The sequence below is a fragment of the Anser brachyrhynchus genome (genome assembly GCF_964034855.1).
Source record: "Anser brachyrhynchus genome assembly, chromosome: Z".
Taxonomy (NCBI): Eukaryota; Metazoa; Chordata; class Aves; order Anseriformes; family Anatidae; genus Anser; species Anser brachyrhynchus.
In genome coordinates, this window is record NC_137697.1 from 64,516,886 (window position 1) to 64,801,894 (window position 285,009).

The following is a 285,009-nucleotide window of genomic DNA, read 5'->3' on the forward strand; positions in this document are numbered from 1 at the left end:
AAAGTTCAGGAGGTGAAGAACAAGCAGGGCTTCTTGCTGACACTGCAGGTGAGGAGCAGATCTCAGATGCTGGAGGTGATGCAAAGAGTGAAAATGGAAGCGCTTTTCTCTGCTGGAAAAGACTGCTGGAACCTATAAAATGCCCAAGATGGCTTGTCTGGTTGTCAGCCGGTTGGATTTCTGCACGCTGACCTGTGCTGACAGATCCTCCTGCCTACACACTGTCCAGCTGGAACACGCAGACCAGGGAAAATCAGTGACAGGATCTCAGGGTCTAGCAAAGAAGATACATTATTGGTTGTTGCTTTTCCTTCCTTTTTTTGTATTTTAAGTCAATACACTTGGTATTGGTTTAAGTGGCATGATTATGTCTTCTAGGGTCTGTCTGTACTTAAACCTACTATTGTCTTACTTGATACTTCTAGATGTCTTGTCATCTACAAAATACGGTACTTTTGAGTTATCACTCAAAGTCTTTTACAGGTCGACCTGCTTTATGTTCAGTGTAAGTATCTCATGGAGTAATATATATTCTCCATCTTCTCTTTTTAGAATCAAATGAGTCTTTTAGAACATCTGATTGGCTCTAGCAAATGGTTAACTCAGACATGAAAATGGGCATCCATTCATAATGCTCTTTTCAAACCTTTACCCAAAGAGGTTCACAAGACTGAGTTTTTTGGAATGAAGTTATCTTTGTAATTTGGTAGTAGAAGAAAAAGGCCAATGACTTCTTCAGGACACCATAAAATAATGATGCTTCTGGTAGTAATAGAACCTGGAGAATTTCTAAAACCTCTCAGTGATTTCCTTAGAGTTTTAGATGTTGCAGTAATTGTTTGCATTGTTGATTTTTGGACATGTTTAATAATAATAATGACATAATTTCAGTACCTTCCTCGTAGTGGAATAAAGTCTGGAAATAACTCTTTGGTCCACTTCCTTTCAAAGAAAAGGATCGTGAATTTTGTTGTTGCTCCCAACAAAACATATTTCCAAGACCTATGTATGTCACTGGGTTTTGAATCATGAAAAAAAATAAAATCCTTCATACCAAAGCAATTCATACTGAAGCAATACCTTCATGCCAAAGCAATTCATACTGAAGCAATACCTTCATGCCAAAGCAAATGCTGCAAAATCTGATTAGCCTAAGATCTCTTCTGTGGAAAGCAAAGACTAGTAAAATAGCAGGTCAGCAACAGAAATGGAAAATCCATTTGTCAGCTTTAACTTCCGTCAGTGAATATCTGCAAGGCTTGTAATTTCTGTTCTGTCTGTAGGGATGGCACACAAGGTCCTGCTGTGGAAGGGAAGCTTTCTTAACACAGGAAGAGGCAGCACTGCTGCAGCATCAGCTGGTTGAATCTAAGGACACAGAGGCTGTGTTGGGATTGGAGGATAGGCTGTTCCTTCAAGGATTTATGATAATACTCTCTGAAGGTTATCGCGGGTTGACATTTGCAGTACAGAGTGTTTGAAGCTGTCATTCCCCTCAACAGGACTAAGCTGATAGTAATGTGTCTGATGTGTCAGATGATTGTTGGCAAGTTTGTCTCTCTCCAAAGATCGCTGGGAAGTGAATAGTAGGTTAGATCCATTGTTTATAAAGAAGATATTTACTGAAATGTGTTCGGGGTTTGAAGATCAGATTGCAAGGACCTCCGACATTTTTTGTGGGCAATCATGCACTGCGCTGAATGAGGGCTAAACTAAGAAAAAAAAAGTAAAAACAAACAAACAAACAAACAAAAGAAACCAAACCAAACAAATCAACAAAAACAACAACAACAAACTTATATTCTTCAATTCTTGCACCGAAGATGGACATGAATAGGAGTAACATGCTTTTCTTGCTGCAATCCTGAGAGTCCCAGTGCCCATGACTTCCTGTTTTTTAGTTTGTTTTTTTGTGAAATCACTTCACAGCAGATGAGGAGATGAGGAACTGTATGTAAGTTCTTTGCCCTTTTCTCATTATTGGGGAAATCCAGTTACACGAGGCTTGGTCTAACTTCAAATTGCTTCTAGAGTGATCTCTGAGGTTGTTCACCAAGCAGTGTCCTAGAAACCCAGGGAGTGTATCATGTTTGTTCAGTTCCTAGCTGACTTGGTGGACTGGTGGACAAAAACCTGAATATGAGCTGGCAGTGTGCATTGCAGCCCAGAAAGCCACCTGTATCCTGTGCTGCATCAAAAGCAGCATGGCCAGCAGGGCGAGGGAGGTGATTCTCCCCCTCTACTCTGCTCTCATGAGACCCCACCTGGAGTGCTGCGTTCAGCTCTAGGTCTCCCAGCACAAGAAGGACATGGAAGTGTTAGAACAAGTCCAGAGGAGGGCCAGGAGGATGATCAAAGGGCTGGAGCACCTCTCCTGTGAAGACAGGCTGAGGGAATTGGGGTTGTCCAGCACAGCTGAACTGCCTAGCCAAAATGCAGAGAAGTCTCCAGGGAGTTCCTTATAGTGGTTTTCCAATACCTAAAGGGGGCCTACAGGAAAGATGGGAAAGACTTGTTATCAGGTATGGTAGTGATAGGGCACAGAGGTTTTAAACTTAAAGATGGTAAGATTTAAATTAGATACTAGGAAGAAATTCTTCACTCTGAGGATGGTGAGGCACTGGCACAGGCTGCCCAGAGGAGCTGTGGATGCCCCATCCCTGAAAGCGTCCAAGGCCAGGCTGGATGGGGCTTTGGGCAGCCTGGGCTGGTGGGAGGTGTCCCTGCCTGTGGCAGGGGGGGTGGAATTAGATGGAGTTTAAGGTCCCTTCCAACCCAAATCATTCTACGATTCTATGACTTACTTCACTGTTGCATCTATAAACATATCTCACTCATTCTTATCCTAGCAAGAACTTACAAATATGTGGGATTCCCAAGCAGCAGCTTTCGTGTCATTATAGCCTACAAAGCCTTTCGTACGGCACTTAGCAGACTTCTGTGTTGTGCTAATCCCCCACACAGACTCAGCTGGTCACTGAGGTTGCAACAATCCTGTGACTGCTGTCACCTGTCCAAAACTACGCTAAGACTTGGGTGAGGGAGACAGTAATTTAGAGCTGTCAGCATGGAGGACCCAGAGGTGTTGGCCTTTCAAAGCAGACATCCCAAAGAAGTGTCCGTCAGTATCACAATCTCCACGTGTCCTCCAGCTTTTCCCAGTTTCCTGTGGTGTAATGAAATGGCCCAGTGAGGTTTGCTCTGGAGTGCCATGTGCCCCCAGGCAGCACCTATGGGTACATTATATTACATGCTATGTTCTGTGGGGTATAATGTGAGTTTTCACATGAAGCTGGCACTCACTAGAAGTGTTGCACTCCAAGAAGCCATCTGTGAATCAGACTTTAGGGGCTGTTGAGGGGGAATTTTGCAGGCTATGGCCTACAGAGCGTCCTGAGTACAGGAGAACAATCTTTTTTGGCAGCTCACAGAGGAAATCACGCTCAGATTTGTGTTGTCAATCATTTTAAGCAGTTTGAATTGTCGCTGTGCAAAGGTAGTACAGACCTGAAAAGAGAAAACCTAGAGGCTCTCAGAAATCCAGTTAGAAATACCAAATTGGCTTCTGGTAATTTAAATAAGCGAGAGCCTGCTGCTTCTTTATCTTTAATCAAACGGTCGGGCATCCTCTAAAGGGAATTTTGGGGTCAGCATATTTTAATAAATATATTATGATTTGCATCTGGATTTAACACTAGTTTTCTGAAGTGCCTTTCTTTAAATGACTCTTCAATTCGCGTAGCTGCAGTAAAGGCTGATTGAATATCAGGGTTTGGCTTCAGTACCGAAACAAAGATTTAACTTCTGCCACCTGCTGGTTAAACGGGGTTTAGCGGAGGCTTGGTGTCATTCGCTGCCGGTGACAGGGCACTGGCCTGGAGTTCAGGTTCTGATTTCACTTCCCAGCTGGAGTTCACACGTGTGGTCTGCCCAAGAACCCCCCCAGCCCCTTCCACTCCCAGCACTCTTGCAACAGTATAAAAGCACTTGTTCGGCCCTGGCACATGAACTGAAGAAAAGGGAGGTGAGAAAGGGACTATGTACCCAAAATCAAGGCGTAAATTGAGATTGAGACAAGTAAAATTGCTGTCTCCTGACTGCCAGTGCTGAGCTGTAAAAACCAGACCTTACATACTACTTTTGCAGAATTTCTTCAGAAGTGGAAAATTCCTGATGAGTTTATGGTTGCTGTAATAGGCATCAGGAAGAAAACCTGTGTGTGCTGTGGAAGTACAAGGGCAGTTCCTGTCACTATTAAGAGTGATGATACACCCTGCAGTAAATGCAGAACTCTTTGCTGGGCACCAGTGTATTTCCCTGAGTAGCTGGGCTTTAACCTGGACTAGGTTTTGTAGGTTTGCCTGGAAGGCAGTGGTTTGGTGACTGGTAAATGGAGCAAATACTGCAGCACGACCCTCCGCTCCCCTCCGCTCCCTTCCGCTCCCTTCCCTTCCGCTCCCTTCCCTTCCGCTCCCCTCCCCTCCCCTCCCCTCCCCTCCCCTCCCCTCCCCTCCCCTTCCCTCCCCTTCCCTCCCCTTCCCTCCCCTTCCCTTCCCTTCCCTTCCCTTCCCTTCCCTTCCCTTCCCTTCCCTTCCCTTCCCTTCCCTTCCCTTCCCTTCCCTTCCCTTCCCTTCCCTTCCCTTCCCTTCCCTTCCCTTCCCTTCCCTTCCCTTCCCTTCCCTTCCCTTCCCTTCCCTTCCCTTCCCTTCCCTTCCCTTCCCTTCCCGTGAGGACTAGGATGACGCAGTTATTTGTAGTTGCCTTGACATGCAGAACTTTTTTTATCCTCTAAACCTGACATTTACCATCCAGCACCGTTCTGTCCAAGTAGCTGCTATGTGTAGATAGATAAATGCCATTCAACTACCGAATCATCCCAGAGATATAAATCTTATTAAGCTAGTAAATCCTCTTGCCAGTAAAAAGAACACTGTGGGAGCCATGTAATAAGAAAAAGAAAGGGCCAGGTTTGTTCTTGTGGTAGCTTTTTTTTTTTCTTTTTTTTTTTTTTTTTCCTTTTCAACACCAGCAAACTGATTAAATTGTCCTGTTCTGGAACATGGCACCTTTACAAATTGGCACTGCCTTAGCCCTAATTCTCCGTAGACTCAGTGGTTTGTAGTGGAACTTGCTGCTAAATCTGGACGGATGTTTGTACTTTCATAAACGTTGTTGTTCTTGATTATTTGCAGCTACGTGGTCAAGCATGCACAGGGATGTGTTTACAGGATGGATCCCTCAGTATGAGTTTAATCTCAGGCATCGTGTGTTCTGCTAAAGTTCAGCACTTTGGGCAAATCTTGTGATGATGGGCCTTACTTGGGATGTTTGGCTTCAGGACATATGAGAATGTGGGGATGATGTATGTCACACTAATCTTATCTCCATCCCCTCCAAACAGATACATTAGATGCAGATGTTTGCAGAAATACTATTTCTGAAACTTTGTCAAGGTTCCTGAAATGCCTTGCACTTGTGTAAAAATAACAGTCACTTCCGCTGTTATACTTTAAAACAGAAGGAAAATTATTCTGTCTAAGGACTTACAGCTTGCATGGCTGGAAAAAAAAACCTGAGTTTGCTGATGTGTGAGTGGAGTTCTGGGTTACTGGAGCCTTTCCTGGGGAAATAATTTTTGGATATGCAGAATTCATTTTAGCTTAATTAATATTCTGTCCAGAACAGATTGGCTTTACACTTCTGCTGGGGCCTATTTCAGCGAGTTCCCTCTCTTATAAGTAATTTGTTTATTGTTTTCTTTTTTCCTAGCTCAAAATCTGGGAGCTACTCCTCTTAGATAACTGTGACATTCCTTGTGAGAATAGGAAGGAGAAACAATAGCACTGTTTATGCTTCAATGTACATTTCTGCTGCAATGTGGCAACAGCTTTGTATTTTGGACTTATTAATGATATGCACATACATGCCAATTCTTGGTTAGAACTAACTAGTATTCAGGCAGCTGCTTACAAGAGCTGGATAATTGTGTGGATTTAGCCTAAGTGTGGATTAGCTACAAATGTGCCATTTTCATAAGCGAATATAAACACACTAACTTAAAAAATCATGTGCCTTTTCCTCCTAAGAAACAGTGGTTTTGAAATATCAGTTACTGCCAGAGTTAGGGAAAAGAGTGAACCTTTGTGTATGTAAATCAGACTCAGCTGAAATCAGTGAGGTCTCAAGTCTTGACCACTGTATTATCCCATGTTGGTGGGCGCCTAGGCTTTTCGCTAAATGTTTCCTTCTGTATTGCTGAAACCAGCTGAACTGCTGATTCTGCCTCGTGGGTTCCATGGAGCATTTTGTGAGATAAGATATGGAACTAATTGTCATTGTTATGCTGACTTGGGTGTAGCTGAGATAATCACTACAAGTAGAAGTGATGGCAACACCTCCAATTTCAGAATAATTTCTGATTTGCCGAGAAGGATTAATATAAATTTGTCAGATGAATTAAGTGTCACTGCTGCAGTGTTCTGAATAAACTCGAAGTTTTAAAGCTGCCACTGGTAGAAGATACGTAAAAGCAGTTCAATATGAAGTGTGAAGCTCTTATGTAGGACACAGGGGTGACTTCAGAATCGTTTACAATTGAGTTAAGGTAATTCTGAAGTCTATTGCAATAAGATTGTATGAAAAACAAGCACCATGTAATGATTCTCCAAAGGAAGAATGCAAAAACAAGTCGCAAGGAATGCTTTGAGAATAAAAGCAGGTTATAAAAAGAGAAAAACAGGGCAAAAAGCAGAAATTCATGACAGTTACTGGGAGTAAAATGGGCAGGAAACCATTCGTAAATAAATAACACTATCATCAAAGAAAAAGTTATAAAGTTTTAGATAAACTACAAGTGCTATACTAGCCATAAATGCAGGAAAATGCTCAGAGTAATTCACTCAACAAATATTGAACCATTTTTGCACTGTCTGAGAACTTGAAGTCGAGTCAGACTTAATCAGATCCACACTGCTGCAACTGCACAGCCTTCAGTGGAGCTGGTGTGAGTTAGGCCAGGCAAGGCATGCTGTCACTTTTCACTTTCATAGACTGCTCAGACAACATTTTTGTCCTGCAGTAAGGGGCTCAATGTGTAAAGAAATGTGCAAAAGTTACTGCAAGCCTTAGGGAGGTGAACAGGGCTTGAGGTATAAATCAGGAGGAAAAATTCTTTTTGTCTTTCCCAGTATTTCAGCATACAAGCACTATTCAAACAGCACAAGGTTTTGGTACGTGGAAAGGATGATATTCTTTCTGTATCACTGTCTACTAATTTCTGAGGGGAAAAAACATCTGGACACTTCTCTGCATTAATATTTGTCCTTTGTCCTCAGTATCCATTGGTCACTGTGGATAATGCTTTAAATGGCGCATTTAAAATCGTGTTCTAATCTACCTGCTGGCATTAATTTCCGTGCTTATACAGGACTCACTTACAAACTATTGTTTTTACTATCAGACAACTCAGTCACAGCAGAAGGTTATGCCAAACCAGAGCAGACAGAAGCAGAGCCAAGATCAGTGCAAATGCTAAGAGCTGAGACTTGCTTTTTTTTCTTCTTCCTATATACATGGAGACGGAAGAGGAGGAGGACAAGGATGCATCTGGGAATAAATCCCACTAATCTCTCTGAAGTGTGAAGGGTGATAGAAAAACCTGTTTTCCACCTGAAATTCACCTTTTTTCAAGCTTTCTTTCTCTCCCCTTATTTTCCTCTTCTGCATTCACGTGAAAAGAACATCTGATGTAAGCTCTAATGATTTCCCTAAATTGAAAATGGTAGCAGCCTTCTGTCACCTTGATATTAACTATTTTGCACCTGTATCAAAAGCAAACAATCATAGCTCTAAAAGACAGCTGGCACATTATGGAAAGCAATAGAGATCACGTTTCCTGAAAAGAGGTCTGTATTTTGTACTGTCTATATATGCTTCTTTTGCTCGTAGAGCATTAAAGATGCAGAGAAAAGCATCAGAAATTCCTCTGCTGCACCCTAATGGTAGGCTATATTTATCCATGACATTTTACTCTTTATGCCAGAGTATGACCGATTAACTGCTCCTAGCTACTTTTCAATGAAAAGGGAGATATTGCTTATTTTTTCCCAAATCTCTGTACTAGTACTTTGCTTTTATATTTCTCAATATACCTGCAGAAAGTTAGCTTTCTGAATAAAAAGAGCTGTCATAATTCAAGAATCTTCTGTTAAGTTTCTTCCAAGGCTTCCTAACCAGATTATTCATGATATGGCATAGTCGGGATGAAGGAGATACCCTGACCCCCAGCAAGAATGGGAGCATAGAGCTAAACCATCTCTCACACCAGGCATTGCAATACAATTTTGTTTTAAAATATTGCCTTTTTTGCCCTTCTGAAAGAAGTCAAAACTTTTCCATACAACCAATCCTTCATAAGAACTCCTTTAATGATTGCACTAACCTAAATGACATAGCAGCAAAGAATAATGTACTGAAGAAGACCAAGTCTGGTGTTTCTTTTTATCCCATTTCTTAGCACAACATTTAGATGTTTTCAGTGAGTAATCCTGCACCGCTGCTCTGTGTGCAAATAGTACCTCCACTGTTGATCTCTCCTTCTGTGAACAGACTGCCTCGTTTACCACAGACCTTAATCAAAAGCTGTGATTGTTCCAAATGCAATCTACCCAATGGGACTTGCTATGAAATGTTAATTTGAACGCTAGCAGGCTCTGAATGTTTCATTTCCATCAGTGAAATCCCAGTGTGTTTTTGTTGTTGTTGTTGTTGTTGTTTGTTTTTGTTGTTGTTGTGCTTTTGGTTTTGTATGCAGTATGTTAACTGACCAAAACCACTGAAAATCTATTGTGTGCTATTTACTAGATGGTAATAAGGTATTTTGATCATGTTCCCTGTGTAGGCAGTTCCTGCGTACCCAGATTTAATTCTATAGTGCTTTCAATATTTATCAAGGCTAAGCCTCTTTTAAATATCCATTTCCTGAAAGCTCTCCATATTGGAGAGTTTGTAAATGTGTTATTAGAAGGATAATGACTCAAAATGTTCTATTCCAGACTGGAGTCCCATCTGGATGATATTGTTCCACACTAAAAATTACATTGGCAGTACTTAGCTTGGTGCTTTTGCAAAGAAAACTTAAGCTGCAGAACCTTAGTTCTGGAGTAAGCACTCAGGTGGAAGTTAACAGAGGATTATCCACTGTGCTTTAAAATTACACCTTGTTATTTCGCATTCTTTCACTTCTGGCTACACCCCCAGGCCAGCGGCAGTCACCCTAAAATCCCACCCTGAAGTTTGACTTCTCAACCTGAACATAATGCTAACACAATGGAAGTGGATGTTGGAGGCTCTTTTCTTTTTTTTTTTTTTCATATGTAACTAATTTAGGATTGAATTGCCAAACCTCAGCAACTATTCAAAGTGTCTTTGATCTTTGAAACACTTGTTAAGGAATAATTGCAATGATGCATACAAACAGCTTGTAATTTGAACCTCTCGAGCTTTCAGAAATAAGCATAAATATCTTTATACTCCCGTGTTCTGAGCAGGCATCTGGAGAGGAGCCTTCCAGGAAGAGGTAATATGCTGCTTTATTTTTAAAAAAGTAGAGTTATTCTACTTGTTTAGTGAAGAACAGAACATAGCATGAGTGCTTTGGAATGTGACCATGAAAAGGAGGTTAGAAAAAACCAAGAGGACTTAAGTTTCAGGAGAAACATTTTACTGTGTGTGGGTTAAGCCTCTCTGCAGATACTCTTTATTTAGATGAAAGTAACTAAGCATATTGAGTAACCTAACGCTGGTGAGTAGGATCTGCTTCCTAACAAACCCTACATGGAGGCAATGGCACTGTCAGGGGATTGAAGTCTTTCTGAGGTTGAGTCCTACTAAAACTGAAATACTCAAGTTGAACGGACTCTGTTATCTTCTGAGCAGTGCTCATGGAGGGGAAGAGGCTGACATGAAGCCTAGGAGTCCATCAAAGTCAGAGATCCTGCCAGGAGCAGCATCTTGGGACGATGCAGTAGTCTTTGGCTCCCCTGCCAGGTGTTTAAGCTTTGGCAGCAAGGTGCTGGAGGTGCTGGTGCCCGTGCCCACGCTGCAATGCATGTCTCTACTTGAAGGCAGCTGAGTGCCAGGTCCCTACTAGCTCAGCCGTGGACCATACTTAGATGTCGGATGCACGTTTCCTCCAGCCTGTCTCTCTGCAAGGGGCAGAGACCAACCCAGAAGGGTCCTTTCTCCCATGCTATTCTTCCCAGTGGGCAAACTGCCAGCAGATCCGACTCGAACCCAGGTGGCACTGCTCACCCCAAAAGCAGCTGCCACCCCAGATCGAGGTGCTGATGGTGGCCTCTTGCTGGCTTCCCTCCCACTGTGCCTGGGGTGCCTGCTCCTGCTTGTACTTTGTCCTCTTGGCTCTTCCTCTGGGGTTGTGTTTCCACAGCTTGTCCAGCCTCCTTCCCTAAGCCTCCTCATTAAACAGAGCGCTGGGAGGAGACAGACTTCCCCCCGCCCAGAGGGTGCATGGATTTTGGGAGGGTCTGCCTTTGCCATTGTGCCTACCTTCACTTGAAACACCCCCAGGGCAGGCACGGCCAGGCAGCCTGTCTCAGGCCCACCACTCGTGCTTGAAAAGGCCGCTATCTGAAAGGAAAAGGATAATCTCTCAAACATCCTGCATGGAAACATCACCAGAGCATGGCTTGGTGAGGGACCAGGGCATTCACTGGAGATGTGCTGGAGCGGGAGCAGATGCTGAGGGATTTAGGGACATCCCTCACAACAGAGTCAAGAGCCACGGCCATTGATTAAAAGGCAAAAGGCAAGGGAGCTGCACTGAAGCAGAGAGTGGGAATTTAATGTCTGAGAAGTGAATGAGAAGGTCCATTGTACCACAGGAATGGTACAGCAGGAACCAGAGATCCTGCATGAAGCATCGTATGGGTGAACTACCCCATAGCCAGATACTGGCACTGGAGTGTTTCACACCACTCCAGCAGTATTCTTGGCATCTCAAAATGTTAAATTTTCCTGGACACTGATGGACTTGGTGGTATTACTTCTGAGCAAAGTTTCCATTTTAACTACGTGATCCTACATGGCCCTTCCCAAGTAGGTTTTTAGTAGGTTTTTAGTTGTTTCACCTCCAGCATAGATCAGAAAATTCCCACTCTTCTCAAAACTACGAATTGAGTGACACATTGTAACATTTTGTCTGCACGACAGGGTGACAGAGCAGGTTAACATCCCTGTTTTGAGAAAACATGGAATTGCTCTAATACTGGAGTTGGATCTAACTTTAAGGTTGTCCCTGTTACAGGCATCAGACCTCCAGAAAGCTCTCCTATCCTAAAATTTTCAATGAAATAAACACAAGTTCTTGACAGCAGTCACAGTACACATCTTACTATGAATCAACCCTGGACCACGCTGTGTAGAAACCATTTTAGTGAGACTCATTGAGGATCCTAGAAGAGAATGCACAAGAAGGACAAAAAAGTGGGAAGAGAGTCTTGGTCTGCTTAAAAATGTTCTGTTTCAGTTATTGAGTGGGTGAATCTTTGATGGAGTATCTTTAAGTTAAGATAAGAAATTAATATCCCAGCACAATGTATAAGCATGCTGGACAGTCTAGAGTGTTTTATAATTTAGAAAAGAAAGGACCATTATTGCCTACACAGAATCCTCTCAACTGATCTCAGCAAAATTATGTTCAAAGCAAAACATTTTTATTTTCCAGATCCTATTGGATTCACAACTCTCACCAAACAGAAACAGCAAGCTGTTATTCCACGTGGGTGTTTCTGCTTATTTTGCAGTTCAAAATGCACTGTTAGCTACTCCATTCATAGGAATTGCTTACATGTTCCCTAGGTCCAGGGTCAAAATACGTTTAAATAAATTAAACTAACAATCCTTTACAATAAATAAATTTAATGCTAGGTTACTTTTTTATTGTTATTTTTTTGTTTCCCAGAAAAGTGATTGCTTAACTCTGAGTGAATCCTGTATGGTCTTTCTCAGGAAGCTATTTTTATTAGTATGTGTTCCAAGCAGAGCTGGAAATAAGCTATTAAATGTTAAAAATTACTGTTTTTGGAGCAAAAATGCCTTGCTTGTTGTATTATCACACTTGCTGGAGGACTGGGCATAAAGCTTCAGACTCTTAACCTTTCTGTGTTGTTACATGTTTTTTTTCTGTCAGCTCTGAGATAGCTTATTATTTAGAAGTCTCAGTTTTGTTAGCAGAGCCAGAGGTGCTCCTGAGACAGCCAGAAGTGTAAATGTTATAATATGGTGTGAGTTCTGCAGTTCAGTCTGCCTGCAATATATGCCTCTACCTTTTTGTTAGACTCCTTAACTGTGTTAACTATAGTGATTTTTTTAATGAAGCTGTATTAATTGGTGCTGTCTCTGCAGTTTTTTCCCCCACAGTAGATGGATGCAGGTCAGCTGAAGGAAATAGCACCATCTCCTGACCTAAGTCTCTGTACCGTGTGTGGGGTGCTGTATCTTATGAAGTATATGCCTCATAAGTAATTTTTTGGTGTTCAAGAGGGCAGACATTCTAATTTCCTTTAAAAGAAAAAAAAAACAAACAAACGAACAAAAAAAACTTGGGTAGTCTTATGTGTTATTTATGTTAACCTTTACCTGAAAAGCTGTAATCTCTTAATTTGTCTATATAAAGAATCAAATCAAAAATTGAAAGCCATATCAGCTATCTTACCAGTGTTACTTGAAATTGAGCCAGAACTCTGTGTTGGCTTTCCATATCTGTGCTTTTGCTTCTCCTACTTATGGGCAGTTGAAGCTTTCAGCCGAATAGTTTGTGCTTGTGATTTATTTCTCATGTGGTCAGTATAACTATCTTAAAGGCATTCTTGTCAGGAAGTAAGACATACAGCTACTACAAAGCAAAAAGGAAACTAATTAGATGCTAGGGACATACTGATAGTCCTTTCCAGTGTGGGTGTGAGAAGCTGCATGTCCCTTTTGCTTTCCATTGCAAACCGTAGAGAGCACAAACATTACCTAGTACTTTTCCAGTCTGGTCAGCTGTCAGATTTTTGTAAATCTCATATTTGAGGCCTGGTGAGATGCATGGGGATAGAAAGTGCCAGTGTCCACAGACAATACTAGAATTGGTATCCCATCTAAATGAACATCAGGATTCGCTTTTGGTTCAGCCATCACCAACTGAAATCACAAGCCCTGGTTCTCATGGGGGACTTCAACCACCCTGATATCTGCTGGAAAGACCACACAGCTTGGCACAAACAGTCCAGGAGGTTCCAGATGTGAAGGTCAGGGGCAGCCTTGGCTGCAGTGACCACGATATCGTGGAGCTCAGGTTCTTGCGAGGAGGAAGCAGGGCAGAAAGTACAATTGTGACTCTGGACTTCACGGGAGCAAACTCTGGCTTCTTCAGGGATCTGCTTGGAAGAATCCCTTGGGTTAGAGCCCTAGAAGGAAGGGGGTGTCCAAACAGGTGGTCAGTATTCAAGCATCACTTCCTCCAAGCTCAAGATTGATGTATTCCTGTGAGTGAGAAGGCCAGCAAAGGGGGCAGAAGATCTACATGGATGAGCAGAGAGCTCCTAGCAAATCTTAGACAGAAGAAGAAAGTATAGAGCATGTAGGAAAAGGGACAGGCCACTTGGGAGGAATCTAGGGACACTGTCAGTGTATGCAGGGATGTGACAAGGAAGCCCAAGGCCCATTTGGATTTAAATCTGGCAAGGGATGGCAAGGACAACAAAAAGGGCTTCTTCACATCTATCAGCAGCAAAAGGAACACAGGGGAAAATGTGGGCCCACTGCTGAATGGGGTGGGTGCCATGGTGATGAAGGATACAGAGAAGGCAGAGGTGCTGAATGTCTTCTTTGCTTCAGTCTCTACTGCTAAGATCATCTCTCAGGAATCCCAGACCCTGGAGACAAGAGAGAAAGTCTGGAGCCGGTCTTTTTTCAGTGGTGCCCAGCGACAGGACGAGAGGCAACAGGCACAGACTGAAACACAGAAGTTCTGGATGAATATGAGAAAACACTTCTTTACTGTGAGGGTGACAGAGCGCTGGGACAGGTTGCCAAGAGAGGCTGTGCAGTCTCCTTCTCTGGACATACTCAAAACTCAGCTGGATGTGATCTTGTGCAACGTGCTCTAGGTGACCCTGCTTGGCAGGGGGGTTGGACTGGATGATCTCCACAGGTCCCTTCCTACCTCAACCACTCTGTGACTCCGTCATTATGTGAAAGTACAGAGAAGTGGAAAAGCTACAAATCTGAAACTTACCCTGACTAGGAAGCTGACACATGAGCCGTTACTACTAAATTATCCCTCAAATTCCATATATTTGTATGCCTATTTAACCCAAAACAAAGTAAAGCAGACCAAACCAAACCAAAAAATCCAAGCCCTTCCTTCCTACTGACTGCCAACAGCAAGGTATATTCAAAACTCTGTCTGTGTTTTAAATGAAATGAAAGTGTTGAGTAACTGGATTTCATTGCACTGTCAAGAAAGCATTGATACAATTTATTACTTATAAGATAAAAATATGATGTGATATTAAGAGCACATCACACTTACTTAATCCTATTCATAAAATGGGAGTAATGTACCAGAACCTGCATTTCTCAGTTGTACCACATGCCTTCTATCCATCAAAATTTCCTCTCCCCAGACATGCAGAGTTCAAGGAGATTACAGAAAGTTCAGAAGATCAAGGTGTAAAGCTTGAACAATTTACAGAATACACCTTTACTGAGCCAAGAGACTTGGAAAAATAAGGATTTTGTTGAATTGTCTGCTCTAGAGTTGTATCACTGGAGTTTAATGAGGTTGTAGCAAACCAAAAACTGCAAAATGTTTACTTGACTGTAATACTATTTAAATGATGGTTGCAGAGGCATTACATTTTGACCTTTTTTGCTAATCTTGTCAAAACATAGCAAATGGATGCTTTTAGAATTTTACCTCTTTTCATCTGTTTGTGGCTCTTCTTTACTCAAAAGCAAAAGTAAATCTAAGAAGTGGTATAACTGTGTTTATTCCATCTTTCAGTTGTCAGTCTGTGAGGCATCAATTCCTGCATGAACATAAAACCCTTGTATTTACTGCAAATTGAAGATTTATGTAGATACATAGATCTTTTGTACGTGTATCTTTTGAAATAGTTCATTGAGGCATGATGGGCACTGCATGACTTTACATACTCATAGAGGGATTGGGAGAGAGAGAGAGAGAGAGAGAGAGAGAGAGGAAGACTCTAAGAGCCACTGAGGAATATTTAACAAAGGCAATATTGTGATCACTATGAGCTCTTGATTCTACTGTTAAAGCACAAAGGTAGAAACTACTTCTTCATCTATTCATCTATAGTCTGTGCTAGAGTATGTGGGAATGTTGGTCCTGAATGGAAGGCTTGCTGTAATTCCACAAAATCTTAAAAACTAGAAATGCTGCAGGATGATTATCCATGGGAATATCGAATTTGTTAGAGTTAACCAAGACATTTTTTCCCCTAATGTGCTTTGACTGTTGTATCTGAATATGCTGTTGCCTTCAATTTCTGGAGAATTACCTTCCTCAGATAGCCTGACCTGGCTGACCTAGTACAGTTTTACCTAAATGAGCTGCCAGCCAAGAATGCATTGGTGCTTAAAACTGGTAATAATTCTGTCCTAGCAGAATTGCAGGAGACAAACAGTACTAGGACTGTGATTATAACTGTGACCTTGAACAATAGCATCCATTTTCCATGGTTTGCTACGATCCAGCCACCTCATAGAAACTGTTTCTTTGGTCTGGGTAGGTTTTTGTTTTGATACTTCCAGAACAGGTAACTGCCCTTGAAACAGGTAACACTGCCCTTATTCTTTTAGCTGTGCAGGTTCCTGCGTTTGTGAGTGCAGACAGTCATGCTAGCTGCAAAGAGGACTCTGTCCTCTTTGGCTCAGGCAAACTGCTGTTTTGTCTTCAAAAAGAGTTTAGCTACTACTTTTTTATAAAGATCAGTGTATGACCTGCTTATAAAGGACACCTTGATAGGAAAAAAAAAAAAAGCTGGAATTGCTTCCAGCTATCTTATCATTCTTCTCTTTTTGGATGAGGATCCTGAGTGCAGACATAAAGGTGGTAGAAACCTTGCAGTTAAGATGACCAAGCTCTGAGTCAGGAAGTGTTATCAGACACCTCTAGAGAGCTATCATATTTATCAATGTGACACCTCTGGTAATAATTTCTTACTTCGCTCTTCTCAGCTGTCAAGGTCTAGCTCCTCGTTATAATATGTGAAATGGGAAGTATGGCTATCCTTCAAATGCTGCCATATTCCATGGCTGCTGGCAGTGGAGGTGGAAACAGGCGTGGCTGAAGACAATCAGATGGTTTAGGTTGTTTTGAATTATTAGACTGGTTGTTCAGAGATAAGAATGGAAGTTAAAGCACAACAAATATAGGTCACACATGCCTTTGTGTTACAGCATATAAATATGCATCTGAGGAGTTAGACATGAAAAAATAGTCAGAATTTTAGATGGTCATTTACACCTTAACTATACAAACTACCATTTCACAGGTAACTTCAAGAAAACCCTGTGAAAATCCTGCACTGGCAGCTAATGCAGTAATGTATCTGAATTACTGTTCATTGAATGCATTTTCACATTTGTATAAAAATATGTATTAATTACTTCCTCAAGCTTTTGAAACAGGGCCAAATTCTGAACTGTCCTCATGAGGCAGTTCAGCGTATTTCCCTGATCATAGGAAAGAGTTGTTCACAGAAGCTTCAGCTTTCCAACTCTTGGGCCTCCGTCCTTTGATCCATCCAAAAGAATGACTGCTAAAGAGGACCGTCTATTTGGAAAATTAAGGTAGGGCAGGTTAACTGAACAGCTGAGGCAAGAGGCTTTGTAGATGAGTTCTTGAAGAAAAGCAAGAGAAGGGGTCTTTTTAGGTAGGTGAGAGTACAATGACATGGGCTAAGCAAACAGGGAAGGGGTTTCCCCTCCTGAACAAGACGAAAAGTCCCAAAGAACAAATCTGGCAAAAAGCACCGAACTCCATCTAAAAAAAACACTGCCAAGTCTAATCTAATTAAACCTTTTGTCATGCATCTTGGAACCGCTGTCAAAGATAAACTTTCTGATACATCAAACTCGGATTGTTTTAAAGCACTGAAATACAGTATGTGGGAGTTGAGGCACATAGGTGTAAGGGCAAACAGACTCTCTTAGTCTTAGTTCCCCTTTCTCTGTGTTCAACAGGAATTTAAATGTACCTGTAGTCTCCCTGCATTCTGGTGGCCTGTGTGAGCATCTACACTCTCAGCCACTGTACACAGATAAAACTTGAGGAACTACATCAGCTTGTACCAACTGACAACCCAGACATGTCTTTAAAAGTGAGAGTGCTTGTATGTGTATTGAGGTCCATTCACAGTTGAAATGTCTGAGTGTAACCTTCTGAAAAATAAGATCACGGGAAAATTAAGATTGGAACAGATCTCAGGTCAGCTAGTCTAATATCTGACCTCACAAGTGAGACATAATATATATCACAAGTGAGGACAGACCAGGCTGCTCACGGTATATCTGGTCAGGTCTTGAAAAGTTTCAGACAGAGAGGGCATAAGCTCTTTAGATAACCTGCTTCTCTGCTTGAGTGCCTTTGCAGTGGAAAGGTTTCTCCTTATATCCAGCTCGAAGGGCTCTTGTTTGAAGTCATGACCACTGCCTCTTGTCCTGCCAGCACACACCACTATAAAGAACCTTGCTCCATCTTCTCAAAAACCTCTCTGCAGATAATAGGGAGCTGCCATAAGGTCCCCCTGAAGCTGTCTCTTCTGCAGGCTTCAGCTTCCACTCACATGGTAAGTGCTCCAGCTCCCAGCCGTCCTGGTGGCTCTCCACTGAACTTGCTTCAATTTGTCTTTGTGCTTTCTTCCTGTACTGGGGGCCAAACCTGGATACAATACTCCTGACACAGTCTGATAAGTGCTGAGGAGATGGGTATAATCCCTGCTCTAGGTCTACTGGCTGTGCTCCTGTTCATATAGCCAAGGATGCTGTTGACCCTTACTGTTGCAAGGGTGCTCATATTCAGCTCACTGTCAACACACAGGTGAGACACACAGGACCTTTTCTGCAGAGCCCTTGTCTGCTTGCCCCTTCCTCTTCCTGTCCATGTCCCTCTGGATGGCAGTGTAATAACTGTTCCCCCCAGCCTGATGTCATGTGGATACTCAACAATTGTGCTCCACACCGTTTTCTCTGTTTTGTTGATAAAGATCCTAAACGTGACAGGTGCCAGGAGAGACCCCTGCTGCACTCCTCCTGTTACTGGCCTCCAGGCAGTTTTCAAGTATAAACCACTATGTCCTGCGCCAACCATCCAAGCGGGTTTTTTACACATCTAGTTGTCTACCTATCTGGACACGGAATATCCCAGCTGGGATATAAGAATATTGTGGCAGACCATGTCATAAGCCTTACTGAAGCCAACGTTTCACTGCTCTCCCCTCCTACTTGTTTTGTCCTGGAAGAAAACCAGTCTGGTCAGGTATCATTGCTCTTTGGTAAACCCACGCCAGCTCTTCCTGATCATCTTCTTCTCCTTCATGTGCCCAGAAATGTGTTCCTTGTTCTATGATTTTCACACAGACCAAAGTGAGGATGAGTTTTTGGAAGACAGCACCTGTCATTATGGGCTTTATTTCATTCTTTGTATTCAGCACGCACACATATTCAACTGAAAGGGTTTTCTGCAGCCTCTTTTAATGCAGGTCCACCTGCTCCACCGGGGGCTCCTCCACGGGCTGCAGCGTGGAGATCTGCTCCGTGTGGGACCCATGGGCTGCAGGGGGACAGCCTGCTCCACCAGGGGCCTCTCCACAGGCCGCAGGGGAACTGCTGCTGCGTGCCTGGAGCACCTCCTGCCCTCCTGCTGCACTGACCTTGGGGGCTGCAGGGCTGGCTCTTACTCCTTACTCTCCCAGCTGCTGTTCCACTGCAGGTTTTTTTTTCCCCTTTCTTAAATATGCCCTCACAGAGGTGCAAACAACGTAGCTTATTGGCTCGGCTCTGGTCAGCAGCGGGGCCCTTATCTGCCATGGGGCAGCTTCTGGATTCTTCTCACAAAAGCCACCCCTATGGCCCCCTGCTACCAAAACCTTGCCACGTAAACCCATACAGGTATACGAAATCCAATGGCATAGCTTCCTTTCTTGTCCCAGCGTATTGCTGCTACGGTATTTTGTTTAATTTAATAACAAAGAAATAGCAGTATTTCAGAGGCAGGGAAGACTGGTGGGAAGGAAAAATCCTGGTGTGCAGTTTTCAAAACTATAATAAGAAGTACTAAGAAGATGAAGTGGACATGAAGAGTGACAAGAAAAATGTGTTATAAAGGATTAAGTGCTAAAGAGATCGCTAGGCAGTAATTATCTTTTCTCATAAAGGCAGAGCTGTTGAGAGTCGAAGGCAGAAAAATCCACGGCAAGCCTTCTCTTTCACCCAAACACATCATTAGAAAGCCTCCCGAGTGTTGCGCATTTCCAAACGGTGCTAGGTCCAGGTCACAAAAACTGTCCGGCTTAATGAGACAGCAAGAAACTGGGTCTCTTTAACAAGCATCTCACAGCTTTATGTCACACACCGAGACGCAGCGAGGCCTCCCCGCGAGCAGGGCTCCTCCGCCTCGCTGCTGCCTCAAAGGGTTTTCGGGGGGATTTTTTATTTATTTATTTAATTTTTTTTTGGACAGTGATTTTGACAAACGGGGCCTTCCCCCAGGGGTAGGCCGGCTCCTCCGGGCTGGGCTCGCCCCCGGGTTCCCCCCCGGCAGGCCCCGCTCCGCCGGGCGGCCGGCAGGCGGCGGCGCGGCGCCTCACGGAGAGGCCCCTCGTCGGAGCGCCGCCTCCGCCCGCCCCATGCCGCCGCCGCCGCCGCTTGGGGCGGAAGCGAGGGCGATCGGCGGCCGGTGCCGGGCGGCGAGGAGCCGGGCATGGCGGACGGGAGTCGGTCGGTGCGCGGCGGCAGCCCGGGCTCCAGCCCGGTGCTGGGCGGGCGGTGCCGCGGCTGGGCGCCGTCCGCCGTGCCGCCGGGTCACGGCTTCCGCAGGGTGACCCTGACCAAGCCCACCTTCTGCCACTACTGCACCGACTTCATCTGGGGGCTGGCCGGCTACCAGTGCGAGGGTAAGGGGTGTGGGGGGTGCGAGTAAATAGGGGGTGGTGGGGGGGAAGGTTTTTGGGGGTGTTTGGAGTGTTTCAGCGCTGCCCTGTCCCGCGATTGCTCTGCTGCGAGGCACTCAGCACCCCTGCGGGCACCTCGCAGCAGAGGCTTTATCGCAGCTCGGCCCGCTTTTTACCAAAACACAGCCTTGAAAATACCCCCCCCCCCCCGGCTTCCTCCGGCTCCAGTTGGGGGTGTTTTCCTAGTTTGGGAAGCTGGATGTCCGGAGTGGTTGCTCCCTTCCTTCGCTTTCCAGGATGGCTCCTCCGAGGGGTTTCTGCCCTCGGGATGGCGCGGTGAGGAGTTGCTGCCAAGCCACATCGGCTCAGATGTTGCCTCTAAAAAACCTCCGTCTGAAGCCTCCAGCCTAAACAAGTGTGTGCGAGAGGTAGCCAGGGAGAGAAAAATATTCGCAGCCTTCGTTAGCCGTGACATTCCCTGCTCAAAATCTGGGGGGAAATACCTACAGTACCACAGGGTACGCGCATCTCCATATAGCAAAGAGCGTAATATCACAGGACACGCGTGTGTCCTTATGTCAAAAAACTCTGTTTTCTTCTTTTTTGCTTTGTTCCTGCTGTTTTCAATCGGCTGTGTTCCTCGCTGTGTTTCTCTTTTCTGGTAACTCGCTGCTAAACGATGGATTTCACAAATACCTGATGTGTTATCTGCTGACTGGGGCTGCTTTTGACAGCTGTGTGCAGATCGCGGTGCCTCATTAAGCAGCCTGGCAGCTCACTCTTTCTGGGTTATTTAATGAACACTAATGCGTTTTCTCAAACAGTATTTGAAGTAAATTCTGTTTAATAATTACCTCCCTGTCACGTTTGCTTTAACTAGTGGAATTTGATCATTGTTCTATGGAAAGTAATAAAAGGGTGATCACTTAGGAGTGCCACATTGATCAAAAAAACAAAAATAACCCACCCTGCTTTTAGTGAAGGAAACGTTTGCGGTGGACTGAAAAACTTGGTGGATAATAGCTATCTCCTCTTTCTCCTCCCCAGAGAGACTGGGATTACAGGTGTAATTGCAGCTGAGCTGATCTCCTATTTAGCTGGGCTCCTTTCGATGAACGGCATGCAGGCTTCAAAATGAAGCTGCTCTGTGGCCTTTCTCTGGGTGGATTTGCAACAGCTTCTCTTACAAATCCTCTGTTTTCAGGTACTCAGTCACCTGATGATCCTTGTGTTTTGGTCAAAACTGGTCTGGACCAAACTGAAAGTTTCTAGACTTTGAAGAGAATTGAGCAAGCTGCAGATAAGACTCCTCCAAAGTAAAGGGGCAGGGGGGATAGAGCTTGCCAGTCATTGCTTTGAGCAGTTGTATGGCCTAAATGTCCTGGATTTGAGTTTTAATTGCAATCATGCTTTTGGCCTTGTGAAAATGACATCTTGTGTATGTGCATTTTCTGGTCTATGGAGTTTTTCAGTAAACCTACCAAACTACTCAGCACAGACTGGCACATGCCCACGCGGGTTATGTGGCTGTTTACCAAAATACAGGAAAGTATAATGAATGCTTAACACATTTCTGGCTGTGTGGGCCAAGATGAGCGCTTCTTCCCTTTTCTTCATGCAGAGTCTGAAAAGTACAGAGGAGAGATGCTCCGATGCTCTTCACATAAGGCACAGAGCATCCTGCATCTAATCCCTCTGTTTTAAGGTGAAGCTCACCTCTCCAGTGTAGGACCTGGAGTGCTGTCACCATAACTTTGCACGAGAAGGGAGGCACATCTGGGGAGAATTGCCGCTCTCCTGCTGGAGCCACATAGGTATTTTTGTAAGTGATGTTTTAGGTGGAAGCTGGTAGTCTTCCCATGTGGACTAAGTTGAGTTTGAAGATGTTACTGTCTTATGCTTTTGTGCACATATTTAGTTTAATCTCAGTCAACCAGGCTTGCAGATCTGTTTGCCCTTTTTTTTTTCTTCACATTTGTTTTCCATAAACCTTTTCTAAATGACTCTTTATTTTTCTTGCCACTTTACACTGTAGCTGTCACTTCCTTTGATAAGTACGTGTATGTGAAAGAATAAGTGATGTTTTGATTGCAACAAGAACAATGACTCTCTTGTATTCATCTTGCTTTCCAAAGCCTGGTCGTTTCAGTTTTGAGTGCGTTTTGAATTTCCTCAGGCTTGTCAGGGAAGAAGCGCGTAAGTGGCTAGTTTTCTGTACATGTATGTCTGCATCCTACAAGTTCAATATATAAATCTATTCAATACGTAAAGTCTATATATGAAACAAAGACAGCTGAGTTCTTATGGGTAGTGGCATTAATTTCATACACTCAAAAAATTGTTTGTTTGGTTTCTTTTGAGCAAATACTGAATTTGGAGTTTTAGATTTATATCTATCTACCAATAAATACATTCTCATCACAATGCTTTTTTTTAATATATATCTTTTTTTTTAAAAAAAAAAATGTGTGTAGGAAGATCTGTGGATGATTCTATGACCTGTATGTTCTGGAGGCTACAAAATCTTTTAGTACCATGAATCTTTCTAATGTGAAATTAAGTTGATTTATTTTAGCCAAAGGTAAGATGTAAGGGATTTAAGTAATAAGCAAGTTGGTTGGCAAATTAAACAGAATTATTTAGTCATTTTTAGGTTATTTTTATCTCTTTTACTAGAGCATTTATTGGAAGACACTATTAGGGTCTTTTTTGTGTATTTTGTACCCACTTCTACTAAGAAAATGTCATTCAAGCAGATAAGGTGCTTGTCTAGACATGAAAGCATTAAGTGAAGTAATACTTAGGGAAATAGCATCCTTGTTGTTTTTGTTTTAAGGCTTTCTATTCTAAGCAGAACCTCCAAACTTACTCCAAGGCACAGAAATTCCTGTTTCTCCTAGGTTGGTTCCACTGTTGTCTGACAGCACTTCAACTTTTGCAGAGTGCAATGCAAATGGTGAACTGGAGTGAAGTTTGTCATAAACCCCTCCATTAAAAACATAGCCATGAAGGATTTTTTTTAGGTGAAGCTGCTGTAATTCAAATATGCACGTCCCAGACATGGGCAAGGCACGCTGTGTCTTGCTGGTTTAGGAGAACAGGGAGATGTTCGAACAGCATCTCTGCAGTGGTCTGGAGATGCACATTCTGGACATCTTCTGCCTGGCAACTCTTCCACTTGAAGACTGCTCTGTCTAATTGGAGTCAAATACGGAGGGTGAGTAAGTATTCTGATCCTGGTTTAGTTTGAATCTGGGAGTTGGACCCGTAGCCGGTTTCTCTCTTCAGAGATATGGAAGCAGCAGCAGGGAATACAGAGAAGAGGAGTGATCCCCTTGAACTCTCATCCTTTCTGGTTAATTCTGTGCTTGGGTCAGGCAGCTGGAACATCCTTGACCCTGCTGGTTTGGTTCAGCTTAGTTTTGAGGGAAGTGAATGATCTATGAGATTCCCCAGAAGGTCTTAATGATTGCAGTTCAAAAGAAAAACAAATTATTCTGTCTTCCAGTGAGCTTGGCTTGCTTTTGTTGCATTTTAAACTAAAAATAAAAGCTGCAAGGAGGTAAAACCACAGTAAAATCTCGCTTCTATCCCACAATCAGTTTTAATTTTCAGTACTAGCTTTCTTTGTTCTGCAGCATGTTCCTTGTCAGTGGTGAGGCCTTTCAGTGCGACAATAGGTGTTTGATGTTGAGGTGCGATGTGAGTTTGTGGTTGAAGTGTTGCTGTGTAGATGTGACTGCTGCATTTAAAACTTACATTGAGCCATGTAGCTCTGAATCCATCTGAGGAACAAACACAAAGTCAAAAAATAAAAATAAGACAAAACCCCCAAAAACAAACAAGAATAAAACTCCAAAAGAAACTCTGAGACAGAAACTTAGCTCAGTTCTGGTCAAGCTAAAACATACGTTGGGAAAAAAGCTGGGAACACTGACTGACATAAGGAAAAATGCAATTTATTTACCGGTCTGCATTTGGAGGATAATCCATTTTGCATTGAAGAGAATTTCTTTCTTTTCACCCTCTCCCTCTGACAGTGCTTCAGAGAAAAATGTCATTGTCACCATCAGTGATGCAAAAGAAGGTATGGGGAACTTTGCAAGGATGAGCACAGCTCGTGTAGCTGGAAGCTATATTTTGTGTTGATGGAGTAGACCTACATTTGAGTCCAGGAACTAAATTAGGTGGGAAATAACTTGCTGCAGAAAGTGTTAAAGCCAGTAATCCAATACCAGGCTTTGCGCAGCACGTTTATATATCATCTCTGTCACTGCCTCAGTCCGACTTGGTGTTAAATGACAAAAGTAATAAAGAAGGTGCTCATCAATCCATCATGTTGTGGAGTAGCTGAGGGCTGCAGCTTGTTCTCTGCAGGTTTTCTTTCCAATCTTTCATCTAGTATTACTTATTTTTAAAATGTTCAGGTATTCCTCAGCCACCTTCTAGACTTATACCCTCTGGTTCCTTTCCTCTTGCAAGAAATTTTTTCAGTCTTCCTCTGGTGAGTTTCCCACGGACTATAGTTCTTGCTGTACTGTGTAAAGGGTCTAAAAAGCCTTCTATTCATTCTTGCAGTTGTGTGGGAGATGAATGCCTGACTAGTTATTTTTTTCTGATAAACAAAGCACATTGAACTCCAAGGCTTTCCTTGTAAAGCGTTTTCCAAACGCTGTACTTGAGTCCCTTAACAGCATTTTCTTTAAAAAGTTGGATAGACTGTTTCAATCAGAGGCGAGGTCAGTACTTTGTGTCTACAAAGGCATGAAGTGCCTTTCTGATCCTTTTCTTCTCATCCTACTTTCCAAGATATTTGTGTGCACTCCCCACAGCTCAGGTCCGGTTTCTTTCTGGGAGTCAGTGCATTGTGGTAGCCCCTTCCCTTTCTCCAGAGGTGGTGTGCATTCCTTGTTTCTAGATGTAGGAGTTTGTATTAAAGTGGGATGTAGCACATCTCCCCCAGTGACGCACGTCTCTCTGTGTGATTACTCTGTGCTCCTTTGGGTTTAGTCATCAGCACTTTTTTTTTTAAGTAGTGATTTTGCTTTTATGTCAATGTTTTCCTAAAATAACCTGTGGTAGCATTATGCGTAGTATCCTGGGGTTTCCTACATGAAATAACCCCACTAAGCAACCACGTTGCATTGGCAGTTGCCTTACAACAAGGGACCTGTTATATGTGATGGACATTGACTAACCTAAGCAAAGATGCTGGTCCTGAGGTGGGGTCTCCTGCTTATTGTCCAGTGCAGGATGACATGCAGTTGTTTTAGCTTTCATTCTCCTCTTGAAAGCTCATAACAGGTGTTTCTAGTGTTGCCTTTTATTCTTTTTTCCCTCTCTCTTGTTCTGATTTCCAAGTCCAAGGATAAGGAATTTTCCTGCATTGTTTTCAGTGAGTGCTCTTTTGGGGAAAGCTCCTCCTGGCTTGACTGTTTTCTCCTCTTTTATTATGTACACTTTAGAACTCATCTGCAGTGTTGCTTTTTCTGCTTACTATCCCATCAGAAATCTGATTCTCTTCCTTTGGAGCTTTTTTCTCAGGTGTCAGCATTTTCCTGAGCTATCTTTGACTCAAATTGTCCCCAGATGACTTTTGTGTTTTGGTTATGTTACATGTCTCCCAAAGTTGTTTCTAATGCTGCATTTCATCACGTCAAATTGTCATCTTTCCGGGCCATTTGTTGCCTGTGAGGTCCATCCTGAGCTGGCTCAAAGTCCCTGCCTGCTTGGGTAAACCCCTTTGGAGAAACTGCTTTTGCAACGCCTATCGAAACCAGATGAGTAAGTTACCTTCGTGTATTTACTTTGACTCAGCTGCAGCGTGGGGAAAGAACAGGATGTGTGTCTAGCATACAGCCCTGCTAAATGACAAAATGATGTCTTCTGATCACCTCTTGTTCTTTTTTTCTTTTCTTTTTTCCAGTCTTTTTGCTTGATGGTGCTTTTAAGTTGTGAGAGAAGGCTGTTAGGAAACACACCCAAGCAAAGAGCAAAAACTAATCTTTACATTATCACAGTGTGATAGGGAACTTGCTGGAAGCCTACTTTTTTTTTCTTCTAGGTGTGCATAAAGTATTCTTCCCTTTAAATTGTATTGTGTCCCACTGACACCTCACTTGTGGAAGTCCCATCAAGTCTGTAACTCAATAGACTAGAATCGACCCCTCATTTCACTTCCTGTGTTATTTTAAATATTTTTATTCTCTTGAATCTGGAAGAATGTGCGTGTTTGCATATATGCATATTCATGTATGCATATTCATATGTGTATGTGAATATAGATATAAAAGAGTGTGTTTGTATTTTTCTGTATGCCTTTGTTTCTTTTTTCCTATTTAAATGATTTAGTTTGAATGATTTATGTGGAAGTAGGATTAGGATTATACAGTATGCTAGTACTGTTTATCTGCTTGGTGACTTTTTTAATAACACATGTATGATATAGATTTCATGCCACTTGCTATGTAAAAACAAGATAGTTTAAGATCTGAAGCAACTCAAAGTGAGAAAAAATTGACTTGAGTTGACCAGAATTTAATCAGTCCCTGGAGGTTTTGCAGACGGAAGATTGCTGGAGGCATTCTGAATACTTTGCTAAACACAGGTGCTTAGGAGAAACTGAATGGTTTGAACTTCTGGTGTTAAAGTAGGAGGAGTATGTTGTTCTGTAGGGTAGTATTGGATTACACTGGTAAGGAAATAGGACTTCCAGTTTAAGTGTGAGATTAGGTAGCAAAAAAATCTCTGTTCCTCTTTGCATTTTTGACTTGGCAGAATGTGTCATGTTTGAATGCCTTGGTTTGTCGTGACGTAACTCAGGAAATGATACTGTCGTTTTTCTGCAGTACTTTCTCTGTAGCATGTGGAGATAAGAACTGGTATGCTCTGTTAAGCAGTAAGTATAGAAGTGCTCTACTAACCAGTTCCTTAAGTGTTTTGAAGGAGAATACTTCCTCAGTGCTGAAATCTTTGGGAGCTTCAAAAGAAGGCAGCAGAATACAAGGAAATTGCTAAGATTCCTCCAAGTATGAAGAGGGCATGTGGGAAGTATCTGGGTGTAGAATGAAAAGGCTCAGTGGTATTGAGTGCACCCTCACTAGGTTTGCTGATGACACCAACCTGTGTGGTGCAGTCAACACATTGGAGGGAAGGGATGCCATCCAGAAGGACCTGGGCAGGCCTGAGAGGTGGGCCTGTGTGAACCTCATGAAGTGCAACAAGGCCACGTGCAAGGTACTGCGTCTGAGCCGGGGCAATCCCAAGTACAAATACAGGCTGGGTGAAGAATCGATTGAGAGCAGCCCTGAGGAGAAGGACTTGGGGGTGCTGATTGATGAGAATCTCGACAAGAGCTAACAATGTGCACTTGCAGCCCAGAAAGCCAACCACATCCTGGGCTGCATCAAAAGCAGCATGGCCAGTAGGATGAGGGAGGTGATTCTCCTCCTCTACTCTGCTCCTGTGAGACCCCACCTGGAGTGCTGCGTTCACTTCTGGGGCCCCCATCACAAAAAGAACATGGAAGTATTAGAACGAGTCCAGAGGAGGGCCATGAGGATGATCAGAGGGCTGGAGCACCTCTCCTGTGAAGACAAGCTGAGGGAGTTGGGATTGTTCAGCCTGGAGAAGGCTCTGGGGAGGCCTTACAGCGACCTGACAATACCTAAAGTGGGCCTACAGGAAAGCTGGAGAGGGACTCTGTGTCAGGAGGTGCAGTGATAGGGCAAGGAGTGATGGCTTTAAACTGAAAGATCGTAGGTGTAGATTAGGTATTAGGAAGAAATTATTTAACAGGGTGGTAAGGCAGTGGACCAGGTTGCCCAGAGAATGCCCCATCCCTGGAGGTGTTCAAGACGAGGCTGGATGAGGCCCTGAGCAACCTGATCTAGTGGGTGGCATGCCTGCCTATGGCAGGGGGATTGGAACTGGATGGGCTTTAAGGTCCCTTCCAACCCACACCATTTTATGTCTCTGTGATTCTAGTCCTCTGAGACTGTAGGTCTTCTTTCTTTCAGGATCGAAAATACCTCTTGTGAGATGAAAGATTTTCTTCGGAGCTTACTTAAAATGCCAAAGTGTAAATCATTACAAACACAAATTTGCAGGGTAAAGTGTTTAGGGTTAGCATCCTGGACTGTATCTGCTACAAAAATAGCCTTTAAATGTTAGGCAAAGGTGTGGGTTGAGTAGCATGACCTAAGAAAAACAGCTTTTTCATGTTAACCACTTCTGAAAACAGTGTTGATGTGGAGGACTGGAAAGGGGGATTTCAGACTTCATGGATATTCACAAATATTTAGGGAATTTAAAGCTCTCTAGATACTTCTGCAAGTTGATGCAGAAATTCTGGGAGGCGACAGAGGCCATTGCATGTACTGGTGCCATAGTACCAGACTGGGATAGTTGTTCCTGGCCTGAATGCATGAGTTGTGTGCAGCACATCTTCATCCACTCCTGGAGAACTGTCATTGGTGTCAACAACAGCCCTTCAAGAAAGTAATTACAACACTATCATAGAAGGGGTTGGAGTTACAACTTGAGGAAATGGCACTCACAATTATGTTTGACGCCTGGATTGTGGGGAGATTTAACTGTGCAAATAGTAGATGCTGAATGAGAAACCAAGTGGGCGACCTAAAGTGAGGAGGTATGGAGGAAGAGAGGCACAACCTTCCAAAAAAGTGAAATATTGAATATGTTGTGGGAGGCACAGGGAGGGAATATGCTGTTTGTGCCATTGCAGGGAGGAGACAGGCTTTCATTGTAATATAAATCCTAAGAGCTGTAAGTTTTGAGAAAAGAGCTTTTGAATTGAAACACAGCATCTATTCCTCTATGGTTTCCTTTTGTTGTTTTTTTCTCTTGTGTGAAGATGGCTTTCCTGTGTGAACAATACCAAGTAAAGCAATTCTTGCTTTGGTTTCTGTGCCATTGACTGCCTTAACTGTAGTTTCCCTTTTTAATGATGATGAAAAGAAGTTAACCACTGCCTCATTTTCCCAGTAGCAGCTGGGCCCATCAGACCTCCCCAGCCAAATCCTTGGTCAGAAATAGGCTGAAGTAGCAGGTAAAAATACTGTAACGTTAAAAACACCCTTCAAGACAGTTAAGTATCCTCATGTCTATGCTGGTTCAGACCTCCTTTATTCTATCCCTCTTATCTTTTCTTCTATCCAGAATAGCTCCTCTTTTGGCAAGTGACTTGAGGTTTCTTGAAACTACTGTATTTTTCATTCAAGCATTATTCTTCAGTAGGAGCAAGTAGATTATTTTAAAAATAAGTCCTCCTCCTCTTTCTTCCCCCGAGTCTGGAAGGATAATGGAGATATATTACACTAATTCAGTACTTCAGGGGTAGATTCTGAATTTTATTGGTTTGTGAACTGAGCTATTGTATGTTGAAAGATCTGGTGCAGTTGTAGGAGTTGTATATAACATTTTGACATTGCAAGCTTCTGTTCTCCAGTTAAATGTTAATGTTCAGCTTCTATGAATTATATATGAACTTATTCATGTGAAGGAGTTCCTTAAATTCAAGATAGGTACAGGCCTGAGTCTCATCAGTGACTCAAGCCAATGTGGTAGAATTGAAATCACCACTCTTTCTTGACAGGAATCTTTTTAAAATACTTGAAATTTGTAATAAGATGGGAATGATGATTCCAAAAAGTGGCACAAAGATTAACACATTAAACTGGGAGGCTTCCTTTAAATACTGTGGGTGTTTTATTTTTTCCTCTGGTCTGCCTTGTATGAATCATTTACCTTTAGTTTCCGGATCATATCAATACCCTCAGAACAAACAAGCTGAAGAAAACATTGAGTGTACTTATCCAGCTGGCCCAGGAGCTTGTTTCTTTGGATTTATTTATTTTTAAATTCTTGTTTCTAGCTCAGTTTTTCACTCGAGCCCTGTAGTTTTGTACACTTCTGTCAGTGCTGCACTTTGGAAACAGAGCACTATAGGAATGAGGGGTAGGGGTTACCATGGCAACTGCTCTTTTTCTTTCTTCCCTTTTTTTGTTGTGTTTCATGGTGATGTGTTGAGATGTGCTAAATAATGTTGAAATTACCCATGCTAAAAGAGCAAGAGCACTTACCTTGTGTTACAAATATTAATAATTTGGCCTATGTTTAAGCAGTACATGGTGTTTCTTTTAAAATTATAACTGCAGTGGAGGTAGGGGGGTGCTATTGTAGTTAAGATTAACTTTGTTTTTTATTCTAGTCTTTTCAATTTTATTTTTTTTACCGCATTTTCATGTTCTGTATTCACTTTCTGAGAGGGGCAGTGAAAGGAACTGCATCTCCTGGGGAATCCAGCCCTCCTGCGTGCTGGTTATGTCACCGAGTGGAGGAATTTTGTTTTATGTGAAATGCTGCTGTTCTTTCCTTAATGCATTCAAAGACTTTGGTGTGTTCTGGAGGGAGATTTTTCTTTCTTTTATCCCAGGGCACTGAGCAAACTGATTTGGTCTGTGTGTGCGTGCGATACACGTGCACTGTACCTCTGTGCCCCCAGTGAATGCACCCTGTGGCCTCAGGACTGCATTAAGTCCTTTCCCCATGCTGTAATGTTCAGATCATCGCCAAATGTTGGTGTTTTGTGAGGGATTCCAGGCTATTGTTTCAACACCATCGTTTTCTGACAAAATACCATCATGGCATATGGAGTCCTACTATGGCTTAAATTCTGTTACAGTCTGCCCTGCTGATTTAACTCAAGTTCTTTTTAAAACCTGAAGTTGTGATTCTGCTATTTCTCCTTTGTGTGAGGAGTTGTTTTGGTGCGCGTCTAAACGTGCAAAAGTGTTAGCAGGACCTTTTTTTTTTTTTTTTTTTGGAGGAGACCTCTGTGTTGTTTACCTGGGTTTTCAGAAACTAGTTACTGACATGTGACATTGACACTGCGGTGTGTGAAGTCGTGCACGCTGCGCTGGGCAGGCAACCCACAGGAGCGATGCAGGGAACCATGCATGGCATTTGAGGGCTGGAAACTTACAATATTTAGCTCGGTTCCCCAGACATGATGATGATTTGGTTATGAGGAAGCTTACAGTGAATGTCAAATAGTTTTAGTGGAGTTTCCTTAAAACCGAGGGCTGGGGTGGGACCACCTTGTGGTTGGTGTTGTGCTGTTTTGCTCTGAATACTGTCAGCTATAGCTCTTTGTTTTGCCCAGTAACCCTCAGTCAGCTGGAGAAGGATGGTAAACAATTGACAAAGTTTCTCTTTGTAAAGCATAAATTTGAAAGCAGTAAATTGGAGAAGCTGTTGCAGACAATTGCTGCAGGGTGTTAAGTACCATGTCTTTAGTATTCATGACACTGGTGTGCAGGTCACTTCATCTAAGCTCTCCTGTTTTTAGCTGCTACACGTTTCTCTTCCCTCTTTGCTTACAGACGCTGCGGAGCTGGCATTTCTCTGCTGTAGCCCTTGTTTTTTTAATCCACAGTTCAGTTGATGGTGTGGGCAGTGTACACTAGGGGACAAAAGAGGCTTCAGCTTTAGACAAAGCCAGGGAAAAGAGTGTTATTTAACTGCTTTTCAAGAGGGTTGTCTGTAATGGCAGGTGATTTTCTCCTTATCCCTATGGCATCTTGCTGAAATTTTGAGTTGGCTGTCACTGAAAGATCCCTGCTGTGCCTTCCAAGGGCATGAGGAGGTACACCCCTTCCCTTCCCTGCAGGTGCAGGACCTCTGGGGGATTCTGACAGATGGTGGTCTGTAGGACCAGGGCATGCTCTCAGTGTTGAGTGTGGTGTCCACACCACCACACTGGGCTCAAGGCCTTTGCAGGTTTATTTGAACTCCAAAGTGTATTTACCCTGGGAAGGCAAAGGGGGGAAAGACGTGCCATTTTTGGAAAAAGCTATTCCAGCAGTTCTTGGAGAAGCTACATACTCCGTTTCAATGATGAATAATCTAGTTTGAATTGGTTGGATGTATCTTGTTGGTAGCATGGAGGGTTGTGGTTCTCCATTATAGCACTATGATGAGTGGAAAGAACGATATTATTTTGCTGCAGGTGCAGTGTGCTCGTTCTTCCGTCAGACCCCAAACTGGATTGACTCCTTCTAGCTACACAAAGGCTGCAGTTTGGAAGAGGTGGCAGAAAGCCAGGGCTCAGATGCGTGGGCTGGCATGTGGTTTATATAGGCAGCCTTCATCCTCTAGCCTGTTTGAAAGAGCTACTGGAGTGCTTAATTGTTGTCCCTCAGACAGGCAGATGCCCGTGGTTCAGAGCCTGAGAATGGGAGGCTGTGGTTGCTCTTTGCTGGGCTGAGAGTTGCAGCCAGCCCAGAGGCCTGTTGGTGTGGCATCGCGGGTGTCAATTCCCATGCAAGAGCCACTTCAGTGGAAAAATGAATTCACTGGACAGAAGGGGAAGAACTGCATCCCTCCAGGTTCCATGAAACTCCACGTCGTGAACAGGATGCCTCTTCCTCTGAGTATGTCCTCTGGAAACTGTCGAGGTAATTTGCCAAGTTCTCTCCCAGTGCTATCGCCCTCTTGGAAATTTCTCGTTTTCCAGCTGTGAGCCAGCATCTTGTCCCAAGACACCGTGGTCCTGTCATTGGCTTAATGCTCAAGGAAGGGAAGGTGTTGATGCATTCTGGATGTACATGTGAGTTGAGCACTAGCCATCTGCCATCTGTCTAAGGAAGAAAAAATCTCCTAATGCCAGGGACTTGTTCTAAGCTGAAACCACATGCCTTTGAAATCCTGTGCCCAAATTGTTTCAGAGGTGGGAAGTCTGACCCAGCTTTCTGTTGAGAGGGAGAAAGTAAAGTTTATGCAAAACTTACCTTTTTTGTTTATTGAAGCCTGTACTCAGCCAAACTGTACTGTTATTGGACATACCATATGGCACGGAAGGAGAGGACCTCAGCGTGTTGGCTGAAGAGCGTGGACTGTTCTTCTTGATATAGGTAGGGTGTCTAGGACTTTTGCTGGATGGGGATATGGCCTAGGGAGAGCCTCTTGACCAGGTAGAAATGGCACTTTTGCCGTGGTGGTACAGCCTGCTTGTGCCACTGTTTCTTGCTCCTGGTGGAGCAAAATGCAGACCATGGGTGGCTTTGTTGCCCCTGCAGCTGCAGGTGCCTTGGCTTTGCCTGCACAGCAGGGTGTGGGAAGCCTGCTCTGTGTGAAGCCAGGGGATGGAGGATGGTGAGGGTGCTCTTCTGACAGGTGAGGACCTGTTAGTTCATTTGTCAGTTCAGGGCTTACTGTGCTAGGGAGGATGGAGAAACAAAATGAGTTTTTTTGTTGACCCTGGGCTATTTGCAGCTTGCTGATGAGAGAGGAAGAGAGAGGTCCTTGGTGTAGCACAGGGGCTCCGTAAGGTTACCACAAATCAATCAGGCCTACATAACCAAATCAGTGCTTTTACAATTGATAGTTCAAGTATATCATTGAATTAATTTGACTCTGCTTCGTTATTCAGTGGCTTGTCTTGTTTTCACTCAACTTGTTTCTATGTTATTTCCTAACAGCATATCTGAAATACAAATGAGTAGGGATTCAAGTGTGCTGCCTTGAAATTACAGAGCTCAGATGTTTTGAAAACATTTCTTTTGGGTATCTGAACCTATATATAGAGCTTGCTGTCATGTAGACAGTTTTGGAAGCGTAAAATACCACGCTATCCCCACTGTGCAGGGGGAAACTGCATTTTGGTCAGATCGGGCATACACTTGTAGCCCTTTTTAAAGCAGGGATAGGTATGGCTGGTTAGTGGGTAAGACAAGAGTCCCAGAAAGGACCTGGCATGTGCGAGTGATCAGTAAGATGCTAAATGCTGAGAAAATCTCAACAGGTTTCCAAATCTTTGCAGATTTGCAGAGAAATGGAATCCACAACGTGGTCTAACTGAACTGTAAGACAAGCGGCAGCCAACATTTTCTCACTGCAGTGAGAGAGGAAGGTGTTTTAATGCCTGACTTCTTAAAGCTTTCAGAGATTTTTCCATCCCTGCCCTGCCATTGTTTGAGGTGTCCTGGGCCGGCCACAGCTTCTGGTGACAGCTTCTCTGGTGACATTTAGCAAGCATTGCACAACAGACTTCTAAACTTATCCTAGGTTGTGCCTTGCCTGAAAGAGCACACCAATATTGCATACAGGTCTTCGCATGTTTCTGCTGAATTGGGAAATAAGCTGGCAAGGACCATGGCTGCATCCAGCATTCCTCTCAGTGAATAGTCACAGTATTCAGACTGGCCTGTGGTCACAGTCCTAAACAAAAAAGCTAAATGTGTCAGGGTTGGCAAGCAGTTACAATGAAAAAGGAGCTCAAAGCTGTGTAGCAAATGTGAAATTTAGTCCTGCAGTCTTCCTGTGAAAAGAGAACAGTGCTTTCAAGTTACTCATGAAAAGATTCTCTCATCCATTAGCTTGAGTGCTCCTGTTTGTATAATCTACCTGATAACAATGTGTTTTATATTCATTTTAAAAAATGAAATTAAAAAAATGTATATTTTTCTCCAATCTGTGACTGCTTAGCCTCTGGGCATTTCCTCAAAGCTATTGTCTTCTAATTATCAATGGATCTCTTCAGTGAACACAAAGGCAGTCCTGCTGAGCAAAACAGCCTCCTCGCAGGACCGAGGACAACTGCACGGGTGAGGGAAAAGGCCCTACAAGGCAGAGACACTGTAAGCTTAGCTTGTATTTTGGCCTTTGTCACATCAGGAACGTGCTCTGGAAGAGCAGGAGGGGAGGAGAAAATAACCTTCCTAATTTTGACCAAAATAAAACTGTTTTGACTGTGTTAGAGTGACTTGGCCTGAGTTGTCTTGGTGCTCATATGCCCTTTAAGTCCCACTGATTCACTGTTTGGAAAGTAGAGACTGTTTGAGTTGGCTTGCACAACAGGTTTGAAGTTCTGGTTTACTCCATGGCATTGCTGGATTTCTTGTTTGTTTTTGCTGCGTCCATCTATAGGCAGTTGCACTTCCTTCTCCCATCCTTTAAGTACACAGCAGCAGCAACACCTTCTGCGCAGAACATCCTTGCCATTGTGTGCATGTGTATTTTTATTAAACTGATCTGAGCAAGCTGACTCCTCCATTTTCAACTGCTCTGGACCCATCTTTCTTCCCCAGCTGTTCCTAGCAGCCTCTTCAGAAACCACTGCCATTGTGCTGAGACTTGGAGCCCTGCAGAGCTGGAGCAAAAGCTACGCCATCTCTACAAATGCCGACACATAGGAGTGTTGTTTTGGAAACCTTTCCAGGTCCTGGACTGAAATAGTTTGGTTTAGTGATCCACCAGAAGTCAAAGGGGCCCTTCTGTGGTTTAGGGTAAAGTTGGGGAAAGTGGATGAACTGAATAAACATTTGCTGTCTTTTTCTTTCTTTCTTTCTTTCTTTAATTCTAGCGGTGATAGCAAGTGCTCTTAATAACAGAGATGTTTTTCAACTTGCTGAGCACTGTCTTTTTTCTTCTGGGAGGAGAGAGGTAAGAATAACCACCTGAAAGACTAGATAAGATTTGCCACTTTGTGTTTTCTGCTGTGCTTTCTGTTCTACTGTCAGTACATGCCCAAAATAAGCCCCTTTGAAGGTTGAAATCACCACCACCACCTTGCCTCCCTATCGGAGCTAGCTGTAAAAACAGTTGCAAAGAGAAAGGAGGATAAATGGTTCTTTGTGGTTGTAGCAAGCAGGGCAAGAAATGCTAGACATACGTTGTAATGAGGGAGATTCAGCTTGCACGTCAAGCACCAGGCTTCTAACAGCCAGGACTTGGAAGGATACGGGGTGAGCTGTGTTGAGGCTGTGGATTGTCTCTCCTGGGTGGATTTTTAGAGCATGTTTGGCTGATGCCTGTCAGGAATGCAAGATTAGCTGAGCTCCTGAGGCTGTTTGCTGCCTGGATTTCTGTAAAAATTAATGTATTACATACATAATTTCATTACAGTTACTCTGGAACATACTGAGATTCATGCCCAAAATAGTACATACTTTTGCAAAAAACAATTTTGAACAATGTAGGTGTGTGCTACAGAAATAAAAAGTTGTTTAAACCGTAGCCTGGATGTTTGAAATCAACTGGGGCAGAGTTGTTACTGCTCTTCTGCCTTTCTTCGTGAGTTGAGTTTCGGTTTGCAGCTCTGAGAAGAAGAGGATTTAAATCCTAACGCTTCCATCATCGTTTGTGTTCAGGAATGTCCTCATCTCTTCCTTCTTGAGTAGGTGTCTTTTTCAGGATAAAACCATGTGAGACCTCTGAATTCCCACAGGGGTTTGTTCTGATAAGTGCCAAGATTCTTCTGTTAATTGCAGAATTTGTAGCCTTCTCAGAGTGGAGTTGGAGAATGTTTCATAATTCTGGGGAGAGGAAATGCCTGTAGCTGGAGAATAGGTTGCAATGTTGGCTTGATGTAGCACAGGCAAATTCAAATACTCCCTCTTGTTCTGGATTGTTGATGCCTTGTTTAAGTTGCTGATGTACAGAACAAAGACTTGTAAGAATTATGTCTATTTAAGAGAAATATTTACGTTGCTAGAAGTACCGATGGATATCTCTTCTCACCGGTAACGTTGACAGGAAGCCTGGCAATGTAGTTGTGGGTATAATTTACCTCTAATTCATTCTTTTGTCTTGATAAAAATGAGACGTATGTTACGTGTTCTAGTTTATAATCTACTGTATTGGCTTGAAGGAAAATAATCTTGGCTTCTGTAAATTGTTGTGCTTCAGGGAGTCACACTGATTTACAGCGTATGAGAGTGACCCTAACTCTTCAGGCTGTGTCAGGTGTACTTTCTCTGAAAGCCTGCTCTGCTCTTAATGTTAGTGCTCTCTACTGCAGTTAATGAAAATGAAAAATACTGAAATTATTGAAAAAGAGTTGAAAAATTTACCCTGCTGGAGTGAATTACCTCTTTGGAGGAAATGGCATGAGCGATCATTCTTTCTGTAGTACCTGCTGCATTTAAAACATTTCCTGTGAAGCAGAAGGCTTGAAACTGAACCGCATATTCTTCATGCTGCCGTGAGACTGCTGCTCTACTTGGTGCCTCAGTGAGGTGGGTCTGCAGGACCGCATGCGTGGCAGCGTGACAGGAAAGATGCACGCACTCTGCCTTTCCAGGGAGTCCACCCAGCCCCCAGCAGCAGACCCATATTTGTGGTGCCCACCACCGTGGAATTTGCAGCCTGGAGGCAGGTGCTTCTTCAGTCTGTCAGCTAGCAATGCAAGCTCTCATCAAGGTCCTGTTTTTTTTTCAGCCAACTTCGCTTGGCAGCAGTGCTGCTGCTGGTAGCTGCTGGGATTTCTTCAGCTGGAAAAGCAAAAAATTTATTACGGATGAGTTTTATCTGATGCATAGAAAGCATTAATGAGTTGAAGGTTGTGGTGTGAAGGAGGAGAAAGAGTCCTGGGTTGTGGTGTATTTTGATAAAGAGAGGAAGTGCAGTAAAGGTAGAGATGGGGAAAAATAATTGTACCTGTGTCTAATACAGGAAGCTATTTCTAAATGTGCTCAGTTTTTAAAATGAATTCATAGAATCATATGAAAATGAATTCATCAAAGTTTAAGCCTAAAACACGTGAGCACAGCAGCACATTCCAGTTCAAGGTAGGAGGAGTACTTCTAAAGTTGCACTTCAGATACTCATTGAGGACTTCACCGCTATTTCCCCATCTACTGCTTCATCTTTTTTACAGATGACCCTTTCAGGATGATGTATGTTTGGAGAGCTATCATCTGTAACACTTGCAGGCAACTGATGTTGGGTAAAAGCTGCCCAAAATTTAATCTAGTAGAAGCATCATTTTTTTTTTTCTTCATCCTGTAGTTTCCATACATTCAAGGAAATGCTGGCAATGCTCCCCTGCCTCCCCAAAGGGTGGTCTGGTGCCAGAGTCAATTGTTGGCTGTAACCACAGACTTTTCTTTGTCTTTTTTTCTGAACATCTTACCAGCAGATATATGTGCCAAGGGTAGCGTACACAGAAAGGACCTGTCTGGAACTGAAAGTTGGCATTCTCCATGTGTGAAATGCTGAAATAAAACCACACTGACTGCAGGCCTGCTTTTGAGCAGCAGACAGAAGCGATAAAGGGAAGCAATGAACTTGGACAAGGTTGCAGGTGGGATCTTGGCTGTGGTGTCTTGGTAGGGTGGGTGCTGCTCCAATCGCCTGCCACCCCCCTCTAAAAGGTCAGTAGTGAGCTGAGAGTTTGAAAGGGACAGCAGCTGCTGAGGACTGCAGAAGATTCTTTGTTTTGAGTGATTTAATTTCAGTCCACCATTGTATTCCCAGGGGTTGATGAACATAAGGTAGAGTGCTTGAAGGGGAGAAACATCTGTACAAGTGAAGGGCTTCACTCCCCCCTGGTCCCAACCCCTAGAACACACGCTATGTTATACAGCACATCTTAGGTTACATGCACAAGTTACCTGTGTAGCCTTTTAGGGTTTTTTTTGTATAGAAATGCAGAGAGTTTTCATTTGTGCTCCCTTTTCATATGTCAGGCAATCCTGTCCTGTAAACCCTCTGAGACAGGGATTTCTTCCAAGTCTCAAATTTAACAAGATGCCCCAGAGAATTATTGCTTTTCATTTAGCTTTATTTATATTCACATTAATGAGTTGAGTATGTGCTTTAATGTGTTGCACTTAAGTTTTTCCAGAAATGAAAAACTTAATGTACACTGATAGCTGGGAAAACAGTTTTGAGTTACCAGCCCATTTGTGGCTGAGCTAATGTTTGTTTTAAAAACAAGAAGAAGCCATTTAGTTAACTAGGTCGTTCAGTAATCGGTAACCGTAGTCAAAGGATGAGAATAAACTTTGGCAGGTGCTTGCTGAGAGTTGCAATTTGCACAGGTGAGCACAGTGCAAGCTAGTGAGCTCTGGCGTTCGTGCAGGACTAAACAAAATTGTTATGTGCCAAGTCACCCAGACAATATTGAGGGGTTGTGTTGTTGTCACTTCATGATGGGAGATGATATTTTCCCAGTGCTGTCCGTGCGACAGGCAGTTGGCCAAGACGTTGTGGTGTTCCTTGTGAATTACTGGAGCTTGCTGCAGGTCTCCTGTGCATGCAAGGCGTACACGGAGAGAGCTCCCTGCAGCACCAAGAGGATCAGATCGCACAGACAGCAAGAGGGGATCGCTGGAAGGAGGAGAGAGCGTGATTGCTGCTTGTGATGCTGGTGCACCTGAATTTTGATGTGTATGGACCAGAGACAGAGGATGATGTCAGGATGAGCTCAGGCTGCAATCTGGGAAATATCTAGGTAAGCCCTGCTCCAGGAAAGCATTGGAGGGTGTGTTTGGAGGAAGAATTGCAGTTTACTTTGGAGGTGCTTTTGTTAAGTTCAAACTGTGTGCCCACTGAAATGAGATGGATGCTCTTGGGTTATGAACATGCTTGTCAGTAGGTCCAGAGTGAGTCTTGTGTTAAGTTTATCACATTTCAAGGAGCAAACCTGCTTTGGTCTTTGTATTGACATTCCTTGATCCTCCTTGGAGAGCAATTTGGTAGCTCTACTTTTACAGCTACGAGTGCTAAACACTTTTGTATTTAGTAAATGTATAATTAGACTTAAAAATAAAATTGATAAAGTTAAAACATATATATAAAAAAAGATCAGCAAGTTCATTATTTATACACTTACAAATTTTATGTTAAAAAATAGCAAGATTTTGAATTATGGTGAACATCTGAAAGAGGAAACAAAAGTATTTTTCAAAAACTTACAGGATTCTACTCAAGACTGGTCTGTTCAAAAGTGGGATATGGTTGTGTGTTAAACTGGACATTTCACAAGTGACTCTCACCCAGCCCACCATTGCATGGGACATTGGTACGCTGCTGGGGTCTGTACAGGACGTAATCCAACCTTTTCCTCATCCCGTTTTGTGGAACCTGCCTGGAGCTCTGACTGGAGGACAGAGAATAAATGAAGGTTACGTGACAAAGTGTGGCTTTCTGGAGCGTTTTGATAGCCTTTGCTTTGCCAGCAAGCGTTGCACAGCTCAGGAGTTACACAACAATGCCCAGCTCTGTTTTCTGTTTCTGTGCGAATGTGTGTTGTAAATCTGTATGTTCATGGGCTGTTGCCATACAGACACGTTGCCTTTCTCTGTGGTGCCTGCTGGCTACCTGGCTTCTTGCTGTGCATTGAGGACATCTAGTTTTTCTTGTCGTTGGAGTCACCTCTTACTGGGCAGAGGCAAACAGAGGAACAAGGGCAAGTTGACAAAATGATCGCTGCTGTATGCCTGAAGCTAGGTGCTTGGAGACAACCCAGCCTTGCAACATCTCTTGAAATCATGTCAGTTCGTTTTTCTTCAGTGTTGAGCCGTTTTATGTGGCTTGCGCCTGGATATAGGTGCCTTGTGTTAGATGTCCAACTTGAAGGTTGCAGACACTTCAAATACAACCAAAGTGCTCGTCTTTCCCTTCATCCATGCTATGTGAGGTGCTTTTGGTTATACTTAAAATATTTAACTAAAGGAGGCATTGAGCACTCCAGCCTTTCCAGCCTGACTGAAAACATCAGTTTTGTATACACTATCTGAAAGTTGCAATTGCTTTCTTTTGACTTACGCAGCTGACAGATATGTCTAATGGTAGATTGTTACTGGGTTTAAATGCACAAACAAGTCCTCTTCCCATAAATAGAACACTGCTTTCCTTTTAAATGTTTGTTTTTTCCTCAAAATTTTTGTCTTCTGAATCTTCACATCGTGTCTTCTAGCTTGATCTTCCTGGTCAAAGATCACCCCTTAAATATATGACACCTGGCTGTCAGAATTTCCAGGTTTAAGTTTGTTGCCTTTCTAGCAGTACTGACGCAGATGTGCTTCCCCACCCCAAATATTGTTCATCTTTCAGTTTGGCTTTCTTCAGTGTTATTTTTTTTCTTTGGAGGAATGTGGAAAACAAAATCAAGGTGGTGGCTTGTGAGAGTTTGCTTGGCCCCTGTGGGACAGGGAAAAGACACTTAGCTATGGCTATCCTCTCTGGTGAACGCGAGGCACATGACAAGCAGTGGAGGCATGTACCTCCTGAAAAACTCATGGAAATCTTTCATGAAGAATGTTGGAATCTCCTTCTGAGCAGTGCTATCTCCCGCATTTGTCTGCTAACATTTCTTAATTTGATTCTGTGCAAATGCTCCAACTTTTCCATTAAAATTTTAGGAAATTCAGTACTTTGAATGTTGTCTCTATCTGTGATAACTTCTGGCTTTCCCAAAGTTGCTGGCTTGAATTCTTTAGTACATTTTTCTGTGCCCTGAGATGTTTCTTCAGCTGAACCATGAGGTGCTGCCTTTATGCCGTGCCATGTTTTGCTGCTTCTGCCACCACGAAGAGAAAATTGGGTAGTGCAGTGCAGTGACTTGGGTTGTCTGCGTAAATGGAGAACGTCTCAAGGTCCATACCCACAGGAGAAGGCCCACTTCTGTTGGCTGATTCAGAGCATTCTTCTGTGAATTCCCCAAGGTGTTTCTGTAGGGTTTGGTTGACTTGTTATTGAGTGCACTTAAAATTTAAGCAGTAGCCACCTGGTCTTGCAGACTTCTGTTGTCTGCTGCTTCTTCCAGATCAAAAAATTGTGGGAGCCATCTACAGTGCATTGCTCTGTTCTTCCCTTTGTGGTCTGACTACTTGAGAACCAGGAAAATGAAGAACGCCGCCATTTTGTTGAATTTCTTTAGTCACTGAAGTTTTCTCCTTGACTATCTCTCACCCCTTTGTGAAGTTCTTGTCAGCAGCCTGTATGTGTTTGAGGCTTCTGTTGTCACCTTTTCTGGGCTGGGGACTTAGGAACCTCTGTCAGCATGCTCCTGCCAGCACCCCTCACCTAACCAGGTTCAGCTAAGCTTCAGGCACCACCTGCAAAACAGTGAAGAGGCTTCCTAAACAAATGGTTGGGGCAAATGTTTTCTGGTGGTAGCGTGTGTGGTAAGATCCAGACTGGTGGGAAGTGGGCCGCTAGCTTAGGTGTGCAAAGGCTGCAGGAAAAGTTTGCACAGCAACCAGTTGGCCTTCCTGCAAGCCCGAATGGAAATGTTGTGGAGACCAGAGGGAAGACTCAGTTTCACCTGTCTACATCCATGTTGTGATAATATATCTAAGTGAATTCATAAGAATTCACCATTCTGGGTCTGACCTGCTTTTTTGGAGCAGGAGATGCATCTTTTGTCTGCCTGGACGATTACTGGGTTCTCCTTGGTTTCATCTGTGCTGATATGCTGCATGCTCCTTTATGTGACATTTACATATGTTGGTTCAGCTCTGAGAATCTCCTTTATCATCCCTTCGTTGGCTGTTTCTGCTGCTTACCTGCCCCATTGAGTCAGGAATATTATCAACCATAAAGACATGTGTAACGCCTCATAGCACCAAATAGAAGGTCTTGATCTCCTCTGTCCCTACTTCGTCTTTCATTTCTGCAGTGGTCACCTTGTTCAGCCATGGATGATGAATAGTGCAGCAACGACTTGCAGTGTGTTTTTTCTCCTTGACTTGCAGACAGATGAAAAGCAAATGTCAGCCAACCGCACATATTAAAAGGAGTGCTTATTTGAATGGGGTCCTCTTCCTTTCTGTGCCACCAAAAGGAAAGGTTGCTTTCAGTGGGCTGGCAGTAAACCACAGAAAGGAGTGGGCCTGCATTTAAATTGTTGTGTTGACATGAGAGAGGTGGTGTTGTGAAATCACAAGTAAATGAGCTGGAGAAGAGGGAGGAGAAGAAAATGGTCTGATTTTGATGGCGTGAGCACATACTACCAGTAACAGCAACGTAAGTCCTGCACATGGGCTGCAGATGGGAAGCTTGACGTGGGTTTTCTGCAGTTGCTCATGAAACTTAGGAAGCGTGCAGCATGCTTCTGAAAACCAGGGACGTGCAAAAACTTCATGTGTACCATGATCGCTGCAACTCGTGAGGGATCTTCTGCCAGAAGCTCTGGAAAGATGCTTCCACGTGAGGGACTGAGGCCAGAGCTTGTATGTTTAAGGCTTCGTGCTTGAAATGGAAGAGAGTAATTCTGAAAGGTGGATGACTGTAAAGCCATACCTGCATGGCTTATTAGTTCATTGGTGCGAGGTTGTGGGAACAAGATAAAGAATCCCTTGTTTCCTGTGTGCAAACTAAACATGTAAACCCGCAGTACGGAGCTGTGGAAAATAGCATCCCCATGAAAAGCGATTCATCAAATGCTGCCTTGGTCAAAATGCATTTAATAAAGCTTGGGTGAAATCCTAAACCTGATACTGACACAGTAATAAATAAATAAATACATAAATAAAATAATTAATTGCTCTTGACTTTCAAAGCTGCATGTAACTGCTGACTTTTAGTTTTGTCTCCTTCATCCATTACACTCAGTGAGTGTGAACACTGTCTTCCTATTTATTCCTGTCGCATGCACTAGCTCTTAGAAAAAATCCCTTTTAAACATGTGCATCTACTCTGGCAACATCAAAGAGATCTTTTGGACCACAGGTTGCTTAAAATCTCTTCTGAAAAATTAAGAGCTCATTTTGGTGCTTACAGAGAGCGAGTTGGGGGGAATGACTTGCTGCTGGCCTGCAACGCATTCAGATAAGCTCTCCTCCTTCATTTTCTATCACCAACATCTTGGTAACAAAACTGGCTGGAGGTGTATGACAGTCGTGTAGATACCATATCTAGTGGAGAGCAAATGTGATTAAGATGTTTTTCCAACCGTATTTCACTACATGTGATTATTTTTTGTTGTTTTCTTCTTTTTTTTTTCCAACCAAAATGTCCCTTCTTTGTGAAAGACTTGCTTACAGTTCTTTGTTTGATTTCCACAGTTTGCAACTTCATGTCTCATGAAAAGTGCCTCAAGAATGTCAAGATACCTTGTTCATGTATTGCTGCCAGCCTTGTAAGGGTGAGTAAGCACACACTGTCATGTCTCTTTCTTGGCACAACGGCACAGATTTATCACTAGCTAATATGGTGTAGTACAATAGTGGCTTGTTAATATTGAAATGCTTAAATCAATCGTGTTAGTCATCACTTAAGCTTTTATGGCTGCTCAGAGAAAAAAATTTACAGTTCCTTTGAAACTTCCCTGATATGGGCAGCTGTAGACAGTCTGTCTTCAAAGAGTGGTTATTTGCATTCTTTAAATATTACTAGACGTTTTTAATTGTCATTACCTGGAAGTCTCACAGTAATGGAATGAGGTGACTGATTGAAATCAGTGCTCTCAGGAAACTATACCATGTATCATACTTGAAGAACTCTGTCTACCACCATTTTTTTTTGCAGTAATTACATTTTACTGGAAAAATGCTAAAGCTTTTTTGAGTAGTGAAGAGGCTGTGTTTGGCTTCTATTGATTACTGATCTTAAGAATTTGCTTTCTTATTGTGTCCAGAGGATAAAGGTGTTGCATTAAAAGTATAGGACTTAAAAACCCCAAAATAAAAAGACAGGGCTTCCAATTGATGGTAAGAGTTCAAATGTATGTATTTTGGTTGTTAATAAAGTATATTCTTTTCAGATGCCCTGTGACCTTTTCTGCCCCATGACTTTAAGTGTAAGAGAGGGATTGATTTTGAAGATAATAATGTGTTACAACTATGGTATTAAGAAGCTAAATTGAGGAGAAAACTGTGTGTTATCCACCTGGGGGGAAGAAAGGGCTGAGAAACTTTCTAGATAAGTAGTTATACACTACAAATACAGTACGGAGCCTTATGCAAAAGTCAAATGAGACATTGCTGCAAACTCAAAATGAGTAAATGGTGAGCATTACAGACCTCACTGACTAAAACCATGTTTATGAGATACTCACTGTGTAGATCTGGGAACCTGCAAGAGGGAACTGTATTTCCTTTTTTGTATTCAAAAAAGCTTTACAGGTTCCTTTACGTCATGGAAGCCTATGTAGGGAATGTTAGGAGAAGGTTTAAAACAGCATGTAACTAGAGTTACAGGAAGCAGACAGAGACATTAGCTGCTCTTTTTTATTTAATGTGCTTTGTCTAGATGCTACTGCTGTTCAGCCTTTGCTACATGCTTCATCTTCCCCACATACTTTCATCTTGGGAGGTGTAATTTAGATTGGGAAAAAGTTGTCTGTTTCACAGAATGTTGCCGGTGAAAGAATAAGAAATATTGCTATTATTCTTACAACCCCCAGTGAAGGGACATGTAGGTGGTGAGAAATGTTATTACTAAGAATTATCATCTCTACTGTTTCAGTATGCTGGCAGTCAATTGTGGCATGGGAAAAGGAATGATGAGTCACAGAGAAGAGGGATCTTTAGGGGCATAGTACATATCTAATTTAGAAGTATTCATTTAGTTCAGAGACAAACTTCTAAACATTTTTGACTTCTTCTTTCGTGAATTTGCTGTGCATATAATTCATTGTTCAAAATAGTACTTGTTGCTTTGCTTTCGCATGTTGAAAATCATGCACTGAAATACATTAATGGTCCTACTTTCACCAGTCATGGGCATCAGTTTGTTTGTCAGGGGTTTGTTTTATTCCCTTGATAACTCCTGTTCTCTACTTGCCCCAACACATATATTTGATCTAATTGTTGTGTACGCATCAAATCCAAATAATCTTACTATGCAGTGGAACTTATGAGCGCTGTTGTCTGCCCTCAAAACTGTTTGCTGTTCAGTGTTGCTGTATTTAGCTGTGAAGTCTTCTGCCTTATCCATGTTAAGTTGTAATGATTATGTTTCAAAAATACAGGATTGTGCTATTCTTTCTAGACAGGCTTGTCATCCTTGACATAGTCATCCACGTTGCATTAATCCTGGTCTTCTGTGGAAGTGAAATCTGACATATGGGAGATGCTGTTTTGCATGCAAGCTCTGTCGAAGTAAATGTTGAATTTGGCACTTGCTTCAAAAACATAACAGAGCAAAAAATGAATGATGGTCATTTACAGAATGTGTGGAGAGTTTATTTTCTTAATCTCTGGGCTCTTTCAGATAACTTGAATGTATCTTTTTATGAAAAGGTCCAGTGTAGGAGGGATCACAGGTAGGATTTTTTTCTGATACTTCCTTTTAGCATGTTAATATTCTGTGTATTACAGAAATTAGATTTTTTTTAATCCCCTGGATTTCATCTAGAGAAGAGGGCAATCGCTAAAGCTCATCAGACTGTGTGTCACTGAATACTAAGCCAAACTGTCAGAGAATCATTTTCCAGCAGACATTTCATGGAAACTTTCATTCCTGAGAGTAGGGTTTCCTTCCTAGGGTCAAGTAAAGGCCCACAGAGTTGCAAGCATGCCATGACTGCATCCAGTCTCAGATAATTCTTAATGAGTTCACTCTTTAGGCTGCCCTAAGGAGTTTTCCTGCACTATTATTAATCATTCTCAGCTGCACTTGGTGTTCCAGACTGGATCCAGGTCATGATGTTTCAAAATGAAACTTCACGGATCAGTCTTCTGAGCAAGTCTGTGTTTTTATGGCTTGCAAGGGATATGATTTGTTTCACTGCTGAGGTCTCTGCAGCTTGTCCAAGTTTAAACACACTCCTCCCTACATTCCCATAGGTATTTGCCTACTCTGAGGCATGTGTTTAAAAAAAACGTCCAAACAAAAGACAAAATAACAATGAAAACAAGGTCTGCTTGCATGTGAAATGCAAGGTTTTCTTTTCCTTTGTTAGATAGCAATGAGTCACAAATTTTTTGCCTCTTAAATTTGCCATATAAGTGGGGGGTGGTTGTATATAGCTGTACTGTGAACACTAAATATAAATGAGAGTATCATACAAGTAGTTTTAGTGAAGTTGGACATTTGTGATGCTTGTTTTTCCTCAATCTGTTTTTGTGTTGGGCATTGCTGTAATTTTTTCTAAACGTTTCCACTTCAAGAAGGGTTGATAAACTGTTTGCAAAATGTCCCTAAGTGCCTTTGTTCTTAAAGCCAGGTTGTCTGGAGTGGAAACATGCTGGTTTGGGCCATCAGCTTCTTGAGAAGGTTTTTATGCTAAAAATAAGATGTGGCTTTGTGGTTCTGAACTTGGGTAGCTGCTGCTTTTAGAGGTTGTGATACTGAATGAGGTTTTGGAGCTCACAGAGGTCTCTGCTGGGAGCAGCAGGCGTTGTTGCTCCTGTTTGCTGACCTGAGCCTCCCTGTCTGGGTGCTGCATTCGCCTGTGTGCAGTTGGCTGTGTGGGTCAGTTCCTGCGTTTCTCATGATCTGACAGAAAAATTGAAAGCAGAGAGGAAAGGATACGCAGGTTAGGGTAAATACAGACGACATTTCTGATAATCTGTTCTGATTTGGGCAGTTAGTAGACATACAACAGCAGCACCTAATTCTTCTGCAGCTGAAAGGCTTCTGTATTGGGACACAACCTCTCTAATTCTGTTTCTTTTCTCTCCTTACCTCTTTCTCCCTACCCAAGAAACAGTGGGAAGCCCTAACAAAATGGGAGACAGAGATGATCAAAGTTTGGTTACTGCTTCACTTGCCTTGGAATTATAAATTCTCCCAGTCTCATTCAACTGTCAGATGGATTTTTCTGCGGTTGCTTCAGGAGAGTAGAGAGGAAAAAAAAATCAGAACACAATCTTGGAGAATCATTCCTTTATAGTAGTTGCAGGTGTTATGGCTTTTACATGGGGAAAAAGGCTTCAGTGAATGCTTGGTGAACTTTTTCTACTGTTTCTCATTACCCGACTGCTGTAGAAGACATGCTGAAAAGCAGTGTTTGTAAATAAGCTGGTTTCCATATTATTGTTAAGTCTCATCTTCCAATTATTGTATATTTGGTGTGCATCTATCAAAGGACTTTTTGTCCTGCCCCTCTTGTATGTAAGTGCTTTTGCAGGGAGGAAGCCAGGAGTTAGATGTGTAACATGAATTTGAACACAAAAAATGTGTGATTAATACTTTTCCTCTTTTATGCATTATGAAAACCATTTTGGGGGAAAGTTCTTTGTTCTCTTTCTTCTTCCCCTTTTATTTGGCTATTGGCTTTGCTAGTGGTGTGTGGGCTTTTTAACAGGGTGTCTGTCATAGAAATGGCTGGACTCCAGGCTGATCTGATCCTACCTGGGAGCTTGCTGGACAGCCCTAGCAGGTAGGTCTGTCCCTAGATTTCAACACTTGACCCACAGCTGCACTGTTTCAGAAGGCAATTGATGTGTGTGTTCTTTCCTTGCATTAACACCAATTAACATTTTGATAACTAATTCCGAATATTGAAATTTCTTTCCTCTGCTGTCGTATGATATGTTGAGATACTGCTTCTCTTTGCATTCACACCCGATTTCAAAACTTCCAAGGGGAATGTGTAATTAAAGTTGCTTTGTAACACTGACTGATACATGGAGCACACAAAGGAAGAACTTCAGTTTGGACACAAAGAGCAATTGACAGGCGTTGCCCATAAAAGGAAAAAGTAGAAATACAGTGCAAAATGCAGAGTATTTGTGTTGCAGAAATAAAGACCTCTCATTAACGAAGCGGAGAGGCTTCAAGCAAACAAAAGGGCACTGTATGATTACCGAGCAGTAAATAATTGAAAAGGTGTTGATACTGGGAATAGTTGAATCACAAAGTTGCTAGCTTTTCTTGGAGAGTGAGTGGTCTGGGCAGAGTAGTCACGGGGTGCTCTCTGATCACCATGTGCACCTCTGTAGAGCATATAGAGCTTTTGTTGTCAGAATGAACCTTAGGAACATTAAATGAGGGGGTATATTTGTGCTGGAAATACTAGAATACACGTGTTACTGTTTCAGAAACACCATCCATTTTAATTTCTACTGGCAAATTCTTTTGGCCTTATATTGAGAGCAGTCCACAAAAGACCTGTGACTAGCGGGGGGGGGCGAGGGGGGACGGGGACGGGGACACTTTTTTTCAAGATTCAGGCTAAAATCTTTCCTTTTGCCTCAGCTGGTAGAATAGCAGCTGCAGCTGGGTAAAGAATAGGCATTTGTGTTTTTCCCCTACTGAGGTGTCTGGAAGATTGCAGACAAGTAATACTTGACCTGACCTGAGACAGGTCCGTGAGATGGTTCAGGTGGCAGCTGGGCTGCTCTGTACATTGTGATTGCACCTCAGTGGAAAAACACATTAGACTGATGATCTGCTGTTCACCATGTGCTTGACACTCCATGGCATTTCAGGATGAGGAACAATTTTAAAAGTTATTTCCCTTGTTATTCTTCTAAAGTTTGAAGTAATTTGTTGCTGAGGATTCATTTGTTGCTGTTCTTTCTGTGTGATGTGATTGCATGGTCTTGTGCTAAGCACTTGCACAGATTGCACTGAAGGGGTTAGAATCTGTAAGCTTTAGATTTCTATAGAACCAAATCTTACTGCAAGCTGATATGAGCTTTTACAGAAATGTGTAACACTAATGCTTTGGATTTCTTAACAGATGGCAGGAAACAAAATAGAGACTAGGAACATCTTGTACATCAGTACAAGGTCATGCTGGAGCTTATGCCAGAGTGTTAACATTATACTTTCTGTTGATGGACTTCTGATCGATACTAAATGTCATTTAATGGTATTACTAGCAGAAATTTTCTGTATCTTTCTCTGGAAATCAATTTTTGTGGTTTGCATAAAGTAGTTTAAGGAATTGAATTGGAAAAGAAGTTTTTAACTCATCAATTATTAACTTTCTCTCGTTAAGTCCCCTTGTGTGTCTGTAGCTTGCTGTACTTATACAGGTGGATATAAATTAAAGAATAATAGATAACATTTCATATTCTGACATGCTGATTTGCCGGCTTTCCAAGCCTAAGAGTTTTGATTTGTTTATATATTGGGTGCTTGGAACTTGTTCAAAAGAAATGTAGTGAACTGCTCGGAAAAATAGCCTGTGATTGATGAGCTCATTATGTTGTACTTGCTCTTTTCCATTTCCTCTTCCATGTTACTCCAATCCCATTTCCCACCAGGCTATGCAGCAGTTTTGTACCTGTAATTTCTAAAGCAAGTTAGAAGGACTGCTCATAATTAACAAAGCTTCTTTCGCTTGCTCCCAAAAGTAAGAAGTTGAAGGAATGGATTTTTTTTTTTTTTGCCACATCCAGTGTTTCAATCAGTATGTTGTTCTTTTATCTTTGGCACTGACTTGAGTCTTTAGAAGATTGTCACCAGGGTTTGAATAAGTGCAGAATTTAGACTTGGTCTCTTTCCCTTGAGTCTTCTAGATAAGTATGGTCAGACCATGGATAAGTTTGTCTCTGATCAAAGTCCTGTTTTGCAGTCTTTTACAGATTAAACACTGCTTTACACAAAACTCTGCTTTTATCTATGGAGTGCCCTTTTTCTTCAGCAGAACTTCTCTTGCTTACTAAACACTATGACAATAATGAAAAGCCTGCACTTCTATGCCAGTTGTAAGATAAAACAGCCAGACTCAAGGTCAGGGAGAGAAAAGGTCTCTGTATTTCGAACACCAGTTGTTGAAGGGATTGCAAGTCCATGCTGGGTGTCCAAAGCAGGTTATTGAGCACTCCAGAGCTAAAGAAAGTCTCTCTTGATTAATCTATTGATTAAACTTCCAACAGTCTTCTTTTCCCCTCATGTTATATCTGGAAAACCTGTATCTTGCTTATTTCATTGAACATACTCAAAGTACAGGATTATTTAGCGTAAATGTGCCTGTGCTTTCAGAGGCAGAAATGTGAGTGGGAACTAGAATTTTATAACTGAAAGGGACATTTTAGGTCCTTGAATTCTGTGTTGCCAGTATGTGTCAGATTTGCCGCTAGTGGTTCACAGGAAAACCCTAATCTAAAAGGAAAAATTTCAGATCCTTCTCAATAACCTCAGAGGACTGTTTACTCATGGATCTAGGAGGAAAAGAAGGTGTCTCTAACTATGTGTACCTTACATCACTATTTCCTAATCTTTTTCTGGGAATGATTAATTTAATTTCATGCTTAAATAAACCAAGTTTTAGCCTTCACAAGTTTTTGGTTGCTTGGTTGGTTGATTTTTTTGTGATGCAAGAAACAGAAGATAAATCTGATATGTTTGTCCAAAGGGCTTGTGAGATACAAAATGTGAAATTCGAAAGATTAAAAAAGTTATTAGCCTTAATCACAGCATAATTTTATGGAAGTTATTTGGATTCTGGCATTTTAAAGATGCAGTTATGCTTCTTCCTTCTAATGTGGATGTCAGTCTTGACAGAGCTGTGCATCTTTTAGGAAGAGTGGTCTCTAGAACAAGTATAAAGCTCAAATGTATTTCTCCTTAATTTTTCTTCTTTCCTCCATTGTTGCCTTTTGCCTCCACCTTAAAATGTTAGCATAGCTTCCAGTCTTTGGTATTAATCAAGAAAACACCTATCTTTTTAGGATAAGGAAAGAGCATACAAGAAATAAACTTGCCGAAACTGTTGGTACAGCTCTTACCAAGGGGATATTGAAACACATGTTTTTCAACATAGAGTCAGCAGGAACAGCAGTACAGATGTAGTTTGGAGCTGAACCTCTTTACCATCCAGCCAGTTGGTAGGGTTATATTTGTGGAATAGGCGAAAAACATGTGGAGCATACTGGACTGTGGCAGCATCATGCTTTTAGAAACTGTCTTGAACGTGTCTTTAGGGCATGTTGTCTGACGGTGTATATATACAGCTGTTACTGTTTAATGGTCCTTGATTCATTTAAGAATACTTGAGAGAGGAACTGAGGTTCCAGGTACGTTGCATGGCACTGAACCCAAAGGAAACCTTTGCATTCACAGTACTGTGAATCATCAGGAAGCTGACTAGCACTTAAAAATATATACATCATGTATATGTGTATATCTTTAAAAAAAAATAGGTATTTAAAATATTTGTTCTAAGGCTTACTTGAGTTCACATTGTATATGCTATCCTATCCTGTATGATAAAGCAGTTTCTATGAGCTATAACTGCCATTTGGAAAGCTGCAGCTGATAATGTTTCATATGTTCTTCCTTGGCAGGTTCCAGTTGCACACTGTTTTGGGCCTCCAGGACATTACAAAAGAAAGTTTTGCACTGTGTGCAGAAAGTCACTAGAGTCACCTGCTTTTCGATGTGAAGGTAACTTAAAAAGCCGTACTTGCATAGCCATCTGTATGTTATCCAGTAGCACAGGCTTTTCTTACAGTGCATATCTTGAGTCTGCAGGTACATATGTGCCAATAATGCCTCTACTGTGTTTGAGAGATTTTCATATTGTGTTATCCACTCATTGACAGTGCAAGTGTGTATTTTAAGTTAAGGCACCACAGGTCTCTCTTGTTGATGGTGTGCTATGAGTCCATGCCTGAGATGTGCAAAGAATGAGAAGCTATTAGGACAAAATAAAGACTTACTCTGTTGAAGTAATTTTTTTTTCTATTTCCAGTGGAAGCGTTTGTTACAGAGAGCTACCAGGTATTCATGTACCTAAAACCTTCCCGTTTCTACAAAAGAATAGGAATATAACTTGAATATAACTTCTCTCCGTGTCACTAGTCTCAGATGTCTGTTGTTTGTAATGGGGATAAGGTGCATTAGGTGTAAAGATATTTGAAAATATTATTTGTCAAAATAGTACTGTTTAGAGTGTTCTGACATACATTCCGGGGGGGGGGGGGGGGGGGGGGTGGTGTGGAAAAAGGAAAAGAAAAAAAGAAGAACAACAACAATGATTAAAGAAATCACCCAAACACTATGATTTTAGTATCCATTAATTTAAAATATATGTTGGCACAAACACTTCACTGATTTTGATGTGAGGCAGCTCCTTAATTCTTCGTTGACTCTCTTGTACTAAATTTCTAGTAGCACTTGTTCTGTTGATGTTGTAACATTCAATAGAATTTAGTATTTTAAATAAACGTTACCGGCAAACTGTTTAAAAAAAAAAAAAAAAGTGAAGGAGTCTACTGAGAGAAGAACCAATTCAGAACTGCTTTCAGAATTGCAGTTGTGCTAAAGATAATGTCTTATTTGATGCAGTTGCCTAGGTGAATGTGTAGGGTAAATGTTTCTCTCATCAGAGTATTTGGACTTAAAATGGTGCAGTGTTTTTGCTTCTGTTTTTATCTGGTGAGTTGCATTACGAATCTAAAATTTATTTCACTGACTGATTGGAATCTGTCATTTAATACAGTTACTGTGTGAATTGGCTGCTTTGGTGGGATGGTCAAAGAGCTACAGATACCACTTTCCAGTGACTTGTCTTAATAAGTTTCAGAACTCTGTGTGGCATGAAGTAAACATTAAAAAAAAAAAAAGAAAAGAAAAATTTTCACTAGCTACGTCTTCTTAATTCTTGAAAATGGCCTTAGTTTAATGGTCTATTTTAGTTAAAGCTTTCTAAATTTTGCCTTCTTGTTCTTACTATATTAGTTATATTTTATCATCTTTGTACCCATTGTATACCATTCTGTTCTCAGAAATGAGCATACATGCATAGTAACACCTGGTGATATAAATACATACGCTTCAATGGCAAAAAATGTAATATTTGTAATCTAAACTGTGCTAAAGATTATTAGTTGCTTTGGATCGCTGTTTTTGCTGTAGAATTCACAAGTAACAATTGAATCTGAACTCAGGATGTTGAATGTTCCTCTTCCTTTTCTTTCCAAGAAGGATGGGGGTGGGGGAAGAAAAAGAAAAAGAGAAAAGAACAGACTAACCCAAGCATTTTTAGTGCTAGATCTTTTTTAAAACTTTCTTTTTAAGCATCAGCCAGAAGCAGAAAATTATTTGTGAACTTTTACTTAATGGATAGATTTTTGTATTTTGAGGAGTGCATTTAACATTTTAAAGGCTGTGCTGCCAAGTTATATATCTGAAATAAACCAACTTTTTTGGCAATTAGAAAGGAATTCACAACACTTTCCCTATTAACTTGAACAGAAAACCTTAATTCTTTTATGAGTTAAAGAACTGCATAGATTATGGAAAGGCTGATAAAGATTAAACTGTTTTGAAGGCACTCTGATTTGGATTGATCTTCACATGTCAACAACTTTATCTTTCCTGAGAGAGGGATAGCTATCTTAAGGGTATGACTCCTGTGACACTCCTGCCGTTCACATGCACACATTTTCTTTCTAATTATGATTTGGGGTACATGTTAGTTAGCAGCAGGGGGGTAAGGGAAAGAAAAGAAAAGCTGGGGGGGCAGGAAAACCTTCTGTATTCTTACACAGTATGGCAAAGGGCAGCGTGTGTTTGTGTTAGCAGAAATGATTAAAAAAACAGTATTTTTGGTAATTTCTTGAAAGTATAATTTGGTCTGCAGAAACTTTCACTGTTATTGAGGGTATGACTCAAAGCATCTTAATTGCCTAGTAGCTGAATCTACAAAACTGTAAAATATTCCTGTTTTATCTATGAGTATGGTTTGGGGAGAAGTATGAGCTGAGGACAGACCTTGCCACAGCTCATGTAAGATTCTTGAGCTTGGTAAAGATCCACCATATGGGGAACTGTACATGAACATCTGTGGTTGAGAGAGCAAGCCCTTAGGACAGTCTGTGCTTTGATGTGGTGGTAGATCATGTTTTTCTGCATAATTAGAATTAAGACAGTGTTAGTGCGGTCACTTTTTCTAGAGCTTGGAGAGTGATTTCAAAACGAGTTATTATGCTCTAGGTGATTTTATACTGTTTTCAGGATGCTTTCGGGTAGCATGGATAACATTCATGATTAGCACCTTCCAATCTTCAGGTTAAAGTCTTCAGATTATTGTGACATCCTTGGAGCAATAACCTGTTTAAACAGAACAGGAAAAAAAAATAGTTGGAGAATCTGACTCCCGCCTCTTACTTTAATGTATTTGACCAAAAATCAGATGCCTTTCCAGAGTACTTGTCTATGCAAAGTTTTTAAAAAGCAGCTAGAGATGGATCTATTTCATACATCTGTCTGAGTTTCTTAGAGAACTTCCCTAACTATTTCAGTAATGAAGCTGAGTGTTGAGATCTTTTAGTTGTATTTTTGTTGATGTCTGATATTTCAAGTCAGTTTTTAAGAAATGAAGGTACTTTATCCAAAATAAATAAATAAACAACACAAAATGCTCTACAGTCTTCACTGAAACTTCTTCCAGGTAAAGTATCTCGCAGGTAGACAATGTGAAGCTTACTTAGGAGAATGCTCTGAAAAAAATGATAATTTTCCTTTTCCTGACCATGATGTGGTAATTTACAGTGTGCAACAATAGCTCAGACAAGTCTGAGTTCGTGAAGAACATTATCGTGCGCTCAAGGCTTGATGTTTGGATACAGAAGGGAAACTTTCTTCTGTTAATGCTTCTAATATTCAATTATTTGGTTTTGATTCAATCAAAGTAGACTTCAGAAGTGATAATATTAGAGTAGGCAGCTGTTCCCATGAAGTGGTGAGACAAAGCTGTAATAAGCTAAACAGTTGTTACAAATTTAGCTTACTGTACTGCAGGAAATACGGCAGGTAGTTATGAGCAAAATTAGCTCAGCCTTTCCTCGAATTTGCTGCATTAGTTTAACACAAAGGAAATTGAGCAACACACAAGGTTGTGCTGATAAACTTTTATTGTCTGTGTTTGCTGAACAAAAAAGAGCATGAAGGGAAGAAAATGCCATGCAGAAAGGTAATGGAGGAAGTACTGGAGGAAGGGAGAGAGCGAGGAGCAGCAGAAACCAAGGGATTTTGACTTAAAGAAGTTTTCTTGTTTTCATCTTTTAGTTTGTGAGCTACACGTCCACACAGATTGTATCCTGTTTGCTTGTAGTGACTGCCGGCAGTGTCACCAGGACGGGCACCAGGACCAGGTAAGTGTGAGCACATCTGCAGCAGAAAGCGGTCACACATTTTCAGTGTGAAAACATGGGCTAGAGACAGGGGGGAAGACCTTTTTCTAATCTTTTTCTTTCTTTTTTTTTTTTTTTTCCACATGCTGACAATTATCAAAGCACTTTTGCTGCGGCTGTATAGAAAAAGACGTTTTGTGGCTGTAGAATGTATTGCAGATAGTGAGATGAACTTAAATTCTGATAAACATCTCTATTTTTGAGGTTTATAGAAGTCTTGCTGAGAAGTCTGTGCAATGTATACAACATACTAATTAAAAAGAAAAAACAAAATCCATCATCTTTCTAAACACTTGCATTGCAGAAGCTGATACAGATTTTTTTTTTGAGCTGTTGGATGCAGTGCATCCCTGGTGAACACTGTCACATCCCTTAGACTTCCTACAGTCTGTCTGAGGCAAGACTTCCCAGGTTCTCAGTGTAAAATATATGGGTAATACTGATCTTTCATGATTTTTTTTTTAAAGAATAATTGGTTTTGGTGGACTCCAAAGACGAAGCATTATGTACTAAATTTTTGGGCCATTCGATAAGGTCTTCTTGTGAGATGTAGGATTGTTCAGGGTTTTATTTTTATTAAGAAAATAGTTAATGCCCTGGTCTGTGTTGCTGTTTTCTCAGAGCTGTTTGAATTGCTCATTTTAAAGTTAGGTTGAAGATACTTCTGTACCTGTTGTCTGGTGTAATGCTAAGTTGTGATGTGTTCTACCAGGATACTTACCATCACCACTGGAGGGAGGGAAACCTTCCTTCAGGTGCTCGTTGCGAAGTTTGCAAAAAAACCTGTGGCTCTTCTGAGGTGCTGTCTGGCATGAGATGTGAATGGTGTGGCATTCTGGTATGTTGTGCTGTTGGGTGTATTTGTGGGAACCATATATATACACATAAGAAATATATGTGTGTGTGTGTATATATCTGTATATATACACAAACATATGTCAGTGTATATATTCATTCATTAATTAGGTAGGAAATGTGTTAATTCTTTTTTCCCCATTAGTCACTAGAATAAGCAATTTGCAAAATCACAGTTAAACTTCATGTGAAAACAATGGAATTAAATTTTAATAGAGACTAATCCTTAAATATTGCAGCTTATAAGCTTGCAGTTAATTTTGCCGTGCAAAATCAGAAGTTCTTTTAAATCACATGAATTCTGAAGAGTCAAAAGCTCACCTCACCATTCTAATATGCATATTCCTCTGTCGGTGTAGAATACTCTCAACCTGTAATTTTGTGTTAGTAGTGAATATTGGTTTCTGTCTTTCCCATGACTTGTGCAACATGATGGTAACCTTCAGTAACCCTTATAAAAGCTAGTCTTCTGCATAGATAAGAATTGGTCCATCCACTGAATACTACCTCCTGTAGAAATAAAATTTCAGACCAAAGTAGTGCCAGATGGGTTGTACGTAGAGACGTTTGTCTGGTAAATTAAATCATTAATTTGCCACATAATTCTAGATGAGGCATACTATGTAATAATTGTTTAAAATGAAAGTCTTGTGTATTTCAGATATGATTTGAATCATTTAATTTTTTTTATATCATAAAAATAGTGGTGTTTGTATTTGTAGTCTGATTCATAATTTCTGAGGTGTCAGGAGCTGTCTTTGAGAATAGCCTAACAAATGTAACATGCTACATGGCCACAGTTATAAAGGCGTGCATATTCAGCGAAGATAGATCTAGGACAAATACAACGGCAGAAACAAACCAGTCAAGACTTGGAATAAAACTCCAAATGTCTTATCTCAGAATCTGCAAGCAGGTTCTTGCAAGCAAGTGTAAAAAGTTTTAAATTCTTTTTCTTTTTAAAAGTTTGTCAGTTTAACCTGTCTACCTTTCCCACCTACCCCAATAAATATCCATATAGATCAGAAGATCCAGGGCATGAGATCAAAATGTTAATCTTCTCCAGATGTCTGCTCAAAATCTTTAGTTTTTAATTGAGAAGATTTATAATACTTGAAGTTTCTTCACATGTTAAGACTTCCCATTATTGTTTGTTTAAAAAATTAATGGAGCAAATTAAAATCTAGAATGAAAAAATGCGATTTACAAAAGGTCTGTACGTTCTAGCCTGACTTTTGCAGTTCCAGTACATGTTTTGTTACAAACAAACTTGCTTTCTTTGTGTTTCACAAAGTGCTTAATTGATGCTTCTATTTATAGGCTCATGCTGCTTGCTACATAATTGTCACACCAGAATGTACTTTTGGAAGATTAAGGAATATGATTCTTCCTCCAAGCTGCGTGCAATTATTTTCTCGCAACTTCAGCAAACTGCATTGTTTTCGAATATCAGAAAATTTGCAAGCAGAATCAGGTAAAAGGTTTCAAAATTGAATGCAACTAATTGATGAGTGTGTTTAACTTAGTGTTATAATTTACTGGAGCGTATGATTGCTAATTTTCACTGGCTTTTGTGACAATACTATAACTTTTTGCTAAATCAGGGCACAGGATACGAGTTCTAAATGCAGAATGAGCAACTGGAAGAGTGTTCTTTCAATAATAAGCATGCAGAAAGTAAAAACCTAAAATACAAAAACTTTTGTGGCAGATTAGTGTTATTGTTGCGATAAGCACTTGCTAATACACATTGCTTTTTATATGGCTTGTGACATATGCAAATATTTTTATTTACCTCTGACTTGGTGAGAGGGTTCTGCCCTTGTAAGATTTCTGTGCTGAAAGGAAATCATATATTTAGCAGGGTAACGTTCTGCTGCCATCTAGAGTGTATGTTTGTTTAATAGCTCTTTAGGATAAAGAGAATTCTTATGAACTACTGAAGTATTTGTTGTTTGATACTTTAATTATGTTTTTGTCAAGCTTTTCTTTTGGTACTTAACAACAATATGAAATTAAATATGAGGTAGGTAAAATACTGGTCTTGAAAGCCAAATGTTTGCAACTGCTCTTTCCTCAACCTGACAGGTTGTTCTTGAACTTTCTGCTTTGAACTTTTGATGCACACGGAGGCAGTTGTTTGCTAGAAGGAGCCATGTGTTTGCGTATGCAGAATCTATGACAGCAGTCCTGCTACAAAATAAAGTGCATGGCCCTAAGCCTACATAAGCTAGGTGTACAGAACTATAAAGGCCTGCACGGCTGGAGGGATTCTTTATGTTGCATGCTTGTTGATTGGCCTGTTTTTTTTTTTTTCAGTAAGTTATTTTTCTTTCTAATAAATTGCTCCTCAGGGGAAAGTGAGGTATAGTACATACTTGAAAGTGATGCAGTCTTTTATGCTTCCAACATAAGAAAGAGCAGAAATATGCAACCCAGATGAACTTGGTTTTGCTGGGAGATTCCTTACGAATCTTGATTCGCGTGTATTGTTAGGTATTCAACAAATTTCCCAAAAGCTTTAATGAGGGTAAAGTTGTGTTATTATTAACAAAAGTTAATCACAGACCTTTTTAACAGTCTCTTTTGGTGTATCTGTGATGTTAACCAAGTTTATCTTTTAAACAGCAGCATGTTCTTTTAGTTCATCAGACTTGGGCTTTTTTTTTTTTTCTTTAAGTCACCTCTAAATAGAATGAATACAGACCACCATGAGTGAAAGGATCTAAGGTTATAGCTGCGCCTTCTAGTCTCTTCCTTCATTTTTTTAAATGATTGAAGAGAAAGATTTCAATGTCAGGACATACGGTACATGCTAACTGCACCAGTTTGTTTTACACTCATTCACATTTCATGAAGTAATAATGTTTTTTTGCATTCCTTTAATAGAAATGCGTATCTTGTACTTTGAATTGAAAGAATGCAATGAAGATCAGTCATTAGCTGATCTAATCTGGTCAGGGACAGACTGAAGGGGTAGGGGAGATACTCCTGTGCTCTTCTGAAATAATGCTATGTGGATGGCTTGGTCAGTTGTTGGTATGCCCTCAGAGACCTGGTCATCCCAAGCCTAATGCTGAATCAAATGGTGAGAGAGGAGCTGTGGTCTTCGTTCACCTGAATGCATCTCTCCTGGTTCCTTTCCATTACTTTTCAGTGTGGGGACTATCAGGTAGGATCTGGAATGATGTGTCTCCCCAGAGTGCAAATGTAAATGAGAATATTCTCTCTATTTGACTACAGGAACTGCCTCTTCTTTGAGAGTAGGGGGAAGCACACACACAAGCAACTCATACGAGATGAGGGCTTTTTGAAGAAGGAGGAAAGAGCATAATATCATAATGGTATCATGTGCTGGGACAAGAGGAGAAAGGGCATGTAATACAATGTGAACTTCCATTTGAAATTTAAGTTTCAAACATGCCATTCCATGCCTGTCATTCAGAGCTCTTGTCTTAGCATATGTCAAAGGAACTCTTAGAACTTTACTTGAACAGTCTCAGGATGCTGTTTGTGGTACTTTCCCTAGTATCCAGACTGAGTGAGAAAGAATCATAAAAGAAAGAGGCCAGTACCTTTTCATCTAAGCTTAGTAAAAGGGGAATATTGGAAGCAACAATGAATTATTTTATTTCTTATTTTTGTATTAACTTTTTTTTTTGATTTGATTTTGCCTGAAGCGATTTTTTTTTATATTTGAAAAATATAATACAAAAGCATTATTATTGATATTTTTTGCAGTCTATTGAAGCATTACCTAAATGTTCAGTAAGATACCTGGTCTCCAGTTTAAGACTCCTGTTAACTACCCCTCTTTGTTTCTTGTAAGGTTTTTCTCCATTAGGATTCTGACTTCCCTAATACGTTTTTTGATCTGAAGATCTTAGGGCTTTAATTTTTTTTCTTTCTTTGTTCCTCAGTTTCATGTGCCTTCTCCCTCACATGCAAGACATAGTTTTTATAAAGTTGTAGCCTGGCTTATGGCTTTTGGGAGCTTTGTCTGCATCCCAGTCAAGACTGACTGACAATTTCGGTGGGTGGGAGTATGAATATAATGATATAATCTGTACGTTGGGTTGGCTTTTGTGGCACACTGCTGCTGGCCTTAGAGAAGAAAAATATCTCATTTTTTGGATTTGCACTGGTCTTCCTTTATGGATCTGATCATTGGGAATGATAATGTTGTCAGGATGTTGTCTTTACAGAAGCAAATTTAAATGTTAGTAGCTTTTCTTTTCATCTTTTCTGAGTTTTATATGTGATTGTACATGCTCTGTTATCAGCTGACGTTAATTTACAGCTTTTAGTGAGAGATATGAGCTGCCTTAAGAGGTCACTTCTGGAGTGCAGTAATTTCTTTCTCTTCATTTGTCTGCAAATCTGTTTTTCATTTATGGAAATTATGTGCGTAATACCCATACTTTTTACTGGAAAGCTGCTACTGCACTAGCAATAGATTTGAAATTTATTCATGGAAACCGTGTATAATTTGGTAATAGGCAGACATCACAACTTGAGAAAGGGATTAAATGCACTGGGTCATGATATTAAAGTTGATAGTGGAAGCTTTTCATGAATGCCTTCACCATAGTTATGTGAAAATGCAGTGTTGTTTTTCTTAACAATTTTATACTATGGATTTTTATTCTAAAATAGCTAGAAGAAAATGTGGCTCTTTTGTCTGACTAGAATTTTTTTGTGTTACTCTTCCGTGGAAACCATCCTTACACAGCAACTACTTTTTTTTTTTAAGGTTAGATAAAAAAGAATGTTTCCTTAAAATCTTTTTTTTCCACAGATGAAGATGATGATGTTGATGGGTCAACACAGGTGTCAGCAAAAGATGTCCAAATTTCAACAGATTCAAGTAAGTAGAATTTTAGTAAGTATTAAGTGGTGAATATTCCCATTCCAGTCTTTACTCATATAATCTTAGCTTTACCTTATTAAAAACAAAACAAAACAAAACCATTAAATGGCCATTCTTCTAGTGCTAGATATTAGTTTGGGGTCCAAAATTTGGGTTCAGCAGATATCCAGGGTCTTACCAGCTCATCTCTATTTTCTACTGGTAAATTGCCATGAATGACAATCTGTTCATTACCCGGTCAAATCAATCGGAAAAGTAAGATTTTCCAAACTTCCTTTCTGCTGGTCAGTACTTTAGCACTAAATTACATTGGAAAAGAGCATGCTGCATAAATCTCAACTAGCCATTTCTCTCAACATGGTAATTGAAGAAAGAAAGAATGGTGTTAAAAATCCATACATAGCAACCAATTTAAAGGGCAGACAGCATATCATATCAAAGCCTTTTTCCTTTGAGATAACTGTATCCAAATTGTACTGAAGATACCAGCTGAATTTTTGGTTTTCATCAGGCATAACAGAAATGAATGCATTCCGTTGTGTCAGGATTGATCCAGGCTGGCAGCAACTTATGCAGTTAAATTCTCATACTTGTGGATCTTTCCAGGATTGGTATTAGCCAAACTTATTTTTCAGAAGATGAAGCTGACTGGAACTTGGGGGCATTCCATTCGCTATATTCTTACTAGTAACTAGAAAAAAATGGTACTTGCTACCTAATGTATCTGCATGGATTGCTGTAAAAACAGAAATTCCAAATCAAGACACGATTTATTTTTTTTTAGTCTAAAGTTCTTATAAAATCAATAGGCTAATTTTGAAAATGTTGCTTGGATTAAAAAAAAAGTCTAAGTCAGTTAACTGAGTTATGGAAGTGATCTCAAGTGTGCTCTTATTTCACTTTTAAAAATTTGAAGCTGGAATCTCTTGATGACTAATAAAGAAGTTATGATGCACAACCACACTCCCTTATTATGGGACCAAACTCTGATTAACTGCATTTTATCTATGAGCCTTCAGCGTTCTCTTGTGTTTTAAGTGACATTAGTGCTTGAATGTCAAGACTGTTGTTCTTTGCCATCTAAGGTTATTTCTCTTACTCATGACTGTCAATGGGAACAAACTAAGTATCTAGACGTTCCAGCTGGTTTGTTCAAAACTACTAGTACAGGACAATTCAGCTTTAGACAACCTTCCCAAAAGAAGGAAAAAAACGTGAAAATTGGGAACCCAATATAATCTTGAATATGTCCTTTTTTCATGTACAACATCCCTCTGTGGACTGGAGAAAGCAGCAATAGATGGTACATTTTCAAGACAAATGTAAGGAATCGTTATTCATGTTTTAAATAGAGAAGAAATTGCTTCTTCTTAATACATTTTCACAAACCAGATGTCAGTGTGTAGTCTAGTGTCTTTGCTATGATTAGAAAGCTCATTAGGTAGGGAATGATTCTCTCTCTTTAAAAACAAAGCATTCAGGAAAAAAAAAAAAAGGTTGAAATGTTTGAAAGCTTTCATTTAGTTGTGTTAGAGGTCTCCAAAGCTGGTACCCAGCAGAGGTAAGGCTGCTGTGGCTCCATGTTCCCAGGTCCAGCCACGAGCTATACCCAGGTAAGCCAGCATACACCTGCATGTGCAGACACCCACATGTACACATGCATTTGAAACAACTACGTATGTACACATACGTATGGACACTCAGATCAACATCAGGCACACTTGGTGCTCAGCCTGTTTTTCTCTTCGGCTGAGCAGGGTGAAGATCTGTTAGTGGGGATATGTATATTTGTGTGAGTGTACACATGCATGTGTGTGTGGGAATACATATATTACATACATATGGGTATACGCATACACGTGTGTGTGTGTGTTTAGGTATCTGTGTACATGCATATATGCACACATACATACACACAAACTCCAGGTCTCTCAGTGGACCCCCAGACCACTAATCAAGTAGTTTCTCTAGCAGCCAGCCTGGTTGTCCTGGTCCCTCCAGTAGTCATCACCTCCAGGTGCCTCACCCACAGAAAAACATGCGCACATGGCTCCCAGGCCACTCACCATGCAGGCACGTAAGTCCAGCTAGAGGTTTGCTGGTGCTTGCACACCCACTGTCCGGTTTTTTGCACTGTGGACATGCGGGTCACAGTGACCTGCAGTCCCACTCCATTTGCTATATTCAGAGACCCATATGTACACATGCAGAACAGTGTAACACACCCAGCAAAAGTTAGAAACAGCCTTTAATGAGAAGACAGGACAGTATGTGCTGATCAGGTGCAGGGTGTGAAGTGCACCAACCTGCAACCTCCATGTATGACCAGCCCCTTTTACGTCCCTATCCCTCTATTTTCACATACCTATTCCTCCCCATGTCACCTTTGGTTCTTAATATTCCCCTAAATACCGCGTAACAGCTCTTGTACAATCCCAGAGTGCTATTCCCATGCATCCCATAAAGATCTCCACACCCCTAAGCAGTGACCTCCTTGGTCAGTGAGGTGACACCCACATTGCTTCCCCTGCAGACTGACCTGGTGGGTGCCACTCCTGGCCTGTGGGACTGATGTCCCTTGTATCAGGGCAACACAGGGCTTCTCTGACAAAGTTATTGGGCCTCACCGGCCTGCCATTGTGCTTCTGTGCTACTCTGTGTGTAGGGATAACCTATCGAGTTAAACATCACAGAGGTGTGGGAGTTGTGTGCCGGGCGTCTTCTACCTGTTTCTAGAAAATACGTGATAGTTGTTGCATAATGTGGATCAAGAGTTAGCCATTCGTTAGCCTCTGTGTGTTGACTCTGTATTTGCCATAGCTTTAGGGATGTTACCATGCTCTCCTTCAGGAGTGTCTGAACTGAATTATGTTCTGCAATGCTGTAGTTTTTCTTAATTCCAGCTCTCCACATTTTACAGATACCTGTTTTTCAAAAACTTTGGAAAGAAGTCTAAACAGATTGAATAGTATTGGCCTGTACAGGCATGCTTTTTTCCTTAGGCAAGAAACCAGTAAGAAAGGGTGCAAAGTCTTTAGATTAATACTAGAATAAAATTTTGAATTGGTGGCCTGCATTCCCCTTTGTTTCTTAGCTCTTGTAGTAGGATTGTTGCGTGAAAAGTTAGAAGACATAAATACTAAATTTCAGAACTTAAATACATTAAGTCAGGCGTAAAACTTAGCCTACTGAGATACCGAAGCCAAAAGCATAAAAGGACCGTAAAAACAAGCCTACACTTTGAAGTGATCAGTTTAACAGATGTAGAGATTTGCTGAAAAAACTTGTGAGCAGGTTTGAAAAAGGACTGTAAATCCTTGTGCCTGGGAGCATGAGCCAGCTTCCAAGAGCTTGTCTACAGAGTGAACAATTAACTTGAGGAGAACTGAATGTTACAGGAGTAGTAAGATAAACATTATGTGGATGCTCTTATTAGTGTAGTTAGTCGTATTGCTTGGGGAAAGAGTTCAGCCCAAAGTCCATTTTCAAACTAAAGTAATTGTGTCGGTCATTCTGTGAAAGTGTAACTGATAAAACTGCTCTGTATTGTCAGATCTCGGGTAGCTGGGATAAGGGAAGGGATTAAAAGTGCTTCTCGGAGGTGAATTTGAAAAGTGTGCATTGTCTGTCCTTTCTGAGGTGGGATGTTGAATTTGCTTTCAACCAGCACAGATCCCTCTTGGTTTCCTGGAAACAGAATTCATTGGTCTCAGCTAAGAGGCAACCGCAAATGTGTTCTATCAGGCCAGAGAAGTCAAAAGGGCAAATGTAAAAATCACAGAATCACAGCATATCCCAGGTTGGAAGGGACCCACAAGGGTCATCAAGTAAAAATCATTCCTCTTATTTCATAGCAATGTGAAGACATAGTGGATAAATAAAACCAACAACCTTGATTTGTTGTATACATGCAACAAATGAATCCCCGAGGAGCTATCTCAGTAACTCCTGAAATAAAATAAAAATGAGTCATTGCAGACTCTTACTTGAGTGTCGATATTCAGGGATCTGGGAACGTGAAGAGACATCAGATTCTACCCTAATTGCTTGCCAGTAATCAATAAAAGATGGCTACTTGGCTATTATCACTTGGCTACTGTATAGTGGGGCCCAGGGAGCTCTTATTTACTTGAAAGCTTATCCATCACAGGTAGTGCTTGATGGCTGTTGTCTCTAAATGTCCTACACTTCTTTCCTCAAGATTATGTTCAGTGGTACTTCAGGAGGTATTCATTTAGTTGAATTGCAGTCATGCTGATGTCATGCTAAAATCTTTTTTCCCCAAGATAGTTTCCTTAACCTGCATTTAAAGATATTTTGAACTAGTGTCTTGAACGCTGGAAAAAGGTTGTATGTTAGCCTTTCTTGGCTGAATTGCTTTTAACTACTTGGAAAAGAAAAATAAGTGTTCTGAAAAATCATATGCTACATCTGTTTCGTTTCACTTTCCCCCTGCAGTGCATAGCCTCCTTTCTTCTCAACCCTCTTTGTCTGCCTTTTCTGACACTTGTTAGAGTCTACTACTATTTCACTTATCAATGAATTGTGTTGTATTTTTCTTTTTCTAAATTGTCCATCATTGATATCCCATCTCCCACTTTCCTTCCTTCTCCAGTAACGTTTACTCCCTAGTGTTGCTGCCTGTTTGGTTTGGTTCAGTTCCTTCTCAATCATCTTGTCCCTCTCTTGCTCAATGCATCCCTTTTCCTCTCACCCTTAATGTCTCATGCTAATAGGTGGTCAAAACATTTCCTACTCTAGATACATTTTTCAGGAAAGTCAAGCACCTTTTCTTAACCTACTTACTGTAAATGTAATTTTACAATGTAAAAATGTTTTCTGGCAAATATCTTTAAGAGGGATGATTGAAACATCTCTCTGAGGTTTTCTGGCATCGTTGCCAGAAGGGTATGGAGACATATTAGCTAATACTATTAGCCAGTGTTAATTTATTCCATGTCTTCAGAGAATAAGACAAGACTTAGCAGATTAATAATTTAACCATAGATTTCTAAGAATGACATGGAGATATATGTTTTTTGAGAGTTTTTTCCTGTGATTTTGCATTCTCTCTGCTTTAATATTTTGCTAGTCTTGATGCTTGGGTATAGTTTCTCCATAGCAGCCCACTGGAAATGTGTGCAAATGCATTTCAGTAGGTGTATTGAGGGCTCAGGGTACTTTCTGGCTGCACATGTGTTGTTGCCCAGGGATGCAACCCACTTGGCAATGTGAAGGTGAAGGGCATACTCCTGACCTGGGAGTCTCTCTGCCATGTGGATGGCTTTCAGCACCCTCTGACTGCGTGTCAACCATCTGCTCCAGTGAGTGCACATCCTCCACAGGAGAAAAGAGGAGAGAAAGCTGAGCACTAAATGTGAGAGGCACCCATCAAGACAAAACCCTCTCGCCAGGAGGTTTCAAAGGAAACTGGCTCAGGGAATAGGGGGCTACAGTATTGTCAGCAAACATGTTTTTCACAGCATGTCTGTCCACAGCCCATGTTCTGCTAGCTAATGCTCTGCTCAGGTAGCTTACTGTAGAGGTCTGGGAGCCTGTGTTCCTTGAGTCTTTTCCTTCAATTCTGGGGAAGTGAGATATAACATTCTTTCATTAGGTATACCTAAGTTACTGGCTTAATGCTTGGTTATGTCTTGTCCCAAATCTGCTGACAGTGTGGAGGAAACCTTCACTGTAATTCTGCGGGTAGGAATACATCATTTTCAGGAAAGAGCAAAGACAGCATATGTGGCATGTATGGGTTTTTCCTCTAAAAATATATAGCTGAACTTACTGCTTACAGATAACTACGCAGGTTGCATGTTCCTCTAAAAGGTGGTTTAAATGGATTTGGAGCCCTAAATCTAGAGTGGGAAACAGATAAAACCAGAAAAGGTTTTGTTACATACAGCAGATGCTTGCAGAAGTTCTAAAATTCTCCCTGGAGGGGATTGGTGAACAAACATGGCTGCCAGCATAGTTTTGTGCTCCAAAACTGTCTTGGAACTAGTAATATCTGACCTGATCGTGAAAACCTCTTAAGGGAAATGACAAACCTGTAAATGGCTCTCCTGGAAGAGGAGAATCCAGAGGAAGAAAGAACTTGGGACTTCCACAAGAGTCTTCTAAAGACTAATAAAAGCAAAGAAAATACACAATTCTTACCTGTTTTACTGCTGCCTTGAAGACTGTGGTAATACTGAAATAAAGCAAAATCTGCCAGTCTAGAGTTCTGTAGTTTGAAGTAGCTCTGAGTATAAAAGGAGAGCAGAAAGCCTGTGAATAACACAAGTTTTCTTTGGAAGGATTGTTCTCTGTAAGCAGCATAGCTAGAATTTATTTCTTTTAAGGTTAAACTCCAACATATGTTTGGTGTAGGCCTCTATTTTTCTTGAACAACAAAAACTCTGTCTACTTCGTTTCATCCTCTCTGCCACAAACCACACACAAACCTTTTCAGAAGCAGTGTCCTGTATATGGGGATTTTTTAGGTCAAAGTACAGGAATCATTAAATGCTATTTATCTTTTTCCCAGGAAAACCTGGTATCTTAGCCTCTTAAGTCGTTTCATAATTTGGTAGTCTATGTCTGTAGTTGACGTTTTTGTAGTTGCCTTCACCTTGAAAAGTGTAATCATGAAGAGCAGGTTCTTTTTTTTCAACTCAGAGTCCTGTGATGAGTGTACTGGTTTTGGCTGCGATGGAGATAATTTTCTATTTTCCATAGTGAGTGGCTCTGAGGTACTAAGCTGCCTACTGGGGCTAACCCATAAGAATAAGAAAATAATAATAATAATAATGTTTTTTCAAGGGAAGTCCCAATATTGTGTAGTCTGGCGCAATAGGAAAAGATAAAAGTTCTAAAGGAGAGGCATTCTGAAGTGAAATATCAATATTTGTAAAACAGGCAATAACTTCCTTGAAATAGAAAAATTTGTTGTATGCATCCTTTGCATGTTACCAAGACTTTTTATGTACTATAAAACATGAGAGGTAGACCTCACTTCTATAACTTGATCATTCTCTAATATTCAAAAATTGGAGCAGGAGAGAGAAAGAGCTTTAACTTTAAAAGTTATTATAGTTGAGCTTCTTTTCAGAGGTTAGTTCAACATATCAGACTGAGAGAAGACACACCTTTAACTTTTTGTGGATGCACACTTGAATTAGTCAGGAAGTGTTTTCCCAGGTGACTAGCTGTGGTCAAATAACTGGCTGTTTAGCTTTCTGTTAGTCTGTTCGCAGAAGCTCAGGTGCAAGAAAGCCAACTTTCATCAAGTTGTAGTACAAGGGACTCCACTAAGGATGACAGTGACAAAAGAAGTTGAATATGACTTTTCACTTTATAAATTGAAGTTGCTTTGTGTGATAGGTAACCAAATTACCTTATGGAAAGCAAGACTGAGCATAGTGTATGTTTGGCTAAGGAATGCACTTGAGATCCACATTCTTCTTTGCAAAATGGTTTGAGTCAATCTAACCCTATGAAACATTTGTCTGATCTTAAGTGGAGAGCTCATAAAAAATCTTCAGATAAAATTGCTAAGGATTCTTTCAGGACAGCTAGCGTCTAACAAGCAGTCTACAAAGGCAGTTCGAATGAAAACAAGTACTAAAATTTGGATGAATGTTTTTTATTCTCAGATGTTTGTCTGTCCTCTGGATTGCTAGAGAAAACAGTAGAGATCTTGATAATGTTATGAAAGTTTGTACTCGGAACATTGGTTGTGCTTCAGTAACATGTGTTTGCTGTCTTTTCTCAAATCATATTAGCCCAAGAGAAGGTCACCCAGAACACAATGTCTTTTGGTTACAATTTGTTCACGCTGCAGTCACCATGGAGATACCTCTGACAGAAATCTGTTCCTAAAAGAATTTCACTTTTTCTGACAGTAGTCCAGCAGGGTTTAAAGGAGAGGATCACATTTTGACTATTAAAAGGTTGTGAACGTCTGCTATTGTCTCAGTGTGATGGCAATAGACTGTCAAAGGTAGTTTGGAAGTGTGATTTGATCATACTTAAATGTGCCTCATATTGAGGCTTAAAAAAAAAATCAGTGAAGAGGTTAAATGCTATCAACCCCCCATATCACGGGGAGGGTACTCCATTATACAGGCCTACAGCTGGACTTCATGCTTCTGTAGATAACCCATTGAGACCAGTAGTACATCCAGTTTTCAGTCCTCCTCTCTCTCCACTTCCTAGTCTGTACTTCATCCGTTTGTCTATGAGGTTATGGGAAGCAGTGTCAAAAGCCTTGCCAAAGTCAATAAAAACAATATCCAGTACTTTCTTCTCATCTACCCAGTCAGCTGTATCATCACAGAATGCTATCAGCCTGGTTAAGCGTGATTTCCCATCATAAATCTGTGCCGACTACTTGCACTCCTTAATATGTTCTAAAATTGCTTCTGGCATTACTTGTTCCATCACCTTTCTGGGAATCAAGGTCAAGTTGACCATCCTGTGGTTCCTCAAATCCTCTTTCCTCAAGATAAGGGTTAAACTTGATCTCTTCCAGTCCTCAGGAACCTCCCATGAATCTCCTTGGTCTTTGACAGATAATCTAGAGTGGCCTTGAAACAACACCCAGCTCTCTCCGAAAGTGTCAGACGCATGGAATTCTGCATGGCCAGTTTGTTTAGGTGTTCCCTAACATAAACCTCCTCCGCTAAGGCTTCCTTGCCCTGTACTTTCCCACTGGTCTCAGGAGCCTTGGGGTGGCTGATGGCCAGTCTTACCAGTGAAAACCAAGACAAAGAAGGCAGTCAGTGCCTCAGCCTTCTTCATGTCCCTTATGACCAGGTCCTCGTTCCAAACCCTCTGCAGGCCCACATTTTCTCCAGTCATCCTTTTCCTGATGATTTTTTCTTGTCTTACGTGTCCTTCACTAGATCTATCTCCATATGGGCTTCGGCTTTCCTAACCATATCTCTGTATGGACAGTCTCTAAATTCATCCCAACACAATTCTTCATCTCTCTCTTGTGTGCTTTCTTTTCACAGCCAAGTTTTGTCAGGAGTTCCTCTTTAATCCATGCATGCTTTCTGCCACCTTTGCTCATTTTTCCTATTTTTAGGAACAGAAGGCTTGAGATCAGAGGAAGTGATCCTTGAAAACTGGCTACCCCTCCTGGACCACTCTTCTCTCCAGAACTGTATCCCATGGGATTTTTCTAAACAGATTCCTGGGCAAGCCAAAGTCCGCTCTCCTGAAGTTCTTCATTATGATACTTCCATTTGCTTTTTTCCCTTCCTTTCACTTTCAAGATCCTGAACTCTACCATCTTGTGGTCAATGTAGCCAAGGCTGTCCACAGCCTTTATATAACCAAATATTTCTTCCTGGTTTATAAGCATCAGGTCTAGCGAAACATCTCCTCACATAAGCTCATTACTTGTCTCAGGAAGGTATCATTACCCTCTGTGAGGAGCAGCACCTGCTAATGTGAGGCTTCCTGCAGGTGCTTGAAGGTGTTGCTACTTCATCTCCTACTTCTTCCTGACCACAGGCTTTGACAACCACCACCATGTCACTCATACATTGACTGACCCACTGCTCCTAACCCACAAGCTCTTGCTGGGATGGATCACTTTTAGCCCTGCTCTGTTTTTAGGGTCTTAACATAAAATATTTCTTGTTCATGTGCAGTTTATCAGTTTGATAAGTGCTTGTTTTCACATCATTGGTACATTTCAGGTTTTTCCTGTTAGTAATGCCATAGGTTATTTTTAGCATTTTATTCCCTTGTTTCCATGTCACAGTGACTTTTAAGTTAAGCACAAATGATCAAAATGATTCTCTTAAGTTAGAATGAGTTCAGATGCAAAGGAGATTGGGTGGATTAGTTCATTTGCAGCAGAGCAAAGCAGTCCTCAAATTCCTCTTTTCAGAGAGGCCTATTTTTTTCAGGAGAGGTCATAAAATTTCCTTAGAAGGTGAAATCATACACTGCTTGTAGCTGGACATGAAACAACACAAGGAAGAGTTCCTTGAAATGGTGCAAACACCCATTTGTTGCAGGTGCAGTCTTTCAAGTAGTCTCCCCTTTCAGTGTTTTCTGTATATCAAATTTAACCCTCATTCTTTGTGGAAATTAAGAGCATGTATCTATCACATGAAGGAATAATTGTCAGCATTCATCTTTCATGTATTCAAGAAGGATAAATTAGTGTTTGCAGTTAGAGGAACAGGGGACAATTAATATTATTTGTTTCCCAGCACAACCGGTTTGTTCAGCATCAATTAGCAATCTGTGGTGCAGGCAATAACCATCTCACAAAAATCCTTTGATTAAAAAAGCTAACGTCGTGCTCTGAGATCAATTTGTGTTATATACTTTCCACTTTATAGCAGTGTTTGTTGAATAAATTTCTTGTGATGTTTATCGGCGCGTGTGTCGCTTTCCTGCCCCACTGTCCCTAAATGGATTAAAGGAAGAGGCAGCCAGCCTCTTCACAGAACAGAGGCTCCCAGAGCCAGAAGAGAGGCTGGGTAGCTGTGTGCCCTTGCAGCAGGCTTGTGTGTGCTCTGAGCTGTGGTCTCAGCTTGTGATGGATCTCAAATGTGCAATGACATGAACAAAGAGCAAAGTGCTATACCATAGTACTGCCCAAATCCCCCGAAAGAGTGGAGGATTGCTCCTGGAGCAGTCCCACCCATTCTTCTTCTCCTGTTAGTGGGGGGCTGCTGCTGAAACACTCATTGATCACCATTGTCACTTTTGGCCTAGTAGAGGCTGAGTTCAGAGTGCAATGGGAGACTGTAGTGGTTATTGCTTTGCTGTGCAATTAGATCATTATATTGCCTAATGAGAGCATCCTTGCTCGTTTACTGTGCCATGCCTAGTGGAATTGTTAATGAAGAAAGGCCATGATAAATGGAGAAACCTGAACAGAGGGAAGTTTGAAGTCTAGCTGTTGCATTTCAAAATAATTGGAAATAAAATTAACAAGAATGAAGGTAGCAGGATTTTTTTCTTCAAGTGTGAGGGTCTTGTTTAAAAAATGCTGTCTTCAAACATAATTTTGGAAGAAGCTTTAATTCTGCAGAGTGTCTACTTAGAAAGTGACAATAAACAGTGAAACAGGAACAGGTGCATGAGACACAGCGTATCGGAGTTCCAGGTGGCTCCAGAAGGCCAGCAGGGTGTCACTGAAGTGCCCTTTCAAAGCACTTATTTGCTGCAGTGTTTCCTAAGAGTGCTTTCACAGCAGCACTAAGGTAGCCCACAATATGCTTCTTTCTGCCTGGGATTCTAGCAAGCTTTCTCCAGCCATCGCTTAGGTGTGGGGTGGTTTTGGGTTTTTTGTTTGTTTTTTTTTTGCTCTTCCAGTTTCATCTCTCCTTTTTAATCATTATATGACAAAGGATAATTTGATAGTGTGGTTCTTCAAATCTAAATGCCAATACTATTTGATAGCAAGAGGTTTTCAGTACCTTCTGCTGTACTATGCAATATTTCTAAACTGAAAGTGAAAGATGAAACTGGACTCCAGCATGCAGCATTAACAGACTGCCTGATGAACCGGTGGTGTGTACATTACAGCTGGTCTGTGTGGTTTTCTGTTAAGCCTTCAAGCATTTTAAGTCTGCAAGTCATCAGCTCCTACCCATTTTATCACATTATGATGTCTACAGGTTTGTTTATGAGCTGTTCATAACAGCTTTATTATGAGATTACACACTGTAACAGCAAAGTGTTGTTCTGCATTTGGTGCAGCTGCTTTCTTCTAGCTTTTCTACTGTTCCTTAATTTTATCCTGTTGCCTGCACCAGGTATTTTAAAGACTTTCTTCAGAAAGATACTCTCAGAATGTGCAGTGCTTTGTGAGCTGTTCTTGAAGGTGATGGCTTGGTTTTAGTTGTTGAACTGTTCAGTAATAAAGGCAGTCTTGAATGGTGAGGATGAAGAAGTGATGAAGTAAACACTATAGTCTCATAACAAAACCTTGCATAAAGCTATGATTACTTAAAATACTCTTCGTTGTTTCCTCCATGAATGTACACCTGTTTTAAATCGACAATGACAAAACAAAAAGGTTCAGCCTCAAGGCTTGTTATGAAGAAACAAATCAGTTGGTTAAAAGTAGGTTTTTAATAGTTCCATTGTACGCTTCCTGATCAGGTAGCTTTATGATTTGAGGGGTGTGTTATTGAAATACAATAATTGTTTTCATTCAGGTAAACAAACATTAAAGATATTTGATGGGAATGATGCAGTGAAACGCAATCAATTTCGACTGATTTCAGTTCCAAGGATTGCAAAAAATGAAGAAGTTGTGGTAAGATACCTGGTGAAGGTCAATATTACAGTTTCATAAAGGGGCAAATAATTATATATTGCAATAGTCAAAAGCTTATTTGTAAAAATGTAACTGAACAACAACAAAATCTGTGAGTGGTATAAAATATTTTAATGTAATTTGACTTCATGTAGTGCTCTTATTTTAGAATATCTGTAGATATTGTGGTTTAGATATGTGTAGCTTATGGGGCCCACAGTGTGTGCAGCAGAAAATGATATGTTCAGCAGTCATTCTTTTTCCTGCTGTGACACTAAAATCTGATTTTACTGATGTGAGCAATGCTGGATAACCGGCTCCTTAGATCTCATTCCTCTTCTGTAGTTTGAAGTCCTCATTAGCAGTTTGAAGTTCATGCTGGATAGCCACCACTACTGCACTGCAATTAATCAACTTTGAAGACTGAAGCATGCAGCGCTTACCTCCATTTGATTGTGAAAGTAATTAATTATTGATTACATAATGGCCACTCTCTAGCTGTTTCAGCACTTCATCTTGGGTGGAAACATGACTCAATCCGAAACTACATGTTCTGTACAGATTTTGATTTACTGGGCTGGACATAACTGGGTAGAGACCCCATGTTGTGCAGAATGAAGCCCAGAGGGAGTATGGGGAGGTGCACAGTAGGATGGTGAGGACTCCAAGTCAATAAAGAACTTGGCACACGGGTCTGGAGAATATATTAACTCAGAATTTTGATGATTTAAACTCATAGCTCGTTAAGATTGTTACCTTGCTAGCGTGCTCAAAATCAGCAGGGATTTTGAAAATGGCTTTTAATGTTCTGTATGTCAGTGGTGTCCAAGGAAAATTGAATAAGGTGCTGAAAACACTTTTATTTAGGACTACTCCTCGTCTTTAAAGCGTGTTTCATCAGACTGCTGCATACAATACCAGGGCAGATTAGTACCACTTTTCGTAAGTGACTTAGTGGGCTGTATTCATTGCAGAGTCCGTATGTGCAAAGTTGCTGCAGGCACGGGCCAGTAATGGATGTAATATTCCCCTGACTGCTTGCATCTCCCAAGTACAGCACCTTAACTTACTCTTCACAGATGTGTGGGTTCAGGGCAGCCTTGTGGTTGAGAGGCTCACTGATTTTCAGTGTCCCCTTAGTTCAAGAAGATAATGTGTTCAGAATTGGGCATAATCAAGTGTCATCTACCAATTTCCTTTTGGAGTAAATTTTGTGTGCACTCTATGTCAGTTGTATTGGTGCTGAATTTTTACTTTTGACTTGAATTTAAAATGACTATCACTAGACAAAAATATAATGTTCAAATTACTATTTTCCATTGATAATTTTTTATGTCGTCTACTAAAATTTATTTTTACAACATTGTTGTTGTTTTTTCCCTACTGTTCTGTGCTTAAAACATGTTGTAAAGGTTGATTCTGTAAGTAGGGTATTTATCAGTGTCTGCGGCTATGCAGGTATTATTGGTATCTTTTCAAGAAAATGTTAATTTATCTTTCTGTGTTGTAGGAGGCTGCTTTGAGGGCATACTACATAAATGATGACCAGCAGGAGTATGAGCTGCAGACCTTTACGCAGCAGGCGCTGCTGTCTGATGACGTTATCAACAGGAACGATGCTGCAGAGGACAGCAACTCAGGCTCAGTATTCCGAGAATCCGTTCCTGAAGCTTGGATCATTAGAGCCAAACCAAAGGATGAAGAAGTGATCAGAATTTATCCTGCCTGGCTGAAGTGAGTGCTTTCTTCCTCTCTTACAAGGTTATCCTGCTTAGCTAGCTATCCTGCTTTGTCCTCTGTAGTTTAGCATAGTGTGTTTCAGTCATTAAAATCTCACAAGTGTAACGGAGAATGTAGTTTTTTCTTTTGAACTAGAGGATACTTTTGTTTACTTTTCTGAATGAGCAATGCGCATATTATTCATTTCAGCATGTGGAAACCTGCTCACGGGTTTCTTAACATGCACACAACACGTGCAACTTGTGCAGTTCTATTACTGTACATTTGGCCAAAAAGATTCAACTTTATTTTAACTGTATATGTAAATAAATGAGTAAATGATGACAGATACATGTCAATTGAAAGCTTGACATTCTTGGAAGAATTATTAAATAGGAAGAATTTAGTGGGACTTCTGATATGAGAGTAGAAGTAAAATTAAAGGAAAAAAAAATCTGTTCCATTTACCACTAAGAGAATATACATTTTAAGCATACTTAGCAGTCAAAACAAGACTGTCTGATGACCTATTCATTTCTTAAAATCCATGGGATAAAATGTAAACACTTGGTCATTTTACTAATGTAACTATATTGCCAAACTTCACCAAAGACCTGGTTTTAGTTGTGTGTATAGTAAGAAACTCATTTGCAGTGCTACAGTTTTAATGACCAATTTCTTGAGAACTTGTGTCTTGTTCTTTGTCTGGTGTGGCTGAATTTGACATTAGACTCAGTGAGCATGTTTCTTCAGATAACACAATTTTCTTCCTAACTGACAGTAAATTTTCCATTTAGATAAAAAAAAAAAAAAAAAAGGGTTAGGTCAAATGATTGTCCTAAAAAAAAAAAAAAAGAAATATTTCTCTTTTCTGTCTAGGGTGGGAATGGCATACATTTCTCTACGAGTAAATAAGGAAAGCACTACACAGAGTGTGATCAAAGAAGTGCTCCCCTTACTTGGAAGGCAGGTAAACACAAGATAATACGTGTGTCCACATGCTACCTGAGTGACCCTGAAGTGGGAAGTGCATGTTTTCCTCTGTAGAAAAAATACTATCTGTCCATTTGACGTTAATATTGAGATTGTTAATTCCTGATAGTCTTTTGTGACTTCTATAAAACTTTCTGTGGTCTTGTTGGTGGACCTCGTTGCTCTGCACTGAAAGTTACCATCAGTCTTTCTGGGTCAAGCAAATTTACTTGTAAAAGCACAGTGATTCTTAGTATGCAGTGTATTTTTTCTGGTTGTATATGTCTTGAAATACTGAAAACACAGTTATATATAAATATATTGCTTATCTTGTTGGGAAACTTCATCAGTGGCTGTTAGGACAGTCACGCTTGTCTATGCAAAGAAAAAATTGAGACTGAATGGCACCTCCATGGTTTACCATCTGCATTCCTTCCAGCCTTGTTGGAAAACGATTAGATGCATCTTGTAATCTTGTAGATACACGTTTTCTGTGGAATATGATCTCTTTTTAGTCTTCCTGTCTGTCGTATAGCTGGTGCCAAGATAGCATGACTTTTAGGAAACATGTTAGTAGAATTTTTAAGTGTGCCAAGGCACTGGCAGTCTGAATCAGACACACAGCTGTGGAGGCTTGAAACTGTAGTGCGTGCATTTTGTTCACGAGTTTGAGTTTGTGAGTAGACCAGTGGATCAGCTGTTTCCTTCCAGGGAACAGTCATGCTCACAAAGGGCAACCACCTTCTTCTGAAGTTACTTACAGGGCACTTTGAAGCATGCATGTGGCTAACTGTTTGGAGCAGGTAACTGTGGTCTTCACGTATACACTGTAGTGCATGCAGCTCGCTTTGCATCGTGGGATGGTTCTAGGGTTTGGTTTCAGACCTTTTCTTCAAGTACTAAGGAGCTTTTAACAAAACTTGGAAATTCTTGTCTGAAACCTTGTCTCATCTGAAAAAAAGAAACTGTTGAACAAGAAAGCTAGGTACCATGTTTGAAAAAGGTCTTCATATCCCTGTATTTGGGAAGCTGTTTTGCAGTTGTGAGAGACTTAATTCCTTGGACCTCTTGCAGTTTCTCTAATACTGATAGTTTTTAAAGGACTTTCTCATTTGGCTGTATGAACATGCACGTATAGGAAATCTTTTTTAATATTCAGAATTTATCTATTCTAAAGATCCTCCAAATAGCTCTCATCAAATTCCAGGTAAAGCAGATGTTGGCAGTTGACAACTTTAAAACCACGCTTGCTTTTAACATCCATGCAAAGCAAGGTAATTTTTCCTTTGAATCTCAAGGCCTAAAATTAAGACTTCCTCAGTCCTGAGTGTCACATGTTTCCAGGATTGTAGTTATACTAGGAAGTGATTGAACTTTTGGCTTTTCTTTTCTGACTACAAGGGAATTGGATGTTCCCTGTGGTATAGCAGTACAATTTGGAGAAGTAACAGTGGCACACGAGGAGGGTTTCCTTCCATCAGTGCTGGTGGAATGCCCCAGGAGGTGAGGCCTGGTGAGCCTGGTTCCTGTCTGAACTTCTCAAATATCAGGTTCATTCCCCATCCTACATGCTGGCTGTGGAAGAACACTGTGGAAATAGCCTAGCTGAGCTGTTGGTCACTGAAGGGGGGTAAAGTTAACCGTGCTTTGTGGGCATTATTTCTCCACAGAGCTGCTAGGAGACCTCTGTAATTAAGAGCACACGAGCCTGACACCACATGTGGGAAGCTGAATGTGTAAAATAAAGATCATTCCTGACTTGGGAGGAGTGGGATAGAGGAAGAACATTGGGATGGATTTTAAAATGTTTAATTTACCATGGTTTGTTTGTGCAGTGGATACCATAATATCAATGTAAACATCTGGCAAAACAGTGTATCATTTAGAAACTACATTTACACGTTCCATCTTTTGGCAGACGGAGTGCCTCCAGAATTTCAAATTGGTAGAAGTGCTTATGGGCAGTAAGCAAGGTAAGTGAAGGGGCATTGACCAAAGGCACATCTGTAAGTGATCTTCTAGCACTTTCATTTTAACTTTTTTTTAAAGGGAGGGAGGTCTTTAAAAGCTGTGGACAAATTCAGACTGTGCAAAGCAACTTCATGGTCTTTCTTTGAATAATGAGTCTGCGTGGTCCTTAATGATAGATGTGTGAAGAGTTGTGAATTTTCCCAACATTTTGGTGTGTGTGTGTTTTTGGTTTTTTTTTTTTGTTTTTTTTTTTAATTTGATTGAGCCTGATAATAACTTGCACTGTTTTCAAACATGGTTAATGTTCTTTCTATCTCTAGTTCAGCGCATGGTCTTGGACAGTCAGGAACTGATTCTTAACAGACTCAAGGACATAAGAAAGGTAAACATGAAAGAGAAACATGATCTCTTTTTTATAGCAAGTTGGGAGTCCCCCTTCTTAGAGAAAAAATAGGTATTCAGTTACACCCCCAACTGGCTTATCTGTAGAGAAGCCAAGTGCTTGGACTGACGTTTGTTTCTATTTATGATACTCTCTAGGCATAGATGACATTATAGCTAAGTTCAGAACTATTTGGGATTTTGTTTCATAATATCTTTTTGCCAAATGTCATGTCATTTTTTATTATTATTATTTTGGTAGACTTCAATACGTCAGATGAATCAAACAAGATTTTACGTAGTGGAAAACAGCAAGTCCATTGTACGAGTAAATTTATTTATTGGTGGCCTTCCACCTCAGCTTTCTCCTGAAGAATACACAAATATTCTCAAGGATGAATTAGCTATCAAAAGTAAGTAAACAGGTGCACTTTGAGATCTATTCACCTGTACATAATTAAACATAGTAGCATCTATAGCTTCTTATTGTTTCTTTCATAATGTTTTTTGATGTCTTTTGAAGAATCAGTCTCTCATCTACTCTCATGGGAGCCTTTTTGTTTATTTTAGCATGTTGGTGGCTGCACAAGAGATGTGACAGCTTATTATTCAAATGATGATGTTACAGTACTGGAGTTATATGTGACTGTACAATATATGTGACTGTACAATATTTTTAGTGGAAAAACCTTTTTAAAAGTTAACTGAGCATACCTTACACCATTCAAATTATGGCAGTGCAATCTAATTCCATATGCATGAATATTCCTTACCTTTATTAATATCTGAACTTCTTGCATGAGCTGTTTTCTATACTGTCCATGTGCTTTGTCCCAGGTCACAGAGAAATAAGAGCTATGTGTGCACGCACATATGGACAAGCAGTCAGTGAAAAGAATTTATTTTCCTTTTTCAAAGTGTAATTGATTTTTCATAATACTCTTTCAACCAACTTGTTGTATAAACAGTGTCAGGAATGTGTCATCCTTTTTGTTTCAGGAAACGAAGTATTTTTCCCAATCTTTTATGTAACTTCAAGAGGAATTAAACTAAATGCCAGGAAGGATACATAGCCACCTTTTATGAAAATCAGTTTAGCTTTTCTAACTTGCAAAGTAAACTTAGAAGAGGGAAAGTGTTAGCTGGAGGTTCTCCCTATATTTGTATAACTTTTAATATTTATTTATATTATATTTACGTAACTTTTAAAAATATTTTAAATATTTACTCTAAATGTACCCAAGGTTTTATGTGTTTATATTTTTACCCTTTGCAGCAAATGTAGTATCTGTGAGTCATGTTTATCAAGCACAAGGTAAGCAATAAGATTTTAAGTATTGCCAACAATGTCTATTTTCAAAACTACAGTCTAATACTAGAGGTTCGAAGCTCAGAGTATGTGAATCTTACTGCATAAGCAAAAAGCCATTTAGATAAAACATAACCCAATATATTTATGAAGAGCATGGGATTAGTGTTGCCTTATTAATAAAAGGTAGGCTTCATGCCACCTATACAAGAAAGTGATGATAATCTGTCAGAGAAATGAGGTTTGAAATTGCACTTCAGCTGAATAGTGCTAACACTGCAGAACTCTTAAAAGCCCTTCAAATGCTCTCTCCTCATTGTGACTCTGAAACACAAAAATTTGGTGCTGCTCTTGAACTTGGTGGGACTGTTTTGTGGTCACTGTTTCTAGCACAATACTGAGCTGGGGTTCAGTGGGTGGAAATCTGAAGAAAATCGGTATACTCATCTCTGCATTCTTCCTTTGAATCTTCTGACTGGTTTTTGAGCTGTTGCTTTGCTTTCGCTGTATGAATGGTATTTCACTGAGGGCAGAGAAGCTGTAGGGCTGCTGAGAGTCACCAAAGCAGTGCCTCTGTGAAGCATTAGTGCAGTGGACAGGTGTGGGTCTGCATTTGGTACAGTTTCCAAAGAAATGCCTGAGATTTCTCTTGTATACATTCGGGTGTCCCCTTCCCCTTCCCACCCCCATCTTCCAATACAGGACCTAAACTGATTTAAAGATCTTAAAATGATTCTCAGATCAGATCCTTGTATGTAGTAATTCGTGTTGAGATATTGTCAGTGAATTGAACTACTAGATTTTTAATAATGAGATAGAATATGAAATTTGATAGTTTTGTCACTTGTATACCTTGAGAACAGCCTGTTAGGTATGATAAAGTGTATGGAAACAGATGATATTTCTGAAGTCCAAAGGAATTCTTAAATCTGTGTTAGTTTTCTGTTGAAGTTCATTATGTACTTGAGACTTTTAACAAAAATCTGGGGTGTGTTTGGGGTATGAAGAAAGGCTTAAAAACAAAGCAAAATGCCCAATTAATTCACTGACAACCAACAACCATGAGTGTTGTAGAGTAACGTTAACTGAAAGATATCCTAAGTAGATGTTTGCTGTGATTCAATATTGTTGATTTCCTATTAATAGAAAATATAAAAAATCATTCTAACACATCTTTACAGGTGCTGTCGTACTCGAAATTTCATGTTTTTCTGAAGCTGAAAGAATATATATGCTAGTTAAAGATACAACTGTCAATGACAAGCCTCTGAATGCTGTGGTGATTCCTGAAGTTATGGTAAGAGATGAAGTTGAACTTAAAATCGCATCTAAAAGAAAGAGCACTACCATCAACCTTTTTTTTTCCTTTTTTTTTTCCTGGAAATAAATAAAAAATGCATGTTGCTCAAGGAAGCCATACAATGAGTTTATATAACTAGTGTGATGAAGAAATAGTAATTGAGAGCTTGTACTTAATATACCTAATATACTACCGTGACTTAAGTCACTTGTCCTATTGAGTTGTGAAGAAGTGTGAGTATAACACACTCAAGGAAGGGTGCAGAGATGGTAGCCAGGCTCTTTCCAGTGATGACAAGAGGCAATGGGCAGAAACTGAGTATCAGGAATATCAGGAAGCACTTCATTTCTGTGAGGGTGATGGAGAACTGGCACAGGTTGGTCAGAGAGGCCGTGGAGTTTCCAGCTTTGGAGGTCTTCTAAAGCTGCCTGGAAGTGGTCCTGGGCACCCTACCCCAGGTGTCCCTGCTTAAGCAGGGGGTTGGACCAAATGACCTGCAGAGGTCCTTGGCAGCCTCAACCAGTCTGTGATTCTGTGAAAGACATATAGATACCCTAGTGGGATGAAATGACTGACATAGTTGAGATATGCAGCTTCATTGGTTTTAACATAACTGTGATGACTCAGTTAAAACATCTGACATCTGCCAGATGCTTTTGCCATACTTCCAGGATGCTACATTAACAATAATAATAAGAAGAAATTGGTCATTAAAGAACTTCATGAAGTTGGGCGTGGGGTGAATTTTCATTCTTGGTTTAAAGGGTGTGAGGCTGGTAGGGAAGAAGGAGCAGATACATCTTCCTTGGGGAGAGCAGCGTTACATAGTGGTCCTTGATCACTTCTAAGTCTGCAAGAGTTTGAGTAAAGCACTTGCCTTGACTTCACTGCTGTGAAAAATACTTTTTTCTTTTTTCCTTGACTGGTAAAAATCAATCATTTTGTCGAAATCTGCACCTCATGCAGACGTTAGACTGTGCAAGAGTCCTTTCACAGTTTCAGGCTTGGTTCTAATTTATTATTTTTCATGGCTACAAACCACTTTGCTATGAATCACTTAGGTTTATAATAGGCTTCATGTTAATAAGGCAGATTCAGGGTGTGAAGAGGGAAATGGTTGATTGAACAAAATGTTTTTGTACCAGGATGATGTAGGTTCTGTCCAGAAGACAGGGTAGCCATAATTACTTTCTATTGACCTGTTGTGTATCTTGCAGTTACTCTTTCTGGAGTTTTATTATGGCAAATGAACTGAGAATCTTGATTTGACTTGTTCTTTCGAACTGCATAGAAGTATGAAAGCTTCACAAAATACATTATTAGTGAGAACTGTGAGACAACTTCAGGTGGGAGGGTGTCAAGTTCAATATCAGGAGTAAGGCCATTAATTGCATACTTAAATGCCAGCTTTTCTATTTAAAGAGTCCTATGCTTGTCAAAGTTTTCTGATGGGAATTTCTTTTTATAGATAAGCAGATACTAGTGGCAGTGCTTTTGTTTAGCTTGCAATATTACAAACTATCCCTCCTCCAAAAAAGTGAAAGACTTGTTCTTGTGCGTGCATGGGTATTATGTTTTTGTGAGATCATTAGAAACTAATCTCCCCTCCCATCTAGGTTTCAACACTTTTTATCAGAAATAGAACAAAGATGGGAATGGTTTTGGATACTATCAGGGGAGGTCCCAGTCGACTGGCGGCTAGCAAATGTGACGCCCATCTACAAGAAGGGTCGGAGGGCAGACCCGGGGAACTATAGGCCTGGTAGTTTGACATCAGTGCCAGGGAAGCTCATGGAGCAGATTATCTTGCGTGTCATTAGGTGGCACTTGCAGGGCAAGCAGGCGATCAGGCCCAGTCAGCATGGGTTTATGAAAGGCAGGTCCTGCTTGACGAACCTGATCTCCTTCTATGACAAAGTGACACGCTTGGTGGATGAGGGAAAGGCTGTGGATGTGGTCTACATTGACTTCAGTAAGGCTTTTGACACTGTTTCCCACAACATTCTCCTTGAGAAACTCGCAGCTCTTGGCTTGGACTGGCGTACGCTTCATTGGGTTAGAAACTGGCTGGGTAGCCGGGCCCAAAGAGTTGTGGTGAATGGAGCCAAATCCAGTTGGAGGCCGGTCACTAGTGGAGTCCCCCAGGGCTCAGTACTGGGGCCAGTTCTCTTTAATATCTTTATCGATGACCTGGATGAGGGCGTCCAGTGCACCCTCAGTAAGTTTGCAGATGACACCAAGTTAGGTGCGTGTGTCGATCTGCTCGAGGGCAGGAAGGCTCTGCAGGAGGATCTGGGTAGGCTGGACCGATGGGCTGAGGCCAACTGTATGAAGTTCAACAAGGCCAAGTGCCGGGTCCTGCACCTGGGGCATAACCCCAAGCAGCGCTACAGGCTGGGAGATGAGTGGTTGGAAAGCTGCCTGGCAGAGAAGGACCTGGGAGTATTGGTTGACAGTCGGCTGAATATGAGCCAGCAGTGTGCTCAGGTGGCCAAGAAGGCCAACAGCATCCTGGCTTGCATAAGAAACAGTGTGGCTAGCAGGGCTAGGGAAGTGATTGTCCCCCTGTACTCGGCTCTGGTGAGGCCGCACCTCGAGTACTGTGTTCAGTTTTGGGCCCCTTGCTATAAGAAGGACGTCAAGGTACTCGAGAGAGTCCAGAGAAGGGCGACGAAGCTGGTGAGGGGTCTGGAGAACAAGTCTTACGAGGAGCGGCTGAGGGAGCTGGGGTTGTTCAGCCTGGAGAAGAGGAGGCTCAGGGGTGACCTTATCGCTCTCTATAGGTACCTTAAAGGAGTCGTTAGCAAGTTGGGGGTTGCTCTGTTCTCCCACGTGCCTGGTGACAGGACAAGGGGGAATGGGCTAAAGTTGTGCCAGGGGAGGTTTAGATTGGATATTAGGAAGAACTTCTTTACTGAAAGGGCTGTTAGGCATTGGAATGGGCTGCCCAGGGAAGTGGTTGAGTTACCATCCCTGGAGGTCTTTAAGAGACGTTTAGATGTTGAGCTTAGTGATATGGTTTAGTGGAGGACTTGTTAGTATTAGGTAAAAGAGGTTGGACTGGGTGATCTTGGAGGTCTCTTCCAACCTAGACGATTTGGTGATTCTGTGGTTGTTTAGGTAAATATGTTATGAGCCTAGATGTGGTGTATTGGTGTGTGAAGTTGAACATATCCACTCTGCTGCTGATGTGTCTGGGTTTCTGACATTACATATGTTTGATGTGAGCTTTTTGATGCCAGCAAAATGTAGATAATGCAGTCTTTTATCTGATGCAAGATACTTCTTAGAAACTCCATTTCAGGGGACTGATTGGATGAATTTCTGAGTATAAGAAGGAGAAAGAGGCTGTACATGTGCACATACATTTTCTTTCCATTTCAGCATGTATTGCTTATATCTCACTAAAATGAGCCAAGAGTTAATATGACTGATGTTTCAATTGTGGTTTGTCTGTGTCTAGGCCACACAGCTTTTGCTGTTCACTAATTACCCAGAGTAAACTGAAGAGTGATTGTTGACACTGTTTTGGTAGCCGTTGGACTGAATGACCTTCTGAGGTCCTTTCCAACCTAGATTAATTCTATTATCTTGTGATACTATTAGCTTTTGTTTATATAGTATGTACGTGATCATTTAAATGCAGCAACAGGAAATACTTGTACAAGAACTAAGCACAATATTAAACTTACACTCTTTTGACATTCCTCTTGTGGGAGAAATACAAAGAAATTGGGTATGAAGTAATAATGTGTAGCCTTAGAAGGAGAACTGCTGATAAATCAAAGGCCACGGTGTTTTGGCTAATGGCTTTTTCAACTTCAAACAAACAAAGCAAAACAACCCTTCTTAAAATCAATAGAAGCATAGAAGTGAATTAGTGGTTAGCATCTGCTTTGTGTTTTGTTAGTCATTTTTTTAGTCATTTTTCCAACGTGTGATTTACTTGCTCTGGTTTTGGTACACCTTCAAAAGAGTCAGCCTGGTTCTATTCTGGCATGTTCACATCTGCCAGAAGCAATTAGCCCTCTTCTTATCTTTTCTGATAAGTTTTAATACAGAATCAGTTTGATTCTGTACACAGAATAATGAATACAGAAGCAGTTTGATAACTGCTTATTAGAAAGTCAAGCAATTAGTGTGATCTGATGTTTCAATATCTTGGGCCTGCGAGAGTTTAATAAAATATGGTTTTGTTTCACAATATTTAAGTAAATGGATACTCTCTTTTTGTTACAGTGTGAAAAAAATACAGTCTTATAAAGTTGATCTGCTGTTGTGTTTAAGGGGTACTTCGTTCCAGTCTTGGGCAGCATAGAAGGGTGGAAGGCAGCACAGCACTGAAGCACTGATTTGATAGCTAACTCACCAGAACGGTTTCTGTAGCGTTTGCAGGCAAGGAGGTCATCAGACAGCTAGCTGTAACAAGCCAGTACCAGCACAGCAGGGGCAAGTGTTCATGGCTGGACCTCTAATCCCCCTTACCAGTGGAACGTGCTCTGATGAAAACCTAGCGTGGGGGGGAGGAAACCTAGTTGGGGGAGGAGGGAGAGGGTTCATTTCTATTGATCTCACAAAACATAATACCCATATTTGAGTTCCTTGAAAGAATTAGAAAGAAATTTCGGAGTTACCCAAGTGGGTGGAACCTTCCATTTCAGTCATTTGTACTAATTCTTCACAGGCATATGTCTGCTTAAAAGCATGATAGTTTAATCACCATCTTAGCCAAAACACCATGAAAGGTTACTTTCCACCTTTCTGCTACCTCCCCAGTTCCCCCAAAAGTCAAGAAATGATTCCTGGAGGTCCTGCTGTGTGGACAGAGCTGCCTCTCCAGCTGCTTTGACAGACCTTGCACGTCATTCTTCATCGGGTGCAGTGCCTCCTTTATGTCCGGGGGAGTCTTGTACGGGAGAGTCACAAGCCCTTGCACATGGGAGATGCTGCAGACAGCCTGCTTGTAAATGTTAAATTTACGTGTTGCTTAGAGATTTCCATCGTTCCTGGAAACAGCTCACCACCCTGGAAGATACGCCGTAATTGTCTTGCAGGCGGGCCCGTGGCACAGAACGCCTTGTTCTCTGTTGTCATTAGATGTGATTACACAGTGCGCACAACAGAGGGGGGATTAGCGTGAGCAATAAATATCCTGCCCCAGCCTGCAGCCACGTTGAGATAATCCTGACAAATTAAGCAATGCACAGTGACTGTCAGAGTGCCTAAATCACACATCCTCCGTTAGCTGGCTCTGAGAAACACGCAGTAAATTCCTTCCTGAACTCCAGCCAACACAAAGCCCCTCTGCAGACCTCTCTTCTCCAGCTGAGTGTGGAAGTCAAGACCAAAGGGGGCAGGGAGTCCTCGGGCGGTGAGTCACACCTCCCCTTCTCAGAGTGTCCCTGCAGGGCTTTAAGGGACCAGGAAAAACTCTGCAGCATCAGAGTGCTGTCCTGCAGCCATCTAGCAGAGGGGCCCGAGCCTTTTAGACAGCACCAGAGCAGCCTGGAAGCTTGTTCTCCTGGAATTTTTAACCCTACCAAGAAGTGATTGTTTTCTTAGAGATTGGTCCTTTCAGGGGTTTTTGCTTCTTACTCTTTTAACCACGAGTGGTGAGAAGCAAGTTAAATGTACGGGTAAGCACACTTGAGAGGACTTCTGTCCTTTCTAGGATACTTTGTTTAGTCTACATGGGTTCTTTCAGTCCTAAATGATTATAATTAAGGGATTTACATTAGAACATACTTGAGCAAAGATGGTTTTTTAGTGGTAGGACTATTCAGTTTACACTACGTGCAGATATTTTTTTAATTCCAGGCATCCTTTGCAGCTGGTTGAGACTCTTAGTAGCACTTAGGGTGAATGTTTCACTTTCTTTTATTTTTTGTACGGTATTGACACTTGGCAACTTGGAAATTTAGATGGCAGTTTTGTGGAAACTGTAAATACATATTTGCAACAACATATACTTGATTGGGTAAGATCTTACACACTTCGCAAAACACAGCTGTGCTTTTGACTGTCTTGAGATTTACCATGTCTCAAAAATCAGCGTGGTTCCCTGAAGTTCTTTGTGAATTATTTTAGTTGCTTGGGTTTAGAACCAATATGTAGAACTTGTCTGTAAAAGCGAGTAATATAAACATGTGATTAAAGTGTCACTTTAAATGTCTACAACCAATATTTTTTAAAGAATTGATTTCCTAAGAAAGAGAAGGTAATCAAACACTCTTGTCTGCATTCTAGTAGGGTATTTGTTCGACGTAAGCTTTGGGCTGGTTTCTTTTCTCTCGTTCTTTTATTGTTAAAGTTTTTATTTACTTTGAGCTGCAGAGCTGATTTTTTTTCCTGTTTTTTTCATTCACCTTCTCCCCCCAGCCTCCTTGTTTTATAAAATCCCACAAGTACCTGGGCATTGGACCAAGCCTGAGGTCTCAGATAGCCTGTATTGTTCAGAAAGTTAAAATGACTGGAGATCAAATTTAAGTAGTAAAAAAGAAGCTTTGAAGAGGAAGAGATGGGAAGTGGTCAGGTGGTAATGCAGGGCAGAGCAGAAGCTGGAAAAAGGAGCGTAGGAAGGGAACAGTTATCCAGTGGGAAGCAATGTTTCCTTTCAGCACTGCTCCACCTTTCGTTGCTGGCAGGATTTTAAAAGGAGTATTCATAACGGGATGTGGCAGATGACAGTGCGATAGCTGATGGAGTAACAAGGAGGGCTGTACTGAAAAGCCAGAGCTTTGCTTGCTCTTTTTATTAATGGCTGTGATGGCTTGAGGGGAGGAAGTCCGCCCCTCTCTTTGGGATGTGTGGATCCTTGAGCTGCTGACCTTACAATTCAAGAAGTATTTCCTTTTGGTGACAGTGGCATGCATTGTTTTGCTTAGGCTTCCACTGCTGGCTACAAATATCCTTCCCATGTACGTAACAGAAATGAACATATCACCCTTTTTGTACGTTGCACACACTTGAGGAAGTGCTTCCCCTCTTCCAGTGAAGCCTGAATGTGGAGGCAGGGGGCGTTTTGGCTTAGCAGCCTCCACAGTGTGGCATGAGGGTGGTTCCTCAGGAGAGCTTTCTCCTGAGGTTGTCTGCTCTTTTTGTCCTAGCATGGTTAAGGGTTGTCTGTCCTTGCATGGTCAGCAGTGCCACCTTTGTCTTGGCAGTTTCTGTTCCACCAGCAGCTAGAAACTGTTGGGCTCTTCTGGCTTGCTGTCAGCAAAAATATCCTTGTTTGACTTAATTTTTTGGAGTAAACATAAGCATATTCAAACCGGATGTCTCCGCTTAGCTGAATCTAAACCAGGAGGAAGGAAGGGGCAAGAGGAGATACATATTTCTCCTCCGTCAGCCTTCTTACCTGCTCACCTTCTCCTGGTGTGTTTTGTGCTTACCAGTCATGGCTGATGAAAGAGGATATTTCTCAGGCAGGCAGTGACACAGAGGAGAGATTTTTATGCAGCTGCGGGTATATTAACACAGAGGGTCAGTGCCCAGCCCTTTCAGGAAAGCACAGTTTGAGGAAATCTCTTGGATATTGGGACACCCCGAGCTATTTTCTAAGCCAGCTGACACATAGACAGTGATGTGGGTTATCTCAACATTGGATGCCAGTTTGCTTCCCCAGTTACTCGATTACATATCCTGATTTCTCTGTCCTGAGAATTGGTTCGCACCCCTGGTGGTTACGTACAGCCATCAGCTGAGGCACGATCTCCTCCCCTCTGTAGCTGTTGGTATCTCTTCGCATGTTTGTAAGCTGCTGTCATGCTGCTGCTTCACCACCCCCTGAATCATTCTTGTCTAAATTGCCTTATATTTAGCACAGTTGTTCTTTTCCCTGAATCCATCCTGTCAGCTGCGTGATGAATTGCTGTTCTCTGAATGCAGTCCAATTTGTAAATACAAATTACCATTACTTAGGGACTGTGGCAAACGTTTCTGTTTCGAAGCAAACTTGTTGAAATGGCCAACAGACTTTTTTAAGCTGTACCTGCCTCACAGCCCAGTAAAAACCCTAAACCCTGTGATAGGATGAATAAAAGGTGCCTTAGAGCGTTGTGGTCTGTCTAGAGTCATTTACAAATCGTGTTACAGGACGGTTGAAGGTCCAGCTGAAGACCAGTCTGGGGGAATGTTTCTGCTGATTGTGCCCCTGTGGTGAGTTGGCTGTCCCAGGAGATCCCTGGTGTGCCACCTGAAGGGACTTCCCTCAGAGTGGCTCCTGGAAGGGCAGCAGGATGCCCACAGTGCTCCTGTGCTTTGAGAGCCCTTCAGTGGTGACTGCAGCATGATGAGGATCCTATGATACAGGCACCAAACCTTTCTCATCCTACATGATTCTGAAAATTGCTTTATTCTTCACACTATTCTTCATCATAAAGCTCCATCACCTACTCAGCCCTGGTGAGGCCACACCTGGAGTCTTGTGTCCAGTTCTGGGCTCCCCAGCAGAAGAGGGACATGGAGCTACTGGAGCAAGTCCAAAGGAGAGCTAGGAAGATGATCAGAGGACTGGATCACCTGTCATACAAGGACAGGCTGAGAGAGCTGGGCCTGGTTAGCCTGGAAAGAGAAGGCTGAGGGGAGACCTCATCAATGTCTATAAATATCTAAAGGGAGAGTGTCAAGAGGATGGGACTAGGCTCTTTGGTTGTGCCCAGCAACAGGGCAAGAGGCAATGGGCACAATCTGAGGCACAGAAAGTTCCATCTGAATATGAGGGGGCACTTCTTTACTGTGAGGGTGACAGAGCACTGGAACAGGCTGCCCAGAGAGGCAGTGGAGTCTCCTTCTCTGGAGATACTCAAAACCTGCCTGGATACCATCATGAGCAATGTGCTCTAGGTGATCCTGCTCGGCAAGGGGTTGGACTAGATGATCTCCAGAGGTCCATTCCAGCCTCGGCCATTCTGTGATTTTGCAAACTTTTTTACTGGAAATGTGTAGGAAGGACTACTGATAGTGACTTCATTTTTAACATTAGGGCAGACTGTGTAGTTGGAGTGGGATAAGGAAACTTCATTCTCCCAGGAAGACAAAATCAGCAGCTAGCCTTGTCGATTGGGTGTTGAATCTTTTTATTTATTGAGTCCAGATTTTTTTACTAAGCATCAAGGAAATATCAGGAAATACTTTTGAGATGCAGTAGTAATTTTCCTGCCTAGTCATGGTTTTGGCTAATCCTTCTTTCTTTTCTTCATTCAGGCTTCCAAGATACCACAGAACTGCTGGCCTCTTCTTGTATTTGTGAATCCAAAAAGTGGTGGTTTAAAAGGTCGGGATCTGCTGTACAGTTTTAGGAAGCTGCTAAATCCACATCAGGTCTTTGAACTTACCAATGGTGGCCCTCTGCCTGGGTAAGTTGTAGTATTTTTAACATTTTTATCAATGTTATTTTGTTAGGAGTGTTTTTGGTTTTTGTTTTTTGTTTTAAGGAAGGATTAGATTCTCTTATTATGAAGATACAAATTTTTTATGTTTTGTGCCTGGAGACCAAAGTGGTGGATCAGTCTGTCCAGCTGGTTCTTACTTAAACAGACTTAAACTTTCAAGTTCTCTAAAGAAAACAGAGTAGTTCCTGATGTATATGCTAGTATCAAGTTAAATAGAGTCAAATCCTGGGAAAGTCATGCGTACTTTACAATAACGCAGGTCTAATAATCATTAAATATAAAAAGATTTTATAATCAAATGGGGACCAAAATAGAAATGTCTTGCCTTACAAGAATGCTCATTTTTTTGCTTTTATTTACTCTAATGTTTCATGGAAACTAAGAGGAAATTATAATAAAATTTTCTATCTTGACTCTTGAAACTTGGCCACAATTGCAGAATTAGCAGGGCCTGCCTGATCACAGCTGCAACATTTCTCAATACAAGGAACAGAACATAACGTGCTTGTAAGGGAGGCAGTAACCAATTACTTGATTTTATCAACACCATTTTGTCACCAACTTCATAAAACTGAAAGCAATGTTTGAAGCCTAGTCAGAGTAGCCTCATTACTTCAGTGCTGCTTTAACAAAGAACTGTTGTGATAAGACCCTCAAAACAAAAGCTTTCATGGAGAAATGCAGCTTATGCAGGAAGCAAGTAAAACAAGCTTCACAAACTTTTTTGTAAGAGCCGTGTAATTTTAATGTCTTTCTAATGTCGTTGAGGCTGCAACTTTGATAATTGGCTCATTTTGCTTTACCCATAAAATATTTCTGCAGCTTTATGGCAAATTGCTTCCACTTGTTTTTTGTTCCTTGTGAAATGAGAGTAAAAATTCCTTTGCAGGATGTTTTGGTATGTAGGATGAAAAGCCACGAAGGGTGAGTGTGAATGAAATAGTGCTATGAACAAGAAGTCCTATCAAAATACTACACTTACCATATAGAAATGACTAATTAGAAAACAAAAAAAAAAACTAAATTTCTACAAAGATTTAGAGAGTTCAAATGGAAACCATGAACAGTTAGATCTTTTCCTCTTTGGTGAGGAAAGAAGTGATTAACGATTGATCTCCACCTGAGAAAATGATAAAAGATTGTGATTTTCACTATTTGTAAACAGATCTATCTAAAAGTGTCTGTATTTCCACTCACTTTTTTGAAGTTGATCCTGAGACAGATGGTGAAAGGGGAAAAAATCCAGTAACAATGTCTTATCTTAACGTATGAAGAGACTTTGCTTTTTCTGTGTTACATTGTAATGCTTCTTTTCCCCTTTGTTTTGTTTCTCAATGGAGGTTTCACACGTTCTCCAAAGTCCCTTCTTTCCGAGTGCTGGTGTGTGGAGGCGATGGCACCGTGGGTTGGGTTCTTGGTGCCCTGGAGGAGATCAGACACAAGCTGGTGTGCTCAGAGCCCTCTGTTGCCATCTTACCTTTAGGAACAGGTGAGAATCGGGGCAAGCGCTAGCTTCAGGATTGTGTGGCACGTGCTGAAGTCCCAGACTTCTCACTCTTCATGTTTGTGTTTTGTTGTGTTTGGAAGTAGTAATTGCTGGTAAGAGCGACTCTCTTAGGCATAAGCTCTAAATAATGAACATAGAGACATGGACTTGAGGGCACAGAACAGAACAAAGACTAATCTTCCCAGGTAGCTCAGAGCTGTATTTAGCTTTTATTTTACTGCTAAAGTGGGGTTGAATTTAGCAGCTATTGAACCACATTCCTTAAATGTTTGTTTCCTAACGTAGTGGGTGAAAGATCTGATCTCTCATACCCAGCCTGAAGTTGTGCCTACCACATGAGTAAATGCACATTCTTCAGTAAATAGTTCCTTCATTTTGTCTCTTAAGACATTGTCCTTTTTGGTGGTGGTTCATGACAGAGGTATCGCCGGTCTCAGTGGGTAGGCTAACTCCCAGTGCAAGCACACTGCTGACTAGTCTGCTTGCAGTCTGTGGACTGGTATGGTGCTGGAAGTCCAGCTGGATCTCTACGTGAGGCTTTGTGCCTGGTTCTCATCCAGGTTTGTCTTCATGTATCCATCTGACAAACAACAGGGTTTTGTGGTGAGGATGCTATGACTCAGTTCTGGCAGGTGCTGGATAGCAAATGCAGTATCAGCTTGTCAACAAAACGTTGGTCACAGTTTGAGTGAAAAATGAGCAGCAGGGGTATGGCTATGGATGTGTCTGAGTGCCCAACTTCCCAACTCCATAACAGGTTTTTCCATTGTTTTTTATGATTTTTTTCACATGAGACAGCATGTCTGTATGTGACACAAAGCACATATGCAACCACAACAAAAAGATTTTTTCATGAGTTTTTTATGATTGTTAAATTTTCAGTCCAATTGTACTACTTCCATGACTTATTTCATAGAATTGTAGAACAGCTTGTGCTGGAAGGGACCTTAAAGATTACCCAGTTCCAAACTGCCCTGCAATGGGCAGGAATGCCACCCGCTAGGTCAGGTTGCCCAGGGTCTCCCCCATCTTGTAGAACAGGGCTAATACACTTTTTGATGCTTTTAGCTAGCTTACAAAATGTAGTCATATTTTGGGGTTCTTCATTGTTACCCAGGTAACGACTTAGGGAGAGTCTTACGCTGGGGAGCTGGCTACAGTGGGGAGGACCCCTACTCTATTTTGATTTCCGTGGACGAGGCAGACGACGTTCTTATGGATCGCTGGACTATCCTTTTGGATGCTGAAGAACCTGCTGATGGTGCGGAGAACGGTGTAGCAGAACCTGAGCCTCCAAAGGTGAGCTGGCCACTGTTCAGGTTTGACTCTTAAGAACTTTTGTTCTGTTGAGAGTGACGAGGAAGATAGATACTAGCACCATTTAATCTTTTATTGCTCTCTTATCTAGTGCTTGGGCCTTGCTGAGCTATTCTGTAGTGAACATAGCGTGCGTCCGGATCTGGTGTTTCAATTTGGGTAGGACTGGTTAGTTGCAGAGCACATTTCTTCATAGGTTGGCAAAAAGTATCTGAGAGAAGATCAATTAAAAGATATATGCAGCAGTGGCATGCCTATTTGCTTTGCTTAGGAGGACATATATTTCTCAAGTAAGAAAAACTTCTCAAAGAAAGCCAAAAACTTTCCAGAAGACTAGTGAAACTGGGGTGTTGACCAAAAAAAAACCCACCAACAAATTAAAAAAAAATAAAAAGAGGCTACTTTGATCTTTCCTGTTACAGATCAAAAAGTGACTGTAAATTGCAAAAACCTACAGAAATTAAATCCTTCTATCAACTTATTGCTATTGTGTGTCTATATATGCAGCATCTGTTTTATATTTTTGGAGTGAAACACCCTGGCCCTTGGTTTGTTTTACTTATTTCTGTTTAGGAAAATAAAAATGTTGTTTGTAGGTGGTGACTTCAGAGCTTTGTGTGGATACTAGTTCTGTTTATTTTCAGACAAAACCAAGAAATTGGATAGGAAATAGGTGACAAAAAGAAAGTAGAAAATTGTAATAATGGTAGCCCACATCAAAGATTTTAGTCCAGTTGCTGGAAAATCATAGACGTTGTGTCGGTGGGAGAATTTAAGTTGCTCCGGTTCCAGATATTTTTAACTTGGTGGAGGTGGGTTATCCTGATTTTGGCTGGGAACAAGTTAATTTTCCTCCTAGTAGCTGGTATGGTGCTGTGTTTAGGATGAGAATGATGCTGATAACACACTGATGTTTTTAGTTGTTGCAGAGCAGTGCTTACACAGAGCCAAGGCCTTTCCAGGTCCTCGTGCTGCCCCACCAGCGAGGAGACTGGGGGTGCACCAGGAGCTGGGAGGGGACACAGCCAGGACAGCTGGCCCAAATGGACTACAAGGATGTCTCGTACCATGTAGCATCATGCTCAGCAATAAATATAAATACAAAAAGGGGATCTTGTTTTCTTCCGATTCTCTCCCCAATCCTATTGGGCGTGGCTTGAGCACACGGCTGCGTGGTGCTGAGCTGCCTGCCACATTAACCCACAGCACAGGGGTAGATTTGCCCTGAGTGCCTGATGTGATTTTTAAAGATGAAAGGTGAGAGAGTCACGGGCTAGGATAGAAAAGCTGTGGAATGAGCTGGCAGGCAAAGGAAGAATCAATAGGAGAAAGAGTAGAAATCTGTAAAAAATTGCCACATGTAGAGCTATTTAAAATGCAGTTGAGTAGGTGAAGTCAAGGTCATCTAGTATAAGATGAAGTTAAGGAAAAGGATCTTCCCAATGATACCATGATAAGTTCCTGGTTGATGCCAAAAATAGTAGTGGTGTTAGCGTTTAGCAAGTCTTTTAGTTATTGCATAGAATCACTTGGAGAAGTTGGGTTGTCTTTGTTTCTGCATTTACTTTTATTTCTGCCTTTATTATATCTGTCTCTAGCAATTAAGATTAAATTTTGAAGTTGCTTAAAGTTTGGAATTAATAACTACACATATCAACAATTCTTTGTACAGCTTTATTTTTAGTGCAGTGTTTCTGGAAAATATTTTCCTAAATCTGTCAAGATGCAAATGACTTGGAAGAATCATCTGCAACTCTTGCTTTTGTTGAAAAGTTTTGGAACCTCTTTATTTATAAACGTAAGCCTTGAGCAAATAATACAACTCTTTTTTTCTTTTTTTTCGTTTTTTTTTGACAGATTGTACAGATGAATAATTACTGTGGTCTTGGCATTGATGCAGAGTTGAGCTTGGACTTCCATCATGCTAGAGAAGAAGAACCAGGGAAATTTAATAGCAGGTAATCCTGGGGGAAAACAGAGGTGAGGGATAAGTACTGTAGTACGATATAACTTCCAACTTACACTAAGGCTGATAATCTTGCTACAGGTATTCACAAATAATATTGCTTGAGATAAAGCAGACACAGGGAGGAATTAAAATAGCCATGAACTCTTAGATGCAGAATTTGTTTGGCTTTTCTTTTTTCTTTCTATTCCTTTTTTTTTTCCAAGAGAGAGCACCAGAGCAGTTTTTGTAAGCCCTGTCACTATTATTCAATATACTTATATGCCAAAAATGTCAATGTCAAATTCAGTGAAATTTCAAGATAGTGGAAATATCTCTTATTCAAAGCTTATAACGGGAGGGAAGGCAATGCTGCTACGTGAATATTAAACACAGCATACATTTCCCACCCTTGCTTACTGGTGTGTTAGCATCTGCATGCTGGTAATAATGATTTAGGAAGAAATCTCTGCATCTCAAGTGAAACAGAGTGATAAAAAAGGTGTGAAGAGAAACCTCCCTCATTCTGGCATGCAGATCATGCAATAATAGTACTTCTTTTTTTTTCCATAATCACTGAAATTGATGAGGAAAAAGAAAAAACACATTTGTTTAATTAATGAGTAGCTCTTTATAGAAATTGTTCTTGACTGCTCTTTATTCCCCCACACTTGTGAATAAATGTCCTCTAAGTTGTCCCTTGGTTGCCAGAACAAGCTATTACAACTGCACAGTATTGCAATCCCAACTATTAAGAATATTTTCTGACAGTTATGAGTGTAATAAAGTGAGGTCTTGCCTGTCTGTCAGTGTAGATGTTGCTCATGCACTTCCTAAAAAATTGAATAAAATACTGTTTGTGGTGTAAATTACTATTAGGACAACAGGCACTGGTTTTTATTTTCAGTCCAATGGATTAAAAACAGCATGGGTAATAAGTTTGCATATGGCAGTGCCTGTTTTAGTCCATTAAATTGTTCTGGACTTATTTTTGCAGTTAACATAAGTAAATCAGAGTTACACTCATTGTTCTTTTAAAATAAACTACTCTGACTTTGCAAGGCTGCAGCACTTTAAAAGATGTGTCTTTTTCTTACTGACACAGTATTTAAGAGTTATGCTTGGACATTTATTTCCCTATGTGCTTTTAATCTCTCAAATCTTTACCAGCCCATAATGTGCAGCATCAGCAGTGTGATTGGCAATGATTTGGTATCATTCTTGCAGACCTTCTCCAGGCATATTGGTTATGGTGCAAGCACAGTGTTTTTTTGCAGGAAAGAGAGGGAGGTTTTTTTGTTTTGTTTTGTTTTTCAAATCTGAAGGGCTATATGTTTCTGTGAGTCAAGACATGGGAAAGAGATATGAATTCTGAATTGATACTGAGGCATGGTTTTGCAGGGGACAAGCAGATTGTGCAGCCTAACAGTGCTGATGAAATCGGTGCCTTTCAGTGCCGTGTTAAAACTGTTGGCTTTCCCTTTCCCAGGATATGCAAGTGCACACTTGCTAGCCAAACTAGCATTTTTTTTCAATAAATTAACTAAGAAGCATGGCTACTTAATGCCAAATGCAACAGCAGCTGGCATATGAACAGGCTGCTGTTGCATGCGGAATGGGAAGTTTCAGGTGGTGGCAACAGAGTCTGCATGTTGCAGAGTCCGTTGAAGGAAAACAGGCTTGTGTGCTCTTCTGATTTAAGACCTTAGGCTGGTAAACATCCTGAAAACTGTGTGCTTTCTGGCCTCACGCTGTAGAGTGTCTTTACAGGCTCAGGACTCCTTACCTTGGGCTAGCAGCTCACAGTGAAATGATGACTTCCTTGCAGGGAGATAAGTGCGTCAACACCAAACTTGCACCACAGAGCAGGCAGAAGCAGTGTATGTTTTGGCATTGCTGGTTTCTACATTGCTGAGTGCCAGGCTTTGTGATTTTATTTTATTTTTTTCACAGTATAAAACTAAGGATCAGGGCATCCTCCTTCATTCCTCATTTTTTGTGGGGTCCCGGAACAGTCTTTAGAATTGCCTGTTAGGGAGGAGATCACATTTCTTTGTGTCATCCAAAATGGGCAGGATGTTTCTGTGACAAGCATTCTCATGGCTGTAAGATTAAGCAGAGAATAGGTTTTGCACAATTTCAAGCAATTTTAAAATTGTCTTTTGAGGATACAAAACTCCTGTTGGTGGAGAGAAGGTTTGAAAGTATTGATTGTTTGATTTGTCAGTTCTGGTTTTTAAAGTGCTGCAACAGCTGGTGTGTCTAAATTAGTTTTTTCTGTGTTGGGGGTGTTGAAAGTGAGCCTAGTAAAGCTCTTTCCCTGTCAATAACATCACCTTAATAAAATCACCCAAACAGAGACTGATGATTACCTTTTGCAGTGGTGGCATCCCTTAGGTGGGATTGTTAAATTGCAAGACTAGATGAAAGGTGCTCACCTTGTTTTCTTTGATCTGCTTTCCATACTCTGTGCTGCAATTCTGAATGCCAACTCCCTTTCAAGAGATGTTTCCTAGCTGTTTATTAATGTTCATGGGAAACTGCAGTTCATCTAAAAATGCCTGCTGGCACATAGAATTCTTATCCAGCACCTGTAAATAAAAGAGTTCCCCAAATTTACCCTCCTGCATATGCAGTGGTGGTAGGAGCTCTGAAGAATCTGGCTTTTTGCATCAGCTCACTTGGCTTTGTGTCTCCTGAAACGTGGTTTCTTTATTTTGATTTTGTGAAAGCCTGGAGAGTGCTTATGGATGGCTCTTGCTTTCCCTGACCACAAGAGAATCTTGCTGCTTGGGCAACAACCACAGAGACGGTTCAACTTACAGCATAGTTGATGGTTTGATGTCTCCCTGAGTCTATGGAGTTAGACTTAGTCATGGGCTCGTTAAAAGAAAAGGGTGTTTTTTCTGTTTGTTCTTTCAAGAATAAACATGGGATTGCAATGCTTGAAAACAGCTATTTACCTTCATAGTCCATAAAACTGGTCCTATATAGGATCACCTTTTAACTTCATCTATTCTGACTTAATTAGCTAAATTGAAGTATCAGTCCATTATTTGAATGCCTTTCTGGTAGGGTGTAGTTTTATGACTTTGGCCAATGGGGCATTAAGTAGTATGTTGGCTATATCTGTAGAGCATCTTTTGTAGAAAAATTAACTGAAAGGTGATTCCTGAGCTTTGTAGGTCAAGTCCCCACACTGGTCTGAGTAGTAGGATATTACTTTGATATCTGTGCTCTAGAGAACCTTCCAAATAATTCTGGGATGACATAATGGTGCAAGTGTTGCAGCTGAGCTGCTGCAGAGACTCACTGGCTCCATGGGGACGGATGACCTGCATACAAAGCCCTTCCCTCCTCTTGTCATCCCCATCAGTGTCATTTACAGCAGTGACTGCAGTGTGAGCCTTGCCTCCAAATAGAAAACTCAAGGTCCTTCAGCACAAATAAGGCGTTGGAGACTGCTTCAAAGATTAGTTCTTCGTTCCTGCCTTACTAATTAACTGTTGTGAGACTACTGTCAGTACAATGTATGTAAACAAGGGTTTGCTTTAGGAAATGATGCGTTTTTCTACCAAGTGGGCAAGTTAGTATGTTACTCACTACTGCTAGCAATGGACTGACAACTTCTGCTTGGACTTTCCCACCAAATCATGCCATGCCCTACACGTAGATGCACAAAGAAGGGTGGTGCCTCTGTCTAGTAGTGTACGTTCAAAGTTCACCCTTCCAAGCTCAACTAGCCATTTTAATCGTAAAATCTTTCAGTCACCTTCACAACCATTAAGTAGGTACTGGCATGGTAACGTTACAGAAATCAATTTGTTCTTTTCTGGTCTCGATGTCCTAATAGGATGCATAGCTGAAATGGAATGTGTGTGCAAAAATAAGAGTAATAGTATTTGATCTCTGACAATTTTTACACTTTGTTATGTGTCACGGGGTGCCCTACCCAATGTATCCTGTGGACCTCAGAGGCCAACTCTTTCTTAGAACTCTCGTAATTCAGAACAGTGTCTGCAGTTATGTCACTGTGTCATATTCTGTTAGTTTCTCTAGGCTTCTCACGTGACACAACTAAAGTTTGTACTTCTTGAGGATACTTAAAGTATTTTGTTTCCTACCTGTTTTATTTTATTTTTTAGTTGTATGTAATGCATTCAAATCAGACATATCTCTTGGTCTTGTCTGGAGTGGAAACATATTAAGTGGTCTTCCCTCACCTACTGTTAATTCAGTGCTGTTTAAAACAGTTAGCATGTACGATGAATCATTCCCAATGTAATAACTTAAAAGAACTGAACAGTCTCTGTCTGGAGAGTTGACAGTAGCCCACATGCTAAATTGGCTGTCTTCCCCACTTGAATGTCTACATCATTCAGGCATAATGCTAGGGACATTCTGCAGAGTTGGATTCCAATGACACCCATGTGTTAATCGGTACAAATAAATCCTTCTTCTTTTAAGGTTATCCTGAAGGCCATGTATTCAAAGGTTACCATTATTGAAGAAAAGAGTATCTGTATTTAACTGACATTTGTTTACATAACTCTCCAAATACTTTGACATTTCAAGGGATGCCATAAAATCTTCCTAGTCTTTTCTTTACTCTAAAATTAGATGCGTTAGAGCTCTGCCACAAACTACTAATCATGTTTTTAATTTCTACAGCTGAGTATGGTTAAATGAATTAGCAGTATGTAAAGCCCAGACTCCTGGTGTTTTCTGCCTTAATTATTCTACCATTGCATGATAAATCAGTTAAAAATGTTTCATGACATCTATTAGGTCTTAATCAGTAATACAGTTTTTTGGTCCAGAAGTTTATTTATCAAAGAGTTATTGCCTCTCCACATCTCTGCATCTCCACGTGACTAGACAGCACAATTCTTCTAGTAAGTAAAAAGTATATGAAGTAGTAGTTTGTGCCTTATGCTTTGTTTCTGTAATAAAAAATTGAAAAGCTCTTTAAACATGCCCACTAGAGGACAATGATATGCTAGCACATGTTCAACAAAAATAGTGCTGTTCTGTGGCTTACCTTTTAGTTACATGATGCTTGTCTGCTCCTAGGTTTCACAACAAAGGAGTTTATGTGAAAGTTGGGCTGCAGAAGATAAGTCATACCAGAAATCTTCACAAAGACATAAAGCTTCAGGTGGATCAGCGAGAGGTGGAGTTGCCAAGTATAGAAGGACTCATTTTTATTAATATACCCAGGTAAAATTGACAGGAAGCATCTTATGTAGATACATGTTTGCATGTATGTGTGCAAAACTGCTTGGTACTTAAGCATCACTCCTGACGTTAAATGGTCTGGACTGATAGGTGACTGTTCCTGGATATTTTTGATTATTGCTGAACTGTGGGTTTGCAACTGAGAGCCTAGCTCTTAATACCATTTTAACATTGCTTTTCTTATCCTTCGAAAGTCACAGAGTTGCTCCAAAAAAGCTGGTAGGTACTACCTTGTTTTCCCAGTGCAACCCCCTGTACATTTGCTACTTTGTATCCTGTGTCCTAACAGTAATTTGGAGTGATATCCTCATCAAAGGTATATGTGGAGTTGGTGATGCTGCTACCCAGGTAGCTGTGGAAAACCTGCAGCTCAGATACCTGTTGTGGGGGCCGTACTGACACCAGCAGGGAGGTGGAATTACTGTTCTGTAAGAAAGAATGGCAGCTCTTTTGGAAACCTGCCTTCCTTGAATTTGCTGGTGATGAGTGACTTTTTTTCGTTTGTACAGTAACAGCAGGTCATTAGTGTTGCCATACTACTGGTTTCAAATAGACTCTTAACCTTAAAACTACCTGAGAATTGTGAAGAAGAAAAGATCAGGATTAGCACTGAGCAGTCTATGCACCAAAAGAATAAACAACTGATTTGAGTAAGGAAGGTCAATACTGCATGAAAAGCAATGCCATGTTAAATTGTCAGAAGCATTTGAAGCGACTGAAGTGCAGGAACACCTGCTTAACTACTGAGTTCTTTTGAATGGGAAATACTTACTCAATCCTTCTTTCACTCCTCAAAGATCTGATCAGAAGTTTTCCAGATTTTAGAAAAGCATTTCTTGCTCTCACGGTGCAGGAAAGCTCCCTCTCACTGGTGCGGAGCAGAGTGCCTAGCTTTTGAAGTCTGACAGACCAGACATCCCTGGCGGGATGGTCACTGTGGTGTGTTCTCTGCACAGCTGGGGGTCTGGAGCCGATCTCTGGGGCTCTGACAGTGATGACCGCTTTGAGAAACCACGCATTGACGACGGCCTGCTGGAAGTTGTTGGTGTGACTGGCGTTGTTCACATGGTAAGTTAACAACCAAGTGAGAACAGAGGAAACACATTTCTGTGAACCAGTTGAATGAGCCTCTCTGGTAAATGCATTTTCTCAGACTAGTTTATTTTCATAATAAACAGTACACTGCAAGTCCTAAAAATAGGCATCAGTGCTAGAGTTACACCATCATTTAATCAAGCTCTTGTTTTTTCATGCAGAAGTGGTTGCAGACCATAAAGAGAGTTCGTGAGCAACATCAGCTGTATGTGAATAAATGTTCAGGAGTTTAGCTGTAACTGGTATGCCCTTTCACAGCCCGCAGTGCCCCTTGTAGCCTGTGTATTAGCTTGCTATGAAGATCCATATTTAGGTGCCATGTGACAATAGATGGAAAGGAAACTGAAGAAATCTGTGTTAGGATGGGAAGTATGAGAACTGTGAAGTTCTTATTAAAAGAGCATGGGAAAATGCTTGATGCAGGCTTTGAACTAAGGCCTTAAACATACATGCATATATGGTGCATAAATATACATAGATATGGAACACAAATATATGTATGTATAAATACCCTTTATCATGGTGTCAAAACCAAATAGTTCATAAGATGAAAGCAATATTTCATTTTAATGTCATAAGAACGCCCACTCTTCACTTAGTATGTGTACACAAAATCTTGGCATACCTCAAAGCAATCAGGGCAGAGATGCTTTTTAGAGAGGTATCTTTATAATTATCTGCCACAGGCATTCTAATACCTGTCTCTTAGAACCTGATACTTGTCAGAAATGCTACATGAAGCATATTGTATACCAGTTGTGCAAGGAATATTATCACTCAGTGTAGCTTTCATTCTTCCGTGTAGTATGTATTTTTCAACGGCCTGCTATTAGCAATGCAGTCTTGTGGAATGATGCATTATTTTTGTCTTTTCTTTGGATTTGTTTCACTCTTTTAAGAAATCTGCGCTGAAAAGGTATATGTGGTCAGGTAACTAGAGACAACAAATCCATACAACTACCAAAAATGGAAAGGTGGGTACTTAAAATTGTTTGTGCAGCTCAACCTTTGGTGTCAGCCAACTTTACGGTGTTGTAATTTAGTTCTTTTAAGGAAGACAAATATACATTTTTCCATTAGCAGAACTGGTTTGGTAGAGATCCTTGAAAGTTTTTTTTGTTAGAAGCACCAAGGAATGAACATACTGCTTCTGAATATAAACGTTAACAAACCAATGCTCTTATTTTGTGATCTTGTATTAAGATTTTTACCTGTATGTTGATGTTTGCACATGTTCCCCAAGACAATTTTTAGCAGCAGAGTTGCCTTTGCATCTTTTTTTGTGGTTGACGCTGATCCTATTAACTGAAGATGAATATGGAGTTGAGTATCGTAAATCTCTGTCTCCATGATTTATGATAATGTGCTTTTAGGTTTTGGCATTTCACATGCACCAGAGTCTGTGTGTATGGTTAGTTGTTTTGAAAAAGTGTTTACTACTTTATGGAGGAGGGGAGTAGAAGCAAACATGACTTTGTGAATGCATGCTCTTTTCCCAATGTGAATGTACAAGTGATTCCACTGTATAAGTTATTTTGCCTCTGGCAACTTGCAAGAGGATAAGTTATGCTTCATGCACTAATTAAATGATTAATTTTGCATCAGTAAAGGCATCCAATACAGATTTTGCCTAGGCAGTTCTTTAACTTGAAAATTAAAACGTCAGATAAGAATAAAACTGTATCCACCCAGTTTAAGGGCAGCTATTATTTGCATTTCTTTGTTCACTGGGGTGTTTGATAATCCAGACTTTTACTTCCTAACAGGGTCAAGTCCAAGGTGGTTTTCGATCAGGCATCCGCATAGCCCAGGGCTCGTATTTTCGTGTAACACTCCTAAAGCCAATTCCAGTTCAAGTTGATGGAGAGCCCTGGATTCAGGCCCCAGGACAGATTATTATTTCTGCTGCCGGACCAAAGGTAATGGCTGTACGTTTGTCTCAAAAATCTGACTTTGTTTCTCCAGTGGATATTACTATATTATCTTACTCATCGGTTGTGTTCTGATGCTTAACTTCAAAGGAGCTAGTCAGCACAGTGTAGTAACTGTTGGATAAATACATAGCCTTTCCTACAGAGAATGGTTTGAGGGCCCTCTCCACTGGGTCACATGAGGCTTGCGTTTAAGAAAGTAGTCCTTGGTAGTCCCTGAGCTTCAGCCAAGTGACTTAATCTTCACTCCTGTATTGAGATCTCCAGGCAGTGTTGCTTGCTCTGAAATAGATCACAATTATGGGGCCATGGTAGGACTGCAGTGTGCAAGGAACAAAACAGTCTGCTGGCTGTGCTGAAAGAGGGAGAGTCTGTCAGAAAGCAGCAAAGGAGAAAAGTGAATACTGGAGGAGGAAAGTCTGAGGGAAAAAAAAAAAGAGGCTTTAGAAATAACTGGTGTCTGTTTTTCCCTGGTCTTCCAGTGTATATACAAAAGAAAAAGAGCATCAGCTGCTTAAGAATTAACTTTTGATATTGAAATTGTGATATAAATGTTTTGCAGTGGTTGACTCTGTTAGGTGTGCATTCATCTGCTACCTTAAGGACACCTTTTTAACTCTCAGAAGTTTGTTGCTATGGACAAGACATATCCCCACAAGGAGGGCTACCAGAAAAATAGCCCTTGCAGATGAAAAATGAGTGAAAAAGAGGGTCATACGTCAGATGTTTGGGAATATGTTAAACTTTGTTCTTTTTCTGCAGGAAATTGTTAAAAAGAAAGAGAGAAGGAACAAACCTAAGTTGTCCTTCCAGTAAGAAATATTTTTGTCTGTAAGGCTAGTGACTGGTAGCATTACCCGTATGTATGTGTATGTATGTGTGTGTACATTCATATATATGCACACACATTCTTACACTTCTATATGCATGTACCTACATGTGTATATATATTTATGTAAAACTCAGTTAATCCTAGTACTTTATACGGATAGCCGCTTCGGACAGTAGTGTATTTCAATGTGTTTCAGTTGCAGTTCCAACATTTTGCTCATGTATTAGTTGCCTTAGATCTGCTTATGTATATCTGACTACAGATATTTGAATACTCATTCACCTTCTTTAAAAACTTTCCGTTTTAGGTACATATGTTGAAAAAGTCCAAGCAGAAACAGAAAAAAACTGGAAGCCTGAAAGAGATGAGAGTGGATAGCATGGCAGTATCTGAAGGAGGACGCTAAGTGGAGACCTGTGCTCAGAAGCGAAGCAGCACAACTACTGTAGATACCGAGATGGTTCAGTAAAACTGAATGCAGACAGCTGGTGAAGAAGGGTTGCTTAGGAGTGTGCCTTTCATTGCATTTTAACAGTACTGGGTTCTACTTCGTCTTTCAAAGATAGTGCCTCATTGTTACAAATAACTATTATGCACCACTTGCCTCATTTGAGATGTTTACTTTGGGTTGCTTTTCCATAAACCATTTCCCAGTTTTTAATATATATGGAACTGAGGCCAAACAGAGATTCCAAGATGCCGAGATTTCTGCATCTATGTTCACAAAGATCCTTCCCCTCCTCCCAGCTTTTTCTTTAAGAAAATCATTCCATAGATAAGTTTTGGTGTATCTTTCCATAAATGAAAATGTGTTGTTTTAAATTAATGCTCATTGTAACCTCCAAACCAAAAAAAGGCAAAGACATGAGCTGCTGAGAACTCCTTGGATAAGTCCAAATAACATAGCTGAAACAGTACTACCGTAGAAGAGAAAAAATACAAAACACAGGAGAGATGATTTCTATAAAAGGAGCCCCATGCACTGGGAAGAAAGAAAGTACTAGAACAGTTGAGTCAAAATATTTCAGAGAGTTTATTTCAACAGTATTTAGACTGCATGAGTGAAGGGGAAACAGCTTTTAGAGCAAGTTGTCAACTGAAGTTGATAATAGCCTGTTTTAAAGAACATTTGAATTTCAGCAGCTACCACTCTAAAAAATGAACAACAATACCTGAGGCAGTATTACATTGTACTGACTGTTTTCTATTGCTGAGACCATTATCTTTGACATCAGGCTTTTCTTCTTGTCTTTACTTGTGTTATCTCATTTTTGCTTATTTGTCAAAGTTGGACTGTTACTTAACAGCAAGTTCAAAGACTAAAAGAATTGTCACTAATTAGTGTGAAACAGGTACCGTTTAGTGTTCAGTAAAGTGAATTTGCACAGTGATACAGCAGAGCTGAACTGAAATACTGAAGAGTAACTTCACTGAGAAGACTGAGGAGGTATTGAAGCCTGTACATCTAATATTTTGTAGGCTTTGGGGATGTGATAGCTGTCATGAAAACTCACTTATCTAGTCAGCCTTCTCGAGTCTCCTGTGGGTGGTGTTAGCAGCTGTGGACCCAGGGACTTGGTGACTATTCTCACTGGGATGTGTGTTTTCTCCTCAGAGGTTGCCGCTCTTGTCTCCTGTGAGACTGAGATCACTCTTCTGTGCTTACCCACCTGCTGAAGACACAGGGATCCAGTAGTTCTTTTCTAGCTACTGCTGGTGACTGGCACTAGAGCTGATGTGTTGGTCCTGTAATGTGCTACATACATCTGCTCCTCGTGCCTGCAGTCATGTTGGTCTTCACTGACATCTTTACTGACATCAGTACTGGTTTTGTCTTGCTTTGGTCCTCCAGTGACTAACCTTTCACTTCAGGTCAACATCATAACGAGATGCCCTCTGAGCACAGTTGGTTGTGGAGCAAGGGGCCTGTGTGTTTTTGCCACGTGTGTGCATTGGTTCCCTGGAACTACTTCAGCTGTGCTGGCATGGATCAGAGTCCACTTAGCTAGCCAGTGTGATAACTTGTCCTCTGTTGCATGGTAATAACAAACGTGGCTGTGGATGGCATGACTTTGTCACTCAAGTGACATCTTCAGGAAGGTTCCTCTTGTTAGCATGTCTAGAAAAACATCTCCAGCTGCTTCAGGAAACTTCACTATAACTTTGAAACATGCAAAAGCCATTGTCCTGTGTTGGAGACCATTATGTGGTTAGATAGTCCGTGCTAGGTTTGTTGACATCAGTCTGTACTCTGAGCACCGTGCCATCTTCAGCAACATCTAGCCATTACCTGTGCTTTATATTTTCCTGTTAGGGTACAGACAAGGGTGTGAATGTGGGTACTATAAAACATTCATCTGTAGCATCAGACAGAGCTACACAGCTAAAGCTATAAACAGAGATGCAAGAAGGGCAGCTGCCTGCAGTCTCTCTTTGCTGCCCAAAGAGAGTGCTTACTGTTGTTGCTTACTGTTGTTGTAGAGATGCATTTGAAGGACTCCTCTTTTCATTGGAGCTTGTTATTTCAATTGTTAGTTTAATTTTTAGGAATTATCTTCACGTACTGCCACATGGACTACAACTTATCGTTATTCAACATGCAAACTAGATTCATGCTGTGAAGGAAGTAGCATGGACAATACAGGAGGAGATAGTGTGGATACTCACCTGGTCATTAAACATGGCAGTGTCTCTGCTTCAGAACATGGTCAGGAAGGATTAACCGGAGCTCCTCCGGCATCCTGGTACCAGTGTTACAAGTAGGAGGGCTGTGCTGTATTTCAGGTTATGCCTTCTCAGGATGAAGCTCACAAATTAGAGAAGAAATCTTAAATACATTGCTGTTTGTAGTTGTCCAGAAAGCCAAAGAAGCTGCTTTTTGTCTTTGGGGTAGTTGAAAAACTGTTTGGTCTTCTTTCTTATTGCTGGCTCAAAGATGGAGAGGAAAACTGCTAACTCTTTATTACAGAAAACATGCATAAACTTTCAAGCGTGTTGGTACTGACTATCTTCTACAGCCCAAGTTAGTAAGCCTGACTGTGTTTTTCAGACGGACATCATCCTGCAGCATGTAACTGACATTGTTCATGTTCCTGGCTCGTTAAAGGCCTGTCTGTCTGTCTTTGTTGCTCAGTATCTGTTATCTAAAATAACAAGAAACTCTTGGGCCAGAGTATTTTAATCAGAGGGCCTCTTACTGTGACATACCCTTCCTTCCATGGGGATTTTCCATACCTGGAATGCTGTAGGAGCCTGTCTCAGGGTAGCATTGTGTTAGTAAGGCAACATGGAAATATAAGCGTGTTCTCCTTGCAACTGTCCAAGGAGATCCTAGTGGAAGATATGGAGGCTTTTAGTTTTCTTTTCTCTTTCTCTTTTCTCTTTTTCCATAAACTGACTCCCACATGTTGTTTGAGTAGATGAGTGCCACACTGGAATGAAAATGTATCTTAAGAAAAACACACTTGGCATTTAAGGTCTCTCCACATCATAGAGTGATTTTTAGTATGTTTTGAAGACAAAACAGATTCCTGGGTGGTGGAGATAGGAAAGCTCTTGTAAAGTTTTTAAAAGAAGAAAATCTCTGTTGAATGTCTCTATCAAGATGTTCCAGTTTCAGGTACTGTAGAGGCCAGTATATCAAGGGGATCATACTTGTTTTTTTGGTGTTTGTTTTTTTGTTTGTTTGTTTGTTTTTCTGACATTTGTATTACACTGATTATCTGTAAAGGCCTAGTATTTTCTTCCATAGGAGTGAGATTTCCTTGAAGAGAGGTGATAAAACTCTTTGCAGTTAATACGAAACATTTTCACTTAGCCTTCACATTGAACATAATAATGCAGTATACTTCACATCACAGTGGGCTGATACATGATTCTCAGCACTGAGTGGAGAGAGGAACGCTGTATGAGTACCTGGTGTTCACACGGCCAAGTGCTTTAAATAAGGCAGTAAGAAAAGTACTGGGAAGGAGGCTCAGTTCTGAACAGGCACGTGTTAATCAACATCAGGGACACAGAATCAGAAAGCATAACCCATGGATAGGGAGGAGATGCAGGCTTGCTGCTATCTAGAGCACACACCTTCATCCTGCCCTGCCTTCTCAGCTCACCTACAAACAATGGCAGGCACACAGAGCAGCACTAGCATCTTTCTTGCTGAGCTTCTGGTCTTTTATGTGGTGTCTTACTACACTTTCCTAGCATGGGGAGAAGAGGGATCCTGAAAGCCAAGGTTCATTTCAAATATCCCACTGTCACAGACAAGGAAGAAGGTGGTCAGTTGGTTAAAATCTGTTTCGATGGGCAAATACATTACCTCTGTCTTGAATTAGAACCTAAATTCAAAAGCTTATCCCCGAGATAAAAATACTACTTCAGAAAATTTGCTGTTTTTTCTCCCATGACTTTTAGACTTGATTGGAGTAGTTTAAATTGCTGATGCTTTCATTGCATTGATTTTTGTATGAAACTGGGTTATATTACCAAAAACATTTTGTTTATTTCTATACATTCGTATATGTGTGTGTACATATATATGTATGCGTATATGTGCACACACCCTTAAAATAGTCTTCCTTGTATTTCCATGAAAGGAAGTGGTGTGTGGTTTTTCGGCTCTTGCAAATAGCACTCACTTCTGGATCTCACCAGATTTGGTAAGAAGGCAGGGCTTGCTTTCTTGCTGGTCCCACTGGGGCTCTCAGCACACACTTCTAATGGATGTGTACTTTCCGACATGATAGCAATATAGTCAAAGCACAACTGTGTTTATAGTACCTGCATGTGTACAGTTTGAGCCCCTCTTACTCTTTCTAGGTTTTAATCAAGTCTTAGTGTGTTTAAAATCAATGGCAATGGCTGTTGTAATGTTTTAAAAACTAGAGGCTGTAGCATAGTCAACTGCAAGACTTAGATAAGGAACAAAACTAAATGAACAGTTCCAGACAATTGCTCGTTAATCTTCATTAATCTAGTAATCTTCATAGTTTCCCTCTTCAAAGTATTGCACAGATTACATTTCTTTAAAGAGCAAATAATGTACTGTGTCAATAATGTTTTGAATATCAGCTCTGTGGAATCGCTGAGCAGTTAGGCGTGCACGTTACCTTGCAGCAGTCTGTTGGCATGTAACCATCTCATTTCCAAATGAAGCCTCGTTCTGAGGGAGGAGAATGTAAGATGAACTTTTGCAACACCTAAAAAGGGTTTATGCTGGAGACAGAACAGATGTAGCTGCATGGGTATTTTGTAGTGTGCTCCAACTGTGTGTGCAGGTATGCTGTGCATTGCATGGCCACCTGCCTGTGCTCCAGCACTGAAACTTGGGGGTGCGCTGGTGTTGTGCACTTGAGAAAGCTGCCAGGAGACAGGTGTCTTTTGATCTGCGCCCCGTACCTCTCCCTTACTGCCTTGACATGAACTCTGCATTTTCCTTTCCTGCTAGGCTGCCTTCCCGCCCTTTGGGCCCAACCTTTATACTGAAACTGGTAACAAAGTCATGAGTGAGCTGGTGTAAAAGACAAAACAAATAGGCTGGTGAGGGTGTGCAGAGGGCAGGGAATGGAGATCCTGGTCTAAAACTCTGCTCTAGCTATTGGCCTTTAAGCTGTTCGTTGATTTCTGCTTCAACTTCTATTTCAGCCATTTTGCAGCTGTGCAGCAAACATTCAGCAACTACTGACATGCCTGGGATTCGTGGTGGCAGCACTGCCTCAGTTTTCAGCCCTTGACCTTGTATTCATCAGTGCATGTATCACTTCACAGACTTTTTGCACTTAACAGTAAATGCAGGTTAGATAGTTTTAGGGTGTGGCAAAATTGCAATGTTTGTACTTTTTTTGTAAATACGGGGATGATTCTACAGATATAAAAATGCACTTTCAGGTAATGATGAACACAAGTTTGTAGAACACAACTGTTTAAAGTTTTAAGAGTTTCTTTGACTTGCAGTGTTCCTTGATCCCCGGCTCTGATACTGTGTTTTCAAAAGCTCTGCTTGGGAATGAGAGATGGTATCTTCCCCACATCGCAGTATGTATTTATATCTGACTGACTGAAAGTTCACATATATTTTTAAACAATTACAAATTGGCTGCTATTCTAAGATTTAGGCTTCTTAGTCTGATTTTATAATGCTTTAGAGTAATGTTAAAGTTTATTTATAATGTCAACATTTACTGACTTGACACTTGGCTTGTAGGAGAAGTCCAGCTCAAAGCCTTTGTTCCTTTGCTACTTACTGTATTTTTGAACAGTATAAGTATGGAATGCAGTGAAACAAATGCAATTTATTAATCTTAACATGCAGTTAGACCAGCAGTTTCAATGTTTACAGGACAGTGACTATTGATTGTAAACCTATACATGTCAGTTGAAACAGTGCATTCTCTTTCTGCATTCTGGAAGCACTGTTTCTGCTTCCCATGACAATTAATCAAATAGTTGCCTTCTGGTTTAGACTCCTAGCTACGTCCCTGTAGAGAAACTTAAATGTGGATTATGACTTTTCTGCCATTGATTCGTAGGGCAGACTTTGTACTGACACAAGTGTTGTATTGAATGTGTTTTCCAAAAGATTGACTTTATTTTTTTGTGAAGATAATTTATCAGAGTGTTTTATAAGCAATTCAGTGTTGTTAAAAGGTTGGTCTGAAGTCTTGAAATAAATGTATGTAGATATCAAAGATGTATCCCAAAGCGAAGTATTTTTAGTAGGACACTTACTGGTGTAGTTACCCCTCTGAGCTCTTCTCGCAACACACCCATTTAACATGTCACTGTGGCTCAAGTGTGTTATTTAGGAGAAGACTTGATTTCAGAAGACGTGGCTTCATTTACATTGTATGTGTCCTGTATTACACTTCTGGCAGCAACTCCAAATATAAGCACCAGCTATAGAAGGCTGAGCTTTTCGCGATACAAATCACTGTCAGATAAAGAGTAGAGAGCCTGCCCTTGTGCTTGACAGCAGGAATGCTACAAGTCTGGTGACTGTCTGGCCCTTCGAGTCATCTCTCGCTGTCCACAGAATGTGCCACATGTTGATCCTTTTGCTTTCTGAAGGAAAAAAGGCACAAATCAGGCCCATCCCTGTGTCAAACAGTTACAGCTTGCCTTGCCATGGCATCCCGTTCTTTGTGCTGCTGATCTTGCCAAATTGGGTAGCAAGAGGTGCTTGAAGAATTACTGAGTATTTATTGTGTACTTTTAGGTGCTTATGATGCCTTCACTGCTATTTTAAAAGAAAATTGTGGGGATCTGTATCATAGCAATAGCTGTATAACTCCAGCTTTCTGAACATGCCAAAAGCAAGTAATCCTTGAGATAGTTTAATTATCAATGGTGTAGATAGTAGCAATCAATACCTTGAATAAACTGCAAGTTCTAATTAATAGGAGTATCTCTGCTTTGAATGCAAAGCATCACAGAGTTTGTCATTTAGTATGGATTTTAGTGTCCCTCCTACTTAAAAACCACTCGTGACGTGTTAACTCTTCTCAAACTACAGCTTAAATAACTGTGGTTTTCACCTCTCGTTAAATCAGCCAACTTCAAGTAGTTTTTCAATGAGTGCTGTTTTAATATCAAGATACTCTAAGATGTTTTACAGCATTTTTGTGAATGTTCTAACACATTGTTAATAAATCAACTTGGCCCAACAAGCTAAGGTAAGCTGACCACCAAACAGTTACCTATTGTCTAGTGCTTATTCTTTGTGCACCTGCCTGATAATTCTGAGAAAACAAAGCGTAAGCATAAGCATTCAAGTGCTCGAAAACCTTCCACATTGTGTGCCTCAAACTAGTAATGCATTTTCACATTTACTTGCCCATTGGTTTCAGAAACAGGGTTTTAATGATGTAACTTGTTTCTCAGTGTCTGCCTTGCAAATCACTATGCTGTGGTAATTTGTATACAAATAACATACCTAATCTACTAATTGGTTTAAAAAAAAAAAAGTAATTTATAGAAGATGTACCTTCCTCGTATATTTAAGCATCTGTTTGTCCTTGGGTTGTGTTTGGAGAACAATTCTGTATATATTTGGCAATATGTTTGTGTTTAATTTGACTGTACATTTTGCACTGATTTGAAATTCTGTATTCTAAGTATTATTTACAAGTTCCAGAGATCTATAACTAGAATTTGTCTGTGAAAAATACAGTATCTGTTCCACCCTGGTTGTTCGTGGAGTAGTGGTGCTTCTTTGAAGATGGCGAAGTACACTTGGTGGGAGGGAAACGTACTTGGTTTCCAGCAGACACTGCTTGGGTTAAGTGTTCTGTAGCCTTGCTCTCTGCGAGGCTGGGTGGTGCTCCACACTGGGTCAGGGGCGGGTGGCTGCGTTGTAGCAGCCTCGTTCATTTCTTAGGTTTTAGTTGCTACAATGACGCCTACACACTGCTACATGTGCACACTCAGCAAGGGTCAAGCACTTCTGGAGCTGTTGTTTCTATGGGAAGCACCTACTCCAACCGCTGAAATCTGTGACGCGTAACACATTCTCTCTCTGCTGTGCTATCTTTCTTTGTTTTGTGAGTTACTTCAGTGATGATCCCAAATTTTCAAGGTAGTTTCATACAATTACTCGCCCTGTTTGCACTCCTGTAGGAAGTTATGACGTGGTGATCTCAGGCTGTGGGGAACAGGCCCGCGCATGGTCCCGTTGTGCTTGGCTGGGCAAGAGCTGGGCCCCAGGGGCCTTACCTTGGAGGGGGCTGGAGGAAGGGCAGCCTGGGGACCACAGCCCCCTTGCCCCTGGCCCAGCTGGAGACCCTGCCCCACCGTGGCTGGACAGCCTGTGCCCTCCCTGCAGGACGGGGCCCTCCAGCTCCTGGCCTGCCTCTCATGGTGTCCATCACGTAGGCATCTCCACTTCAGAGGTCCCTGCTGCATCAGACCTTTCCCTGGCACAACGGAATTGTTTCTTCCCATTTTATTGAAAAATAGGGGAGGGATTGTTTTTGCCCTACCATCTCAGGGTGCACCTTGTTCCTTGGCGGTCTGCAAATCAAGAAGCTTCAAAGTAGCTACAATCACATCTAAAAAGCATGTATAGTAAAACTTGATTCAGGACTACTGTCCTGGGAAAAGATGGTAAGCAAACAAAATCCTGTGGGAAAAAAAGAAAAAAGAAAAAAAAAAGGAAACAAAGAAATCCCCATGATACAACCAAGCTGCATGCTTACCAGCTTGCTTTAACAATGGAAGGAAAATGCTCCTTTCTCTGTTACTGGGAAACGCAAAGAAGCATTTTCCACTTATTCAGGTTCGAGCGGTGTTGTGGCACACTAAAACATGTTGCTCTTCAAATTCTATGCACTTCAACTTCTACACATATGTTTACAGATGCGACCTAGCACTTATTTCAAATATGCAATTATGGGAGCCAGCCAGGGTGTCCAGTGGGTAGAACACAAGTACCTTGAGGACCAGGGAAATCTCTGTGGGTGCTCAATGTGGGACAGTCCTTCCGCTGCAGGTGGGCTTGTGGTCAACATGCAGTGAGCTGCTGAACTTCTCTCTTCAGGAGCCATGACCCAAATTCCATCCTTGAACACAGCCCTGGAAAAGAAAGAGACTGCAGTTTAACTCTCCGCTAATGGGGAAGAAGCAGGTAGCGATGAAAATGCGCTCCTCCTCCTTAGCAGAGCACTGCAGACATCTCCCAGAAGCTAAGGACAACGCTCAGTCCTAGGCCACATGAAGGTCTCTGAACCTTCAAACAAACTTAAACGAAGAGTGCTCTCTCTAACTGGCAAAGGGCAAGAGGAGGAGCAGAAAAGAAGCGTGAGCAAACGAGCTTCCAGGCTGGGACTTCAGATGACCCAGAAATTCACTCTCAGTCAGGGGGGACAAGTGGGTGTTTGGGTATGCAGGGGACTGCACACCATCTTTAAGTGCATGGCACACACCTGAAGTGGCCTGTGGGCAAAAAAAGGTACCAGGTCGAGTTACCGTGTCACAAGGTCATGTCAGGGTGATGCACCATAGGCTTCAGTGGAAGATTTAAGATTTATGTTCTTTAATAGCACACCCAGGAACCCAGGTGGTTCCAAGGTTCCATGATGTACAGCTAAGTAAGAAAATAAAACTTCTAGACAAGTTAACTATAAAATTAAACTGAAGGGCAGATGGAGCCATTGGGGACATCGAGTTGTTCATCAGATGATGACTGGTCCCCTAAAGCAGATGCTTTCTTGTGAGGCACAGCTGAATACGGTGGGCTATGGCGCACAGGGGATCTGGATCGTCCAGGCTGGGTGGCCAAACACTGGAACGTGTGGCAACGGTGGCAGGGGCTGCGTTCCCTCCTTCCCAGGTCCAGCCTGTTGCAAAGCTGAGGTTTGTAGTTTGCAGACACACACGGTGCACCATGCATGTGATCTGTGCTGTACCTGGCTCTCAGACCTCTTTACCAGGAAACCCAGCTTCAAGTTTGCTCGGGGATCACAGGGAGAGAGGAGAGGGGAAACAATCGAACAACAACAACAACAGAACAATTACAGGCAGTTTAACAGAGAGGTGGGAGCACATCGCTCAGCCAGAGGAGTGTCCTGCCCAGGCACCTGCTGACCTGCCAGGGGCTTCTTTTAATGAATGAAAAGAGGGGAGAGTAGAGTTGGGTTCAGAAAACTTATGCTAAGTAGCTGCACAAGGACAGCACCTCACCCCAGACCAGCATGGGGCACGGACTAGCTCTGTGCGTTCAGGGCTTCCCCCAGCCAACCTGCGCTGTGGACACCAGCCTCTGTTGTGGCAAGTGCTGGCACTGCTGTGAGGACAGTGCCACGCGGTCCGTGCCTGTTACCAAAGAGCCTGGTTAGAGCCAAGGGTTTCTGGGGATGCTGGTCACTCCTCTGCTCACTTGCAAACTGGTTGGAGGCCGGGACCTCCTGGCTCCAAGCAGCTTTTCCTCCTGCAATCCCCAAAGCCCACACAAGCAACCACAGCAGCTCTGGAGGCACGAACATCCCCAGCAGCAAGGACATCAGATGTGGATCTTGCTACTCCTGCTTCAAGCTGGCCAAGCTGGAAGAATTAATCCAGTTATGTGAGCCACACACCAGCTTACAGTGAAGGCAGTGCTCCCACATCTCTCCAGCAAAATGGGACAGCTTGGCCCTTCTCTCCATGAGCCTTTGGCTCCTGCTGGTATCTCCACCCTACTCATAAGTCCTCATTAGCCATTCCTTTTCCCGGACTCCTCGTCAGTCCTATAGAGAGCTCTGTACAGTGGCTTGCCATATTTGCTCTCCTTTTGAAACAGCTAACAGTTTTTCAACAGTTATTTTTTATGTTTTTTTTTTAACAGTTATGTTTTTTTTAACAGCTATAAGTGAACACGATGTGGATTTTTTTTCAGTATTTTTAAATTTGTAACAGTGGTGTGTCAGCAGATCTGGTCATAAACTTTAAACCACAGCCTGCTATAACCTGTCCAAAGTCTCAGTTACACCTGCCTGCCGACGGGGTTAGTTTCTGTTAATTATAACTATTTGCCAGCTGTCTGCCAAGTGTTCAGCTGAGTGTTGGCACAAAATGACAGAGTGTCAATGAAGTACCATGCTACCAAAGCATGGACCTTAATTCTGACAATTCTTTCTTATGTATAAACAAAGCCGCTCTTGTGCTTGGCACAGCTTTGTGAGTTCGCTGCCCAGTTAACTGCACTTGCTGTTACACTGGAGGTTGCTGCCCTCTTGCTTTCTGACTGAGGATAGCCAGACCTTCCGATGGATTAGGGAAGGCTTTCAGGGAACCCTGCCTGGCCCACCGGGTGTGCTACTGCTGCTGGTTGAAAACACTGTAAGAGCAATGGTGTACTGTCGTTATGCAAAAATGCCTATAACATAACTATTTGGTCTGTGGATGTGTAACTTAATCTATTTTATTTTTTTTTTAATTATTTTTTTCTAAAGTTCTCCTCCTCCAAAACTATTGATGTTTTGGGGAGGGAAATAAAAAGGCAGTGAGGGGGGGGTGATGAGGGTGCAGGCTCCCCTGGGCGACTCCACAGCTTTTTTTGATGGTCCCTCATGCTGCCTTCCCCATGGTGCCTGTCCCTGTCCCTGTCCCTGTACTTCCCATGGGGTGATTCCCAGCACCAGGACATGTCGCTGAACCTGGACGCCCACATCACCAGTGCTGGGAGCAGAGGTGGTGCCGCCCCATGTGCAGCATGAAGAGCACTGGCCAGCAGCTACTGATCCCACCTGGAGGAGAAACTGAGTGTTGGTGCCATGCCTTGGTGGAGAGAGAAAGCTGAGCCTTTTCGCACAGCAGAGTTCCCCAAAGGGCCTACTGCTGCTGAAGCATGCATCACCGGTAGGTCTTGCTGGGTCCTGCTGGGAAGTGAGGTGCTCAGACCACAGGGCGAGCTGCTGCCCCAAGGGGGGTCCCGCCTGTCACAGGGACCCCCACAAGGGACATTGTCTCCTGTGGTGGAAGATCTGGCCCTCCGGCACCTGACTGCAAGGGGATGAAGGGCAGCACAAGGCATGACCCCACTGCCAGACGCTGCTTTTCCACCCAGTGGCAGCGGCGCAGTGGGGAAACTTCCCCAAAACCACCACCAGCAGAGACCACTTCTGGCCAGGTCCTTCCACACACCGGAGGCTCGCGATGCAGCGCCATCACCTCCACCAAGAAGCTGCGCTCAGGCACCAAAGCCGGGGCCGCTGCTGCTCTCACGAGGGGCGGGAGCGCAACCCCACCGTGCCGCCGGCGCCCCAGCCTCTGACGCACGCGGCGCCCACACGAGCTGACGGAGCAGAGCGCTCCTGCTCTCGCACGGGGCCTGCCCCAAAGAGCAGGCACCACGGCAGGATTAGGCCGTCGCTCTGCCCCGTGCTGCTCACGGCCACGCCAGCCGGACTGCTGACCGGCCCCAGGGCCTGCGGGGGATTACCGGCACAATTGGCTAAGGCAGACCCGGCGCGGCCACAATGGGAACAGCAAACGCTGCCCTGCACCGTCAGCTGGCGGCCCGGCCAGCAGCAAGCACCACACAAAGAGAAACGATGGCCCAGCACCTCCGTAAGCCGCCTGCGTTGCGGATGCTCACGCACGAGAGACGCAGCCGGCGGGGAGTGCCAGCCCAGCTGAACGGCACCTCCGGCTCACGGGGCAGGGCAGCTGCTGCCTGCACGCTCACCCCACAGGCACAGAGTGCCAGCGCTGCTGCAGCTCACCGAGGCAAGGGGAGAAGGGGATGCTGTCTCCACAGAGAACCAGTGGTCTTGGCATTCAGCATCAGTCATCACCTACACACAGACCCTCATCTGCTTTTATTTGATTACTTTTTGTGAATATTCAATTATTCTTTCCATTATCTCTTACTAAAGAATCTTGCCCACTTTAAACCTATGCCTTCATGTTTATATATATTCAATGTGTCTTTCTCCATAAATGTAGGTTTATATATGTATCTAAACACTGTAACTATGGATAAGTAAATAAAACTAATGCAGTTTTACATACTTACACACTCCTTTACAGGTATGTTCCTATCTGTGTACACATGGTATGTAAATGTATATGCTTTCCTATCAGAGCACTTCCTGGTCCAAAGGAGGCGGCATTGCGGCGCTGGACAAAATGGCAGCTGCCTCCCACAAAATGGCCGGGCTTGACTCAGGTGCTGGGCGGCGAAGCAGAGCTTTATGTCCTGTTCTATACCCACTCCATGAGCTGTCTGTGTGCGTTCGGGTACACATACATATGTGTACACACCTGCACGCACCCACAGGGCAGTGTGTGCACCTGTGCTTGCACACGCACAGTTGCTGTGCCCAGGAGGAACACACGTTAAACACACACATTTACACACCTCCTGGAGGCACCGGGCAGCAGACCCACCAGACACGGCTCCTTCCCTCATGTGAGAGCCCCAGCCGCTGCTGAGCTGAGCTTCACGACCCTCTGAGGAGGCGGAGGAGGTGCTGGTCACCTGCCAGCACGGAGGAACAGGAAGTCCATCTCTCCTGGGGACCCTCTGAGTGCTGTGGGGATGCCATGGCCTGGATAAATGCATAAAGTCTCAATTCAATATTAAAGCTTGGATGGTGAAAAGCATGGGAAGCCTTTCCTCCTGCCCATGGCCCCATGCTGAGACAGCCAGGGGAGCTCAGAGGCATTCAGCACAGAGCAGATCGGGCGGCTGGGGCTGCACTGTTGTGGCGAGCAGTGTTGAGTGCCTGCCCCATGGCAGGGCACTCCGTGGGGACACTCCAGTGTGTCACAGCCATGTTGGCCCGTGGGGATGGGGAAATAAGCTGCTCCCACAGCTGAGTCGAGTGCCTCTCCCACAGCAGAAGTGCCCTATCTGAAGAGGTGGTGCTGTGCCTGATTACCAGGCTGTGAAAGTCGTTTGGTCTGGGTCTCCGCCTGTCAGGCCCAGAGATGCACATCTGCCTCAGGCACGTCCCTTCGCTTCCTCTGCCTGGCCCAGGGCCAGCCGCAGCCTGCGCAAACCAAACCCCACCTGAACCTGTTGTACATTTATTGATTTCTGTGTGTTTATTGAGAAGGCACAAGCCTTTTAAAGTTGTGGGCAAACACAGAGCCGCCTGTGTAATAAGTGCTTGATATTACCCACCGCAATGAGGCCTCCTGCAGGGTTCCACTGCTCCTCTGCTACTTCCACAGGGCCAAGGAACTCACCAAGTGTTAATCAAAAGCTTGTAGGCAGACACATGTATGTCTTTGCTCCTCGCATTATGCTCGGTCTGCAGCGTGACCATGCTGCATAACCGGGGGACTCACACAAACAGACGTGCTGCCAGAGCTCAGCAGAGCGAGGGAGCTCATGAAGCTGCTTCTGCTCACTCTGCACAATCCCAGCTGTCAGGCCACAGTCAGGCTGAAGGCAAACCTTCCCAGCTCCCAGGCTTGCTAACCAAGAGCTGAGAAACGTCTACGAGCAGCTTCCTAAACTGCTTCTCAGCCCTTCCAGTTTGTGTGCTGCAGGAATCCTCAGCAGTCTGCCTGGGTACCTCTCCATCGTGTGGTCATCTCGCAGCAAAGCACTACCTGGGCACAGGTTGTTAAGTTTTTGTTCCATACCCAGGACTTCACTGTCACAGCTGTGTAGAAATGCCCAAATGTAGAACAGAAAACAATTGTTTCTCGTTTAAGAAACACATTGAGAATGATTCTGTTCCCATCTTTCCATAACATTTTATCTGGACTTGGAACAGGTTGCATGACAGACAGAATGTCCTGACTGGACTGATAAAGGTAGAGAAGAGCCTCATGCTGCACACACCTAGTTCAGCCCTATTCCTATCCACAGATGTTTTGAGGAGCACATGTTACACTGATGTCTCTGAGAAAGAAGTGTTTGGGTACAAGACACAGACCTCTTTCTTACAGCCCGGGGAATCAAAGCAATGGATGCTCCTTAACCCTTCCCTATGTCTGTGTCTCTCTAAGTCTTCTGTCCTTGACCCCATGCCCTGAGTGTCCGAAACCCATCAGTGTGTACCCTCAACCCCTGACTTCTAGTCTTAGTTTGAGCACTGTTTCTTCCAGACTAACAATTCCTGCATTTGTTCCTTTAGCTGCTCCTGATGAAGTCTTTCTGCAGCTTTGGGACCTGCTGGCCTCTCTCACAACTTGCAAAACCTCCTTGGCTATTTTGTGACCTGCCAATGTCCTGACCTCTTCTTCTGCCCTTTTCTTTGTCTCCTTTGCCTGCTCCTGTCTCCCTTCTGACCATCTCCCTAGCTCTATGGCCTTGCTCCCTGCCTCCTTCCCAGTGCTGGAGCCATGACCATGTATTGCTGTGGTGGAAACAAACCTAGGGGGCTGCTTGTTCTCCTCCTCCTTGGCAGCTGGGGTGAGCACTGCCTGTCCCTTGCTGAGAGTGGAGTGGCTTTGTACCGCAACCAGCGATGCCCTCCCTCTGCCTGTCTTGCACCTCCATCTCCCCCCAGGAGCAGCACGGGAGCAGCTAGAGCATCTGCAGCTGGTCTCCTTTGGCAGGAGGAGAATGGAGACCACACTGGCTTTGCCAGGACTCCAACTGGACACATGGGCACGCTGGGCATGATCCATCATCAGAGCCTCCCCATGGCTGCTGGGGAGACCGTGGTGCTGCAGGGACCTCATGTGTGATGGCGTACAAAGTGCTGGGAAGCTCCCTGTGCCCAGGGACCTGAGGACTACCAGTCTGGAATGGACCAGCGCTGGCACTGAGATGCAGCCACCTCTGTGGTAGCAGCCAGGCTTGGTGAGGTTGAGGTGCTTCCTTCACGCTTGCCAGGAGCACAGCAGCCACACATGGTTGTAGTCCTCCATGCTGCGTAAGGACCAAAGAGCTAACTAAGCTCCTAGAGGAGCTGCTTGGTGCACCTTGGCAAGAAGAAGCCGTATGTCCGCAGAAATGGCCTGGCTGTCTAGGCTGTATCTCCGCACATTCATCAGGACAAACTTCACAAAAGCTGCCAGTATCTGGTGAGCTCCAAAGAGGCGCTCAGTTCCCACTACAGCCAGGGGAGCATGACCGATTCAGGAACCCCTTCATCTCCCACCACACACAGGCAGGGGAGGAATGCTCTGAGGAGATAAAGAGAGGCTGAATGTCCTTGAGGCTTAAGGGAGAATAATGGAGTGATTGACCGCAGCTGCTGGAAAAACAGCCAAACACATCTCAATACCAGAGGGAGCCTTTGTTTTAGACAGTTGAAATCAGCTAACCATAAAAACCAGTTGTGTAGCTGGCTGTCTCTGACTTCAAGAAATGCAGACTTAAAGCAGAGCAACACTAGTTTTAGAGGGTGTACATACTGCTAAAATAACATAGCTTGTGTATGTACTAGGTGCTAAATGCTATGATCCTATGACTAATCAATGTTTATTTATTCATTACAGAGGTAGCTACAGCCAGTATTTAGCTTACTGTTTTACTTTTCTGAGGAGCCCTGTCCTTCTCTCAGGAAGGGATTTTGCCTGTGGTTACTCTGCCTTTGCCTAGGAGCTGATGAAGTTGCACTACAAGCACCATGAAGCCCAAGCAGCTGAGATACACATCCTGCCAGGAGGTCCTCACTCTGCAGTGGCTGTGGCCTCAAGCTGCAGGTACGCATGGTTCACTCCCTCAGACCCAGAGGGTGAGGAAGGAAGAAATACGCTCACCCACATGTCACCTGTGGGACAGTTAGTTGTCTTCAGCAGCACAGGTTCTCAGCTTCCCTCTTTGCCTTATAATAGTAATTTAGCAAGTATAATAGGGCACAATTTAGCAAGTATAATAGCAAGTACAAATACCTCAGAAACAATGAACAAAGGACCTCTAAAAAGTGAGCTCCAGGCTTGAGCTGGTGGCAACCCATATATGTCTTCTTTGCAATTAGGGTCAGTCAGTAATGTGACCAAAAGCATATTCTGGAGATGAATAATGAGATTTACAGTTACACTGTAATTCAACAACATACTGGAATTGCAGTGGTCTGTGAAATGTAATGTGAATTTATATTGTGATTGCTGAATCATTGTACTAAACCAAAATCCCTTTTAAATGCAAATAGCGTCAAATAAGAAAACTCCATATTAAACATTGAACCCTCCATGTGTAAGATATCTAGAAAAGCCTCATAGAGAACATAGGACTCTGACAGGAAGCAGTCTCTAAAGGCTGTCATGGTGGTACCAGAAGGCAGCTGTCAGCAAGTCTTGGGCAGCCACTACCGGGAGCTCTTTACGTGCACGCTCCAGTGCAGTACAGAGCACAAGCAAGGGTCAGCATCTCATCCTCAGCCCCCAGTGTATGCCCCTGCAGTCTCCTTTTGGCACTGGCCTGCTTCTGTGCGGCCAGCCTCTGGCTTGCTTTGGCAGCCCTCCATTGATTTGCCATCACGAAACTTGGCCTGATGTCCCCTTTAAAAATGTCCTTAGGAGCAGATCACATCTCCACAGGATCACAGAATTGTTTAGGTTGGAAAAGACCTCTAAGGTCATCAAGTCCGACCACTGACCTAGCAGTGCCAAGTCTACCAGTAAGCCATGTCCCTAAGCACCACATCTACACGTCTTTTGAATGCCTCCAGGGGTGGTGACAACCACTTCCCTGGGCAGCCCGTTCCAATGCCTCACAACCCTTGCAGTGAAGAAAGCTTTCCTGATATTCAGCCTAAACCTCCCCTGGCACAATCTGAAGCCATTTCCTCTTGCCCTACTGGGGACAAGAAGGGGATGTTGCTATGGGCGAGCTGCGGGGTTATGGGGCCAGGATGGTGGTTTTATTTGCTTTGGACGGCCGGCAGGCGTAAGAAGGGACACCCCACTCTCACAGGATTCACAAATGGAGCTGCTTATGTGAATTAACTTAAACCACGCTTCGCAGCCCCTCCTTCAGCCCCTGCCACGTGGCAGCTGGGCACGGCCCCGGACCCGCCGCCCGGGGCAGGGGGCGCTGAGGCGGAGCGGGCGGGGCGGGGCGGGGCGGGGCACCACAAGATGGCCGCCCCCCCCCTCCGGGCCGCGCCTCTGAGCGTGCGGGGGGCAGGGGGGAGCTCAGCAACGCGCACGCGCGCCACACGGGGGCGGGGCGTGCCGGACGGCGCAGCGAGGGGCGGGGGTTGTCCGCGGGCGGGCATGGGAGCGATCCGCCTCGAGAAGCGATTGGGCGCCGCCTTCGCGCCCGCCCCCTCCCGGAAGGAGGAGGTGAAGCCAGGCCCCGCCCCCTGCCCCACCCCGTTACGGGCTGCCCGTACCCGGCCGTGCCCGGCCCCGCGGTGGCGGCGGCGGGAGCGGTGCGAGGCGGCGGTAAGGGAGGCGCGGGGCCGCCGCGGGGGGAGGCGGCGCGGAGGGGCGGCGGGTCGGCCCTGAGCGAGCCCGACCCGGGGCCGCCGGGCGTTACCGTGAGCCCCAGAGCCCGCTGCTGCCGCCGCGGGTCCTCGCGGGTGGGGATGTCGCGGCTGGAGGCTGCGTTGGGCTTCACCTTTGTACTCGGCTGCCTGCCGTCCGGCCCCGCCGAGCGGAGAGCCTCCGCGGCTGCTCCTCGCAGGACGTGCAGGAGGATGTATTTATTCCGTGTTAGAAACTGCAGGCAGCGTGACGACTGATTTCCTTGCTCGTAGCCTGCCGCTGGCGGCGGTGTGATGCAGTGCCTCCGCGCTGCCCCTCTCCGTCGTTACTGCGCTTCGGAGTCAGCTCTCGGATCTGCCTTCCCAGGCTGTTTGCTACTTTTCCTACTTCTCACTCTGTGCCCCGCAGTAATGGGTGTCGTGTTTGTTTTCCCTAAGCAGGTGTTAACATAGTAAGCTCAGTTCGGCTAGTTCAGGTTCGGGGGACTTCTGAGAGTCGTGTTAAGGAAGTAAGGATTTGAATATATTATTTAAATGAGAGAGTGAGGAAGGAGGACCCCAAATAATTTCTGTTTCTCTCGAACGTACGTGACATGGAACAAAATTGCAGACTAAGCTGCCCGCTTGGTGTTCCGTTTATGCAATTGAGACTTTTAGTGTCAAGTCAAAACTTAATGCGCTTGTCCGGGCCATGGTGTCCCCACAGCACTGAGAAGGTCCCCAGGAGAGATGGACTTCCTTTTCCTCCGTGCTGGCAGGTGACCGGCACCTCCTCTGCCTCTTCAGGGGGTGGCCGTGAAGCTCAGCTCAGCAGCGGCTGGGGCTCACAGGAGAGAAGGAGCCGTGTCCAGCAGGGCTGCCGCCCGGTGCCTCCAGGAGGTGTGCGTTTAACGTGTGCTCCTTCTTCTGGGCGCTGTAACTCTGGTCTGTAGAGGAGCTGGGAGTGATGTGAGGGTGTCTGTGGTAGAGGCTGCTCCAGGACGAGTAAACGAAACACACTGGTGTTTCTGCGAGAGCAGGAAGTGCTGGGGTGACTGCCTGGAGTGCCCTCCTGCCCCGAGCAGAGTTAAGTGCGCCCGCAGCCATTTACCAGATGCTGTGAGGATTTACAAGATGCCAGAGAGACACTGGTCTATGCGATTTCAGTGACAACCTGCCCTCCCGCAAGACAAAACGCGTGTTGTTGAACCAGTGATACTGAAACTTCTGTGACCTCTTCTGCTGATTTGTAGCAGCTGATTAAACTGCTTTTGTAAGCACATGTTCACACACAGTGCTGTATGCCCGTGTGGTGTTATGTGGATCTACGGGTGTGTAAATATGAGCATATGTGAACACAGAATACAGAGACACCAGCTCAGGTTAGTAAGCTGCTGTGTGTGCATGAAGTAAAGCTGATCAAGAGTTGGACTTAATGCTCTGCTTTCTTGCCCAGAGTTGGGCCATCGTGTGGTTGGGGTGCACCAAAGCAGGCGTGGTGTTAGTAGCTCTGTGTGGACTGAAATGTGTACTGTAGCGCCTGAAACATGCTGAGGATTGGGACTTCTCTTCCATTTCAAGTTGGTGTGATTTCCCCCCAAAAAAGGGAAACAATGGGGAGAGGTGTCCTGGGGACCAGCCAACTGTGCAACTACTCTTTTAGGACCAAGGACGTCAGCTCCCTTGCCCAAAATTTATCCTTGCTGGTTTGGGTCAGGACCAAATTGCTTTAATCTGTGCAGCCCTATCCCTCAGGCATTGACTGGGGTTGGGCTCGACGGCTGTGCCCAAACACCTTCCTCCCTCAGCATCTCAGTGGAGGCCAGGCGTGAGCTGGGTTGGTGATCATGAGGGGGTTTGGCCCGCGATGCTGGTGGAGAGCGCCTGGAGCGGCTGTGCCAGCAGCAGCAGCACCTGCTGGAGAAGGAGCTCCCTGGTGCTTTGTAACTGCAACTGGTGGACCTAGAAGACAGGGAACACATGCCTGTGAGTGGACGAGGGATGGGAACTCCCCTGGCACCCATCTTCAGACTGGGGCCGCGCCCTGAGCAGGAGGGAGCCCTTGTCACAGCCCAGTCCATGCGTGGGGGGCTGCCGCCTTGTTCCAGCCGCCATTTTGCATGAGGGGTCTGCCATTTTGTTCCATGCCACACAGCTGCTCTGTGATCAGTCCTTGGCCCCACCACATGTGGCAGGATCCCGTGTGGCGTGTGAGAATGGTGGCTGCTGTTTTCGGCTCTGTCATGCCCCTCATCTGCCCATGCCACCACACAGTCCACCTGCAGGAGCTGGCCCCTGCCAGCGTCCCCACAAATACATCAACGTCTCCAAAGTCACCGAGCCATTTTGTGGCCACTCACCTGTGGAGGGAGGTTGAACAGCGAGTGGTGGTGTTAGCTTGTGTTTGTTAAAATGCTTCTTTTTCTTCTTTTGGGGTGGAGGGGTTATAGGTGAAGATGCAGGAGCCTGACCTGGTTGCGAAAACGCTGCGAGCTGTTCTTCACTCCAATAAACATGGCGTGCCCCTGTCAGAACTTCAGAGTGAATACAAACTGCTGACTGGCGAGTGGATTCCCTTCAGGCTCTTAGGACATAACACGCTGGAAGGCTACCTGGAAAGCATCCCAGGAGTGGTCAGAATCGAAGGGAATAAAATGGGAGAGGTAAGCATCCGTGATAAATGAGAGAGATGCAGCAAGCTGGAAATGGCATTCATGTTTGTAAAGTGTACGGAGTTCATAATTTTACCTCTGCCCATGTCATGTTTGGTGTTGTTTGTTTTTTTTTGAGAAAAATAATGTGTGTGGTACACTAATGCTATCAGAGGTAGAATATGTGGCATAGACCAGGTGCCCCTTACTTTCATGAGTCTGCATATGGATCAGAAAGTGCCATTTGCAGAAGGTGGAAGGTTATGGGGACTTTCCCCCCTGTGCAGGACTTCTGGCTGGAAAGATCCTTTGCCTGACAATAGAGCTGTGGTCCCTGTTTCAACATATTTTCCTCTGGGGGATATTAGCGGGTTGTCATGGGAACAAAACGCTTACTCTTGTGCACGTGTCTTGAGCATGCTTTCGGGATGCGGTTCTGGCATCTTTTTCCTACACCAGAACTGTTGTAGGTGCCATTGTGTACAATCCTGACAGTGTTTGCTTGAGGCTTGGTGCTCTTTTTTTTTTTTTGTCAAGAGTTGCAGTGCTGCAGGACTTTGAAGACTTGCCATACAAGTCTGTGAAGAGCCCATACAAGGGAGGTGTTATGATGTGCCTCAGCTTAGCAAGTTTGTGGGGGACAAGCAGTCAGTGCAGATGTCGTGGATCCACTCTTTTATTTGTATTTATGGAGGAGGTGGAGCAGAGCTCAACAGAGACTTGCTGCAATAGCTTGTGTTGTCTGCCAGCTTGGAAGCAGCTTGCCAGAACCACAGGCCTCCTTGTCTGAGTCTGAAGTTTCTGGTTATGAGTTGGAAGGCAATACTATGCCTTTCCGCATCTCTCTTGATGGTTGACCCATTAGCTGTGTGACTGTAGATGATGTGTTAGAGAGGAGAGCTTGAAGCCTCTTGCTGGTTGGAGCCGTTTCTGAAATCTGTGTCAACTTGGGGAGAGGAGCAAGCTAGCAGATGTTTAACAAAATAGTATGGCTGTAACACGAGGTCTGTAGAGACAGTGACTAAGGCCATGTCCATCTACTGGCTCAGCTGGGTCAGGGTGGCATCTATGAGCTCAGAACTAGGTCCTCCTGGTTAGCTGTGAAGAGTGTGATAAGAGGCATCCTTGAACTCTTTGGATTTTATGCAGATGCCTGGAAAAGTGGCCGTGTTCTTAAGCAAGCGGATCCCTTGTTGCCTTTTTGCAACTGTCAGAATTTGCCCTTTTGCAACAAGTAACCAAATCTGAGGTTCTCTTTTGCTTGCTCCAAGTCTGCATGGGCTGCAGCTATGCCAGTAACATGAATGCAGATACCTCTGGGACAGTCTGTGGTGCTGCAACTTAATGCTTCCTCATGGTGGCTCTGGCTAATAGCCATCTGTTTCTAACTTGGGCCTTGCAGGGTGTAATCTGTTATCCTCCCTTTCCCTTGAGAGCCTTGCTTATCCTGTAATGCAACGTATGCTGAGAGCCCTGTGGACACTTGGGTAATGCTAGAGGCGGTGCCTTCCCTGAGGCAGCTGTGAGGAGAGATTGAAATGTAGCTTTACGAGGTAGAAAAAGAGGAAGAAACTAAACAGGGCTCTTGAGGTAGTTCAGTAGGGATCACTTTGGTTTTGGTGTGCTGTTAATGCTCTACATGACTGAAGCAACTAAAAGGAAGCACTCTGAAAACCTGGGAGGCAGAAATTGCTCATGAAGACTGAGCCCATGTTGTTGCTTTATGACTCTCCTGTGTCTGCTATTCAGAATGTGACCTGGGCAGACACTGGGCGGAGGGTAACAGGTGTGGTTGTGTACTAGCAGGGGCTGGGAACTGCCTTGTTTTGAGTGTCTTTTGTGAAGAGTGAGGAGAGGCAGAAGGGGGAGGATTCTTTGCCCTCAGGTGACACTCTTTTGGTTGTATACCTTTTTTAACCAGGAGTGATGGAGGGAGGGTGAGGATGACCAGCAGTCATGTGAGGCAACAGAGGACAAAGCCACAAGAAAAACGTGTGAGGTGAATGAAACAGAAGGGACACTGTAATCAATGATTCAGGGCTGACAGTTGTCCATCCTGAGTGCATCCTCGTGAACAAGGAAATGCCTGTTAGGATTGTGAGGAGGAGTCTCACCCTTTTTTTGGAAATGAGCACAACTGAGCACCTCTCCCAGGTGCCTGTACACTCCTGCAGACAGCGTGGGGGGCATGCACAGGAGCAATTTCAGGTCTGCACACATTAGCAGGGCAGTGATCTCATTGGGGTTACAGAGACCTGTTGTGGTAGCTGACAGCTGGCCCCAGAAGAAGTAGTAGATGAAGTAGGCAACACCTTGAAGCACCTGCAAGAAGCCTCATTTTAGCAGTTCCTTGTCCTCACAGAGGCTACAGCAACCACGAGGTGGTGGGGTTGACGATCTTGAAAGGAGGGGAAAAAAGCAAATGGCAGTATCACAATGAAGAACTTCAGGAGAACTGACTTTGACTTGTTCAGGAGTCTCTTTGGAAGAATCCCATGGGATACAGTCCTAGGGAGAAAAGTGGTCCAGCTGATTTTCAAGGATCTCTTCTAATCTCAAGAATGGTCCATTACAACAAGCAGGAAAAATAAGCAAAGGTGTCAGGAGTCCTACATGGACAAACAAACAGCTCTTGATTAAACTAACCCATAAAAAGGAGTTATGGAGAAAGTAGGAGCCAGGAGAAGTGGCTTGAGAGATATCTATTCAAACATGCAGATGAGGGGATAAGAAAGGCTGCATTCATTATTGACCACTTCAACAGTATGAAAACCAAGACAGAATGCCATCGCCTTCAGAACAGCTCGAAAAGCACTGCCAGTTCTCAGAGTAACCTTCTGTAGAAAGTCTTTGAAATAGCTGGTCCAGGCAACAGAAGAGAATAGGGGAACAGCAGAAAAAATAGAAGGCGGCTGCAGCAAATCAGCTACAACGCTTTGCTGTGTTGCATTTCACCATAGCCTTATGACATCGGTGCTCACACCACAGGGTACAGATCGTTGCACAGACATCTCTGAAAGGGTGAAGCGCTGAGGATTTCAGGTTCACCTTTCCACAAAGGTGAGGCAAGACTCACTCTGGTACCGTCCACTGGATGACCAAGTTCTTCTCTTATTTGAGTGAGTCTTTTAAAAGCGGTAGTGAAGTGTGACCAAATTCAAAGGGAACAGGCTGCTTCTGAGATGCTTTAAAGACAAGTGAGTGCTTCCGTCTAACAGGTGTCCTTCCTGTGTATGCAAAGGAGACAAGTTATTCCACCCAGAGCAAATAAGATTCCAACACGAGGGTCCTGTTGCACTCTTCTGAACATGTCTCTGTGAAGGGATCTGACGAGCTGCTTAGTTTTGCAGGTTCTTTCACGTGCTCCCCAGGGAGCCCATGGATTACAATGGCCATACCTATTCTTCATGGACAGAATTTGTTCTTTCTGTTGTAAAGGCATTGGGTTGAATTGTTAAGAAAAGCCACTCTCTAGCATAGCATTACAGAGTGATCTCATAATAAAGCTGTGTTCCTGCAGTCATCGTAAAGTGATAAAATGGGTAGGAGCTGATGACTTGCAGACTTAAAATGCTTGAAGGCTTAACAGAAAACCACACAGACCAGCTGTAATGTACACACCACCGGTTCATCAGGCAGTCTGTTAATGCTTGTTGTAAGAGGGGTGTGCATTGCATGCTGGAGTCCAGTTTCATCTTTCACTTTCAGTTTAGAAATATTGCGTAGTACAGCAGTACTGGAAACCTCTTGCTCTCAAATAGTATTGGCTAAGGATTAAAATGGAGAGCTGGAACTGGAGGAGCAAAAAAACAAAAACAAAAAAAGAAAAAAACCTAGGCGATGGCTGGAGAAAGCTTTCTAGAATCCCAGGCAGAAAGAAGCATGTTGTGGGCTACCTGAGTGCTGCTGTGACAGCACTCTTAGGAAACACTGCAGAGAATTAACTGCTTTGAAAGGGCACTTCAGTGACACCCTGCTGGCCTTCTGGAACCACCTGGAACTCCGATACGCTGTGTCTCATGCACCCATTGGACCAACAGCAGTTCATCGTGACAGACAGGGTATCGAACAAACCTTGCAGGAGCCGTGCATGAGTCAGCAGGGAGCTCTAGACCTAACTCTGCCCTTAAAGGGAAACTAAGAGTCAGGGACAGAATTGTTTGAGTTGCAAGGAGTATAGAGATACTGCCCATGCAGGGATACAGTTAAAAAAGTTGCAGCCAATATGGAGCTGTATCTGGTGGAGGACATGCAGAACAAGATGAAATGTTTCTACAGGCACATATCAGGGAAAAGGAAGACTGGAGGATTTGGAATGTGGACCTGGTCTTAAAGGACATGGAGGAGTCTAAGGCATTGACTGCTTTCTTTGCCTTGGTTTTCGCTGGTAAGACGGGCCATCAGCCACCCCAAGGCTCCAGAGGCCAGTGGGAAAGTCCAGGGCAAGCCTCAGTGGAGAAAAATTGTGTTAGAGACCACCTAAGCAAAATGGGCGTGCACAAGTCTGTGGGTCTGACACAATGCACACGTGTGCTTAGAGAGCTGGCTGTTGTGAGGCCGTTCCAGATTGTGTTTTAAAGGTCACGGTGGTTTGTGAGAGGTTCCTGAGGACTGGGAGAGACCAAGTATTGCCCTTCTCTTCAGGAAGGATGGAAAGGAGGATGTGAGGAATCACAGGTTGGTTGAGCTGACCTTGCTCCCTGGGCAGGTGACAGAGTAACTAATCCCAGAAGCCTCTTCCAGACACGTGCAAGACAAGAAGACACGTGAGTGTAGTCGGTATGGATTTATGAAGGGAAGTCTTACCTGGGTAACCTGGTGTCCTTCCATAAGGAGGTGACCTGCTCTGCAGGTTCTTAGCGTGGCAATGCTGTTTAACGTACTCATGAACGACCTAGATGAAGGAATAGAGTACCCCCTAGGAAGTCTCCAGATGACTGATGAGCGGAGAGCAGATGGATGTGTTGCCATCCAGAGGGACCACAACAAGTGGAGAACGGGACAACGGGAACACACTGAAGTTCAGCACAGGGAAATGGCAAGTCCTGCAGCTGGGAAAGAATAACTACGTGCACCACTGCGGTCTTGGGGCTGACCAGCTGGAAGGCAACTTGCAGAGAAGATCCTGCTGGACACTGAGTTCACCACGAGCAGCAACGTGCTCTTGCAGCAGAGGAGGCCGACGGTGTACTGGGATGTGTTAGATCATTGCCAGCACGTTGATGGAGGTGGTCGTTCCTCTCTAAATAGACCACATCTGAGGTCCTGTGTCCCGCAGAGCAGGAGAGGCGTGGGCATACTGGAACAAGTCCAGTGAATGGACTCAAAGATGCTGAAGGGACTGGAATGCCTCTTACGTGTTGGAGGGCTAAGATAGCTGAGTAGGATCCTACCCGTGTGTATCGATAGCTGTTGGTGAGGGTGTGGAAGATGGAGCCGGGTTGCATCTCCAGTTCCCAGTGGTATTCAGTGAACAGGCAAGGGGTGTGAAGCGTAGTACAAGTAATTTCATCTGAACGAAGAAAAACCTTTTTTTACAGTGAGGGTGGTCAAGCCCTAGAGCAAGCAGTCCGGAGTGGGTGAAAAGTCTCTGCTCTTGGAGATATTCCAGCCCCAGCTGGACAATATCTGAAGTAATCAGCTGTACTGCATGCTGCTTTGAGCAGGGATGGTTATTGAGGTGGTCTGTAGAGATCTCTTTGATCCTCAACTCTGATTCCTTGCGTTTCACCACTGCACTGGTGAGGCTGTGTATTGAGATGCTGCCAGCCCAAGCTCTGACACCCCCGCTGTGCTTCTTGTACAGGTGGTGACTATGGTGACTATGTGGTATCATTTCTAAGCAGCAGCTCCTCTGGTGGGAAGAGCTGTCCCTCGAAGGACAGGACCTCCCTCCACTGCCTGTGTGGTGATGCAGGTGTGTGCAGTGGAGGAGGAGGAGGGGAAGGGTGGGCTGGAGTGCGCTGCTGGGAGGTCGAGTGCTGCCTTGCTGGTGCCGTTGTCCTCCCTTGCCCGTGTTCCCCTGGGCTCTTGGGGTCAGCCAGGGAGACCAAGGAGAGCAGTTGAGCTGTAGAGGGAGCTGTTGCTGCTTAGCACTCCCTCGAATTTTGACTTTGTACTAGGGCTGTCTCTTTTGGTTGTTGCCTTCCCTGTTGTCAGCAAAGTTCCTTTCTGGAGCTGCTGTTTGCTGAATTTGAGGGGTGTCTGCCACGTCCCTGAACCTCTCCTTCCTTGCTCCTGTGCTGACTTGCTAGGCGTGTATGTGTACCATTTCGCCTGCGTAGGCGTGAGGAGTCCCTTGGGAGTCTGTTGACTCGGTTGGGGATGGAGAAAGGGCAGAGGAGCGCTGTAAAATGATATCGTGGGTCTGTAGGATGCAAGTGGGAAACTGGGCTCTTCCCAGGTAGGGCCCAACCTAAGGAGGGAAGGGATGGAGAGCCTTGGGTGGGTTTAGCTGCCTGCTCTGTTGGTCTCTGAGATGCGCTGTGGCAGCAGAGGGAGGCCGTCTCCTGTGTCTGCTGCTGAGTCCTTTGTCAAGGTGTCTGCTGGCCTCTGAGCCAGCAAATACAGAATTGCTGTAAGCCCTTTTGCTGCCTGCGGATGAGCTTGGGCCTCGGTGACTGTTTCCACCCCCATCCCCTTCCTGTTCCACACAGATGACTTGCCATGCTGTTGCTTGTCCCGAGACCGTGCAGATTGCTCAACTGGTAGCCCGGCAGAGGAGTTCCAAGAAGAAGACGGGTCGGCAAGTGAACTGCCAGATGAGGCTGAAGAACACGTCTCCAGTCGTGCTTGTAGGTAAGCCCCAGGCAGCTGTGAAAGGCCTGCCTTTGCCAAAGGGTTGGGCAGCTGCTGAAGCAAAAGTCTTTTCCCTGAGGTGCATCACTGAAAGCCATGAATTGCATGGTCTCACTGGAAGGTTCCAGGTAGTGGGGAGTGGTGCCAACAGAGGGTGTCTGTGCTTGCAAGCCAAGGTCTGTGAGGAACGCCTTCTCCAACATGCACAAGATTTGGATATTCTTGAAAAAACGCTCTGGAAAGTCGCTTGGTTTCATTTTCAGCTGGTCAAGCTTTTGTGGGAGATGTGGGTGAGTGGGGTGGTGGTGAGAGCTTGATATTAGAGGATGGGCTAGGCCCTTGGCTAGGAGCTGTGCTGCCTTAGTGAGGAGAGGCCCACACAGGTTCAGCTGTGGCTGTCTCTGCAGCTCCTGCTGCTGTTGTGAGTGCCCTGGTGCCCCTACACGGCTGATGTCCAGGACCTGCTCGTTGCTCCACTGTGCCGGTCTGCATGCACTGCTGCAGCTGTTCTCCCCTCACCGTGCTGTGGGTGCTAGGCTGGGAGTGCTGCCCAGGTGCTCAGAGGGATAATAATCCCGCCTGGACCCATGTGTTTCCTCTGTCAGCGTTTTACAGGGGGCTTTTGAGCTTGTTCCTTGGGACTAGAGGAATTCCCTAGGTGGGAGTGAGTGGTTTGGAGATGCAGGAAGAGGGTCAGAGGGGCCCTGGTGCTGTGGTGCCTCCAAAGACGTGTCAGGCTGCGGCTTCTAAGTGGGGACACAGCTTGCTTTAGCTGGCTGCCAGTTGCTGGTTCCCTGCTGTCAGGGCTCTTGAAACGTGGAGTAGGAAGCAGGAGTGCTGTCAGGAGGTGCTTGGGGAGGTGAAGAAAGGCTGCGGATGCTGTGCTTGTGGAAGCTGCCACTGCTTTTGGTTGGTGAGGGGCACCCCTAAGGAGGTCGTGGTTTTAGCCATCAGCATCATTCATAAAGATCTTCTGGAGAAGCAGGGGCTCCTGGGAGGGGGTTACCTGCTGTACACGAGGCCTGTTCGGGTTGGGCGGAGGAGGGCGCTACTCACAGCTACATCTGCAAACTCTTCAGGAAAGCCCAAAGGAACTCTGCGACAGCCCCGGTCTTTGAGCATGCCAGAAGAAGGCGGCAAGAAGCCGGTTCCTCGCGTGCCGAGAGGCAGAGGTGTGGCGTGTGGCGTGGTGAAGCCCACCATGGAGAGTGCCCGGTCTGCCTTGCCTCCAGCCACTGGGGGTGGACCATCCAGAGAGATCCCGATGCAGAGGCACGTCACTGTGGTCAACAGGTCAGTGTGTGTGTGCGTGTGTGTGCGAGAGAGATGCAGCGAAGCGTGGTGGATCCTTGGATGCTGCCACGTCCCGAGTGTACTTTGCGACGTGGGAATCCGGGCTAGAGGCCTTTGAGCAAGTGATGTTGGCATGTGGGTAGGTGCTGGGGAGGGCGAAAGGTGACCTGAGTGGCCTTTCTGAAAGCAGCTCCCCTTGCCTCGGTGAGCTGCAGCAGCGCTGGCACTCTGTGCCTGTGGGGTGAGCGTGCAGGCAGCAGCTGCCCTGCCCCGTGAGCCGGAGGTGCCGTTCAGCTGGGCTGGCACTCCCCGCCGGCTGCGTCTCTCGTGCGTGAGCATCCGCAACGCAGGCGGCTTACAGAGGTGCTGGGCCATCGTTTCTCTTTGTGTGGTGCTTGCTGCTGGCCGGGCCGCCAGCTGACGGTGCAGGGCAGGGTTTGCTGTTCCCATTGTGGCCGCGCCGGGTCTGCCTTAGCCAATTGTGCCGGTAATCCCCCGCAGGCCCTGGGGCCGGTCAGCAGTCCGGCTGGCGTGGCCGTGAGCAGCACGGGGCAGAGCGACGGCCTAATCCTGCCGTGGTGCCTGCTCTTTGGGGCAGGCCCCGTGCGAGAGCAGGAGCGCTCTGCTCCGTCAGCTCGTGTGGGCGCCGCGTGCGTCAGAGGCTGGGGCGCCGGCGGCACGGTGGGGTTGCGCTCCCGCCCCTCGTGAGAGCAGCAGCGGCCCCGGCTTTGGTGCCTGAGCGCAGCTTCTTGGTGGAGGTGATGGCGCTGCATTGCGAGCCTCCGGTGTGCGGAAGGACCTGGCCAGAAGTGGTCTCTGCTGGTGGTGGTTTTGGGGAAGTTTCCCCACTGCGCCGCTGCCACTGGGCGGAAAAGCAGGAGTCAGTTGGGCAGGGAAGGAGGTGGGAGAGCAGCTCCATCAGACATGTCTGGAGTCCCGGGACAGGGACATATCTGGGGGGAGCTGCGAGGCAGGAGGTGAGAGCAGCAGGAGGCAAAGGTTGCAAAGCCGAGGAGGAGGAGAGGAGAGCGTGGCAGGAGCGTGGAGGACTTGGGAGGAGCTGGGAGTGCCTGCATGAGGAGCTGCAGGATTGGAGGCAGAGGCCAGGGAGGATAGAGGTGAGGAGGCTGAGGCTGGGGACCGGGCAGAAACAGGAGCAGTCAAGATCAGCCAGACTGTCTGCACCACAGCTCCTGCCCACAGTACTGCTGGCAGAGCTGCCCCCCTTCTTACCGGCTTCTGTTCCAGCCAGATGGAGGTGCAATAGAAACACATCAGCAGCTCTCTCCACATTTGCAGAGAGAGCTGCTGCAGCAGAACAGAGAAGGGCCAAGGTGTCCTGTTGTGCTATAAAGACATGGAAGCAGGTGCACACAGGCCTTTCCTTTTTTGTGTGTTCAGAAGAGTCGCATTGTTTGAAGCTTTGCTTCTCAGAAGGGCAGAGATCCATTGGCATGGGGGGCAGACAGAGCAAAAAGATCTGTTACGCTTCTGCCCAGGTGAATCTTTGGAAGGCTAGAAGTATTTTTGTGAAGTTCAGAGTTCTGCAGTGCTTGAAGTGGAACTGGGTAGATTACATCCCTGTTCTGACACTTTGAAACTGTGCTCCATTTTTGTTCCTCTCTGCAGGTCCCCCTCTGCTCCTTTCAGGGAACGTCTTTTGTTCTCCTTTCATTTCTAGTGTCTGTTCCTACCCTGCTCAGGAGGTGAAACTGCAATGGAAATGTGCTTTGGCCAAGGTAGCTGTGGAGAAGACATCTTTGGCTGTTGTGAAGAGCCCAAGTGCTGACCTCTTAGCCTGGGGACCTGCTAGAGGTTGTGTTTATGGAGGAGAGGATCACATGCTGTTGTAACATAAGGCTGTGTTGTGGCCCACATAAATGGATTAATTTTTCCAGCTTGAAGCAGGGGTGGCAAGATCCACATCTGATGTTCTTGCTGCTGGGGATGTTCGTGCCTCCAGAGCTGCTGTGGTTGCTTGTGTGGGCTTTGGGGATTGCAGGAGGAAAAGCTGCTTGGAGCCAGGAGGTCCCGGCCTCCAACCAGTTTGCAAGTGAGCAGAGGAGTGACCAGCATCCCCAGAAACCCTTGGCTCTAACCAGGCTCTTTGGTAGCAGGCACGGACCGAGCGGCACCACTTCCTTGTGTGGGGTGAGGTGCTGTCCTGGTGCAGTTTCTCTAGGTTTGTTTCCTGACACGTGCCCAGTCTTGTCTCACACCTCCACTGACTGAAGTGACAGCAAAACATGTCTGTGCTCTCAGGGTTCCACTTACGTGTCTTTTGTTTTCCCCCTCTCTTTGGAGCATCTCTCCTGCGATGGCAGACCTGTGCTGTTGGCTGTGGCAGGATGTCTTTCCACTGGGCAGACTGAGTGCTGACCCCTCCCGGTGTTCCACCCTGCACCTTGCAAGCCCTGCAGCGAGGCAGCAGATGGAAGCTCTCTTCTGGTTCCCAAGTCAGTCTGCCACCTCTCCGGTGCTCTCTGGTGTTTTGCTGGGAGATTTTTGTGACCATAGCTTCTGGACTTGCTGCAGCTTGGCCTGGAGTGAAGGGAACCCAGCGGTTTCTCCTCCCTACTCTATCACACACAGATGATGAGGGAGAGGTGCTGAAGGTAGCTGCAGTTGCGGCAGGCTGTTTGCTGCTGTGCTCCCAGGCCTTCCTGCAGATGCTGTTGAGGGGTCGGAGAGGCTGCCTTTATATCAGCAGTCAGTTAGCAGTCTAAGCTCATGCCAGCGTGTTGCCCTGAGCATGCTGCTATGGCCCTGCAAGCCCACAAGAGACAGACTTTGCTTGTAAAGCAAACCACTGGGGTCACTGAAGTCGGAAAGCGGTGGCACAGATGAAGGCAGGTGGAGATGCTTGGTGACCCCTGTGCTTGGACCAGCAGGCAGCGTTTGCCGTTGCCTGCCACCTGGCCCCTCTCCTGGCATTGGTCTCTGGCCTTTGGACAGTGCTGAGTTTGACGGCGTGGGCCTCGGCAAGGTAAGGTGATAGGCAGGGAAAGGCATGCCTCTCCTGAAGGAGCGGGCTGTGGCTTGTGGGCTGAGGCAAGTGCAGCTTTGTGGCTGTGCGTGGGCACGTGGCAGGGCTGCATGGCTGGCCAAGCATTTATTTGTGAAGAGCCTGGCTGCTGATCTCTTTTGTTGTTGTGGTTGGGAGTCCTCTTGCTAGGAGCACTTTCCAACAGCTGGGGAGCATGAGGCCTTGCAGGCCGTTGAGTTGTCCGTGTCTGCATGCTGGTGGCACGTATGTTACCCCCGTGACTGTCTAGTTCTGTTCCATCCCATCTTCGCGGAGGTAAGAGTGTAGCACATCACAGGATCCTTGTCTGATCGCAGGGCTCAAAACTGGTGGTAGCTGGGCACAAAACTCGTGTTAGCACCACTCTGCTCCGTGGGAAGCTATTGAACCACAGCATGAAACACAGGAAGATATTCGATGAAGTGTGTTAATACTGAGATGATCCCAAATCCAACTTTGTCGTATATCTCAACACAAGGGAAGCATCTGTCCTCTGTTCCAGGCTACTTTCCAGGGTGTTCCAGAGGGCATGGCTGGAGAGGAGAATATCTGCACTTGTCTGCACTAGCAATGGTGGGAGATGTTATTTATTTATTTAAGTCTGTTCCTTTTGAGGGGACTGTTTTCTCAGGTGACTGCCCAGTTTGGAGTTGTCCATATTTCCATATTTATTTACTTATTTACGTATTTATTTACTGGTAAATAAATGTATGGAGAGGTGGTTGCAGGAGAAAGGGATCCTGGCTTTCTCTTAGGGTCTACATGACCAGTCACAAGGCACCTAAGCAGAGACTGTGCTGCCACTTTGTCAGAGTACATGGGCTGTGCCCAGGAGATAGGTGTCCCTGTGATGTGTCCAGAGCATGGAAGAGTCTCTTCGTGTATGCCACAAGAGCTGTGTGTGAATGTCTGTTTGGGTTTGGTGTGGGTGACGTTTACCTTTGCACTTCTAAGTCTCATCCCACTTGTGTTTCATAAATGTGCTTGTAGTTAATCTGCTGCTCAGCACTGCTGCTCTGTTCTCTCTGGCTTTTGAAAATGACAGCACTGAACAGTAGCTGTCGTGACTACTAATGTTGTAGGACTGGTGCCGGTACAGAAGTACTGTTTTTGGTTAAAGTTACAACACGTAGCTGGGAGCAGTTTTGTCCTACCTTCAGACAGCCCAGATGAAGTTGGGAGAATCTCCACTGGTGTTTCTGTGGCTGGTGGTTTCCTCCAGAGCTATCCCTGGACTCCAGAGTTGACCTGTGTCCTCACTGGCCCGGTGGGCAGAGACCATCTGCAGAGCCAGCTCTGTGCATGTGCCGTGGTTGCTGTGGTTTGGAGCTTCCTGGGGTTCACAGCAACTTGACATGCTTGTGTGGTGGGCTGCGTTGGTACGTTTGCCACCCTGATTGCTCCACTGCCATTCTTCCTTGCATATGTGCCTTTGGGAAGGGCTTAGTCCTGGCTTTGAGCTCTTTTCTCCAACTCTTACTCCTTCTTGCTTGCAGTGTAAGTGGCATACTCCATGCTGTTGTGACCTCTCTGCAGTCAGGAGCTTATTACACTGAATGTGTTCCCAGTATAAAGCTGCTGCTTGCTGGGGGAGATCAGAAGAACACCTGGAAGTATGCCGTTTGTACCCTTTGTGTCGGAGACCTCTCCAGAGAGGAATGTGTTTAACAGTGTAGAGGCAGCATCCGCAAAAAGGCTTTGAGTTCCAGTGTATTTTAGGTGTGCTGCTGACTTCTGAAGCCTAATGCTTTCAGGAGATTGACATGGCAACCAAGAAGGTGAGTGCAGTCCTGTTCAGCAGCAAGACTGAGACACCAGCCAAAACAAAGACCAAATAGGGAGGCTCAACATGTCAAATGTTAAGACTGCCATCTGTGTTGCTGGGCCTGGATGCTCTCCTTTTGCTAATGTTGTCTTACCATGCGTTTTGTTCCTCCCAGTGGTCAAGGTAGTAAGGCAAACTAGAAACCACATGTTGATTAGCCTTGCTATTGCTAATCAAGCTGTCTTCCATGTTAGGACAGTGTGAGTTTGCTCTTGTGCATAGGGCCAGCAAGAAGTTTGTGGACTACGTATTATTTAATGTATAGGTCTTGTGAGCAAATGGAATGCTCTTCAGAGCCAGGAGAATGATTTAAAGCAGTTCTATTTTCAATTTTAGGTCTGAGAAGAGACTGACTGTCCCACCACGATTTCAAAAGGAGCTGCAAGTTCACTTGTCCAGAAAGTCTTCTGTTGATTCAAATGGTAAGTTTGCCCGTCAAGCGAGTTTTTTTTTTCATGCTACTGGGATTAGATTGGGTATAGTCTTAAAAAAAAAAAATAATCCATTTCAGTACTTCTTTTGAATGAAGACAGTTATGGGTAAGGTATGAAGTTCTGTGAGTGAACCCCCTCACTTTGACTTCATGGTGCTGAGGGAACGTGTGCGTGCTTGTCTGCCTGTTTGTTTGTGTCTTCTAGGAAAATCTTTGTGTAGTAAATGTAAAAGCCAATCACATAGTATGAGTGAGTAGCTTGGAAACTGGAGGAGTATGCTTAACTTCACTGCCAGGGTATGGATATAATAGAGGAGGGTCAAATCTTGGCTTTCAGAAGTAAACAGCCACAGAAATCCCAGCACACTAACCTGGCTGTCCAGAAGATGTCCTTCTGCCTGCCTGATTCACAGTGGCTGTGTGGTGGTGAGGCTTGGCAAACGATGGTTGCTTTCCCTGGGACCTGCCAAGCTGATTTGTGAAGCTACAAGTCTCGTAGTTAATGCTCCCCTCCAAGGCGGAAAAGGGGTAGAGATGAGGGAGCACTCAAGCTAGTGATGCGAACCTCCAGCTGGGATAATGACTGCCTTTCTCCTACACACAGTGTAGGAAAACCATCCAGAGTAGCTAGACAGCTGCTGTCTATTTCCCAGCTCGGCTGGAGGGGTTCCTTGCATGAAGTAGCATAGAAGGACTGGGTGCTGGATTCAGACTCTTGCTTATGACATATATTAGAATAAAAGGTGAATCTTTGGTCTGTTTTGTACATCTCTGACTTTAGAAAAATAGTATTTGATGTTTTGCTGAATCTTTGTTGTTGTGTTTGTACTCAAAAATAAACTATCTTCAGTCTGTCTTGGGATACTGCCTCAGTGCAGCCTCTCAGCAGCAGTATGGGTAAAGGTTCTGTGTCATCTTCCAGGATCCTTCCTGAAAAAGCATTTAGCACCTTCTTAAGAAAATAACTACGGTGATTGAAAAATTAGCTTCAGGCCAATTAGTTACTAGATGTCTGATGCTTCCATGGGTCTTTACAATAGAAAGTAACTCGAAACAGGTGTGTTGTACAAGTGTGCAGCATTTTAGAGTTGGTGTTTTGCTGGCAGCTTCCATATTGAATTTTAAGTAGGTGAGTGAACATCTGTCTCTGCTGATAAGACTGTTTACTTCATGGTTGTATTTTTATTTAACAGACAACTTAAATACATCCATTGTGGAAACACATACTGCTGCCCCTGGTCGTTCTGCACCTAATATTAATGAAGTCCAAAACCGCATTAAGGAGATCTTGAACAAGTACAGGAATGGTATTTGGGTATCGAAGATGGCACAGATTTACCAGGAAATGTACTGGGACGAGCTTAGCACAGCAGTGCTCAGTCAGCTTGAGCACTGGCCTCATGTCTGCACAGTAAGTATTGAATATCATTTTTGTGGAAGATGTCAGTGCCCTTCAGATTTCAGTGCTCATTTGCCAAATGTTATTTTAGGTAGCCTTGCATTTCTTTCAAGATATGTGACAGTTGTGTTTAAAAAAAAAATGTCTTTGAAACAACATCCAAAAAGTCATTCTTGACTGGTCTGGCATTGTTTTGGAGAAGAAAGGTCAGCCTTTGTGGCCTCCTGGTGCAAGTGCTCAGTGTTGCTGAGTTGCCACCTTTGACACCAACTATAACACTGACAACACTGACAACCCAAACAATAACTAATGACACTTCCCTACCATGCAATGTTTTTTTATTTTCCTCCTTTGCATTTTGCATTTTTTATTTTCCCCCTTTGCTTTTCCACATTGCGGGGCCTTCTTTTCCCTTTCTAAATCTTTGAGCTACCAGAAAATTCTTTAAGAACAGTCTTAGGTCTATCTGTAGTTTTTATCTTCCTATGGACTTTTTATCAGGTATTTCCTGCATCTTAAATCAAGATTATATGATTTTTGTTGTGTAAGTTAGACTTATGATGCAATTAGTTGAAAGTTAAGTGATAATGTTGAGGGAAGGGGTTACAGCTCTCCTCCTTCCTGCCCTCCACTGATGTCAGTTATCTCCTGCTTACCAGGGGTATCTTCGTCCTTTGTATTAGGAACTGGCATCAGGCTGAGCCTATGCTTACAGGTCTGCCTTGTTGCCATCACCACTGGATCAAGGATCTTCAGTCTCTGTGCTTTTGTCCCTTCTCTGCACTGATCGTTCCATTTAGGGTTTAATGCTACTTTGCACCAAGGCTTTGCTTAGCTTTATTTTAAAAGGCCAGTTGTATCAGCGAACTTCAACATCTGTCAAACCAAGATACCAGAAGGTTTTTAAAGTAGTGAGAACCTGTCTGCTTGAAGTGACTTTCATTCCGTATTGCTAAGTGTTTTATCATAAACGTTAAATAAGATTCACTGGTGATAAATGCTTGCTCTTCAGGAATAGCAGCATTTGCATGCTATTAGCACGTTGTTCTAACACATACATAAAATGCATTTGTCACATCTTATTACAGACAGAAGTAACTTACGCAAATGGCGGCAATTTGTTTTGATGGTTGATGATCAGCTCCTATGTTACCCATACAGCAGGCTGTTCTGACTTAGTTGCTTAATTCATGCAGCAAATTTTAGTCTTATCTTTTTCTTAGCTAGTATTCTAGACAAACATTCATGCAGGATCTTCTATCTGTATCTGCTTTCTATTTGCTTGTTATCTGTTGGGTCTTTCTCTTTTTTTTTTTCTAGCAAACAAATACATTCATTTTAGTGTAAATAAGTGGTCATTAAATCTGTGGAAATACTCTAACACAGCAAGCTCAGTACCACAGCAATCAGAGCTATCAAGTTGCCTTGACACAGTCAGTCTTATTGTAGAGGACTGTTAATGAGCCTGTAGAGTCCTGACTCGGACACTTGATTGACTTGTGTAAAGAATACTCATGGCTCTGGCATGGAAAAGTTTGAACTGCAACCCAGGCTGCCTTGTATGAAGGCTACCATGCATGTCTTATACAGTGTTTATTTCTGGTTCAAACAAGCATCCTGCGTGTGCACGATGATGTAGATCCTTTGAAATGCTATAGGGCAGAGTCACAGAATCACAGGATGGTTGATGTCGAAAGGGACTTCTGGAGATCATCTAGTCCTGCCTTCCTGCTTAAACAGGGTCAGCTAGAACACATTACCCAGGATTCGTTCCAGGCAGCTTTTGAATATCTCCAGGGAATAAGACTCCATAGCCTCTCTGAGCATTGATAAAGATTCCATCACTAGTTTCTGAATTACTTCTGCCTCTTTTCATAGTTACAATGGGTGTGTCTGCCAGCCTCAGAACAGGAAAAAATCCTGGTGTTTCTCTCAGCATCTTAAATAGACAACACACATTCTTACTGAATGTCAACTGATCAGTAGTAGCTTAGTGAGCCTTGTATTACATTTTCAGTGTCACCAAACTAATTGTTTGAGGTCTCTGCCCTGGACAGTGTCACTTCTTAATAGTTCACATCCTTAACTTTTTCTCTAGAAAGAAGGAATTTCATGCTTCCCTTCCAGGGAAATGATCTTTTCCATGTTTAGGTTACAACCAAGAGTAGTGGAGAAGTTTCCTATCTAGGGAGCTGAAGCCTCCAGAAATTGCTGTGATTTACAGGTTGATGGCCTTGCTTTCAGTCAAGAGGACCTACTACGACTCTTGGTGACTGTTATCCATTGGTCTGCTACCTCCCTTCTTTGGGTTAGTCTGCTTGAGCATCTTTCTTGTAGTATCTCATTTTGCACAGCTAGACAAAAAAGTACAAGGTAATTATTTAGTAGCTATTACTTACTGAAGTTTGGCTATAATCTATGAACAACTGGGCTGAGAATAAATAGGCTGATCATCCTTACACAATAACAGAAGGTCTATTGCTGGCCGGGCAGATCTCCGTCAGGAGCAGAAAGATCTGTTTCAACAGCTCTGTCATTCAGATCCTCAGTGTTGCTGAATTGTCTGCTTCTATCGCCAGCAAGACTACTGCTGTGGTGGATCCATCTGACTGGTGGTGACTCACACCTTAATTTTTTCTTTCAGAATCTTACACCTTCCCATTTGACAGGTTACTTTGTCATGCATCTTTGAGCTGTTAATGATACTCATTTCAGTGATCCTATCCCTGTTTCATTTCTTACCTTTCTACAGATTTTTTCACAAGTCTTTCTCACAACTTAACAAATTTTTTTTTAGAACTCTGAGCCAAAGTTGTGTAGCTCTGCTGTGTTTGGGCTTAGCCTTGAATCCTTGGGATGCAGGCAGCTGAACCTCTGAGAGAGAGAGGACACTACAGCAGAGGTATGGGAGTGAGAGGGATGCAGACGTGTAAGCAGACAAGTTCATTGTTTTTTGGAAGCCACAAATGATCAAAAGGTAACAATTTACTTTTGGTGCTGTCTGCATGTTTTGTGGTATCTTTTGAAGTCTCCTTATAAACCTCCTTACTGAGCAGCATGTATGTTTTAAAGAGTTTTTCCTTGCACTTGCTCAGCTCTCCTCAAGTATCTGAACTTCTCTGCAAGTCACCAAGGATGGGATGATTCAGGAAAGATGAAATTCCTACATCTTTTCTCAAAACATTTAGTTGAATTTCCGAGTTTTCTTTCAAAACCTTTTAGAGAATTACACAGTCCTAGGGCAATAGGAAAGGTCCTTGCATGAATGTGTAACTAGTCTGAGACTGTAAACGTAACAAAACTGAAATGGTTAATTTTTCAGAAAGTCAGGAAATCATTCTGGAGTTTCACAGGGCTGCAGTTGGATGCATGCTGGTCAGGACTGTCATGTTGGTAAAGGGTGTGAATACATGCTGAGCTGGTTGATGAGGCAGGGCTGTTCCAGGTTACAAAGACCCTGGCTCTCCGAAGAAGTGCAGAACTCCCTAATACCAGATGGCTGGCCCAGAACATTGCAGCTGAAACTTAACTACAGCAACTACAGTCCTACTGGAAGGACTTTATTATTGCACATAAAATTGTGGGTTCCGAGTGGACTGTTAAACTTGGGAAAAGTGATGTTGTCTTTTATAGTAACTTCATGAAAGTGTTGGGTTGGAAAAAATGCAAGTGAAAGGAAGCACGCAAAAAGCAGTAGAGAACAAAAGAACAAACTCTGTGCCACTGGGCAAATGTTGTGCGACTGCATGTCAAGATCAGATGTGCTTCTCCAGACTCCATCCAGAAAATACTGAAAGACTTCCTGAGAGATAAAGCAGAATGAAGGGGTGATTCAGAAGGATGACCAGGGTAAAGATAAGTAATGGGTACTGTATGAATAACAATTAAGCTAATTGATTTAGGTGGGGAAAGTTGGAGATACAGGCTATAGAATAATAAGAGACCTAGAGAAGGTGAATTGGGAGTGATCATCTTGGGTTCAAAAGCAACTGAACACATTCACAGGATAATCCCTGGCATCAGTAGTCATGAACTGCTTTATTCCAAAGAAACCCACCAATCAATAGTGCTTGAACCATGGGATATCTGAAATGTGAGGAAGAGGTGTAATTACAGTTGTCCTCTACCCTGTGGTTTTTCCTAAGTACCTGCTGTTGTCGAAGAGGCTGTCAGGCTAGGAAAATCTTTTGCTCTAACCCAGTCCAGCTGGTTTAGTCTGAACAACCCCGGATCTCTTAGCCTCTCTTCACAGGAGAATTGTTCCATCTCTCTGATCATGTTTGTGGTCCTCTGCTGGACCTGTCCTAGCAGGTCCATGTCCTTCTTGTGCTGGGGACACCAGAGCTGGGTGTGGCACTCCAGCTGGAGTCTCACAAGGGCAGAGTGGAGGTGAACAATCACCTCCCTCGACCTGCTGGCCACGCTGCTTTTGCTGCAGCCCAAGCTACGGTTAGTTGGCTTTCTGGGCTGCAAGCGCACATTGCAGACTCATGTTGGAGCTTTTCATCCACCACTACCCCAAAGTCATTCTCTGCAGGACTGCTCTCAGTCAGTTCATCACCCAGTCTGTATTCATGCTTGGGATTGCCCTGCCCCCAGGTACAGGACCTTGCACTTGGCCTGGTTGAACTTCATGAAGTTTGTACAGGCCCACCTCTCACGCCTGCCCAGGTCCCTCTGGATGGCATCCCTTCCCTCTAGTGTGTCAGCTGCCCCACTCAGCTAGCTTGCTGCCATCCACAAATTTGCTGAGGTTGCACGCAATCCTACTGTGTATGTCAGTAATGAAGAAGTACTGGTCCTAGTACAGACCCTTTTAGGGGTACCACTCATTATTAGTTTCCACTTGGACATTTGTATGTTGACTCTAACTCTGGTTGCATCCATCCAGCACAGTTTTGGGCTTCCTAGTACAAAAGAGACATGGGCATAACGGAGAGAATCCAGCAAAGGGCCACAAAGGTGAAAGTACTGGAACATTTTCCTATGAGGACAGGCTGAGAGAACAGGGACTGTATAGCCTAGAAAAGAGAGATGGCTCAGGGGGGATCTTAACAGTGTCCATAAATACCTGAAGGGAGGGTGCAAAGAAGATGGAGTAAGTCTCTTTCCAGTGGTGGCCAGTGACAGGACAAGAGGCAGTAGTCATAAACTGAAACACGGGAAGGTTTACTTTGTACATCAGGAAACACTTCTGAACTGTGAGGGTGCCTGAGCACTGGCACAGGTTGCCCAGAGGGGCTGTGGAGCCTTCCTCCTTGGAGATCTTCAAAAGCCATCTGGATGTGGTCCTGGGCAACCTACTCTGTGTGGCCCTGCTTGAGCAGGGGCTTGGACTGGATGGCGTCCAGACATCCCTTCAGACCTCAGCCCTTCTGGGACTGTGATGAGTTATTCTGTTTGAATCAGTTTGATGGTTCTGATAAGTGTGTGTTAGAGCAGTCTTTGAGGACCTGTTGTATACCAAGAATAATGGAGCCAGGCTTTTGCGGTTTGCCACAAAATGAAGATGTTCTGCATCTGCCATTGAACACTACTCTCCATCGCGCATTTCATTGCCCTGCCTTGCAGAAGAACGGCAGAAAATAGCTGCATGTGCTAATTGTGAATAGAGGCTTGAAAAACGTCACTGAGTGACACTTTCTGACTAGAAACTCATTTCAAGGTGTTTTCTCCACTTCCTTCCTGGAAGATATCCTGATGCTCTAGGGAGGTTGCCAGCATACCTGCTTTTTCATCGTCATTGTGCACAGCATTTAAACGAGACTCAGCCTTACCTAGGTCATTCTGGCACAGCAAAGTAGATTGTCTTTTGATTTTTTTATATATATGAGCATAGTGGTTTAGTAGCACATCATCAAGCATACTTGTACAAAGCTTTCTTCCTAGCAATACATACAGGAGTTTGTCTGCCTTCATTACTCTGTATGTGTATATGAAAAGGAATTGACTTGTTCTTCTTTTCCATTCTACTTGGCTTACTCAGTTGCAGTGTCAGTATTTAGCCTGTAATCTTTTTCTATTTGAAGTTTTATTATTTTGGACTCCAGATTTTAATTTTTAAGAGCTCCCTCTGTTACTCAGCCTTAGGACAAACTTGTTTTTCTTCTTTGTAGCATGATTCAGCCTCTGTTGCCCTTGATAATACATTCTGACAGCTGTTGGCACTCTTGTACTAACAGAGAAGCAATAGCAGGCATGGTGTGCTTGCAAAGCAGGCCTGCCAGCCATATTAATAGGATGGACCTTGCAGGTAAAGCTATAAGCTCTGCTGCATACCAAGTTGAGACATTTGTGATAAAGAAAGGTGGCTGATTTGAAGAGTTGCTCACAAATGAAGCTTTTTGCTTATAATTAAAGGCTTCCACAGTGGTGTGCATCCTTGAAGGTCTCTTGGCCATAGTAATGACTGGCAAAATCTGTTTCTTCTTGAATATTAGTTTTTGTGCAAGAAATAGTAGCCCAATGATGTCCACCTGAGCTAAATCATACAGAAGTACGTTGAAACAGCTTACTGAAATAGGGGCATTTTCCTGCCTCTAAATCATTGGCTCAGTCAGCATCTATCTACACTCTCTTCAAAACAGAGCTTCAATACCTAGAGGACCTCAGAGCTATTATTGGAGTTAAGAGGCTTAAAGGTTGGCAAGGATCTTCTCTCTTTAGTCCGCTGCCAGTCTTTAGCGTGTGAAGTTTAATAGTCCTGTCAGCTAAAATGTATTCAGCTCTCTTGCAGCGCTAGTTAAACAGCTAGCCAAGAGACAGGGTGCCTAAAGGTAAACTTAAGCCTCCAGCGTCTTTCAGGATGATCTACAATACGTTCCAACGCAGCCTTCTTGAACAGATCGTTGTCCTGGTAATGCCAAGTACTTTCTGGAACTAGAAGTTTCCTTGGTTGGTCTTTTAAGCAAATTCCTTAGTCTTATGCGTGACCACTTTATTAAGTCCTCTCTGTCTAGGATGCCATTACTTGCCAAGATAGTGTGCCACGATTCTTTTTCTAGGCTATTTGTTATAAGTGTGCAAGGGTTTGTTAGTTGTTTGTAATTTTTTTTTTTTAAAAACCAAGCTCCTTTCTTTGGCTGAGGTTCTAGGGGCACAGTAAGATTCCTCATGCCAGAGGGTACAAATGTGTCTTTTGGTGAAGGGGTCATGACATTTTGTATTACTAATGGTATTGTCTTAATAGCTTCTATGAATTACTGCCACGGTGTATTTTGCAAAGACTTAGTAGAGACAAAGGATGCAAAAGAGGCCATGGTGCTCAGTCCTGTTTGGCATGGTGTCTGCTGGTGAGATTTGCCCTGAGGGCTTTTTGGTCCCTTAGCCTGTGGATATAATTTCTGGGAGTGAAATGTCACTCACAGTTCAGGAAGATGAAGTTAGGAACAGCTGAAGCTGGTTGGGTGTGGGAGCTGGCTGATCTTTGTGGGGTCACTCTCTACCATGTTGCAAGAGCTCTAGCAGCTCTAAGAGATTCCTGAGACCAGAGGGGGAAAAAAATAAAATCAGACGTTGCACTCATTTGCCAAAAAGGGCAAGGAGAAGGATTTGGGAAACTGCAGCCTAGACAGACCCTGTTCCAGCCTGGAGAGGATTCCAAGAGCAACTTCTTTGGAAGCACGTAAAGGACAAGAAGAGCATTATAAAAGGTGGCCGGGGATTTGCCAAGGGCAGATTTCTCATCAGTCCAGTTGCTTTCTCTGAGGACATGAGCTCATAAGAGCAGTGCGTGATGTTTCCTTTGACTTTATAAAGGCCCTTGACACAATTGCTTATAGTCTTGTTCACCGTGTAGTGTTGATATACAAATCAGATCAGTGGACTAAAAGGTGGGGTGGAGAACTGGTGAGACATCTGGTCTCCGATGGTTTTCAGCGGTATGAGGTGCAGTGAGCACTTGCTTACAAGGGGGCATCCCTTCAGGATTGATGCTGGGCACAGGTCTGTAACTGCTTTCTTAGCAGGCTCGGTGAGGGGGTGGAGTGCCCAAGCAAATGCCACGTCCTGCCCCTGGCTGGAAGGAGCCCGGCAAGCAGCACGTGCTGTAGCTGACTGGCAGGATGTAGCTGTGCAGCAAAGGCCCTTGGAAGTCTTGGTGGGCAGCAAGTCAGGCCGGAGTCAGCCAAGGGCCCTTGGAGCACAGGAGGCTGACATCAGCCTGGCTGTCGTAACAAGGGTTTGGGAAAAGGATTCTTCCCATTTTGTCGTCACTGGTGAGCCTGATGCACCTGGCATCCTACATCTAGGTTCAGGGGCTGCCCGGGATAGAACAGGGCAGACAAACTGAATGAAGTCAGTTCACAAATGTCCTCTAAATGAGGAAATGTCCTCTAAATGAGGAGGTGGCTAAAGAATAGCGTGTCCAAGGAAAATTTGAGAAAGGCCTTTCCTCAAACTAAGGAAGAGAAGGCAAAGGGGAGAGAATATAGAGCTAGACTATCTTGGTGGTGCACAGGGGTGGGACAAGAAGCATCAGTCAGGTTGCAGCTCAGGACGTTCCCAGCAGATTGGAAGAGTCCTTAGTTCCTTAACAGGGTGCTCGAACTCTGGAAGAGAAGCTATGGGATACCTGCCCTCAGAGGTCTTCCCAGCTCAAATGCATGAGGCTTGGAGTAACGGGAGCTAGCGGGTCCTGCTTTAAGCAGTTGGCTGGATTGTGTGGCTGCCGGGGTGCCTTCCAATTGAAATTTGTGTTACTGTTTGCAGGTCTTGTGTGTTTTGCAAGCTGCGCTTTACCCTGGATCTGTCCTCCCTTACCAGTGCTTGTGCTTGTACTTGTAGTTAAATATGTTGTGGAATAACTCCTCCTGGAGGGAAAAGCTTCATCTGTGTATGGATAAAATGCTGTGCTTGTTGAAGAGGCTTTATGATTACCAAGGGAATTTAAAGTGAATTGAGATTACTTCATTGCCTGCAGTCCTTCTCTAGCTTAACTTCATTAGGAATAAAAAGGCCTGTAAACTTTTTCAGAGGCTCTTTTTAATGCAAGATCGCATTTCAACTTAACTATATTGTATCTTCAGGTCTTGTAATCTGTCTTGATTCATTAACAGATGAGTGTCTTTACAGCAACTGCTTACAGATAATAAAGAGTAAAGGCTGGAGACATAGACCTAAGAGCTTATCGTCACACATTCAGTACTTATAATCTGTCTCTTTCCTTTTCTGTGACATTCCTGGGTCAGGTAACAAGAGCCTTCCAGATCAGGGCATTATATTAATTTTGTTTTTTTCCCCCCACCGTAAAGTCAACAATAACAGCCAGATAAGCATCTTCTGGAGCTTAGACACTAATTTTAGCTGGGAATAGCATTATAACTTCCAGTGAGATGTCGTGAGTGTTGTAGCCTGTAACTGTCGTATTCATTTTTTGAGATACTGCTTTTGAGGCCCTGACCTATGTATCTCTCTTGGAAGATACAGTTTCAGCTTAAAATGTAGGGGTTTATTTTTCTTCTAAAATCTGTACATCTGCTTAAATTAAAAAAGGAGCTTCAGATTTAAATCCAGGTCAAAGGACAGGCTCCTCAATTATACTAGGTTTTAGAACAGCCAAGGTTTTTCTCTTGCAGGGCTGCTTATCTCGTGAAGTTGATCATGGAGCCTGGAGGAAAGAAAGTAAAGGGGATATCTAATTACAGTCATTCACTACCTAAAGGGGTTATGGAGAAAATGAAATCAGAGGTGCTTAATGACAGAATCAGGATTGCAAAAAGAAAAATTGTTTGTCCACGGTGAAAAAATCTTTACCATGTGAGCGGTCCAACACCACAGGGCTCTCAGTCCTTAGAAACTTTAAGAATTTCATTGAGCAAGACTGTGAACAATTTGATTTTGCCTTTCGTGTCAGCCCTGCTTTGAGCAGAAGGTTGGACTAGGGACCTCCTGTCAACACAGACTTTTCCGTTATTGGAAAATAGTGAACCATGTATAGGTTCCTCCTTACACTGTAGATGTCATTGTAGACATATTTTGACCTTCTAGTTGGTGTGGCTGGACATATTTTGAAACTTCTTGTATCAAGCTAACTAGCAGAGATCCTTATGAACTTCATGCAAGTTCCGCTGGTACACTGAAGCCCTTTATACAATTTTTGTATGTTGGTATCCTATAGCAGATGCATACTCTTAAGTATACAGATGTCTATAGGACACCACCTCTCCCCTCCTTCCAATTAGGAGTGATCTTGCATGTCTCCTTGGCTCGGTGAGCCTTAAAGCTTGTGGATTCATCAGCATGGATTCCTGGAGCTGAAGTTTCATGGATATGTTTGTTTGCCTTCTCATGTCTTTTTCTTATTGAGGTTGCTGCAGGAAATGTGACCACTCCGGTTTTCACTGATAAAAAGTACTCCCATATGTCACCATGGGTGCATGAGAAATCTGCAATGTGTTTAACCTTTTTAAAAATCTGTATAAACTTTTGCTAATTTTGGATACGCCTGTGCTTGTGTGTAGAAGACGACCGAGACCTGTCCCCAAGAACTGTCTGATAGTTTGGTTTTGCTCTGGTTTAGATGATGCGATGCACAGGAAGCATTGATACAGAAATGCTCTTGTATGATGCTGTGGTTTAACCTGACCGGCGGCTGAGGACCGCACAGCCGCGTGCTTGCTACCCCCACCCACTGGGAAGGGGAAGAGAAGCGGGTGGAAAAAAAAATGGAACTCTTGGGTTGAGATAAGGACAGTTTAATAGGAAAGGAAGAGTGGGACTGGGGGGGATATACACAAAACAAGTGATGCACAACACAATTGCTTGCCCCCAGACAACCCCCATATTTATTGCTGAGCATGATGCCATGTGGCACAGGACATCCCTGTGGTCCATTTGGGACAGCATTTGGGCCAGCTGTCCTGGCTGTGTCCCCTTCCAGCTCCTGGTGCACCCCCACTGTGAGAAACTGAGAACTCCTTGGCTCTGTGTGAGCGCTGCTCTGCACTGAAACATCATTGAGTTTTCAATGTTTTCATCCTAAATCCAAAACACAGCATGATGCCAGCTACTGTGAAGAAAACTAACACGATCCTAGCTGAAGCCAGGATATATAGCAGCCCTTAGTGGGTTTTGCTGATTCTCTAAACAATGTGGGGCATGTGGCAATTTGGGATGTGTGAATAGCTGTGTGTAGGAGAAAATATGTGGTTCTTGACACACTAATGGCCATTTTTTACAGCTGTTCAATGCATTGTAACTAAATGTTCATGTCTCATTAATATTGTCCTGATAAAGAGAAGTACTATTATTGTGTAAAAAATACTTTAAATCTTCTTTTTATGTTTCTATTGCAAGTTGCTAAGACAACAGCAAAGAGTGATTTTTAACAAGGTTTATGAAGTTCTGATGGGTGTAGATATCACTATCCTGAAGGCAAATGCTGGGCCTGAGTAACAGCAAGTAATCTAACTATTCAATTTGTTCTTCACCTTTCTCTGAAAAGGGCTTTGGCATAATGCGTACCCAGGAAACTGTTACAAGTTTTTTTTCTCCTGAGGAAAGAACATCAAAATGGAGCTATGTAAAACTTTAGAAAAAATTCTTTATTGCAGGAGATGGTCAGGTTTCAGGACCAACATATAAGCTCTGATGGCTTTTGTTACCTTAGTTCTACGTAGGTATCCTTGCACAGTTAGATTGATCTTAGTTGAAATTGTAGCTTCAGAAAATTTAATTGTTATTGTGAATTCGTTTCTGCAGTTCTAAAGTGGTGCTTTCATGATTGTGACTTCAGACTGTGTGGGATGCTCACTATTGAAACTGGCAAAGAGTAGAGACGTGGACTTGCAGAACATCTTGAGTGTAGAGGGAGGTTATGGGCATGGTTTAAAATTGCCTAATCGATTTTCTTAAATTTATTATGGTCCAGATTTTTTTTGCTTAATTTCAGAACTTCTTTAAAGAAAATACCATTCCCTGAGTGCAATAGCAGGCTGCGTTTGCAGCACTGCCTGACAGGTGTTCTGTTGTTTCTGAAGTATGCAGTCAAATCCCCTTTCACTTGGAGAACTGAGATGGAAACTTCTTTTTATAATATGCTTCTCTGTGTGGAAGAGATCCAGGGGGGAGGTTAATGTGCAAAAGACTTAAGTTTTGTGGAGTGTGTATCTTTTGTTCCTTTGAGGAGAAAGGAGATAAACTTATTTGGAACCAACTCCTGATTGTAATGCACGGCTTTCATATTTGCTCTGTCCTGATGTCATATTTGCTTGGTATTCCCCCAAAATCAGGAAGCATTACAAGAAATGACTTCTCTATAGTAATTGGCTCAAGCTTAGTTCCTTGTGGGTGTCCACCTCAAAGTCTATGAAATGCATGTTACAAAAATGTAATTGTTAAAATGATTAAGACTTTAGAGATGCAACTGATCATTGATTCTGCTTTTTGTTTTCCAAGGTGGAGAAAGTACGCACAGGTGATCAGACAGATGGGCTTCTTTATCCTGCTAAGAGAACGTCGCCAACTGTGAAAAGTGTTACAGAGCAAGAAAAGGCATCTCAGAATGTTACTTCTTCAAAAGTGGACCCGTTGTTAAAACCAAGTATGGAGTCTGAGTCTGCCTCACTTAGCAGTGACTTCAAGCAAAAAGTTGTTAATATCCTGAAGAAGTATTCCAGTGGTCTCTGGGCTAATGCACTTCCCAAATTGTACCAAGACACTTACCAAGTAAAATTTCCAGAAGGCATTCTAAATAACCTGGAGTTGCTCTCAGATATATGCATTGTTGACTATGTATCTAATGTCCCCAAAAAGGCTATCCTCTATGTAAAACCCCAGAGATGCACTGATGAGAATCTGAATGCCACTGAGAAGGTCCAGACACCCGATAATGTGAAGGCCACAGCTAAACAACAGTATGAAGAATCCAAGGAGTGGTATCCAGACAAAGTAACTGTTCCTCCTCTACTCATTCCATCAGAAGGACCTGTGTCCGTCATGGTGGTCGAGCTGAACAACACTAATGAGCTTATAATTAGGCAAGTTCACACTTCAGAATCTATCTTTTTTGCTTAATTTATAAATTCATAAACTCATACTGTGCAGATCTGCAGGACTTTATTTACCTGTGTTGATAATGAAACTTAAGAATTCTTTTGTTTTTGTGTTTAAATGGAAGATTGCTAAACTCTGAGCTGATCAGTTCTAGCATTAGCTTGTCTGAGGCTCAAAGCAGATCTGACTTTTTAGAATAACCCTTCTATAACACATTGGTAATATTAGAGGTAATGTTCAGATATTGCTTTAATATCTATTAAAGTATTTTTTTACTTCTGTAACTGACTTCTTACTAACTATGTGTGAGTTGTGCATGTTCAGATTATACTGCAGTTTTCACTTTTTGAGCTTCCATCCAACAGCAAATGGCTAGTGCTTCTTGGTTTGATGGTTAATCAGTCCAGCCTCAGAGAACAGTGTAAGAAGCGCATTGTACCGTTATGTTGTGTATGGGGTACTGTACTCTTTCAGGAAATAACTATACTTCATTGTTAGGATAAAAAATACAAATCCTAACAGGATTTAAAAAGTGAAAAAGCAGTAAAACGTTTTCTCTAGGATTTTTCAAATTCAACTGTTAAACAGGTCTGTCTGTCACTTCAGAGCATGAATTGCATAGCTGTCTGGTAATATACTAAATTGACAGCTCTCCATTTTTTCCCTTTAGTTTCTGCAGTTTCAGCTTTCACTAGATAGTTTTAGTCATTCTCAAGGGTCCTGATTAGGATCTAAGTAAGTACGTTTGCAGTTCACTTACAGATCCTCTCACTATGCAATTAGTACCCTCTTCCTCACTACTGGCTGAAAGTATTCAACACAGTAGAGTTAAGGTTGATATTTAGATGTTCTTCTTTTCTAGCTGTCATTAATGTATAGGAACACAAAGAACTGAACTTTCTTTGTGTCAGCCCATTGGTTTAGTTCCCTAAAGTCATGGAACCATAACGGTTGACGGCTTGTAGTGAAAATCCCCGTACTTGGGGGGTTATGATGGCAACATTCTCAAATGAAAATTTCTTTGTTTCAGCTGCTAGTCCAATCCCTATTTTGTGCTTTTTCTCTGTTTCTGTAGGTGTTGTATAAATTTATTTTGTAACCTTTCTACCAGCATGGTAATTTGCTGTATATGTGGAGTAAGAAACCTTAGCTTCCTAATCTGTCATTTTAAGGTATTTCCAGTAATTATTTTGGGAAAACTGTTCCTGATGAATATTCACTCCCTATGGTTTGGCTCCAGTTACAAGGTTACCTGAACTGTGCTTTTTTTTTGTAATTAATGATCCATTTGGTTGGTTTCATAGCGTGACTTTCATTTGGCTTAATGCTTGTTGATCTGATGGTTTTGCCTTTCTTATTAGGAATATGAAATGTCCTCCACTAATTCAGACTAGTAATCTCTCTCTCTCATTTGATTTTTGGGATGTGATGAAAGAAAAGAGGACTTTTTTCAGGAGGCAGTTAAGGATGTTTGAAGACTGAACGTTAGAGAAGCTTTTCCGAGCAAGTCTTCACAGGTCACCCACGTAAATTGTTCTGTAAGCAATGCCATCTTTGCCTCTTCCATTCATGGAAAGCGCACTTCTGAATGACTGCTTAATTACAGAAGTACAACAGAAATCAGGCCTGAATGGGCCTGAGGAGGATTCTCGGCCAACCTGCACAAAGCAGGGTCAACTCTGAAGTCAGACAAGGTTTATCAGGGCTTAGCCAGTTAGGTGTTGAAAATCTTCCTAGGATGGAGACTGCATGACCTTTCTGGGCAGCATGCCCCTCTGCTCAGCTGCCTCATGGGGGGAGTTTGTTCCTTGTATGCGGTTTGGCCCTCTTCTGTTTCAAGGTATGACTGTTGCCTCTGGTCTTCCCACCAGTGCCACTGAAGAACATCCTTCTGTCTTTGTGGTGAGTTCCTTGTATGTACTGGAACACCACTGTGAGGTCCCAGTTGAAGCCATGTCTTCTCCAAGCTGAACAATACAGTTCTAGCAGCCTTTCCTCATGTGGCAGGTCTTCTAGTCCCCAGCTGCCTTGATGCCCTTCTCCTGACCTTGTGTTGTTAGATGTCTTAGCTGACACAATGTTTCAGACGTGAAAAACTGAATACCAAGTAAAGGATATTCACTTTCTTCCATTGACTGGCTTTGTTTCTCTTAATACAGCCAGGATGTTTGCCAGAATCTTTGCTAGCGAGGCACGCTGCTGGTTCGCACTCTGCTTGCATCTGCCTTGACTCCTAGACCCTTTTCTGCAGTTCTTCTCAGCAGCTGGTCTGTCCTCTCCATTTTCCACGGTTTCTTCCTTCTCAGGTGTCATACATGATGCTAATCCTTGTTAAATACCATGACTTTCCTGGCAGCCTGTTCCTCAGCCTGTTCAGGTCTCTGTGAATGGCAGACCTGCCCTTCAAGAATTTTCTTGTCAATGAAAGTGAGGTGATTGAAGCTCTTATAGATGCTCTGTGTACATCTACAACTGTGATTGGAGAGATGGTATGGTATGCTAGATGGAACACCTGACTTTGCACAAGAAGTAATTATCTCACTTTTTATTCCCGGTTCTTTTGAGTTTCTATGCTGTGGTGTGGAAATGTTTTTCCTCTTATCTTTTTGAACAGAAAATTCCATAGGTTGTTTTGCTATGGAAGAATACAACCCTTAGTTCCTTTTACAATGAAATATCAAGCTTTCTTTACTTGACCCATGAAGCAGTTCCAGTTGAGACTAGCAATGATGCTGTGCGCACTCTAGTCTGGCCACATGTGTATAACACCTTTTTTGAGGTCGTTTTCCAAGATTCGTTTCTGAAGAATATGAAAAATAACTTTCCAGTTGGCTTTTAACAGCCAAAATCTTCCTCAGTAGGATCCTTACCTGTTATCAGAAAATAGTGAGGCAGGAAATTTTGAGTGATTTTTCTGCTTTATGATACTCCTACTGTCCTTTAAATATCCGTATGAAACTGATGCTAAGAAGTGAACTTTTAAGCTTTGTATGCCTGTTTGTGTTGCCCCACTCCATGTCCACTGTGAAGGAGATGAGTGTTTACATAGAAGCAAAATGGCTGTCAGTCTGAAAAGCAGCATTTAATTGAATAGGAAGGTAGCAGAGAAATCCTCACTTTCCTGAAGACAGCCTGGAATGTGATCAGATTTAACTTAAGCATTATAACAAAGGTAGCCCAGTGTGCTGTAGTACAGTGCCTGCCCTAATCCTGTGCATAAGGCAGACTTGTGGAATAAGCCTAGCTTTTTATAGGATGATACAGTAAACTGTGTGGTAGAAATTAGTGGCATTAGTCATTCTAGGAACAACTTTTAACGTAGTTAAACCAGTAGCTGCTAATATAAGTATAAAAATAGATTTTCCCTCTGCTCTAATCTGACTTGTTTCTGAAGTATTCAGAATTTCCCATTTGTAGTTTTCAGTAAATTAAGAAGATTCACACAACTCAGATTACTTCAGTATGAAACATTAGGTCGGCAGCGTAATACCAGGCTTGTTCTGAAGGCCAAGAGTAAACAGCACATAGTTTGAGAGGGATCTGTGAAACTATTATGTGCCCTGTGCTTTGATTGACATTAGTGAAAAGCTGATAAGCTGGTGTTTGCTACTAAGGACTGAGTAATTTCAGAGATGTCGTATCAGTTTGGTTTTTTTTACACTTCATCCCAGATATTTTGTGCTTGTGGTCAAGTTCCTCTACATGGTTGTAATAATTACGTAAGATCTCTTACTAAAGATCTAGTTGAGCATGTTAGATTCTATATTGCTGGACCATATCTAACTATGAACAATAGTACTAAATTTTGTTAGTTACTACTTTCCTGTAGGCCTGTTAATGGAAAAATGTTTGGATACCAATGGTCTTAAAATATGTATATATCCATAATTTGTTCATGTGTGTGTATAAAGGTTCTCGGGTTTTTATTCAGCTTTTATTCAGCTAACTCCTATGTGTGTTTTGTTTTTGTTTGTTTGTTTGTCTGTGTGGTTGTTTTTACTGAAATACTGTAGGTATGTCGGCAAAGATTATTCTTATGCCCAGGAACAAATGGAAGATGACATGAGAACATACTATAGTCAGAATTGCACAGCGTTACAAGTTCAGTCTCTGAGTGTTGGGCAACTTGTTGTTGTACACACTGAAGAAGAGGCCTGGCTGCGTGCTCGGATAATTTCTGTGGAAGACAAGAGGATAAAGGCAAGCAATTATTTGTTTTGGCACTTAGTGAAAGACTTAAAATGTTCTTGTTTCGTTTTAGGTACACAGTCAATTCCCAAACACGGTGCATTCCTAGCATTGTCTCCTTTCCCAACCTGAAGTACTTCTCTTTTCAGTTATAGGAGAAGTTAAGACTTTTGAAGTCTTTCTTTTAAGTTGTGCGATTGTCAAAAATAAATGGTCTTTCAGTGTTTTTTGTTGCTTTTTTTCCTTTTTTTTCCCACAGATATTTTGGATTTAGTGGAGGTTTGGGATTTTATACAGGGCTGGGCACTGTATAAATTTACAAATTTACCTTTGATAGTAATGGGAAGAATGGGTGTGGTGGTGCTTCTTGGAATTGGGAAGCAGAAAATTCAAGAGCTAATAGGTCTCAGATCTTGCTTGAAGTCTGGTACTGAAGTATCTATCATATGCATTAATTAGCAAGAGAGTGAGAAGGATATACTTGTGCTTAAACTTCCCTTTCAGACAAGTCTGGTATCCTGGGAGTTGCGTTTGGTGTGCATGTTAATTAAACCCCTCTGAGATTGTTTAACTCCTCTGTTAAATGTTTCCTGAGCCAAGGGGATGTTTCTTGACATCCACAGAGAAACTAGACTGTATAATTGAACTAATTGAACTGTAAGAACAGTGTCAAATTTTCCCGTTATTTCTTGCTTAGTCAAACGTTAATGATAACTTTTTTCATTTCTTCCCATAGCTGGGTGACTTTTTACCCAGATCTGCTTAACATACTTATTGATCCATTTCATATATTTTTAAATAGCGCATGAAATAGAATGAGTTTTTCTGAAAGCATGATAACCTTCAGCTAGAACTCGAAGGAGCAGGTTGTCACAGAACTCAGTTTTGTGAAAGATTACATCAGCTTCAGAGAAAAATAGCAAGCTTGCCTCTGATTTTTGTCTAGGCAGAGCTAGCAGCCAAAAGAAGACCACTGCTACATGGCAGCGTTTGCTTGCTGATCATCCACCACTGCTCGGGCTTCCTATTGAAAGTTTGTTGTGCAGATATTTCGCATGATAGAGTTTAGAAAAAAGTTGTAAAAAGCCCAATGAAAGCCTTCTTTCTCTCGCCTTAGCTCTGATTACCTGCTGCCAACCAACACTTTCACTACTGACTTCCTGCAGCGTTTGTGGTATTTGTGTCAAAGTTACTGGAAGTACAACTCCAAATAGTCCCTTAAGGCTGTAAAACAAAATATAAAACACACTATGGCGCTTATATAGTGCTTGAGTCTTCAACACTTTGAAAACTCTAAAATTGCCACCTTATTACCTTTGTTCATGTGATTTAAGTTAATATGCTGAGTCCTTCCAGCACTGTTTCTGTGAAGAGTTGAGATTGTGTTAGAGAGGATGGTTTTACAGAAATCTTGAGAAGACCTTCCTTGAAAGCTCTGAATATTTAAGTAGTGAAATAAACATTAGAGTAATGGTGTTACATAGCTATTATCACTATAATTAGCAAAAAATGATATGCCTGTTTAATGGATGCACAGAGAATGTGGTAGCTGAATACATTTTCCCTAGTCTCAAGAATGTGTATTTAAAGTTCTGTTAATCATCTTATGCTTTTATCTCATTTTCCCTTATCAGGTGTACTATGTTGACCATGGCTTCAGTGAAGTTATTGAAAGCAGCAGTGTGTACAAACTACACAAGCAGTTCTGTTCACTTCCATTTCAAATTGCAAAATGTAGACTGGCAGGTAAGAGAAGGCCAGTGTTGTCTATAGAGCTTGCCATTGCGTGACTTACGGATTGAACCATCTCAGTCTGGGAATTCTGATCCTTGTTTGTAATAACTATGTGTATTAGATTCTGCCCAAGATAGCTAGTCTAAGCAGACACATGTAGGTGTGGACAGAAGGATGTCAAGAAGAGCTTTATAAAGAAACCTTGATATCAGAAGACCCCAGTATCTCTCTAATATAGCTTAGTTGTTTCTGCACTTAGCTTGGATGCGTTTGTTCCTTTAATATGTGCATGCCTGAAGAAATATAAGTAAAACACTTGTTGTTGTGTGAAGCATGTACTAGCATGACTCCTTTTTCCACCAATGAGACCTGATGTGATCATTCAGTTATTTTAAAGTGATCCTTCCCCTCTTAGCACTCGCAGGCTTCCTAGACTGTGCTGGAAATTATTTAATTTCCTAAAACTGGTGGGCATTTCTAACTTCTAAGATGTTAGTTCTAAGATTCTAAAATGTTCTAAGAACATTTTATTTTAAATATTTGAAATTGGCAAGAATAAACTTTTTTTTTACTTGAATGCAGTTACTTTTTTTGTCTGCATATTTGCCTTGATTCTTTCTGAAGAGGACTTCTTTTCCTCTTGAAGATGTCTTTCTTTGTTAAAAAAGGAGACAATAGAATGCAAGTTGAGGTGCAATACAACCTTCCAACTACATCCTGATTCTTGGAAAGGTTCCTGTTGTAAACACACTTGCTTATTGTATTTCCCTTCATTAAAGTAATACATAAAAAGTATGGTGTGTCTTTCAGGGCTGGAAGTCTTCTGTGATGATCCTGCCCTAGTAAAGGCTGTAGAATTGCAGACATGCTCCAAGATACTTGCTGTGGAAATACTGGAAAGGAGTGATACTCCTCTTTTTGTTCTCTATGACACTTCTGGAGAAGATGACATCAACATTAATGCTACTTGTCTGAAGGCATTGTATGACAAATCCTTTGAACTGCACCTACAGGTACCATCTGCTTCTTTCCTTTTTAATTCATTAAAAATCATTGACCACAAAGGTCTTTGGACAAAAAACAGTACTCACAAATGTGCTAACTTTCTGTGTGTGTGTATCCCCTTTCTTGTCAAAATCTTGCTGTTCCAGGTAGATGCACTATATACAAATGTGAGAGTAACCAGTATTCTCTCAGATGGAAGTCTGTATTGCCAACTGCCATCTAAAGGCTTGTCTAGGCTTTCTGAAATCTTGCAGAAGATAGAAGACTACTTCCTTCACAAGGTAGGTCTGTGATGAGGGAGAAGTCAAGTCGTGTGGCCTTTTCAGTGTACCAGTCCTTTTCTTTGTACAAAAGTTCAGATTTCTGAGACATGCGAACACTTAAAAAGGCTAAAAAGTCTGTTCCTCGTTTTTATGCGTGCAGTTTTCAGAGTGAAAATGTTTTCTGATGCTCTTCTGTTCAAATGCTGTCTCTGAGGATTCAATAACGACTTCTAACTTCACTTGAATAGTTAAAACAGTACCAAAATGGCTCATAATGGGAAGCTTCCTGTAGAAACTGCTCTAGGTTGATAGAAAACTTGTGGATGTTCTGCCATACTTTTTTTCTGGAATATTTATTTATGTGATGGAGCTGATGTGTATGAATAGCCTGACAATATTATAGTGACAATAAAAGCAGTGTGACCAAGGTCTGTTCTTTTTAGCCTGGCTTCCTTCAATATTCAACAGCCTTGACCTGATGTGCTGTGTATATTGTCTTTGCATCCTTAGCTTTTAAATGTTGTGTCTAATTTCAATCAGAACTGATGTATAAAAAACATTTTCAAAAGAATTAAGTTGCTTTAAAGTAGCCATGTGATAGAGAAGTCTAATATCTCATCTACCTTTTACACAATCGTGCAACAACCCTTACTATAGTCAAGATTTTATGCAAAAGAAAAAATGTTTAGAGAATTGAATTTGTTCAACATCCAGCTGAAACATGAGAGAATGAAATCATGAAATGCAGTTCCTTGAAAAGTAAGACTGTGTTAGAACTACTGCTTGTAAAACTAACTTTTCAAAGTTTTTTTTAGAAGTTGAGCTTTAGGCCTGTTCTGGAACATGCTCCATTTGGAAGTACTTTATATTGTATAACTATGTCTTTATACGTCTTGGTTATCAAGATTCAGTTTCAAGCAAGCAGAACACTGAAGGAAAGAGTATAAACTATATCCTGAAAGGTTTAGCTACATAAAGGCAGGCAGCTGTCCAGACTTGCAGGACAGAGTGTGTTAGGATTTTGTTGCTATCAAAGACAGACCTTGACTTTACCGTTATTGATTAGGTTTTTTGTTTTGTCTGAGAACTTAATCACACTGAGGTGTTTACGGGTCTCCAATGGGAACCTATTTATGCTTTTTGCAATGTGTCCAGTGTCTTCTAACGCTATTTAGGATCATCACAGTGAATGCCAGCCTCATGAGTCTTTGAGTCCATGCTAAATGTAGTTTAGAATATAAGATAGGAAATTCTTTAGTTACCTATCACAGTTCCACAGTCCTGTTGCTTTTCAGAACATTAAAGGTAGTAGTCAGTGATCTTTGTATTCTGTGCTTCCAAATGTATTTTTCCTGGCAATTCATATTCTCTTGGTTCCACTGTAAGATATACAGCTCAGAATTAAAGCTTTATTAACGGGGCAAGCGTAAAATAATGTTACAGAAAATGCTTCTGAGGCTGGGAAGAAACTTTGTATTTGAGACAGCTCTGTTGCTTGTCAGAACTATTTATTCCATTTGTGGCTTTTGAAATGGCTAGTCGAGTGTCAGCTAGTAATGATTCTATGCATTTTAATTTTTGTTTCTGTATTTGCAGCAGACACCAGAGTTTAATGTATCACTGCCTTTCTGTGGCAAAATCTGCTTGTTACCTTGCAAAGGAAAATGGGCACGTGTAGAGGTAAGAAGCGTTCAAAGAACAGCAACAGTTTTCCCACATAGAAAAGGCTCTTCAGCTAAATCTGAATTCTTACTTTCCTTGAAACATTTTACAGTGTATGCCTCACTGTTGTGTTTTTAACCTTAAAATGATTGTCTTCCTATCTTATTTCAGATAACAATCATTCACAGTAGACGGGCACTTGGTGTATGCTTCGTGGACACTGGAACAGTTGCAACTGTAGAAGCTTCAGACCTTAGAGAAATCCCATCACAATTCCTGAGAGAAGTAATTGCAATACCTCCTCAGGTATAAAGACAAGTTAAAGGTGACCTATACTAGATCTCTTGATAGTGGTGCTCCTTCTAGGTTTATGCAATGAACTTTTTGGTTTGTTTCATCGTGATCAACAATGGAGTGCATTCCATTATGCATCTTTGAAATAACCTGTAGTGTAGTCCTGTGTACTGACAGGATGCTGTGGTAATAGTGTACTAGTAATGATACCGGTTTTGCATGTCCCTCTGTCTATTTCTGTTTGTCATATATTATTCAATCTGTGACAGTTAATGAATTTTCTGAGAATAGGAACTTGTGGACTAGTTTCCATATTATTGTATGCTTCTGTTCTTAGGCTGTAAAATGCTGCCTAGCAGACCTGCCTCCCAACACTGGCATGTGGACTCCAGATGCTGTACTGTGGCTGAGAGATAAAGTAATGAGTTGTCCTGAATTTAGCATGAAGGTAAATAGTCAAAATGCCTGTGTAACCTTAAATCTATAGGCCTGTGGAAAAAGCATTGAAAGAACAACTTTGAAAACTTAACCATTTATCAGAGTTTATTTCTGTTATGAAGCTTAAAAGTTTGTAGCCATCTCTTGGACATAAGTGCAATACAAAGTCCCGTTCTTATGATGTTTGGCATAAGAATATTTGGCTCATTAGCAGTTTCTCTTTTTCCTCTGAAGAATTTAGCAGCTGATTGCCTTTCTCATTTTCCTGTGCCAGACCAGATATGGAGCTAGAAATATTTTATGAACTGATAAGAAGGAAGCAGTTGTTTGTGTTTTGCCACATAAAAATATGTAAATGTTCCATGGATCTTAAATGATTTTTATGCCTCTTAAGTGAGGATAACCTTTTCTCATTCTGGTCTTTGAAAGCAGCTTTAGTTTTCACTTGTTGCTTTTTTTAATCCAGTGTGACTTAGTATTTGCTATTGTTTACTTAAGGGTTTCTGTTATCTTTGAGATAAAATTATTTCCATTGGCAGTGTTTCCTTTCCAGTTTGGTTAACTGAAGCCATCCTTATAAAGGAAATCTTTTTGCTACCTGGAGGCTAAACAAAGCTGATTTCCTCTTAAAAATCTGATTCCAAGTACTGACAGAGCACTTAGAAATCATGTTTTGTAGCTTTTTTTTCCTACCTTTTTCCTTCTTTTAACCCAGGAGGCCGTGCAGTTAAAACATAGCTCATTTGGTCTGGGACTTGTGACTGTTGCAACTGCCTTTTCTAAACATCTTTTTCAAGATAATTTGAGTTTGGTATTAGTTTTTACTTGATTAGACAATAGCAGAAACATGTATGCTTTAATTTTGGAAAGTTTTTATTCATCCCCCGTTTGCTGCCTATAAGTATAAATATCCTGTGCAGATTATTAGAGGAAAAGAGAGAAAAATCAACAGAGGAATATGTAAACAAATGTTACATACTTCGTCATATGAAAATTTCAGTGCTTTGTCATCAGTAATGCTAGCTGCTGCCAATGATATATGCTCTTAAATAGGATATTGTTTATGCCAGTGCTTGAAAATTATGCATGATACAAACCGAGAAGCTTTTTTCACCTTTTTTTCATTCCATTCTTAATTTACTAGGTTTCACGTCCCATAATGACAGGAAGAGATTTCTGAAGGATTGAGTATTAATATTTGATAGCATTGCTTAATTGTTTAGAATTGTATGGCTAATTTAGAATTGTGGCTAATGTTTTCCAGAAAACTGCAATCATACGTGCTTGTGCCAAGCAATACTGAGATTGAACCGGCTGGGCAGAACACAACTTGATTCAAGCTTTGTGTATGCTTTACATTAGTGGAATAAATATCAATGCTATTTTTAGCACCTGTGATTGCTGGCTTACTATCCAGCAATTTCATTGATTTATTTGAGAGAATCTTGAAAATACTTCACAGGAATAAACTGTTGCTGCTTTTCTGTTAAGGCTTTAGTCTTCTGTTCAACACCAGATGTGCACTTTATAGTTGATAACTGAAAATTAAACTGTACTTTCTTTCTAAAGGTGGTTAAACAGGATGTTTCAAAGGGAATTGCACACGTTTACTTGTTTGCTCCAGAGAATTTCCCTGACATGGATCGTAGTGTCAATCGTCAGATTGTAAATGCAGACCTGTGGAAGCATCAGAAAGATGTTTTCTTGAGCGTTACGCCCAGGGGGACCAGCTCCGCGAAAGTGACAGGTGATACAGTTTCAGCGCTGCAGTTAAATCGGGGAAGGCTAGAGAAGAGTTTCTCTGATTCAGCTGAGCCTGCTTTGGAGTCCAGTAGTGCAGTGTCTGCCAGTGATATGCCTCCACCCCTACCCTTGTCAAAGGTTGGTGGGCTCATGGATGTCTATGTCTCAGTGGCATGCCATCCAGGTCACTTTGTTGTCCAGCCTTGGAAAGAGCTACATAACTTGGAAGCCCTAATGGAAGAAATGATCTTGTACTACAGCATGGCTGAAGAGAGACCTGTGAACATTGAAAAAAACAAGTTGTATGCAGCTAAAATTGAAAATCAGTAAGTACATTCTTAGATTAAAAATCTGTGAAGGCAAGCTTTTACCTACAGCAGTACTTAAATCTTGGTAAATCATCATGCATAGCTGTGTTGGAGATAGTGACGGAATTACACATTTTTCTTTAAAGCTTGGCCTTGTTGCAGGTTTTTGGGGAAATGCTTTGTTGTCTGCATTGTTAGCAAGGTGGCAGATGTCTGGTGATAGCTGAGAGATTAAGGGAGTAAATGAGGTTGCAGTCTTGTCATGTTTCCAGATAGTAGTTAGAAGGACTTTATTCAAATAATACCAGATCTGGGAAGCTTGAGACACATTGGTTAAAATCTTTCAGTCATGCATTGCTTTTCTGGTGCCTTGACAGTGTATGAATATAAATTGTGTTTATTCTTGTTCTCCCTCTTTTCAGTTGGTACAGGGTGATAATAAAAGGAATTCTTAGAAATGGGTTTTTGTCAGTATACGAGCTGGACTATGGTAAACATGAGCTTGTCAGCATAGAGAAGGTACAGCCACTCCTGGATAAATTCAGAAAACTACCTTTCCAAGCTATAAGAGCTCAGCTTGCAGGTAGGTGGTAATCATTTACTCTTCTTTTTATTTATTTTAAGTCTTACATCAATGAGGATACCAAATGTCTATAAATGTAAAGGGAACAAAGCTGAATGCTAGTGACTTTTTTTCTAGAGTAAACATGTACCTGCTTGGAAAAACCTGCTCAATGCATGCATGTTTATGCCATCAAAGTGGATCTTCTTTTCTTCTTTACATGGGTGGTGATGGTTTAATGGAGCACTTTTAGCATGTATACAGCTGAAAGTTGCTTAAATTTTAACAGCAGCTGCTTTTTGTCATCATAAATATTTACTATTTAATGTGTGTGGTGACTAATATGCAAAGGACACAGGGAAATCAAACCCAAATGTTTTTTGAATCTTTAAACATAACCTCTTATGAAGTGTGAAGGTTACAATATATCTGTTGATAAGAACTTATGTTCTGACTATTATAGTCTACATAAAGTTAGGGACAATATGCTGTGTTTCTGGAGATGTTCTTCTTTCATACCTTGTCCATATTGTAATTTACTGTTTTCTAGTGCATGTTTGGAACCCAAAGTTGCCTGAAATATATTAGTTTTCACAAACAAACTCCATGGGGAGGGTGGGGGCTTTCATCAAACTTAAATAAGATTAATTTAATGGAGGACGCCTAACTGGGCAGCCTGCTCTGGGGAGCCTGCTTTGGCAGGGGGGTTGGACCCAATGATCTCTTGAGGTCCCTTCCAACCCCTACAATTCTGTGATTCTGTGAGGGCATAGAGTGTGCATACATCTAACAAAATCAGAAAATTAAAACTTGTTCCCTCTTTAATGTATTTTCCTTCCTGTTCTGATTTATTTCATTTTGGCATTGCTTTCAGATTTATCTCTCTTCTTACTCACCTGCTACTTTCTACCTCTGTTTGGTAAACATTAGCTTAGACTTCAATTACAGAATGGGCTTGCTTGAAGTGACAGACCAGTTGGTGCTCTGTTGGTTGCTTTCTGTGGATCTGCCTTCCTGCATAGCCTCAAGTGTGACCTTGGGGACTGCTTTAAACAGGTCAGGTTGGATGTGTTCCCACTAGGCTGGGGTCCTAGGAGGTCAGTGCTGAAATGAAGCTGATTTCTAGCTCTGTCTGTGTACTGGGGTAGTACGGGATCTTGCCAAGAGAGCCTGCAAGTCATCAATTCTTCCTGCTTTGCAGAATCCTGAGTAGCTAGCTAAGCTGGCTTCTGAGCTGTCACATACAGTCAAAGCAGGCCAGCTGGGCCCAGATGATGGGTAACTATCTTCTTCCTATTCTTCCAGTTTTTTTCTTCCCTTTTTTTTCCTCATCTGTTGCCTGTCAGTTTCTGGTCTATTTTCTTGTTCAATTCTATTTGCTTCCTAACCTGGCCTTTCCTTCTGTAACCTGTTAGGATTTACATATCTCTGGTGTCCTGTCCTATTAGCAGCAAGCTGCTGATAATAGTAGAAGCAATGTTGTCACTTCTCTGTTTTGTTTCCTTTATCTGTAACTTGCTGCTTGGGAATTCATGCACAACATTTTGAGTCCTTTGTGACTGGATGCTGTACACCAGCAGTGGTCTGGGGAGGCTGAATTCCTAGTTTGCAGGAGCTGCTTCTTCCTTGGTGGTTCACAGCCATATCCAAATCGTGTTTGGATTCTAGCATCATATCCCTGAGCAGGCCCACCTTTGTGGGATGCTAATCTCAAAAAATAGCAGGAGTCGTGAGACATTTAGGAGTCATTTCTATTTACTTCTCCTCTCTGCAGATCTAGCTTGGGATTTGAAGGGTTGGCAGATTTTTTTTAGTTGCTAATGCTCTTTTGAGATGAAGAAAATTTAAATCAAGGCTACTGCTTCAGCATCCTCAGGCAGAATACAAATCACTAGTTTCTTCTGAAAAGATCTTTAGTTTCCTTCTTGTCTAAGTAACATGGCTTGGTCATACATCACAGCTACTATACTTGGAAAAACTCACTGAGTCAGTGCGTTTGCCTTTCACTTCTGTGAGGCTATCCATAGATTGAGACTTTAAGAAAAAAATAAATGTTCTAGTCTCTGCAATAATTATCATTGTTTGTGTGGGAGATGAGTGAGCTTGTGTGTTTTTTTCCTAGAGTTAAGCTGCCTTCGCTGGTACCTGAATATCTGTTTTCTCAAGGTTTTAAACCACCCAGTCCTATATAAGCTTGATCACTCAAATTGGTCTAGCCTGTAAATGACATACTCTTCTGTTTTACATTTGTCCTAGGAGTGAAGAGCCAGCAATGGTCAGAAGAGGCATCAATAATGTTTCGGAATCGAGTAGAGAAGAAACCCTTGGTGGCGCAGATACAGGCAATTAATGAAAGCACTAACTCTTGGGATCGAAAAATAGTGACTTATTTAGTGGACACGTCTCTTCCAGATACTGATACATGGATTCATGACTTTGTGTCTCAAAGTCTTGCGGAACTTTCAAAAGCTGATTAATCACCACTTCTGAAACGTAGCGGCTCAGATTCTTTAGCAATAAAATAAATTAACAGGCTTTGAAGCGAAATGTAACTTCTTACATTGCCTTGACGACATGAAGGTATAAACTTGAAAAATGTGTGTTCAGTTAAAAAGATTTGTTTAACAAGTTTGGGTTATATTGACTTCAGGTTGACTTTATGAAAAATTGCACTTTGTTTACCACTGAAATGCTAGAGTTTGGGTGAAAATACTAAAGAAAAAGTTATTTATCAATAAAAAAATGGTGACTTGTTCTTGTTATCTTTCCCTGACTGGGGGTGGCATATCTCATAACTATTAGTCGGTACTTCTAACCACTACTGGATACTACTCCCCTTTTTTTAGCTAGAATTTTTATTGCTTGGGAAACAAGGAAGCAGTCCTCAATGTTTTTGAATTTAGTGACTGAGGTATGCATTTTTGATGGGTTTTTCCCCTTTCCTTAACCTTCTAAGAATTGAATAGTTGAAAATGCCTTGCTTGGGGCAGGGAAGTTTGTCTGCGATTATAGGGCTTAACTTTCACAGAAGGGTATGGACTTCCCTGTGCTTACTAGTCTGGTTGCTGTTTGTTAGGAATGATACTGCTTTTCTGAATTCTACCCCGTTTCCTCTGCTTGCTAAATTCAAGGCATTCCTTTCCCTCCTTTTCTGATAATTTGCTTTCTTATTTGCTTCTGAGAAACTTTAAACAACTGCTTTTCCCACGAGGCAGGAGCAAACAACGTCCCGTAAGCACACAGATCAGCGCTCTGAACACAGTGTTTTTGCCTTCTTTTAGATTGTGAAGACCTTGGGAAATTTAGAGGCGGTGTAGATATTATTACAGTTGATAGCCTGCTGCCTGCATGGGTAAGGGAAAATGGACTGAAAGGGAAGTATGGCTCAGAAACATGCAGTGCATGTGTAAGAGCAAGATGGGAGAAAATGCTTGCAGATACTCTGACTGAACAAACTGTTCAAGTATGTAAGACAGACTTTCTCCAGGGGGGTGCAAATGCGAGCTAACAGCGCTACGTGCTTTTAAAACAGGTCTCAGTCCTCTGCCTGGACGGTGTAGGGCGTAGCAGAGCCCTTGTGAGCAGAGCAGGCAGTGATAAACTAGCAAACTGCTACTTTAACACAAATTGCTAGTTAACATGGTCCTGTCCATAGTTAAGTGTGCAGAGATGAGATTCTCAAGTGTACTTGATGAGATGGAAGTTGTGTTATGCCTGAGAGCATTCAGTAGTCCACTGCTCCTTCCTGTCCTCAGAACCAGCAGGGTAGTCTCACCCACCCATTATGCTGGCTCTGGCATCAGCACAGGTGCCCTGACGCAAGGTGAAACGTAATGCAATGTCTCAGCTAAAATTATGTGAGGCAGACTCATCTTAACAGCCAGCTGTTTCTTCATTAACTGTCTTGGTTCCTTTCAGGAGTTCCTTCCAGTAAGTGACCACTGGGGTTGGAAGCAGAGGGTGACATTGTACTACAAAGAAAGCCAGAAACTGTTGAGCCCAGCACCCAAAGACAAATGCAAAAGGACAGTATCATCTGCCTCTCTGGGTTGCCATTGTGTCCAACCTGTTCAGAATTCCAGTGATTCTTTTTTTTTTTTTTGCATGCTACTTTGCGTGTAACCTGGCATATACATCTTCTGGTTGCAGTTTTAGCAAGGTCACTATCAGGCTTACAAGAGCTTTCAGCTGCTTTTTATTAATCATTCTTCCAGGATTTGTTATAGTTTCTCCTTCCTCAGCTGCAGAGGTGAAGAATGTAGGTGAAAGAATCAATATGATCTTTAACTGCTGTAGCATAAACATTTGTGCAAAAGTTTTTTTTTCCATGTAGGACTGCTGCTGACCCAAAAAATCTGGATGGTGTGGGTCATTAGGATGAGAAAAACACTTTCCTGAGCTTCTGAAGAGTGGGAGAGCTTTCTTGTGTGTCTATGAGCATATGACACCTACATCTGCAAGCTTGCAAATGTTGATGGAAAAGTTTAATGACACAGGGTATTTTCCTGGAGCTGTAGTGAAGTTCGTCTGGTTGTTTGAAAAATACCCAGGCTGTGTTTGCACGCTGTGAGGCTTGCTGATGTGTTGTTGGCCAGTAGTAGATGTGCATCTGCAAATCGATGGAGTGGAGCAGACCTGGGACTTACACTTGCAGTAGCAGGGGAAGCAGCCTGGCAGATGGTCAGGAGATGTAAGATGCTTTTTGAGCTTCTTGTCTTATCCTTCTAGGGTGTGCTTCGCTGTCTGCTTGGTTATAGCTGGCTGCTCCAGAGTTTAAAAAGCCCAGACAAGAAGCAAGGAGAATATTCATTCAGCCTCATTGCCTTTGCACTGGAGCCTTCACTTGGGCTGCTTTGTGCGGTGCCATGGGTTAGAGAACAGGTACCTGATGAAACAAGAGTGCTTTCTAACTGATCAAACCCAGGAGCACTGCTTTCCATGTGGTGAACTAGTTTTTGCATATAATAATGTCCTGGTTCTGACTGGGATAAAGTTATTTTTCTTCCTTGGAGCTGGTATGGTGCTGTGTTTTGGATTTAGGGTGAGAACAATGCTGATAACACACCGGTGTTTTAGTTGTCGCAGAGCGGTGCTTGCAGAGAGCCAAGGCCGCCTCAGTTTCTCACGCTGCTCTGCCAGCAAGGGGGCTGGGGGTGCACCAGGAGCTGGGAGGGGACAGACCCAGGACAGGTGACCCAAACTGGCCAAAGGGATGTCCTGTACCGTGGCGTCATGTGGGACAATAAAACGGGGGCTGCTGCTGGGCGGGCTGCAGCTGCTTGGGGAGTGGATGGGGATCAGTCAGTGAGTGGTGAGCCATTTCATAGTGCAACACTTCTTTTTACTTCTTCCCTTTTCTTTGGTCTTTTCTTTCTTTCATGCTAAACTCTCCTTGTCTCGACCTCCACGTTCTTGCCTCGACCTCCACGTTCTTGCACTTCTGCCTTTCTCAATTTTCTTCCACATCCCACTGCACTGTGGAGGGGGGGGGTGCTGGGGGGCGAGCTGCTGGGGTTAAACCACAGCAGTCTGTTTGCATCCAATGTGGGGCTCGAAGGGTTGAGGTATTGGTAAGTCTGACTAAAGTGTGACAGAGAGAACAGAATTGTTTATAATATATTATAATTATTATAGTTGTTTAATAGTTGCTGGTTGTAATGCTGATTTATTTGCTTATAACGTTGTTTAATGTAACCCCTTTCTTGCTGTATATGCTCCCGGTTTCACTGCTTATCATCTCTGGGAGCTTGTAAAAGGTTGATTTTGGTTTTGTTAGCTTGCTGTACTGTGTGACACTCACTTATTATATGATAAAAGCATTAGCTATGAGTGTAATCTGTTATTTGTGCTCAGTATTGCCATCTCCCTCGTACTTTGCGAACCATCTCTTGTAAACTGTTAACAATTACACATTTTACCTTTTCTCTGGGAGCCAACCCGTGGAGGAGACAATGAATGATACCTCCCCCTCCTCCTTCCAGCTCCTGGCCAGTTACAGTAACTTAAGTATTTTGAACATCTGTGGGATGTTCAAACAGCATGTTCCTATTTCTGTGTCTCAAAAATGTGGTTTGTTTTTTTGGTTTTGTTTGTTTGTTTTCCCCCCTAACGTTAAGAATATCTTAGAAATATCAGAGATCTGAGAGGATGGTTATGGGTGGTGAGATGTAAGGGAGGATATGGGCAGGTATCTGTCACAGTTATCACCTTTGAACTTCACCCCTGAACAAGTGAGGACTTCTAAGAAACTGGTGGAATGTTTGGAAGAAATATGCCCCTACCCTGGCAGTGCCAGAGAATTACAGATTGCTGCACTGTGCCGATGAAGCAATAGCACCCTCAAGGGGAACAGAAGGGTCTCTGGACTGTGGCTGAATCAGGCAGCCAAGCCTTAATGGTGTCAGTTGCCCCTATAGCATGAAAAAACAGTAGAAACAGGAGTCAATTTGTTCAGTAAGAATAGAAGCCCCTCCTGGGAGGGGGCAGAAGGAAGAAGAGGATGAGGCAGGCTGTTCTGCAGCAGGGGCATCGTGACTGCAGGAGGGGGAAGAGGCAGATCTCATAAGTCAAAAACCAACATGTGTGAGCTACAAGATAAGTGAAAAGGTTTCAGCTGTCATCCAAGTGAGCACATTGTTACCTGGCTGCTCTGGAGCTGGGATAATGGGGCCAGTAGCCTGGAATTAGAGGGCAGGGAAGCCAGGCAGCTGGGCTCCCTTACTAGGGAGGGGGGCATTGACAAAGCAATTGGAAATGGGGCACAAGCCCTCAGACTATGGAGGCGACTGTGTGGAAAAGGAGTGTTTGTTACCTAGGGAAAACAGATGGAACTGTCATAATTAAAACGCAAAGCAGATCTCTTACTTTCCCAAGACTGTGAACAATACGCATTTTCAAACCACCTCTTTTCTGCTCATTCCACCCCACCTGTTTTTAAAGGTGACAAGGCCTGGAGCACTTGTAATGTATTTTCTTGCCTAGAGAGCTGGATTCAGGCACTCAGCTCAAGCACTGTGCTGGCATGGTGACTTGGGAGGTTCAGAAGATCCTAGCTGCCTGAGGCTGCCCCTTCCTCCAGGCTGAAGGAAGGTGTAAAAAAAGGGTGCTCCCAGCAGAGTCAAATCCTCTGAGGGAGAAGGCAGTATGCATGCAGTGAAAGCAACAAAGCAGTTGCTTCAGCAGGTCATGGGCTCTGTCAGCATCACTACCTCTTTTATCATTGCCTCCCCCTGTGGCCACTCCAGATCGTTTCCAAGAACTTTTTTTTTTTTTTTTTGACAGAGAGGCAGGGAATAAAACCCTTTTGCCATCCTGAAGTGCTCCCTCTCTGCAAATGAGTTCCTGTCTCTGAGGTTCCCTCTGCTGTACTATCCTTTCCTAATTCTCGGAGGCTTCTTGTTTGTTGCAAAGATTTTCTGTCTCCGGCTTTCCACCACACTTGTCCTGTGTTCTCACAGATGCCACACATCAGGCAAGCATTTGAGAGCAGGGATTCTCACGTGCTGAGTGTGTTAGACAAGAAAAGTGGTGAGGAACCATGCAATGAGAAAAACTCACTTCAGACCTCTGCACTGCCTGAAAGCTTCCTTCTGTATTATGTCTGTTGTGCTGTTTTTCAGACTGGTTGTTGTGAGCAGGTGTCCTGATTTGGGCTGGGATTTTTCTTTCTTGGAGCTGGTATGGTGCTGTGTTTTGGATTTAGGGCGAGAACAATGCTGATAACATACCGATGTTTTAGTTGTTGCAGAGCAGTGCTCACACAGAGCCAAGGACTTCTCAGTTTCTCACACTGCCCCACCGGCGAGGAGGCTGGGGGTGCACCAGGAGCTGGACGGGACCCAGCCAGGACAGCTGGCCCAAATGGACCACAGGGATGGCCCGTGCCATGGGGTGTCATGTGGGACAATAAAAAAGGGTGGGGGGGCACTGCTTGGGGCCTGGCTAGACATCATCCAGCAGGTGGTGAGCAGCTGCACCATGCACCTATTGCTTTATATGTTATAATTTTTATTTTTTTCTCTTCATTTTCTGTCCTGGTGAAAGAAGTCTCGGTGCGTGAAGCCCACAGGGGGCTCCCGATGAAGCTCGGTGCCCCACAGAGTGGGGTGCCGTCTGTGGGGGCTGCCCGAACCGGGGCCCCCCGAGCCCCCACGGTCCCCGAGTCTCGGCCCTGCCCGCCTCGGCGGGGCCTGCCCCACAGGCGGCCCGGGGCTGGGCCCCGTCCCCCGGGCCGGGCCACTCAGCCGGGGGCGTCCCTAGGGAAAGGAGGCGAAGGGAAGGCGGCTCCGAGGGGAGTTGCCATGGCGCTGGGGAAGGGGAGGGCGGCCGGGGGCCTCTCCCCTCCCCGCCCCGCTGAGTGACGGCCGGGCCGGGCCGTGCCGTGCTGTGCCGGGCCGGACCCCCGCCCCCCCCCCGGCTCGGCTCGGCTCGGCGGCGGCTGCGGTAAGCGGGGCGGCGGGCACGGCACGGGGGGGACGGGACGGGGCCGTGGAGGAGAAGCCGGGGGGGTTCGAGCCTGTCCCCCTCGCCTGGGGCGCCGGCACCTGCCGCGGGTGCCTGTCGCAGCGGGTGGAGGAGCCTCCGCCGGTGCCCCCTGGCAGCCCCTGCGCGCCTCGTCCGTGTGTGTCTTTCGCCGTCTCCGTCTGCCGTCAGGGCTCGCTTCCTCCCTGCCCTTAGGCATGGCTGGGTGCCGCTGCCTGGCTCTCACGGAGCTGCCGGGTGGTTTTTGCCCAGGGCACCGTGGCGGGGCCGTGCTGGGGTCCGACCCGGCTCGCAGCAGAGCTCTCCTCCTTGTACGGGCACATCCAGGAGCCCCTGGAGGTGGAGACCCTCGCCGCCCGCCAGGAGTTTTTCTCCTGCTCGGCCGTGGTGAAACGGGGTAAGCACACCGCAAGTGCTGTCCTAGGTCAGACTGAAGTTCGTCCACCTCAGGGTTCCCCGGTTGGCAGCAACCACTTGGAAGGGCAAAGAAACAAGTCCGCAGCCATGCGCCCCCAGAGCAGTGCCCCGCTCCAGCAAAGTCTGGTTTTGCTGCTCTCAGAGCCGGAGGTGGCATCTTCACTCCGTTAGCCCTTGAAGGGTCATGTGAAGGTCCTACTTCCGTTAATTTTTTCCTTCGAATTTGTCACACAGCTTCCCCCAAGTGCTTACTGCTGCTGCTGGAACAGTACTCATCTTGCCCCTGAGTTTGCGAGGCGTCAGCCTGCCTCAGGCTTAGGAGCGGTGCCCGTACGGGGCGTTGCCCCAGGGCTTGCCCCCCAGCAGCGGGACGGGGTCAGGGACATGCGGAGGTGCCCTTGCTACCCACCTGCTCACCCTGCTTTGCCCCGGGCTGTCTGGCAGGGCCTGTCTTTATATGCAGGTATGGCATCACTAATGGCTCAAGTGTGCCCGTGTGCTTTGTTTAGAAATTAGAAATTAAGCAATTAAGAAGTGGATGCCAGGTGCCTGAGAGAAGCTCACCCAAATAGGAGAACACACAAGTATGCTTACAAGTATGTGCCTTAAAAGGATACCAAGGGGGATGGTTTGTATTTGGACTTTGGCGGAGTTTGACCTCACTACGTGTTGCCTGGTCGCTAATAGATGGTCTCACCTAGCTGTTTGCTAGGTGGCTGTGATGGCAAGGGCTGCTTAATGAGAGCTGGTATTGAGCTGAATGGCTTGCAGGCTGTGGGGGGCTGAGGCAAGGAGGGCTGGGGGCAGTAGGATCTGGGTGAGCTTCCCAGGAGGTGAAGCAGCCACGGAGAGGAAGAGCCAGGACAGCGCAGCTGGCGTAAGTGTGGTGTCACTGGCAAAGTCACAGCGTGCTTTGATAGATCCAAAATGCCACCTTCCAGATGTGAATTTCAGTGTGTCTTGGGTTAACAGCTGCTGTCTGTAAAGGTTTTATCAAACCAGAGGATCTGCAGATCTTCCTTGGAGGATCCTGAGCTTCCCTCATCAGCAGGATGAAGATATGGTATGCCGGATGGACCCTGCTCTCCGAGCAGGCTCTGTGGACATCAACATCTGTTTTGCTGAGAGTTGTTCAAGATCCCACCACCTCTGCAGTCCCTGTCTGAGGGCTGTACCAGTCTTGTGGCAAGGATTTTTTTTTTCTCTGATGCCCAACTAGAATTCCTCATGCCACAACTTGTCCCAATTGTGCCTTGTGCTTCCCCTTCCTATTCTTCTGAGAGAAGTCTGGTTATGCCTTCCCTGCAAGTCCTTTCCCTGTGGGTGGCGGGTGGCTGCAGCAAGACCCCTCTGCAGCCTTTCCCTCTCCCAGCTGAAAATGTCCAGGTCCCTCAGGTTCTCGTATGTTCCGTGCTCGACCCCTGCCTGTCCTGACGGCCCTGTGCTGGAGTCTTTCAGCTTCGTAAGACACAAGACACAGTGTCCAGATGCAGCCCCCCTGGTGCTTAGCGGGGGGAATAACCCTCCCCCCCATGAGCCTGCTGGCTCCAGCAGTGACATGGGCATGTCCCCTGCCATTCCTGTGCCACCACACCTGTGCTTGCAGCCCTCGTCACCAGGGCTCAGCAAGTTGTCCCATGAGCTGCAGAACCAGCAGAAGACTCACTTTTTGGTGGACTGATGTCCTTCCTCGCCATGTTCCTGCTGTGACTGCCCCAGCTCTGCCACAGGGAGCGGCTCCCTCTCTCACTGCTTCTGGTGCCCCACTTGTTCCCGCAGACACCCCAGCTCTCCCCTTGTTCCCCGTCCATCAGCTGCAGGAGGTGTCCAGGCTGGCTCCACAGCTGGCCATTTGCATGGCTGCACTGCTTGACAAGAAGTTAGGGCTTGAGTCCTGTAAAAGATTTTGTTTAAGTTGGCTTTAAGGTTTGTCAGAGGACCGAGAGGATGTGTAAGAATGCAGTCTTTATTCTGGAAAATGACTGGAGCTAATTTGCTCCTCTCATCCGCACGGCATGCATCTAGGGTTTGCACCTGGGTGATTGACTGGGGGCTAAGGGCAGGCACTGAAAACACTTCTCTTGAGTTTCTAGTTGGGCACTCAAGGTAGTAGTTTTTCAAAAAAGAACCCACCTAAAAAACAACCCTGATGTTTATCTTCTAAGTTATGTCGAAAGCCAAAGAACAAGAAATTGTACCAGCGACAGAGGTGTTGGGTGACATTGGTTTGTTATTTCTGTGCTGTAAGAATAGTAGCTCCGAACTTTGTTTCAGGTTAACACTTAGCCATGCATTTAAAAAAAAAATCATAAATCAAAATCCAGCTTGAGTCAAATGGGAGCTGTTCTCAAGCCAAGCTGTCCCTCACAAGATTAACTCCTGCCTCTAGTGCTTCTTAAAACTAGTGGCTTAGGATGCGCTGAGCCCCCTGTGTACAGTCCCTGCCTCTGCTGCAGCCTGCCTTCTTGTCCTTCCTTTCTGCTGGGGTCCTCAGGGCCTTGAGGGGTGGTCCCGCAGGTCCCTCCCACCAGCAGTGCCTCTGCTGCTCCTGGTGAGGGTCTCTGCCTCCAAACTTGTCATGCCTACCCCCTTCTGTGCCCTTCTGGCCCAACAGGGACAAGGTCCTGGGTGCTCTTCCAGTGTGTTGGATGTCTTCCTTGGACCCTGAGACCTAACGTCTTGTAGTGGTGGTGGTCCATACAAATTCTGATTTATTTTTTGAGGAACATCTGCCTAAAGTTGTGATGGGGTCAGCCCTATTCGACTTCTGCGTATTGTGCATGTGTTTTGTTGTGATGCCTCCTTCACTGCCTGAACGAAGTTTATCGGAAGGTTTAATTAGAAGTAACAAGAGATCAAAGCTGTAGTCTTGGGAAGGCACTGAGAACAGGCCTGGTGGAACAGACCTGTGGTGAACCGGGTTAATTCTTTCCCAAATGCCCAGAAGTGTGTGGAGGAGCATCCATCGTGCGGCCTGCGGGCTCCCGGCCTGCTCGCCTCACGCTGCCACAGCCTCCGTCCCTCACGGCCAGGTCCATGCCTGCGGGACATCTCTCCCCGGGATGGGGACAGAGACGGAGGTGCACGAACACAGCTCCTCACGGTCCGTGTGCCTCCAGGTCGGGGTCCCTGGGACCTCCTCGCCTCCCAGCTCTGCCTCTCGCGGCTCCTGATAAGCGAGGCATCGCGCCCAGGTGGCGAGTGGCAGGAATGTGAGAACGGCGGGCGGGCGCGCCAGGGGAGGCCGAGCCTCCAGCAGATGACGGCTCTAAATTTAAGGGCTCGCTGTCGAGCCGCTACGCGTTAATGTGCCCTTTCGTGGGCAGGCTAAAGATAATTTTCCTATCTGGAGCCACAGCTGCCTTACAAGTCGTGTGGAAAAACCTCCCTTCTAAGGGAAACTTGCTTTAAATAAATTAGAGTTGAATATCCTCTGCAAGAAGTGAGCCAGAAAGCGTAAATACGGGACTGTGGAACAGAAGGAACCTTTCTGGTAAAAATCGGGAGTTGGACACGCTGAAGTGTGCCATGGTGCTGCACAGGTAGCCCTGCTGCATGCCGCGAGCACGCTGGCTGCAGCAGCACGTCTGTCGCTGGCTTTCCCACAAAAGTCCCAGGTCTGGGGTCTGGTCCAGAGCAGTTCATGAGCACGTTACTGCCACTTCTCTTCTCACAGGGTGTGCTTAGGTGTGCTGTAGCACCCGGGTCAGCTGCTTGCTGACACGTGCTGTTCCCTGAGGGTGGGCCACTAGCAGCATGCTTAAGTGCATGAGCAGGAGCAAGTAACGCTTCCTGATCAACTCGTGGCTTCACGGCACTAGCCCTGCAGGAAGGAGTGCTGAGGTCTGCAGCCTTGTGGAGATTTGCAGGGCTCAGAGGGACTCAGCGATGCTGCAAATCCTCTCTCCCGCCTGGCCACAGCTCCGCCAGCAGTGCCACGTGCAAGGTGGCGCTCGTAAGGGTGGGTGAGCTGCAGGCTTTACCATCTGCGGTTTATTGCCCCCCAAAGAGAGGAATGCCTGGGACGTTTTGTTAACACCCAGCATTGCTTGGAGCCAGGTGTCCCTAGCCAGAGCCCCATGCTGAAACATCCTCGGTGCTGCCCTGTGAGTCTGTGGTGGGGTGAGGTGCTCCCGACGTCGTGCTGCTGTGGTGGCCCTGGGTCGTTATGTGCATCAGGAAGTGGGCAGGGGGGCCCTGAGCAATCTGACCTGGCTTCAGAGCCAGCCACGCTTTGAGCATAAATCTTGTGCAACTCCGTGATAGCCAGCGTTCCCCCACCAGCAGGGCTGCGGGGTCATGTTTCATGCATTCACTGCTACGCTCCGTGTTTTCATTTCAGGTCCTGTTTCAGCCTAAGAGTGAGATTCACAGGACTGCTCTAAGATGTCTTACAGAAAGGAGCTAGAGAAATACCGAGACCTGGATGAAGACAAGATTCTTGGTGCCCTGACGGAGGAGGAGCTCAGGAAGCTGGAGAATGAACTGGAAGAGCTGGATCCTGATGTAAGTCATTTTTAAATGAGGTTTGGTAGGTGGTAAATCCCACACAGTTGTGGGCAAATGTGCTGCGTTAGTAACCAGTACCTCAGTGGGATCCTTTGCAGAGCCTGTACTCGGTGCAAGGATGGGAGCGGCTGGCCCCAAACGGGCAGGAGCAGTTTTGCTCCTGCACCGTGGGCACAGGCTGCACGTGGGACTTTGTTTTTGCAGTGTCCCCCTGCCCATGCCCAGTGTGCATGCTGTGGTGTGACCAGCACTGTACTGGTCTTTGGCCCAGTAATTAAACTGCCAGGCTTTTGGAGTAAAACACGTTGATAGTTTTGTTGTTGTACACTGCTTTTCACAGCAGGGTCTTAGCCTATGCTTGGGCTTCTTACACTGTTCTGACACCCTTATATTTTAGGAAGAGCTGCCTTTATATTTAGGAACCTGTGGGAATGGATCACTACTTCTCATCAGGCCACATTCAGGCAGTGTTTTGGGTTTTGTGGGCTGGGTGGATTTTTTCACAGCAAACTCCAAATGGCCAGTATTTTCCTCCCTGTAGTCAGAAAAGCAAACCCCAGAGTTCTGCAAACTGGGACATTTGCTTTCTAGCCTCCCAACATCATCTGGAGCAGCACAAATGCAGACACTGGGCCTGCTGATGCCAAACAGTGAAAACCTTTTGGAGGCAAGGCTGTCCTGTGGCAGGGGCAGGGGCTGCGCAGAGCCAACTGGCAGGCCTTTGGGTTACAGCAGCGTTAGATGATGAGGCTGGGCACTGCCAAGTGGAAATTGTTCCTGCAATGTGCGGTTAATGTTTCGGGGGGAAATGATGGGCAGTGTAGATTGCATCATCAGTGCTTTTAATTGCAGCGTCAACACAGAAGAGTGATTAAGAGGTGGCAGGCTACCTCCCAGGATTATGTGTGTGTGCCGGTAGGCTGGTTACACCTGGCCCAGGAGATGTGGAGATGGACAGGGTTCCGTGAAAGGTGTGAATAGGTAAAATAATGCTGAAAGCCCATCCATGCAGGTGTGGCTTGGGTACCCAAGCTGCATTCTCACCTTACGCAGCATGAAGCCCGAGGAAGAAAGCTGTTCCTTAGTCCTCCTGGCTGGTGCATTAGGTGGTGTTCTGCTGAGTTGCCTACCAAGGTTGGCTGTGGCCAATTACTTGCTATTAGTAATTGTTCTTCCCAGGCTTTTCACTGGAACAGATTTAAATTAAAGTGAATTACTGAGGTGGGCACAAAAAAATCAGCATCTTGTTGAAAATCACCTTGGATGTCTTAAAAAAATAAATGTTGCCCTCTGTCCAGCAAAGAACATGCTTAGTGTCAGATCTGGGAACAGACTTACTTATTGCATTAAGGCTGATCTATATTTAAATATAAGCAGGTGCTTACGTGCCGTATGTGTCAGGCACAAAGCAACTTCCTGCGGCAGCTGACGTGGCTGAGTAACGAGGAGACAGCTTGAAAAAGGGCTGGGGCTCTGGGGCTGGGGAGCTGCAGGCACCGCTGCCATTCTGGCCTGGCCTTCTCTGCGAGGCCCTGCCCGCAGATGTGTGGTGGGTCATGGCCAGCAGCAGGGACCACCACAACTCTCTGCTGGAAAGACGAGGGGATTTTTCCAGGCTGATGTTCATGGGACCAGTATACACAGCCTCCACCTCCAGTGGGGTCAGCTGGCACATGGACAGGCGCATAGGGAGGAGATCTGCTGAGCTTAGGAGGTATCAAAGATGGTGAGCATGTGCGAGGAGGCTAGGAAGAGCAGGAGGGGATGGCTGAGAGCCCCCAGAGAAAAGGATGGAGCTGCTGTTGTAGAGAAGCATCCACTTGGCAGCATGGAGATCTTGCCGTGGAGCTGGTGTTTGAAATCTCGTGCTGGAGGAGGGAAGGAGCATCGTGTCTTAGCTGAGATGGGAGCCATTGGGGCTGGATGGAGACAGGTTTTGAGAAAAAAATTGTCCAGCAATATGGAAGAAAGGCGGTGCAAGAGGAGAAGTGGATAGGGGTGAGTGTGTGAGGGATGGAGGCCTGGCCTGCAGAGATGACCCATGTTTCTCCCCCTGTGCCCAGAACGCGTTGCTACCGGCGGGGCTCAGGCAGAGGGATCAGACTCAAAAGCCACCAACCGGCCCGTTCAGAAGGGAAGAACTCATGGCCCACCTGGAACAGCAGGCAAAGGATGTTAAAGACAGAGAAGACTTGGTTCCTTTCACAGGCAAAAAGAGAGGTATGGTCATCCCTCACACCGCGGTGCGAGCACGTGGGCATGTCAGTGTTGCAAGGCCCCCGGTGCTGCCTTTCTCAAAGCTTCCTGCCCCTTCTTAGTGATCCTTGTGCCTTGCTGGGGTAGAGCTTGTTTTAAATCGGTTTGACAAAAAAATGAGTTCTTGAAAGATGCAAACGAAAAGATGTCACTGAGCCCCATCAGGAAGATTTAGCAGCTTCAAGTGTGCCTGAGCCTGGCTGTGGTCACCAGCCTGGCTAGCGCGGCAGCAGGAGGCAGCGCTCAGCCAGAGGCATTTTGGGTTTTCAGCTTCTGTGCTGAATTAATTATACTTCAACCTGATGCAATCTCAGACACGTTAAACATCGTTTCACCTGTAACAGGCTGCCGAGTGAAGACACGGTTTGTATCGAGTGTCAGCCAGGGACGGTAAATTACTTTTTTATTATATTATATAATATATACATAATATACATATGTATGTATATATAATATATTTTTATATAAAATATTATATATATATATATTTTAAATTACACGCTGCCTATTTTTGCAGAGCAGCTGTGGCCCCTCTGGGAGGAGATGAGCAGTTTTCGCCCGGTGCCGTTTATAGCCGCCTCCATCTCTCTCCGGGAGAGCCCACCGCGCAGTTGCTTCTTCCTTGGGGCTAAATTTAGCTGCCTCTGCGTCTGCACAGCCCCGAGCGGCTGGATTGTTGTTTCTCTCCTCCGGTGTTGCTGACTCTGGTTTCAGAGAGGGGACGAAAATAGCCCCAGCTGGTATGCCAGGCCCTGCGCTCGCTATCTCCCTTTGGCGATGCGGGGCTGTCTCAGGGAAGGGGGCTGCTGCAGGATGCTGCCTGCCCCGCTGCTGGTGTCTCCTCACAGCCTTCTCCTGGCCAGCCGTGGTGGAGGTGTCCCTGCCCAGCTTGTGTCCACCTTCGGAAGCCCAAGGGTTGCAGAGGGGAGCGCTGCTTCCCGCCTGTCCCTGCTCCGCTCGTGGCGGGGCGGCAGCAGGGTGGTTCGGTGGGTGACATGCCTGCCACTGCCCTCAGGCGTTTGGACACGAACCAGGCTCCTGTGCGGGACAGCAGAGAGCTGTCGGGTTCCCCCAAGGAAGGACAGGAAAGGGGATACCAACAGGGGGAGCAAACCCACTGGTTTGCACCTTCAGCTGGTAAAAAGGCCTGGTCCTTGGCCTGTCAGTGTCCCAGGAGGCAGAGCAGGAAGGCAACCCTCTCGAGTGCCCTCTGTGCCTCTCCCCCTGCCCAGGTGCCCTCTGCAGTCCTGTTGAGCCAGACCAGCTGCCCCGAGCCTGCTTCTCCTTGTGTCTCTGCTGCCCACGTGCACACTTGATGACTGAGTGCTGTCCCTGCCTGCTGCCAGACCTCCTCCACCACCTCCTCCACCACCCTCGTTTCAGTACTGTGCTGCTGTGCACTTGGAGAGGTCTCAGAGACAGGACTGGCCCTGCACAGAACTGGATTCAGGCCTCTGGCCTCCCTTGGTCCACCCAAATGTTGGCAAACTGCATTCCTTTTACATTTCTGTGATGCAGCCTTCAAAGAAGTGAAGTCCTTCTGTATCAGGCTGTGCTTTCAGAGCACCAAGCATTGGAAAGTAGTTCTGCATGAAAGTGCCACGAGGCTGTTGCAGGTACCACCACACTGACAAAAGCACCCTGCTCCACAGGTGGAGGTGTCTGGCACATTGCCCCCTGTCACATTGCAGTGGGATGCAGACCTACTAGTGGGAAGGGGTTCTTTACCTGCTCTGATCTTTTATCTAGGTCCTCGTGCCACCCTGCCCTTTCCACCCTGTGAATCCCACCCCACAGAAACGCGTTGTCACAGGCAGCAAAGCCCCGCTCTGCGGCGGTGGGATGGGTGCCGCGGCTGTGCTGAGCGTGACCTCACTTTGCATTTACAGGGAAAGTTTGGATCCCCAAAGAGAAGCCGATGGATCCTGTTCTGGAAAGTGTGACTCTGGAGCCGGAGCTGGAGGAAGCCCTCGCTAATGCCTCTGATGCAGAGCTCTGTGACATTGCTGGTAAAACACCTACACGTGACTCGGGGTTTGAGTTATTTAGCTACTGATTTATCTTTGCTCTTTTGTGGGACGTGAGCTATTGAGCTCTTTGCTGTTTATGCGAATGCCGTTGGTTTTGACAGGATTTGTTTCTTCGTAAGAAAGGAAACATATATTTAGAGTTACTTCCAGCCCAGCACCCCCGTGTGATTCAGTCAGGAGCATGGACCAGAGCTGAAGAGGGAGAAGCAGGATTTATCCATGGGCTGTTTATTTCTCTGTTCTCTGCCACTGAACCTAGCAAACTGCAGCCTATCTCCTTGGGGAACACAGCTCCCTTTAAGTCAAACCTCTAGGAAACAATCAAACAGACCCAGTGAAACCTGAATTTCTTCTTCTGCCTATTAATGGAGCTGTCAGGCTGGGGTCTTTCAAAGCGTGGTGTGCCATCCACTGGAGCAGCCAAGCCCCGTGCAAACCAAGATGTGCTGGCACGGTCCCTGCTCTGAGGGGGTTCAAGCCTCTATTTGGGTTAAATTCAAGCACTGCCCCATTGTCGCTTTTCAGGCCGTGGTGTCTGAGTGGAGGAGACCCGCTGCAAACCTCCTTGCTGTGCTGCTTTAGAGAAGACAGTGTCAGTATCTTGCCAAAGCCAGCAGCATGGACATAGCTCTGTGGCTGAGACAGGAAATGCCTCAACCAAAGGAGTGTATGAACACCTCTCGGTTGCTTTGCCAGGCTCACATGTCCTCTGGTCTAGCTCTCGATGGGGAATTCACTCCTGTTGGCTTCTCCCTCTGGTTCTGTCTTCTTCTGTTGTCCATACTCCACAGCAGTGTCCTCCCTGCTGCGAGATAGCCTGTAGGATAACCACACCAAGCAGACATCTTCCATGCAGTAATACCAGCTTCAGGCTCAGAAATGCATTTCTGCACTAGGACTTCCAATGCACTTGCCCTGGCTGAGCATTGCATTTCTTGTTTTTGCTATTTTACTGTGCTTCTAACAGCCTGTAAAGCACTTCTCTCTAAAATACATCTTTCTAAGCTCCAGGCCTGTGAAGCAATTACTTTCACAGAGAAATGCTGCTGAGGGCACTTTGTTCTGCAGGTCTGGGGAGAACACACTTGAGAGCTGATGTGATACAAGCTGTGCTGAAAGCTCAGTATTGACAGTGTTGCTTTTCCAAGTTTGCCAAGACTGTGAAACAGCTTCTGCCTCTTTAGCAGGGCTTGTTGTCAGCCGTGGCACATTGGCTCCCTTCCTTGGCAAGCCCGGTAGGATAGCTCTTGTGGGTGGCTCCCAAAAAGTCCTGGAAGGGTTTCTGTGCCTTTGGTCCACTGGGGGAGGCAACGTAAACTCTATCTCAGAAAGAGAGCAGAAGGGCAAAACCACGTGGCTGTAATAGCAAACCCTTCTCTGCTTGCAGTCCAGGTGTTTACGGTCCTGGCTGGTCGAGGGTTTTTGTCGTTGCACTAAGCTGCACGTGGGGCGGGGTGTCCAAAGTGCTGAGCCTGCAAATTGCTTTTCCTAGCAGCCTGGCACTCCTGAAAATTCGAGTCTGTGGCAGAGAAAATGGAGACAAACAGACTTGAAGCTGCTTGGCTGTGTGACATCCAGCTGGGGACGTGCAGTGGGGGAAGAGCACAGCGGTGGCTGCTGCCACCACCCCTGCCCTTGCAGCCCAGAGCTGGGAGTCACGGTGGGCTCTCACCACAACACATGTCCCTCACGTGAAGGGTGCCGGGGAGAGCCTTCTGCTCCTGCAGCCCTTCTTGGCTGAAGCACTGAGCAAATGGTGGCTGACAGGTGCCAACCACACATCCCAGGAGCGGCTCAAGGGGAAATGAACTGCAATGGTGGTTGCAGGCTTGAATTTTAGGCAGAGATTGGTCTTTCATTTGTTTTAACCACTGTGCCTGTCCTGAGGTCAATATTTGTTCCTATGTGCCTGTATATGACAAGTGTCCACGTGTCTGCATTTTTCTGCAGGAAGTCATATAGTTATTTTTTAAAAAAAAAAGAAACACCACACAATTCAAAACATTTATTTCCAAAGATAAAATTTCTGTGCTTAAAAGGAGTATTTATAAACAGTATCTTTGCCCAGCTGTTTCTAAGCCATTGGCTTCCCCCTGCTCTTCAGCAGCTGGCAAGAATGTCAGCAGATCACCGCGGGCATGTTTCTGTGTGCATCTGCATATTGGTTTTGCAGTCCTGAGTCTGAGATGCACAAATTGTCAGAAGTTTGGCGTTTGGGTTCCTACAGTCTTTGAACTGTGTCCATACCATCACTTCCTGCACTTCAGCCAAGCCAACAGAGATTTAGGTTCTCACTTCCACATGTTAGGAAGTACAAAGACTGACTCAGAGCACCCCTGCTTGTTGCTGGGCTAGGACAGACTGCGCTGCTGTGCTTCGTGTGGCAGTCACCCATGTGTAGCTGTCGAAGGGGTTGTTTTGGATCTGTGTGTGTGACACAGACATCTCAAAACCTGGGGTATTACAGAGCGTGGCGCATGCCCAGGTGAGTGGGGTGATGAGGATGGGCAGGCTCCTGCTGGACTGGACCCTGAGATTAAATCCCAGTGATGACTTTTTTTTTAGTTTTGTCTTCCCCACTGTATTTTCACATGACGCTGAGTTGAGGCTGCTCTTGGGGAGCCTTGGCTGTTTGTTTGCTGTCCATGCAGCAACATTCCTCTTCTCTGAGTCAAGCTGTGCTGGCATGAATAAGGGTGCATTTGAGCCCTGTTGTGTGTCTGTGACAGCTGGGGGGTGGTCCCACCTTTGAGCGTTGTTTTTAGCTTGTACAGAAAAACGCAGTGTGCTGCTGACCCCGTCCTGGGCAGCACAGGCGCGAGTGTCTTCTCCTGGCTGTGAAGCCCGCAATAACTCGAGGCTTTTCTCCTTTTCTTTTGTCTGTAGCCATCCTTGGCATGCACACCTTGATGAGTAACCAGCAGTACTACGAGGCGCTGGGGAGCAGCACTATCGTGAACAAAGAAGGGCTTAACAGTGAGTGATCCAGAGCGCTTCTCAGGCTGCAGCCTTTCCCTGCCAGCTTGGACACAGAGGCAAAGTGGGAATTATTTTTAGGCTGAGGGCTGGGTTTTTATTTTCACTGGACTCTTTCCACCCCTGCCACGCTCGTGTGTGAGCAAAGACCCCTTCCTTGGCTGGCACGCAATTGCTACAGCTGTCCAGCCCTGGGCTGGTGCCTGCCAGGGAGACGCTTTCTCTGCAGTCTGCCATCTCTTGGTGTTCACTGGGGAACTGGCTTTTCTGGGACGTTGCCCCTTCCCAGGGGAGCCGTGTGGGTGGAGGCGATTCCTCCCAGAGACAACTCACACCTCACCTAGGGAGATCAGCTGGAAACATTAATCCACTCTGAGCAGAAAAGGTGTCTCCTGGACAGTCTTTCCTACCAAAATCATTTCTTCATGTCAAAAGTGAAGCACATCACTTTCTAAAGGAGGTGAAAACATTTCTTCTGTCAGTCTTTCCAAATGAAACCTGAGAAGAGAGGACAGGAACCACTCAGAGGAATGGTGGTGCTGTCCTGTGCTCCCAGAGCTTGCTTGGCTGAGGAAGCTGCTGCACCAGATCATCCCTGATCCCCACTTGGATACTGAGCCATTGACCACAACGCTTTGGATGCAGCCATCCAGCTAGTTCCTTACCCACTGAACAGTCTGCCCATCAAATCCACGTCTCTCCAATGTAGAGACAAGGATATTGTGTGGGACCACCTCAAAATCTGGACTGTTAGAGCAGTCTGTGATTGCTGGCACAGGCTCTGGTGCATCCTTGCCCTGTGCACACCAGTGCCCCCAGCCCTGTCCCCGCCCAGGAGGAGCACAGCCCAGGGAGTGTCCCCACATGGGTGGCATGCCTGCCACCGGCTCTGGTCCCTGACAGCACGTGGCAGCAGGCACCAGCTGCCCTGTGCTGGTTGCCCCCAGTGCCAGGCAGCATTTCAGGACACACACGAGTGTGGGTAGGTCTGGCAAGTGCTTGTGCAGTCTTTCATCTCTATCTGCCTCTCAGATCATACCTCCCTCCCAGTGCTGCTCCTGGAAGGGGGACAACACACCTAAGGAGGATGTGCTGCTACTCTGCTTCTGTTTTTGCCCATCTTGCTTTTCACTTGCAGGCGTGATTAAACCCACGCAGTACAAGCCAGTTCCTGATGAGGAGCCAAACTCGACGGACGTGGAAGAAACTCTGAAACGAATACAGAACAATGATCCTGACCTCGAGGAAGTCAACTTTAACAATATTATGGTATGTGCTCCTTCCTGCTCTCCTCTCTCACCAACAGCACCAAACAGAGGGCAGAGCCCAAGCCTGCTTTGCTGTGCAGGGTAATGCCATACCACTGCATGTAGCCAGACAAAAAGCTCCAGCACTTCCCACCTTTTGGGCAGGAGGGATTGCTGCCTGCTGTGGGATAATGATGTGGAGTTGGTGGCAGGAGAGTGCCGTCAGCTGCCTGGAGGAGCTATGTTGTGTTGAGGGCAGGTGCAGAAAACCACCTCCAGCCTCTCTGGTTTGAAGTGTTCCAAGTTGTTTTAGTGGTTTAGTCAGCCACATTTGTTGGAGGGGATGTTTATGTAAGGTAAAATGGTGGGAAGGAAAACGGCTTCTTAATCCTGACACTTGCCAAGCAAATATGAAGAAACCTCCCTTCTTGTATGTAACCCAGTCCACCTCCCACCCATCCCTTCTTTGGGGTTCCTTTTCTTCTTGTAGAAAGCAAACCAGGACATGGCACCACTTTTTACGTGGCCTCTGGGCACATACATGTACTGAAAAATAGAGCTGCTGTCCGTCCCCTGACTTGAGGACCCCCAGCCCGTGGGGTTTGTTGGATGATGATGCATTCGTATGGCAGGAACATTAACAGCATGTGCATCTTAAAAACACCTGTGCAATGCCACCTGCACCTTTCTGTAATGTAAAGGTTTTTACCTTTATTTGTTTGACACCAGCCGTGTGATCTTGCAGATGAAAATGCTTGCATCTGACAACGGTATCTAAAATGTTCAATAAGCAAAAAATAACCCATTTTGCTGAACTCAGAATAAGCAGCATAGATTTATTTTCTGGGCTGGGACCTAGGATGGCAAATGTTAGCCGGAACTATATTATTTTATAGCAACAGTTACATTGTTTTACGTTGCTTTATTATAGTCAGAAGTGACTGTGGTTTGTTCTACAGGGAGATCATTTCAGGTCTTTCTGGATAGGTGGAAATTTTCCATAACATTACATGGCTGTTGCTCAGTGCTGTCATTGATACTTAAAAGCACAGGAGCAGTGCTTTGTTGGCTCATGGATCCTAGCTACACACACCCCCATGAGCCTGTGTTCTCAAGTAGCTGAGTTTCTAGGTAATTAAATTAAACATCAGAGACATTGCATCTTGAAATTAAGGCAGTGAGCTATCAGCAGAGTGGGAAACGGGATGACGACATCGCCACAGTCCTCAGGATATGTCAATTATAGCTAGAGAACTTGAAAAAACATTCATCAGCCTCTTTCTAAATTACTTCAGTGTGTTTGATGTTGATCTCAATAATAATTTTGAAATACTATTTAAATGTATTGCATATCCTTCATACGGATGATGACCTAACTCTGGTTTTCTGCATTTCTTTTGACAGAATATTCCCATACCAGCTTTAAAAGCCTGTGCTGAAGCACTGAAGACTAACACCTATGTGAAGAAGTTCAGCATAGTTGGAACAAGGAGCAATGATCCTGTTGCTTTCGTAAGTATGATGCCACACAGTGTCAGCTACTTGTGATAACGTTGTGACAGGGCTTGTTCTTAGGCAAGGTATTTTTGGACTCACGCTGCTTCGTCACTGGGCATATTCTGCACCTCAGGTTTTGGTGCAGGTGTTTCAGTCCCAAGCAGTAATGAAAGCCAGAATCAGACCTCAATTCCTTCGCTTCCCTTTTCAGCTGTGGAGGTTTCAGTTGTTTATTCCAGAACACAGTCCTTTAGTCCCAGTAGGTCTGATATTTGCCCGCAAGATTCTTCCAGAAGAAGAGTGGGTGGGCAAGACCTGTGGTGATATGGTTGTGGAGGAAGCCTTGGACGCAGGGAACCTGTCTGTGTTCCAGACAGAGGCTTCTCCCTGACTTCTTTGATGGGAAGCACTGCAGCTCCATGCAGGAGCAGTGCAGGGAGGAGGCAGGGCTGACCCCATGCCACCACCACGCTGGCTTTAAAACAGGGACAAAGAGAAGGGCTGTCACAGGGCAGCCGCAGGTGTGGACTGTCACCTTTTGGGGCGACGTTAAACATTTATCTGTACGAGGCACTGCTGTGCCCTCCAGCACACTCAGGTGCAAGAATGCCCAAGGAATAGGAGGGAATCCCCTTTGCCACCAGGTCCTCCAGGTATCCCCCAGAGCAGAGGGGTTCCGGGGTGCTCTGGCCCAGCATGTCTCATGCCAGCTCTTCCTGTCCACCTCTGCCCACAGGCGCTGGCAGAAATGCTGAAGGTCAACAACACGCTGAAGAGCCTGAACGTGGAGTCAAACTTCATCTCTGGGTCCGGCATCCTGGCTCTCGTTGAATCGCTCCAGGGTAACACAGCCCTGGTGGAGCTTCGAATTGACAACCAGGTAAAGTAAAGCATAGATGGTCAGGAGCTGTGGTCAGGTGAAAATGTCCTGTTTGCTGGAGGTCAAGTGGCTGGACAAGGTGGAAGGTGACTTACAGTGGCCATGGGCTTAAATAACAATGGTTACTTAGTAAAAATTAAATTTTTACTGCAGTGTAGGGAAGGAACAGATAACACGGCAGGAGGGCTGTGGAGTGTGCAGTGGTACAGATGCCTTGGCAAGTTTGGCTTCTCCAGAAACCAAACCAGGGGGTGGAATTAAAGCAGACGAGCTATTAGGAGCTCTGGGGCAGGTGACTGTGAGGTCAAAATGGTGTTCTCTGGGCTCCTCTTCACTGAAAGTTTCTTCAAGAAATTGTCTGTGAGGAAGAGAACTTGTGTGAGGTGTGTGCTGGCAGAGTTGGAGCCACTGGGATGTACCAGGAACAGGCCAGCAGGCATTCCAGCAGCTCCATGTCAGGAATGCTGGATGGACCAGCAGATCCAGAAGGAGCGGAGGGGGTAAGACGAACAGATACCTGCTCGTTCTGAGTCGCCCCCGACCTAACCAGCGTGGCAGCGACTGTGAGACTCGCTGTATTTCCAAGCAGGGGGCGACAGAGATGAGGGCAAGCTGCCTACAGCAATAAAACATTTAAGCTTTAAAAGACTCGAGTGTCCCCCACATAGCAAGGTAGAAGCAGAAGCTCGTCCATCCCTGGGCCAGCTGGTGGCAGCTGAGGGACTGAGGGCTGTCGCTGAATTGACAGCAGCAACAGGAGGACACCTGCACTCACATGCTTCTCTGTTTTCTCTTTCCACAGAGCCAGCCCTTGGGCAACAACGTGGAAATGGAAATTGCGAACATGCTGGAAAAAAACACCACCCTGCTGAAGTTTGGGTACCATTTCACCCAGCAAGGTCCCCGGCTCCGTGCGTCCAATGCCATGATGAACAACAACGACCTCGGTGAGTGGGGCAGGCTGTAGGCCCCGTGGCTGCCTGCAGGCAAACCCTGGCAGGAGAAGGACAGAACCTTGTTAAAAAAAGTTTAAAAGCTTGAAGGCTGTGGTGGGTGTGCTGGAGTCAGATACCAGCTCTTGAAGGGCCTGGTGGTGCCAGTTGTGCTCCAAACCCGGAGACACTGTGGAGCCCAAACACCCAGATGAAAGTGTTTCTGGCCGTAACGGAGGGTCTTGATGGGAAGGTGTGAGAGCTGTTAATGTGCTTCGGCAATAATGTGCGTGATATGGCACAGAGGTTGCGAGCTGACAGCACTTGTGATTCCTGCCAACTGCTCGTCTTCCTCCAGTTTCACTTCCACTTTAACAAGGAGATGAAAAATAGGAGAGTTGAACTTTGAAGGCAGTGGGGCTTGGCCCATCCCCCTCACTAAAGCAAACTGGAAGTTTCCTAGGGAGAGGTGGGAAGCCACATGGCTTGGAGTTATATTTATACTCTCAATGAAGTGATCAGAACCGCTTGTGAAGGAAAACGTGGGCAAGCCTGTAAAGTGCTGTTTCAGCTAATGAACGCGGCAGAGGCTTTCCAGTGCTTGGCTTCAAGGTGCAGTAGAGCACTGGAAACCCGTCCAAAGGAGCGATATTGGAAGTACCAGCACTGCTTGGGTAAGCAGGGTGGCTATAAACATGACCTCCAAACACTTCTGAGCAGCCAGACAACGTGACGGGGAGAAATGAGCAGAAGTTTGCAGACCAATTGTTTGCACGCTAGGACAAACACTTCCCTAGAGGTTAGCCCAGCACCGAGGGACGAAGCGAGTGGCTGCCCTGCCCTGGCGCTGGGGAGAGCCCTCTCCCAGGGACCTCCGGCCACCTGCGCTGCTGAGGCACCTCCAGGAAGGAGCAGTCAGCAGGCAGGGTCTGAGGAAAGACCTAAGATATAAATGCTAGTTGGCAAGGAATGGTGAAAAGCTGGAAACCTGTATTTTAATCCGCAGGAGGTTCACCACATACAGGGTCCTTCACTCCTTCATGAATTGACTTTGGGTTTAAAAACCATAGAGAAATAGCTTTAAGTGGCTGTCATACTTAAACAGATGATAAATATATATATTTATTTTAATAAAAAGGCAGTCTTGCTTCAAACAGTACTATGCTGTTATGAAACATGGCCAAGCGTAGAGCTACGTGCCAGTTCTTCACTAACCACACAGAATACTTATTACAGTTCACTGGGTTATTTATTCTGCCTGCTGCTGCGTTTCTGGTCACTAGAGAACTGCTCCAGGAAAGGCTTACTATCTTCTGTCTTGTAGAGCAAGGTTTTTAATGAACGTGAATACACAGTATTCAACTAGAAGATCTGGAGCTAATGTTTTTATTTTTTCTGCGTTGAACGGAAGGAGTGTACAGCTTTGCCTCCCATGCAGCAGTTGTACGTTTTGTCTCTTTGACCATTAAGATCTGCATTTGTGTCTGATTTGGTTCTTGTTTGCAGCTCGCATTCATCGGTGTCATGGTTTCTGGCAATAGCTTCTCAGCTCTGCACCTGGACAACGTATAAGTATAGAAAACTTTTATTTTCCTCCCTGTCAGCAATAGCTCTCTGCTGCACTCCAGCGCTCTTGCCTACCATCATCTGACGCTGCCAGAGTTTGGTCTTGGTCCTATAGCTTCTGTTCTCTGAGATGCCCTGTCTGAGCCAGCTGTGACAGCATTTACATTCATCCCCATGAGCTAACTTCTGCATCCTCTTTATGCTTTTTTTTTTCCTTACACACCTCTTGAAAAGTCATAGATGCAGCTGTCAGAGTTGCAAATCAACTTTAAAAGTAGATACAAAGCTGCTTGACCACGTTAACCATGATCGAATGGCTGGAGGCACAAGGTATAAGTAAAAAAATGGTTTGTTTTTTAATTTGAGAGGGTGACTAGGAAAAACTAGCAGAAAAAAAACCTGTGATGTCTATCTCCTGCTGTCTTCACATCGGTCAGTGTCAGATGCCTTCTAGCAGAGGTGCTTTAGCCAACATCAGATTACAAGGACAACTGCATGAAATATACTTGACTGTGGAGTAAGGCAGGTAAGGCTCAAAGTAGCTTTTGGCCATAACAAAGGGACAGAAACCTCAGCTTACTTTCCTTCACTTTAAACTCTCTAGGGCTGTACCTGCTGCTTAAAGCTGGAACTCAGCAGCTCACGCTATTCTCTTTCTCTCCTGGCAGAAATTATGTCTCCAAGATCTTTCTCACAGCGGGTAAGCCACACCTGCCATCCCCGTCCTCCCCCTGCCACGACTGACTCCTCTTCCTCTTCTTTTTCAGTGAGGAAGAGGAGACTTGCGGAGCTGAACGGGCCTATTTTTCCCAAGTGCAGAACTGGAGTGTAGTTCCTGGCTACGGAGGTCATCCCCAGTGATCTGTGCTACACTGTGGAAAGCCAAAGGCAAAAGTGCCTTGACAGAGTATGTGTGGTGCCTCGGTTCTGTTTTATGCACTAACGGTTTAAGTTAACTAGTGGCTGTAGTAGAAGATTTTTATCCAGTAGAACTGTTGGTGTTTTCTGTAGAGTTGGAAACTATTCAAGCCAGTAACAACCTGACAATTTTATGCAATCTCAGTTTAGAGTGCATCCCAGTGTGAAAGTGACTTAATTAACCTGGGACCTATGTTTTCTATAAACTTTCTGCACGGTGTTTCATGTAGTTAGGATGTGGTATGCATGAGTGAAAGATTCAACTGTTTCACACAAATTACAGAAGTATCAAAAAAATACTTTATTTTTTTCGAAATTGATCTCAAATATCTACAGAGGAGCAACTAGTTTAACAAGCACTTCTGCTATCCAGAAATATGGCTGATTTCAGGAATTGTGAATTGTGATTTTTTACTGGCATTTGCTGAGTCAATTAGCTGGAAATGCTGTTTCAAATGCATCCCTGCATTTCTTAAAAAAGATTGATTCCCTACCCTTATCCCCCCAGTTAAATTTAAATTAAGGCCACCAATTATAAAATAAGACGCTCGAAAACTGACGTTGGAGGATGGGTTAATATTGTTCTATCCTGTGCATGTCTGAATAAAAACATCACCCTTAAGAGACCTGATGCAAACACCAACTCCCCAGAAACAGCCAAGCTAATCAGTAAATGACAGTCCTCTCTTCTAGTCCTCACTCCTGTCAGTTACACAATGATAAAAGTGCGTGTCCAGATTTTCACCAGAAACGAGTCAAATCCTCTCTCCACTGCTTTGTTGAGATGATCCTGCCCATTAATTAAATTTTGTTATGCTGGGGATTGTTTTGCTTACTTCCCCCCCTAACATCTGCATAAATGCAACACTGAACACTGCGCCCTAGAAAAGCTGCTAACAGAAACATCCCGACTGTGAATTTCTCCTGCACGCAGCCTGGCAGCTTTTTGTCAGCCCACCACCCATCCTCTAGCCTGGGAGCAATTCCCCCAGGAACACGCAGCTCCCAGGCTTGCTGTGGATTGAACCCAGGACTGTCCCATCCGAAATGCCTGCTGTTATCATGGCTGGGATCCTGGTCAGTATGAAGACTCGTCCGGCAGAACTGTTGCTGTACTAAAGCCTTATTCTTGGTCTGATGAAAACATGGCCTAGCAAGTTACTAGGATTTGTCTGTATACATCTGTTAAGAGTAAAGTTCTGCAGCCTCTTGCACGTACTCCTGGAAAGCCCCCAGATTTCTACAGTTTGTGTACAAATACAATTTGGCTCTGAAAAATAAAGCAGAGAAACACTATACTATCAGTGATGCGGGAAACATACTTGTTGCTCTTCAAATCTTAATAAATATGCTGATGATGCCAAATGAAATGCTTCACTATAGCTTCTTCTTCCTGCCCCCCCCAGCCCTGCAAGTTCCATTTCATAAAATTAAAAGAATACAGAAAAAACATGCTTGAAGACATATTAAAAAAAAATAATAATTAAAAAAAAGGTAGACAACCTCCTACCATATATACTACAAATACTTCAACTAATTCATCAGACCAGAGCCACACAGTTCCCGCTGAGCCATCCACCTAAATCTGCGTGGTTTGGGCTCAGCAGTCCCACTGACTTGAGAAGAACAAAAGCACCTTGTGTTCTGCTCTGGGAAACCCTGATGGTGCTCGGAAACCTGAACATGCAAGGAGACACCTGCCTGGCAGCAACACTGCCGTGACGGCAGCATTTTGTCTCGAACAACAACAAAAGCCCTTTAAAAAAAAAACACTTTTTCCCCTGTTTTGCTGAAGCAGCATCCACTTTAACCACGTAGTTCACACATGCATTAAGCTGATGGGATCGCTTCAGGTTCCTCAGCTGATCCTTAACGCACAGAGCTGCTTTGCTCAGCGCCAGGCTTTGTGGTGAAAGGCATCAAGTTGTGCAGCAACAGAGCTACAAAACGGTGATGTTTAGGGGCAAACGGATCCCTGTTTTGTCCCAGCAGCTCTCCAGGAAAAGGGGAAAAAGCCATGGGGTGATTGCAGCACCTGGCAGGCACAGCCAGTCCCGCGTAACTCTCACCTGCTCTTACTTCTCTCACTGCGGTTCCTGGATCCCCACACGCAGCACCTTACAGTTCCCATGGGAAGTCCTTACCGGTAGGAATTGCACAAAATCCAGAAGCCAGGATACAGAGACTGCTCATGGGATAACTTGCAAGAGACGGAGGATGCACCTTATCCTCCCCCTCACCTCCCTGCGGCAGAGGGAACCTCTCTGGGCCTCCCTCCATCTGTACTTCTCAACCCCCCTCCCCGCTTGTGCCTTAGTGCACAAGGACAAGAAGAGGTCCTGTGGCCCTCCTCTGCCTCTGAGGTAGGATCTCCCGCTGCCAGGAGCTCTCAGGACTGTACCTTGCAGCCGTGTCTCCCAAGTGGCAGACAGCTAGCTGGTTTTCAGCATTTACTGCTGCAGAATTAAGCACCACCAACATACAAATGAAGTGTGCTTGTGCAGTACTGTAAAAACTATGACGGAAGCACTAAGGGTTGTTTATCATCACAGCAGTTTCAGAAGCTTTTATATAAAATACAGTCTGCCGTGCCTCATTCTGTACTGAGAACTGATACAGAAACAGCCTTCCACAGGGACTACAGTGTTCCAGATTTGCAGACAGGCTAAATTATAAAATCTGGTCCTTTTTCACTTAATACCTGACAGAAAGAGATAGAATAGTATACAGGTTTGAGGACTGCCATCAGACCTCTAGACCAAGCCTGCAAGTAGAGCGTGGGTATTTTCCCACGAATACTCCAGGCCTCAAAACAAGCACAGAACGGCCAGCAAAACTTGGGAGGCGAGATGCCGGGGGACTACAGGTCCTGCTTCGACTTCTGCTTAAGATTTCTACTGATTGGAATTTTCCAGTTTCCCCTCTAGTATGGATTGCAGCATACAGAATCACTATTTTTTTCCATTCTGGAATGATTCCCCAAGTAGACACTTAAGTTTCGAAGTCCTGCTTCACGAAATGAGCTGTCACAAGGACTGTCACCACTGAATTCAGGGCAGCAGTGCTGAAGTACTTTGCTGTGCTCTGGCTGCAGTAGAGCCAGTGCCCCTGTCTTTAAGCTGCCAGTCAAGACACCAACGTGGCCATGCTGAATTCACAGCTGGGAGAGGGTTACAGTCTGCATGAAAGTAACATTGCCCTAACTATCACTAAGCAACTACAGAAACCTGAGTAAACATGCTTTTTTCTTGCTTTTAAAAGAAGTTGATGGTTTAAAACACAAAGCAAAAACTAAAACCACCAGTAACTGATTTTGATTTCTGAATGACTTAGTACCAAGAACGAGTGTAAGCTTCACAGACGTTTTTCAGTCGTGACACATCTTCTGCGTTACTAATAAAACCTTCCTGTACATTCTGCAGCATCAGGCACACTAAGCACCAGGCAGAGAAGTACTCTGAGCTCCTGTGCTGTGGGATCCCTTCAAAGTCCAAGATGCTTTCTCCACTAATAGGAGCTTAAAATTGCATAAGCATCTCCCAGCTTTTGAAAAATTCAACCCCTGTTTACGAAGCACAAATTCTCCCCAGATCTTGGGTAATTTAACTCGGATAAGGGATCTGGCCATCTCCTTATGGCTGTTGCTGACATTTCCACACTTCGGCATCGCTACCAGTGCCATAGCTGGTATTTTGACAGTCTCCGTGCTCCCCTCTGTGTGTCTCAGTTCCAACATGCTTCAAGCTGTTGTCTTTTCTCTGGTGCGAGCAGAGCTGGATATTTCACGTACTGACAAGCTGAGGGAAGCAGTTCCCAGGCGGATCGAAGTGGCAAAACGAGAATTACTTCTGCTGTTCAAGCCACAGGTCATACAGAACGAGTACAGCTGAGCAGACAGCACCTGTGAGCAATGCACGTCCTCAGTCTTTGCTCCAGTTGTGACAGGGCCTTATCCCTTCCTCCAGTTTTACACTGGAGTCAAGTCTGTGACTTAGGCGACCACCCCTTGCTTCTCACTGGTGTAAAGTGAGAGATACACGCATATGGCATGTACATGGGAGTACCTTCAGCTCTAAACTGGTCACGTAGCCAGAAATTGATAAATCTGCAGTCTTCATCATGCTAGCACTAGCTATTGCAGCAAATGCAGGATTAATGGAGCAGCCAGACAGATCCACCTCCAGGCAGGAAGAACAGAATGGATTTTTGTGGTTTTTTTTTTTTTTGGTTTCAGTTTCTTTAGAATTGTGAGCAGCTGTGTCCCATCACATTCTCTGCTGCAAAATCCCCATGGTAGAGGCCCTGCTACAAGACTGTACCCGGAAAGAGGAATCCTGTAGCACCGGTAATAGGTTGGGCACTCCGGTAATTTACACTCAAGTAACGCACAGTTTTTCAGGACTTAAAGGCGGGTTATAAACAAGACTTTCAAAGCCAACAGATTTTTGTGATTCCAAACCTAGCTGAATAGCAGACACGGATCTGGTTTTAGAAGCCCTTTGCATTAGCACAATGTCAGATTAACTAATGAAACAGTTTGAACTTTTCTGGCATCCAGCGTCCCTCGCGAGATATGTTCAACAGGTACCCTTGGCCTTCTCTTTGTACATTCACACTCCTCCTTAAGTGTCTGTCCTGAAGCCCCTGAAGTCGCTTCGAGCTCCTTCTCTTGACACACAGGACAGCAAGCTGTAAGACCTTTCTTTCGACAACTCGGGCATGTCAGGACGAGCTGCCGGCAGTGCTGGCTGGAACAAAGTTTATACTGGTCCCACAGCGTCCCACAGTACCTGCATGCTGGAGGGAGGAGGAAAAAAACACGTTAACACCCACATTGTCCCATCTGTCCCCCTTGCAGAGGGTTTTCTGTGGCACCAGGAGGCTGGAATCTCATTTAAGTGGCTATCCATTTGTCTTCCAGGTATTTTATTCCTGCTTTAGCTTGATATTCTAGAACATAGTTCATTTTTGAACTTCTGGTTTTGATGTAAAAAACTTGAGACAGCTGTCTCTCCAGACAAAGTGCTCGCTACTGCTTCCTCTAGCTCAGATCAGACAGATCTGACAGAGCAGATCTCTGCTGCCAGGAGCACCATAAAGAACCATATGCTGGTGGAGAGGAGCCCAGTACCCAGGAACGTTGCCTGCTAGTGAAAGGGATGCCATGGGACTCCTGTCCACCTGAAAGCAGTGGCACATGGGGTGTCACTTGCAGTCCTAGCAGAGTCCTTCCGCACCATCAGACAGGTTTTGGCCCTTGAACAAAAAGCTTTCTGCCCATTTCAGCTGCACCATTGAGAAGGTGCCTACTTCAACACTTCTCCTTGAAGCTTCTGTAGAAAATGGCTGTGATATACCCAGTGTGTTCTGTTGCTACACCATGCCAGAAACCGTCAAGATGAGTACGGTAAAATGCAGAGGAGGAGTGGGAGGTTACGCTGAGAAAGTTAACCACGCTGAGAAAAAACAGCACTGCATACAAAAAAGGCTAGAGCCGAGTTCCTTCTATTTGTACCTAGCAACAGAGAAGACGACAACAGGCATTTCATTTGGAATAGCTGAAGAGTGACCCCAGCCAGAAGACCAGGCAATGTTCTTAACGACTTCAACTAGAGGTCACTGAAATTCTACATGCCGCAGAAACTATTAAAGCATAAGAACAACTAACTGCTGCAGTGCGTAGCGCCTCCACATTCCCAGTGCCTGTCAGTCCGTGCCGACGTTCTCAGACCTCTGGAGCAGAGACCAGCTGACACCAGAACTCTGTAACGCTGCGGTTACTTGGCCAACCACAGTCTGATCATCTGTGTGCAACAAGTGGGTAACAACAGCAGTGTGTGACATCCCCGCAGCTGCTGACGGCTCATAACTGCAGCTGTTCCGCAGGGGATGCTTCGTTTTACTCACGCAGCTTTAGAGAACTCTGTTTAGTGCCCCCTTTTGCTCTTGTTTCTGTTTTATGTGTTAAAACCTTGATTAGAGTTGATTATCATCATGAACAGTGACAGTACTAACAGATCAAAGTGAGTACGAGGATGAAATACACAGACCAATCTGTCTCCCCCCGTTCTACGCATCTCTGTGGAAAACTCTGCCGTCACTTCCCAGCATTTTGCACTCACATTACCTAGTCTTACCTGAGATGACATCTTCATTGGAACAAATGGAGAAACGATCATCAAATACAAACAGCTTCCCCCTGTAGAATCCATCCGGAAACTCTTCCAGGTACTTGTGAATTCCACCTTTTAGCTGGTACACCTCTTTGCACACTGCCTGTTTCAAGCACAACAGCAGAAATGCTGAAGGAGACGGCAGCAGTGGGACTGTGCCAGAGCTACCAAAGCGAATTCGGAAATGACACCACGGGTCACGGAGAGGAAGCAGTTTCTCCGTGACCATCAGATGGCAGCGGGTGTGCCCACAAATCTAGTCAGTGCTACTGGGTGGCTCTCATAATGCTGGCTTGTTGACATAAGCCTAAAGGAGCAGTTGATAGTACAGTCAAAAAAAGGCTGGTAACCACCTTGGCTGAGGGAGGTTTGCTGCACCACAGATCAGACACTTTTGAACCTCTGTGAACCACTGCTGCTTCTGTTTTTTGTTTGTTTGTTGTTTGTTTTTGTGTGTGTGTGTGTGTGTGTTGAACTGTTAACAGGTGCAGAATTTCTCAAGGTTCATGTTCGTAAGGCAGAGAAAGAACCAAGGTTTACATCTCAGGAGAACATGCATGTGTGCTGCCCCCTTTCTCCTTAAGGTAGGGACCCAGGACAATGGTGGGATGGAAGACACGATTAGAACAATAAAATGTGTGAAGGATTTAACTCCACAATACTGGGAAATCACTGACTTGATGACTTTCCTCACACTGAAATGCTCAAGCTGTGCAGTAATGAGCACAGAGCGTAACTTAGATAGAGCTTGTGGAAACACAGCAGAATGCTCTCAAACCCTCCTCAAACACCATTACAATGGTCGAGGCACTTACAAATAAATACCTCTTCTCAGTGAATGGTTCACTTCTTTCACAGAGCAATCACTGCTGTGACTGCAGTCCGTGCACATCACGCTGAGCTGCAATAAATCCGCGTCCTTGACAGGCAGCATAAAGCAAATGTGAGACACCCTCCTCCCCACACTGAGCACTTTATGCTCAGTAAGAATTTCACAACAAAAGAGAAGACAATCACCCTCACAGCAGTCTCAACTCCCGACACTTGTGCCCTCAGAATGACATTTCACCTTGCTCAGTAGGTAAGCAGAGCCTCTTTCACAGCGAATGCCTCCCGTGCAGTACATCAGGACACGCTTGTTTTTAAAAAGCTCCAGGTTTTCATCGACATAGCTGGGAAAATAGCTGAACTTCCTGATGTCTGGGGCCAGACAGCCCTGGAAGTGTCCCTGCAATAACAACAGACAGGCACGTGAGTGGTTATAGGCTGTCTTACATGGCAAGGTCTACACCTCAAGCTACAGGAAGTAACAAATTTTGGGGCCAGGACAACTGGGTCACTGCACACACCCAACAATGCAATACTTTTTTCCTAGGAAGAAAGGCTGAGAAAGCTGGGGCTGTTCAGCCTGAAGAAGAGAAGGCCCCTGGGAGACCTCGCTGCAGCTTTTCAATACTTAGAGGGGGCTTATAAAAAAGATGGGAGAGCAACTTTTTGCTCGGACAGATAGTGATAGGACAAGGGGGAATGGTTTTAAACTTCCAAAAGGGAGATTTTAATTGAATGTTAGGAGGAAGTTCTTCACTGAGAAGGTGGTGAGGCACTGGAACAGGTTGCCCAGAGAGGTCGTGGATGTCCCATCCCTGGAGGTGTTCAAGGCTGGGCTGGATGGGGCCCTGAGCAACCTGGTCTGGGGGATGGCATCCCTAACATGGCAGGGGGCTTGGAACTGGGTGATCTTCAAGGTCCCTTCCAACCCAAACCATTCTATGGTTCTGTGATACTTCAGGCTGCTCCTCAACTGCATTTATGCAACAAAATAGCTGTTAAAATCTACAAGGAAATTCTGGACACACTTCTCATTCAGCATGGAGCTAGGTAGAACAGGATTGTCAGAGAGGATAAACTACAGCGGTGCAGAAGAGCTGGTACACGGGAAATGGAAGGACAGGATGCCCCCACTCTTCTTGGCATATGGGGCAGTGCAAAAATGCTAGAAAGTGTCCTTACAAATTACACTATTTTTACTTCGAACAGTAAACTTCTCACTGCTCTTCTTCTATGGACTGCTTTGTCTTCTTCCTGCCCCAAGCTGTACAAGCACCCTGCCAGGCAGGACCCGTACTGGGTTGCTCCACAGGGTCGTGCAGGGTCCTCCGCTGCTTGTGTCTAACAACCACTGCTAAACTGAACGTGGCACTTATTTCAGTCAATGTGATCTCTCCTCCAGAGTAAAGGTACACCCCGACAACGTCAAGTGCTTCCCCGCAGAACCTGTAACACTGCAAGAAGCAAGCCAACAACACTTACTATTTTACTTTCGTAAAAGTTCCTGCAATCCAGCAAGATGGTATCGCTTTGTCCTTGACTGGCCTGAGACAGATACTGTTCTACTTCTCTATGAAATTCCTGAGGGGATAAATGGATTCCTTTAGATAAAAAAAAAAAATAGAGATAAAGAAGTTGTGAGAATCAGAACTACAACATGTTATATATGATCTCTCATTGACTCAGATTCTCCTCAAATTTCCAACCTAAAAGACGTTTTTTTTTCTGCGACTATTCAGAGTTTGCATCCCAACTCAACCACCTAAGTTTATCTGTGTTCAGCTTCTATTGGTGAATGAACGAAAACACAACGCTGTTCCACATGACAGAAGCAGCAGCAGACAGTTGCCTGTCCGTATGACCTTTGTTTTGTTCCCCTGGCAACTCTTACAACTGTGAAAAACAGTGTAATATGTTTCCTTCCACTTGGCTCATCTTTCATTATATTTGGATGGGCAGAACCCTACAGAGACACAACTTTTTCACTGAAATTAATCCCTTTTGAACAAAATGGAAAATTTCCGTGAGCATGTACTCTACTTGCAATGCGACCTGAATTTACTTAAAGTTTCTCAGCTTTAAGGTTGCTCAGGACTCCCAGCTCACTGGAAAACAAAGTCTCCCCCACCAAAATCCCCTACTTATAGAAATCTGCCAGCAACAAAACCTCATGACAGAAATAAAAAATGTCCAGAACTGCTCTGCTAATTGTTATTTGTAGAGCTACTGCTTACTGTCCAAGTGTATAGGAATACAAGTACAATTTAGGACAGCTCACAGAAGTTTTATGAACTATGATCACAGCAAGAGAACATCTGGACAGCAGCTCTCCCTCTGCTCCCGTTCTCAGCCAAGGGACTGAAGAGACCCAACATATACACTGTTTTAGAAAAAGAGAAAGGGGTGATGAAAAACGATCACTCCAATGCTAACAAAACCAGGTATCCCCAGCTGGGAGGGATGGACTCTAAACAATCATTTAAATGTTTACAAGAGCAGTTATCCATTCCTGGGAGGGATGGGCTCCTTGTTACAGTTAAGTAGCTTGTTAACTGCCATGATGGTACGAAGGAATCAGGCATGAATAACGTGAATAAAATGGTACGGAGAGATGGCTTGTGGCATAGCCCACAGGAGTTTTACATCCAGTATAATCTTAGCTCAGAAGTGGGGAGTTGAAACAATCACAGACTGTTAGCTTTTGCTTGAAAGGAATGTTCTTTTATTTGGGATAAACTTCACTGCCAGACCTCTCAAATCTTTAATATGAGTAAGTCTACTAACACATTACCATCTACGTAAGTGTCCTCATAGCAGGTGCATAGCTATGTACTTCTTACTGGGCTTAATCCATACTAAGCAGCTATAGGTGGCAGAAAACAAATGCCACTTGTGCCGGCGGCTGGCGTGATCCTGATACAAAACCTGGTTCTGCTTTACTGTGATAGGTGCACGGCTGTTTTAACTTCAACACGAGGAAAGTCAGGTCAGCAGTCCCAGGCATAGGAAAATGCATACAAATACCCAAGTGTAAGCTTCAGCGGGATTCTAACACCTTATAAAAAAAGTTAAGCACAGCTTTCTGCATCCACAGCATGAGAATCCACTGGATCCACAAGACTCTACGGAAAACTCTTCCTACACAACTTGGTTCTTACACCAGGCTGATAGAGCACTGGAGCTCTTTATACTTACCGTTTATGAGCAAGCAGTCTCAAGCACCGACAAAATATTTATGCCAAATAATCTCATGCTTTGAAGTGTCTTTCCCAATCATCACACGTAATCTCACCTTACATCTGCCTTTAGCAGGTGTCCAAAGACATTCCCCGATTGAAGATAAAAGTATTTGCTTACTCCAAAAGTCATTTGAACTATTACAATTTGCTACAAAAAGGACAGTTAACTCTCAGCTTTTTGAAGCAGCTAAACACTTAGCAAAACAAAACCTGGGCCAGCAAATTCCTTACACCATTAACTTCTGACTACCAGTAAGGGATCAATTCATCTACTTTAGATGCCTTCTGTATCCACTGTGTCCTGGCCACTGCACAGAAGGAAGTGTTTCTTGGTGAAGATACTTTATTCTTCACTTACCTCTCAGTAAGGTGAGAGGCTTTGTTTTTCACGAAATCAACTTACCAGTTTCTTTATAAGAGACTTTTTTTGGATCAATGCCCATAGGTACAATTTCTTTAAATACTCCAACTCGAAGGTCTGGGAAACAGTGAGCTCCTCCTGCACTTCTCTAGGAAATTAAACACAGAAATAATCCAACGCAATTGCCAGGTATCAAGATCAAAAACATACACTCATTTTAATTTCTACATTCCACTGGAATATGAATATGTCTTGGTGGCTGAGGGAAAGATCCTGCAAAGATCCACATTCTGCATCCAGAGGGTTAGGGAGTGGTCCCCTCCTGCAACCCAACAGAAAGATGTCCTAGTCCCAGTGCCTACCCAGCAGGTGAGACGGGCACCATTTGGCATGAGAAGCAGAATCACCACGGAGTCGTAAGGCTGAGAAAGCTGTTCTTAGTCAGAAACAACGTTGCTAGCATCTATCATGAAAAAGTCAGTGCCGCTACTGAGCGTGCCGACACGTTACACAAATAACCTCTTTTCAGTGGTAGATCATGGTGATGCATCTGGTCCCTGCACTTCTCCTCAGCTCCTATGACCCCCCACTGCAAGCACAGTGCAGCACGATCCCAGCTCTCAAGGAAATCAGTTCACAGCAACTATAGCGGCCATTGGATATTTTCACAGCCCCAGTCCCAATTTTCATTCCTCTATTCCCCTCTCTTCCTGGCACAGGAACCTGAAACACTCACTTACTTGGCTATACGGCATGCAGAGGAACCATGAGACAGAAAATAACAACAAAAGCTAACACAAGAGTGGTGGTGCTCAGACACGTAATGCAAGGCTGGAGATTTTGCCAAAGTAAAATTCCATCCCCACTTTGTTTTTGCAACTGCACATCACTGTAACTAAAAGGTCAGACTTATCCTTGAAATTCATCCAAAGACAACACTCAATTGAAGAGCTAAGACTGAATCGGCACTGCAGTTCTGTACAAGATTTGAGTGTCATGAGCTTCACTAACTCTTTTGGATTTAGTTACGTGCTGAGAACAAAGTGGTACTCCCTGCAAATAAAACTGTGCAGAAAAGAAAATGGTAATCAAAGCAGCAGCTTTCCTTCCTCACAGAGAAAGTACGTACAGTGATGGGGCAGCAAAAGCCCACCAGCATGCCACGTGGTGCCAGCTATAGCTGTCACCACCAGCACAATCAACTAATGTGTTCAGGCTCAGGCAGAAGTCAGCACCCCACCCTCCCTCTGGTCAGGCACTGACTGGAGTAGGGAAGAACCCCTTGACTCTGCCCATGTATTTTTTTTCTAAAGCAAATCCAATTCATGGAATTGACAGTGGACACCATCAGGACAACAAAGCCTGCAAGAAACCTAAACCAGCAGGCTTCTAGGCGAGGATCTCAAGTCAGCGTGAAGAAGAGAGCGGGAGAATATTTTACATGGATTAATGCAAGCTGTGATGCCTAGGTTTTGGCACTCAAGTCAGAGAAAATGCTTGTTGAAGAATAGTGGAGAAGTGTGTTCCCTCCCTCACCTGTGTGCAGCCTGCATGACTTTGCATCTGCTGCCACCACTGCTCACAACACCTGCTGCAACTGCTTGCACCAGCAGATACCTAAACAAAGTTAGTTTAGGAATTTACCAGTGCAGGCAGAGCAGAACTGCTAGAGCAAAAGCGTACTAACAAAAAGCAGTGTGCTCATTTCTCAGTCATTAAACGTCCTGCATTAACAATGTCTGTGTAGAAATTACTTTTACATACCTTGAAATCATCTTGACACAAAATGTCTTTGAACAGAGGCTGGGAAAGCATGACTTCAATGTAGAGACTGGTAGCTGCTTTGCTTCCGCCAACTGTTCCATTGATTCCTTCTGAAGCAACTCGTACCTAGAAGGCAAGAGGAGAAGCTGGGGCTAAGGTTTAGTAACAGCAGAAACAGATCGTGGTGACAGACTGGGTGACAAAAGGCAGACACAGAAGTAGATTCAGAAAAGAGACTACTGAGGAAGGAAGGAAGGAAAAGAGTTATAGTGAAGCTGAGCAGAAAGAACATAGTAAAACAAAAACTGAAATAAATATCTAGTAATTGCTTTTAAGCCATTTCAGAAGACTGACATCAAGAGAGTCAGGTAAGCTCGAGCAATAAAATGGTTAGTGGTTAACAAACAAATCCTGCAGTCAGAATTAAAATCCCCACTGAAGTCTGCTTCAGGAACAGTGGGATGGTGCTCAGTGATAAACGGAAGATGTGGATATGCATAATATGGCGTGCAATATTAAATGTCACTGTGAGTCATTTTACCTACAGCACTGACGTAAATGAAGAAAAACTCTGAGGCGGTGAAAAAAAGACTGAATACAAAAGCGGAAAAAAAAAGTGCTTGAAAAGGCAAATGCTGAACCTGATTTGGAAAAGAAAAAAAAATGGAAAAAAACAAGAAAAAAAAGAAACACAAACCCAACCACCAGACAAGATACCTGATCAAAAAAAAAAGCTAACGCATCAGAATATTTCAGCCCCAGACTGTGCAGATGTAGAATAGGGACGGTGTGTTCCTTTCATTCCTTCTGAGCAAGGAAGGCTGGGTTTGTACAATGCAGGTCTGTACAATCTGTTCTGCTTTAAACAGCAGCAGCTCTGGGAAAACTGTCAGAGACAAGACGCAAGTCTGTTAGCTGAGTTAGAGTGCCGTGAGAAATTTCTGTTCCCACTCCTGAGATGCAGAAAATTAAGAACAAGAAAACGAAGCAAAGGGAGTAATAAAAACTTTGGGAAGGAAACAAAAAAAAAAAAAAATTGTGCTTTGATGGTACAGTCCATCCTGGTCGAGTCTTCTGTATTTCTGTGTATGAGATGACCCCAAGTTGTGCCAGGGGAGGTTTATGTTGGATATCAGGAAAACTGTCTTCAGTGAAAGGGCTGTGAGGCCTTGGAGCAGGCTGCCCAGGGAAGTGGTTCAGGCACCATCCCTGGAGGCATTCAAAAGACGTGTAGATGTGGTGCTTAGGGACATGGCTTAGTAGAGGACGAGGCAGTGCTAGGTCGGTGGTTGGACTTTATGATCTTAGAGGTCTTTTCCAACCTAAATAGTTATGATCCTTCACCAGAGCATTCAGACATTGTCCATACAATAATTTCTAAGAAGCTAGGCCAGGAGGAGCTGACATGCATGTTCAGAATTTAAAAAAAAGTCAGTACAGGAAACAAAGGACTAACAAGAAAGTAAGAAACAAAAAACACAGTAGGTGTTAGAAAGAAAAAAAAAATTGGAAGCAGAAAATCCAAATAGGAGGAAATGGGGCAGATATTCTCTGCAGAGATTCAGACCAAGAAAGGGAAGACATCTGCCAGTATCAGGAGTGCAGAGAGGTGGCTCCAGTGCACCCACACAGTTAATCACCGAGTGCTGAGGCTGGTCTCCTACCACTGGCATAGAAAGAAAGGCTACTCAGAAAGACAAGTCACAGGTAAAAGTAGTGCCCTGCTCGGAGCTGTCCTCTTGGAAAATCTTCCTCCCCACAGACAGCCTAGGGACATCAGCTTTGTGAACCTGAAACGCCCCCACCCACAGCCTCCAGAAGCCACCCGGACTCTTTACTCTATCCTCCAGGAAATGAAAAGCACAAAGACGCTGTGCAGGAACCAGCACTGATACCCTGTGGCGTTACCTAAGCTGCCAGTTGCTCCCTTCTCACTCCTGACAGCGTGGGTTACGGCTGGGTGCAGTGACCCTGCCTGTCAGCACGCTGTACCTCAAGGAGGCAGCAACACACCACGCAGCCGGGCTGCGCTGCGCTGCACGAGCAGCTTGGCCTTCGGAATGTGCTGCACAGGCTGAGCTCTGCCTGACAACCCAGGAGCCCACAGGCAGCTCCCTCCCACAGTCCCACAGCAGTAATTGTGGCGTCTATGTGTCCTCGGCTCCGTGTGAAAGCCCATCCAGAAGTTCCCACGTGAGCATCCTTTTTGTTTGACAGCAGGAATGATGGCTGGACTTCTTTTCCTGTTAAAAAACTCTGTAGCAGTTTCAATGAGCAGAGTGGGTTAACCCTTCCACGGGCCGGGGGTGCACAACTCATGCTTCTCAGCATCAGAAGGGATGTAAGATTACCTGTACTTTCTTTTTCTCTGTAGCTTTAGCCCTAATAAGCAGCTTTCTGAATGATACTTTACAGAGTCCGAGTGCTTTTCTTAATGGAATTGTAACAGACAAAACAGTCGAGGACGCACATGCCACATCATCCTGCACTAAACAAAGGCAACGTATGGAATACAACCGTTGCTTAAAACCTTACCTTGCCAGTGAGATGCAGATGCTCGCACAGCGCCTTTTGCCAAGCACAGAGTTTCTCTGGATCCCTCACCTCGCAGTAGCAGTAATACAGAAGTACTTCTCCCGCCTTGCTGCCCATAGCATGGCAAAGACGAACAAACAGGAAAGGGATGTTAGAGTCGAAAGCTCAAAAATACATTATTAGTGCTAACTTTTCAGAAAGTGGGAAATTTTCTTCTGGTGGATGTGGTGGGGAGAAAACAAAACTTTGAGGGGTTAGCACTGCAGGGTTTGATTCTTACCAAGAGAAAGAATATGGACCAAGGGAAGCTCCTACATTCCTCGGGACTAGTCACGAAGTGAACTTACCTGTACAGCACAGGACATCTCTGCCAGTGGCCTGCTCAAGTTTCCCTCAACAGACAGGCTACAAGAACTCTTTTCTTTTTTTTTTTTCTTATGGGCATACAACTGTCTCACTAAGTGCTTAATCTTGCAAGCTTGCACACCAAATATTCAAGCTATTTAAAGAAAAAAAATAAAATTTTCAGTGAGATTGTAGGTAGCTGCGTTCTGCGCAGCAAGGGTTGGATTCTCTACCAGAGAAAAAGTGTGAACCTAGTTACTTGTAAGTGAGGATCCCTTGGTTTTCCTGGATGACTGGTGAGAAAGGACCTGTGCGGAGCATCTCCTGCTGTTCCGCTCCTCCTTACTGTCGTCCTTCCTTGCTGACAGGCCTGAGCTCTCCAACAACACACGCACGGGCTCGCTTGAACGAGGTGCAAAGGCACAGCTCTGACAGCTTGCTCCCACAACAAACACCGCGGTGTGCCTGCACTCTGCAGGGGCGCGAGGGGAACTGGGAGGGAGCTGAAGCCAGACAAGTGCCGGCAGCAGGGGGGACGCACAGGCAGCGGCCGGCTTGCAGAGGGATGTGCAGGTGGTGTTTGGGGACCGGGGGGTGTGTGTGAGAACCCCCCCCGCAGCCGGCGGCGGGGCCGGGGCCGCCCCGCGGCCGCTCCTTACCTCTCCAGCTCGCCGGGGCCGAGGTGCCGGGTGTCGGGCAGCTCGTCGCACACCTCCGCGCCGCGCTCGCGCCCCGCCGCCCCTCGGTGCGCCTCGCCCTGCCCCTGCCCGTGTCCGTGTCCGTGTCCGTGTCCGTGTCCGCGGGGCGGCGGGCGCAGCTCGGCGCCGTGCTGGGTGCCCACATGCCTGTGGATGCCGCCGCGCTCGCGGAACGTCTGCCGGCAGCACCGCCACCACACGGCGCCCGCGGCGCCCGCCGGCACCTCCCTCGCCTTGACGAAGGCGGAGAAGGCCGCCCTGAGCGCCGACGCCCGCTGCTTCCTCGCACCGCCGCCCCCCGCCCCGGGCCCCGCCGGCGGCGCCTCGCCCGGCGCCATCTTGCCGCCGCCGCCGCCTCCTCCTCCCCCCCCCCCCCGGGCCGCCGGAAGCCCTCCCGCGGCACCGCCCGCCCCGGAAGCGGAGGCGCGGGCAGGGCGGAAGCGGGCGGTGCAAGGCCGCGCGCTCGCATCGGTCCCGCGCGGCGCGGAGCGGCCCGGAGCCCTCCCCTCGGCCCCTCACGACATGTCGCGACGGCGGCACAGCGACGACAGCGACGACAGCGATGGTGAGCGGCCGGCGCCCTCCCTCACCCCCCCCCCCCCCTTCCTCCCCCTCATCTCCCTTTACCGTCCCGGTAGCCGTTTAACCGTTCTAGCGGCTTTAACGGTATTTTTGTAACGGTTTCTAACCGGTAACGCCCCGGTATGTCGGAGCAGGGCAGCCCCACAAGCGGCGGAGGACGTCGGAGCCGTCCGAGATCGAGGAGAGGCTGGAGTCGCTCATCTGCAGGGTGGGGGAGAAGGTAAAGGCGGACGCGGTGCCCGTGGTGAGGGGACGGGGCTCGGAGGGGCGCTGCGGCAGCGCTGCGGGAGGCGTTAACGAAGTGATTAGCCTAATTAGCCGGGTGGCCGGGCCCCGCACGCCGCCGCTGTGGGCTGGGGTCAGGGGCGCTTCCGTCCCGCTCCCTCGCCCTCCGCGTGAGGGCCGGGGGCTGGCTCGCGTTGCCTGATGATGATGGAACTGTTGTGTGGTGTTTTTTTGTTCGTTTTTTTTCCTCCTTTCTCAGAGCAATTCGTCATTGGAGAGCAACTTGGAGGGTCTAGCAGGCGTTTTGGAAGCTGATCTGCCAAATTACAAAAGCAAGATACTGAGGATTCTGTGTACTGTGTACGTGTGCAGAGGGCCCGGGGGTCGGGGAGATGCTGTTTTTCTCTGTGCTAAAGGCAGAAGTTCTTGTTTAAGGTGGTTTGAGTGCCAACAATAGCTATCGGTTCTCGAACAGTTATTTATTATATGTATTTATTTATATGTATTTATTATATGTAGTTTCCCTACATGAAGGGATAAACTTGTTAAGTACACGGTATAATTCAAGAAAGATACCTCTTTACGGTGTTTTTCCTTGAAACATATGCAGGGCTTAAAGCAGATGAAAGAACCTCAGAGCAGCTCTTCGGTAGCAACAAAAATAGGGCAACGCCGGGGGATAACCTGTTTCCCAATGAAACACTTAAAAGCGCCAAAGCTGTTGGCTGCTAATACTTATTTCGTCTCACTGTCTGTGCTCTCTTCTTGCTGCTGGTTCCTCTCCTCTGGCAACGCAATGCTCCTGTCTTCTTAAGCCCATTCTCTGGAGGCGGGGAGCTGGGAACGTGGAAGAGCTGCCAGCAGGCTCTCCCTGGCTGACAGCACTCCTCTCTCTCCCAGCACGGAGCAGAAGCAGCGCTGGCCTGTGTCAGGTCACTGGAGATGGGGCTGAGGGAGGGGTCCCATATGGCCTACCGTAGTGTATGAGAGCAGTACGAAGGAAGAGCTTGGTGAGGAAGGAGAATGTTCCAGCAGTGGCTTATGCTATAGTTTTGCAGGTGCTTTAAATCTATTTTGTAGGAATGTCTGTTGTTTTTTCCCTATAGCAGTACAACACACCTTTTGAAATAAAGGTTTAACCTACAGATATTCAAATTCTGGTTGAGGGAAATTATTTCTTTATAGCAGGACTTTTCTATTTCTTCCCTATGCTGTCCCTAAGTCAACCACTTTGACAAGAGGAACTCAGGGTCAAAGTTAAGAGTGTAAAATGTGTACATCTCTTACGCAGTCTTGCTGTTTACCCTAAATTATGAACTTAAAACAATATCGTACGTCTTTGCGTAAGTTCTATCACATTATTTGGCAAACTCTGCAGAATGCTTAGCAATTAGAAATGAATGTCTTAAACGTTGTCGAAAGTGATGTCTGCCTTTCTAAATGACTGTAATTCTGAAAAAGAGGTTGCCTGGAAAGTATTAACCACAGGACAGAACTAAAGATTCTGCTGGCACTTTTTCTTATTTCTACCTGAAACGAGTTTAACTTACTGTAAGCAAATTCTGAGCTGCTGTGCAGTTGCCACTTGGCACATGATGAATAAACTTCTAACACCGTGTTTCTTTTTCTGTGTCAGTGCACGTCTGTTACCAGAAAAGCTTACTGTTTACACAACACTAGTTGGGTTGCTGAATGCCAGAAACTACAACTTTGGTGGAGAATTTGTAGAAGCCATGATTCGTCAGCTTAAAGAATGTCTGAAAGTTAATATGTACAATGAAGCTGTCCACTTAGTAAGTCGTTTTTTATTTCTCTGTCGTTTTACATTTTTCCTCATCCTTTTTTTCTCCTCCCTGTCACATTTTTTGTTCCAGGACACCTTTCTGTGTGTATTGCAGTCTATTCTGGCATCAACACGTAGTGCACTGTAGATACACCAAGAGGAAGCGTCTGTTATGTGTGAAGTATTTCCTTCCAAAGGGGAGAAAAGTTGTGTTACGGTTGCAAAACTGACTTCCAACTGTATATTTTCCCGGTGACAAATTAACTTGCAGTAAGCAGAGGATAGGCTGGAGCGATGGGCTGAGGTCAACTGTATGAAGTTCAACAAGGCCAAGTGCCGGGTCCTGCACCTGGGCTGCAACAACCCCAAGCAGAGCTACAGGCTGGGAGATGAGTGGCTGGAAAGCTGCCTGGCCGAGAAGGACCTGGGAGTATTGGTGGATAGTCGGCTGAATATGAGCCAGCAGTGTGCCCAGGTGGCCAAGAAGGCCAACGGCATCCTGGCCTGTATAAGAAGCAGTGTGGCCAGCAGGTCGAGGGAAGTGATTGTGCCCCTGTACTCGGCTCTGGTGAGGCCGCACCTCGAGTACTGTGTTCAGTTTTGGGCCCCTCGCTACAGGAAGGACATGGACGTGCTCGAGCGAGTCCAGAGAAGGGCGACCAAGCTTGTGAGGGGTCTGGAGAACAAGTCTTACGAGGAGCGGCTGAGGGAGCTGGGCTTGTTCAGCCTGGAGAAGAGGAGGCTCAGGGGCGACCTCATCGCTCTCTACAGTTACCTGAAAGGAGGCTATAGAGAGGTGGGGGTTGGTCTATTCTCCCACGTGCCTGGTGACAGGACGAGGGGGAATGGGCTAAAGTTGCGACAGGGGAGTTTTAGGTTGGATGTTAGGAAGTACTTCTTTACCGAAAGGGTTATTAAGCATTGGAACGGGCTGCCCAGGGAGGTGGTGGAGTCACCATCCCTGGAGGTCTTTAAAAGACGTTTAGATGTAGAGCTTAGGGATATGGTTTAGTGGAGTACTTAGTGTTAGGTCGGAGGTTGGACTCGATGATCTTGAGGTCTCTTCCAACCTAGAGAAATCTGTGAATCTGTGAATCTGTGAATCTGTAAGCAGAGGTTGCTCCACCTAACCCTAACCTTTTCGTTTCTCTCCAGTGAAATTTAAAAGGTGGACGGAAGTCATGTTTTTTTTGTTTAAAGCTGTATGTTGTTCTTGCCTCTCCCATGGAGAGGGGAAAAAAGTTTTGTTCTTAGCAGCTGATTCATGGCTGTCACCAGGGCTGAGGTTTCCTTCTGCTAAAGAGGGGTAAAAATCAAGCGGACAGGTTTGTATGCTGTCTTTCTCTGAAATCACATGCTCAGCTCTCACTGTTTGTAGATTTGGTCTGCAAAAAATTATTAGAACTTAGAGATGTCTGGCTTAGAAGCCCGGTGGCAAGCTCCCATGCTTCATTTGAAGCCCACGGGTGAAAACTAAAATTCTAGTATTTTAGTATATTCTGTCAAGTGACTGCTGCTCAGCAGCAGGACTTTTTTGCTAGTAAAATCCTCATTAGAACTTCGAATGTACCGTCCCTTGCTTTCAGCTTCACCTCCTCTGACCATGCTTACTTACAAATGCCCTGTGAGGGAATGACAGCTAAGATAGGGGCAGTGGAAAGCTGTACTCAGCTTTGCTAAAGACTTTTCAAAGACAGTTCAGTGCAATAAATACCAGGAAAGTAAGAGTTTGTTACTCTCATCTGTTGCAGTTGTTCTTTGAGTGTTGTACTGTGCTTAGCTCAAATTGTTTCCCCAAGACTTCTTTGCAATGATTTGCCTTCAAAAAAAAAAAAAAACGTATTTTTTTGTGTGGTGGTTTTTGACTACTTTTTTGAGAGTGCGCCATTAAGAAAAAATAAGCCTTTAAGAAAACAAACAACCAAAAAAAAAGGTTGTCATTACTAGAACTGAATTTCAGCCTATATTGTTTGTTAAGGTTATGGTCATACCATCAGAGCTTGGGTCCTACCAGAAACTTGTTTAAGTTTGAAGGCAGGTTACAAATCAGTCAAAAGATTGGTGAAGAAAAAAAATGCAGTAAACCCTTCCCAGGTAGGTCCCAGTGTAACCTGTAGCACTGCTGTGCCGTAGATGTTTTCTACCTAAATTGCTATTTCTGTCAGTCTGGATTTCTTAATAGTATGCAGCCAAATCAAGGGCATATTTTTGCCATGGAGAATTTTTTCTTTTCAGGCAGTTAAGGCCATTTGATTCCCAGCATGCTATCCATTTATCGTCTTTCTGAAACCTGAAAATAACAGCCTTTTGCATATGCCTTCTCCGTGTAACTATATTTACGAACAAATGGCTAGAAATTCAACACGTATGAAAGACTTGTGTAAATGGTGTACAGATTTCAGCCCTGCTGTTCCTGGCGCACCTCTGGACTCCTGAAGCAAAGGATCAATCCGTCTTCAGCATGTTAGAAGTGGTTTTTTTTTTTGGTTTTGTTTTTTTTTTTCCTGTTTCTGTAATTTTAGCGATCCTTTGCATTTAGAGAAGAGGGAAGTGTGAGTTCTTTTTTTCTGTAGCATCGGTTTGCGTGCCCTTAAATGTGTATCGGTGTTTCCTACCATTTCTTAATCAGGAATATCGTCTTTGCAATGTTACTGCAGTGGAACAGACTACAGACATTATAACAAACAATGTTAGGCAGTGCTTCTGTTACTTGTTCTTTGGAGTTGACAGGTGGGTTTGTACACAGTGCAGTGTTTCTGCCTTCCTTATACTGAACAAATACTGTATGTTTAATGTTTTATCCATTGTTCAAGTAATGTTTATTTGTGTGCAGGCAGTTAAAATATGTTCATGTAAAACATTTTTGGTGTTTTTTAGGTCCGTTTTCTATCTGACCTTGTGAACTGTCACGTAATAGCCGCACCTTCAATGGTCGCTATGTTTGAGAACTTTGTGAGTGTGACACAGGAGGAAGACGTACCCCAAGTAAGCAAAAGATCCATAGGCTTCTCTAGGGCTGTTTTCATGGCAGTATTACTGTATCATCACTTCTATACTTAAGCTTGAAACAGGGAAGTTTTAGAGATAGAAACCTAAATGGACTGTCATGTGGAGGTTCGTTGGCATGAGTAGAAGTTGCCTCTGGTGCTTAGAAAATATGTGCATACGGTAAGAAAGTACGGGCCTTTATAGTGAGGTTGCTGAACCAAATTCTTTTTACTTTACCTTGGCAACTGCATAGTGCCTGGCTTGTTCTGCCAAGCTTGTTTACAGTGTGATATAGATAATCTGCAGAAGGACTGTGAAGGTGGTAAGTTTTTCAATTCTCCCTGTTCAAATTAAAAATCATGCATTCCGAGAGCACGTTTTTTTTCCATGGCTTGCCAATCCAGTCTTTAACTGCTGATTTTTATGTCCCCACAAAACGATACTTTTGGTAATGTTTTAGTTTAAATTAAAATGGGATGTATGTATGGAAACTTACAGAGCTTAATTGTACGCTTAGGTTTCAGAATACTCTTTCTTGTAGGTACGATGTGACTGGTACATGTTTGCATTTCTGTCATCTTTGCCTTGGGTTGGAAAGGAGTTATATGAGAAAAAAGATGCTGAGATGGATCGCCTCTTGTCTCAGACAGAAAGCTATCTGAAGTAAGTTGTAAACTGTTAAAATAGTCCTTAAGTTACTTATTCAAGCATGAATTAATAGCTTTGATTATTCATATAAAAATGCTATCAAGTCTTATGTCTGAGTCATTCGGGGAGGGAACATTGAAAAATAGAACAGAAGGATAGATTATGTTTCTAATTTGAAAAGTTTTTTTTATATTGTCTAGTGCTAGGGTACGTTGAAGGTCTTGCCCAGCTCACACTCAACTGTGATGTGAATACTGACGGGTTACTTCAGTGTTCTGCAGTTTTCGTCTAGATGATTCAAGTTAACATTGCTGTCGAGATATTTTAAATAATTACAAACCTTTTTGTGTACTATAGACTTCATCAGCTGAAGAGACTAGTGGTAGTACAGTCACAGACAAACAAATGCTGTTCTAAATTAGCCTTTAATAGTTAAGTTTTCTGTTCTGTGTAAACAGACGCCGCCAGAAGATTCATGTACCCATGCTTCAAGTTTGGACTGCTGATAAACCACATCCACAAGAAGAGGTGAGTGGTTTTTACTTTACATTCTTTCAGAAAGTTTAAAAAACAATTTTTGTCTGAAGCATCCTTTAATCAGAACTATAAAATTAAGAGGTATCTCTAAAAGTGTTAATGCTTTGAATTATCTCCTGTTTGTCATTATTTCTGAGAAGTCCTGGAGAAGGAGTACTCTTTTAAGTCTTGGAGCAAAGCATAAGGTTTTACGGGGTGAGTAGGAGAGGGCTGACAAGTCCCTGACTAAATGTTATTAAATGAAGAGTGGTTGTAAGCTGGAGTATTCTTTTTGGACTTGTATGTACAGGGCTTCTTGATAAAAGGGCCTTTATGACAAGCAGCGTGTAATTACTTACTCATCCCTTACTGTTTTCGCCCTGCAAGAAAGAAACCTTTGAAGTGGCTTTGCTTCCCCTAGGAAGCGCGAAACAAATATGTAGAAGCTATATGCAGCAGTTACTGTGTCATCTTTTCACAATTAAACTTAAAAATACTAGATGGAAGAGGTGGTATCTGGCTAGCTTAGGTAGAATTTGCCTTTTCTGATTTTTTTCTGTTTTCTTTTTTTTCCTCCTCCCTTGAGTTTGATGATATTTTTTGTTGGAAAGCAATGAAAATTAGGTTGATTTTCTGAGAGTTTTTGGAACTTGAGCCTTTCTGTACATTTTGTTCACCGTTCTGACTAAATCAGATGCCTATTTTTAAATTCCCAGTCTTAACAATTACCTTGGTAGTCGTAATTTGAAGAAATGGGCTTTCTGATTATGATTGGTATGTCAGCGTGAGCGTTCTGCCTACCCAGTATCTAGATTTCCTTACTTAGTTCCATAAAGAAGAGATTAGCAGAGTGCTTTTCAGACCTGCTGTTATCCAGAGTACTGCAAACATTACTATTCACTTTAGGTGCCCGTACTAGTTATGTTTCCATTTCATAGTGTGATGATTTCAGTAAATGCAAAGCACTTTCACATGAAGATGCTTCTTGCGCTGGTTGTGCCTTGAAACTTGCCTTCAGTAAGGCCACAGACTGTAGTGGTTTGTGGCCTCCAGAGTTCCTAGACGGCTCTTATCAGGAGCGTAGAAAGCAACTAAACAAGGCAAACTGCTGTACAGGTAGGTCTGGGAGAGCATTGGGACTTTGAATTGCATTGAAAACCATAGCAAAGGTATTTAATGTTTGGTACTGTTACGTTTGTTTTGAATATGCAGTAGCTGGTAGCTTTGATTGCTCTGGGAACAGCATGGCAATCATACAGGATGTCTCTTCAATTTTAGCATTGATATTACATCTCTCAGTTACCACCGGTGAGCACAGACCAGTGACTCTGTAGTCTTGCTGACAGTTTCAAAGGACTGTTGTCATGCTCTCCTGGGCTGCCTTTTAGTGTTTTGAAAACATATCAGTGTTTAAGTTTTGCTACCAAAATATTGTGTGGAATTAGGAACAACTGGTGATTAGAGTTCCTAAATTATCTCTTGGTTTACTGAATCATTAGATCCCGCAATAAGCGGTGAAAGCAACTGTTTATTTTTTTCTGAATGCAATGCAGAATTTAAGACATAAATTTCTGATTCTTCCACGAGCTGCAAGCTTTGTTACTCATTCAGCACATCTGATGTTTCTCTCTTTTTTTTTTTTCCTTCAGTATTTAGATTGCCTTTGGTCTCAGATTCAGAAGTTGAAAAAAGACCGCTGGCAAGAGCGACACATTCTGAGGCCCTACTTGGCTTTTGATAGCATTCTTTGTGAAGCACTGCAACATAATCTGCCTCCGTTCACTCCTCCGCCTCACACTGAAGATTCAGTGTATCCGATGCCAAGGGTTATTTTTAGGATGTTTGACTACACAGATGACCCTGAGGTATGTGACTCCCATGGAGGAGCTGATTTTACAGTTAGGTTCGTGGGGCATTACTGGTCAAAATGTGATGTCCCCTCTCCCAGGATGGTTAGTGGCTTTAAGACCAGCAGTGATTATATTTTAGTGTTTCTGCAGAAATGAACTAGATGACCACGTTACTCTACTAAGGAAGTCTGTGAGGGGCAGAAATTAGGGCATGAGATTTTCTGATGCTTTGATTCGTAATGACAGTGGTGAATAAATTCTCTTACGTCTCTAGTAAAGCTATGTTCACAGATGCAGCATTTCCTTCCATAAAGTTGGTGACATGGACCTTTTTTCAGTCTAGATGTTCATTGCAGTGTTTAAAAGGCTGTTGTTTACTCCTCTATTAAAAGTGGTTGATGCATATTGTGGGGAAAAAAGGGTGTGATTCACTGGCCGAGGTGAAAAGTCCATCTAACCCAACAATCTGCCTCCAGCACTGGTCAGCCGCAGATACATAGACAAAAGGATATAGGAACAGAAAAGAATATATATTGATTTCCCCAAGTACTTTTATACCTCCCTTTGCTTAAAGTCTGCTACCTTTTACCTTCATTTCTTGGCGCCCAATTTTTGTCATCAATGAGACCATGACTCTGTATTCTCTCCACTCTATCGTGGCCATTTTTTTTAATCGTATTTTCACTCAAGCATGTTTTTTCTCTGGGCTGCTTGTTAGTAGCCTGCCTCATTGCTACATAGACGAAAGGAAGAACTGGATGCTCCATGAAGTTGTAATTATGTTCTCTAATTTTGTCCCCTTTTATAATGAGCCCTTGTGTTCATTTTGTTTTAAATATAAGTTTGAGGTTTGCATGGAACTGTGTCACACCAACTTCCCGGTAGGATATAGGGCAGCTGAGAGTTCACCATATTTGTTGTTTTTTTGTTGTTTTTTTTTTTTTTTCCACATGTACATATAAGTAGTATAGCTTGCTAACTTTCATGAATCTTCATTCTTTTTTTGAACTAGGGCCCTGTCATGCCCGGAAGCCACTCTGTTGAACGATTTGTAATAGAAGAGAACCTTCATTGCATCATCAAATCCCACTGGAAAGAGAGAAAAACTTGGTAGGAAGAGCTTATGCTATGGGGCCCTTGTGCTTACATACTACCATGGTTTCAGCAGTATCAGGGATATGCAGAGTCCTGCACTGGTTACACAAGAGCTTGAGATTAAACGTTTCCTAGAGCGTTTGATTAACTTCATTTACTACATTTAACTGTATTAAAACTGTTACCTGCAATACTGTGGGGCTGTAATACGCTGATAATGAGGATTACATATGATCCTGGGGTCAGGGGAACAGTGTCTTCTTGAGAAGGGAATTACTTGATAATAAAGGATGTGGTGCAAAAATTTATACAGACACACGTAACTCTTCATTGGAGCCCTGTGGAGAGTGTGGTTGTGTTACTCTTCCTGGAGTTTTAAAGAAGCTTATTTGTTCAGGCAGGATGAGCATTGAGCTGGTGTTCACAAGCATGCTTTTGCTTCCTACTCCTTGTTGCACCCTTCTCATTGGGATTACATGGCAGAGAAAATTGAGCCAGCTCTGGGTAGTCATTGCAGGGTCAGCAAATTTCATGTGTTTGAATTTGGAAGTGCCAGTAACCAGTCAAGGCACATCTCTTCATTTTTTTCTGGGTAATATCTGATGGGGGTAATTGGTAACTGAGGTTGTTTGCCACAGGTAATTAATTGTCTGTGTCATGCTTCCATGCAAAACCCACCAAACTGGGTATAGTGTACAAAAAATGGGCAGAACCAATGCTTGATGGCGTGTGATAAAGTTTTTTGCTTGCAGCTTTTTCATTCAGCTTGAACTGGAAATTCAAGGTTGTTGCAGTTATTGGAAGAGTCTCTTAATTCCCTGAGAAAGTAAATGAGGCAGATTCAAGATTTGCCGGAGGTAGAAATAAAATAAAGAGATTATCAGTTGTTTGCTATGAAATAATGATAGGTGATAATGAGAGCTGGTTAAAAGAGGAAGCGTTTGAAGCTTGGGAGTTTCTTATATAACCTGTTAGCTCAATTGTGCTTTCAAGTCATTCTGAACATCTGTTTCAGTTTGGATTTTTTTCCCCTTCATATGTGCATGCCAGAATTTCATATCACCATGCAAAACTACTTCGCTTAGCAATATAGAATTCAAACGTTATAACTAAAGAGAAATAAAATACAACCTTACAGGTCATAGTGCAGGCAGTGCTGGTGTGCTCTTGTGCTGCTTATGTTGTAAGTGTCCTGTGGAACAATAGACAGTCTTTGGAAGGGCTGTTGATTTGTGTGTGTGCTGATTTTGTGTGAATTCTTGCCCAGAATTAAGCATTTCCTATAACTTCGTTACTTGATCTTTACATCATGTTTGCTGTGTTATATTCAGAACTAAACGTACCTATGGTTTTGCAGTGCTGCCCAGCTGTTGAGCTATCCAGGAAATAACAAGATCCCCTTGAACTACCACATAGTCGAGGTACGTGTTGTATAGGTAACTTCTTCCGTAGCTCCTTATTTCACAAATAAGACATCCCAATTAGCTCTGTGATAGATCAGTTAAATTACAGTTTGATTTGGGAGTCAACCAGGACATCACTGAATTCTAGCAATGCCTTCAAGAGCAAGTTATATGCAATCAAATGCTAGTTTTATTCTTTTTGTTTTAACTTTAGGTCGGTGTGTGGGAGCTTTGGTCAAGTACCAAAATTTCTTAGTGCACTGGTATTCCAGGTTGTGGCGTTTCCCAAACATTCTTGCTTCTAATTTATCCCACAGTCTAAGAGTTGCCTACAATTGAGTCACTTTTACTTTAAAAAAAAGAAAAGACACAAATTTGAAATACAGGAAACTCCATTTAAACATACATGTTTACACATTAAACACATTAAACATGTGTTGCATGGTTTGTTTTTGTTTTTGTTTTTTTGTTTGTTTGTTTTTTTTGTGTGTTTTTTGTTTTTTCTTCAGTGAGTGTGGGTAAACACTGAAAGAGCTTGCCCAGGGAAGATGTGGATTCTCCATCCTTGGAGTATAAAACCCTCCAAGAAACAGCCCTGAGCAACCTGTTCTAGGTGACCCTGCCTTGGGCAAGGGGACTTGACTAAATAATCTCCAGCCAACCTGAGCTGCTCTGTGTGATTCTGTGGGTGGATCTTCTAAATGAACGTATTGTTCTGGCCCTGTAAAGATCTTGAAGTGAAATAGTGATGTGTTTCCTCCAGGGCACTCCCCATGTTAGAGGAGTTTGAGTAAACATAATGTGTATCAGAAGAGCAGTGTAGGTTTTCTCATGATGCCTCTTTTCAAAGGTCTGTTTTCATGATACAGAGCTGTATAAAACTTCATTAATTTCTATCAAAAATTGAAAGGAATTAACAGATTTCAGTAATAATCCTAACTTATATAAAGGCTTTATGAAGAAGTAACTAACTACAAGTAGGAATTTTGTAGTTAATTACAACAAGATATAATCTAACGTAGAAGATGTATCTTAATAAAGATGGGATTGAGAATTCCTGTTGGCACCAAAATGCCAAATATTCTGAGTGCTGGTAAGTTTTTACTTTTGGTCAGGTTGCTCTATTTGTACTCTGAATTCAGAAGAGAGGAATCTTAAAATTTACGATAGTTTTCTGTCTTAGCATCGAAGTATCTTCCGTGGTCTTATCTTCAATATCTTCTGGTGCTGTATATGGCTATATGGCTGGGTGTGTTATGCTCAGCTCAGTGTTACTGCCAGCAAGTAGTTACTGCAATTCCTGATGAAGTAAGTTACTTAAACACCTTGGAAATCCACTCAGAGATTCACAAAAGACTCAGAGGATGTGAAATTAAAAACGTCTGCATAGATGAAGTGACTGGAGAGAAATGCAAGATTGGTGTATGAATTGTATGACTGTAATTGTCACAATTTGCTTTTTCTTGCAATTTTGAGTTGTTTTAGAATGTTAACGTTCTGACTTATGATGGCATATTTTTAAAGAAGCTCCTGAGTTTTTAAGGCTTAGTATGCATTTTGCAGACTTGTTCATTCTGCTTGCTACTACTCCTTTCTAAGGTCTCTCTTAACATTCAAGTCAGAAGTTTGTTGCTTTCAACGGCAGTTTAGCATTTTCATCTGTGAAATTTCACTAACTTTTGTCCTATGGCACAGAACAGTCGATATAATGTTGTCTAACAAATAAATGAATAAAATAAATAAAGTGTTATTTAAGATTGAGACCATAACCGTAAGGCAGAAGTAAATGTAGCCTGAAACTGCTCAGTATCTTCCCAAATACGTATATTTTTGAGGTCCATAAGGCTGCATATTGTAGTGTGTCAGGCCAAGCACAGAATGCTCTGTGCTCCCTAGAACCTGTGCAAAATACTCAAACGTGGCACCTTTCAGCTGCTTCTTGTAAGCATATTTGTGGTATTACTGGTAGCTGTGAAGAGAGTGTGTCTCGGCAACGTCACTGGGTTGTTGTACTGGTATGACCTGTTGTGCATTTACAGCTTTTGGTACTACTTACTCTTGACAGAGTTTGGATGTTCAGGTTGTCAGTGCCCTGACCTTTCTTGTGACCTGGTTATGTTCACAAAGTGCTGTATGCCAGTTTGAAACACTTAATCTGAACGTTTGATAATGAACCCATGATGAACATCAGAACTATTGTCTTAAGGAGTGTCTCAAAGAGATAATCAGCGGTTGTCCAATTGTTGCTATTTCCCATCTTCAGAATAGGAGCAGTTCTCTGCCCGACAGGGTCCCCTCTGCACCTTTTTACCATGTTTTTCAACAGTACATCCAAATTATTTTGTCATGGAAAGGTTTTTCAGTTCCTTATGGTCTCTTCATGCTGTTAAATCCATCCTCAGAATATGAAGTTCTAGTCACTGTGTTTTCATGTGCTGTTTTTGAAGTCTATAAATGGATGTTGATTTCTTATACTAGTAAGATTATCTACTGCTTACTCGTTCAAGCTTTAATTCCTCTCTTCCGTGTTTATTCAGAAGTTGTCAGTGAGGAAAATTACCAACTATAGTGAATCAAAGGTTCCTGATTCCTGTGATGTAATTTAAATCTAGTTGAGAATGGCATGCAAACTAAACAGAAGCTCGGACATAAATGTTGTATAGTGATGATTTCTTCATAGCCCTTAAAGGTTGATGTCCTATTATTTAGGCGAAGTTGAAAATAAAACATGAATGCAGACTGCAGGACTGTTTTTAGTTTTCTTACAAGGATCCTCAGCCAAGGGGTACAGGACGTATATTTTTGTTGTATAAAATGCTGGTTGTAATTTTCAGTTTCAAGTTGTGGCTTTTATTTATAGAAGTTTTTCGTATAGGAGAAAAGAGGCTGCTGTGGAAAAGTACAGGTTTATTTTTTTTGTAAATAGTCTTTCATATTAAGTGAAGCTTAAGCATATGGTATGTTTAATATTTATTATTTAAGAGGATTAGATAATTTCAGCTTTGGTTTGCTCAGATCATTTGGTGATGCTGCAATATGGCATATTAAAACCATGCACGTTGCTAGACATGTATAATGCTGGGATGGTGTAGTATTAGTTTGAACGATGAGGGCAGTTGTTCACTGTTTTTGTGTGGTGTAGAGTTACCATTGTCTTTATAAGTTTCACCTTTTTTTTTTCCTGGAATATACATTTGACAGAGTAATATGAAGTCATTTGTGTATGTCGTTGTTTAAGGTTGATGTCACTGTTCTGAAGCTGAGGGTTTTGGAGGCCCACGTCTGGCTGTGCTCTAATTCTATGTCTTCCTCTCCTACAGGTAATATTTGCAGAATTGTTTCAGCTTCCATCTCCACCACACATTGAAGTCATGTACACGACGCTCCTGATTGAACTGTGCAAACTTCAGCCTGGTTCTTTACCACAAGTCGTATCCTTTCCTTGCTGCTGGAGAGCGTTTTTAAAATGGAGTCTTTATGTTATTTGTTCTGTGGGTGAGGAGACAGCAATAAATACTGTCAGTAATAATGCTTGTAACACTCACATGAAAGAACAACACAGCCCACATAGCACAGATCTAGTCTTGCTGGTTGGGCAAGACTCTTCAGATTTCTGGACACTGTTCTGGTACTTCCTCTCACCTACCCAAGAAATGCTGTGTTAGTGAGGGGATAAAATGCTAGCTCTCCTGTTTGTCAGTATAGCGCGTTAGGTCTGGATAATGTGTGTCATGGTCACAGATGCATTACAGACTGAGAAAGAAAGGAAGTGACGAACTTGATCTTTTGTTCTAACAGCTAAGTGAGTGCTCCTACTCTTTTTTTTTTTTTCCCCTCCAGTAGGAAGTGTAGCAGATGATTTAAAGGAACTTGCTTGAGTTCCCACTCAAATGCTCCCACTAGGAGCATTTGAAAGGTCAGTAATCATCCGTCAGCACAGATAGAGTAGCTAAATGCTGAAGAAGGATGCATGACTCCCAGCTAATTCTATTACATTGTTCCTGTTGTGCTGCCATTTTAGCTCATCATTTCAGGCGAAGCTACAGACTCTGAGAATGGAGGACTGTTAACAGATGCCTGGTAACTTCATTCACAAATTTTCGTTATATTTCATGATATCACTCACTTTTTGAAAATCATACAATCTCATTGATCGGTGCTTAATCTATTCCTAGAGCTGCGTGGGCCTCTGTACAGGAAGTTTTTAATGTTAATATGGACGCCATAAGGATAAAGCCCTTCTGGGTGAAATCAGTGTAGACGTACTTTCTCAAGACTTCAGTGTTTATCAAAGATTGTGGATAAGCATCAACAGCAGCCTATGAAGCTATGATGGTGAGGTTACAGAAGTACCCCATTAGGAAGTTGGTGTCTGTTTATATCAGTGCAGTTTCCGTTCTTGTGTGATGAGAATTCTGACTTTCTGTAGAAGAAGCCCATAGTCTTGTTACAATAACGGAAGAAAAACAGACTGGTATTAGAAGGTAGAACTCACTTCTTGGCATCTAGTCTTTGTTTTTTCCACTGTGGATTTTCTGTGATTTACCTGATTGTGGAATAGACCCAGGGAGCTGTCAGTACAAGAGTTGATAACATTCTGTTCAAAAACTGAAAAGAATTACAACTGACTTATCTAATGCTTCTCTGTTAACCTTAATAAGAAACTTTCAGCTTGCACAAGCCACAGAAATGCTCTACATGCGTTTGGATACAATGAATACAACCTGTGTAGACAGGTAAAAGTGTTCTGGAGATGACGGAAAATGTTATTCATTCTTCTCATGCATTGGGTATTGAGGAATCTGTGGAAGGAATAATCCAAAATCTGTGTTAGAACTTCATGGTGCTTGTCAAAATGATTTTGTGGGCTCTGGATTTGATCAGTCTAAATAGAAAATAGGGCGCTCTTGGCCTCCTTCCTATAAACACTCCATGGGAGTGTTGGTGAGAACTTTTTCACATCGCAGCCTGGTATTCCAGTTCATTTGTAGTTGAATGGAACTCTATCTGGTACTAAGCCTGCTCCCTAGTGGTGTGGCAAGTGAGTGGGAAATGGAGTCGCAGCACGTGTGCCACCCAGAGGAGGAGAGTGGCCATCATTTTGCTGTTTGAGTGAAGCCTGCATTGTGCAGGAGAGCTGTTAATTACTCATCAAAAATGTGAAAGTTGCATATTCACACTAAGTTTACATTTTGTTAGCTTAATATGTCATCTGTATGTATGGAACAACAGAATGTGACAGGCTGTCTTGTTCTTCCAAAATAGCTAGTTTCTGTTTCTTTGAACTTGGTCTTTCATATCTGTCAACATAAATGTAGTGCTATAATGGCTTCAGAGTTCAGGCTTGCTTTTGACAGGTAGAATACATTTACAAGAAAATCTCAATTGAAAGTTTTCCTGCACTTCTGGTATTTAATGGAGTTTTTTTTTTCCTTTTGATAAAGATTTATTAATTGGTTTTCTCACCACTTGAGCAACTTCCAGTTCCGTTGGAGCTGGGAAGATTGGTAAGTTTCCTTTTAATCTGAACCTCATATTGCAAAAACCTTAAACTTTCAAACTTATTCATGAAATGTCACAGTATAGTGGCCCTGTTAATTGCTTTCCTCTAACTTTTCAGAGATCTTTTTATAATCTATTCACCACCATTCAGTGGCAGATTATCTTGATAATCTTTTTAGTTACTGTATTGTCCCTGACTAGCTTTGTGATGAATCTCATGTAAGCACAAGTGTGCCCTAAGGAGTCGTAGAAACACTATTTCTTTGGATTGTGCTATGCCCTCGGTCAGTTGTTGGCAAATTCTCTGAAATGGCTCCTTATTTTAATGATTTGTTCTGATGCTTCCTCTCTTTGTGTCCTGTGTTCAGTCTGTGACGATGCTTTCTGTCCTACTCTAACCTTTCATTTTAACCTTTGTCCTTGGGACCTTGGGGTCTGTTTCCCTCCTGCCAAATCCTAGTACATAAAGTTCCAGCAGAGCTGCACCAGCTACCCATTCTTATAATGCCACATCTTGAATTTGCATTCCTGGCTGGAGATCCCTGGACTCTATCAATGTCTAAGCACAGGTTTCCAGGTTTTGTGTTCCAGACACCGTGCTGCCTCCTTACTGCCATCTTGTTTCTCACTCTCGCCTTTTTAGCAAGATCACCTTGGCATTAAGTCCTCTTTACAGACCTAACTTCTGCAGCCTGCTACCGTACACACTCTCCATAGGTGGTCTGCCCAAGCGTCATGGAGAGGGGTGCAGTCTTTCTTAAGATACGTTGCTGTGGCATTACTTAAGTTTTCTTGTGTTGTCCTTGCAGAGTTAAGTGTTTGCTGGTTACTGTAGTATACATTCATGTTGGCTGACCAGTCGGTGCTCTTCAAAGAGCTGATTTTTCTTTGCACGGATGTTCCTTGATGGGAATGCTTATGTGGGTTTCTATCACAAGCTGCCATTTTTCACATATCTTGAAAATGTAACTATATTTGAGATTTTTCTTCAACTGAAATGCATTTGAAATCAGCCAGAAGTTCAGAAATTCCTGTGAGGGAGGAACAGACTATGAAATCACACAAGGTTCTTTTCCTAAGGAAAGAGAAAGCAATCTAACCATCAGCACAAGTTATTTTTGGTCTGGTGGGGAAAAGAAAGCTACTTAAAAATATAGCACACAAAAGACAAGCTTTCAAGATTGCTGATAATAAGGAAATACTGATAAACCACCTCATTGTCTTAAAAATGCTTACACTGTAAAACAGAAAGTGTTAAGCAGTCCAGCCATGCTTAGACCATGATTGTTTTACACGTATTAGACTAAGCCAAAAAGAGACTAATTCAGAAATTCTTTCACTAAAAACTATTGCATTTTGTCCTTTGATAGGTCAGATTGTCTTACTCAGGACCTTGAAAAGCCCAAACCCAAATTTGTGAGAGAGGTTTTGGAAAAATGCATGCGGTAAGTAACACCTTTAGATAGTTGCATTTTAGACAAAGTTTGATCTTTTCTTCTGGATATTGTCAGATTCCTTTTAACGTGACTCTTACCTTACACATGTCTGTTCTTAAAATTCAGTTTCAGCTAAGAGATGAGTCTACTATTTTATTCTGGTCTACATATTGTAGGATGCTTAGATGCTTAATTCTAGCGGAGAGAGGGAGAAACAGGTGGAGCAAATGGTAGTGAACTAGCTATCTCTAGGTATGCCCACCTCTGTTTACAAAAAGATGTGCTTCACCATAGGCATGGAAAGAAACAGTTCAGCCAGTATTTCTGGAAAGCATTCACAGAGATGGAGGGAACTGATCATTAGTTATTCTAAAAACTAAGAATGTGGTCTTGATTCTTCTGAGTCTCTATGATGTTGCTTGTATTTAAAAATAATAATAGTAATAACCCACACACAAATGTCTCCAAAGCCCAAGAATAAGAATGCACAATCAGGACTAGACTTAGGATTCTACAGAGAGAAGGATATAGAAGGGAGAAAGAGCAAAATGTTCAAAAAGCCTATGTTGTTCACCATCCTACATGGAAACATTAATCCATTTTAGAGTGAATTCGGTATAGAAAGTGTGAAAGTATTGTACTACGAAATCAATGCATTTTTTTCTGTTACATTCTTCCATTTCACTGAAAACTGGTAGTGAAATTTAAGCCTTTATAGTAATGAAATAAGTTGGAAAGTAAAATCAAGAGATTTATAGACGTGAAGACGTTTAATATTTTTTCTGCTTGGATTATCAATGTCTTACTAGCTTTCTAGAAAGCATTTTAGGCTTTTGCGTAAAAACATCCTACCAAGCAGCTTCTAAATCTTTTCACAAGCTAAATAGTGAAGATGATAACTCTCAGTATCAAGGTATTTGCATAGAAAGCATCTTCTAGCAAGTTACTTTTACTAACAAGCAGAAGCTACCATTGTATTGAAGAAACATCTGTGAAACGTAAATACCAGAAAAACATTGTAAATCAGTGACTTTAGTGTTGGCCCTGATGTTATACTGTTGTGGTTTAACCCGGCCGGCAGCTCAGCACCACACAGCTGTTTGCTCACCCTCCCCCCTCCCTCTCTGGGATGGGGGAGAGAAACGAGAAAATGAAGCCTGTGGGTTGAGATAGAGACAGTTTATTAAGACAGGAAAATAATAATAATGATGATAATAGTACTACTGATAATAATGTGTACAAAACAAGTGATGCACAATGCAATTGCTCACCACCCGCTGACCGATGCCCAGCCTATCCCTGAGCAGCCGGCCCCCCACCCCGGCCAGCCACCCTATATATTGTTTAGCATGACGTCAGATGGTATGGAATACCCCTTTGGCCAGTTTGGGTCAGCTGTCCTGGGTCTGTCCCCTCCCAGCTCCTGCTGCACCCCTAGCCTGCTCGCTGGCAGGACAGAGCGAGAAGCCGAAAAGTCCTTGGCCTGGTGTAAGCACTGCTCTGCAACAATTAAAACATCAGCATGTTATCAGCGCTCTTCTCATCCTAATCCAAAACATAGCACCCTGCCAGCTACTAGGAGGAAAACTAACTCTGTCCTAGCTGAAACCAGGACATACACCCATTTTCATTCTGCTCTGTGAAACTTATTTCCAGACTCTCCTACCATCAGCGAATAATAGACATTGTTCCTGCAAGCTTTTCTGTCCTCAGTCCTGCAAATCCAGTGTGCATTTACAAATACGGAGATGAAAGCAATAGTAAGTATTACGTGGTGGGTTACTGAGTGGTCGAGTTCAAGTGTTTCAGAGCAAGGGAGCACACTAGATTGAGCATATCGGTTGTAAGTGATTTTTATATGGGCAAATATGTTCCATATGAGTGATTAATACAAAGTCTGGATCTCTGTATTATAATCTTTGTTACTTTGTAAAAGAAAAGAAAATCCAGATACATTAAATTACATTTGCTGAGGTGGTTGTGGTATTGTACAGTATTGCATTGTTCGCCAGAGGACTGAAATTGGAAAATTCATCTATTTTCCCTGTTCAGGCACAATCCTATGCAGAAGTGAGCATGTGAAATGATAATATGGGCTTATTTTTTTTTTTACCTTCATAAAACAGTAGAGCATTCTACCAGTAAAGTGGGTTTAATGAAGCACACAGATGCAGCAAATAATGTGAAGATTGACGTAGAGACTTTTTACAACCATTAATACAACCAATAATAAAAAAATTAATAGAGAATACTAAACATAAAGGTTTCGCCATCAAAGATGGAGTGAGGAAAAACAAGGCAGTATTGTATCTTTAGGAAACTGGGGGAAGCTGAAACCTATCTTCAGAAAGGGAGAGTAATTTGTTGACCACAGCTCTAAAGATTGTACCAAATGTTTTGAATGTAACATGAAGACTAGGAAACCTGCTGAGCAGTTTTATGGAATAGTGGTGTGGACAGTATCAAAAACTGCTAGTTTTAGGTGTATCTGGGAAGTGTACTTGCTTCTCTGAGAGGCAAACTGATGGTAAAAAATATTCAATTGCCTACTGATTTTTTGACGTCTTTGTTTAGGGTCTCTTCCTGGATATACTGTGGCACTCTGTTTAACAATTGCAATTAAAAACAAGGCCAGTAATGATGAAATCTTCAGCATTTTAAAGGATGTGCCTAATCCAAACCAGGATGATGATGATGGTAAGATATCTGTTAGGCTTTGCAAGGCTGTAATTGCTTCTGTGTGCACTGATTTACATTCCTTCAGAGCTGTGTGTGTGCTGGTTAACTGAACTGTTTGCTTCTTCCTTCTTACATTTGGCTTTTAATGTATTAGTAAATGGAAATAATGCACCATTGTTAAGGTTTGTTGTAAATGTGTTATATGCAGAAGCAAACCTCTTTTTCTTAACAGAGGTAACCCAGTGCTCGAGATGGGTTTTCTTGGAATTATTGTCAGAGGCATCATGAAGGAATTTAACATTTCCCTTGCCTTCGTAGTACAGTTCATGCTGTTTGCCTTACCCTGGCAATTCAGTGCTTTTGCCCTTGTCTAAAAGCTCCCCTCCTCTCAGTGCAGTCTCATGGCAGACAAGACAGCCGCATGCTGGTGTTACTCTTGCACAGAAGGTGGTTCTCTTCCTCCTACAACAGAAACTCGCAATGGGACTCCACGCAAGTTCTGCTGAGTTTTGCAGCCTGAGACAATATTGATTGCTAAAGCCCACCCATTTTAGGGGGCAAGAATGAGTACAAGATAGAGAATTTGTTTTCTAAGAAGACAAGAGAAGTGATCTGTGCAGTGGGGACAGTTTCATAGTATACAGTATATTTCCACAGTAAAAGCAGTTGCCCTACCATGCAAGCAGAGAGCACCAGTAATCTGTTTTTTGTCCTGAGATCCGCTATCAAGTCTCCTGATGTGGTTTAGGCGTCACCCAGTAATCAGCATTCTCTGTCCCACTTGTCTTCATCTGTAGATCTACAGGAGGGAATTTAGCACCATTCACCTCGAGTACCCGTGTTCTCTGTGCACACTTGCTTGATTCTTCTCCCATATTAGAAATAGCAATCCTATCCTAATCATCCAGAGCTTCACCTGTGCTCATCCACTGGCTTTTCCTTACGGTCTGCCAGGCCTTCAGCTTGTTGCAGGCCTCCTTGGCTGTCCTTTTCTGCTGCTGTCCATGGCTGCTGTTACATGCTTGTAGTAGGGCTGTGTCTCTGATACCTTCTTCACTGGCCTGGAATTCACCCTGCATGTTTTCCCCGTGACAAAATGGGAGTGTGAATATCTGCAATATGTATAATACTTGGTAAAATAAGTACTTGGAAAATCTTTACCAGCTCCCTACTCAGCCTTGCACAACCCTCTTGCCAAAACTTTTTTTGTGAAATGAGTTAAACCATAAGTTACTGCTTCAGTTTTATGTGTAGTTTACATGCTCTGCTTGAGGTACTTACAGTTCAAACTTCAAATAACTTGCAGATGAAGGATTTACCTTCAACCCTCTGAAAATAGAAGTCTTTGTTCAGACTCTGCTCCATCTAGCTGCAAAGTCTTTCAGCCACTCCTTCAGTGCCCTGGCAAAGTAAGTGTAATATGTATGTTCTTTTGGGGCTGACAGAACTGTTTAATTCTGACAGTGAAATGACTGACAAGGAAACCGATCTGCAAGCTTCAGCCATATTCTGGGTGCTTCACAATGCAATAGGATTCAGAGAACTAATGACGCTGCTTGCCAAAGGAATGGTAGCGTAAATGCTAGCTTACATATGTGAATGGAGTTAACAAAAGTATATATCACATTGATGGAGCTGTGTGATGTATATCACAGCTGTGTGATGTACATCAAACGAGTGAGACGGGTTTGGAACCTAAATCCATTTTAGAATTACTCATTTGCTGAGCATACGAGGAAAAAGGGATGTCTCCTTATGTTTGAATGACTGGGTAACTGCCATCACATTATCTTTACTATGAGTATGACTAACGAACAGTAAAGTCTGAAGAAAAAAAAAACATGAAATTTCAAAGCAGCTAGCTACCAACTTCTTTATGTACCAAAACAAAATAAGATCAATTCCGGAGTATTTTGGAGAGCATCCCTTAAAGAAATTATTTAACTTTTAAAGAGTTTACTTTACCTTTTTTTCAGCAAAATGAGATAAAATAACTCATTTTTAGTACTGTGTAATTTTCAAATGTTCTTAAATGGCCATGATTCAGGAAAGGTAGTTAGATACATCTTAATGGATTATTTTTACGTTTGCCAGTAAAAATACAAAAAGGTAATACAAAAACCTGCTCTTGGAAGCTCTGTAAAGGCCGTGTTTACAAGAAACTGTTGGTAGTAACCTGCAATCAGTAGTACAAGAGGCAGGCTGATGTAAATATGCAGAGCCATAATATTTTCCCTGCTGCAGACCAGCAGTGGCAGACACGAGATCAAAAAGGTCTACTTAGTGCTTTATAGTTACATTACAATAAGCTGATTTGTGAATGCTGTGTAGCATTGAGCATAACTATGCTAAAATTGAGGCTTTAGCTGCATTTCTGTCAAAAAGAGGCAGATTGGTTAAGTGTCTAAAGTTATGGAAACACATATCAAGAAGGTCTTAGGTTCAAAAAGGCAAGCAAATTTTGCTTCAGCTGTGTAGCTAAGCACACCGAGCATGAAAGTGCCTTCTGCTTCTAAGAGTATGAGAAATGTAGTCTGCTGTCAGAGAGAAGGTTCACCACCAAGATTCAAGCTGCTTTTAGGACCGTAGATTTTTTTGGCTCAGAGTGATTATATTTTCCACAGATTAATTGTTCAAGAATTGCTGCAGATAGTCCCAGAATTCTCCTTTTGGGCAGTCTAAACCACCTGCCTCATATCTCGTGCTCTTTTGACCTGATCCCAACCCCTCCACTGACTATTCTGTATCTGTTAAAAGGTTTCACGAAGTCTTTAAAACACTTGCTGAAAGTGATGAGGGAAAACTCCATGTTCTGAGGGTTGTATATGAGGTTTGGAAGAATCACCCACAGGTAAGAGGTTGCAATAGCATTGTGAGTTTTGACTCACAGAGGTCATATTAAATAAAAAGCAGTGCAGTTTGCTTTATATCCTTTAAAAGATTCTTGACTATTGTCTTATTTGAAGGAAAGTTCAAATTGTGTTTACTGTTGTTAATAGTGCCTAAAAAGGTTGGAGGTGGAGTATATACTGTGAAGCTGTTTATTCCTCAGTAAACGACGGGAGAGCAAAGGCTGTCATTCTGACTCACCTTCATGCTATGTTTTTTGTCAAATAAGAGAGTAACTTTTGCTAGAAACTTGTTTCTGCTCAAAACTGGAAACTGGTGTTGATGCGTGGACTTGAAAATACGATGTAGATCTCCTAACAAAAGCAGGCAAAATTTCTGGATATGAGAAAACCCGATTTTAGAGCTTTTTTCACTTGGTAGTGAAAGCCATGCAGTTATTCCACAATGATCATGTTGGAGTCACTGTTGTGCATGTGCAAAGTGAGTAGAGCTGCAGTCAATAACTGTTCAGAACAGATCAGTCTGACAGTACCATGATTACGTTCAATCTTGAGCCAGAGGAAATAACACCCTGGAAGACCTGTGAAAAATACCTCACTTGTTTAAGCCGTTCAGTTTCCTCACAGCAGTTGTTTTCTCCCTCAGCTGTCATTCTTCTATAAATAGAAATCGATAAGGAACTCATGCTGAATTTGCCTGCATTAATTATTTCATGTATTCCATACTGATGTGTTTGTGTTACATATAACCGTGTTTGAAAGTGGACCATATTTCACAGCTGCATAGTCCAGACTTTCCGAAGCAATTGCACTGAGAGTAATGGATAATTCCTGCATCTACTACGGGACCTGTGGTCTGTCCTCTAGGGCTTCTAAGGGTAAAAATTTAGTGCCTAACAGAGAAGTAAGATCTTGTATAGGTATATTTTAAGTACAGTTTAAAAAAAAAAAAAAATATATATATATATATATAGGTTTTTTTATATATTAAACTTCCTACGCAAAATACTGACCTTGAAAATGTGATGATTACAATCTGACCTACTTCTTACTACTGTCCTTTAACTGGATCAGAAGAAATTATGTTACTGCAATTTAATATCCATATCCTCTTCATCCCTTTGTACTGCAGTAGGACCAAACCCAGATGGAGGTTTCAAACCCCTACTTAATGGCTATGTTAAGATTGCTTTAAAACAACTTATGAAGGCCTTGATCATGGAGCCTAAATTTCCTCTCCTGCATGTATCGCGGTTCATTTTTTTGCTTCTTGCTAAGCACTTTGTGAGTCCACAACCTCTGGCACATAGACTCTGTACAGAGTCTGTTTTCATGCAGCTCACCTTACTCCCATATAAATGGGAACACCTTTTGATTTGGTTCAGACTATCAGTAGTATTTCTGAGGCATATAATACTAATGAGTGATCTCTGTTGCAGATAGCGATTTAGCAGCAGGAGTCAGTAGTCCCTGGACCAATTTAGAAAGTTCGTGTTGGTGACTTCATAAAGAGAAACTTCAACACTGAAATGAAATCTTTTCCCCAAATTCTAAGCCTGTGTTTCTTGGAAGATCAGGCTAAGTAATCAGAGATTCGTCTTGGCATTACAGGAAGACAAATAGAGCACAGGATGCTATCCTGGGACTTGAAAGTTGAGTCCTGAGTCTTCTGTATGATTCATCCAGTTATTTTAATTTTCCTTCCTTAAAAGGAGCTTTGTTACACTTCCTTATGTGACAATGGCTGGTTGTGAGGATAAATACATTGCAGGCTGTGGTTCTCAGATGTTGTGGTATTCAAGCACATGAATAACTAAGATAAGCCTTTTTTTCTTTTTTTGAACAGCTTCTAACTGCTTTGGTCTGTAACTCTTCTCTGCAGTTGCCCACTAGATTACTTGCAAAGCTTCTGGAATCGTGACACTGCCTGTAGCAGGCAAACACTTCCATTGACTACAGAGCACTGGCTCTGTCCTCATATGAATAGTTCCTGTAGGGAAGAGCTTATTTGAAAAGAGCACATTTGAAAACTATTGCAGTTTGAGGAGAGTAGGCCAACAATTGTTCTTTATGGTGATACGACAGTTATATATGCTGTGGTTTTAGTACTTTGATGACAATACTTGGAGTTGTGTCCATGATGCTCCACTTCCAACTCTGATGCTTGTATTTTTTGCTTGTGTATGGAAATACGTAACTTAATGAAGAGTGATGCGATACTTTCACAAGGAGAAAAAAGGTTATTAAACAAAATGAGAATGCTTACTTTATGCAGTTGATACAGATCCTCTAATGTAAGTAGCTTTAGGCTAGACTAACCAGATGTCATCTCTAGACAGCAGTAGCTTTTTAAAGTATTTGAAATTACCCAGTAATACCACTAATATTGAGTTGCATCAAACCACCTCTGAGGCTGGACTACTTTGCGTAGGCTGAATGTTGCCACAAGACCTTTTCTTATTTTGATAGAAATGACTGTCTTATCTTTCACAAAATACAGATGATTGCTGTGCTTGTGGACAAGATGATTCGGACACAAATTGTTGACTGTGCTGCAGTAGCAAACTGGATCTTCTCCTCGGAGCTTGCACATGATTTTACTAGGTAACACAAACTTGTCTTAGGTTGTTATTTTTCTCTGAATTACTATTTTGAGTGGCCAGTACATCTATGAAAACTGAGTAGTGTAAGCGAATGGTACAATTAATCTTGTTCCTTCTACAAAATACCTACTTCAGCGTCTTTCTTTCTGAGTTAGCATTGTGTGTTTATATGACCAGGCAAGAATGTTACTAGCATGTCATTTTGCAAGTAGTCTCTAAACATATCAAAGTGGAAGAACACTGGAAAATGTTCTTAGGCAAAGATTGTTACTCTGTTGTGTACGTAGGTTTTATATCTGGGAAATCTTACATTCCACAATTCGTAAGATGAATAAGCATGTTTTGAAGATTCATAAGGAACTGGAGGAGACTAAGGCAAGATTGGCCAGACAGCACAAAAGAGTGAGTAATTTGTTTGTAATTTTTAATTATTTTAGGCTAAGTTATACAAACCTGCATGCAGCCAGACTGATGCATAATTGCTTTTGGGGAAGGACAGGATAAATATGCTTACCAGGAAGCATGTATGCGGACGTGGTCATTTGTAGCACTTAAAACATTAGAAACTGAATGTGTGTTCTCGATCCACGTTTCTGAAGTTTGCAATTACCTAAGAATTCAGTAAAATCTTTAGCGGAATTCATGTGTGTTTACTCTGTCCAAGCTTTCTCTCACAAGTTTCTCTTCTAATACGAGCATGTCTTCCATTTCCCTTCTTATCTGGATTCCAGTTACCTTATTAGGTAACACCGAGAGCAGTTACAAACTATTTACGTATTTACAGTAAGTTCTGTTAAAGAGTACTCTCGTGGCTTCCATGCAGAAGTGCACGGAAACAGCTATTTGCTTTTGAAAAGTTGGCTGTTACTGTTCTTCTGATGGATGCTGCTGGATTCTGACACTGGCACCTGTCATTTCCTTCTTCCCGGGTTATTTTTCTGAATACCTTTTGCATGATCTGAGTTACTGTATGCAAGAAACTGATGAACAAGCTGCTGTTGTGTTCTCTTGTCCCAAGTAGGACAGTAAGACGGGGTGAGAGTGTGTCTTCTGTGGCAGCTGTCGAGGACAGGACCCTTGGCTGACTGTAATACTAGGCTGTGGCAGAGTGAAGTCAATTTAGAGACATGTTGAGAGTTGCAGAAAGTAAGAAAGAATTTCCTAGTTAATACATAGTCTGTGAGTGTGAGTACTTGCACAAAACCCCTAGCTAGTTCCAAAACTTCGGCCAAAGTCAGAATTTGCCATGTGGCACAGAGGCTGCTTGTGGTTTTTGAAGAAACCTGCACAAGTAGTTCATTTCCAGGAGTACCTGTGAAGATTTCACCAACATCTCACAGTTAGCCTGTGCAAGTTTATCGCAGCCTCTTCATCTTTTTCTGTTCACTCCAAGCAGCAGCTGTCATAGTTGTTTGCATCCTTAATGTACATTGATCAGCAGTTAATAAATGCCGGTAATTATTGAAGACTTGGATGCAATCATTGATCTTACTATGAGACAAAGAGCTTCTCTGGCATCTTGAAACAAATACATCAGTGTTTTTGTTTCTGTACTTGTCTAATGCTGCAGCTCTTTATTACTGAATACTTTAAATGAGTATTGTGCCAGGAAGAAGCATTTGTATGCAACAGTGAGTAGTCCTGCAGATTGGTGCTCTGCTGCATGACCATTCCTTTTAGAGGAAGGAAACCATCAAATTTTGATGTCCCCAGCATGAAGTGGATTGCCTTATTATGGAATGAGTCCAAGCCTTCTCTTAGGTCCCATTGATCTTTCACCATTTTAAGTTCAAGAAACCTCTGTACATGGGGGGAAAAATAAGTTCCTATAGAAAGAATAAAATGAAGTCCGGGGGTTCTCATTTGATCTGGAAAGCCTTTTTTTTTTTTTACACTGACTCAGACCTATCAGTGTCTTCTGATTGTGAATTTCGGTTGTTATGCAGTAGGTGAGTTAAGATGTCCCTACATTTGTCACAAGTTGCTCATGTTCCTTTTACAAATATTTTAAGTTTTTAGCTGTTAATTGTACGGGCATTTTTTACAAGGAAACAATGCTGTGTGAAGCAATATCTACGTCTGAATGTATCCTAATCCATTTGATTCTCTCCGTCCTCCTGTATCCCATTTAGTCTTGTGTAAAACTTTGTTATCTGAGATCGTAGTCTGATACCATGTACTTGTGGGTATTTTGTGGGGTATTTTTTTCCTGATTGTTTTTCTTTGGGGGTGGGGGTGGTTGGTTCGGTTTGGTTTAGCTTCAAGCAATGAGAAAACTGCATGTTACTAGTTTGGTTTCCACCCTGTCCCTTTGTAGTCTCAGAGCTGTAGTCTCATTTGGTCATGAATAAGGGGAGGTCCCACTTTAGCACCATGGGCTAAAATGGCTGGTTTTCCTTGTGTGCTAGGCAGCCAGATTCATCTGACCTCTAGCACAAAGGCACTTTATTTTTTTGCAGTCCTGAGATTTCAGAACTGTTCACTGGATGAATTGCCTGCCCTGTAGCAGTGGCCAGAATTTAAAACATGTATGCCTTTTTTTTTTTTTTAAAGCTCTTCATTATCTGGTAATGATAAAGTCAGCAGGCGTATTACCTTCTATTGTTTCTCCAGTATGTAAGAGCTTAGTAAATCTTTGAGCTTTCTCTGGCTGCTCTGATACTTTAATTTTTTTTTTCAGGCCTTTTCCACACTGGTGTTTTTTCTTCCAAATGGATTTTCTGTATTATACTCAAAGTAAATATCCTAAAAAAAAAATGCAGTTCTTGCCAAGCTAAAAAGCAGCTTCAGGTGCTACTCTTCAGTTTCTCTGTAGACCTTTTCACAGGTAAAACCAGAGGGCGTTAACAGTATCCACAAGTAGCCAGGTTGCTAGTTAGTGTGTTGTTGTCACTTACAGCGAGACAGTGACGACGATGACCGAAGCAGTGATCGGGAAGATGGACCTCTAGAAGAGCAGATAGAGCGTTTGCAGGAGAAAGTTGAGTCAGCTCAGAGTGAGCAGAAGAATCTCTTCCTTGTTATATTCCAGGTAATGACGGGCAAGGTCTCATCCCACTTGCAGGCTTTTAAGGTTCCTGAATTTATACGCTTTTGGTGTCACTTGTATCTTATATATATGGTTGGGATGAGGGTATAGGAAAAGGGGTTGATGAGCTTAATGTGGGTTAGAGTCAATCCAGATCATCCCACAGCAAAGACTGCTGCTGAGCAGAATCTGCTTAGTTTCAAGTGCACATGAACAGAATTCTGCTGGTATATAGTTTCCTGAACAACCAGAAGGTAACTTGTTTTTGTTTGTGTACTAATTCAGTGTCTGCCAAGCAAAATAATTATTGTCATGTTGCTGTTCAAAGTTTCTGTCCCCAAGATACCCTTAGTTGAAGTTAGGAACCTGCTTTCATTTGATGAGATTAAATAAGTATTTTTTTTCCTCTCTTGAAGCGTTTCATTATGTTGTTAACTGAGCACTTAGTGCGCTGTGAAACCGGTGGAATCGATGTATTTACACCTTGGTACAAGAGCTGTATAGAGAGGTTGCAGCAGATCTTCCTACAAGTAAGTTTCATTTCTCGGTTTGGAAGGGTGTGGGCGGGCACACGCTGGATTGAAAAGCTTTTGTGGCTGGAGAACTGAGCACACCATTAGAGCAGTAGGTGGCAGCACGACATCTTCTCTGAAGGCGAGTGCAGGGCTTGGTCATAACTTTCTGGTTCTGGCCGCTTCTCTGCTACAGGCTCGTGGAGGGACTGGAGCTTGCAAAGTAGATTCCGAGCTGTGACTATGAAATCAGCTGAGCTTCTTTTAACTGTTTATAGTAAGAGCAAAACTCTGAGCAAACAAGAATACTAAAATAGGAGTCTCTTAAATAAGTGGATGAAAATGCTGCAAAATTCCATTTACTAAGATGCATAAATATATCAGAAATTCGGACGGGAATTCTTGGCTCTGTATTAAATCAGGTAACAAGCACAGATGAATGGGTGAAAGCTACAGTAATAGAAAAATTGTACCAGTGTGAGCAGGAGACATATCAAAAGATGGGCGACTGCAAGGGCGTGGCAGTGTAATTCTCCCATGGGCTGAACCCTTCCCTGCTCATAGATGTGACTTCAGAGCACAGCAAATACCTTGAGTCCGTTAAGATATCTCCGCAGTTGCCTCTGGACATGGCGTACTGCACGCAATTCAGTGTTCAGGAGTGGAAAGCCACAGGGAGCGCGGTGCTCCTTGAAACAGGCTGTCAGCGTGTGCTTTCTTCTTGCAGTCGGTGGTGTGGTTCTGCATCATGCCTTTCTTGTCAGTGGCTAGTGTGTCATGGAAATGAGATGCGCTCGGCAATTTTGATGAAAATACTTGACCTGTGATTCTTAAATGTATTGACTTTCTCTTCCTGTTCTTATATAAAGATAAATGAAAACAAAACTTTTTTTTTTTATCTGCCAGCATCACCAGATAATCCAGCAGTACATGGTGACCCTAGAGAACCTCCTGTTTACAGCTGAACTGGACCACCACATACTGGCTGTGTTTCAGCAGTTCTGTGCTCTGCAGGCCTGAGGAGTATTCGTGGGCAGAGTGGCAGAGTCTTGTCTGCAGGACTATAGTGAATTAATTTTTTTTTAATGCGAAACATGGGGATGAAAAACTTTTTGACTAAAACTGGCTTTCATGTGCTCCTACATAAAACAGTACAGTACTCTAACCTACAGCAAACTGTGTAAGCATCATAAGCCTTACTAGATATGATTCTTAGGGGATTGACATAAAGTAAAATATAAATTCTTTTGATCTGTCTTTTAATTTGGTTTGACTCTTGACTTCATGATAGTATTTCTGTTCCCCCCCCCCCTTTTGTTTATATAAAAAGGAAAACCAGGCAAAAACTACTATAGAATTTGTTACCTCTGCCTGGCCCTTAAATCAGAGGAATTGCAAAAATGTGAAACAATTTGTAGTGTTTTGTGAGTGTGAAGGGGAATGCACTTTCTCAGTGAACAGTGTGGTAAGTTCTCTAGAATGGCACAGGAAAAGTGTCTTAATTTTGGGCATGTGAAACACTGAGTTAAGCTTTCAAAGTAGTATAGAGCATATGGATTTATTATCAAGCCAGCTAGATTTTCAGAGTTTGAAAGGACATGGTTGTAATACAGTTGAAATATGTTTTTTAAATGTGTTGTCTGTTGTCTTATTCCAGTAGCTATAAACAATCAGTAGAGGAACTTCATGTACGTCTTCTGAAAAATGCAATCCTTTTTGCAGTACGGTCAAAGAATCATTAACTGCTCCTGGCAGTAGTCTCCACTGGTAGATAGAGACAGTCAGCAACACTTGGAGTGGGACGGATTTTCTACTACTGTACTGCACACCTCAGTGAGGTGTAGGGGACTCTAGCCCCACGTGCCAGCGGAGAGGGAAGGACAGTGTCCAGCTTGTTCCTTAATTCCAGCCTGTAACTAGCTGGGCTGCCGAGCTTGCACTGGACTGCACCTGCAGGGATCCCAGAAGTCCTTCTGGTACTGGCTACAGGTAAACCAAGTGCCCTCGCCTCACCTGGCTTAGTAACAACGCTTCGTGGTGGCTGTATCTGCTGCCCTTTCCTTGCTTTAAAGCGTGGCAACAGCATGTGGCTCCCATGTCTTCAGAAAGCGTTTTAATGCTAAACTGATATCTTACAGGAGACTTAGACTGGGGAAACACAACCTGAAAATAGAGTAGCCTTAGTTTCGAGTTATGCAAATGATTTTACTTATATAAATGCCAAATCAGAGCGGTCTGTGTTACGGTAAGCAGTGACGAAGGCAAAGACACTGCCTTAGGTGCTCAGGTCTGTACTGTGCAGCGTACTTCCAAGCTGTTTATGGTCTCTTTATTTTGCTGGTGAATGTTTAAAGAATTTTGTACCCAGTGCTATTCAGTTCAAGCTCAAAAGTGATGAGTTTTGGGTAATTTTGTTCTTGTTCAAATTTTTTTTCAGTGTTATGCCTAGTAACGCATTTCATCCCAACATTAATGAGTTGACCTCCTGATGAAGCAAGGAGGGTAAAAAAATGAAATTTTCTACTTCGAGTGTTGACTTAAGCTTGTATGTGGCCTGTAGCAATTTGATATATCTCATAGATTAAATCTGTTACTTCTGCTTTGTCTGCTTACCCTCTCCGATTTGACTGATCCCTCCCTTCTTTTAGAGTATACTGTTAAGTGTTAAGAATTTGCTTTATGCAAGGGTTTTGTCAGTCATGCAGAGACTTCTGCTTCAGATCTTTCTGTTAATGTTCTTGAGTAATCAAGTAGCCTTTTTTTTAAAGAAACATTTAGCATTGTAGAGGGCTTAATTGATTTTTTTTTTCCACTGTCTCAGATCAATGAGGAGTTCTGGTATTAACTAATGGTGGGGATCTAACTGACTGTAATGTGATTTCTGTAAAAGTGATAACGCAGTTAAAACTTGCAAACCTGTAACTTCCTCTGAGCCTCGACAAATAATGGTGCTGGGGATCCAGTTGCAAATACCTGCCTATGGACAGAGTAATCCTATGATTTAAAACCAAATAGCAATGTCTTTCACAACTGGTTGAACTTCCAGTGTGCACATGGGCTGATTACATCTCTGTAGTCTATGGGAAGCCTTGTACTCCTTGTAGGTCCAGCGGCATACACCTGGCTGGTCTGGACTGGGAAACCGGTTGGATCTCTAGGAAAGAGAATGAATGACATGCTTGTAACTAATAACGATACCAGCAGCTAACTGCAGGAACTTGGAACTGCTGCAGTACGGGGGTTGGCGCATAGTGTAAAGATGCTGTAGAAATGTGGTGTGCTTGGAAAAAATGCACAATTAAAGACGAAAATAAATGAAGGTGAAGCAGGTTGCTACTGGGTTTGTCCTAGCTGTTTGTGGGGGGCCGCTGAAGCAAAGCAGCCATCAGGGGGTTATGCTGCGCTGGGTGCGGTCGGGTTCGGACCATTTTGTTTCCCCTGTACCACGCCCGCCTTTACATTGCGTGCCGTGGGCTGACTTGACAAGCGTTCCCGGTCCGCACAGCCAAGGGGTGGCGTGCGTGCGTGCTGCCTGGTGCCAGGAGAGGGCTGGCGCAGAACCCTTCCCTCTCCTTGCCACCAGACAGTGACGGTCTGTTAGCCCTGCTCCCCGCACCCGTGCCCAGCCATGTTTCGGTGCTGCGCTGCCGCAGGGGGCCTGGCGCCTCTAAAAAGCCTCAACAGCTTCCCCGAGGCCTGCTCTGTGTAAACATGGTGGACAAAGGGCACGGCTGCCCGGAGATCGCTGCCTCACTGCAGCCATTTCCATGCGCATTCCTCAGTAGCAGGAGGAACAGTTAAAACTTGAAAAATGGAGGAAGGTGCACTGGGACCTGACTGTCCCCCTGTGCGCGCCGAGAGCAGTCAGGTACCTTCAGTCAGTGCTGCACTGGAATGCTGCTCCCAGCCTTGCTCAGCAGCAGGAGAGGGAGTTGCCAGAAATTACTCACACCTCCAAAATGGAGGTAAACAGACTGCGGGAGCCATCTTGTGCTCCCTGGGCCAAAGCTCGGGAAACAGCAGTAGAGGGCTTTTCACCATGAAATGTGGTGCTGAGCTGTCACAGCCCCCCACAGCGGGCTGCTTTCCTTGGAGAACGCTCCTTTCCCACCCGGAATCGGAGGCCTCCAAATCCACACGGAAGGAGAGCCTGCCTCCTGACATGCTAACCACTGGAGAGGTGCTTCGTCAGCCATATTATTTCATGATAGCGTTAGGAAAAAACAAGGATGACGACCAGTAAAAACACGAGCTGGGAATACTGTAACCAGTGGGGAAAGGCATTTCCTACCTTCATTTACAGTTAGTTACCCCATGCCCTGCTGCCCATGACAAGTCTTAGTAACTGGAAAACAGCTAACAGCTGGGACAAAACCACGGAGACTTCGTCTAACAATCAGGAGTAGGGGAGAAGTTTTCCTCCTTTAACTTCATCAGTGTGTAAAGTATAATGATACCAGTTTCTCTCAGCAACAAGGTAACAATTTCCTGAACTGTTACAAACGTGTATCTTCCACCCCACCACCTATCCCGAAAGCCAACCCTTACTGTTCTGTACAGAGTTTCTTGCAAAGAAACATTCTTCACTAAACTTGTCCACAGTTTGCTCATAATTAGCATTTATTTGACTTTAATACAAAATACAATTAAAAAGATAATTAAATTTTAAAAAATAACATTACATCTTCTCGTAAGTTAATTCATGGCCACATACAGTACATGTCTTTTTGTAAGTGTCTTCATCAATGTTTTCTTCTGGTCCATATTCATGTTCATGGATGCTAGCTGCTCTCTTCCACAAACTGCTCCTCACTGCACGACGGAGCTCTGATGAGAAAGTTAAGATTTTTTTTTTAAGAGTGTGAAGCGTTAGTGAATAAAACTCAAACCACCCACCTTTTGAGGCCTCCCCTTGACAATCTGCTTTCTGCCTGTCTGCCATAAATTTCTTCTTGCAATACTAGTTTGCAAGAACAAGTTTTGATTTGCCTTGCAGTCAACTTCGCCTTGTTCACATGGTTTTAAAGGACAGGAACTATAATGACAAAATCTCCCAGCAGGTTTTCCACCTGGAGTAAGCATGTGTTGCCTCATATATGCTGCCCTTCAAAGCTATCGAGAAGGGTTGGCTGGAATGAGGAGGAAAGCATGAAGTACCTCTTTGTTTTACATGACTAAGGAAAAGTACTTCTCATTCAGGTCACTGTATTCGTCCTAAATGACTCTGCATTCTCTCAGCTCTACGCCCAGCAGCAAGTTGCCTATCCAGCAGCTGCAGTGAAGTCAGCGCCCCGCGGTCGAGCCTGACATACTACTTTCTGGATGCTGCAAGTGGGTGGCAAGAATACCAAACAGCAGAGGGTAGTAACATTTCCAGCCAAGTCATTTAGGCTGCAAACGCCGTCATGTTAAGGCCTGTCCTTGCCTTGAACTCCATCGTCTCTGCCACCGTCTGCTGCAATCCCTCCTGTTTGCTCAGCCCTGTGTGCTGCCTCCTCCAGACACAGCCAGCGCAGCCAGCTCAAGCCCTTTGGCTCCGAGTGTGAGCCCCATGCAGGCAGCACCGTGCTGATGCCATGGCAAGCCTCAGCTCTTGCGAAGAAACAGACGTGCAGGCTCTTGGAACGACTGGCGTGTGTGTCTGTGCTGAAAGCCTTTTTTGTAGTTTTACCTACCCACTGAATGCTCTCCTAAATATTAATTTATTAGGAAAAATAAGGATGATAACCAGTAAAAATGTGAGCTGGAACATTGTGAACAGTGGGAAAAGGCGTTTTCTGCCCTCGTTTACAGTTATCCCACCGCACATGTATGATTTGTATGATTTTTGAATTATAATCCACTGACAAAAAAAATCCATATTTTCTTCAAGTCAGAAAGAGTAACAAAGACAATCCCAGGCACGTTGTGCCTCATACCAAAGAGTTTTAAAAACACTATAATGAACTCTTATACATCATTTCTGCCACTTGCAGCATTTCCACAGGACAAGAGGGTAATTCAGTTTGTGAGAGACCTCAGATCTCTAGTCCCACCCTCTGCTCAGAAGACTTAGCTAGCCATGAGGTCAGACTGGACTGCTCCAGGCTTACTCACAGGTCATGAAAAGCCTCCATTTTGTCACACTGAAAACTAACCACTTTGATCAGATACAGAAATAAACTCGCACAGTATTGGACCTTCCTTTAAGTATAGTGTTATGTAAGCCTAAGCGTTTACCTTTAACCTTCTTATCAAACTTCTTCTGTTTCATCTTCTCTCTGCTGTCACGGCGGAGTTCCTTCGCTTCTTGCAATGATTCTTCACTACCCCAGACTTCAAGAGAACGCTTGATTACCTACAGGATGGACATAAATGTGTTTCTTTTTCCCCTGAAACGATAAAAATAAACTATTCTAACTCACAGGCACAATTTCCCCCTATACATATGCAAACTAAGTCAAGCCTACCACCAGGAATCCTGTCTCTGCCTCCTATCTCTTCGCCTTTGAACTGCAAATGTGAACATTCCTTCCACACCAACGGATAGCTCAGGAGATTTTGTTTTAGCACCAGCTAGATTAACTTACTTAAGTCAAACCCAGCTCTGAATGTGTGCATATTCAAGCAAAGCAGCAGCATTCCTGAGAAAAAGAAGGAACGGGAAATTACAGCCTTGTAAAATCGCTTCTTGCTGCTCTCGCTCTCAGGGCAGAGCTGCAGACCTGAGGCCGCGAGCCACAAAGGGCCACAGGCAGCAGCAGCTGCCCAACGCCTTTCAGGTCAGCACTGAAAGGCCATTAACTTTTATGACCCGTACTTGTGCAAACAGGGGTACCGAGATCTTGGTCCATAAATGTCTTTAAAAGGCCCTAAAACACGGACATTTTCATGAATTTGGACCATACCTCTCTACTTCGACCATCAAGAAAATTTACACAAGCCTAACTTAATATACCTAGCTTTATCAAAATGACTCAGCAATCAGAACTGAAGTGATAAATTTTGGTCATCAAAGTCGTACAAAGGTAAAAAGAGTGAAATACTCCAACAGTTTCTATACCTGCAGTTTTAAATAAAGTTTCATGTCACCCCACCGAGGGTTGTGAGGGTTTTTCTTCACAATAAATCTGAGCACTGGTTCCCTCTTGTCTAAGTCACAGTCTTTAAGAAGATACTCTTCTTTTGCTTCTGTCCTTGTTATAAGCTTATGTTTATCTTCGGCATCTCTGGAAGACGTAAAACAATCATGAAAAAGCTACACGTGAAAACTACTTATCAGTTTCTAAGTCCCCACTGCACCTCCAAGCATTCCTGAAATACCAGCAGCCTTCATCCTCTCAATTTTTAATGTATGCAATTAATTTTGAATTCTAACAATCTAGCTAAACTCCAGTACAGGTTTACTGGAGTTAAGTTAGAAAACGCTCCAATTTGAGCGAATATAAGCTGTTACTTTGTTTCTCTAGAAGGGCTTTTATGTTTTTTCTTTTCTTACACTAGGAATAACTGAAACTTAAGAGATTATTGAGTAGCTTTAGGCTGTTCACCTAACCCAGATGTAACTCAGAGGACAAAAGTACAAGCCTGACGCATGGTCAAGAGAAAAAGAATGTGTAATGTGAGACAGGTCAGATCACCTGAGACAGAATATACACACTCCATATGCTGCTAGATCCCAGAAAGAGATTAGCACACAGAACTCGTTTCTAAATGCAATTCAGCAAGCATGGAGAAACAGTAAAATGAAGACCTTAAAATGCTGCAGTTTCAACCAGACAGATGAAAAACTGTCTAACCGCAGCGGCATTCACCAATTAATGGAAAAAAATTTACAAAATCCTGACTTAAGGACAACTTAAACTGCTTCATCTGGAACAGTCTGCCAAGCAGGAAGTGCTAGCAACCGTCATCAAGGAAGTACTGCTGTAAATACAGCTTTACCAAATCTCAAAGTTCATAGTAAAGGCTATTGCACCATCGACTCCTTAAACATGCGGCTCCGAGAGCTACTAGTCCAAAGGGTAACCGCCTTCAAGTCCCCAGGCCCTCTCCTCCCGTGCCTTTTTCCATCCCCGAAGAGGCAGCACTTTGTCCCTGAAGACGATGAGCTGCCTGTGGCTTACGCAGGCACTCTGCCACTCCACGTGGTTACCTGGGAAGCTCTCCGAAAGAACTAGCAGCCATCTTTTTCCCTCCTCCATCCATTCACCCATTTGTTCCGACGCTCAGGGGGGTCGGCTGCCTCACTTTGTTTCACTGCCCCGGTGATCCCGGCGGCTTTCTGAGCATGCCCCCCGCCCAAAGAGAGAGCCGGGGGGCCGCCTCCCGCCCCAGGCTGCCCTCCTGCACCCCCTGCGAGCCTCCCGCGGGGGCTCTGCGCCCCGGCTGCCATGCTCCAGGCCCACCTCTGCTCACGGAAGCGCTAACTTCTGGTTACTAGAGTTGATTCACTGTGACAGCGAATTCTCTCCCAATACCTGCCCCATGTTATAAAGCAGACACTGCATTACGTAGCCGAGCTACTCATTTAAACAGTGTCCTCCACCAGGCATGAATCTGCATGCTGACACTCACTAGCCACTCCCAGACATTGTGTTTCTAGAACATTACACGAATGTCTGCTGAGGTCCTGCATCCGAACACAGGCTCATGAGGTGACGCTGCCATTTTTCACTTTCATAATGGAAAATACAAAGGACATCAGTCAACTTCCTCTTACTTTTTCAGTAAGTCTAAAGTTACTGAGAAACCTCTCTGCTGACAGCCTTTTAATTAAAGGCTAATTAACTGAATTATAGCTAGCAATCTTTACATAAAATAAAGCTTCCCTCTCCTGATTATCTGTAATACCTGCAATTATCACAGGTTGCCCAATCAAAGTGCTGCATAAGGTAGGAATCCATGAATTCTTTGCCACAGTCTCCACAGATGAGATAGTCAAATTCTAGCACAGGTGCTAATGGAAAGAAAGATTTTTTTTTTAAAGGAACTACCACCACGTTAAACACAAACATATGGAATTGGTATCACAAAGCAACTTTACTAAAATTTACATTTGGTTTTATGCTATTCATTACAGGCTCATTTCATTCCTCTGTTAAAAGTTTTCCAGAAAAATACAGTAAAAATTCAGAACCATTATCATGCAGTCCCATCTTTGCCGATATGCTTCTGGTTTTTGCTGGAAGGTTCACCGTATTTAGTATCGGATTTCAACATTCAAGAGCACACATTTGTTTCGACTTAACAATCGCTAAGAGAAAGAAAATTCCCCCACATTTCCCCATGAGGTGCTTTATGTCCCCTCCTACCGCTTCCTCCCTTCCGGCCCTCAAAGCACGTCCTGATATGCAGGAGACATGCGGGCAGGAACGGGAGAAATCAGAGAAGGGGGTGTCGGCAGGGGAAGGTGGCTTGAGCAGGAAGCAGTACAGGAGCCGCACTGGCATTACAATCCAACTCAGCTCTGCTCCAGTTTTCTTCCTAGCTCGGCCACACCTGCCTCTCCCAAAAAGAGCTCAACGGAGGCCTGGGGCAGTTGGCAAGGCTCTTGCGCATTCCAGCTGGCAGAAATGGAGGTGGATGGCCAGAGAGCTGCTAGGAGTGGAATGGGGATGGAGCTCCACTACAATCCTCTCCCCAAGCCCTCTCAGCACTGCTCCAAGCCCAGGCTCATCCCAGTGCCGGCCATCACTCCTGGCCGCATCCTCGCCGGGTAGATCACCTCCAGCGTCATCGCCATCTGCTTAATGTTCCATGTGACACCCAGAAACACTGATTCAGGTAACCGCAGCTAGAAGGAACGCTCGTTTAAACAGTAACATCAAAATCCTAGCAGAAAATTAGTGTTTTTATACAGTTTTGCAAGCCGAAGTGCGGTAGCAGTGAAGAGCATTAAAAATACCTGAAATAGAAAATTAATTCTTGACATGCAACATCATACATTTTTAATAGTGTTTGCATTTATAGCAGATTGAATCTAGCAAAGCCGACATTTTATCCCAATTCAGTCTCGCTAGCGACAGCGGGGCGGTTCAGTACTTCGCATAGCCATGCTCTTACATCACGTTTCGTAATTTAAAGCAGTACTCCCGAACATAAAGGCATTTTATTAGGACAATGACGTTACGAATTATACAGCAAGAACGACTCCAGTGCAAAGGCATCCCAGATCTACTTTTTTAAAAAAAGAAAAAAGAAAAGCATAAGCCTCTCAAAAGCAGTAAAGGCTGCTAGCCGTTTATACCCTTAACGAAATCCGGTGGTGATTTCTAACAAAGAGATACACTGCACCAACGGCCCTGCAGTTGATTCAGAGCAGAACAAAGCAAGACAAAGACATTCCCAGAGAAGAAAGTGGATCTATTTTGGGATTCCTACTTCTCCATTTGCTTTTTGGAGAGAGAATATCACGAGGCAATATGTCGAAATCCTCCACCGAACGATCAGCAACTTGGCGTCAACGTTTTATAACGATAAAAGCTGACACTGCAGCAGCGCCCAGATCGCGGCATAAAGGCTATCAAAAAGCTCGAAATTCCCCCAAACCGACGAAACCGCGCGAATTTACGCTTATATAGGTCTTACAAACCCGAAATCCCGAAAGAATTAATGGAAATACCGTTTACCGAGGGTTAGGAAAAAAGCCGCTAAGCCCAAGGGCACACGCGGCGTCCCACTTCCGCGGCTTAAAATTCTTCCTTTTTCATCGCGTCTCGCTCGCGAGCCGCTCGAATACCGATGGATGCAGACGCGCCAGAAATCGCGCTAATCCAGCGAGACGCGTTGGGGAAGAAAAGGGGAGGGGGGGGGGAGGGGTGTGGGGGGAAGAGGGTGGGAAATGGAGGGGAAAAAAAAAAAACGGGAGAAAAAAAAAAGCTGCCGAACCCGCCCTGCTCGCTCAGCCCGACCCGGCTCAGTGTCGCCCCCGCGCCTTCCTGCCCGCCCCCGCCAGCTCCACGCACGCGGCGCCGCCTCCTCCTCCCGGCGCCCCGGCCACCTCTTTCCTGCGCCGCTCCCTCCAGCCATTACCGGGGGGACGCACGATCCTGGCGGCGCCGCCGTGCTCTTCCTCCTCCTCCTCCTCCTCCTCCTCCAGGAAGAAGCCCCCTCCCGTGTCCACGACCTTGGCGGGGGCCCGCACCCGCACGCCGCCTGCGGAAGACAAACGGGGAGGGAGGCGCCGCGTTACGCGCCCGCGCACCGGGGACGGACCCGCGCCGCCGCCGTCGCCGCCAGGGGGCGAGCGCGGGCGCGCGCCCTCCCCCCGCGGCGCGAGGCGGGGGGCCCGCGGCGAGAGCGCGCGCGCGCTAAGGGCCCCCCCTCCCCCCCACACGTGTGGAAGCCGAGGGGGGAGGGGGGGAGAGGCGCGCGCGCCGCCGCTCCCCCCCCCCACCTCACTAACGGCCGCGCGCGCGCTGCTCCCCCGCCCCCCCCCCACCGCCCCCGCCGCCTCGCGCCCAACGGTTGGCGCCCCCCCCACCTCACGGCCCCCCTCCAACACCTCACGGCCCCCCCCCAACCCCCCACAGCCCCCCCCGCCTCACCTCACGGCCCCCCTCTCCCTTCCTCACCTCACGGCCCCCCCCCCCCCCGGTCCCCGGAGCCCCCTCAGCCCCCCGATCCCGCCCCGCGGAGGCCGGGTCCCCGCCCGCCCGCTCTCTCCTCCGTCCGACCTGCGGCAGGGTAGGGCCGTGCCGCCAGCCGCGCCTGCCGCAGTGCCAGCGCCCGCTGCCGGTTCCGCTCCATCTTGGCCAGCACCGCCGCCGAGAGGGGCGGCCGCTCCTCGCCGGCCGCCACGCTCCGAGCCTGCCGAGCCCCCGCGGGGGCCTCGCCCGCCATGGCGGTGCGGGGATCGGCCGGGCTGCGCCGGGCGCGGAGCTCCCCCCGCTCCGTCAGCGGCGGGCTCGCCCTTCCCCTCGCCGAGCCGCCGCCGCACTGCGCCTGCGCACAGAGGGAGGCGGGGGAGGGGACCGGAGGGGCGAGGCCCCCCCTCCTTGCGCAGGCGCGCGGCGCGCGGCCCCGCCCACGCGGGCGCCCCCTCTCCCTCCCCCCCCCTCTCCGTCCCGCCGCCGCGCGGGGGGTGACGGGAAAAGGGAGGGGGAGGGGAGGGGATGGGGAAGGGAGGGGGGGGCCTCCCGGGGCGGGGGCTGCGGCCTGCGTGGCGCCGGACGGGGGGGGCCCGGCCCGAGGGGGGCTCCGTTGGGGGGGGGGGAGGGGAGGGGGAGAGGCGAGGCGGGAAGCAGGCGGTGGGGGAGGGGAGCGCATGACCCTGCGATTTCCCCGCGCGCGCCTTTTCGAGCGCTTTCTGCACCAACCCCCCCCCACATACACCTCACGCCACCCCTCCCCTCCCCCCCTCCCCCCGGCCGGGCTTGAGCAATACTTTTTTTTTGGCTTTTTTTTTTTAAATAAATAATAAAATAAATAAAATAAATAAAGAATTCAATAAGAGCCGTACCCAGCTAATGACCCTTTTGTCCTCAGAGCACCACACGGGCCTCGCCCCGCTCCCAAGATGGAGGGCGGCGCTGCCCCGGCCCGGCCGTGACGGGGCGGGAGGCCCCCGGCGCCGCCAGGCCTCAGCCCACCCCCTCCCCACGCGCACCGGGCCTTTTCTTTCCTTAAAATAAGAAAGGAACCCGAAAGCCCCCACGTTGTCTCATAAAAAAAGCCATTTTTCTCCCCCCCAAAACCCCCACCACGCTCCATTTTTCTCCCCCACCACGTTCCTAGAACCACCACCCCACCACACTTTTCCTAAAAAAAAAATAACAAAAAAACCCACGCTTTCTGTCCTGATATCCTCCCCCCTCACACTTTCTCTCCTCAAAAAAAAAAAAAAAAGATACTTTATTACCGCGGCCGCCTGCAGCCCGGGTGACCTACACCGGTCACGGGAATCGGTACCTCATTTTTTTCCTTTTTTTCAGCAAAAAGCCGGCCGCTGGCTTCCCGTGGCTGTGCGTGGCCCACAAGCGAAAGGAAAAGGAGAATGGACGGAGCCCGCAGCCCTGGTTATTGATGAGATACCCGTAAATGGCTTTGTCATGCAAATGTGGCCGTAAGCCACTTTCGTATAATGCCAGCTTAATAGCCAGCAGCCAGCGGCCCCGGCGGCTGCACGGTGCCTGCCCTGTCCTTGAGGAGACGGAAATGAAGACATCAGCACAGATCTTTGCTCCCTGGCTCCGGACCGAGTCGCTATGACCTTACAGCACAGCAGCAGCCCTTCCTCCCCAACCCTCGAGGGGTTTCTGCCCCTCCAAACCGACCCAAATCCCCCCGCCAGCCCTTCCCCGCTGCCCCCCCGCCGCCCCTCCGTGCCGGCCCTAGCTCTCCACGATAATTACCTGCATAGACTGTGCCTCTGCTGTGTCAAAAAATACTTGGTGCTTTCTAGCCCGTCACGTGGGCTTGGTTTTACTTTCGACATCAGCCAGCAGAGTGTGCTGCAAACGTTGTGAAAAGAACGTCCTGCTTCTGGGAAATAATATATATATTTATATTTAAACGCAGACGAAGACATTTTAAGCGGCTCAGTTGTTCGCGTGAGTGGCAGGTAGTTTCTCCCGTCGATTGAAATACTTTCCTTGCCACAGATCACAGATCCGGGAACCTTCCCCTTGAAGATTTATAACCGAGCCGTGATCAACCCTCCGCTCCCACCAAGACTGCCTTTCGGGTTCCGTACAAAGTTGGAGAAGTGCCGCAATGCACATGTCCAGATGCGCCTCACAGCCACACAGGCGGGTCTGGAACAGGAGGTATTTAACAGATGAAAGTACAAGTCACAGTCCCGGCCTGCAGGAAGCAGCCTAAGAAATGGTGTGGCACGAGCATACAGTCCTCCAGCCTCATTGCTCTCTCCTTTGGACTTTGCTAGAGACAGACGTACAAAGATACTAACACATTACAAGCAATTGACATAAAAGTAGTTTGAAGCCAGGTGTTTACTAGGTGACTTGGAAATTGAACTGTTTGCTTGGAAAACAAACGTGTGTTTGGATTCCTTTGATTTTTCCCCCTTGTTCTATAGGAGTAGAATTTTAGGGAGAAGTTAACTTTTGAGTTGTGCCTGAGGATTAGCAAATAATTCTATGTGAGTCGCAAATCAAAACTGCATTGAAACGTGAAGTTTGGGGCAGTGCAAAAAAGGGCTTTGAGGGTAGAAGGATATTATGCAACCAATTCAGAATTAGGATTAAAAGGAAAATAGAACATATAAACAAAAGCAAATTCAGAGGCAAGGCACTTAAGCAAAGTAAGCCATGGGCCACAACGACTCGTGCAATGCAGCTAGTGCTTGATTAAGGGAAACTGTTTTAGAAGCATATGCTACATTTTTTTTTCTTAGTTTTTTTTTTTTTTCTTTTTCTCAGGGTCAGTCTGGCTAGGCAATCAGAACAGACTATTCTCCCCAACTCTGCTTCCTACCAGAATGAATCAAATGCAATGCTTCTAATTTTCCTGGCTGGGAAAAGGCAATAGAACAGATAGTTACGCATTTGCAAGGGTTTATAGACTATCTTGTATGCACTCTTTTAGTCATGTGTTAATACTCATGATATTAAACATGCATAGCTTAATGGGTGCACAGGATTTAATCATAATTATAACTGTGTTTTAGAGAGTTTTTCAGGTGCTGTATGCCAAGCAATTCTTGGTATTGCTTGGCCGCTGGTAGCCAACAGCAGCCATCATTAATCAGCAAGTGCAGACATGCATTAATTCATACCCATGGTAAATAGCATCAGTGAGTAGCTGAGTGTGGGGAGGCAGCAAACCGGTGGCTTGACAGCTCATCATTCCCTTGGAGAAAAGGGTGAGGAGCAAGATAGGAATGTCTGCAGACAATACAAAGCTTTTTTAAGTTAGCAAGAATAAGGGTCATCTGTAAAGAATTGTGGGTGGCTAGGCAGCAAGAAAAGATTAAACTCAGGGTTGATGAATGTAACATGATGCGTTTGGGGAAGCCTAGTCCTAATTTTACATAAATGACGGTGATATCTGAATTGGTTGCAGCCATAATTATATCTATATATGTATAATTTTTTTATATATAATTATATTTATGCCACTCCACAAATCCATGATGAACTTGCACCATGAGCACCGTGTCCAGTTGTATTTTCTGCTTTTAAGAAAGGATAAACTGGAAATGGGGAAGGACAATATGGGTGCTAAACTATTTGGCATTGCCTCCCTTGAAAGAAAACAATTGAGTAGGCTTGTCCTCTTCACCCAGAAAAGAAATTACCTGGAAAGGACAAGCCTGAGGCCTACCACATCCTAGGTGATTATGAGAGGATGGACGGCAATTGACTTTTGGAGTACACACCATCAGATTTGTGGTGGTAGGCTCTAAACAAATGAGAGGAGGTCGTTCTTCCTGCAGAGCCTCTCTGAATGATGCACTGTACAGAAGGTGTTTCTCTGGCGCCTGGGGCAGATGGGCCAAGTATTTGGAAGAGGACTGTGCTTATCATAGTGAATGAACACCCCCTCAGGCTCCGGAAATCCCCTGAGCTGAAAATAGTTGGAGGCTGTGGGAGTGTTGCAGAGGAGGTATCATGTATTTGCCTCATTTCTCCTCTTCCCTCAGTGTTTGCCCATGCCCAGTGGTGGAAATGGGACTGACGGATTTATTATCCAAGACAGCAAGCCTCTTCCTTATATTCATGGAGAATCATGTGGTAACTGATATTTAAATACCTGGGACCACGTAGTAGCAAATAAGCCTGTTTACTGGGATCTTTCAAACCAGATTCAGCGTTCATCTTTGCTGGGAATCACTTGCAGAGCAGCTGCTGTGCTGTATATTTACATTTTGCCTCACAATATACTTATTTCTCTGTGTCCACAAAGTCGTAATAGCAATCTGCATTCAGCTACATACCTACAACAGAACTTTTTTTGTTCTCTTTCAGTAAAATTATTTGTTCCCTGAGAAACATATCTAACAACGTCTTATTTTCAATGGGTTTGTCTTTCAAAGGGAGTGGTGCTGCAGAAAAAATCACATTTCAGCTCTCTCCCCTCTCTCTCTGATGGTTCAGGTGGTAGCATGAATTTTAGCCGCATTTGAGTTGTGTAGTCAGCAGCTGACCAGCCAATACACACAGTCTGATTAAATGGTTGGCTGCTGCCTCCTAGCATGACTAAGGGATTGGATTTTGCCCAATGATTTCAAGCGTTTTTATGGGAGAGAACTTCTTGCCTCCTTGGGGATGTAAGGCAAAAAATACCATGCCCTCTGAGATTATATTTCCATCAGCTTTCTAATTTGCTACACCTTTTTCTTACATTACCTTAAATAAATAGAAGGCAAAGCATTCCTAACGTTTTGGTGAAAGAGAAGCGTGTGACGTAGGAAAAATGAAGGGAGCTTGTTAAAACCAGAGAGTGCACCTGCTTGGATTTGTACGTTCTCTTTCTGAATTCACCCATGCCATAGCTCAGAGATAGGCAGTGAGTCATCCTGTTGGACAGAATGGGACATGCAGAGTAAATTAAGTTTGTCATCCCTCTGTGAGATTTTCTCATTTGTTCACTAGCTGTAGGAGGGGATTTTCATAGTAATGTGACCTGTCTTCATGCTCCATTTATCATCTCCCAATTGATGTATATAATCTTGATTGAGCGGGTAGATAATGGAGGAAGCACGTAAAGTGTTGAATGCTTGAGCAACAGATCTGAAAAGAACAGGTAGGCAAGAACTGAAATGCAAACGTTTAAAGGCGAAAACTGGCATTCTTCCCTGACAGGAGAGCTTAATGCAAGTTTGTTATTATTTTCTTGTTACAGAATATGACGGAATGTGAAATTACAAACTACATCTCTTTTATTTGCTAGCATTTTTCATGACTTTTCTGTTTTATTACTTTTCTTGAGTAGGACTTTAATATGTTTGCTTTTAATAGCGAAGAAGATAACCAGAAAACACTGGTTTCACATCCACGAACAGGAAAGTGTCAAGGCATGATGAAAAAATGTTGCTTGCTTTTTATAGTTCCAGAGATCACCACAGAGCTGACTACACACTTCTGTTGTTGGCTGGCAGTCCAGAAAGAGAAATCCTCTTCCACTACTTTACCAGAAAAACCCATCTTCCATCTGTATAAAGAATGGGAAAATACGGCAAAACAACAAACGTGTTCTGGAACTGCAGCACAGCAGCCGTTGATTTGATAATAACTTCAGTACAAACAATAGCGAAAACGGTAGAACGATATATATATATGTTTCTGAAACTAGGGTACTGGGAGGTTTTTCTGGACCCCAGATCTTGACGCAGCACTCCAAGTGGGCCCTCACAAGGGTGGAGCAGAGGGGGACAGTCATCTCCCTCCGTCTGGGGGTCACTCTTCTGTTGATGCAGCCCAGGATGCAGTTGGCCTACTGGATTGCAAGCGCACCCTGCTGGCTCAGGTCGAGCTTTCCGTCCACCAGAACGCCCAAGTCTCTCCTCAGAGCTGCTCCCAGTGAGTTCTCCCACTCTGCGCTCATGTCTGGGATTACCCTGACCCAGGTGCAGCACCTTGCACTTGGACTTGCTGAACCTCACTAGGTTCAAATGGGCCCACTCCTCAAGCTTGTCCACGTCCCTTAGGGTGGCATCCCTTCCTTCTCTTGTATTGACTGCACCGCTCAGCTTGGCGTCATCTGCAAACTTGCTGAGGGTGCACTCAATCCCACTGTCGTTGATAAAGATATTAACCGGTAATGGTCCCAGGACAGACCTTTGAGGGACAACACTTGTCACTGGCTGCTACCTGGACATAGAGCCATTGACACCAACTGTCTGGGTGCGGCCTTCAAGCCAAAGACTTGTCTCAACTGTCATGAATTCAAACTCTTCAATTTGTTGTATAGTATTATTCTTTTTTAAATTCCCGTCACCCTCCCTCCCTCCCTCCCCCCCCCCCCCAATGCAGAGGGCTTGCAATGGGTAGGGACACTCACATATCACGTAAAAGAGATGTGTGAACTGGTAGATTTATTTCCCTCTCAATATTCCTTTTTTTTTTTTTTTGTCAGTTATTTTATGCATTCAAGAACCTTTTCCATAGCAACATAGAAACTTTGCCTAATGCTTTAATTACTTCTTTCTTTCTATTAAGAGCAGCTCAGGCATTTCTGAGACAGAAAATCAATACATCATCAATTATACTAATCTCAGGGACATGAGATCTAGCTGTATTGATGATGAAACGCTGCGCATTCTGGAGAAAAGTGTAGACTTCTGGCCTTCCTGAAGCATTTAAGGAGATTCACAATGTAAGCATTCATAAAGAAACTTCAGATTTCTGCTGCATATAATTCAAAGTATTACGCTCTTTTTAAAAATATTACTATAAAGAGAAACCTTTTGTGACTGCTTCCAAGTCAGCTTCAGTTGTTCCTGTCTGCAGAGTAGCTGGAAGAGAAAATGATGAAACAGCTGATGAAATCTGCTGTAGCAAGAAAATCACATCCCAGTTTCCAGGATTCAAGCAAGAGGCAACTCTTCCAGCACTTGCAAATCTCTGCAAAACGTTTTGGTGCTGTCGTCCACGGGTTTGATCAGATAACACTCCCTAAAATTTGGTTTCCTACTATTAGCAACTAATGTGATGATTTCTTCCCACATGTGCCTCCAGGCCTTTGTTCTGCTCTTCAGGATGGACACTACCGGGAACTGTGTCCACTTCAGTGTGCTGGAGGACGGGAGGAAAAGGAGAATATGGAGTTGATCTTAGTAACTGGCCCGTGTATTTTAGGTAACATGTAACATTTATTTTGGGCTCACAACAACCTGGTTGTGGGAGAAATATGGAGCCAACATATGGCTTAAGACTCCTAGGAATGCAGGGCTATCTAGCAGGAGGTGCTTCGGAGATACTACATCATTCACAACGTTTGAATCTTGAATGTAATCTGAAAGTAAGCTCTGAGCATGACCAGAAAATAACTCCTGACCAGGGTCTCAACATTCTACTTGGATTTCTTGAATTAGTTGATTTTTTCTTAGCTCTGTTTTGTTTCCTTAGGGGAAAATTTGGTTTTGCTTGTCCAGAAAGAATAACACTGACCGTAGCAATTTAGCATGCAGCATGAACAGATTTATCTCTTGGAACAGAAAAGTGGATTCCAAGGGCTTCAATCACCCTTAAAAGCCCTGGGTTAAACTGAAACCATTCATGAAAGAAGGAAAATTGAAAGAGTTCTTGATGCTCTGAGCTCGTTTCTTACATGTTTGAGAAATGTACTGCATTCCTGTGTTACTTCCCCTTCATTCAAACATTTCTTGCTGATGTGTTCAAATCAAAGCCTTGCATAGCAGCAGGTCCTTCCATTTATATCTCAGACCGGTTTATTCTCAGAATTGGTTTTCTTTGCTGAAGAGGTACACCAAGCTCTGCAATTTGCCAGAACATCTTTCCCGAAGATTGTGGTATGTCCGATTTTTGCCTGGAGCTCGGGGAGTAATTTGGAGTGGGGGTGGGGAGTGGGGGTGGGGAGCGGGGGTGGAATTTTGTCTCTTCCTGGCCAGATTTGGGGTCTAGTGAAAGCACGCTGCACTTTTGTTGCAGGAGACTACAGTTCCTTGGTTTTTTGCCTCAGCCGGAGTTTTAATTACATCAGGGGTCAAAGGCTCCCTGTTTTCAGCGGTCTTTTGAATGCGGAGGCAATGGAATGATTCGCCTCTGAGCGAAGGCATTCACACTTCCCTCCACATCTGGCTATGCCCTGGTGAAGACCCGTCACACACCGCTGCCCACCATTGTAGCCGATTCACCACCAATGCAGACCCATGCTGGGAGGAATGTGATGCTTTTCGTGAGCCTGGGTGTGCTCTGCCTCTCTCACATGGCTGGTGATAAGCCTTTCTGTAGCACTCAATCAGCCTGGATTTTGGTCTGTCAAAGTTTGTATCCAGTTAACAAAAAAATCACTTTTTTTTTTTTTCCCCTGTTTCTGTTTGTTTTGTTTTTGAGATTTTCAAGAGGTTCTGAACTTTGCACTTTTTTTCTAGGTTGCATTTGAGGTATTTATGAGTTCCTACTCATTTTTTTTTTTTTTTTTTTTTTACAGCTTTTACGAGATGGCGAAGTCCTGGCAACATCCCATGGATTAATTAGCCTCTTCCTTGGTGTCAACCAGAGTCTGAAAGTGCCTGTACAAATTGCCTCAAACATCCGTGGACTTGGACTCATTATCTGCATTACCCACTCCATCTATTCTCTGAGCACTGCTATTTCTGATCGTATATTAAACAGCATGCAATGCTGTATCTCTGTTTTATTTTTCCTGGGTCTGTCCCTCCTATTGTCAATGGGAGCCATCTTCTGGAGCATCTTAGTGCAGGGAGTTACAACCTCAGTTTCTGCCCTGATGCTCTGATAACTTAAATACTTTTTTTTTCTTTTTTCTTTCACTCATTTTATTAATTCATGTGGTACCGTGAAACTTGCTTTCTTACCTCTTCTTACCATTCCCAAAGTGGTTGCTCAGAATTGAACACTGCAGCAAACATAAAATACACATGCATAAAATACATTCACAAAAATATGTATGCATACATAAAACAGATATACAACATACATGTAAATATGTAAAATATGTAAATATATAAGGTATGTATACAACATAAAACTGTCTTTGTTTGGGCAGAATCCTGGTTGCAAATTTCCTCACACTGGACATCAGTTGTGTTAACTCTTATGTTTACCTGGGAGATCCCAGAGGACCCGCTCGGTAAGTGGTAGACTTTCGTGGCAATAGATAACAAGAATGTTATTTGCCAGTTTAATCACAGAATACAATAAAGTCAAATAAAGTGTGATATTAATATGATGCTGCAAACTCGTGTGCAGGAGCACTTGTCTAGAATGTGCTTGGCAGTGAAAGTCAGACAAAGCATATTTGCCGGCTACTTGGCGTTTAAACTATTCTTCCCAATCTTTTGATTTTGGAAAAACTCAATCCATGTCTCCTTCCTTGGGCAGTTTCTGTAACTCCTGTTGTAACTCTTGCTTAGCGAAAGCTAACTGAAGCTAACTTGACCAAAACTGCCTGTAAGTTACTTATACATTCCAGCAGAGTGCTTATTTTCTAATTCTCTTTTTATGTCTGATGATTATCAGATACTAACCTCTGTATCATCTTATAGTAAAAGCTATACTTAGGCTTCTTTAAAAAGTTATGATTAAATAGGAAGTCTACAGGTTCCATAATTCCTTCAGAGAACACCAGCAAGATCTGTAGAGATCTGTAAAACGTGACTCCCTTTTACAGAAGCCACATTACTTTCTTCTCATCTTTATGTAAGCATCCATTAATTTCTGTTATAGGTTCTAATAAGGTCTCTGATAAGGAGACCAAATGTTCTGCTGTGTCATTTTCTCTGTCCCTCCTGAGGAATTCCTTGAAAAAACTGAGACCTTGAAAGATTTGAAAGATTTATTTTACCCTATATTACAGAAAGCGTTAAAATATTTTTTATTGATCTGTAGCATTTTTGGCAAATAAACAATATAAAACCCTGTGGTTGTATCAGTTGAATTGAGAAGGCATGAATAGCATACAGAATATTCACATGGATATTTTAATAAACTTTTTGGGTAGGCTGTTTGCTTGAGAAAGCAGATATATTAACTGCTTATTTAGAAAGGTTTAATTAATATATATGAGGATAACCACTAGAGGGTGCTCTTATTACTGTCCTGTGAATGCCTTTGCACTTTCATCCTCATAGCTTGTGGGACATCTAAAACTATAAAGATTTAGGTGAATTCATAATGGGTGGAATCTTGGTAAGCTACCTGAAATCATGCATAAAGCTTGACTGCATATTGCCCACCCAACTAGTCTTCCTCTAACTGGATAATGTCTAAACCAGGCAATTTATCTCTAGTGCGGCTTCACTTTAAAATGTTGTGGTTGTTGTCGTTGATTTAAATTAACACTGCCATAATAATAGCAAAGATTTTCATCTAGCTTAGTTGCAAGTGTCACAGTCAAAAAGTACATATTAAAATGTTTTGTATTTGATGTGAAATTTAATTATCTCTTCCAAAAAGAAAAAGATTTTTCATGTTTGATATCGCAAACGCTGCAGTCAGATTTTTGCAAGCAGACAGGCTTCTGCAAAAGGACTTGGATTTTGCTTTCGGTCTTGCTAGTGATTTTTCAGGGAAGCTGGTCAAGGGTGTTGCTACTCCATTTTTAAAAACACCTCGTTTTCCATGTCCCAGGGCACTCACAGCTGTGATGGGTCATTCTCTAGCATGTACATTGCCACCAGATCAGGGCCTTGTCAGTAAGTGCTGGTCTCTGCCAAAAGCAGGAAGAGGTGCAGGGACTCAGCAACTTCACAAGATGACTTCTGCGAACTTCAAGCCGGGAATTCAATCTGACACACAGCCCTGACACCCTGAGTTGCTGCAAAATCATCCTTTTTGCTGAGCTTTATGCTTCTCTTACCCTCTGTGTAAAATGGGAGCATATCCGTCTTGGTTTTAAAACGCCCCTGAGATTTGTAACAGTGTGAGTGTAATGTTGGAGCACCACGGTAGGCACTGACTACCAGTCTCTGGTAGTCATGGTAGTCACTTGACAGTCAGCTAGGTAAATATGTATGTTAAACATGACTCAATATACAGGTAAGCCACTTGGCTAACCTGGTTTTAAGTGTGATGCTACTAGACTGCTGTGTTTGCACACACATCACTAGTCTTTTGTGCCGATTTATGCTGAAACCATAACAACTCCCAAGTGGACCACCCACCCTACGGTGCAGGAATGCTTTTTACACAATTGACCGACTTTCGACTTTTAGGTTGTTTCTTTTTTCTTTTTTTTTTTTAAAGTCACGTTCCTCTGGATCTGTCATTTATAGAACAATAGGTGCAAATAATGGTAGCAATGTTCAGTTTTTCTATGTGTTCGCACTTGTTGACAAGAGACCATCAAGATCAGGGGAGGGAGTTTTGTTTCAGTAGAAGCTGAAGGGGATGAGATTACTCCTGCTGCAATTCACACTGTGCAGTTCTGAATGAAGCAGCCAGCTTCTGGCTGATTTCTTTTTTTCCCTTTCCCTGAAACTGAAAGGAGGCAGCCCTGAGAGGCACAACAACCGAAGCAAAAGCTGACGTAGGTACTCCTGAACTAACCCAAACCACAGCACTGTCACTCTGGAGTTGGAAACCCAGGAATTACAGCCCAGGGGCTTCTCTCCACAGCAGAGCTGCTGTCCGGCACCACAGGGCAGTGAAGGCAGACCTGTCTTTACGAGGGTCCTCCAGCAGCTCCAGGGTGCCCCTGCCACCAACATCCATGTTTCTCCAAGCGCCGAGTTGCTCCAGTGTTAGAGCTACCCTGCCAGACCTGACGCTGCTCCCAAATGTCCGTTCATTGCAGTAGGTACTGTTTCTCCACATCAATTTTAATTCTAGTTGTTGAAGGACATTTCCGAGACTTTCTTGCTGATGTATGTTGATTAAAAATGCAGGTGTGCAAGGCAAACAGCGAAGGAAAGCGTATCCTTTCTGTGCACCCTGTAGCACAAACAGGGATTGTTTCTCTGTATTTAATGTGACTTTCAGCCAGCACAAAAGTGATGTGTAAGTCTTGGGGACATATTACAGTCTCCTCAAGACCCCTCTGATCCCCTCTCAGTGAGCACTCTGTTGTGAATATGTAACATCGCTGGTGATGACAGCTGCTGGCCAACAGCAAGAACGCATAAATGATTAGGAGCACATTCTAGTCAGCAAAAATATCTGGACACCCATCAGAAACAAGCAGCAGGTTAATTAAACAGAGTTTAATTCATTTTAAATAAATTTAAAACCAAGTAAGCAAGCTCCGGTTTTCCTGCTGCTGGTTTACAAGATCTTAAAGCAGGTGGAGTCCATGCATTAAAATCACCTTGTAGACAAAGTGTGTCATTTTGCAGCTTTTGTCTCTCTTCATACACTAGTCCTGCTAACTAACAGTGTATAGTTCAGTCCTGTTCAGAGATGAGAAGAGGAACTGGAGATGAGCTAAACAAGTGTACCATTTCATAAATTTTAGAGACCTCAGGACCTAGAAAGTGGCTCTAGAACCAGGATTCCTTAACAAGTCCCCGTTTTCCCATCCAGAAATTTTGTCCAATCCAAAAACCAGAATGTATATATATTTTTCTTCCAGCATTTGTGGGTGTCTGGTAGTCTATTCAAAGAGTATGTAACCCAGCAATAAATACCTCAATATCTCAAAATGCATTGTCAGAATCCAGGAATCCTGAGTGGAGACCAAGATGTGTATAGACGTACTTTTCTTTTTTTTCATACCTCCAATGGATCCAAAAGTCCTGAAGGCTTCACAGCCTTGGCCCATGATTTCTGTGGTTGGCCTTCACGTGCTCAGCCAGACCTGGGTGTTCTGGGCACGCTTGTAAAATCACTCTGTGTGCACAGTAAGTACAATGCGTGTACACAGTGATCAGTCTGCAACTGCTGCTCCACATGTATGCTTTTAACTGAAACATAATCTGGGATTAGATATGGGAGCCTTATACGAAAATGCTACTGATTATTATATCATTACCCCAACCGAGAGTCCTTGGATGAAAAGTCCTGTGTCAAATTTGTGCTTGAGGCAGTTCGGCTCCAGACACAAATATGTAAAGAATCGTCCACAAGATAACAATATTCAACCACCATCGAAAGACTAATATGCATTGCTGGGTCAGTTTCTCTCACTTCTGAGACCTCCAGCTGCACAAAAAAGCAAATGAGTTGCAAGAGGGACTATTCTAGATCTGGCCCAGCTCAGTGCACTCAGCTGCTGAACAATTCTGAATTTGCTTAGTAAATACCTGAGATAGGCCAGAAACTGGGGAAATGTGTGAGACCAAAAAGAGGCATATGCTTTGAGTGGCTTTCATTCTTATCTTTTTGGAGCAAAGAAACAGATGAACAGGTGTCTCCAATTTCTGCAAAGCCCTGTCGGATGTGTTCTGTCCCCTAAAGTTTTCTGTTAGTGACAGGAGATGCTCCGCAGGTACTGTCAGTGTTGCGATGATTTATGCCTCCTTTCACTTCTGCCAGAAAGAGCAAAAGACAGAAGAGAGAAAGAGAAAAATGAGGTTGTTGTTACTGAGCAGGTGGAGGGGATTTTGGTGAAGGGATTCAGCTGAGGTTGTAGGCCCGAGTTCTGTCTGCCCGCTCTGCCTCTTTTGTTAGCCCCAGTAAGTGTCTCTCTGAGCGATGATTTTGCTCACCTCTTGCAGCCATGCAGAAATTTAGGTTTCTCGTCTAAGCAGGTCCTTAAAATTGCATGTGGTATTAACAGGGGGGCCAGTGGGAAGTGCCGTGGATGATTTGGCCCCTGTGCCTTACGAAGGACTGAAGCTGACCCTATGCCAGAACAGCAGGCAGAGTGTCGTTGCCTGTTCCCACCTTTTCTATAAGGACAGTAGTTCCTCAGCACAGCAGACCTGGTGCTGTAGGTCCGGGCATACCTGTCTCAGTGCGACACTGAGCTTCTGGAGAGCTGGCAGGTGATAACTTTTATTTAAAGGGTAACTACAAATAAAAGAGATTGCTTATGTTCTCTATAAAACCTTAAAATATTCCCCAGAGGGCACCACTTGGAGGCTGTGACGTGCAGGATCCTAAGGGTGACTCCTGACAGCTTCCTACCCTTCGAATAGTCAGTGCACCACGGGTTGTGTGTAACAGTATGAAATGCCACTTTTCAGCCTAGCCGTGATTTTTACCAGGAAAAAAGGCAACACCTGTGAGATCTGTGGGAATTGCTATCGCAGAAAATCCTTCAGCCAGGTAGTCAGAAGTGTGTCTGAGGGTGCTTCGGCATGAGTAGCAGATGCAGCACCTCCCTCGTGCAAAGCCTTTCCAGGACTGCAGGGCAGGCAGCAGTGCAGAGGTGCTGCGTGAGTGACTGAGCTGAAGGCTGAGCACTGAACCACCCAAGAAGTCTGCGGGCTGGTGTCTCAATCACACGTGAAGGATGTTCTTCTCTCAAAAACGTTTATGTATTTGGGTGAACGTGGACGATTGGTCCTGGCTTGCAAGGCAGGTCACACTGGATGGGATGGGATTCCAAGAATCTGACAGAGTTATGTCAGAAGGCATCTCTGGAAGTTTCCAATCCAGCACCATGCTCCTAGCAGGGCTTACCACAAAGCCAGATCAGGTAGCTCAGAGCCTCGTCCAGCTGAGTGCTCGGTATTGTCAAGGACAAAAATCCCGTCACTTCTCCAGTCTCTGTCCCAGGCCTGCACTGCCTTCATGGGAAAGAGTTTTTTTCTTCACATCCAACTCTTGAAACTTGTGCCCACAGCTTCCTCCCTTTCACAGGGCACCTCCGAGAAGAGTCTGGCTCTGTCTTCTCTGAAATGTCCTGTAGGCAGTAGAAGACTGTAATCAGATCACCCTCAGTGGTCTCTTTTCCAAACTAAAGAGACTTTCTTTCCTACAAAGCACGATCTGTGTTTTTCAGGATGGCTTCTGCTGGTAACTTATCTTTACTCTGGTCAGGGATATGTCAGTCTCCAGCCAACGGCACATCTTTAGATGTGCTTTAGAAGGCAGCCTGCTGACTGGAAGTAGCTGCGGACAGTTTTTAATGGTGATATTAAAGCAGTCTTTATTACACCAATATACATACCTCCCTGAGGGAACAAAAAGGTGGAATCTCACCACAAGATATCAGTCCCTCTTTTAGGTGCTGCTGCACAAAGGTGAGGCCTGGCAGTGAGCACTCCCTGTGTCGCCATGGCTGGCTGCCCAGGAGAGGATCCCACACACCTCCCTGCTCAGCACCACAGCTTGCCGAGGTGGGGTATGTTCCTCCTGACTACAACAATATTTCCTTTACAGGCTTTGGAGGCTTTTCTCTTCTGTCATGACTATGTGAATTGGTCTTGCGGGTTTTTTGAGCTAGGCAAAACTGGTGGATATGCAATATCTGGTGGTAATGGGTCACAAGGCTGAACTGTGTATGGCAAGAAGAAATGCCTCCTCTAGCTGAAAGCGAAGCTGCCATCTGCTAGTTTCATCCGTTGCATCTTTGTTCTTGTACCAAGAGACACACGAGCAGTTCCTGACTGTTGACCTTCACTTTGCCTCTCACCACCGATAAGATCTGCTTTCGCGCTCGTTGTTTCGTTCTTCATATCAGTGTGTCTTGGTGTAGCTGGCCGATGAGGAAACTTTCCCTTGCTTCCAGTCATGCCCCCACTACATTTCTGTCCTTCCCCAGTCCTTCCACCTGCTTTCTGAGCTGGAGGCATAAAGGTTAAACATTGCTCAGTGGCACTGAAAGAGGTGTGTGAAGGAGGAGACATAAAAGGGAGTGTTTGGATATGCTTAATAATTAGCTGGTTGCTAATTGTTTATCTCATGTTGTCTCTGGTTGGCTGAAGGCTTCTCAGTGATGTAGGCAAAAATGACAACCTGGACAAGGTCGTCCCTGCATCACTGCCACCTTCTCCTTTGTCCAGGTCCTGGTCCTTTTGGCAGCTTCAGTAAAGGTCCCAGTGGTGTTGTAACCATTTCCATGTTGCCTAACTTACTGCCTGCCAAGACGTGTTTTGAAAGCAGTCCCTTCCCCTGCCCTGAGGATGAGAGCTGTGTTATTAACAGAGCACTTTTAAAGAAAGACTGCTGCTTTTAGTTAATTCCCCTCGTTTCTCTCCTCTCCGCAGTGGTCAAAAGGTACTGTTTCAAGGTGGCATCTGAAAACTCACTCTCACTCACTTGTCACTCACTGGGATGTTAACACAGTTGTGCCAGGACTACACTACCAATGTAATCCGAAGATGTTTTCTGTATCCATTGCCGGGGCTGGTTTCAGAATCCAGACCAGTCCCACATGCAGAAGCTGCTTCATTATGTCCAAGCGATGAGAAAAAACAGGGCATTTCAGTGATATCCAGAGATATCCACCAAAGTTACTCTGCAATGGGACTGGGAAGATGAGAAGATAGAAGAGACCTTTCAAAGATGGCATGGGCCATGAAGGAAGGCTGCTGGAGAAACATCTGACAGGAGAACGGTGGGTGGACCTTGGTGGCCCCAAAATAGGTATCTCTGTAATCATTCCCCAGCAAGCAGTTTCATGTGTGAGGGTCACAGCTCAGTCCTCAAGCCCTGCAAGCAATCCAGGCTGAACTAATACCAAAGTTATTAAAGCAGCTGAATCCCCTCGATTTACTATTTGAAGATGGCTTCTCATATGTGCCTGAAGAAACAGAGACAGTTCTTCTGTGGAGGAAAGAGCTGTGGTGTGCACGTGTGCGCGAGGCAGAAAAGCATGCAGGACTGCAGGTGGAGGGAAGGCCTCGCAGGATTTTCCATTTGCTTTCAGTGTTTTTTAGATATTTGTAAATACCTGGGCCTGTGTTTGGCCTAGGAGTCAGCCCCCATTTTTGCTCTCACAGCCCAGGACTCAGAAGCTCATTGTGCAGGGTGGTGGCACCTCAGTGCCAGAGCAAAAGCTGTCCTAAGGGAGGCAAGATGCGCTCAGGGGAGGCAGTAGAAGAATAGAGGAAGCAGCAGTCTGTAATTTACTACTAGGAATGAGGTGCTAGTGGGATGTGCTATGGTTTTTACAGAATTATCCTCTCATGCTGTTGAAATACTTTCTCCTTCGAAGTCATAAAATACAGTTGAAAAGCAAAAACACTTCTTTAAGAGAGCAGTGAAAAACAGATTATTGCAAACCATATTTTCCAGCTGTCATCCCTGGTCTTCTTACCCACAAGCCATCCCCACAGTTCAAGGCACAATGGTTATGGTGATATTTTGGGTAAATGTACAACACCGTGCAGCTTAGTAACAAGATCTGCATCACTTGTGTTAAAAGAAGACGTGACATGTATGTTGCTTTCACCTTAAATTCCATGGTAACTGTTGCTCCATGTCTCCTAGTTCTGTTTCAAGACCCTCTTTTCACCTAAATACCATCTCTGTGCTTTCTTTTTACTCCCATCCAATTCTGTGGGGGATCTTGTATGTATGAGAACTTCTTCCTCTGGCTGCATACTCAATAAAGAGTTTTTACAAACCTAGAAGATAGACAGAAATTTTGTGCTCCGTGTGACTCCTAGCAGCAAACACTTGCCCACTGGGGGAATCAGGTTTTCTTGTCCAAGGGATTCCTGTAGATGAACCTCCTCTCAAAGCCCTGGCAGGTTGAAGCCACTCCTGCTGGCAGCAATTAAAGCACGTGCTGCAAAAGGAAACGCTGGGGTTGGTGGCGTCCAGGCTCCTGGGGAGGAGGAGGAACGGCCGATGCAGGGCATTACCATCCATACAACCTTTGTGTCTGCATGGGTATCTGACCATGTGTTTCAGCAGCTCTGACTTTTTTTCTGTGTGCATTTTTGGAGATTGCTGGGGCTAAGGGAGAAGGAGCCCCACTCTTCATAGCAGAGGTCTAAGGTACGGGCGTTTTATAGGGTGGCATACAGCACTGCTGGGAGAGAAGGATGGGAGGATGCACTGGCTGTGCCAAGACAGGACCACCAAGGTGTGTCTGCACTGGTCAGTGAAACCAGGGTGCACCACCACGGTCACTTACCCTGTGACCTGAAACCCCTGAGGAGATTTAACCATGTAGACGTGGGCAGAGCTGTGCCAGCTGGCCCCCAGGCCATGCAATGGCCCTGGTGATCCTTTGGGAAACTCGTGTAACTCTCAGCACCCACACTCCTGCAGAGTCAGGTCATGAACAAACACAGGTGAGGTCCCGATGGCACAGACCACCTGCACCCCTGACCCTTGGGCACCACTTTTCCTTCACCCTTATTTCTGCAAGCTCCTGAGCAGCAGTACTGGCTGAGCAGATGGCATGTGTTTCTGTGCTTATTTAGGGGACTTGTCGCTCGGAGGGCTGCCTGCAGGCAGCGTGGCACAGGAGTAAGCACACGTCCCTGCCAGGGCTGTGGGGATGGGGACTGCTCTCACCGAGCTTCTCTGATCCAAGCAGGTCAAGCTCTGATCCAAGCAGGTCACACTCCCAGACACAGAGCACTGCCCGAGCAGTCGGAGAGGCGGCTTTTGTTCTCCATCGTTTCCCCCAGGAAAACCTGAGCAAACCAAAATGGAAAGCTGGCACACAGAGGGAAATGGCAGCAGCTCCTTAGCACTGCACGGGTTTATATGAGAAGAGGCTGTAAAGCTGAGAAGTGAAACGGGCTGTCACAAGTGTGGGCTAATGTGGAAACATGCGTCACGGGGGTGCAGCCCCCCAGGAAAAGGGGTCAGGAGGCCCCTTTTTGGGTTTGGTGCCTTTTGTAGTCGCAGGAGTCACTGCACACATGGACCGGCTCCACGACAGCCTGGGGTCTGCTGCCACCTGTTCCAGCTCTTGGGAATACGGGGACAACTTAAGGCTGAGATAACTACAGTGTAAACAGGCTTGTCTGTATCGCTGGTCCCGCCGGGGAGCCCCAGCAGCCCTTAAGACAGCAGGGACAGCCCTGGGCAGGAGCCATCTGACTGGTCAGGCAGCAGAGATGCTCCTCAGCTGTGCCAGCAAGGAGGATGGAGCTGGGAGCCAAAGCGAGAGGGAGCTCGGGGCCAGCAAAGGAGCAGGAGGGCTGAGGAGGATACCTGTTTCTCTGATACTCTGCTCTCTTCTTCTGGTGAGAAAAACACTCAGAAGGGCCCTTCTGCGGTGCTGGTGCACCCATGTCTTCGTCACTGTGTCCACGAAGAGAGCAGCAGGCAGTTCTCAACCTGCCTGATTGCTGCTGTGGGCATGGTTTGTACTTGCTCCATTTCTGCCTGTCTCATTGCTTCACGGTTCATTTGGCTGAACTCTTCATACAAAATAACGTGTTAGACGAGCTCTGCGCTGGGAACACTGCGGGAAGGCACTCGAGCTGTCCAGGGAAGGGATGGGCAGAGGGGACTCTGCCTTCAGCATCCGTACCGACTGCCTACCGAGCAATTGGGCTTGTTTGCTTTGTTAACCCATCTAGAATAATAATAACGTTTCAAGTCAGAGAAACACACCTACGAAACCAAACCCTTGTGGCCAGGGATTGTGCCCCCGAGCCTCCCACAGCGCGTCCTGCCAGCTTGTTGCAACTCCTTGCTTTGTGTTGAACAAGGAAGAGTGAGGCCAGCACGTGCCCAATGTTTGAGCTGAAAAAACTTCGGTGACAAATTATACGGAGGAGATATTTCCCTTCCAGAGCTTCGTTATCGGTCCCCTTTCAGCTCTGCTGCAAGGCATGTTACCGAGCTTAAAAAGCCTAAGGAACGGTTGCTTTTTATTTATTTATCTGTTTATTTATTTTGAAAACAGCACTGGGTTGGACGCCCTGCTTAGAACCATATGATGCAGCAGGGCACTGCAATGTGTGAACACAGTTGGAAAGGGAAAGGGAAAGGGAAAGGGAAAGGGAAAGGGAAAGAAAGGGAAAGGGAAAGGGAAAGGGAAAGGGAAAGGGAAAGGGAAAGGGAAAGGGAAAGGGAAAGGGAAAGGGAAAGGGAAAGGGAAAGGGAAAGGGAAAGGGAAAGGGAAAGGGAAAGGGAAAGGGAAAGGGAAAGGGAAAGGGAAAGGGAAAGGGAAAGGGAAAGGGAAAGGGAAAGGGAAAGGGAAAGGGAAAGGGAAAGCATGGACCACAAAGATAAGAGAGACATGGTCTTATTGTGCTGGCAGTGTTCTGGTGCCTGCTCAGCAGCAAGGGGAATGGCGAGGGCCTGGGAGTGCTGAATCCCCTCTGTCCTGGCCCACCACTGAGCGTGTGAGATGGGGGCACTGGGGAGAGAGGCAAGGCAAGCATCCGTGCCCCCTGTCCTGGCTTAGCCAGGTGCCAAGGTGACGCAGGACAGGCTCTGGGTCCTGCCAGGAAGCCCCAAAATCAGCCTGCGATGCAGAGGGTCACTGTATAAGGTGTAGACCAGAGCTAAGGGAAGATTAGAGGAGGGCAATCTTACTTTTACAGTGCAGTTAGTGGAAAGAGCAAGCTGAGGTTCTCCAAATTTGCATCTCATCTTGAGAATTGCTCTCCACATTCTGGCTCTGAAAGCTTCCTTGCAGACAGCGATGCCAGGTGGGCAAGAGGGGGCTCATGAGGCACCCTCAGACCCCTGGCTGAGTTCATGGGTGTGTGTAAAACAAGCCCTATTTCAATTACTCCAAAGGATAGGATGCTCAGAAACGCTGAAAGCCTCCCTTCATCGCCAAATCAAACAAGATTAAAATCCACACCTGAGGGTCAAAAAAATAAATAAATCTTGGAATAATATATGTTGGAAAAGGAACACATGGAGGGCCACAGTCTTGAAGCCCTACTTGAAGCAGGACTCACCAAAGCTGGGCCAGGTTGCCCAGGCCTTGTCCTGTCAAGTGCGAAGTATCTCCAAGAACAGAGTCCCACCACCTTTTTGGGCCTTGTCCTTATCACTCTCCTGAGAAGGATTTTTTTCCTTATATCCACCTCTTCTCCAACGCACGGCCATGGCCTCTCTCCCCTTCCCCATGCACCTGGAAGAATGTCTGACAGACACCTAATGCTTTTAGCAATCCTCTCTGGAAGTACAGTACATCTGACATACTTCCTCTGTGTTTGGGAGCATTTCTTAAACGCTTTTTTATTATTTGATATTTACATCATTTCTCGCTGTATTTATGTTCCTGCAATTTCCAGCTGACATTTATTTACAGAACAGAGTGCAAGGAGTACTTTTGACAAACACGTGTAGTGACTGGTTTCAGAAAGATGGGGCAGGGCTCACCTTACAGACGTTTTTAGACTTAATTAGGAAGAGTTGTGGGGAAGAAACAGCTGCACCTACATTTTTTTTCTGTTTCCCACTGCTTTTAGCTGCTATAGTGTGGAATACTCTCTTTTGTGTGCAAAGCAAAGTTAGACTGACCTTGTACAAGCACAGTGGTGAGGCTTTTAGAGCTGGCTCCCAGCTGCCAGTTGAACTGGTTGTCCTCTCTGGAAAACAACGTGGGTCTGCAGAGCACCCCCAGCACTCGTGTGGCCAACCTTCTGCCAAAGCAACAGCTGCTGCACCAGTGTCAGGGATTTAGTCTGCATTCATTGCAGCACGGGTCTTACATGGGTGTAGCTGCCCCTTGCGCCTATCTCTAGGAAAGACAATGCTTCTGCTTCACTTCGTGGTGACAGTCAAGTTGATGAGAGATTAAAACTGCCCTTGTACGGGGGTCTTGCCTTCTGATGCAGCTTTCTGCTCCCTTGCTTGTCTTTCTGCAGCAGAACCAGGCAAGGAAGTGACAAGGTTCCAGGAGGCTTCATTGTCTCTGGGGAGTGAGGTGAGTGTGAGAGAGCTACCAGGAGCAGAACAAAAAGAGCAATAAGGATCACATCTCATGTACAGCCTTCTGCTCCCATCCAATCAACAGATTTATTTATTTTTAATGCAGAAAACTATTTATTTTCTAATAGCTGAGAAATTTAACTCATCACTTGTGGTACTCTGAAACTGCAAGTTGTTCATGTAAGCTGCTAGCTGGCTAAATTCTGTAGATCTTGTGAGATCTTGTGAGCTCTCCAGCATTAATTTTTTTTCTTTTTAGATTTCGTTTCTTTCCATCCAAGTTTTTTTTGTTTGTTTGTTTTGTTTTTTCCTCCAGGACTGCAGAAAGCAGGCAGATTTAAGGAACAACTTTATTCCACCTTTTGGAAATGAATGACCTCTGGTTTATTTTCAAGCTTTCCAGTAGCCAGAACGGCACATTACTCATCTGTTCTCATTAAACAGAATTCGAGAATGGCTGAAATCCCAGGAACTCGTGTACAGAGAATATAAACAAGTTGATACTTTCGCTAACCTTGAATTTTAAAACTACATTGCATCTCTGCATGTTTTTAAAGTGCCAGAAATGGAACAGATGCCCAGAAGATAGTCATGTCAAATTGTGTTTGGGTGTTTAGAGCAGATCATTATTGTATAGGTAGGCTTCAGAAGTAAGCAGTAAAGGCATCGGGGGTAAATTCCAGATCCACGCATCTTCCCAACAGAGTGGCTACTTACACACAACGTAATTGCTTGCATTGAATTTCATGTATGTGCCTTCAATTTGTAATGTAATACATACACAGCCATATCTGATGGTGGCACTATGCCCAGGATTGCGTTCCATGAAATACTATGAAATTGAAAGGCAAGTCTTATAGTAGTGAATTTTCAATAAATAATGAAAGTTAAGCTCCTTTTTCCCCCAAACCTTTGTGTTCAAGTGTTGCATGTTTTCCCTGACACCATGAGGACTATTGCTACTGTTCCAATGGCAAGCTGAGATCCTTATACAACCACATGTTTACAGGAGTAGGGTTTTGAGAAAAGTATGGAGAGCAATGTAGGACTGAGAAATTCAAGAGAACTTGGGGCAGCACACACTCCCCTCACGTGGTGGTTACCACTACGGTGCAGCACGTTTTGGTGCTTAGATGTCAAAATGAAGTTAGCCACACTGAGTCACACACAGCTCATGAGATGTGCACCAGCACACAAGGAGACATATAAGAAGATAGCACTTGCTAGTGATCCCGCCCACAGTCAGGCTCAGGCTGCCACCACCAAAGTCACCCCTGTACTTCCCTGTGAGCAGAAGTCCCCCTTGGGTCACCTGCTGGTGACCTGGTGCGGAAAGCTCTCAAGTGCTCAGCTGGAAAGAGGCTGATCTACAACTCTGGTCTCTTGCTGAGGAAAGTGAGTGTAAAAGGGAGAGGGGAGGCATGAACTGTTCTTTGATACATTTTGTTTTGAGTTTTGCATTCTGGATTCTACACATCATGAGAAACCTTGACACTATTTGGACTGGACTTCCCAGATCACTGTCAAAGAACCATAAGAATTTAGACTTAAGACTTATCCCAAAGATGATTTTGGCTACAGGGTCAGGAAACTTTTTCTTTCATGTCTTTATACCATGGTAATGGTCTGGTGGTATTGCTATAATGACAGTATTAGATGGAACAAAATAGAACCTTGTGGGTTCTTCAGATCCTGATAAAAGTAGGAGAGAATTAATCCTCCATCCAAGAGCACGCCTCTGTCTTCAGGGTCTGACACCTGTGTCTAGCAACACAGGAGCCATGTTCTAGAAAAATATTCATGCCAGATTTTGTATTGAATTTTGCGTAGGGATGGAGAGGAAGGTGGTGCCTGGCTCATGCCTATAATTATTCAATAATTATTGGGTCTTTGTGACTTTATTTTCTCAGCTTAATCTCATTGTTGTGAAAGTGATCACATCTACATGCCTGGGGAGACAGATAGGCAGGTAAAAGCTAAATTCTGCCTATTAGGTTAAAGCCATTTAGCTCCTGGAGTTGCTCACTTGGCTCTTTTGCACAGTGGTTGCAAAATTCAGGAAGGACAATCCCCTGGCATTTGAGCTCCTTAGTGTGTGTACACAGAAAACTGCCTTTCCAGAAGTGCTGAGCCTCAAAGCTCTTGTTTAAGGAATGGTCTGTGATGCACAGGAATAAAACAGCTCATGGAGGAGTACAACTACTGGGCTTGTAACCATATTGGCTTATTATCCTGAAGACTACTGATGGGAAAGCAGCAATTCAGCATGAACTTCGGAGTTTATATTAAGAGTGGACTTAGTTATTCCAAGACGTAGAGATTTTTTTATGTAACTTAAATAGTTGTCATTTTATGCTTGATGCATCTCTAACTTAATAGGAGAAGTGGGCTGTAAATATGCCAGAAAGGTACTGACCTTTTCCATCAGTATTAATCCTATTACAGGGTAGGATGGTCTACCTGCTGTTCTGGACTCACCAGGAGTGCAGACCAAACTCAGTGCCTGCCTAAGTAATTTTCTCTGTGCTGATAATTTGATTGATATGTTCTGGGCTGTTTTGTTTATGAGACATATATAGTATCACAAATACAAAAGACTGTCAGAGGGAGTGGTAAAATTGCCCTGGAATTACAGTCCTTCAAGTCTGTAATAGTTAATGTGACTGCTCATTGCCTCGGAAATGTTTTGGGCGTGATAAAGCTGTATGTGCACTTTTGAAGTGCATATAAAAGACAGAATCTGAATAAGGGGAAAAGGGTGCAGCTCCCTCATTTTTGGCTTAGGGTGTCTAGGACATCATAGGACACATCCTGCTACTTTGTGTTCTAATAGCTGTGAGCTTGAAACAAGGGCCTTCTGAGTGCCCGCTGAAGAGGGTGGGTTGCAAGCAGCAGGAGCTGCAGCCTGCTAGCCTGTGAGGGGCCAGAAATTGAAAGATGCCACGTCTCTTTGTCAGAGGAGCCTGTGGAGTCCCTGGGAGAGGGAATTTATCAGCATGCAGAGCCACCGCTAAGCAGCCCAAGGCTGCCACCCCTCTCTCCTTGCCTTCTGTCTTTACTCAGTTTGTGCTGTCTCCTGTCTACTAGCAGCACCAGCGCCTGACACAGCTGCCAAAGGCAAGCAGGACAGTTCGGTTCTCTGCCCTGCACGGGGATGAGCTTGGGGCTGATAAGAGAGAAAGGAGTTGAAGCTTAATCCCACTGGGATGGAATTGGTGCTACCAGGTTCCTGGAAGGTGGGGAGAAAGCATATCTGCTTTGTAGTCGAGAGATACCTGTGCTTGCAGCTGGACCTCTCTCCAGGTGAAGGAGCTGGGTTCCTTGTTGTTCCCAGAGCACCAAGTAGCAGCGGTCCAGTGGGACTTTCTTCTGCATCCTTCTGGCCAGCAGACCACAGCTACAGCTTTCAGATGCTGACGCTGCTTTTCATCAGCAGTGCAGTTATCACCTGGAGATTGAACATCACAGTCATTCCACAGGAGCTCCACCTTAAATCAACCTGAAAGTTAAAGTTAGGGCAGGATATGGCAGCTCCTTGCTAAGCTGGGTATTTTACTGCATGCCCATGACACCATTGCATGCTTCTGGTTTCAGGGTGGAGTTCAAAATGTACCTTCTGCTCAGTAAAGCCTTTGTACCCTGACATCTCAGAGGTGCTAAGTGTTCACAGGGGAGGTCCTGTGGTTTAGTAGGGGTAAGCTGCTCAAAGTCTGTCTCCTGCAGCAGACCCTTACCTTCAAAATTCACTTCAATTAGCTTCACTTCCTAGGTCTGAAAGATCAGAGCTCAACTGTAACCCCAAAAGCATGGTGGAAAATTCTTGTTCACCTGAGATATGTGCTTGGATGGGGAGGAAAGCAAGCCGGGAGTTTAGTCCTGATGGCAGGTGCAGTGTTCCTCCCTCTTCCTTTGCACCGCAATGTTTTCCACTGCGATAGCATATATATTTATTACTGATTTGGTAGCGATAGGAGTGACGTTTAAAATATGAGCTGGAGCACTCCAGAAAAACACCTTTTCTCTTCTGTCTTACTTATAGTCTCTTCTGACTCTAAGTAAACAGTCCAAACAAATCCAGGTCCTGCCATTGCAGCCAGCTCCCAGGAGCTGTTCCTATCCCAAGGATTTGAAATCTACCACAGCCATGCAGTGACTGAGCCAATTGTTTCATTTTATCAGTCTGTGAACACTTTTTCAAAATTAAAACATCTCTTTTTTCTCAGCTGTGAGGATGGTATGAAAGTATTGTATCTATGGTGACATAATTCAGAAAAGTTCCCAAGGGCAAGAGCTTATTATGTTTGTTGTTTAGCTTGTAGTGGAGTCATTCTAGGTATGACTAAATGTGTTTGTCTTTTAAAATAGGTGAAATCCACAGCCTTTAGCTACTAGCAGACCTTCCTAGCTATTCACATAGCTTACACCTTGCTAACAGTTGGTGGAAATGGGAGTCAGAGAAGTTGGAGACTTACAGATAAAGCCCAATTGAAGGACCACTCCAGGAGGAAGGTAGTGCTGGGTGTCTTCAGGATTTTCTGTGAAAGATTCTCTAAAATGCTCATTGAGAGGGTGCCCTGCCCAGCAAACACTGGTGTGAAGTTGGTGATGACATCTACCAGGTAAAGAGGTAACCTCTTCTCTCAATGTTTCTTGCACTATAAGAGCAATTCCAGGTACATTTCCTGTAAGGTAAAACCAAACTTTTCATATCACAGAATCACAGAATGTTTGAGTTTGGAAGGGACCACTGGAGGTCATCTGGTCCAACCTCCCTGCTCAAGCAGTGATACCTAGAGATGGTTGCCCAGGACAGGGTCCAAATGGCTTCTGAAGATCTCCAAGGAGTGAGACTTCACAACACCTCTCAGCAACCTGTGCCAGTGCTCAGGCACCCTCACAATAAAGAAATGCTTCCTGGTGTTTAGGCAGAACCTCTTGTGTTTGTGCCCATTGCCTCTTATCCTGTCACTGTGCACCACAGGAAAGAACCTGGATCCTTTTTCATTGCATCCTTTCTTCAGGTGTTTATAACATTGATTAGACACAGCCTGATCCTCCTCTTCTCTAGGCTAGAAACTCCCAGCTTCCTCAGCCTTTCCTCAGAGGAGAGGCTCTCCAACCCCTTCAACATCTTTGTGGCCCTGTGTTGGACCCTTTCTAATATGCCCAAGACTCGCTTGTGCTGGCAGGCCTAGCACTGGTCACAACATTCCAGGTGCAGCCTTACCAATGCTGAGTAAAGGGGAAGGACCACCTCCTTTGACCTGCACGCAATGCTTTTCCTAATGCAGCCAAGAATACCATTCGTCTCCTTAGTATCAAGGGCACTTTGCAGACTCGTGTTGAATTTTGTGTCTGCCAGGACTCCTAGATCCTTTCCTTCCTAGCTGTTTCCCATCTGGATGGCCCCGCAGCACTTATTGGTGTCTGGGGCTGTTCCTCCCCTGTACAAGACTTGGGACTTTTCCCTGTTTTCACGAGGTCCTTGTCAGATAAAACCTCCCCAGCTTGTTGAGGTCCCTCTGGGTGGCAGCACGGACCTCTGGTGGGTCAGCCACTCCCCCAGTTTCATGTCATCTGAAGGTGCACCCTACCCCATAGTCCCAAACATCAATGAAGATTTTTAACAGCACTGGACCCAGTATTGACCCCTGGGGTACTCTGCTAATTGCTGGCCTCCAACTAGACTTTTCATTACTGGCCACTACCCTCTGGGTCCAGCCATTCACCCAGTTTTCAGTCCACCTCCCTGTCTGCCCATCCAGCCTATACTTCAACATTATCTCTACAAGGGTCTTACAGGGGTTGGTGAAAAAGGGCTTACTGAAGTCCAGGAAGACTATATCTACTGCTCTCAAGTTGGTTGTTTCATAGAATCATTGAATACCCTGAGTTGGAAGAGACCCACAAGGGGCACCGAATCCAACTCCTGGCTCTACACAGGACCACTCCAAAAATAAACCCTATGTCTGAGAGCATTGTCCAAATGCTTCTTGAACTCCAGCAGGCTCAGTGCCACAACCATGTCCCTGGGGAGCCTGTCCCAGTGCCCGACCACCCTCTGGGTGCAGAACCTTTCCCTAACCCCCAGCCTGACCCTCCCCTGTCCCAGCCCCATGCCGTTCCCTCGGGTCCTGTCGCTGTCCCCAGAGAGCAGAGCTCAGCGCCTGCCCCTCCGCTCCCCTCGTGAGGGAGCTGCAGGCCGCCATGAGGCCTCCCCTCGGCCTGCTCTGCTCTGGGCTGAACAAACCAAGGGACCTCAGCTGCTCCTCATATGTCTTCCCCTCTGGACATTTCACTGTCTTTGTAGCCCTCCTTTGGACAGTCTCTAATAGGTTTATGTCCTTCTTATACTGTGGCACGCAAAACTGCACACAGTGCTCAAGGTGAGGCCACATCAGTGCAGACCAGAGCAGGACAATCCCTTCCCTCACAAGCTAGCCATACTGTGCCTGATGCACCCTAGGGCACAGTTGGCTCCTTGGGGTGCCAGGGCACACTGTTGACTTATATTGAACTTTCTGTTCACCAACCCCCCCATATCTCTTTCTGCAGGGCTGCTCTCCAGCTTCTCATCCCTCAGTCTATCCAGGGCTGCCTGTCACTAGTGCAGAACCCACCACTTGCTCTTCTTAAATTTCATGTGGCTGATGATTGCCAAGTCGTGTAGTTTGTCAAGATCTCTCTGTAAGTCCTCTCTGCCCTTGAGGGAGTCAATGGTTCCTCCCAATTTAATATTGTCCACAAACTCATTGTGCACTCGACTCTTGTGTGCAGGTCACTGATAGAAACGCTGAAGAGAACTGGCCTTAAAACTGAGCCCTGGGGGACCCCTAGTGACCGATCACCAGCCTCATGTAACCTCATTTATTATAGCTCTTATTTCATTATAGGAACTTACCAGGTTGGACAAGCATGACTTCCACTTGGTGAATTCATGCTGACTACTCCTCATGATTTTCCAGACATTCATGTGCCTGAAGAGGTTTCCAGAATTAGGTTCTCCAACACCTTTGAAGGGATTGAGCTGAGTCTGACTGGCCTGTAAATTGCCAGGTCCTCCTTCTTGTTCTTGAAGACAGGAGTGACATTTGTGTTCCTCCTGTCCTTTGGCACTTCTCCCAGTTGCCATGTTGGACCAAAGATTATTGAGAGTCTGCTTGCAATCACATCTGATAGCTCTCTCAGCACTAGTGGGTGCATCCCATCAGGGCCCATGGACTTATGAATGTCCAGTTTGCTTAAGTATATATCTCACTTGGAAAAGACATTAAAAAAATTTCTTGGTTAGGGTCAAATAAGTTGGAGCTTTCATTGTTATATGATCTTTTCATGGATTTGTCAGCATGTTTTTCCCTGAGAAAACAGCAAAGCACCGAGACCTAATTTTTTAGAGAAGAATGCAGAGAAACTGCTTAAATTCCCCATCCAATGCTTTGTCATGGCAAAATGAACTTTAAAATGCATGGAAGGATGGGGTCACCCTGTGGAAGATGAGTCAGTTTTTGCATTGAAACTCTACAGTGTGCAGTGATCTACATGCTCAAACTCCCAGAGTTTGAGCATGTTCGTTTCCATACTAGATATGTAGCTAAACCAAAGAGCAAGCAATCGTGTGTTTGTCTGTGTGTGTGTGTGAGCTCCACACCTGTAGTAATCTAAAAGAAAGCTCCCTACTGCAGCAGCCAGATGCTGCAGGCTATGCAGTGCCTTAAGGATTAGTGTCCTGCTATTCATTTGGGTCTTTGCAGAGTGACAGGCAGAGTAATACTTTGGCTGCAGAGCTTTGGCAGGCATACTCGAGGTATTACTCACTATACACCTTTGTCAGGATGTCGGATTAAAGCACGCCCTACCTCTGGATAAATCCAGGTTTCTTTGCAGCATGTAACTCACTCCAGTAGTTCACATTTTGTCCCAAGATAATAAAAGCATCAATGCTCCTTTTTTTGCTAATTAGTGAGGCTATGTTTACAAGGCACTGTCAGTCCATTTCCTTCATGTTATCTATTTTATTGTCCAGTGAACAATACGTGAACTTTCTAACTCTGTGGGTTTACAAAAGATGGATTTCCCTGCTAGTTTTCATATATGACAAAGCCTTGTTGCTGGTGCCAGTATGAAATTAAGAGTGGGTGTTCTTTTTTTACAATGAGAGGGCATTCAGAACAGCAGGCACAATAACAACCTGCTTATTCCCAGGTTGAATCAACACCAAAGCATTGAATTGATAAAAGTGTGCCACAAAAGGAAAGTTTCTGTCTGAAAATGTTGGTGTTTTAGGAAGGGAAATCTTTTTGCATGAGTTATTTTCATGTTTAGCAAGCATTACTTTTGTAGCTAAGCTGATGAAATATGGACTTCAGAGGTGAACTGCGAAGTGGCTGGAAAATTGGACGGTCCTTCAACTCCAAAGATGGTGCTCCATCATTCAAAGTCTGGCTGGCAACCAGTTACACGCACCATTTGTCAGGAGTCAATACCAGGCCAACATTTTTCAACATCTTTACCAACAATTTAGAAGAGGGGATGGAGGTCACTGGGGATAGTATCAAACTGGGGGAGTATTGCATATGCTGGAGGGGATTTCTTGGCAGATTGCGGAAATGGGCTGCTGGCTAATACTGTGCCCTGTCCCTGGCTGGAAGGAGTCCATCAGTGATGCAGGATTAGACCCACACCCTGAAGTACAACTATACTGTCCTGGTGGACCACTAGGGGCTCATGCGTAATCCAGGGACTCTTTGGTCTTGGTGGCTGACCAGAGTCTGGGTGGTCCTTGCAAGCTGGTAGAGGAAAGAGCTTCTTCATTGCTTGATAATACTCATCAGGTTGCATCTAGAATTGAGTCCAATTTTGGGACGTCCAGTACAAGAAGTGTTTTTAGAAAACAGAGACAAATATTCCCCACATGCAAGGTGCAGACCTGGAACAGGGCCTAGAGGGGTGGTGGGATCTCCATCCTTGGAGGTATTCTTTACTCAGCTGGACCAGAGCAGCTCCATCTATCTTTGTGGTGGGCCCTGTAGGAGCAGGAGGTTGGACTAGGGTCCTGCAGTGGTGCCTTCTGATCTGAATTTTTCTGAGTTCCTTTGATTGCATTTCGCAGGACACTTGTAGAATGACTGAAGTTGAGAAAGAGAAATTGTTTTGAGTGGTCTTAATCTGTTTCCTTCCACCTTAATCTGTTTCCTTTCCTTCTCCTTTGGACTTTCATCATTTTTAAAATGACAATAATGATAATAATAATGATAATCATAATGATGGTGATGATGATGAAAATAATAATTTGTACATGCATTTTAAAAGCCTTCTCTATTTCTGTATAACAGCTGGTATTTTCTGTGTGTAATATTCTGGCATTGTAGAAGTCATAACAGAAATCTTAAGATTTGTTTGAATTAAGTATGAATGGAAATGCATATATGTGAAAACACAAAACAAATAGCAGAAAAAAAGTTAAAAGAATCACTACTGATAGTCAAGAGAACTACTAACAGTAAGAAATGCAGCATCTTACACCGTGTTCAGAAGGCTCATGCTCAGGTTACGTGCGGATTTACCAACAGGAGAACATGATTGTGTCTTTCCTCTTTCTGATACCTTAGGAAACCCAAAACAAGAAGAAACCTGTCAAAAAAACAATTCTCCATTACCAGTCAAGAGGGAGCCAGGAAGCTTGATGAGAACTTCGTACCTGGCATCCCTTGTCCACTGTGTCCCCCAAATGATACTGGCCAGACTGCTTGAGTGTTCGCCCTTCTCCATGCCTGTGGATAAGAAGTGTGAGGGAGTGGAGGAAATCTGTGAGAAAGTAAGAATGAGAGGAAATAGCTTGGCTTAAAATGGAAGTGAAAGTGGCTTTCCTGCTCCATAAGAACTAAGACAGGTCACCCAGTTTCAGAGCTGCTGAGCAGACCCGCTCCCAAGAAATCACCAAGCCCAGAGTTCTTGGGAAACAGGAACTAGTGACTCCTGTGGCTGCCTTTAGGCAGATACCAATAGGAGGTCAAGGAGGTAAAACTTCATTTCTAGCACTTGTCTAGCCTGTGAAAAGTGAAACAAAATGGGACCACACTGGAGTTATACCTGAAGGCAGTCAAAACTGTCAATTAGGTTTGGCAAATGGACTTTCTTCCTAACAGGAATGCATGGATAATTGCCTACTTGAATCATACTCCTAAATAGTTAAACGATGTTGGAGAAAATGCTATATCAGAACATCACCTGAGAAAAAAATGGGTGGAAAACTTGCATGCCCACCTGCCAGATACTGTTGGAGGTGAATAACAAACGTTGGACCATTGAGCTACATTAAGAGCAAGTCCTACTTGGTATTCATGTGAGTAAACTCAAGGGTCAAATTAATAATCCTCAGGATTACTTAGAAATTCATTCATAAGACATGATTGACACATGACTGGGAATTGCAGGCTTTGCTTGCAGAATGGTAGAAACACTCAGGTGGGGAGGCAAGTCCAGAGGTCTCCACTCCAGCCACCTGCTCCAGGCTTGATTAACTTCAGAGGAAGATTGTGTTGGTTCACAGCCTTGCCCAGTCAAGGTTTGATGTCCAGCAATGGAGATCCCATCAACTTTCTTGGACCTGTCAATGGGCTCATGGGAAGGATTTTGTCTATATGCACACAGAATTTCCTGCACTGCAACATGTCTCTTTCTTCCCTTGTCTTTTACCTTTGCGCTTCTGAAACGACGTTGGTAACCTCTTGTAAGGTGGTGGACATCCGCAGTTAGGTCTTACCTGAGACATCTCTTCTCCAGGCTGAAGAAGCCTAGTTCCCTCTGTCCCCCTCAATATGTCATGTGCTCCAGCCCCACCAACCATCTCCATGGCCTTGCACTGAGTTCACTCCAGTTTGCCAACAAGGACATTTGTCTCCAGTCCTTACCCAATGAATTGGAGCTGCCCTAGAAGACAAATGCTCTTCTGGTGACATGTTAATGATAATATGGCTCCACCATGCTTTCAGGACTTGCAAGAGCTGTTCCCTGAGATGATGCTGTGACGTGTACTCTCCCCTGTGAGATTAATAGAGGGATGGCCATAAACCTGCAAAGAAGGAGGTGCTGTTCCTTATGAGAAAGAAAGTGTGGGCAGTGTAGGACCTTGTGGTCAGCCAGTGGGTGAGGCTTGGACTCTGACCAAGTCAGAGTTTGGTTAGAGGCAGGACATCATCCTGGGATTTGGGCAACAGCTTTGCCTGGGAGTGTGGGCTCTTTCCATGTCAGTACCGAACAAATGCGTAAATAAAGCATGCTACTGTCTAACAGAAAGCATTTCTAACAGAAATGCTCTCCCTCTATTTTTATTTTTATTTTTATTTTTATTTTTATTTTTATTTTTATTTTTATTTTTATTTTTATTTTTATTTTTATTTTTATTTTTATTTTTATTTTTATTTTTTATTTTTATTTTTATTTTTTATTTTTATTTTTATTTTTATTTTTATTATTTTTATTTTTATTTTTATTTTTATTTTTATTTTTATTTTTATTTTTATTTTTTTATTTTTATTATTTTTATTTTTATTTTTATTTTTATTTTTATTTTTATTTTTATTTTTATTTTTATTTTTATTTCTTTTATTTTTATTTTATTTTATTTTTATTTTTATTTGTTTTCCTTTTCCTTTTCCTTTTCCTTTTCCTTTTCCTTTTCCTTTTCCTTTTCCTTTTCCTTTTCCTTTTCCTTTTCCTTTTCCTTTTCCTTTTCCTTTTCCTTTTCCTTTTCCTTTTCCTTTTCCTTTCCCTTCCCCTTCCCCTTCCCCTTCCCCTTCCCCTTCCCCTTCCCCTTCCCCTTCCCCTTCCCCTTCCCCTTCCCCTTCCCCTTCCCCTTCCCCTTCCCCTTCCCCTTCCCCTTCCCTTTCCCTTTCCCTTTCCCTTTCCCTTTCCCTTTCCCTTTCCCTTTCCCTCCCTCCCTCCCTCCCTCCCTCCCTCCCTCCCTCCCTCCCTTCCTTCCTTCCTTCCTTCCTTCCTTCCTTCCTTCCTTCCTTCCTTCCTTCCTTCCTTCCTTCCTTCCTTCCTTCCTTCCTTCCTTCCTT

At 43.9% G+C, this 285,009-nt stretch overlaps 6 protein-coding genes and 1 long non-coding RNA gene across 19 annotated transcripts; 4 read left to right on the forward strand and 3 right to left on the reverse strand.

Moving 5' to 3' along the window:
* Window positions 1–19,938: 19,938 nt before the first annotated feature.
* On the forward strand, window positions 19,939–113,093 carry DGKQ (diacylglycerol kinase theta). 2 transcript variants are annotated; one of them, XM_080573044.1, is made up of 23 exons: window positions 19,940–20,207; window positions 44,021–44,100; window positions 52,142–52,241; window positions 55,869–55,954; window positions 56,706–56,831; window positions 58,169–58,322; window positions 61,647–61,715; window positions 73,901–74,001; window positions 75,512–75,735; window positions 76,600–76,690; window positions 78,611–78,665; window positions 78,984–79,045; window positions 79,307–79,457; window positions 80,321–80,359; window positions 81,535–81,650; window positions 90,858–91,009; window positions 92,386–92,534; window positions 93,670–93,851; window positions 95,727–95,827; window positions 100,888–101,034; window positions 102,009–102,120; window positions 103,914–104,066; window positions 105,218–113,093. In XM_080573044.1, the coding sequence occupies exons 1-23, from the start codon at window positions 20,015–20,017 to the stop codon at window positions 105,314–105,316; spliced, it is 2,742 nt and encodes a 913-aa protein (XP_080429170.1). In that variant the 5' UTR covers window positions 19,940–20,014; the 3' UTR covers window positions 105,317–113,093. The 2 variants fall into 2 exon arrangements, with proteins under 2 accessions (XP_080429171.1, XP_080429170.1); XM_080573045.1 differs by lacking the exon at window positions 56,706–56,831 and having other exon boundaries at window positions 19,939–20,207.
* Window positions 108,565–124,159, reverse strand: LOC308185225. The gene is made up of 2 exons (XR_013943211.1): window positions 123,857–124,159; window positions 108,565–114,477 (listed from the first exon to the last, which is right to left on the reverse strand). It is a non-coding gene; the product is annotated as an uncharacterized lncRNA (long non-coding RNA).
* On the forward strand, window positions 123,529–169,069 carry TDRD7 (tudor domain containing 7). 4 transcript variants are annotated; one of them, XM_080573040.1, is made up of 17 exons: window positions 123,529–123,681; window positions 126,152–126,364; window positions 133,009–133,150; window positions 134,230–134,443; window positions 139,630–139,715; window positions 140,920–141,137; window positions 153,522–154,102; window positions 158,132–158,318; window positions 159,941–160,052; window positions 160,851–161,053; window positions 161,192–161,326; window positions 162,908–162,988; window positions 163,142–163,276; window positions 163,602–163,712; window positions 165,272–165,771; window positions 166,176–166,336; window positions 168,572–169,069. In XM_080573040.1, the coding sequence occupies exons 2-17, from the start codon at window positions 126,158–126,160 to the stop codon at window positions 168,790–168,792; spliced, it is 3,294 nt and encodes a 1,097-aa protein (XP_080429166.1). In that variant the 5' UTR covers window positions 123,529–123,681; window positions 126,152–126,157; the 3' UTR covers window positions 168,793–169,069. The 4 variants fall into 4 exon arrangements, with proteins under 4 accessions (XP_080429166.1, XP_080429165.1, XP_080429167.1 ...); XM_080573039.1 differs by having other exon boundaries at window positions 123,530–123,681; window positions 162,905–162,988; XM_080573041.1 differs by having other exon boundaries at window positions 123,542–123,681; window positions 126,143–126,364; window positions 162,905–162,988.
* Window positions 169,070–171,502: 2,433 nt separating this feature from the next.
* On the forward strand, window positions 171,503–195,389 carry TMOD1 (tropomodulin 1). 3 transcript variants are annotated; one of them, XM_080573051.1, is made up of 10 exons: window positions 171,503–171,626; window positions 179,556–179,719; window positions 181,786–181,942; window positions 183,868–183,987; window positions 186,895–186,984; window positions 188,123–188,253; window positions 189,636–189,743; window positions 190,465–190,608; window positions 191,411–191,555; window positions 193,874–195,389. In XM_080573051.1, the coding sequence occupies exons 2-10, from the start codon at window positions 179,600–179,602 to the stop codon at window positions 193,936–193,938; spliced, it is 1,080 nt and encodes a 359-aa protein (XP_080429177.1). In that variant the 5' UTR covers window positions 171,503–171,626; window positions 179,556–179,599; the 3' UTR covers window positions 193,939–195,389. The 3 variants fall into 3 exon arrangements, with proteins under 3 accessions (XP_080429177.1, XP_080429179.1, XP_080429178.1); XM_080573053.1 differs by having other exon boundaries at window positions 171,554–171,619; XM_080573052.1 differs by lacking the exon at window positions 171,503–171,626 and adding an exon at window positions 174,546–174,757.
* Window positions 194,302–210,340, reverse strand: TSTD2 (thiosulfate sulfurtransferase like domain containing 2). Its single transcript, XM_080573046.1, has 8 exons — window positions 209,929–210,340; window positions 208,925–209,033; window positions 206,390–206,515; window positions 204,668–204,773; window positions 202,508–202,626; window positions 201,267–201,425; window positions 200,162–200,300; window positions 194,302–198,821 (listed from the first exon to the last, which is right to left on the reverse strand). Exons 1-8 carry the CDS (start codon window positions 210,303–210,305, stop codon window positions 198,529–198,531), a joined length of 1,428 nt encoding a protein of 475 aa, XP_080429172.1. The 5' UTR covers window positions 210,306–210,340; the 3' UTR covers window positions 194,302–198,528.
* Window positions 210,341–210,375: 35 nt separating this feature from the next.
* Window positions 210,376–243,002, forward strand: NCBP1 (nuclear cap binding protein subunit 1). The gene is made up of 23 exons (XM_080573043.1): window positions 210,376–210,532; window positions 210,684–210,769; window positions 211,034–211,134; window positions 212,411–212,567; window positions 215,435–215,542; window positions 216,087–216,208; window positions 216,652–216,721; window positions 218,359–218,574; window positions 219,572–219,669; window positions 221,012–221,075; window positions 224,378–224,488; window positions 225,729–225,793; window positions 226,502–226,564; window positions 227,930–228,004; window positions 229,652–229,755; window positions 230,570–230,692; window positions 231,981–232,083; window positions 233,432–233,525; window positions 236,024–236,127; window positions 236,414–236,528; window positions 239,026–239,157; window positions 239,571–239,684; window positions 240,573–243,002. The coding sequence occupies exons 1-23, from the start codon at window positions 210,490–210,492 to the stop codon at window positions 240,684–240,686; spliced, it is 2,382 nt and encodes a 793-aa protein (XP_080429169.1). The 5' UTR covers window positions 210,376–210,489; the 3' UTR covers window positions 240,687–243,002.
* A 1,261-nt stretch (window positions 243,003–244,263) lies between these two features.
* XPA (XPA, DNA damage recognition and repair factor) lies at window positions 244,264–253,143 on the reverse strand. 7 transcript variants are annotated; one of them, XM_080573048.1, is made up of 8 exons: window positions 253,001–253,139; window positions 252,558–252,661; window positions 251,324–251,591; window positions 250,680–250,802; window positions 248,499–248,604; window positions 246,709–246,874; window positions 245,886–246,003; window positions 244,264–244,493 (listed from the first exon to the last, which is right to left on the reverse strand). In XM_080573048.1, the coding sequence occupies exons 3-8, from the start codon at window positions 251,487–251,489 to the stop codon at window positions 244,345–244,347; spliced, it is 828 nt and encodes a 275-aa protein (XP_080429174.1). In that variant the 5' UTR covers window positions 251,490–251,591; window positions 252,558–252,661; window positions 253,001–253,139; the 3' UTR covers window positions 244,264–244,344. The 7 variants fall into 7 exon arrangements, 3 of the variants coding, with proteins under 3 accessions (XP_080429174.1, XP_080429175.1, XP_080429173.1); XR_013943207.1 differs by lacking the exons at window positions 252,558–252,661; window positions 253,001–253,139 and having other exon boundaries at window positions 245,886–246,037; window positions 251,324–252,313; XM_080573049.1 differs by lacking the exons at window positions 248,499–248,604; window positions 251,324–251,591 and having other exon boundaries at window positions 253,001–253,143.
* Window positions 253,144–285,009: the final 31,866 nt, after the last annotated feature.

Excerpts from the sequence above, each read along its gene's own strand:
- DGKQ (XM_080573044.1), top strand. The coding sequence starts at position 20,015 with ATGGCGGACGGGAGTCGGTCGGTGCGCGGCGGCAGCCCGGGCTCCAGC. Across the intron at positions 52,242-55,868 it reads ACCTGCTTTTCGATGTGAAG|TTTGTGAGCTACACGTCCAC; the intron begins GTAACTTAAAAA and ends TTCATCTTTTAG. Across the intron at positions 81,651-90,857 it reads TGGTGATTCCTGAAGTTATG|GCTTCCAAGATACCACAGAA; the intron begins GTAAGAGATGAA and ends TTCTTCATTCAG.
- TDRD7 (XM_080573039.1), top strand. The coding sequence starts at position 126,158 with ATGCAGGAGCCTGACCTGGTTGCGAAAACGCTGCGAGCTGTTCTTCAC. Across the intron at positions 141,138-153,521 it reads ACTGGCCTCATGTCTGCACA|GTGGAGAAAGTACGCACAGG; the intron begins GTAAGTATTGAA and ends TTGTTTTCCAAG. Across the intron at positions 158,319-159,940 it reads TGGAAGACAAGAGGATAAAG|GTGTACTATGTTGACCATGG; the intron begins GCAAGCAATTAT and ends TTCCCTTATCAG.
- TSTD2 (XM_080573046.1), bottom strand. The coding sequence starts at position 210,305 with ATGGCGCCGGGCGAGGCGCCGCCGGCGGGGCCCGGGGCGGGGGGCGGC. Across the intron at positions 201,426-202,507 it reads ACTTTTACGAAAGTAAAATA|GGACACTTCCAGGGCTGTCT; the intron begins GTAAGTGTTGTT and ends TTGTTATTGCAG. Across the intron at positions 198,822-200,161 it reads CAATGAAGATGTCATCTCAG|CATGCAGGTACTGTGGGACG; the intron begins GTAAGACTAGGT and ends TCCTCCCTCCAG.
- XPA (XM_080573047.1), bottom strand. The coding sequence starts at position 251,915 with ATGCGCTCCCCTCCCCCACCGCCTGCTTCCCGCCTCGCCTCTCCCCCT. Across the intron at positions 246,875-248,498 it reads GCAACCTGTGATAATTGCAG|AGATGCCGAAGATAAACATA; the intron begins GTATTACAGATA and ends TACGTCTTCCAG. Across the intron at positions 244,494-245,885 it reads GTTTGATAAGAAGGTTAAAG|AGCTCCGTCGTGCAGTGAGG; the intron begins GTAAACGCTTAG and ends CTTTCTCATCAG.
- TMOD1 (XM_080573051.1), top strand. The coding sequence starts at position 179,600 with ATGTCTTACAGAAAGGAGCTAGAGAAATACCGAGACCTGGATGAAGAC. Across the intron at positions 179,720-181,785 it reads TGGAAGAGCTGGATCCTGAT|AACGCGTTGCTACCGGCGGG; the intron begins GTAAGTCATTTT and ends CCCTGTGCCCAG. Across the intron at positions 189,744-190,464 it reads GCAATGATCCTGTTGCTTTC|GCGCTGGCAGAAATGCTGAA; the intron begins GTAAGTATGATG and ends CTCTGCCCACAG.
- NCBP1 (XM_080573043.1), top strand. The coding sequence starts at position 210,490 with ATGTCGCGACGGCGGCACAGCGACGACAGCGACGACAGCGATG. Across the intron at positions 218,575-219,571 it reads ACTACACAGATGACCCTGAG|GGCCCTGTCATGCCCGGAAG; the intron begins GTATGTGACTCC and ends TTTTTGAACTAG. Across the intron at positions 232,084-233,431 it reads TCCTTCAGTGCCCTGGCAAA|GTTTCACGAAGTCTTTAAAA; the intron begins GTAAGTGTAATA and ends ATCTGTTAAAAG.